This window comes from Microcebus murinus, chromosome 23, assembly GCF_040939455.1.
Source record: "Microcebus murinus isolate Inina chromosome 23, M.murinus_Inina_mat1.0, whole genome shotgun sequence".
Taxonomy (NCBI): Eukaryota; Metazoa; Chordata; class Mammalia; order Primates; family Cheirogaleidae; genus Microcebus; species Microcebus murinus.
The window spans coordinates 24,946,657-25,232,159 of record NC_134126.1 but is presented as its reverse complement, the minus strand read 5'-3'; the positions used below and the strand labels follow the sequence as shown (position 1 = coordinate 25,232,159).

Sequence of the window (285,503 nt, the reverse complement as noted above, 5' to 3'; positions counted from 1 at the left end):
CACTTTACATAATCCAGGTCAGTAAGGATTCTCAATACTAGGAACAGAGTATATTTTCCAGATGTGGAAACAGGCTTAGAATCAGTGTAAAGGTCACCAGAGATAACAAGTAATGATCCAGATGTGAACCCAGCTCTGTTTGAGTACAAAGCCCATGCTCTGTTCCTTAAATGACTCTGTAACCATGAAAATATTTGGAGATAACCCAAGAAATCCTGTCTATCCAACAATACTCCTCCTATTCTCCCTAATATTATTTTGTGCTTTTTTTATTGGCACATGGCCCAAAATGTTAACAGCTGGAGATCCAAGGGAAATAATTTGAAATATGCAGTATCCCTGGTGGGATTAAACAAACTATCATTTACTCTTAGTAAATGGATTTGTTTAATCAGATTGTTTTCATAATCACAAAATTAAAATCTCTCCAAGAAAAGAGCAAATGCTAGTTTGGATACGATGAGAGAGGGAGAGAGTGGAAAGAGTAGTTTCCATCGGAGGTTTCCAAGAGTAGTTTCCATCAGAGGCACCTAAGTGCCTACAGGGCCGAGCAGGTAAGATGATGAGTGAGGAAGGCTGGGAGGGGTGTTGGCAAACTGGAGCCCACAGGCCTCCTCTAAAGGGGGGAGCTGCTGGTCTGTTCCAGTCCATTGCTACTGTGCAGGAATGCCAGGCTTCTATAAGCTGGAAATCTGGACTTAAGTGGCATCTCCAAATGATTAAATGTTGACAAAAATTCAAGTTGTTTTTTCAGTCCTGTGTATCCCGACCTTCCCCCCAAAGTTGTCATACGGATTCTGACTTACGCATCACCTATTTGTCACTCGTAGGATACTTGAGAGAACCGAATGCTTAGAGGAACCCACGCTTGGAGGGTCAGAGGGAGTGTGAAAGGCAAGTACAGAAGGTAAGTGGGAGGTCACCGAGAACAAACTTCTTTTAATGCAATTGGCTTGGGCTGACTTCGTTCTTCCCCATTTCAACGCTGCGTCAAGGAAAAGCAAACTCTGATAAGAAAAACCCATTTGTTCCAGAATAAACTTCATTACTCTGCTAAATATCTTTACTGGATTTCATTTGATCCTAGTCATTCTCAATTCAATATTGCACTCAGCCAACTTAACCTTTTAAAAGGAATTTTATTGATGGTGTGTTATGCAGACATCAACATTTCTCCAAAAAAAAAAAAATAATAAAGTAAAGAAATAGGAAGAATTAAATTGCTTTGCTTAGCGATCTTAATTATCTGGAATAATTAGCTCCAGTCAATTCTCCAACAAGAGCTCTCTGGAGAAATCAGTGTTTGGGGAAAGAGGAAGAAAGGAGGAGCCAAGCTTGGGACAAAAGCAAGCATTTGGCAAGTCACTGGGAAATATCTAATTAACCCCAAGAGTGAAACTGACAATCAAAGCCATTTTCTTAATGCTTAATTATTAAAAGCAAATAAAGAAAGTAAATATTCAGGGAGCTAGTCTATTGGGCTCTGGAAAATAGGAGCCACTTTGTGCCAAAGTATTTAATAATCCCCAAACATGCAGGCGTGTGTGCTCCGGGCCTTTGTTCCTGTAATCTCCGTTTAAGGTGGTCTTCCGGGCTGTGTCTGCTTAGAAGCTCCTGTCAGCCCTCTGTGCTGATCCCCGACCCATGTTTCTCCCCAACCAGAAAAAATCATTCTCTCCTCTATGTTTCCATAGCCTTTTGTACATAGCAATCATTCCATTGTGTATTCATTATTCAATTTTCTGTGCCCCATAGATTGCCAGGGTTGCAAAATTTGGGTAAGTGTGTATTTGTTTCTGAATCTCCAGTGCCTGGTAAATCTGGAACTGAGTAGGTGCGCGACAAGTGGAAGTTGAATTAATCTACAGCTTTTTGTACAGAGTCTGTACATAGTAGGAACTTAATAAATCCTTCCTTGTTTCTTTCTTTCCTCACTTCCCCCACCCACCTCTCTCTCCTTCCTTCCTTCCTTCCTTCCTTCCTTCCTTCCTTCCTTCCTTCCTTCCTTCCTTCCTTCCTTCCTTCCTTCCTTCCTTTGTATTTATTTCCCCCTTTTAGATTCTACCATTAAAGGTATTGATTCCTGAGCTGCTGGGCCAGACGACAGTGTTCTCCTATTTGAGCTTGTTATTTTGACTTGCGATTGACTTTCAATAAGCCAATGCAAATTGCGGTAGAGTGGCTGAGAAGCCCCCAGCGTAGGGGTGGCTTGGGGATTATTCCATGCAGAACCCCACTGGGAGAGAAGCTTCTTGACTTGCAGTCACTATTTTTGTGTGTGAAATTGCAGGCCCCAGAAGAAGATTTGAAAGAAGTTTGGGAAAGGAGAGAAGGAGACAGGGGGAAAGAAAACTGAATGATGATATAGCTCCTGGTTATTTTTTAAAACTGGCTTGTGCATCTGTCTTGAGGGCTATGGAGACCCTGGCGGCTATTCGTAGAATATTTGTCCCCAAACTCTGAGCTGAGTCTTGAAAGCTGAGTAAGAATTCACTGGGTGAAGAAAGTGCAAAGACCTTTCAAAATAAGGGAAAATCTCAAACAAGAACAAGGAGGGTGGAATGCCATGGTAGGGCTGGGAATTCAGGCCAGGCACCTGGTTTTCTACACAGTGGTGGTTCTCTGCTATGACACGCAGGTAGAGGTGTGAGCCAGGTGGGGTTAAGAAGAGACATGTGTAGTTATTGTTAATTTCCAGGCTTGGACGTGGCTGGGAGGAAGTGATGGTTCCCAGATCTGATGTCCTCATTGGTTGCAGTCTCTGGGCACAGTGGCTGCTGCACTTTCATCCTCACCTGGGTATCCCACAAGCACCCCAGATTTAACATGTGTAAAAACTGATGTTTTGTATTTCCCCATAAGCCTTCTCCTCTTAATATTCTGTTAATTGCACCATCGCTTTCCTAGTGGTCTAAGGGAAAAATCTTGGAAATCATCCGTGATCTTGTCTTGCCCTCCCTCCCACACTCAATCGACCATCAAGTCCTGAAGACTCAGCCCCCCAACATTGCCTGAGTCTCTGCATTCTTCCCCATTCCAACCACCACTGCCTTCATCATCTCTTCCCCTGGACAGGGGCCAGTCAACAGGTCACCTTACCTCCAGCCTTGCTCACTTCAGCTCCAACCTGCCTGCCTGCCTATATCTCCTCAGCCAGCAGGTGCAGGAACAAGCCCAAACTCCCAGACGTGTACACAGGACTTCTGAGCCCTGGCCCCGGCCTACCCTTCCTGCTCGGTGTCTGCCCACTTCTGCATTGCATCTTCTACTCTGGTAAATCTGAATGGCCTGGAGTTCCCCCACGCCCTGTGCTGAGCCTCTCCTCGGTGGCTTTGCTCCTGCTCTTCCCTCTCTCTGAACCTCGTCCTTACTTTTCTTCATTTGGCTCTTACTAACTTTTCAACATTCAGTTCTGGCCGGGCATGGTGGCTCACGCCTGTAATCCTAGCACTCTGGGAGGCCGAGGAGGGAGGATGGTTCGAGGTCAGGGGTTCAAGACCATCCTGAGCAAGAGTGAGACCCCGTCTCTACTAAAAAATAGAAAGAAATTAATTGGCCAACTAAAAATATATAGAAAAAATTAGCTGGGCATGGTGGCGCATGCCTGTAGTCCCAGCTACTTAGGAGCCTGAGGCAGAAAGATCGCTTGAGCCCAGGAGTTGGAGGTTGCTGTGAGCTAGGCTGATGCCACGGCACTCTAGCCCAGGCAACAGAGTGAGACTCTGTCTCAAAAAAAAAAAAAAAAAAAAATTCAGTTCTGGCATCTTCTCTTTCAGCAACTCTTCCTTCGCAGTCCTGGCCCCACCAGTGCCCCTCGGGTGCTTCCTGTGGACATCCCTGCCCCTCACCTGCCATCATTGTGCTGACATTACCTGTGTACGTGTGCTCTGCCTCTCTAGGCTCTGACTTCCTCAGGGACAGCTGCCACCAGGCCCTATCCATCTTGTAGGTCCAGACCTTAACATGGCACTTGGCACCCAGCACTCGCACATGTGTTTGCCGAGCTGCACTCTGGGCCAGACCCCCCGAGAGGGCTCTTTTGGCAAATTGAAAAGCTCCGCCTGAGCCAAGACATGCCTGCCTGCAGACACAGCAAAGCAAGGGTCCAGAGAACAGCTGAGGGCTCCAGAGACTCTGGGAAGTTTGTTGTTTTGTTTTAAGATAGATTCTGAACAGTGAAAGTGCACAGGCTAAAGAGTTCAAATCTATCTGGGTTGAAATCTTAGCGGTGCCATGATTAGCTAGCGGGACTGTTGGAGAGACACACAATTTCTGTGGGCTTCAGGCGACCTGCCTATAGAGTTAGGATTCATTATTAGCTCAAATGGGAAAAATGTTTACAAAGACACTAGCACAGGAACTGGCACAAGGTAATGAATGTCAGTTCCCTTTTGTAGTCTCCATATTTCTGGAGAAATATAAGGTCCCCATATCCTGGAATAGACTGACTTCAGTTGTGTGAAACACAAGATGCTCTTGTTTTCTATACATCCTAAAATTTTATCATCGTCTTTAACTATAATTACTAGTACTCGTTGGCTTTCATCTATTAAGTGCCTATTGCATGCCAGGACTATGCAAGGCCCTAAATGCACATTTTCTCACTTAGTCGCCATGGTGGTAGTGGTGATAAGGGTGATGAGAGTGAGCTCTCACTGAGTCCTTAACTATGGGCTAAGCACTGGTCTGAGTCCTCTCTAAGTACTAACTCATTCGGTCTCACAATAACCTTATGAGGTAAATAGTATGCCCCCATTTTACAGATGAGCAAACTGAGTCTCAGAGTTGTCAAGCAATTTTTATTAATAAGTGTATTAATATAATAATTATATAATTATTATATTTATATATATTGTATTTATATCAATATTACCGATGGATCATCATGGCGATATGCAATACTCAACATCTGACTTGTGTACCATACTGTATTGTACTTGTACGGCTTGAGTTATGGATTTGCTTTTATAAGGGCTGATTCTTTGGTCTTGAAAACCCTAAAAAACTGGAGTTAATTTCTCATTCAGCAAGATTTCACCAGGTGCCAGGCCTTGTGCTCCTAGGAGGATTCAGAGATGATTAAGTTACTATTTCTGCTCCTAAGGTACCCACAGTCTTACGGGGGGAAACTCGCAGAGGAATTGACTTCACAGAGGATGATAGGTAAAGTTCCCATCTACGAATCCAAATCAAGGCTCTAATATCTTGGAAGTGTTCTTAGTGCACTGTCCAGAACCCACTTTTTCATTTTATCCTCAGAAATGCGCTGGCCTGCAAAGCCTCAGCCCGGCGTGGTGCATTCTCGGGCAGAGCAGCCTCTCAATGTGCCTTGCTCCTATGTGGACTCCCAGAGGGCTGGGTCTCCTGGGCCCCAAGTGGGAAAAGACCTGGGCTAGGGTTCCACTGCTGCTGGGTCACATCCTCCCACTGGATGAGGAGCACTCTACGTCCCCAACAATGGCAAGCATCATCCCTCTCCCCGACTCCAACTCTCTGCCCCATCCTCCCCCCGCAATCTCCAAGCACAGCACCGACCCGACATTCGAGATCGACTAGAAGGCCCTCAGCAAATATTGGCTCCTGAAAGGTTAATAATTTACAAATGAGCTACAGCTGACAAAAAAAAAAAATTCAGGGCCTCTGCTGCTGGGATACTGCATGTGACATGCATGCAGCCAGCCCTCTCCAGTGGAGAACCAAGAGGCAGGGCGGGCTCCTTTACAAAAGGTTGAGAGAGGTGGGCAAGACTCCTGTTCTTTCCCATATAACAGGAGTTGTGGGCAGCCCGAGTGCCTGGTCAAACCACAGATATTTTCTAAGCACACAAAAGCCCAGCAAGATGCAGAACAGCACCCTCCCCTTGGTGCAGCTTGGCAGGGTCCACTCTTCATGCCAAGAAGGACGTCCAGGATTTTTATTAAGCTACACATGCCTGCCGCCCCATCCCATTGGCTTTTGCAATGAGATTTAGACACCTTTGGAGACTTAGACGCCCTTGGAGAGGTAGCTGCCCCTATTTGATCCTCCTCAGAGAGAAGGAAACCAAGCCCCCCGTTTTAAGCTGTCTGGGAATACACGGGACTTCAGTGGGCAGACAGAGGCATGAGCAAGAAGAAATGGAGGGAGCGGAAGAGCCCACGGTGGAGCAGCCCATGCGTGTAGGGGTAGGAAAGGAGCCCACAGTGAGTGGACAGAACCAGAATGATTTGGTCTGGAAAGCAGGTGGCTGGGGAGAGAGAGGGAGATGGCTATCTTCAGCCTGGGGATTATCATAACAAGCAAAATTCAGAGAAAGTTCAAGAGGATGAAATGAACATCTGCTTCGGGAAAGAAATTACGGGGTGTAGACATGAAGAAATTGTTGTGCACAGGACGGGTGTTTTTCTCCCCAGCTCTACTGTCTGGGCTGGAACTTGTGGAAGGTAAATTAACAGAAGACAGCAGTTAGTAATTTCAGTAATTTTCTCGGGTGGAGGACCAGGAAGTCATCTCGCGTAATAGTTCATAAAAGCTATGCTAAGTAAAAGCCCATTTGGGCAGCGAGAAAGGTCGGATCGTGCTTTCCTCACCCCACTGCCCAAGGTAGAATCCAGAACAGCACATGCATGATCACACTCACTCACACTCACGCTGGAGCACGTACATACTCAGACACACTCACACGTGTGCTCAGACTTGCACAGACATCAGACATAAGCACAACCACACGTGATCACCCTTTGCAAACACACACACAGGCTCTTAGGTAAGACCACCTGGAAGGGAGCCAGAGGAAAAAGACCAGCCCTGAGGCTGGGGAGAGCTGATGGGAACCGAGGCAGAGAGTCCTCCTGGGAAGGCAGCCCTGTGCTTCCTCACTTCTGAAATGTCCTGCGTGACCATGCCCCCACACCTCCAAACCTTACCCACCTGGAGGGTCCCCTGGCCTGGGGGCTGCCCAGCCCCTGTTCTCTGGGAACTGCTTCCACTGCAGCTGTGTGTTCCTAGGATAGTTCCTCCGGCCATGGCTGATTGGTTTAGGAACACAGCTTGGTTAATCATATTTATATTTCCTGGAAATTGAAGGTTTGACCAGAAAGAAAAGTCACTGAATCATACTGACAGGGGAACTCTCAAGGGGAGGGCTGCAGATTCTGCTATAAGGTCCCTGGGGAATCCCTGCTTCCTACTCTTCCTGAAATGTATTCATTGAGTTCGTCCATAGATTCTATGAGATAGTACAGTCTACTTCCTATGAACATCTTTTGTTGCTAATGCTAGATTAGCTCTGATTTAATTTACTTGCAAACAAAAAAACCTAATACACCATTCATTCTAATCCTCCTCAGATACCCACTTCTGCCTGTGCCTCCAGCCAGAAGCAATCTGTTCATCTTCAGAACACTCGGAGCGTTGTTATGGCTTTATTTTCTTCTCTGTACCACTTATTTCTCTCTTACCTTCAATACCAGACCATAAGCTCCTTGAAGGTAGAAGCCACGCCTTATTAATCGTTTTAGCCACACGACGCATAGCACGGTGCCTTGAACATCATAGTTTCTTTTTATTTTATTTCAGCATATTATGGGGGTACAAATGTTAAGGCTATGTATATTGCCCTTGCCCCCCCTCCCCCCTCGAGTCAGAGCTACACCATAGTTTTTGTTTGTTTGTTTTGTTTTGTTTTGTTTTTTGAGACAAAGTCTTGCTTTGTTGCCCAGGCTAGAGTGAGTGCCATGGCATCAGCCTAGCTCACAGCAACCTCAACTCCTGGGCTCAAGCGATCCTCCTGCCTCAGCCTCCCGAGTAGCTGGGACTACAGGCATGCGTCACCATGCCCGGCTAATTTTTTCTATATATATTAGTTGGCCAATTAATTTCTTTCTATTTATAGTAGAGACAGAGTCTCACTCTTGCTCAGGCTGGTTTCGAACCCCTGACCTCGAGCAATCCGCCCGCCTTGGCCTCCCAGAGTGCTAGGATTACAGGCATGAGCCACCGCGCCCGGCCTACACCATAGTTTTTAATAAGCATTTTTTAAAGTACAAATGAGAAAATGCATGATTGAATAAATGAAGTAATGAATAAATTATCTCAGGTGATGGTATTTCTTTTATTCTTTTCCCCCAGAAATTAATGGGGTCGCAATCCTAGAAGCTAAACATCCTCCCATGTGAATCAATTCATTTTGTCTCAACGTGCATTTGCTGACAATCAGCTACTTGCCAGACCCTGTACGAAAGGGATGGAAAAATGAGTAAGACATAGCCTCTGTCCTTAAAGAACCCACGGTCTCACTGGCCCGAGGGCGGGGGGGTGGAGTGAGGCAAAGGAACACTCAGCCCTGCGCACCCTGTGCCCAGAGCAGCAGAGGTAGCAAAGCCACATGTCGTGCCTCCACCCCAATCTTGCAACCAGACCATATTGAAAGCCATCCTTCAAGGCTGAGCAAGATGTTTGTAACCCGATAGACGATGGCTGGCAAGCTCATTCCATCATAAATATCACGGCAGACAATATACTTCAGAATAAGCGATGCCTCTGCCTATGCCGGGACCCGCCGGCTGAGTGATGCCCCTTTGATGTGGGCTTCTGAGAGGTAAACAGATTATGGGCCGTAATTACCTGACGTTTGATTTTCCCTTTTATGAGCTTTTCTTCACTCTAATCACACACAGAGTGGGAGGGTAGAGGCTACAACTGGGACTTAAAGGAGGGAAGAAACGGGCTCTGCTCCCTCAGCAGCGAGGCGGATGTCGCATGAACCAGAGGAGCTGGCATTTCCGTCGTTGCAGTGGAATGAAAGGAAAGGCTCAGCGAGTGGGAAGACGTGCAGAAAGTGGAGGAATCAGGAAGGGGAGAACAGGGTGATGTCTCAAGCATATGCACTTTTAGAAGATATTTAAGACATCAAAGGGATTCTCTCTCTCTGAAACATGCGTATCACACACAGACATATACATGCTACATCTCCCAGCTGCCTTCCGCTGCAGAGCTCGGGCCATGCACATGCACACTCTCCAGCCTCCTGTGCATCCTGAATTTGACCCCTTCTCCTGTCTGAGTGCAGCGATTCCCGTCTCCCCTCTAAAGCTCTGCCTTTAACTTCAATTTCACAAATCCTTCACCTCCCGATAGGCTCCAGCCTGCCCTCATCAGTTGCTCCCCCAAAATGTTCCCTCCACAGATAATGTCGTTAATATTCATACTCAAAAATGAAACCTGTCCTTGCACAGGGGATTAGATTCTATTGGGTTAGCAGCTTCTCTTGAGGGGTCAGAGAAATAGTTTAAGATGGGAAGGAAGTATGCTATAAAAATAAATAAATAAGTAAATCAACAAACAAGAGGGTCGCAGTACGATGTAGTAGAATGATCTCTAGAATGGACATCAGGAAATCTGGGTTTAATTAGGACCTTCACCATTTCTTGTGCAAGTGATGTTTCTTCGCTTTCCTTCAAATCAGTTTTCTCTTCACTTAAAAATGAGAATCACCTACTTGGCAGGTTGTTTTGAGGATCCGACGTAATAATATCCAAAAAAAAAGTCTGTGTCACCTTCTGGGTTCAGTAAATATTTATTTCATCCCAGCTTCCTAAGTCTGGATAACAAAGGGCTAAAAGCGTGCACAGAATTCTTTGCCATACACTTTTGCAAGTTCTTTGGCGTTAACAGCAATCTCCAGAGGCAAGCAAAGCGAAAGCAGGTGCCTTATTTTATCAATGAACACGCTGGAGGAGCACAGAGAGGTTAAGAGACTTGCCCAGGGCCACGTGGAGATTTAAAACCCAGATTCTTGAGCCTTTCTGTGGTTCTTGCAGAAGGCATGAACCACCTGGGAGGATCGGGTCAAAAGGGGGTCCCCTTTATGAAATATTTACAAATCCCTGACACTTCTGAGCAGAGCAGTAGCCCCCATGGTGATTGAGCTGTAGGACTAGTGGATGTGAGCTTTGCTCTCAAAGAGAAAGAGAAGGAAAATGCAGTGGGAGAGGTTAACGGTTTGAATCTGGTGGGGGGTGGGGGGAATAAGCTGTGCAGTGGGAAAGAGAAGCATGCAGGAACCCAGTGATAAATGTATTCATTCCCTGGGGTACCACAGACTAGGTGGCTTAAAACAACATACTCCCTCACAGTTCTCAGGCCAGAATCCAAACTCAGGATGTCAGTGGGCACAAGTCCTCTCCGAAGTCTCTAGGAAAGAATCCTTCCTGCCTTTTCCTGGCATCTGGTGATCGCCAGCAATCCTCGGTGTTCCTTGGCTCGTAGATGCATCACTTCAATCTCTGCTTCCGGGATCACTTGGTGTTCTGGCTGGGTGTGTCTGTTTTTGTGTCTCTTCTCCTCTCTTTCTCAGGCTACCATCGACATTGGATCAAGGGCACACCCTAGTCTAGTACGACCTCACCTTAGCTAATTACATCTGCAATGACCTTATTTCCAAGTAGGATCACATTCTGGGGGCTCCAGGTAGAACATTAATTTTGGGGGGACAGTTTCCAAAACAGTGCAATAAGGAAATGAGAGCCAAGCAGAGAGAAAGACTAGAAACCTGAGCAGAGAAAACTAGAAGAAGAGAGAGACCATGAGACAGAAGACGGACAAAAGCAGAGAATGAGGCAGAGGCCAGAGGAGACAGAAATGAAGAGACGAGTGAGGAAACAGGAGATATGTTTAAAGATTTCCCCCAAAATATGCACCTTCTCTCTGCCTAGGTGCTCAGTGGGAAGCCCTAAAGCTGTTACTGGGGCCTGAACTACATCATTGAAAAATGACCCAAATATTCTCTTGGGTTGCTAGATGATCCCAGTAAGAGAGACCAGCCAGTTGGGGCTCCTGGGAACCCCTCGTAGCTCTCACATTCCCACCTCCTCCTACAACTCCGATTCCAGAGCCCAGTTTTAAAATTGAGAACCTGGGTGATGGTCAAAAAATATATATTTTTTTTTCCAAAAGCCAATTCCAAGACAGTTTCCTGTTCATTTACCTCCTACTGAAAAGAAAATGGGCCACCCAGGAGATGTGACGACAGTTCCCTCTGAAGAGCGTATGTTCCTTCCCGTCTCTGGCAAGCTTCTAGGGGTCAAACTGTACCCATTATTCATCCAGCCAGATGTCGCCCATTGTTATTTTTCAGACCCCATGTCCTGGTCTTTTCCAGCTTCCTGGAGTTTTCCAAAGATCTCCCTCCTAAGAGACACTAGTCACTTTAGCATCAGGCGAAACAGACAGCAGGCAAGAGGAGTCATGAATTAGCAGCAGGAAGGAGGCCTTGGGGCTGGCATCTCCCTCCAGTCCCTCTGAGGTTTGGATCCTGCCTCAGCCCAGCAGCTTTTGGGATGGGCTCCCCTCTGCCCACTGCCGGAGTCTGTCTTCCTCCAGGAGCCCCTGCCCGAGCTCTGGCAGCCTGAGATTGCTCCTGTTACCTGCTCCTAGAGGCAGCTCAACCATAGCACAAGGATGTATTGTCAGATCTGCATTTGAACCCCAGCTCTCACACTTCCTGCCTGTAAGAGCTTCGTGGGCTTCCGTACTTATTAAGGTCTCTCTTGTGGTTCTCAAACCCTAGTATGTAAGTCCCTAAATATCTGCCCCCCTAGTGTGTTTTTTAAAAGAGCAGATTCCTGCTTTCCACCCCTCAGAGATTCAATTCATTCATCTGGGGTGATTCTGATGCAGGTGGTGAGAACCACTGCCCCACCAGATGTCCAAGTCCTGTCCATTCTTAATGTGGTTTTGTCATTTTTTTTTTTTTTTTTTTGAGACAGAGCCTCACTCTGTTGCCCAGGCTAGAGTGCCGTGGCATCAGCCTAGCTCACAGTAGCCTCAAACTCCTGGGCTTGAGCGATCCTCCTGCCTCAGTCTCCCAAGTAGCTGGGACTACAGGCACACGCCACTGTGCCTGGCTAATTTTTTTTTCTATTTTTAGTTGTTTGGCTAATTTCTTTCTATTTATAGTAGAGATGGGGTCTGGCTCTTACCCAGGCTGATCTTTTTGTTTGTTTGTTTGTTTGTTTTTGTTTTTGATTTTTTTCTTTTGACTTTGAGTCCATGTTGCATCAGGCTGATCTTAAACTCCAACCTTGAGCAATCCTCCCGCCTCGGCCTCCCAGAGTGCTAGGATTACAGGCGTGAGCCACTGTGCCCGGCCTCGTCACCCATTCTATCAGTACCTTCCAGGGTTCAGGTCGACTTGGGGTTTGAGTAACGACTATGACCATGTCCTCTTGTGTTCCAACTGGAAGTGTGTACCTTAGACTCCCTTTCACCCCAGACCTCCTGTATCAGAATCTCAGGATAGGAATGGAATGGAACCGACATACAATTCATCAAAGTTCCACATGCATCTCTTGCATAAACCTCTGGGTCCAAAGCCCTGCACCACTGCGTCAGTACCAGACTTGACTCCAGCCGTAACTGCTGTAACTGCCCACCTCCCTGCCCTGAGCTCCACCCACACCCTTAACCCCTCCCTGCAGCCTTACAAAAGAATGGGGCACCTGCTGTTGACGGATGCCACTTCTAGCTCCCTCTCAAAAAAAAAACCACGTGTTTCTTCATTCTCCAAGAGTTTTATCCATATCCATTTGGCAGGAGAGTAGATTTCGTTATGATCGTTACCCATACGGACAAGTAGCCAAGATTTAATATCTGTTGGTCAATAACTGCTTTCCTCACTAACAGCTCTTGATGACCATCTAGAGAAGAGTGTGGCCCTCTTATCCACCTGGTCCCCTTTCCTGGCACTCACATATGCCCTAAAAACTGAAGGCTGTGAAGCCCATGTGCCTTAGGACTACCCTTCTCCCAAGGGAGCACAGAGCACTTGTAGCCATGGTTGGGAGACGCCAGACTGACTTCTCCATCCTCAAAGTCCAACCCTTGTTTCACCTCCTCCATGAAGCCTTTCCTGATTCTAGCGCTCTACGCCGCTTTTCCCTCTCTGACTTCCTACCGCACGCCACATCCCAGAGCTTAGCACTGGACTGTGTTCGACTTTGGTATGCTCTCCATCTGTTTTGTTTGCAGACTTCTTGCGTATCCAGCAAGATCGCAGACTCTCTGAGGACAGGATGCAGATTTTAGGCTTTTCTGAGTGAATCAAGGAGGCAGAAAGAGAGACAGATCAAGGACCTGCTCAAGGACCTCACACTGGAGTGAGACGGGGACTTAGGACACTGTGGAGGCAAAGTCCAGCAGCGTCATCCCTTCAGGGAGAAGCTGAAGTACAAGATTAAAGGTTGTCATGACCCCAGACAACACTTAGGTCACAGTCGCTGGGAAGATTCACTGGTGAGGGAGGGGAACGGCAAAGGACAGCACAGGACAAAGAACCCAAGTGTTCGGTTGGTATTTAAGACTCAGGCAGTAAGAAGTAGTAACCATCCAGGGAATGTCCACTATGAGCTAGACCCCAAGCAGTGGGCCAGAACATGACCCACCAGTCCTGCGGATCCAGGGAGAAGCAGGCTAGGGTCCCCAAGGCACCAGGATAGGACTCAACTTAGGTAACTAGTATGAGAGACAAGACTGGGCTTATGAACAGGAAAATCATCAAAATTACAGAGTGCCAGCATTCAGACAAAGAAGAAAGAACTGTCTTAAATGCTGACCCCCTTCAACCCCTTAGCAGCTCCTCTGGTCTTCCCACTCCATCCCACCACCCCTGGAGAGTCCTCCAGGATGGGGAGTTGACTCCCTCTCTCTCCTGAGCTCTGTGGCTGGTCCTTCTCTTCCCATCTGATCCCAGCTATCTGCCTGACCTTGTGAACTGGGCAACTTGAACTAGGTCTTCATTCCCAGGTTTCAAGACTCCAACTTTGTTCCCCTTTGACTCAAGTCTGCAGTGGCAGAAGTGAGGCCCTGGCTGGCACTATCTAACCCCACCAGTCCCTGGAATCATGCTAAGGACATGCTTGGTGTCCATCCATGCCAACATATCAAGCAAGCACAGCTCACCCAAGCAAATGCACGCCAGGAGGGTGTGAAAAAAAAATCCCTGCTGGGGCTGGGTGGTGAGCCAGTTTCAGAATTCATCTAGACTTCCCAGGTATCCTTTCTATCATTTCTTACTTTCATCTGCTCTTAAGACCAAAGAGATTCAGGTTCAAATCTACCAGAAATGTGGGTGGTAAAATCTATGTATAAGAGACCTCTCTACCCAGTCTCTGGGGGCCAGCTGGCTAGCCTGCTGCCCTCTGACCTCACATCAAAGAGTAGACTCTAGGAGCCGGTGCTCAATACTGATAGACTTCACCTGGCCACTGGTCTTGCGACTAAGGATGCCAAGCTGTAGACAAGGGCCCTCGATAGCCAGAGGGAGGGACCCCAGCTCAGTGCTTCTGGGCACAGGGGGTGGCATAGTTCAGTGTTTGTGGGAAGGGCTGGTAATCTACTTGCAAGGCTAGGCACAAACTCTCTTGCAAGACAAATCACCATATAAATATTGTAGTATCATAACAGCATTAAGGCATGAGTCATGCTCAAAAGACAGATTGAAAAATGGGGCAAGGGGGACACCAAGGAGGCAGAATAATGGAGGAACTGGGACCTTTTACTCAGGCCACTTGCCCCAGACTCTGTGTCAAAGTGTTAGTATATTTTTAATCACTTTACTATTACTTATAAAAACCATTAGCAGGTGCTTGATGGAAGAAGAAAATAATGACTCAAGCATGAGGGTCATTTTCCAATTGATTTCCTTTCTCTTCATTTCCTTTTGACCTCAGTAGAGAACGCCTAGTCTCACTATTCAAAGAAGCCATAACTCAGTCCTCACTCATGGACTTTGTTTAAGAAAGTGCTTAATATTTTTCTTCTTATGTCCTGGGGAACTACATCTGAGGTGTTTAATCATCTTTACAGCCCCCAAATATTTGGGATTTATGGAAAGCATTTAAACCCGGTTGAAAAAATAAATAAAAATAAAAACAGAGTGTCCTAAATTCAGGGTAAATTTTTACTCTCGTTATGGGTGTTAATTTATGATTTGACAATGACTTCAAGGCTTTACGTCAAATCCTCTGAGGCTTGTATTTTCTTATTATTCAACCCGCTTTTATTCTCAGTGTCAAATGAATCACACATTCAATCACACAGAGACCAGCGCTCCCCTCCATCCACATAATTCAGTCTTAGTCTATGGAATTATGAACCCCCTGGAAAGAAGACCAAGGTAGTCCTTGTGGTATCTCATTGGCCCTGGTGCTGAAAATGCCTAATCCTTCAAAAGGCTGGTTTTTTGAGGGGGGACCAATGCTCCCCAAGCCCCAAGGCCAGAGTGTCTCAGCTGTCCTTTGTAAGGTTCCTGGCCACTACAATACCAAGAGGAATTATTCCAAAGGAATGACGTAGTTTCTGGAAGAGTTGCTCTATACTCTCCAAAATGGCCTGGATTCATTGGTCTCTGTGGCTGTAAGTGCTTTGCAGATGCTTCAGAGGGGGCTGAGATTTGGGGCCCGAACTTTAGCTGTCATGCCTTGTCACCATTAGGGGAGAGACAAGAAAAATGGTTAAAACCAATCAGGAAGGTGAGGATTCAAGGCAGATTTGGGATGGCGGGGAAAATCCTAATGCACCCCACCCCCACCCAACCGTCCTTGCTCCCGCCCAAGGCTGCAGGCACGCTCCAAAACACCTCTGCAGCTGCCATTGCAAGGCAGAGCACAAGCTCCATTGCTCACACTGTTTTGAACTTCTGGATCCCCTCGATTCTGTTCCTCTGTCTTCCCACCTAGACTCTCCCTTCCCGACTAGCCCCTTCCAACTAATGACTTGTTTCAATAGTCTGCCTGGATGTGGGGCCCAACTGTTCCCCAAGGCCACCTCCTCAGTCCCATATTTCTCACTTGTAGGCAAGTAATGGCTTCACCTTCACACCTGCCCAAGTCCCCAGGATGCCTGGGTCCCCTTGTGGAGGGGAGATTAGACAGGCTATGTGACTGACACTTCCCAAGGGAGGACAGCATGTGGCCCGCCCGGGGTATACCATGCTCCGCTCCCTTCCTGTGTCTCCTACCCCTAATCCAGTGCACACCCGCAGGAAACCGCTCCAGCCTGCTCTCCCTGAGCTGAGCTGTGCCCTGGCTGTCCTCCTCCACCTTTCCTGTCACCGTCAGCCTTCACGTGCCCCACCAGAGCCTGCTAGGTCAGAGAGATACTGACTTCTGATCAGCCAAAAACTGAAGTAACTTTTCAAAAGCGTATTTAAGGGAGAGTATCTTAACAAAGGAACAAAAGGTAAAATTACAGAACTTCAACTAGCTGGATGGAGGAATTATTTTAGGGAAAAAAATCATTCAGTGCTATTGCTTGCATCATCTCACATAGGACGAAAAGATGCTCTAAGAAAGGAATCAACTACCATTTATTTAGTAGCTACTATGTGCCACATACCCTGCGATGGGCTTTTCTTCATCCTTTTTATTTTATCCTATAAAATAATTTATCAAACCATTATCTTTCTTTTATAAAACAGAAACTGAAACTTAAAGAGATGAAGATAATTAGCTCATGATACTCAGCTAGTAAATTGCAGAGCTGGGATTCAAAGCCAGCTCTGTATTTTCTCCTAACTTCAGAAATTTTCTACCCTGACACTTTTGCTTTCGGCTTCAGGCAGTCACTTGTATTGACACCGACATTCCTTTCTGAGCAGGAGCTGGTGGTGGTGGCCATGGGACACCTTTCTTCATCCCCGCTCCCTCCCCCAGCCCTGACCACTCCAGTAAAAGATGTAGGTTGAGCTGACCACACTGGGTCTTGCCACAGGCCCACTAGGGGGCAGACTACCCAGCCCAGGAGCGCCTGGATACCTTGGAGCAAGGACCTTTTCATTTTCAGAGACGCTAACCTGAAACTACAGCCCACAGGCCACATGCGGCCCGCTGAGGACATTTATCCAGCCCACCGGGTGTTTCTGCCACCGCTGCCTGTCCTGCTTAGCAGCTGACCCATCCCGGGCCCACAGTGCGCATGTGTGGAATGTGCGCCGCACTCTCCAAAGGCCCTCCAAAGGTCTGGGGGACAGTGAGCTGGCCCCCTGTTTAAAAAGTTTGAGGACCCCTGCCCTAGAACCTCTCGGGAGCCCTGTCTTGCTCTTGACTCTGCAGAGCCGCTCCTGCGAGGCGAAGTTGCAGAAGGGAAGGATGTGGATGGGGGTCCCTAAAGAAACTCCTCACTAGCCAGCTACTCCAGCTTAACCAACCTGGAAATTCAAGCCAATTTTTCTCCATCCTCCCACCCATCTAAGAAAGAAAAATGGAGAGGTCGAGGAGAGCAGGGAGTCCTCTTAGCTTCTAATCATTCTGCTTCTTACCATGAACATGATCCGTTCAAGTGCAAGAGGCCTGTATGTTCAGGGCGGAACTGCCATTGAAATGCTTGAGTGCTTAAGAAGCAGGAACAAAAACACATGATGCTCCTAAGAAACTGTCATTAGCAAAACAGCCTCATATAAAACCCAGAAAGTCCCATTAGAGCTGGATGACCCTTTCCCAGCCCCAGGGGTCATCCATTTACCCAGCATTTCCCAACCTTTTTGGCACAAGGGCCAGTTTCAAGGAAGACAGTTTTCCCATGGATGGGTGGGGGAGGTGGTGGAGCTCAGGTGGTGATGTGAGCCATGGGGAGCAGCTATATATACAGATGAAGTTCCGCTCGCTCACCTGCAGCTCACCTCCTGCTGTGCAGCACCCCTGCACCCATGTTCCTAAGTTTCATGAAGACAAGTTTTGTTCCTAAGTTTCATGAAGACAATTTTTCCACCAATGTGGCAAGGAGGGGGTTGCAGAGCTCTGCAGCCTGGTCCCTAACAGACCATGGACCAGGGGCCTGGGGATCACAGCATTTACCTATTTATGACTCAGAGATTGTCACTGCTGACTCAGCCTATTTCCCATCATAACCATTGTCCACCTACCAAACTGGATTTAAGACCTGTTAGTGGAAGAGCTGCCGATAGCCACTCATTCCGGCACCGGGAAGATGCCCTCCTCTGTTTCTCGTTCTACCACTTAGCTTCTCCGGGAAGAAAGGCTTAATGGAGAAGCTCTGAAGACCCCCAGGATCATGACTCACATAGTGGCTAGCCGTAAGAACCCACCTTCCTCAAGTCCAAGTCATTACCTTCTCTGGACCTCTCTGGCCAAGTATAAAAGGCAAAGTATAAAGCTATTACAAATTACTAAGAAAAAGTCAGGCACATTATAGTGGATTGAATTTTGTCCTCCTAAAATGCATGTTCAAGTCCCAATACCCTGGAGCAGGCATCCTCAAACTATGGCCCGAGGACTGCCTAGCACATTTATCCAGCCCTCCGGGTGTTTTTGCCTCCGCTGCCTGTCCTGCTTAGCAGCCAACTCGTGCTGGGCCCACAGTGCGCACGTGTGGAATGTGCGCCGCACTCTCCAACGGCCCTCCAACAGTCTGAGGGACAGTGAACTGGCCCCCTGTTTAAAACGTTTGAGGACCCCTACCCTAGAGTCTGTGGCTGTGAGCTTGTTTGGAAGTAGGGTCTTGGCAGATGTAGTCAAGCTAAGATGAGATACTGGATTACAATATGTCATAAATCCAATGACTAGCATCCTTACTAAGAGAGAAAGATGTGGAGACACACAGACAAGCATGGAGAGAAGGTGGGCATGGGAAGAAGGAGACAGAAATTGGGGTAATGCAGCTACAAGCCAAGGACCTCCAAGGAGTGCCAGCCACCACCAGCAGCCAGAAAGCAGCAAAGAAGAATTCTTCCTTGGAGTCTTCAGAGGGAGCCTGACCCTGCCAATGCCTTACTATCAGACATCTAGCCCCCAGAACTACTAAAGAAGCAATTGCTGTTGTTTTAAGTAACCCCGTTTGTAGAAATTTGTCATGGTCGCTCTAGGAAACTAATACATACACCACAGGGGTAAAATGGCAACATGTTATGAAAAAGCAAATCAGGAGAGAAGAAATGTAAATGACAATAAAACATATAAACAATAGTCAACCTCAGTGGTCATAAAAGAAATGTGACTTACTACAATGACATGCCCTTTTCGCTTTTCAGATGGCAAGGATTAAAAAAATGATAACACCTGGTGTTAGCCAGGGGACAGGAAATGGACATCTGTACGCTGCTATTGAGACTAAGTGGGAAAACGAATCTTCCAGAGAGTCATATGGTAATATACATCAGAAGCTGTGAAAATCATCATATTCAAGGAAATAATTACTAGCTCAGTGTGCCAAGATCTATGCATAGTACAATTTTCATACTATTTGCTTATAATAACAAAATAAAGAAGGAAAGAGATTTAAAGTTCAAACAATAAGGAATTGTTAAATAATTTATGTTATGTTCCTACCATAAAATTATTATGAAGCCATTAAAAGTGATCGTGTCAGTCCATATTTATCGACAAGGAGAGACGTTCAAATATATTGCCAAGTAAGAAAAGCACAGAATAGTCTAATATAATTCTCTGTGTGTGTGCATGTGTGTGTGCAGCAAGAGACAGCGAGAACTGGGATATAACTAGGGCTTTTGTTCCCCTTTCACACTGTAGCCTACTACCTTCCTCACTGTAGCACAAGCTCCATGAAGCTGCCCATGATCCACGCGAGTTTATTGGATCAAAATGAATCGTGCAATGTCTAGAACCAGAACAAACCCAGCAATCGGTAACAATCAACTTTCTCATTTCATAGATAAGGGACTGAATGGCTCAGAAAACCAAAACAACCTGCTAGTGGCCAGACCTCCTAACCCCGAGACACTGTCTCTCCTGCCATATCACACTGACTTGCTAACAAAGCAAGAGTCCCTGTCCCTCAGGCCTGGGCCACAGGACTCCTCCGTGGTTCAAGAGGAAACTGAGCAGTTCCCTCAGAACCTTCCAGAAGTCTGGCTCCTTCCCCAGATTCCCTCCACATTCTTTGTCCCACATTCCCATCCTCATGCCTGAGCTTCTTGCTCGGCCGCCTCTCCCCTTTGCCTGGCCACCCGCTCAGCCTTGACCCCATTGGTCCTGCTCCAATGTCCCATGCCTTCTGACCTCATTGCTCATCACCCCTCTGCCACCCCTGATCTCAGTCTCAACCCAGGTCTACTCCCAGGCCCGGCCTCCCGTGTCCGGTCACCACCATGGGCCCAGACACAGTGGACTGTGCCACTGCTGTCCCTTTAGGCCTCACGGTCACCCTTCCAAACCCATGTTCACACCTGCATCTCTCCCCCCCAGATCTGGTGAGGGTGCAGCCTTCCCCCAGGGGACAGCTGATGGGGTCTCTGCTTTGGCCCTTGGCTGAGTGCTCTGTCGCCCACTGGCGCAGAATCCCCTCCCGCCAGCCTGCCCTTCCCTTGTGGTGACTAGGCAGACTGCAGCTGTGTTGGGGACTGACATTATACTTTCTTGGTTTAAGAATTAAATTTAGTGAGTAATGTAATGCCCTGCCCAGAACGTTTAAGAGTAATGTGCTCCAGATTAGGTTGCTGCCTAGAGGCATAACAATAGGCCTGGGTTTCTGCATTGAGGCAAGAGCTGCCCAGCCCCACAATAAGTGGAGGCCTGGAGGCCACACAATAAGCACATTGTTCCCACGATTGCTGCTTGGCCCTGTAAGATGGCTGGATATTCAATGACAGGTAAGATTCCTCGAAGAGGAACAACCTAAGACAGACACAACCTCGGGGGTGGGAGGGAGCCAAGAGGAACTGGGGATGGAAAATGCTCCCTGTGGCTGCCTTGCTTAACCTTGCTTATCTCAGCCTGTGACCTATGCTTTGAGCAACCACCTGGAAACCTTGAGTCAGGGACATCTGTACCCTTAGGCTACATGTTCCAGAATTTACGGCCATTGCTACAATGCCTGGGTGGTCACGTACAAGGAAGTAACTTCAATTTTTTAGGGTATAAAAATAAAACAACTGGTGCGTTCAGCACTGCAGTCTTGTAACCGTCTTTGTGTGTGTTTGTGTGTCTTTTTGTGTTCTGTGTTCATCCTCCATCCTGCAAACGGGCCACGGCACAGCCGGCTCACGCCAATCTCACCCCTGAAGGGAAGGCCTGCATCATTGCCCACTGCACCCAATGTGGCTTCACTTCCATCTGCTGAGAGATGAAGCACTTAACTGTGCAGAAAACTCACCACGGTACTTAGGGGGCAGCAAGGGCTCTGTTACCACTTGCTCCAGTTCAGTGTTAAGCCCTGGCACTAGCTACTGTGTTTCCCTGAAAATAAGACCTACTCATAAAATAAGCCCTAGCAGGATTTCTAAGCATTTCCGCAATAGCAGCCCTACCCCGAAAATAAGACCTAGTGATGGGCGTGGCTACGCAGCACATCTGCACAGCCCATGCATTTTGTCGAGGAGTGGGAAAGAAGACGAGCAGCCCTTCTCATCTGCCCCAGGAGAGCTGTATTGCTCGACATGAGAGATTGGGGCCAATGATTCTAAAGGAAATAGAGTCGCAAGAAATTCAGGATGGCATTCGGGGTTTGGAGAGTTATGATGATGTTCCAAAAGAAGATGACTTAACTGTATTTGAATAAATGTAGATTGTTGTACCGTACTTAAAAAAAATAAAAACACATCCCCTGAAAATAAGCCCTAGGGTGTCTTCTTGAGGGAAAATAAATGTAAGACCCTGTCTTATTTTCGGGGAAACACGGTATGGCAGAAAAAGAACAAAGGAGAGAAAAGTGGCTGGGACAGAACCCAGGAGCAAGACCAGAGGCAAAAGGTAAGAGATGACAAGGACATTGGTTTATCTGGCTGAGAGCCACAGAAGCCGAGTGCCTCGGGGTCCTGCAGGGTGGTGACGGGGGAGGCCGGGCTGGCAGGGCTGGAAGCCCCCCGTCAACTCACCCAAAGGAGTTCCACACTTACCTCTTGTACATATCACGAATACCTTCGGATAGTATCTGAAAAACGAACACCCTTGTTAAAATCAAGGTTTAACAAAAAACACTGGACTAGTTTACTCAAGGAAGATTGGGTCTCAGGACTCAGGCAAATGGTTCCATTTCCATGACCTGAACATGCGTTCATTCATTCATTAAACAAACGCTCGGAGTCACTGCATCGAGTCAAGGCCAGGCTCACCCAGCTTCCTGGAGAGGCAGAAACGCCTGGCCATGCAGGCTGGGACTGGTTCTGAGGATGGGTTGGGAGGCGGCCTTGGCTTGCGTCCCGGTTATCCGACAAGTCGCCCCAGATATAGACCCCAGAACAGCCAGCGTTTATTTTGCCCACGAATGTGCAAGGTAGGCAGAGTCCAGTGGGGACAGCTCATCTCTGCTCCGTGCAGAGAGTCAGAGGAAGGCTTGCTCGTGTGTCTGGCAGTTGACACTGGCCGCTGGCGGGGACCTCAGCCGGAGCTGTCAGCTGAGACACCTAAACGTGGCTGTCCACGTGCCCGCTCGCTTCCCTGCTGCACAGTGGCTGGGCTCCAAGCACGAGCCTCCCAGGGGACAGCCAGTGGCAGCTGCCAGTCTCTGAAGGCTCAGGGTGGGACACTGGCACATGGCTACTCCCCCGTATTCTACTGGCGAGGCAGTCACAGAGCGCAGACTCAAGGAGAAGGGACGGAGCCCCCATCTCTTGGTGAGAGGAGAGTCAAAGACCTGGGCGGTCCTGTCTTGAAACTGCAAGTCGGGAAGAAAGGGGTCCAGCTATGGGGAGGAAGAACAGCGAGGGCTGGAAACCCAGCCACCCTGCACCCCTCCTTCCATAAAGTGCAATGGAACTGGCCGATGCCCTCTGCCTATGACAGCTCTCGCCATAGAGTAAATGACAACTTCTTTACCCAGTCCTTGGTCCCAAGAAATACTGAAGCCCCAGGCTCTGCATTCTCAATCTTGTCACCCATTTTTTTTAACTGATTTGATTTCTGTGCCCCTTTACCACATGATCGGCATCCCTGGGAAACGTCTGTGCTCGTATATGTTCCCTGGACTATGCCACCCTGCCCGAGATGCCCCTGTCTCTGAACGGTGCTGAGTGCCGCTGGCCGTCGTCTCTCTTGTGTGGCTACTCCACCAACGACACGGTCTGGTGTCTTCAGCAGTCTCTTGGCTCTGTCGACACGTGCTGAGTTTGCAGGAGCCTAAAGCTCTCTCCCCTGTGGGGCTGTTAAACTCTGCCCCTCGTTCGTAACCAGTTCAGTGCCACAGTTACCAAGAGGATAGACTGCCTGGGCAGCGGACAGCTTGGGACCAAGAAGGGGGACTTCACCTTACCTGCAAAAGGGAAAAGTCACAACACACATTACAATGTTCCTCTCTTAAGGGCCCTTTTGCTAAAGGCTCTTGTCAGAGATGTGGGCTCACGCCTGTAATCCCAGTACTCTGGGAGGCGGAGGCGGGAGGATCGTTCAAGGTCAGGAGTTCGAAAGCAGCCTGAGCAAGAGCGAGACCCTGTCTCTACCAAAAAAATAGAAAGAAATTAATTGGCCAACTAAAAATACATGGAAAAAATTAGCCGGGCATGGTGCCGCATGCCTGTAGTCCTAGCTACTCGGGAGGCTGAGGCAGGAGGATCACTTGAGCCCAGGAGTCTGAGGTTGCTGTGAGCTAGGCTGACGCCACGGCACTCACGCTAGCCCAACAGAGTGAGACTCTGTCTCAAAAAAAAAAAAAAAAAGAGAGAGATGTGGAAGTAGCACAGGCAGGGAGGGAAATATATTACCTTCGCAGTCATTTTCATCAAGTTTAAAATATGCACTAGGACCATGAAATAATCTTGAGATCCGCCAATATCCGATTTCACTTCTCCTCCCAAACCAGCCCTCATCCTCCCTCCTGAGCAAGAGAAGACACATCCAAGAAAAGATTTGGCTCCTACACTGACAGGTGGTGGCACGGGGCTAGATTTATCGAGAAACACCTAATTAAGCTCCGGAGTAAACTAGCCATCAAGGTGTTTAATTGGCAGCATGTGACTATTAGGAGCTAATTAAGTTCTTCCCTCGTACTTTAATTAATGTTTGTCATCCGGCCGCTATGTGGCTGGTGCAAGGTTAGGGGAAATGGAGGGACGCGCTGGCTGGCCCCTAGACCAGGTGTCCAGCCGTCCTCGCACCAAGGAGCGCTGAGCAGATGGGGCAGCGTGTGGGGCTGGGCAGCTTGTCCCACTGTCCAAGCCCCAGAAGTTCCTTCGAATTCACCTAATGAACGGTTGTTGGGGCTCTACTCTGTGCCAGCCAGGGAGGCAGAGAGGGTGGGAGAGAGAAGCTGGTGAAGCCCAGGTTCAAATCCCGCCTCTGCCTCTCACTGGTTGTATAACTGTGTACCACCTGGCCTATCTGGACTTCAACTTTCTTATCTGTAGGATGAAAACGAGTAACGCTTACTTCATACAGCTATTGTTTTAAAATAGAAACCAGATAGCCTCAATCCTGTGTTCAAAACTCATCGATGATTTCCCATCTCAGAGCAGAAGCTAAGCCTTCACAGTGATAGGAAAAGCTTTTCGTAGTTTTTCCCCTTCCTCTCTCCTTCTTCCTCCTTATCTCCCTGTTTTCTTTTACTGCTCTCTCCTCCTCTCCAGCCGAGCTGCACTTTTTGCTGTTCCTTGGACACACCAAGTTCCCTCCTACCACAGGGCCTTTGCACTTGCTATTTCCTCTGCCTATAGTGTCCTTCTCCCAGATAATCCTCATGGCTCACACCCTCCGTCTTTGCTCAAGTCACCTTCTAAGAGAGGCCTCTCCTGACCTCCCTATTTAAAATTCCAACACTCTTCTCTGCCCCCCCAAGAAAAAACTAGCAAATACTTTCTCCCATCCCTGCTTTATTTTTCTCCTTAGCAGTTAATGCCATCTAATATGCAATATATTTCAATATATTGTGCTTACTTATTGTTTCATAATGCCTGCCCCACCTCTAAATAGAAAATAAACTCAGTGATGGCAGAAAACCTTTTGTCTGTTTTTCTTATGGCTTCATCTCCAGTGCCTAGAACAGTGCCTGGTCCACGGTAGGCACTTGATAGACAGATACTGGCTGGACGAGTATGAATATGGGATAAAGTATACCAAGGACGTAGCCCCTCACTTGGTGCATGGTGGTGCCTGTTAATATTCATTCCTTTTCCTTCCCCTCCTCTGCTCTTGGCCCTGCAGTAAGAACTGGTCTCTCTACCTCTCTGGGCTTGCACAACTCATCGCAAACACCTGCTGTACAAATAGCCTTTCACCCACTCGCAGAAGCCAGGAGCAGAGGGAAGACAAACAAGAAACCCCTTGTGGCGAGACTGAGTTGTTGCAATCAGTAATACACAGGATTTATCGCTCACCTGTTGTGCAGCAGACATTCTGCCATGCGCTGTGAGAATTCAGGCAAGAATGGCGCACGCTGCCGGCTGGCAAGAGACTTACGGTCCGGGGCTCAGCAAGCTTGTCTGTAAACTGTCGCAACTATTCAACTCTGCCGTTGGAGCACACAAGAGTCTACAGAGAATACCTAAACGAATGGCTGTGGCTGTATTCCAATAAACCTTTATGCAACTGAAATTTGAATTTCAACTAGTTTTCAGCGTCACAAAATATTCTTCTTTTGGTTTCTTTTAACCATCTAAACATGTAAAACTCTATTCTCAACTCGTGGGTTGTACAAACACCGTCAATGGAACAGATTTGGCCAGTGGGCTACAGTTTGCCAATACCTAGTTTAGACAGAGTGGGGGGGGGGAGAATAAAATACTGTGGCTTGTGACAGGTTTAAAGCATAATGCCACATATTAAATCTCATAAGTGTTCGTGGAAGATGACAGTAACCAGATAAGGACTGAGGCTGTCAGGGAAAGCTTTGGGGAAGAGGCAAAACTTAGGCTGAGCACCGAGGCATGGTTAGGAACGGGCAGGCCAAGTGGAGGAATGGAAGGCTTCCCAGGCATGGACAATAATAGTAGCAGTAATAATAACGACAACCCCCTGAGTGTACGTGATATGGCAGGCTCAGTTCTCAGTGCATTTTTCAAGCATTGTTTAGTTTAATGCTCATAGAATCCCTACCAGGAAATATATTTTACACCCCTTATTAAATGAGACCAGGGCTCAGAGGGTTAATGATTTGCCCAGACATGCACAGTTGGTGGCAGAGCCAGACTCTTAGCCTGGAAAGCCCACCCTCCCCCCCACTGCTGCTCCTCCAGCAGCCCCTTTGATCTAGATCCTCTCCCATTTCCTGCGATCAGACTCGGCCATGTCCCCTGCGTGCCTGCATTCATGTAAATAACCATTTCCTAAATACACTCAATGAAAAATCAATTACATAGCAAAGTGGCTGAGATTTGGATAAACAACCTAATTGTTCCCTCTGGGGCTGCAGGCTAAGCAATCCCTGCTGAGAGAAGAAAGAGAGTTAGCATGTATTAAGAGCCCCACCTCAGGCATGGATGGATGTGTTCCCTTCCTCCTGAACCAGGATGGGTCTGAGCACCTGCGGCCACACGCCCCGCACGGAACCCCGGAGAAGCGGCTGGTCTCTTGTACCACTGGAGACAGGGCTAACAGAGAAAGCCGTGCTCAAATCAGACCTCTAACCCAGGTGAACTTGAGCCTTTGACCCCCCAGGAGGGCCTTCTAGATGCCTTACTCAGAGATGAACGCCTCTCTGCCTTCCTCTGGTTGATCTGATGACAGTCTCTCCAGGTGGGCCACCTGCTTACACCTTGATCTGCCCCTCCCGAGTTCTGTCCCCTTCTACTTAAAATCTTGCAATTAAACTTTCCTGACTTTCCAATTAGGACACAGTCCCTGGTGGATATGCAAAGATCCCAGGAAGGTGTATTCCATCAAACTTTATCAATCATTAGCACCTTGCTGCCAATTAGGTTTCAGGCCTTCTCCAAAGGAGACGGGCAATTAAAATCGAGCCATTGGCTAGAGGAGATGTTGAACCCAGGTTTAGGGTACAGGAGGGGAAGGTTGAAGCACAGCAAAACGGACTTTGGCAAGAGAGGCCCAGAGAGGAAGGTATGATTTTCCAAAAGCCTGACTCTGCATGGGGCTTCCTTCCTGGTCCTCCCCCACAACCGCCCCGCCCCACCCTTAGCTGTTATCATCAGGCATCTGTGGTGGGTGGCTGGTAATACTCTAAGAAATAAGACATAGTTCCAAACCTGGGACTCAACAAATCATTACAACGGCATACAATATGCCCCGTAGGAACACAAGAGTACATCTACCTGTTCTAGAGTGGTACAATGCTCCAAGGTCTGGCCAACCACCATGGCAGTCATGGAATGACTGAAAAAACCCTAAGCAGGGAGTCAAAGGACAAAGGTCCTAATTTTTGTTCTGCTGTGTGAGCATTTGCTGTGTGACCTAGCGTGAATTCCTTTCCTTCTCTGGGCCGTGGTTTACTCGTCATGCCCTGATTTATTCGTTCAAGTTTGTGCCATCCTTGTACCAAGCTCTGGGAGAATGAATATAGCCATACCAGATACCATTCCTCTTCTTATGGGTTTTACAGTCTAAGCAAACATGAAAGAAAGAATTTCACAGATAAGACGATGAAGCTGGCCTGGATCAGGGGCTTTCAACCTTGGCTATAGATTAAAATCAACTGAAAGCTTTTAGAAAAAAAATTTAAAAGATGAATATCTCGGCATGATCCCCAAAGATTATGACTAAATCTGATAGGGCTCAGGCATAGATAGTTTTCTAATTTCCCCCAAGTGATTCTAATAAACAACCAGGGTTGAGGGCCACTATAGTAGGCAATATCTAACATTTCTTCCTGCTCCAACATTCTAATTAGTCTTTGATAGACTATGAATAATCTAAGACACACATGTGTACGTGTATTTCTGGACATATGTGTGTGAAAGAAAGATAAAGATACACAGAGATACAGAGAAAGACCAACTAAGATCCTTTAGCACGTGGGTAGGACAAAATATTGGAGACCAGTGGGAAAATAACATATATCAACATTTCCCACACTTGGCCCTGAGGACTATTCAGGTGTGTGTTTATGCAGACTCTATTTGCCTACTCAACATGCTTCCTTCAGTTCCTCTTTGCTTATAAAACTCTGATGGAATGCAGGGCAGCAACGTGCCCAGCTCTAGGTCTACAATTCCCAGCCTTCAGGGCAGCTAGACGTGACCAGTGAGATGCTAGTAGGAGCCATGGACTTCCTAGAAATACTTCCAAGAGATGCTCACCCAGGGAGAGCATACTTACGCCCTTCATCCCTTTCTCCAATTTTCTGCCTAGAACAAAGACATGATGGCCAACACAGCACTAGCTATCTGGAACAAGGTAGTAACTTTGGGGGTGGAAGTAACAAACCAAGGGTATTAGAGTAGTGACATAAAAGGAGCCTGGGTCCTGGAATATATTTTGGGGTCCTAGCCCCCTGGACTGCCTCCTTCTGTATCTTTTCACCTTAAAAAAAAAAAAACCTTATTTCTTCAAGCAACATGTCAGAGAGTATTTGACTCTGATACAGGCATTTCGTACATATTTTTTTAAAGTCCCTGTTCCAATAAGTTTGGGAAACATTGCACGACCCCATGTGGTTCCTCACTTGGTCCATTAAGATTCTCTTTGCACATCTGCCCATGCCGAAGGCTCCTAACAAGATAACCTGTTCCTTAGTTTAACCTGGCATTTCAGAGACTGGGTTCCCCCACTCTCCTGTACCCCAACACACGTGCACACAAGCACGGCTGCACAGAGTGTCTTTCAACATGTCATAAAACTCATATTATTTGAGAATCTCTGCCATAAATGCACAAATTTCCACCTGTCCAAATTCCAGAATACAGAACGCCTACCTGAGCAGTTCAGGCAATCGAATGTCTGGTTTGATTTCAGATGTGACAGAACAACCAGTTAAACGTTTTCTGTCCCATTGAGTTCCCGGTGACTTGGAGAAACAAAGTCACAGGTGCCCTGCTCAAAATCAGCTCCGGCAACTCAAATCTAGAACGACCCAAGCGAGTTTTCTCCCTCCCGCAGCCAGCGGCTCGGTCTTGCTTGTCTTCTGCACCGACTCAGCTCGGTGCAGTTGACTGACCTGCAAGTCCTCGCTCTGGCCCACCTGGCAGGCTTCCAGGGTTTCAAATAAAAATCGAGGCTGCCCAAGGACTGGCTTTCAGAATGAAGCTTTGTTAGAAAAATCTATGTCTCAGGCAGACCTAGGGAAGTAGACACTACCCAGTGATTAGCTTCCCCTTTGTGATGATTGCTGTGATCGTACATGTACAGCCTGCCCTGTTCCGGGTCAGCGTTTGGGTCTGGCCATTTCAGCATCCCAAGGAGATCGTTCTCATTTGAAATCCTTTCATAGTGCAAAAAGCTTAAAATGAAAAAAAAAGAATTCCTATAAAAAGGAACACAAAGAAATTCCATTAAAAAAAAGCAAATATCTCTCTTTCCTGAGAGCTGATTTGGCCACAGCTATTGTTCTCCACCTCTTTTCTTTTCACCTATCCATGTCTTTAAATACAAAGTGGAACTTTTGTAGACAACATAGGTGAATCTTGTTTTTTTTTTTTAATCCACTCTGACATTCTCTTTTAACTAGTGTATTTAGATCATTCATACTAAAAGTGATTATTGATGTAGCTAGATTAATATCTACTACATTTTTAACTATTTTCTATTTGTTGCCTGTGTTGTTTGTCTCCCCTTCTTTTTCTGGTTTTAATCAAGCATTTGATGTGATTCCATTTTCTCTCTTCCCTTAGCATGTCAGTTTACTTCTTTTAAAACAAAAAGTTTTATAGTGCTTGCCCTGAAGTTTGCAATATACATTTACAATAAGTGTAAGTCTACTTTCAAATAACACTGCATTGCTTCACTGATAGTATAGGTACCTTATAACAAAGTATACCCAATCTATCCTATCTCTTATTATATTGCTGTCATTCATTTCAATGTTCCATTTTCTTTCATTCGTGTTTATTTCCAAAGTAAACTCTAAAGTTTAGTGAACTCATGCATGTACATTTACTTAAAAAAAAAAAAAAAAAACTAAAAAAAAGGAAGAAAAGAAAACTACACCTTTTATTATGTCTTTTGTTTTACAAATAACCTACAATTTTGGCTGCAAATAACATTTAATTGTGGCAAAATAATGAGAAATAGCATATAGATTTATTCTTATTTTCATAGTCTATTATAGCATAGATTAAGTATATTATATCCTTCATTATTTTAATCTCAACTGCTTTTAGTAATTTTTTCTACAAGATTAGAAGTAATCCTTCTTATAGCGGCTTTTATAATGTTTCCCAAATCATATGATGTTGATTTGAATAAAAATTTAAGTCACAATTTTTCTTACAGAAAGTCGGATTTGCAGACTGGTTTGACAAGGAAGACTAGCTTTGCTAAACAGATTATGCACAAGACATTTTCCATAAATTGAATGAGCTAAATCTGAGCTATGCAGTTTTTACGAAAAAGATACCTAAAGCATGTAATAAAATAAATGCATCTTATTTCTTTAATACATTGAAACTTACAACATTTTAATTTTCCAACCATTTCTTAATAAATTGGATGAGAAAAGTTGCCTCTAAGTGAAAAAATAATAAATGTAATTAATAGTCATTAAATAAATTTTGGAAAAGGCTTTTTGGATATAATACCAGAATTGAGAAAGTTAATGGTTCTAAGTATGGATAACATATACCTAAGGAAGTCTTTTTTTCTTTCGACAACATTGAAGGAGAAAATAATTTTTGATGATGGATCACTATATGATTTAGGGCATTTGAACCCAAAAAGTGTTCAAATAATTGATGAAGTTGCCATATTAAAACACTTCCTGTTCTCATCAACTTATTCATCGAAGCAAGATTTCAGTGTGCACATCTATAAAAACAAAACAAATTTTCAATGAGGAATAGAATTGATGCTATATGCTCTCTTATTCTAGCAATAAGTAATATTTATTATCTAACTGGGTAATTGCATTAATCTTATTAAGAGATGTAGTCCCAATACATTTTTCCTATTTGTTAACAGCATTGACAAAATCTATGTTATATTTATGTTATTTTGGTCATTTTGCATACTGTAATAATTATAATGACCACCCATTCAAGAAGTACTTTTAACATTTAGAACCTTATGGATATATATTAAATATTAAAATTTCTGATCATACACAATATGAATGTACTTAACCTTACTGAACTATACATTTAAAAAAGACTGCCAAGCATAAAAACATACTCCATTAGAATAAAATTCTGATGGGAGATAGAATAGAAAGACAAGTTTAATGAGGTTAGAGAATGAAATAAAATTTCCCAATGTTAAAGAGTTTGTTCACATAGGTTTTAAATGGACAGAGATAGCTATCAAATAACTATGGTTATTTCGATTCCATTGAGTACATTTTAATAAGTGATAATGGTTTCACTTTAAAGAGTCAATATTGACAATACCCTGAAATTATATCCTTTAGAATGATTCCAACTTATGGAGAAAATCATAGATTTTGATTTAAAGGTCTTTGAGGAGCTACATAGATTTTCGGGGTACTTTCAGAGTGTGTGAGCAAAACGGAAAGGTACTTCCTCGGAAACTGGGGATCCTCACAGCAGAAGCTGGCCCTATGCTTCATGTGGAGCGGCTTTTTCTCCCCTTGTCCTTTCTAGATGGTTCCTTATGGACAAGTCTTCCTCCTGGAGAAAGCGATGACCCTGTGGATGGGCATTTTCAAAGGCGCGTGACTTTCTCCAGCTCTACCCATCTTATATTACAATAGCTTTCTGTTCAAATGGAAACCCAGGAGGACCAGGTCTTTTGCTCTATGGACTGGTTCATCCATTTAGGAAGGCAAAGAGATGGAGACCTTTATTTATGGAACATCCGCCTTGTTCTAGGTACAGTATAGGACGCTTTATATATAATCTCATTCTCTAATAGGAGAAATCAAAGTTATTATTGTATATTATTATCATTATACTAGGCATTTACTACCTACCAGACCCTGACCTGGCAACTTTACATAGCTGATCTTAATCAATTCTTAACTAACCCTATGAGGTAGGCATTATTATCATCCTCCTTTTGCAAACTGGGGCTTAAATAAATCTTCCAAGGTTAAGCAACTAGAGAGTGACAAAGCCTGATCACGATGCCAAAGACTGCACTTGTGACCTCAAGCCTTGTCATTCCTGTTTAAAATGAAGCTCTGAGAGGTCCAACAAGTTGCCAAGATCACAACTGGGAAGTCCCAGGTCAGTCTGATTCGTTGGTTCCCTATTGTGTTCCAGACAGGAATGAAGGCACTGCCCGATAGCCATAAATATTCATGCTATCCAGAACTCACCGTGGACATGATTCCCCTTGCTTCTCTGCCAATTTCATAAAATGCACAGGATTGATTTTACTATATCACTATCTCCCATCCTTTTTTTTTTTTTTTTTTTTTTTGTGGCAAATGAAGCAACTGAAATCCCTGGAAACTTCTCTGAAACTTGGCCGGTCCCCTCAGGGTCCCCCACGCTCCTGATCAGAGCTGTCTGACAGCTGTGAAAACCAAGCCCGGGCAGCTGGTGCCGTGCCAGGCCCCTGAGCTCCCAGGGCTGGCGCAGCCACGCCAGGATGAGAAGCCCTGACACACTCTTTTACGGTTTTGGAGATCGCTGAAGGTGTGGGCTCCGAACTGACATGTCCCTTTGCACAGGGACCTGATGTCTGTCCACAGTCTCACTAGTGGGTATTTGAGCAGGAGCCGATGAGCCAGGACATGCAAGAGTCTTCAGAAAATAATGCCTGCAGGGGGTCTTGAGGATGACTGTGGGTCCCATCCCTCCCTGCCACTCCCTGTGCAAGGTGCTTGCCCTGCTGCTTCACAAAGGCAGGGTCTTCCCTGGACCATGCACAGGGACCTGTTTTCACTAATAACGTCCCAGCGAGTGGTGAGGGGAAGTCATTTAGACCCAATGTAACACGTGCAAAAATCCAAAAAGTGATTTAATTCTAAGAGAACCAGGGCTGCGGAGGAACATGCTGCCACTGACATAAGGGGACAGAGATGACCAGAAGACTGTCATTCAGGGAGAGGTGGCGCCTCTGCCGATTGCCTGCTAGGGTTCCCCAAATTCCCCTGCCCCCCCCCTCATGCCACTGCTCCTGGCAATGTGCATCCCAAGGAAAAATAAGTGGTCTCATACTGGTGCTTTTTTCTTCTTCTTTAAAGATTAAAGGGGAAGCAATAGCTTTTGTTTTCTCTTTTTCCCAGTTGGCTAAACATGACATCCAACCTACAGGCTTGGAAAACAACTTGACGAGCAGTCTGAGTGATTAGATAGAACAGCAGCCCAGGGTACTCTCTCATGGAATGGGGGAAGCCCAGGCTGTCTTTTCTTCTGAAATTTATGGCAATCATCAGAAAAGAGCAGCTGTCAAACTTGCCTCCTGCCCCAGCGGGGCCACCGGGCCGCTGCAGTCTTTATTTAATTGGTTTATTAATCTTATAATGCAATACCATCCTCTGTCTCGTTGTGTCTCACTAGCTACCCAGGCCTGGACTTTGTAAATATGTTTAATTAAGCCGCAGAAGCCACGAGGCCTCTTTCCTCTTGGTTCCCCTCTCCCGCCAGGCCAGAGACCAGGCAGAGCTGAAATAAACAGGTGGCTCTGCCTCCCCGTCCATCTGCTCCCACCTGGGGGTGGCGATGCTAGGGGAGGACATTCTGCAGGAAGAAACGTCCCCAACCTCGTCCGAGGTGTGCTGCCTTCGTCCATGGCAGGAGGGCTGCTATTCTGTGGACAGACGTCGATTAAGAGTTCTAGAGAGAACTCTAGGGTGGGTAAACTCACACCTCGCAGGTTGGGTGCGGCTGCCTGGGGGATGGGCACGCTTGTAGCTTTGACTTGAGCAGTGCAAAGGCAATTTATGTCACCAAAGTATTTGCACCCCCATAATACTGTAAAATAAAAAATTTTAAGAAAATGATTTAAAATACAAAAAACCAAGAGTTCTAGAGAGATAGGAGAGAAAAGGACACCACTCAAACTTTTATGTGTACGTCTCTCTTCACTTCACCACCCACACTCGCATGGGAGGGAGGTCTGCCTTCCACAAAGAGCCCTTCTCTAGGACTCTTTGAACTCCAGGGGACGATGCTCCAACTCTGGGGAGTAGGGGACACGGACAGCCAGGAAGGGACGGGGAAAATGTCCAGAGATAGGTCTGGGAAGAAGTTTGCTTGAATGTGTTCTGCAACTGCTGTGTGCACATCTGTCTCACCAAGAAACGGGGAGTCCTGGCAGGCAAGGGTGAGTATCCCGTACAGGGCAGGGTATGCAGGAGACTATACATGTGGAAGGAGGGAGGGAGGGAGGGAAGGATCAGAGGGAGGGAGGGAGAGAGATGGAGGAAGGAAGGAAGGATGGGAAGAAGGAAAAAGCAGACAGATAGGTGAGGAAGTGGGCAGGCAGGTAGGTGGATGGATGGATGGATGGATGGATGGATGGATGGATGGATGGATGGATGGATGACTGGATGGATGGATGGATGGATGGATGGATGGATGAATGGATGGATGGATAGTGTAATAGGGGTTTCGACTGGGCCTCCACTCACTATTACATAAACCTTGTGGCACCCGGAAACCAAGCCATGGTGTTCTTTCCATGGAAGAGCCTTTTCCCAGGAGGACACTCAGAGAGTGCAATCAGAGATGGCTTACGTGAAGTCCACACAGCACACTGCCAAAATAATGCCCGAAGAAAGAAAAAGAAAAAGAAAAAATATCTCTACCACTTGTTTTGAAGATAACATGCTAAATGATTCTCGCTTGGGTTGTAGAGGTTTTCCTTATTTATTCATCTATTTGTTTGTGCTGAATCGTGTCCACAGGGCATCCAGAATAAACAAAACTGCAAACATTAAACCTACCATCTGGACGTGTCTAAACATCTGGATATTTGGCACCGCGCTGACCCCGGCTGGTTGTCTTATGGCCGTGGAATTACAGCCCAGGGCAGAGGAGGAAGCGCGTGGAGAGGGGTGTTCAGAGTGATCACACATCCCAGAATGCCCATAAATATCCGGATTCCGAATCCTCTGACCCATTTTCAGGCTCTGTCCCAGCTTCTAATTGGAAAGATGTGGTCGTGATAGACACAGGGTAAAGGAAAGAGGACGAGGGAGAAGGGAGAGAAAGAGGAAGAAAGACGGGGAAGGAAGGAGAGAAGCAAGTGAGAAACGGAGCTGGCTGGGGGGCATCCCTGAGCGGGAGGAAGGCACAGCTAGAAAGGGCACACGTGCGCAAAGAAGTCATAATCGATAGTTCCCCACGACCCACGTAGGGATCAGAAAGGAGGCAGGACAGAGCGGGGTGAGACTTCTTAGAGGCTGGAAGAAGATTGGCACCATTTTAAACATGACCTGGAAACACCCACACACACACACACGCATATGCACGCATGTGCCATATGTCCTTAAGATTCATTTTATTAATCCCTTGAAGAGAAAAGCAGCCTCTCTCCAGAGTCCCCCCCCTGCCTGCCTGCCTGCCTGGTGCCTCCTCGCAGCCATTCTGGGCTTGCTGGAGTGTGGTTTTGTTTTCTGTACTGGGTGATTGATGATACAAGAGCAAATGAGCTCCCACTGCTTTTAAGATGCATTTTCTTTCTTAAAGAGAAGATGATGTGAACGTTGCTTCTCTCTGTCCCCTGCCTGCCTTGGCTGCAGGCCTGTCGCCACTGCAGCTTGGCAAGGGCATTCGGCAAGGGAGGAGCAGCAGAATCTCCTAGTCTGCAGAGCCCACCGGGGGGCCCAGTCCTGCGGCCACCCTGCTCCCCCAGGCTTCTCCTCCCATCCCGGGGGAACCTCTCTGGGTGACCCCAGGCTATTTCCACCAACATAGCTCTGTACCAACACGTGGGAATCTGGCTGCCCAGCACAGGGTAGACCCTGTCGAATGAATGGAGAAATAAATGATGAATGAGTCACAAACACTGAGATCTCAACTTAATGAAATAAATGTGCCCTGGCTCTGGGCTCCAAAGTGCTCTCACTTTCCCTCTCTCTCTCTCTCTCTCTCTCTGTACCACGGGCCTTGCTGTTCAAAGTCATCCCTGGACCAGCAGGCTTGGCAGTCGCCTGGGATCAAAGTCCCAAGGTGAGCTAGGCACAGATGAAACATCGGGGAGTGCAGCCACGTGGTCCTGAGGGAGGCGGGGTGGCAGGCAAGATGACCTCTCACGGCCCCTCCTTGCCTCACGTGTCTCTCAAAGTGACAGCAGGTTGACATGGCTACGAGAAGGCTTAGCTTGGGCCACTGCAGACCCACACGACCATAGGGAAGGTGGAACTTCCACTCCTTCCTTCCTCTGGTCCTTCCCGCTGTTCTGCTCCTCTGGAGGTCCCAGCTGACAGATCCAGAGCTCAGCATGGCTTTGCTCTAACTAATTGCCAACAGTTGGCTGAAGCTCCATTTGTTATTCAAAAAGGCTCATTAATCTCCTAATGCCAGTGTAGCCCCGGCTGCTAATGGTGCCTCTCACCTCCCCACACCCAGTTCCGATGGGGCTTCCCGGCTCCCCTGGTGGCAGAGCAGTGGGACACGGCACCTTCTCAGCTTCCTTCCCAGAAGGCTGAACTGGTGCCTGGGGCCGTGGAGCCAGGCTGGGCTCTGCAGCCGGCTGGAGTGGTCCTTGGAGTCCAGACTCCATTCTAGGTCACCCTTGGGTCACAAAGCCTTGGAGTGGATCAGGCGGGTGGAAGAGGGGATTATGGAGCACCAGGAGGAGGGTTGTCTGAGACTTCTTGGACGAGCTGAGCAGCCTTCTCACAGCCCAACCAAGAAACGCACCCCCTTGTCTCTTGGGTATAGGGCCAGGCTCTAACTTGGAAAATCAAGCAGGGTGTTTGGAGACATGGAAGAGGTGCATTCTAGAAAACTCAGGACAAGGAAGTCCTGAAGAACTACAGAGCCTTTTGCCGAGGTTTGCATCTGAGATTCAAACTTGCATTTATTCTACGTTTAAATGTTCTCCTGCCTTTCTGCTCCAAGTTGTGCTTCTGTGGGTCTGTCTTCCCAAGACTATAAACTCTTAAGGGATGGGATCTGTTGTGTCTCTCACACGCTGGTGCCCAGCATCTGGCCCTGCTAACTCATAAGTCACCCACCTAGACCCACAACTGGATTTGGATCTGGGGTTCGAGGGGAGAGTATAGAGAAGAGGAGGAAGAGGAGAAAGGCAGGGCAGGAAAGAGAGCAGGTGCAGAGGGGAGCTGGTGGAAGCACATCTCTGAGCAGTGACAATATGGTGACTATCTAGAGTAAGGTGCTGGGTGAAGGCCAATGCCACTGCCCAGTCTGTTCCAGCCAGGTGAGCTTCCCCAGCAGCAGGGCTGAGGCAGGTACAGCTTAGGGCTCCCTCCTCTTTTTTCTTCCAACATTTTATTATGAAATTTTTGAGACAGAAAAAAAAATGAAAGAGTGATACAGGAAATGTCCTATATAGATGGTAGGTTTATAAGTGTCCATCTTCTTTGCTGTTTTTGTTTTTCAAAAGGACCAGACCCTATGGCCACAATGAATTCCATCAATATTGCCAAACTTAAAGAGAGTGGGAGCAGTCCTTCTATGCACCGTCGTAACCAAGCCTTTGTTAGGACAACACTGCCCTCTGCTGGCCACAGGCTCTCTCTGCGCTGGGACAGCTTTGGCAAAGGGCTCCGGAAGGGCGGGATCAGATTATTCCTACCCACCCCAACCCCAGCCCTTTGCTTTGACCCTTTGCTGTGTCCACCCTTAGTCACCCGCCCCCCACGCCCCCACCTTATTCTGGTGCGACCCATCCTGGCGCAGCAATAGGCACCAGACTGAGACCCAGCTAAGCTCAGACACTTAAGCAGCGTGTTAGGCCAGCAGATGTCTTTGTGTCTTCATTTCTCTGTAACCATTGACTGAATGTCTGCTTGGTGAGGCGCAGGGCCCGGGCTGTGCGCAGTGCAAAACCGTGTCTCCGTGCTGTGCATACAGAACTTGAGCAATGAAGCCTCCCTTTCCTCCTCGGTGAAGTAAGGATCATTAGAGTCTTCCTTCCCTGCTCTAAAGCAAAAAGTGAGGAAGAGTGTGATGAACCTGGTGGTTTCAGACATACCTGGGAACCAAAAAGCATTCGCCTCGTTAAAGCAACAACTTGAACTTATTTCCAGGTGCTTTGTTGCCTTTAGGTAAATACCTTGGGCCGTGGTATATTTGTTATTAAATATCCAGAGGTGGTTGGTACTTAGATATCTCCACCCGTGGAAAGGGGTACGGCAGAATGAATCATCGCGACCCCAAACACGGGTGGCCTGTGGGGCAAGGTCCCTGTGCAACTGGAAGCTGAGACAGTAGGACCTTACCTTTGCCACCTGCTTCACTCAACATCAGTTAGAGCAGTGGTTCCCAAACTTGAGCTGGAACAAAACTAGCTGGAAGGGTGTTGAAATCCAGATTGCTGGCTCCCCCACTCTCAGTCTCTCTGGTTTAGTCTGTGTGTGGGGGTGAAGCCCAAGCATTTGCATTTCGAAAATGTTCTCAGGTGCTTACCTGGGAGCAGACTGAGACCCACTGGGCTTGGCGGTGCCATGGTAACAACTCCTGAATCTCAGTGACGTCACACCACAAAAATTTAGTTTTTATTCATGCTCCCTGTGGAGTGAGAGTTGGCGTGGCTCTGCTGCACACGGTCCCTCGAGGGCCCCGGGCCGACAGATGCCCTACCGTGACCTATCGTGACAGCTGCAGCTGCTGGAGCACACGACCTTCCTGGCTGCTGTGACAAAGAGGAGGAAACCGAAGCATCATGTTTGGGCTTTCAACTGTCTTATCCCAGAAATGATGACATAAATCACTTTCACTCACGTTTCATGGACCAGAGCTACGCACACGGCCCTGCCCACGTTCTAGGCAGGCGTCTTCCATGTCCCTACCAGGGCAAGAGAACCGGATGTTGGTGCACACTTGTGCTGTCAACCATGCCACCATCAGCCTTGAAAACAGGTGCAATCACAGCAATATGGGCTGGGAGTTAGTGGAGACGCACATTGTTGGCCTCTTACATGCTGGTCATAGAGTGATGATGATGATGGTGATGATGATTACTGAGTGCTTACTATGTCCCAGGAACTATTCTAAGTGTTTTTTGCATATTAACTCATTTAATCCCCACAATAACCTTGCAAAGTAAGTATCATTTGTGGCCCCATTTTATAAATGAGGAAACTGAGGTACAGTGTGGTTATGCAGCCTACCCGGGTTATAGAACTCGTAGAGACACAGCTGGGATTATAATCCAGCCAGTCTGACACGAGAGTCCATGTTTTTAACCACGGTTCTGCTCCATCGCTGTCCAGCTGGTTTTATTTTTGAAGAGAGAGTAGGGGAGACTGTCTAGGGAAGGCCTGGTTTCTGGATAAGCGAATAGTTCAAATGCAGATTATTCTAAAGACAAACAGTTCTACCGAGAGAGCATTCCCACATGAGTAGCTCTACTGATACACAAATGAGTTGGCTCAAGACAAATATGTTAAAATGGGATCCAGTTCCAACAGAGGGGTTTAAGAGCCCATTGATGCCCCCCAGTGTCTGTAAGGCCATTCAGGTAGTGTCTGTTCCCCTTAAAAGAACACAACCTTCCTAGTAATTGATCAGAGATGAGGAGGCTGGGACAAAACAGTTCTTGATTTTTCCCAAAGAATTGCTTCCCGGATCATACAGGTCGGGGAGCTCCTTGCGTGGGGAGCCAGGAATGTTCTTACACCCACTTTCCTCCCTCTGCCCACCCTGTCCCCTCCCCTTGGCCCTATTCCACCTGGAGAGACGCTGCAAGCTGTAGCATCTCCACCCTAAGATCTGAGCAGCTCCTCTTTCTCGACCCTGGAGGGCCAGTGACAGGTTGTTACTTAACATTATCCTAGGAAGAGGCTTTAAGTCTCAGCATTAAGAAAAAACAGTTCCTCAGGTTGAAGCATCTACACAATTTGCCTTCCTCCTTGGAGGAGCAGGTGGGAGGTAGCCGCAGGGAGCCTATGGCCAGCAGAGGGCGCTAGCCTAGTGCCTCAGATGTGAGCTGCAGATCAGCCCGCCAGGGTCATTCCCTGGCATCTCTGGGGGAATATTATTACCTCATCTCTGTTTAATCGAAAACACAGGATACCCGATGGTCCTCGTTAGTGCATCAAACGGAGTCAGTCACTGGCCTCAAAATGTCAGATTTCTTCCCAGCGTTTTACAATCCTCTCATTTCCTGTTTTTCTTAATAAAAGTTCAGAATCTCCTGGGAAGTGATTTTGAGACACTACATTTTTCAAGGCAGTCTGAAAATACTGACTATTTTATTTGGACAGCCATCAAGGATACATGGTCAGCCTTCCATCCATCTGTCTCTCACATACACACACACACACACACACACACACACACAACACTCACAATTCCTGCTGACAGCTCAAACCCACATCTGCAAGCAGGCAGCCCACGGAGAAGGATGCCTGGGAATTAACCGAGTGCTCAAACAAGTTATTCTGCATTGAAGATCTGTATTGTGAAGGGTCCCCAGCCTGTTTGGGGCTGTGCTTAGCATTACGAAAGGCACAGTCCCATGGAGCAGTGACTAAAACAATTCTTTCTGGTCTCCAGGTAGTTAAAGGCATGGAACACATCTTCCCTTTCTTGCAAGAGTACCTGTCAGATGGACCGGCAGTGGGAATTGTGCTTTGGGAAACAGGCAACAGCAGCTTGCTTCTCGGCTAATTCTGACACATAGAGCATACTGCACGCTCCTGAAGGACACCCCCAAGGCTCTGACTCCAGATTGGGAATGAAAAAATGAGGATTCAGGATTTCACGCTGTCGGCAGATCCATGTCTTTCTTGAGAGGGCAGCAAAGGCAGCTCCCACTCCAGCAGGGGAGGCAGGCTGGCCCCACAACTCCCGCCGTGACCCTGCCATGCTGAGCAAGCTTCCTGCCCTCAGAGTTCAGTCTTCACCGCCCCGGGGAGGAGTATGGTTTGCCAGGGCTACGGCAGCAAAGTGCCATGAGCTGGGTGGCTGAAACGACAGAAATGGACTGTCTCAGTTCTGGAGGTGAGAAGTCTGAGGTTGGCAGGGTTGGCCCCTTCTATGATGGAGAACCCATTTCCTGTTTTCTCTCCTAGCTTCCGGTGGTTTGCTTGCAGTATTTGTCATTCTTGGGCTTCTAGAAACATTACGCCTATCTCTGCCTTTATGCTCACGTGGTATTCTCCCTGTATATATGTCTGTGTCCAGATTTCCCCTTTTTACAAGGACACCAGTCTTACTGGATTGGGGGACCCACCCTACTATAGCATGATCTCAGCTAAACCTAATTACATCTGCAATGACCCTATTTCCAAATAGGGTCATGTTCTAAGGTACTTGGGGTTAGGACTTTAACATATGGATTTTGGAAGGACACAATTCAACCCTCCCCCAACCATCACCCCACTTTCCAGGCCGGAAGGGTGCCTTCAATAGCCAGGAGATAACGTGAAAACAAAATCATTCATTAATTAGGGTTTAGGCCTAATTTCTTCAGGCTTTCAATATAGATTGGCAATCTCACTAAGAAAAATAACCCAAATGTCTCTCTTTCACCCCACCCCTCCAATTCACACCAAACATAAAGCCTCTTCCAAAGTTGCCCCAAGCTTTTATGTAAACCCTCAGGGGTGTGCCATGTCTGTTCTTGAGCAAGTCCAGGCCACCGGTGTTGCTGCAGCTCTGCTGAGCTGGCAGTCCCATGGGGGTTGTCCTCTGCCATACTCAGGGGTTCTCTGCCAGCCACTGTGGTCTCACCTGCTTTTCTCCCGAGCTCTGCAGTTCTTCTTGGTGACAGTCACTGATCCATCACACACCACCACCAGTGTCCTGAACCTTCTTGATGCCAGCGCTGCTATGCAAGGCCAGTGGGTTGGAAATGGCTCTTTCTGCTTCATGGAACATTGTTAAGAGGTCCCCATAGCCATGCTCTTTAAGCAAACCTTTCTTGTTTTAATTAGAATGTCACCTTTTCTTCTGGGGAGCCCATATTAGCATGGAGCCAAAGGTGACTTTAAGTAACAACCACCAGGCCACCCTCTTTCCCTCTAGCCAGTGGTGTCTTCCCCAGGGACAGGATCCTCCTGCCTCAGAACGCTTCTCCCAGAGGCTCCCTGGCTCCTCTGCACATTGGCTTCTGTGACACAATCCTTTGGGTTGACCAGGACTTGGCCAGTTAGATCTGAACTCCATTGGTGGACACCCACGGAGGTTCTTTCCCAAGGTCTGCTCAACCTCAAACTTCTGTCCACCTGTTTCCCAGATGAGTCCAGATAGGTCTGAATCTCTCTTGCATTCAGGACTTTCTAAGCATCTACTAAGTTCCAATCATGGGCTAGGAGCTAAGGCTACAAAGATGAATATGACATGGTTTGGGCTCTTAAACAATTTTCAGTTTAGCTGGGAGATAGCCATCAAGAAGATATTTTCATTGCAAAAGTATAAATTGAGTGATAAAAGCAGAAGGATAGAGAGACAGGATGTCATGGACCACCCCACCCCACCCAGTCCAGGGAAGGCTTCTTAAGGAGGTAAAATTAGAGACGGTTTGAAAGGTGAAGAAATACAGGACGGATTATCCTAAGCAGAGGGAGGGCGCCAGCATGACAACGTACATGAAGCATGAAACGGCAACGTGTGTGCAGGGAGTCCAGCCAGACCTACGCTGTGCCATACAGCTTGGATTTGGTCCCGCAAGCAACAGGAAGCCATGAAAAAATGCTAAACAAGACTGACATGTTCATATTTGCATTGCCAATCAGTCACGCTAGCAAGGCTAGTAAAGAATGGGCATGGGAGAGGGACAAAACCAGAAAAAAATAAGACCAATTCAGAAGCCTTTACTATAATCCAGGCAGGAGATGATGAAGTCAAACCATGAAAGGACGGAGATGAAATTCAAGAAATATTTAGGAAGTAAAATCAACAAGACTTGGGGATCTACTGTATGTGGAGGGGTTTGGGAGGGTGGGGAGTTGCAAGTGGCTCAGACTTCCAGGTTGGATGACCAAGAAAACAACAGAAGGGACAGGTGAAGGAACAGGTTGGGAAGAAGATACCAAGTTCGTTTCATAGCTCAGCATTCCCACGCCCCTGAACGCTCCCTACTTCACATTTCTTACTCCCCACTTAGGTACGCTTGAGACATACTAAACTTAAGGATGTCTCAACCAAAGGACCCCCAGCAGCGTGTGCATGCCTGGCCTAAAGAATTCGCATTTCAATAAAGAAGACTGGGCCGGGCAAGGTGGCTCACGCCTGTAATCCTAGCACTCTGGGAGGCCGAGGCGGGCAGACTGCTCGAGGTCAGGAGTTCGAAACTAGCCTGAGCAAGAGCGAGACCCCATCTCTACTATAAATAGAAAGAAATTAATTGGCCAACTAATACATATAGAAAAAAATTAGCCGGGCATGGCGGCGCATGCCTATGGTCCCAGCTACTCGGGAGGCTGAGGCGGGAGGATTGCTTGAGCCCAGGAGTTTGAGGTTGCTGTGAGCTAGGCTGACGCCATGGCACTCACTCTAGCCTGAGCAACAAAGCGAGATTCTGTCTCAAAAAGAAAGAAAGAAAGAAAGAAAGAAAGAGAGAGAGAGAGAGAGAGAGAGAGAGAGAGAGAGAGAGAGAGAAAGAAAGAAAGAAAGAAAGAAAGAAAGAAAGAAAGAAAGAAAGAAAGAAAGAAAGAAACAAAGAAAGAAAGAAAGAAAGAAAGAAGACAGGCATGCACGATTTGAACGTGCCTAGACCGTGCTATCTATAATTCCACAGTCCGTTCTCCACCATTCCAAAGCCCAAAGTGCCCCCTTGGAAGTCTAAAAGGAATTTTTAAAAATGCAAATTTGAAGTAAGTTCATCTGGCAGCAAAATTGAACTGAATTGACTTGAGCTCACTACCTGACCCGTCAACTGTAACCCACCAACCATTCTACGCAGGTATGGTGGCTCCCATCAGAGCCCCATGACAGGAAAATGAGTATTCCCCAGCAGAAAGGAGGTGGGAGCGTGTGCACAGAACAAGGACAGAGTGCTGCATACACCCCACAGAGGCTACTGGCAAGAACTCCCACACTGTCCAGGTTGCATTATTCTTCCTGCTCTGTAGATGAAGAAACCTGTTAGATCTGTCTGACATCAGCGGACAAGGACTCAAGTTTAGAATGAAATGAGATGAGATGGGAATCTGCAAAAGGGTACAAGGACCTGAACTGTCTTTATACTAAGACTTAAGATGGGTTGACTTTTTCATATCACTTTCCGTTTTCGTGTTGACCGAACACCACCCGCAAGACGTGTTCTGTTTTACATGTCCAAGCTCTAAGTCACCCTGGTCTAATCCAGGGGCTAGCAGCAGAATCTCCCCCAGGTAGTACCTGTGTGGGTGGTGTATCGGTGTCTCTGCGGCAAGTTTCATCTCCCAGTTCTGTCCACAAAATGTCTAATAGCTAATGGTGACGATCGAGCAAATTCTCCCGTGATTCCGTCAGATGCTAATGCTGCCCTGCTCTGGGTTGGAAGGCAAGGGTGTCTATGCCTGAGTTCCCTTTTTGGAGAAAGGAGGACATGGCAATGGTCAGGAGTCTGGCTTACTAACTTGTTGGCTCACTGCACCCTCAGTCTCCCAGCTGCAATTGAAATCACTTCAAGTAGATGTCGCCAGTGGCAGACTCAGCTTGGTCCCAAGCTTGGACCCTGGGACTGTCTCCTATTGAGGAGCCTAGAAGTCCCTTTTCTTTCAATGTCCACGAGACTCAGTCAGCAGCCAGTCTCTCTCAGGTCCAGTGCTCAACTCTGCCTTGTTTCCACAACCATTTCTCCTTGCAGAAGCCCCATTTCCAACCCAGATTCCTCCGTTGCCATCCTTGCATCAAAACTCCACCCAGTTCCCAATTCCACCAGGACAAGGACATTTCCTTGCTTTGTTTCCACCTCACCCCGTGCTTGCCTTGATGGTACTATCGGTCCTGAATTCTCCTCCCAAGCCACATCCTCATACTACCTGCCAGCATGCCTTCCTGGATCTAAATTTACATTTGCCAAATGAATTGATAAATTACTACCTGCTATTAACATATGCTATTAATATAAATATATTAATATAATATAATTTACATTTGCCAAATGAATCAATAAATTACTACCTGCTATTAACATATGCTGTTAATATAATGTAATTTACATGTGTCAAATGAATTAATAAATTACTACCTGCTATTAATATATCCTTAAAAGACACAAAAATCTATTCTAAGGGCTCAAAATTTAATAAAATAAATTAATTTAATAATTGAAAAGTTTGAATAAAATGGAAGCATATGAATAAGGTATTGCCAAATGCCGTGGAGAGAGTGGATTATTTTGTTATGGAAGATTTCATAGAGGAAGCAAGATATGAGCTGCTCTTGAAGCATGGTTAGTAATCCTTGTTAACTGAAGGAAAGGATGCAGTTCACAGATTTGGAAAGGACAACTTTATTTCTCATAAAGGGCTGGAGCCTCTGGGTGGCCATTCTAACAGGCCAGGAAGCACAGCCCCAGACAGAAGCCAGAAACACCTGACACAGACAATGGGAACAGGAATTTATGCAGAGCAGGGAGGCCAAATATACATATTTAACAAGCTATAGGAGGAGTCATGAATATTTATGAAGGAGAAACATGCGCTTGCGCATTCGAGCTGTATACCCCTTTATGGGATCCACGTTCAGAAACGGCAGCCCTCTGAGGTCAAAAGAAAAAGCAAGGACACAAAAACCCTCTTTGCGCATGCTCTGTGGGCTGGTTAAAGCCACTTCATGGTTGGTGGTCTCTTATCAGGGACGAATGCTGGTCTGGAGCGTGAGATTGGTTGCTGTTTAGCTCTTTAAGGAAAAAAAAGCTTGATAGGCATTAGCAAGGGAGGAGCATACATCATAAGGCACGTTTGACCCATCATGGCTGGGAACTCAGGTTTAAGGTTTCTCTGGGGTCCCCTTGGGCAAGAGGGGGTCCATTCAGTCAGCAAGGGGCTTAAAGGTTTTGTTTTAGTTCACATCCTCTAAACAGAAAAGGAGAGAACATTCCGGGTGGAAGAAACAGCCCCTGCAAAAGAATGTGGCATGGAAGTCTCAGAACGCTGCCTTCTCCCATACTCCCACTACCTGTCATCGTGATGCCCTCTTACCTCTTGTGGGTACTTTAGGATGCGACAATTTGTGGGGTGTACCAGCCATTCATTGCCTGTTACCACCCTATCTGGATATTGAGTTCCTCCTGGTCTCTCCATCTTTCCATTCTCAGCCAGGTTACAGGTTACCCTACAGAGAAATGTCCAAAATGACTGGCCTGGCCCAATTTCCAAGCCTGAGACTTGCAGTTTCTTCAGGTTGTAAAAGGAACAGGACCTGCCTTTGGTGCTGCCTTTTCCTCCTGTCCCTCCAATCTGCCTTCTCATGCATGCCCCAGTCCAGGAGAAAACAGAAATCTCTCCTTCCCCTTCTTGCTCCCACACCCCATCTTGCAAGCCTGGCACCCAAACATGAGTCCGAATTTAGCAGCCTGATTTAGAGTCCTCTAGACCCCAAGATCAATCGATAATTTTCCAGCACTGCCAAATACTCTGGGCTTGCGCCTTCACAAGGATGTAACCCCTTCTCTTGTTGCAATCCTTCAGGCTGGTTGCTTTTCCCAAGGTTGTAGACAACCTGAGCAGGCTATTCTCTCTGCTTCCTCCCACCTGTAGGGGGGCAGGTAGAAATGCTGAAAGCGGAGATCAAAACAATCCACAACAAGGAGTGGCAACACCAGCCTTCTCCTAGTCATGCCTCCAACACGGAGTGGGAGTGCAGGAGCCAGCCTTGGACCCGGAGTGTCTATTGTGCGGTGTTTGCAGGCCATTGTTCTCAGCCCACAGACCTTGCCCGGGAGGCACCGTGCCTGCATTCCATCCTCCCACCAGGTTCGTTCAATCCGTCTCCAAAGGTCAAATTTGTACCATAGCACCGAGAACACTCAGACAAGGGATCTGGTGTCTAAATCGAACAGTCGTTTCCGTCCTCAGCAGTAGATCACGTCTGCTGATTTCTGCCTATTGCCAGTGCCGCCACTTAAATGTTCCATCTTGGGAACGAAGGCAGAGGACATTTAGGTGGTGATGCTGCCGCTGCCCTGGGAACCCTCCTCCTCCTCCTCCTCCTCCTCCTCCTCCTCCTCCTCCTCCTCCTCCTCCTCCTCCTCCTCCTCCTCCTCCTCCTCCTCCTCCTCCTCCTCCTCCTCCTGAAAGCCTGGAAGCGGGGAGGGGGAGAAAGAGGGCGGGGAGTGGAGCGAGAGGGGTCCACCTCCCTGCAGGGGTGCTGAAGGAGAGGACAGCTGAAGAAGGGTCTTACTGTTGCTACTGTCCCCAGGGCCACCCTGGGGTGGATGTGTCCCCGGAAGGCTGCCCGGCTCCCAGGTCCTAGGCATTCCAGTTGTTCAAGGGTCCTGGTTGTCACCCTCCCAAACCTATAATCAAGGAAAGGTTTTATCTTTCGCTGCCCCCCTCCCCGCCCCCACAGACTAAGTCCTCTAACTAGGGCAGACATTGGACTCCTTGGAGATCTGTGTGGTCGGGAGCTCAGGAGGGCTCCTTTCTGAAAGGACAGTTACTCCAACGGGGAGAGTATCTGTGACTCTGCATTACGGGCTCCTAAGCGGAGACCTCACTCTCTACCTGGAAGTCCTCTGTCCCCACCTCTGGCTACAGGTGGCCACTTGTCCTCAGTGAAGACATGGCCCCTTCCTCCACCCCACCTGCTGCCTTTACCCAGAACTCTGGGGCCACCTTACTGGCCATATTGGTCCCTGGGGTGTCTCACACTGATTCGAGCCCCCAAAGTGTCCTCTTCCTGAGTGCCTGACATTTTCCTAGCACTTCACACGAGTTCTCTCTTTTAGTTCCTATGACCCTCATATTGAGGAAAATATTCCCTTATGCCCATTTTTCCACCAGAGAAACTGAGGCTCAGAGATGTTTCTAAAATTGTGTAACTCCTAGCCTCTTCACTACGGTGATTCTCAAAGAGGTGTGCACGTATGACGGAATTTCTGGGTCTATCTGGGGAAGGCACTCATAAAAGTCAAGCATTCACTTATTCAGTAGAACTTTCCAGAATGTCTGCTGCATGCCTGCTCTGTGCTGGGCACGGAGGGGGACAGAGAAGATGGTCAGGTAGTACCTGTGTCCTGTTGAGTCCTTTCCACAGGTGAGGAGGGGGCTCCGTAATCGTGCCTGGGAAGTTTCCAGAAGGCTGACATCCAGGGCATGACAGCCACCAATCACCAGGTCCTGAGGGAGATGAGGCAGAGGAGGGAGGAGGAAGGAGAGAGGAGGGGGAGGAGAGGCGTCCTGCCACCTGGCACACTGCCTTCCCTTCACAGACACCAGGCAAGTATTTGCTGGTGCTTAAAACAGTAAAGAAAAAGAGCACGCAGGCACCTCTGGGCCTGTCGCTGGATGGGATGCTGTCACTAGAGGGCAGTGCAGCTCACTCCTGGGATCCCACCTTCTCCCCGGAGAAGCCAGAGCAATCCTGGCGCAGGGTAACTCTGCCCCCCCCCCCCCGGGGGGCCGGGGGCAGCACCTGGGGGCAGGTGGACATGTGATGTCAATCAGGGACAAATGTAACATTGCTTTTGATGTTTTCATACACTTCCTTCCATTTTATTTGACCCTGACAGTAGACTTGTGGTGTAGACTGAGATCATTAGCCCAATTTGACAGGTGAGAAAAGGATAATCCTTGAGGTCTAGACCAGGGCTGGGGAACCACACACCCTTAAGGGCAGGTGTGGCCTTCTAGGTCCTTAAGTGGCAGGCTTTCGACTGAACCCAAATTTTACAGAACTAATCCTTTTGTTTTTATTAATGCATTTTGTTGGTCTTTTATAATTTCGCTTTATTGTTTAAATGAACATATTTAAAATACCAAAGGATAAACTAAGTTTCAATGGAATCAGCATCCCAGATGGACCGGCACGATTAGAGCGTTAGTGAGCCATAAGGGCTACGTTGACGGCTGCCATGCTCATGATTTAGTTCCAACCTCCCACACCTGCCTGGCGCCACTGCCGAGCAAGGCTGGTTGGCGAGAGTTTATGGGGGTCAAGTACGCCAGTCTGTCATCAGCTTTTGACAACAGTCCACTGTGTTTCTGTTTGAAGTGGAATTTGTGAATAGTTTCACAGTTTGACAGTGTTTTTTAATTCTGTCTGTTTAACAACTCATCATGTCAAAGAAGACCAAGAGGAATGTTAAAGGAAGAAAACAGATTTCTTTTCCTTTTTTTTTTTGAGACAGAATCTCACTCTGTCATGCTGAGTAGAGTGCAGTGGCATAATCATAGCTCACTGCAACCTCCAACTCCTGGGCTCAAGCAATCCTCCTGCCTCAGTCTCCTGAATACCTGGGACTGCAGGCACGTGCCAAGACACCCGGTTAATTTTCTCTACTTTTGGTGAGACAGGGGTCTTGCTGTTGCTCAGGCTGGTCTCGAACTCCTGACCTCAAGCGATCCTCCCGCTTCGGCCTTCCACGTGCTAGGACTACAGATGTGAGCCACCAGTTCAGCCTGAAAACCAATTTCCTAATAAGGATTGGGAATTGCAATATTATGTTTTTTTCTGCTAAAGATAAGATGATTTGCCTGCTTTGTGATACTGCAATATCACAATGCTCATCGGCGTTACAATACTCATAAGGACCACAAATAATTTAAATGAGAGGGAGAGGCAGGAAAGGTTGCATTGCAGAAATTAAAAGATGAAAAGCAAAACCAAATACAATTCTTTCAAGCAGCAATTAGACCTATAAATAATGCCCCTGAAGCAACTTATAAAGTAGCTTATATACTGGGGGGGGGGGGGGAGAAGCCATTCAGTGATGTAAAAAAATGTGAAAGAACACAGTGTCGAAATTATAAGATGCTTAGACCCTGATAACATTTCAAAGTACAAAAACTGCCTCTTTCAAGGAAAACCATAACTGACCAACAGCATCAATAGGCCTTTGACTTAACAGAACAGTATTCATGCAATACTTCAAAAGGAAAATATACATTATTCAATTGCTTTGGATGAATCAACTGATACTACTGACTCAGTGCAGTTTTTATACTTCATTCGGGTCATAACAGAAGATTTTCTTTGCTATGAAGAGTTATTTGCTTTGGGCACTCTTGTGAACAGAACACAAGAAATAGATATCTTCAATAACTTTCAAGATAAATGTCATGAAGTTGGACTGAGTTTGGTACATTTAGTGAGTGTGTGCATAGATGTTGCACCTTCCAAAACAGGAAAACATGAAGGGCTTATTGCACACATAAAAAAGGGTATTAACAGATCCAGATGCTCTCATTTCTTTTCATTGTATCTTGCCATCAGCAAAATCTCTGTGCTAACGCTACTATTTTAAGTGATACCTTGCAACAAGTTATAAATATTGTTAACTATATTCATGCAAATTCAACAGGGCATGGTCAGTTTCCTAACATGCTAAAGTTGAACCATGAGGCATTCAATGTGGATTTGCCGTATCATTCTAAAGTGCATTGGCTATCGCAGGGACAGGCGGCAGCCAAAATTTTTTCTCTGTGAAAACAGATGTTTGAATTTTATGAAGAACAGAATCAGTAATGTGAATTATTGAAAGAATATTTCTATGGGAATGCAGCATTTCTTGATATCCTATCAAATCAAAATGACTTGAATATTTCTTTGCAAGATAAAACTAAGTCTATATATGATACATGGCAAAAAAAAAAAATCCAAGCATTTCGAAAAAAGCTATCTTTTCGCAAAATGCTTATTCTTCAAAAGAAAATTTTGGATGAACATTTTCCCTAGTCAGCAAAGGTCAGCAATGAGCAGAATAACATATGCTAATCATCCGAAGAACACGCAGCTGTTATAGACCTATTAATTGGAGTATACACTGAGAGGCTCACTGGCTTTGAGAGTCATGACGTCACACTCAAATTAGCATTTCAGCCCCACCTAGTTGATATTGCCAAGGCACCTAAAGAACTATAGATGGAATTGATTGAACTCTCAGTAGATGACATTTTAAGCCATTGTTTGATGCTAAGAAAGATCCAATATGAAATATGAAAAAATGCAGTACAATACCCGCGCCATCGGCAACATGCCCAAAAAGTGCTTTCTTGCTTTTCAACCACTGTTGCCTGGAATCTACATTCTCCTACCTAACCCACATCGAGATGACGCCCTTACGGTCACTAAGGACAGACGGCCCATCTAGAGGATCAACTGAAACTGCAGGCCTCCATGCTGCCACCAAATATTCAAACATTCCTCCAACAAAAAGCAGACACAACAAGGTCATTAAAAGGTTAGTTAGCTTTAAAATTAACGAATAGCTTTCATTTTTTTGAAATTATTAAGTACGTAGTAGTTAGGTTTTTACAAAATCATGTACGCTTTTAAGTATATCTAATCGAAGTTTCTCGAATGAGGCCTTATTCGATTACAGCCAAATTAATGTGGACTTCCAACATGAAAAGGTTCCCCACCTCTGGTTTAGACCATCCCAGGTGCCCAGCTAATAATAAAGGTGCTATGGGACAAATGCCACATCCCCTAAGCCTGTGGTCCCCAACCCCTGGGCCACAGACCAATACCAGTCAGTAGCCCGTTAGGAACCGGGCTGCACAGCAGGAGGTGAGCATCGGTAGAGGGAGAGAGTGCAGCTTCCTCTGTATTTACAGCCGCTCCCCACGGCTCACCTCACCGCGTAAGCCCCGCCTCCTGTCAGATCAGCCGCAGCATTAGATTCCCATAGGAGCCTGAACCCTACTGTAAACTGCGCATGCCAGGGGTCCAGGTTGCACGTTCGGTATGAGTCTCTAATGCCTGATGATCCGAGGTGGAGCTGAGGCGGTGATGCTAGCACCAGGGAGCGGCTGCAAATACAGATTATCAGTAGCAGAGAGGTCTGACTGCACAATAAACATAATGCACTTCAATCATCCCAAAACCATCCCTTATCCCGGTCTGTGGAAAAAATGTCTTCCATGAAACTGGTCCCTTTTTGGTGCCAAAAAGGTTGGGAAATGCTGCCGTAAGCCACAGTTCCCAGGTCGAACCCAGGGCTGTTTGCGAACATGATGACGCAGACTAAATTCCTCAGTGAAATTCTCACCACTGTTGTTTTTCCTTCACAGGACATTCCCTTCGTTATTTGTTCATTCCCTGGAGGGTTGGGAAGAAAAAGGAAAAGGAAATTAAAACCAAATTGCTCAATGAGATACTTTGTAGGGAGCCTTGATAAACATTTGAGTGTGGCCAGTTGACACTCATGACTGCCCACTACTCCTGACACCTTTTCCCTCCTGCTGGTCTTTCAAGGTCACACACTGGTGACCTTGGAGAGTCATTGCTAATTCCTCCAGCTCCAGATACAGAAATACCTGCAGATAATGGTGGACGCAGGGAAGAAAGTACTGCAATCTCTGCTGAGGACCAGAAGCAGGTTCCCACGTGGGAACTGACTGGGTCGTTACCGGAAGTGAGAAGCCCAGGGTTATAGGTTTTATCTTGTCTCCCCAACCTCTTCCTGGAACACGGCATATACCAAGGCCAGAGTCGTTTGGAAATATGACCCAAGGCAACGGAGGTGATAGATGCTTTAGCAAGCGGACACACAGCAAACACGGGTGGGGAGGAGCAGGTGAAAATCTACTCACCTTGTAGATATTCCACCTGCAAGATCCTGTGCCACCCCCTACCCCTCCCAAAAAAGAGCCAAATATAACCGAGTGTTTGATGAACCTGGGCAGAGGCTGAGGGGAAGGACAGAAAAATCTGGGGGAAGGGTACATAGGGTAAAGCAGCCATGGGAAAGAGGAGAAGAGGGAGAAAATCGAGGCAGAAAAAAAGGGCTGAGTAGCCATGCAGAGTAGCCAGGAGGTCACAGCCAGAGATGCTGACTGCCTGACCCACCCCTGACACCCAGCTCTCTGCAGACTCTAAAGAAATTGGAAGAGGCCAGGCATGATGGCTCACGTCTGTAATCCTAGCACTCTGGGAGGCCAAGGCGGGAGGATCGTTTGAGCTCAGGAGTTCAAGGCCAGCCTGAGTAAGAGTGAGACCTCATCTCTACTAAAAAAAAAAATAGGAAGTAATTAGCTGGACAACTAAAAATATATAGAAAAAAATTAGCCAGGGATGGTGGTGCATGCTTGTAGTCCCAGCTACTCAGGAGGCTGAGGCAGGAGGATCGCTTGAGCCCAGGAGTTGGAGGTTGCTGTGAGCTAGGTTGGTGCCATGACACTCTAGTCCAGGCAACAGAGTGAGACAAGAAAAGAAAGAAGGAAAGAAAGAAAGGAAGGAAGGAAGGAAGGAAGGAAGGAAGGAAGGAAGGAAGGAAGGAAGGAAGGAAGGAAGGAAGGAAGGAAGGAAGGAAGGAAGGAAGGGAGGGAGGGAGGGAGGGAAAGGAGGGAGGGAAGGGAGGGAAGAAAAGAAATAAAGAGAGAGAGAAGGAGAGAAGGAGAGGAGAGAAGGAGAGAGAGAGAGAGAGAAAGAAGGAAGGAAGGAAGGAAGGAAGGAAGGAAGGAAGGAAGGAAGGAAGGAAGGAAGGAAGGAAGGAAGGAAGGAAGGAAGGAAGGAAAGAAAGAAAGAAAGAAAGAAAGAAAGAAAGAAAGAAAGAAAGAAAGAAAGAAAGAAAGAAGGAAAGAAAGAAAGAAATTGGAAGGTGTAACACAAACCCGAAGACATAGGCTGTTTTGTTATTCTTCTGGATTCTGGGTGTCCGTAGGGGCAGCCCATGGTAAGCCCATGTGCTTCCTGTCCACTGCCCCCCGCTCCTCGGTTTGCGGTGTCAAAGGCTCTCATTTTTAGTTTTTACTCAGCCCTTCCAGTTTTCAGGACTTTGTGGAAGTGTCGAGGCCACTGAAGCATGGCTTCTGCCCGCAGAGAGCTTATCCTCTCAGGGGCAACCCTGACACGGGTCAGACCAGTCCGAACCCCGCGGAGTAGGACGGAGCTGTTACAGAGGTGCAAGGGCTCTGGGAGAAGGGAGGGGTCGTCCGTTGCGCCTGTGGACCCCGGGAGGGAAGGGTGTTCAGGGGAAGAAGCTTTCTGAAGGTCCAGCTCAAATGAAAAGATGAGCAATCCTCGTCACTGCAGAAGCAGTGTAGACCAAGACACAGCAGTGGGAGATGTCTATTCCTAGAAGTGCTGGCAGTCTGGTGTCTTATTTTTAAAACAAATAAATACTAAAGTAGCAAGTCTTGCATCAATCCCCGCCTGTGTGCCAGCCTGTGTCTACTGTCCTATAATTTCCATCCCCTCCCTCCCGCCCCCACTCCCAAATCGGGAGCTCGTCCCATTCTCTGCTATCCAACCTGTAACCGGCGACGTGTTATGAAACATTTGTCCTTGGGGGCCCCTCCTCCCCTCTCTCGTCATCCTTCCAATCCTACCTCCAAGGACTCGCGCAATTTGCTCCTTTCCTGCCTCCCCAGCTACACTTGGCCACTCTCCCGCCATTCTCCCCGCCCAGTGACCATGCACCCCTTCCCGGTCTCCACGGCAGCTCTGGCTCCCTTCCACCCCAGGGTCTTTACACACGCTGTCCTCTCCTTCCTCTGGCTTCTCGTGTAGCTAATTCTTCTGTCTTCTCATTCATTTTCCCTCCCCTCTGCCACCCTGGCACACCGTCACGCCTCGTCATCTGGCCGTGCAGAAAGCTCAACCTGGAGATCTGATGAAATGTAAGGGACAATGCAGCACCAAGGGGACGCAAGAAGCTGCTCTTTGACAGAGGAAGAGTTGCCATGTCCTCACAAGGACACATCCCTTTTCTCCTTCTTACGTCGAAGCATAAGAGAGCCTCTGATTTCGTTTTTGCGGAAGGGTAGGCAGGGTCAGGTGGGAGTGGTGGAGGCCCACACCATTGGCCCACACCCTTGGCCATTTTTCTTTGCAAGACACCTCATCATTTTCCAGCACAGGTTTTGCATATTCCTACCTCTGTGTTTTTCCTAAGTCCACCCCACCCACCACCGACACCTCCCAAATCTGGTCCTACTCATCCTTCAGATGCAGACTGAGTTAGCTCCATTTTTTCTATGACACCTTTCCTGATATCTCCAACCCACAGCCGTCTCCCCATGGCCCCATCTCCAGACACAACATGAATTAATTGTACCTTATTTGGCTATTGGTTGATCTCCAATTGTTTTCTGTGTTTTAGTCTTGTCTCCTCTTCTGGGCACATAGTTGATGTTTAATAAATATTTGGTTGAATTGTTGATTGGGAAAAACATAGGGATGAGGCCATTCAAGTAATATGAATAGGGCAAAATTGCAACCATGCGTGATGTATGTGCACATCTGTGTGTATGTGCATGTGTGCTATACACATGTGTGCGTTATAAGGCCAAACACTCTCTTCCACATCCTTGAGGAACATTACTGAAAGTTCTCAAGTCACGTGTGAAAACACTTGAGTAGTAGACGCTCTGCTCTTGCTCCGGGCCTGTGATGATTAGTGGACGGCCCGGTCAGTGCTTGCTGGCTTCGAACCTCAGCATAAAGAAGCAATGCTTTCTCCTCTGGCACCCAACATCCGCTGGACCTGTTTCTGTTTGCACAGCAGAGAATTCACCCCGGCTCTGTGGCTTGCCAAGGCCAGCAGTGTGCAGGTGTATCGAAGGGAAAGAGAAGGAAGAAGGAGGATTCCAGTTGTATCACGGTAACAGGCAATTCCTTGCCCAGTTCAGCCTTTCATCAGAGTGTCTTACTAGGTGCAGAATTGACTGATTCTGGTGCTTGGGCAGTGACGATTCTATGTGTACCAATAGCTAGTACACAGTCGGCACCTGATAGATACTTAAGGAATGAATGTATGTATATATGTGGTGGGAAAGACTTCAGAGAGACAGGATGCAGGTCCCCGTGGAGATAAACTTTTTAACATGTGTCGATGCCCACGGGCATTACTTGGCTGTCTTAGGCTGGGATAAATTTCCCACTTCCAGAGTGTTCAAACAGAAGGAGGACAGCCACTAGTCAGGGATGCTATACCCAGAGATTCCACGCAATAAATGGAATATTAGACCAATAATAATATGCTGTTATTCTTGTTATCCATACTAATAAGAGTTAGCATTTATTGAGTACTTACTACGTATACCAATCACTAACAAATCACATCTTATTTAATTATAATGGATCTCAAAGGCCTTTCCACCCCATAGGGCTAATGGATCTATCAGATTTTATGATCATTTGCAGAGCCAGGCACAGGAGGAGGATTAGGGGCAGGAAGAAAAGGGGACAGGAAATGCAGGCAAAATCCCCGCCCTTAAAGAATCTTCCATTAAAAAAAAAAAGATAGAAGCGGAAACAAACTGGAATGCAACACAGAAAAAAGTTTTAAAACTAAGGAGAGTTGTAGACAAAGAGTTTGGGAACAGCCCAGAGGAAAGGCAGCTCTCTGGAGCCTCTTTAACCATTTCGGTACGAGCGTCGACTATAGTCTATAGCCACAGATGAACGCACACAGCGACTTTAGCCGACAGCCGTGATATGACTTTTCTAATTTTTCATTTATCAAAATAAAATTGTGAACATTTAAAAATAACGTAATGAGGCCGGGCGTGGTGGCTCACGCCTGTAATCCTAGCTCTCTGGGAGGCCGAGACGGGCGGATTGCTCAAGGTCAGGAGTTCGAAACCAGCCTGAGCAAGAGCGAGACCTCGTCTCTACTATAAATAGAAATAAATTAATTGGCCAACTAATATATATAGAAAAAATTAGCTGGGCATGGTGGCGCATGCCTGTAGTCCCAGCTACTCGGGAGGCTGAGGCAGGAGGATCGCTTGAGCCCAGGAGTTTGAGGTTGCTGTGAGCCAGGCTGACGCCACGGCACTCACTCTAGCCTGGGCAACAAGTGAGACTCTGTCTCAAAAAAAAAAAAAAAAAAAATAACGTAATGAAAACATATATGTATATGTTACCTATTCTGATTTACACATTACAAGTAAAGCTGCCTGTAGAGTAAAACAAGCTTTCAGTGCTCTAAAGCTTTCCTCATCACACAAGAGCAAAACGGATCCGTCGTGAATGCACAGCACAGACTATCGTGCGGACTGTGAGTGCCGGCTGTGGGCAAGGTTTCGTGGCCGGTGAGCGCCGTACCGAGGTGGTTAATGAAGGCACTAATCCTATTCATGGGGCTCCACTCTCATGACCTAATCACTTCTCAGAGGCCCCACCTCCTAATGCTGTCACATTGGTGAACAGGTGTCAACATATGAACTCGGATGAGCACACAAATATTCAGAGCACCCAGAGAGATAAGGACCATCGCTAACGTCTATCGAGTGCTTACCCTATGCCAGTCACTGTTCTATGCAACTCGCAAGGTTTTTTCACTTCACCCTACTAGTGTATGAAACAAGTTCAGTGATTATCCCATTTTACAGATGGGAAAACTGAGGCACAGAGAAGTTAAGCCACTTGCCCAGGACCACACATCCGGTCAGGTGGAAGACCCAGGATTCCAACCTAGAAGTCCCCTCGAGAGCCACTGTTGGCTATCCTAGTGCACCACCTCACCCAGGGACCAACTACAGCCTACCCTGTCACAGTAGATCCTGAGAGAGAGCATGAGGGCCTGAGTCAAGACTGTAGAGGAGAAAATATAGAATAGGCAGCTTTTTCTCACTGCCTCTTGTGTAAGAAAGGGGGAAATATATATTTATCTTTTGATTTGCCTGCATCCACATAAAGAAATACTGTAATAAAAGTGGCCACCTCTAGAGGGCAGTGTCCGGGGCAAGAGATGGAAGAGGAACGGAAGGGAGTGATACACCCCAATGTATGCTTTTTAATGTGGTTCTTATTGGTGACCCATATGCATGTTTTCTTTCTTTAAAAAAATAAGATGATATAAGACAAAAGGCACAATTTAAAAGCTGATTCAAAGGAACAAATGAAAGTGCGTAAAACCGACTGGATCTGGAAGACCATGAAACAGACTAGACAGACAGCAAACACCAGGGTCTCTAAATCGAGTGTCTGGGAAGATGGTAGCCCATTAACATAGCTGGGAAAACCAGGGGGAGGGTGGGTTTGAAGGTGGCCGTAACACATTCAGGCTTGTCTGTGGATGACATGGACATTTGGATGGTGAGGTTAGGATGACAACCCAGATGGGGTGTTGATTTGGGAGGTTCTCATGAACATGGGGACGGGGCCCCCCCCCCGAGAGAGGAGGTGAGCAGTAAGTCGGGCGTAGAGAAGGCAGAGTGCGGGCAGGCAGGAGACAGGTTTAAGGAGCCCACCCTGAAGGGGCAGCCCAGGGGAAGCTGGGACAGAGACTGTGAAGTCCTGACAGGGGCAGGATGGAGAGATGAGCATAACAGAACAGGGGGAGCAGAGAGTTTCCAGGGGTGGGGAATGATTTCCTGGGGTCTAGCGGGTTAGGATGGAGAGCAGAATGCTGTGCTTCTGGAGGGAGGGAGAGAAAGCAGAGAGACAGGGGTCGTGGGGAGGTGGGGGGACAGTCCAACCCAGGGGCCCCCTGCAGGACATCCGGGGGGTTCTCTCCCCATTCTATAAGACACCAAGATGTCTTCAGTCTCTACCTGCCAGCCAAGTAGATATCCTGTTGTTCAGGGAGGTCTTTTTAGACAACGTACTCCAGCAACTGAGTGGTTAAAAGGGAAACTGAGGCAGCAGACATAGAAAGCTTCTCTGATGGTTTCTGCCACCCGTTCAGGCCAAGGGAAACCTATAATTTGATGGTTTTTGCTGTTTTCCATTCTTCCTCTCTCTCGCCATCACACACAGCAATGCAAACACAAAGACACGCATGCACACACACATACACGCCAGGCATAAAAGGCCCCTGCACACAAGCATTTTTCTGGATCGGACTTGCTACTGCTCGCTGGGAGGGAGAGAGAGCAGAGCGGAGGAAAGGAAGGAGAGAAGCCAGCCATGCTAGCTACTTTCCCTCCCCTTTAAGGCTGCCTGGTTACGGTCCTGGGAAAGAAAAGCCCTGCATTCCTCCCCTTTAACTGGGTTTATTGTTAAAGCACTGGAGCAGCTAATCCTCACAGACCTGTAGGAGCTGGAGTGGGAGCCCAAGAGCCCGATTCTTCCCGAGTCCCTGGGTAAGATGAACCTGCTTCTTTTCTTGGCTTTAGGGGGTTTCCTTGCTTAGTGGGAGGCGTGCGGCACCTAGGGAGTGGGCTTGGAGAGCCACTTTGTGAGTGACTTGGGCATTTATCTCAGCCCCAGTTGCAGTCTTCCCTGACTCTTGTGGTATCAAGGGTAAGTTATAGCTGCCTTGGAAAACAAGTCTGAATGGGGGGCCAGGGTGGAGGCAGAACTCCCCGGGGAGCCGTCTGACCATCACTCCTGGGCTGGCTCAAGTGGGAACCTTTTGCACTCTGGGCAGGGAAAAGGGAGCAAAATATCTTCCTGTGCCCCTCCTGCCACGCCTGCATTCTAGGGACAAGCCATTGGGGCTCTGTGCCTAGAAGGGACCCCATCCACCTGCGGGGTGCCAGGACCCCCAGCTCTCTCACTGCCCTCCCTCCCTCCCAACCTTCATCTCTTAACCTCTCTGACCCCAGCGTCCGAATAGGGCAATGCCCGAGCTGCCTACCTAGCAGGGGTGGTGGGAGCGTCAGGAGAACCAGCAGCAAAAAGGAGCTTTGTAAAGAGCGTGTGGCTCTGCACACCCAGGGAAGGAGGATCAGCCTCAGTCCCTCCCGGCAGGGTCTGTGGACAGGCTCAAGGCTCCCCATCCCCGGCTGGCCGGCTGGCCGCGTTAAGATGCAGAACACAGCGGCTCTCGCTGTCAGTCACAAGACGGCTCCTTCACCTCCCCCAGGGGCGCGTCCACCTCCCTCCTGTCTTTGAACTTCCCTAGTGTAGTTCTCAGGCCAAGATGCTGAAAGGAGGTCTGGATTCACCACCACCGCCACCCCCATCCACTCCGTGGCCCCTTCTCTCCACGTAACTTTGACGCACAAACATTAACCCCGAGGCTCCCGCAGGCAGCTGCCCGGGCTCCGGCGGGTCTGGCCGCAACGCTTGGCTGATCAGCTCTTCTTGCTCTGGGAGCCGGAGAGACTGATCATGAGGAACATCTCTGAGAGGGGTCAGGAGAGTCAAGCAGGCTCCGTCTTGGGTAAGGAGAGGATCTTTCCCAGATCAGAGGTCGGAGACAGAACCAGGCCCCTGTCATTCCTACTGACCCAAGCTTCACCAGAACCGAAGATGAGACCCATATCTGAGACAGGCCATAAGGCAAAGTGCTTAGTAATAGCTGATAGGAGCACCGCACTTTACAGTTTATGATGTGCTTTTCATTAATCACCTTTAGAGCAATCCCATCAGGTGTGGGGGGGCATGTATTATACCCCCTAGTATAGGTGAGACCACTGAAGCTCAAAGAGATGAAATTGGTTTGCCTGGGGCTGCGAAGCTGGACGCTAGCGATTTTACACTTTTGATTGCAGTAGCATTTGAAGCCAGATTTTCTGATAAATTCAGTGATGCTATGAATAGTTATGGGGGTTGTGTGTGTATTTAGTAAAAGTACTCCTTAGAAATATGGGGCAAAACTTTGGGAAAGAAGCCCAAGTTTAGAGTGAGAAAACATTTGAGCTTGGAGCCAGGAGAGGCTCGGGCACTACTAGACAGAGTACCCCCGGGCTTGATGCTGGGACGGCTGAGTGCTCCAGGGACTTAGCCTTTTCCAGGGCATCTGAGCCACCTGTTCCAGGGGGGAACCAGTCAGGTGATAGGATTGCATGACAGCATCTCAAGGATAAAGGTGGAAATGAGTAAAATCCCAGCAACCGCTTCCAAGAAAGACGCAACAGGTTTTGTGATACAGCGACAAGGAGACTGATATTGGGGTTTTATGGACCAGGGCTCCAAGCCCAACCCAATTATTTACTATCTCTTTTACTTGGGGCATTTCTATCCAGCAGTATCTGAGCTATCAAATGGGGTTACCTTGAAAGGCGGCAGCGAGGCAGTGCACAAGACAATGCATGCAAAGCTCCTAGCACAGTGCCCCGGGGAGCTGCTCAGACCCGGGCATCGGGCATGGAATACTGTAAGGCCTGGGAGCAATTCTGGCTGGAAGGGAAAAGCATCCCCCCTCTAAGAGGAAAGCGCCTCCCTCACTCCCTCTCCCCCCACACACACGCGCACATGGCCAGAAATAAATTGCCGCACGCGTGCGTGAGTGCGAGTGACGGCGCCCAGCCGCAGCCTGCCAGAGCCAGCCAGTGAATGAGCTGCAGCATGAATGAGGGAGAGCGGCTGAGTCTGCAAACAGGCTGCGTGCCTGGCGCTACAACTGTGGGCGCGGCGCCACGGTCCGCGGCAAGGGGGCTGGGGCTGAGCAGGCGCGGCTGCCAGCAGGAAAGCAAGCTGGCGGCGGGGCCGGGTCAGGGGACTGCACGCGCAGTCCATAACTGTCAAACCCCTGTGCTCGGAGGGAAGGCTGGTAACTCAGAGCTTCGTGACACAGCCATCCTGAGTTCAGCCTGTCCTTCCTTCTGCACTCCCTCCCTGGGAGAGATCCTCCCTCTCCCCTTCTGGGTACCAAGGGGAGTGCATGGCGGCGACATTTAACAGTAATGAGCCCCATACCTATACCACGGACAGACCACACCTCTTGCATGGGAGTTAGGCCACTAGGCAGCGTGTAACGCAGTCAGCATTACCCTTGAAGACTCCTTAGAAAGGTGCCCCAGTGAAGCCCAGAGTATTGCCCCCGGAGAACCCAGCTCAGGCATTGTTTCCCCTGGTTTGCAACAGACCCCTGCTCCCTTGGTTGAGTACCAGGGGAAGTAGCTGGCTTGCATGCATGGCCATGATGCATGGAAAATAACATGTCTTTAGACACTTTAGAATCCCGGTGAGACAAGATGCTCACGTTGTAAAAGGCTCGTGGAAGCCAGGACCAGCTGAGGAAACAAACAGCAGATTCACATCTCCTAGCCTGTGCTCACCCCTATTTAAATTGTTATTTGTTTCCTTTTCCCTTTCCCCGGGGCATGATGTTTAATTCCTGTGCCTATAATGCGGGCCCACTGCAGGGCACTAGAAAGGTTGCAAAATGCTTTCATGCTCATCCATGCTCTAGACCTCCAAAAGAGTGCTGAGAAATAGAGCAGGAGTGATTGTTCCCATTCAGCAGATGAGGAAACTGAGGCCCAATGTGGTTAGGGGCATATTAAGAATAAGTAGCGTACACTACTGTCTCCAGTGGCCCCTGTGTGTTGACATGTGAGCCACCCAATGAGGCCCTAGAGAACGTTCTTCATATCCTCTACGAGAAGCACGCAATAAACACGTCAATCCTGGCTTGTCACTGCAGCAAGGAACTTAAATGTAGATTAAACTGAAATGTGATTTGTTTAAACTTAAATGTGGGTTTGGTTAAACTTAAACGTGGGTTTGGTAAAACTTAAATGTGGGTTAAACTGAAACGTGGGTTTGAACCTAAAATAAATTGCAGGCAGCAATTGAAAAACCTCCTTCCTCAGTCATTTTGTGAACAGAAATTGGTGTGCAGAGTTGGCCTCTGACATGCAGGACAGCGGGAGGGCTGGGGCGTGGAGCGGACGGTCCTTGGAGTCTCTCCCCAGCCGGAGATCTCCGAGAGCCTGCAGGGCCCAGGGCCTGGATTTGGGGAAGCTGATGATCCTCGTGGGTTGCAACCACGAACCTGAAATGAGTTCCGACAGTTACACAGACCCAGCCATGTGCCTGGGGCACCACAAGGAGGGCAGCACTGTGACAGATGGCAGTGGACTGCTGGACATTTCGGGTATTCCTCAAAAAAATGAAGAATTACAAAGCAGTAGAGATGGCCTAGGCTACATTGTCCAAAGTGTGCTCTGGGCAGCCCTGGGTCCCTTGGATGCTAATGGGTGTTAATGAAAGGAAATGTTTCACCATCTCCTAAATTTGGGGAGTGCCAGGTTAAACAGCATGAAGCATGTGTCCAGAACAGTCGTCAGAGGCTTTAATAAGCTATTAGTAATGCGGATCGCGAATCTCCAAGAAGGAGGTCAGAAGGAGCAGCAAATCCACCTAGCTCACAGTCTCCTTGGACCAATATTCTGAAAAGCAAACTTCAGGGAACCTTAATCTAGTCCAGTCTCCTCTTCTCATTAAGGAGACAGGTGCAAACTCAGAGATGTATAGTGATCTGCCCGGGGATGCACAGCTCCTTGGTGCCACGCCAAGACTGGAGCCAGAGCTTGGGTTCTACCTAGTGGGCCTCTCCATCCAGAGGATGGTGCGAAGTCCAACATGGGCCAAAGTCCAGGGAATTGTGGGTTCCAGGCAAGAAAACTTCCCAGCTTTAGCCTTTTACCCCTTCATAACCAAGTGCTGTACATATTTCCATGATTCCCTGTGCCCCGGGCTGGAGGCAGAGAGCATATTCTTATTAAAGATGATCCAACTGATACCCTCCTTCCCAAGGCCCACAGGCCTTTTTGAGTCATGCTTCCAAGGAATGGAAAACCCTGGAATCAGAGGCTGTAAAGCAGTCTTAGGGTGGACTGATTTCCTCTGAGGTCAGTAAAAGAGCCAGGAGAGCTCTAGAAGGTTCTGAGCCAGGCAAGCTCTAGACGGTTCTGAGCCAGGCCTGCTCACTCTACCCCAGAGTGATTCACATCTCCTTGCTCAGAAGCCTCACACGGTAGCACTGCCAAAAGCAGGGTGGCTCTTTCTGCAGGTATTACCGAGAGCCGACATCTGTGGGTTTAGGGCTGCAGAGATGCTGCTCGAAGGTTCTGTTCTTCCCTGTGTCCGTCTCCTCTGGTTTGTCCATGCCCAGTTTAGGGACACTATTGTTGTTCCTACATCGCACACGCATCGGACTGGATCAGATCAGATCGAATGACTTTGGATTACAACCTGATGCTCCCAACGCTCTGGGACATCTCATTAGGAGGGCAACGCTCTTAAGCTATTAGCCCAGCTGATTGATTTAATAAGCACCGCAGAGCGGGGCCCAAATGGCTGCGACTCAGATAGGAAACTTTGGGTAGGGAGGACACGGGGGGCAGGTGGGAGAGTCCAGAGAGAGGGTCTGGGCAGCAGGGGGGCATGAGGGGACCTGGCACTTTGGGGGTCTATCATGGCAATGCCGAGGCCACAGCAGACAAACCCCGTCTGCCTGAGAGTTCCATTGGGGGCTGGTGCTGCTCCCGTGACCAGATGGAGCCTGGGAGGAGAAGGGACAGTGCAGCTCCGTGGAGAGGCGTGGGGAGGATGCCGCCTCCTAGGCTCACGGCCGCACGGCCCTCACCAGCACCTCCTAAGCAGCCAGACCGCTGCCAGCATCACGCAGCCTGGCCCTGGAAGCTTCTAGAGGCCTCGTGCACCCCAAGGCTGCACTGCCTGCCCATTAGGAAGAACTTTCCCCTCTGCAGTCTCCTCCCCAGCTGCCAAATTTTCCCCCAAGAGGCCAAGAAGACCATCCAAAAAAAAAAAAAATACGACCAAGCACTAAGTAGGAGCCAGGCACTGCACTAGGCTCAAAGGAGAGAACAAGATAGACAAGGTCTCTGTCCGTGGGGAGTTGCTTTCTAGCGAAGATGCTGGCCTCAAGCAAATGCACAGGATGCTTTCAGATCGCCGTATGTGTTCCAGAAGAAAGCATCAGCTCCCCTGAGAGCAACTTTGAGGGGGCGGCGGACTGACTCCAGGCAAGGCCTCTTCCAATGTCCCGGGGAAGTTCTGCTGACCAAGACCTGAACACGGATCCCACCTCCGGTGCTACTACGTAGTCTGTCCCCAAGGGATGATGGTGACAAGAAGCCAAACTGATTCTGCCCCCTGTGGCCACTCTCTGCTGTGCTGCAGGCAGAGCCTCGCAGAGGGGAGCGCAGAGAAGGAGGTCCCCCTGCTGTCCCTTCCCGGGGCTCAGGTCTGCTAGCTGCAGGCTCCTCTCTGAACCAATGTGCAGAACACGTGCACCAGCCCTTCCGTAGCATCTTAAGTCCAAGGGCTTTGCAAAGCCTTCCCTGATCAACCCACCCCCAGGGCCCTCTTCCTCATTCGCTCCTTTAACAGACATGGGCTGGACCTCCAGTGTGTGCCAGGCACAGCAGTAGCCACCAGGGGTTCCAAGATGAGTGATCCAGGGTCCCTGTCCTTTATAAGTAGGCTGGCCTTTTTTAGCTGTTTATTTATATACCAGTGTCTGGTCTTTCTAACTAGATTGCAAGCATTTTCAAGGCTAGGTTCATATCATAGAAACGTCTGTATACAGTCCAGTGTGTATACAGCAGGTACTCAATAAATGCATGTTGCATGAAGGAGTGTTACCTCCACATGAATAAGGTCATTTTCTCTGCCAGGAGCCATTCCGTAGAATGTTCTTGAGGGTCCTGCCCCGTTGGGGAGCGAGGAGGCTGGACCAGCCACACATGCGGACGTCCACGGTGTCTCCTAAGCGATCGATGTGACATCAGCCCTAAATCCCAGAGAAATCTGTAGTGGCTGCTCCCGAGCTTTGCAACCCAGTGGAAATTGTTGCCAGAAATAGAGTGAGAGGCGGGGAGTACTTTGGAAACAGATGAGAGCAATATTGGAGCTTCAAGCTTCTCAGAATTTGTTTTCTTTTCCTCTGAAAGGGCCTAGATTACAGAAGTCAGGAGAGGAGGGGGAGGACTTCAGCAGAAGGGAGCAGAACGCAGCAGCGGAAGGGGGCATGGGCAACCCCGGCCAGAGCCCACTGTTTGCACCTCCAGGACCCAGGGGCTCAGGGGTGGGTCTCGAGGAGATTCCTCTGAGGTCACGGAAGGGTGGAAAGGGAGAGCCAAGGGTGTGGGGGTTTCAGATCTGGGCCCCTGGGTTTCCCACACTGCACCCAGGATGGAACTAAACCGTTAGGATTCTGTGCATGGGAGGAGGGGTGGGCGGGAAAGATGTTTTTCTTATAGCCTAGCTTCGGCTATGAATGCTGTGTTTTTAAAGCTATTTAAGAGAGATGGGGAAGAAGGAACAGTGAGTACAGAGCTGCTAATGAGGCGGTAAAGCCTCCTGGGGAGCAGGCAGCCATTGCACGGGGCTCCACCAGGGGGAGTGGTGGACGCTCAGCTGGTGTCCCCAGGCTGGAAGGACCTGGAGGACGGTGGCTCTTGCTTGGCTCCTTACCTGGAAAAGCAGCCCTGTCGTTCTGCGGAGAGAGAGACAGAGGGGGAGACGCACAGACTGACCTTGTTGATTTTGCTCCTTTAAATCCTCATCTCCCACACTCTTCAAGACTGCCCAGCATTGCTAGCATTTCTCTTTTTTGCTTTGTTTTTGTTGTTGTTTTGTTTTTGTTTTTATTTTCGTTTTCTTTGAGACAGAGTCTCACTCTGTTGCCCAGGGTAGAATGCAGTGGCGTCATCACAGTTTACGGCAACCTCAAACTCCTGGGCTCAAGCCGTCCTCCTGCCTCAGCCTCCCGAGCAGCTGGGACTACAGGCACCCACCATCATGCCCAGCTATTTTTTTCTATTTTTGATAGAGATAGGGTCTCGCTTTTTGGTCAGACTGGTCTCAAACTCCTGACCTCAAGGGATCCTCCCGCCTCGCCCTCCCAAAGTGCTAGGATTACAGGGGTGAGCCACTGTGCCACCCAGCAAGAAGTATTTCTGATGTCCCTGGAGACTGGGTCTGCTAAATGAGACTCTTTAAACCTGAAGAGACTGATATGCTATAAGGGACAACTTCAGATTCCCCTCTTTGCTGCCTGGTGGAATGAGAGTTCATATACTGTGAATGCCAAGCGCCCTGATAAGTGGAAATTGCTAGATTCTGGGCTCAGATCTGCAGAATGGCATCCGGCTAAGGAGATCCCCCTATGCTAATATTTCATCTTCCTCCCAGCAATCTCTGCCAGTCAAGGGCCAATTTGTCTCTGCCTTGATAGACAGCGCCCTAAAAGTCCAGCGTCAGCCCACCATTGCCTGCACCCTGCACAGCTCAGTCTCCCTGGGGGGCCCTGCTAAAAGGAGCAAATCCACAAAGGTGCCTGCAGACTCAAGCACAAGCCACCAGATGCACTCTACGTTCAGTCGAATCAAATGTTAAGGAACTCTCAACATTTTTCACATGCATTTTGAAAATAACAGCAGCCACCAATTATTATATAGCCGGGTTGCAAATTTACACAGTATAATAAAAGACACAAAGAAAATGCAGCTTCTTCATTATTCATAAATATTTCTCATGAACCCCTTCCCCACTAGGCAGCAAAAAGGGGCATGGGAAACTTTGTATTTGAACTTGTCCACTGTAGCGTACCAATCTCTGCAGGTTGAAGGAGTCTCATTTGGTCGACCCTGTCTCTCTCAGGAAAACACAGGCTTGAGATGGCCTTTCCCCCTCCGGCTCTATTTCAGGGTGGCATTTGATGTTGTAAGGTATTTTCTTGAGCTCGTGGTATGGGAGAAAGGGGGCCTGAGACTTAGGATGGGCCTTGGATCCCATAGTCCTCTATATCTCACCAGAAGCCAGCTCGCCACCCCTGAAGTGTGGCTGCCGCACCTGTCTGATGGGGCTCGTGCTGACATACTCCACCAAAGGCCCCATCCTAGCCCTGGGCTTCCACTGGAGAAGCCCTGTTCACAACCGTCTCTTCCTCCCAAGCCCAGTTGCCCTCACCGGCCGTGAGCATGAGCGAGCTGGTGCGTGTCTAATGACAGGTCTGAAGGCAGAGGGGAGGAGGAGTGGGGGACAAGCCCTGGTTATAGCAGATGCCACTTTCTACGGTGTAATGCTCCCACCACGTCAATTTCAGGCTCCCACCATGATGCCACCAAACGCGGGACCGGGAAGAGGTGTGCACGGCAGGCTCTCACGAGCTAGCACGAGCTGGCTTCAGCCCCCCACAGGCCCTGGGGGGACGCCTGGAGCCCCTGCAGCTCATGTGACACCTCCTCCCACGAGGCCTCCCCGGGATTGCTCCCTGCCCTGTCGGATACGGCTGCAGGCAGACCCCCTCCCAGGCTAACATTGGCAGGGTCCCGGGACGCCCACCCATCCGTGTCACCAGTCCCCCCCCCCCCGCCTTCCTGGATGGGTGCCCTGCTCCAAGAGGGTGAAAGCAAAGACATGTGCTTCTGACGGCTACACCATCTGTCTCCCCTCCTTCCCACGGTCCACTTGGACACCAAGTACCCATGGACACCAAGTACCCATTCTTCCACCTCCTCGTCCCCTCTGCCAAGGGCCTTGCATGTGTCACATTCTTCTTATTCCCAGGTCTCTAAGCCTCATAGTTGCAAGGCAGACAAGGTTTCCCTCTGTCCCGTGGAAACTATTTAATGAGGACCTGTGTCCTCCAGGTGGGGACTACGAGGAATTAAATGCATCAATAAATGTCTCCAAAATATTATCTCCATTGCAACTGTTCATTACATGTGAGGCCGTGCCTCTCTGTGCACTACTTCATTTAACCCTCACCACATCATCAGTTTTGTCCCCATGTTACAGATGAGGAAATAGACTCAGAGAGGTTAGCAACTTGCCTAAAACAATTTAACTAGGAACTGGCAGAGGCAGGACTTGAACACAGGTGGCCTCCAAAACTATGCCCTTCGCCTAATGCTATAATTGTGGAGGCACACACTTTTTTTTGTCCTAAGGCTATTAGAAGATCTCATGGATTCTACAGGTGCTTTTTATTTTAAGTGGAGAGGGAAAGACATTGCTTTAGAGGGAAAGCCATTAGACACGTTTTCCTACTTCTCTGTCAGGTCCAAGGAGCGTGGAGGACAGGGTGTTGGCAGAAATGGCGTCTTACCCATTGCTCCAGACACCCATAGCCCTGCCATGCGGTGGCCGAAGGGGGTGGCTAAGGCAGAGATTCCCTCCAACCACCTCAACCCACCCCGAGAACATGTTTCTCTCTAGTATTCGTGACCTCAGCAGGGGCACCCCCACCCCCAAATGCTCCTGCCAGAAATGTGGGAGTCATTCTAGCCTCCCTCCTGCCCCACCACGCTACCTGTAACCTGGCACCGTAAATCACTGGACTCCAGAATACATCCCAGGTCCACCATTCTCTCCTTCGCTCCTGCCATGGTTCAAGCCACTGTCCTCTCTCTCCTGGACTTCTGCCCCTGTCTGTGTCCTGTGCTGCCACTCTGGTCCCTCCACACCCTTCCCCACAGATCAGCCAGAGCAAGCTCTTTAGAACATCGGTGGTGTCATCTAACTCCCCTCCTAAAAATCCTTCACGTCTTCCTGTCTCGCTTAGAAAACCCAACGTCACCAACGGCGTCTGCAGAGCCTTGTGTGGTCTGCCTGCCCCCCACCTGCCTCTCCCGCCCACTCACCACCCCTGGCCATGCTGAGTTCACTCTGCCCCTGCCACACTGTCCCTTCGGCGTCTGGAGCACACCACGCTCTTTTCCCTGCTTAGAGCTTCGGTATTTTACGCCTTCTGCCAAGAAGCTCCTTAGTGCACTCTTTGCTAGGTTGGCATCTTCACACATTTCTGATCTCAGCTTAAACAGACCTGCTCAAGAGCCCTTCCCTGGCCTTTGTCTAAAGAAAACCCTCCCTGTTCGACTCTATGACAAACCCAGGTTTTGTTCCGTCCTGCGACTGTACACATGTGACTTTACTTGCCCGTTGCCTGCCTCCTCCAGACTGGCAGTGCCATCATCCATGCCCTTCATCCATGCACATGGCAGGTGCAGAATACATAGCTGTTGACTGTATGCAGAGAACATCGCAACTCTAGAACTTGGAGACAGAGTTAGGGCACAATTCAATTTAGATGTTAGCGAATAACTATTTGCCCAGCACTGTGCTAAATGTTGTGGGAGTTACAAAGAAAACACAACGCTCATTGATTTAACACTCATCCATTTAACCCATAACAGGTGGGAGAGAGGTGGGAGTGAGAACAATTGGGGGAGGTGGCACAGTTGTGAGATTACAGAAGAAGCCTGGCTGGCTCCATAGTCGAAATAAACACCTTAGCCATCCTTTGGGTGACATAAGAAATGCCCGGGCTCAGCTCACATCCCCTCAAGGTAGATATTCCCATTTTAATCTGCACACGTATGTGTTATTGCCCTTATGTGAGCATGCAGTAGATGTTCAATATATTTATTGCAGTAATCTCAAAAAGCAAGTGAGAAGATAATCTTATTTTTGCCAGGTATCCAGGTTTCGCTCCTAATCCTTCCTTATGTCATCACGCAAAGCATGTGAGTGTTTCAGATTCTTTTGCAACCTGTTTTCATCTTGTCTGAGCAACCAGCCAACCAGACTTTGTTCTTCCCTCCCTCCAACAAAGCATCCCCGGAAGCTTCAACTCTGGAGGCGATGGGTCGAAAGGAAGAAGATGACTGTAGTTCCTGGAAGAAACAGACCACCAACATCCGGAAAACCTTCATCTTCATGGAAGTGCTGGGATCGTAAGTCCTGGGGCGGGGAGCCCGGGTGGGCTGGGCTGCCTGCTTTGGAGGGGGGGCTGCAAGAATTGTTCTCAGCTAGCAACAACTGGTGACCAGGACTGAGGCTCCTGTGACTTAATCTCCTGGCTCTAAGGGACATGGGCGGAATTTTACAGACCGGGGCTGGAGGGGACTGGGGGGTGGGGGGAGTTGGATGGAGTGGGGGGCAGGAAGCTTGGGGCAATACCAAGGTTGATTTAATACACTGGAGCCCCCCCCCAGGGAATACCAGCCCCTTTCGCCCCAGGTTTTGCTTCCTTCCAGCCCACCCCCATGACCCCCACCTATTCTAGATCTGTGACCGCTTGTGGGTTCTTGCCCTGGCCACACGCTGGAAGGGTTGGGGAAGACTTCAGACAGAGACTCAGTGACCCCAGAACTCTTCAAGGCTGCCTCCCCCGCCCCACCCTTGCTCCTTCATTTCCATAGCAGTGAAAAGACCCACCCCATGTTTTGCTACAGACAAAAGAGAAGGGGCTTGGGAAGCCCAGAGAGCCAGTGGGTTACACACACTCGAATCGGCCACCCCCACTGCCATCCTGGCTCCTCCATGTTTAAGCCCTTCAGCTGGGCTGTCATTCAGACTCCCGCCAGCCTGCAGGGCGTCTGTCCCTGCCCCCTGACGATGACGACAAGGCAGCTTGTCTGGAGCTGACTCTCCGCATAGTCCTGCCTCTCCTCTGGCAGTGGGGCCACCAGCCCCCACCGCCTCAGAATCCCAGCTGGTCGGCTCATTAGCCTGGGCCGTGAGGAGCAGTGAGTGGGCTGTCCCCTCAGGCCAGCGTTCTCTTGAGCCACTTCTGCTCCGCTCTGCCCTGGCTGGGAGCAATGACCTCCAGCTGTGACAGCTGCCCACACTGTCACAGCAGACAGAGAGGAGACCTCTGGGCCCTCCTGGCACAGCCAGGTTGCCAGGCTCTGCTCACGCAAGAGGGTCCCTGCTGGTCACCAGAGTGACAGCCTTCCATCAAGGGCCTTTGCCAAGATGCAGGTGGCCACAGGGAGAGTTTTGGCAGGAGAGAGAGACAAGTGTCTTGGGTGATTCAGAAATGACTTGCTAAGTGTCCCAAAAATCCCGAGAAGAGGAGAGAAGGAAACCCAGGTTGACAAGAGCTCATCATTCCTCGTCTGCTAGGCTTGTACGGTAGGACTCAGACAATAGACACGCCTGTCCCCTCGGAGCCCAGGGAGTCTACCACAGCAGCAACTAAACCTAGAGGAACAGCAGAGTCTTCTGGAGACCTTTATCCCTCCAACTTTTAATGGTGAAAAGTGTTTAAAATAAGGAAAAGGTGAAATATTAATATTAATAGTACAATGAACACCAATATATTCACCTCCTAAATTCAACAATCGCTAGCATTTCACTCTATGGTATTTGTTTTACATGCACACACGCACAAAGTTCATTGAACTATTTGTAAATACGTGGCAAACATCGTGACACATTCCCTCTGAACCCTCTGCCTGTATCTCCCAAGGATAAAGGCATTTTCTTATATATCCATAATATTGTCACATTCAAGAAAATGAATAACCATTCCTTAATATCATTTTAGCCTAGGTAGGTTTTGGAAAATCGACTCCTGGTCCCAGACCTACTAAACTGGAATTTGGGGAGATAGGACTTAGCAGCCAGGAATCTGTACTTGAAGCGTGCCAGGTGGTTCTAGTGTATCAGCTCAGCACCAACTTGGGGGGAGCAGGAGGGAGGGACAGGGGACAAGCCACAGCTGTGAGGACAGGACAGGAGACAAGCCACAGCTGTTGCAGAAGTCAGGGCTGAGCAAAAGCTACAGAGAAGGCATCCTGCGGTGCTCAGGAAGGAGACAGGTATCCACACGCTGCGGGTCACAGTGTCCTAAGTGAGGTGCAGGGGAGACAGAAGCAGCTGGAAAGAGCAGACTCCGCTGAATCGGGATTCACCAGCACTGTGTGACAAAGGCCTCTTCTCTCTGGGTGTCAGCTCCTCTGGCATGATGTGCCAGGGAGAATAGGCTTTTGTGAAACCTGCCCAGACAGCACCCGCCATTCCAGGGCCCTAGGGCAGCTGTGGGGAAACTGTGCAATGATAGTCCGAGTCCCAGGCCTTCCCCTTTTCCTGCCCGGGAAGAGATGTTTCTCCACGGCACCCTCCCACCTCCTCCACCACCCAGGCTCCCACCGAGAGTGGAGAGCAGGCAACGCAGCCAAGCTCAATTGCAGCAAGTACTCCTGGCTCTGAAGGCTCCAAACTAGTTCTCTGCTCCCCACCCTGGCAGATGCCACAATTAAGCCCTGTGGTGGCCTTCCCACACACACCCCAACATACACACCCCAACACACACAGAGTATACAACCAAGGCAGCCTGAGGCACAAGAACAATAACAGCATTTTAATTGCCATGACATTGCACGGTTCCCGGGGAGTTCCATTGACATACAGTGCAGTGTGCGTGGTACCCTCGGGGGGTAAACCGAAGACCATAATCTGATTCCATTTCATAAGAGGACCTAGAGTGGGCATCACCCTTGAAATCAGGGGCCAGTCCACATGTGGTTCCAAAGGGATAGTTAAAAGGAAGAACTCTGAAGGTGGATCTCAGTATGTCACAGCTGCAAAAACACCTGGCACCCAGGCACATTCCTCTCCCATTATGGCCCACACTGCATTTCACACACTGTGCTGGATGACCCCTCTGCCTGCCTCGTCCCTACCTGCTGGTCCACACTTCCACGCTCTGCCCATGCTTCTTCCCCACCCCCACCTGAAACATCATTCCCAACTCTTTTTTCTTTTTACTGGGCTAACCCATTCATCCCTTCAAACTGAGCCCAGGGTGTTCTTAAGTCAGGGGGCTATGTATTAGTGCTCCTCTGCTATCCCAAGTGGTCACTTTGTACAAATCAGGGGGAAAAGGTGCCCTTTTTTTCTAGCCTGCTGTCTGCTGCGGAGGGGGAGGAGGATGTAATAATTATCATAGGAACACGTACGATGGCTCCAAGGCGAATGGCATCTGCTGGAGTTGTGCAGTGCACAACCTGCCCCACCGTAGCAGAGGCCCTGTCTTAAGTGTCCGTTCTCTGTGGTCTCGTAACACGTCTTTCTTATCTGTATGTGTGTGTCTCACGCACTGGATTCCAAGCTAGACCAATAACTAATCTCAGTGCCTGACACAGAAATCCCATTAGTTCAACAAGCATTCGTGGAATGCCCGATAGCATTTTTCAAATCAAATGCTAATTGCTTACTTGTCTGTGTTCCTTAACAGGCTGTAGGCTCCCCGAGAACAGAAATACTTACCTTTTGATTTCCAGTGTCTAAGACTCAGTAGCGCTCAGTAAATCGTGGCTGAAGGGATGAGTAAATGAATGGATAAACGGAGCAAGACTTGCAAGACTGATGGACTCAGTTCCTGGAGCCGCTGGGAAACAGGAAACTCAGACACAGGAAACACCAGTATTTTCTAACGTGGCTTTTTAAAGTCCTTACAAAAGCTTGACTGCCATTGGGCTTTCATTCTAGAATACCCAGATGGCCCGGGAGAGGATGGCTCAGCTCTTTCTGAGCATTTAGATTCTATCTCCTCTTGTACTACTAGGTGTGCTCCGTAATGGTGTTCAAATAATAATGATGATAACACTATGATAATAGTCTCTAACACATAGGGTTGTAATAGATGTCAGAAACACTTTTAAGCAATTTACATATGTTAACTCATTTAATCTTCTAAACAACATTGTGAATCAGACTATCCATACTCCCACTTTTCAGATGAGGAAACTGGGGATATGGACGTTAAGTGACTTGTCACCCCCAAAACTGAGATCCCAACATGGACAATCAGGCTTCAGCATCCACCCCTAGCTTAACTGCTCTTCTGACGGCCTGGTGTCCAGGGCACCCCCTTCAAACCAAGAAGCCCATAATTTGGACTCCTTCCCTGGGCTCCCATTGGGTTCCATTTGCTGGGTCTTCAGAGCCTGCCTCAGAGGCGCTGGGCTCTGTCTTTCACCTTTGTAGATCCTACTGAATGGATGAGAGGCTGTCAGCTCCCTTGTCCTCTGATAATTGGCCCAGGGTGATTATTAATATCGCCATCCAAAGCTGATACTAGAGACACTATTAATATCACCATCCAAAGCTGATACAAGAGTCTTTTATCTCTAGCTGTGTCTGAGCCCTCTCCCCGGCGCTGCCTGGGAATGACCACTGCCACATGCCACACTGTGCCATGTCGGGAGTGACGTGGATTGACTCTGCAGTGGCCTGTCTTTAAGGGGCTTGCCAAGTGGAGCAATCTCTCTGCAGCCGAACCAGAGTCTCTGGCAGTTGTCCCCAAATTACAGAACCAGGAAAGAGCAACTGCATCATCCCTGATTCTGTGGTTGGGGGAGAGAGCGCACTGGCATGTCAGACAGTCCATGCCATCCACCCCGCTCAATGGCAGGGCCCACGTGACAATGGAAACTCATTGCAAGCCACACTTTCCTTCGTCTGCCCTTTCACTTTGCCTCCAGCCAGCCAGCACTCAGTTTGATCTCTTGGTGTCTTCTCAGGGGAGCTTTTTCAGAAGTTTTCCTGGTGAAGCAGAGGATGACCGGCAAGCTCTTTGCCCTGAAGTGCATCAAGAAGTCACCTGCCTTCCGAGACAGCAGCCTGGAGAATGAGATCGCGGTGCTGAAAAAGTGAGTGCACAAGGGCTGGTCGGGTGCAATGTGGGATGGCAGCATTTCCTTCACAAATTACCATCCAGAAGGACTGGGGCCAGATGTCCACCCCCAGAGACACCACTCCCTTTGGTTGAGTTGATGGGTCAGTTTGGTCAACCAGCTACGTTTAGGCAGACAGCTGTTCTGGCTGGGTTTTTTGGAAGGGGATGTGGGTGTTGGCAGCAAATTGACCAGAGACCCCCCGGCACTGGTAGCAAAGCTGGTTTGTGCACACAGGCCAGAGCGTAATTAGCTCAAAGGAACAAAAATCAATTAAGGGCCAACATCAGAAAGAATCGATAATTAAGAAGGCAGCATAAGATTTGGAAATTAGCCTCAATTTGTACCAAAGCAAGTGTAGGGTCAGCACCCCAACTGTCAAGATGAAGGCTACGCTAACAGCTCATAAGTGTTTCCATAAGACTCTCTCAATAAGCCCTTGTGAACTCCCCTGTGGTGTACCAAAAGTGTGCTAGGGGCACAGGGACACAGGAGCAGGGCCACCAGGATGAGGCACACAAAATTCCTCACCCTCAGGAACTCACATTTTCCAGGTGGAGACAGAGGTGCCCTTAACAAACTCTCATCCCATCAGCTGTGAGTCACAGCAGCAGAAGGCGGAGTTTGGAGGAGACAGGGATTCATTTAGCCTACGTGTGTGTTTGCATGAGCATGGGTTATTGGGCACATTTTCCAAGAGGAAAGACCTTGACGGATGAGTAGAATTTCGTGGGGCAAAAAGGGCAGTGCAGAAAGGGGATTCAGGCCGAGAGCGGCATAAACTTTAACTTAGGATCGTGGAAGTGCAAGGCCATTATGGAAGAGTGAGTCCTGGAAGCCCCTGAACTTAGAGTGAGTAGCATCAAGGGACAGGAAGTGAAACTCACATGGTGAACTGGGACCTGACTATAAAGCATCTTAGATGCCATGATAAAGAATATTGGCTTTACTCTGTGGGCAAAGAGATGTCATCAAGGATTTTAAGGATTTTATGTAAGGAGTGACATGGGTCAGATTAGTATTTGGGAGCCATCCTTCTCAAGCATGTTGGGGGATGGATCAGAGGATACCAGCCTACAGCATGGGAGGACAATTACAGGTAAAAAGGTAGAAGACAAAAAGCACTAAAATGACTCTGAGATTGAGCACTTAATTGGACAGCAATATCATCAATTGAGATAGAGAACAAAAAGCACGTGCAGACTTGGAGGAAATAGAAACTGGTTGGAACATATTGAATATAGGTATCCACCTGTCTCTACATGGAGGTGTCTGGTAAGATGCTGAAGACATAGGTCTGGGATCCAGGGAGATTAGGGCAGAGAGAGACTGTCAACTCATTGAGAGCAAGGACCATGTGGTCTTTCTTATGATTGTGTCCTATAAACAGCAAAAGTGTTCGATAAATCTTTGTCCAGTGAATGAATAATCGATAAATCAGTGTTGACATTGTGAGTGTATGAGTATAATTGAATCATCAAGCAACCACTACAGCAGGTCTGTATTTTTTTAAATATCCTTAAAAAGATAGCTACTGTTGTTATGTGATTACTCTTCCCCAGGTATTATAAGTTCGCTCCTTTAATCCTGATATAATCCTGTGAGAGACATAAACTTTTCAGTCAAGGAAAGCAAAGTTCAGAAAATTTGGATAAGCCATCTGAAGTGACCTAATTAGTAAGCACCTGAGCCAGATCTGAACCTGGGCCCAGCAGACTCCGAGTCTAAGTTCTTAGCCCGTGTGCTGCACAGCCACAAGTAAACTTCCTAAGAATGTCTTCCTCTCCAGGCATGCCCAAGATTGCTGCCTGCAAGCCAAACCGCTCAGCTAATATTATTCTGCTTCCCTCAATCTCCCAGTTATCCCAGAGAAGGGTGATCTAGGGCCAGCTTTCTCTGCCATGACGCTATTGACATCTTGGGCCAGATCGTCATCTGTTGTGTTGGTGACTGTCCTGTGCATTATTGGATGTTTAGCAGCGTTTCTGCCTCAACCCCACTAGATGCCAGTAGCACCTGCCCCTGCCCCCCTTGTGACAACCAAAAATGCCTCTAGTTATTGCTAAATGTTTCCTGAGTGGCAAAATAGTCCCTCGTTGAGAATCACTGATCTAAGGCATCCCATAGAACAACTGACCCCCAAAATAAGCATCTCCCTTACTTTTCTCACAATATCCTGGAACAATAATAATTTTTTTTTTTTTTTTTTTGAGACAGATTCTCGCTTTGTTGTCCAGGCTAGAGTGAGTGCCGTGGTGTCAGCCTAGCTCACAGCAACCTCAAACTCCTGGGCTCGAGTGATCCTCCTGCCTCAGCCTCCCGAGTAGCTGGGACTACAGGCATGTGCCACCATGCCCGGCTAATTTTTTATATATATATCAGTTGGCCAATTAATTTCTTTCTATTTATGGTAGAGACGGGGTCTCACTCTTGCTCAGGCTGGTTTCGAACTCCTGACCTTGAGCAATCCGCCCGCCTCGGCCTCCCAAGAGCTAGGATTACAGGCGTGAGCCACAGCGCCCGGCCAATTTTTTAACACTTCCTCCATGGCTACTCAAGAGGAGGCTCAGCTCACCTAAATCCCTCCTGCTGCATACAGGTCAGCATCCTTAATCTGAAAATCAGAAATTCAGAATGCTCCAAAATCTGAAACATTTTTAGCAGTCACGTGACACCACGAGTGGAGAATCCACACATGACCTGGTGTGACAGGTCACAGAGAAAACATAGTCAAACTTTGTTTCATGCTCAAATTATTAAAAATATTATATAGGCTGGGCACGGTGGCTCACGCCTGTAATCCTAGCTCTTGGGAGGCCGAGGCGGGCGGATTGCTCAAGGTCAGGAGTTCAAAACCAGCCTGAGCAAGAGCGAGACCCCGTCTCTACTATAAATAGAAAGAAATTAATTGGCCAACTGATATATATATAAAAAAAAATTAGCCGGGCATGGTGGCACATGCCTGTAGTCCCAGCTACTCGGGAGGCTGAGGCAGCAGGATCGCTCGAGCCCAGGAGTTTGAGGTTGCTGTGAGCTAGGCTGACACCACGGCACTCACTCTAGCCTGGACAACAAACCGAGACTCTGTCTCAAAAAAAAAAAAAAAAAAATATTATATAAAATTACCTTTACCTTCCTATAAGGTATATGAAACATAAACTTAGACTTGGCTCTCACGCCCAAGATATCTCATTATGTGTATGCAAATATTCCAAAATCCAAAAACATCCTAAATCTGGAACACTTCTGGTCCCAAGCATTTTGGGACACTCAACCCGTACTTTCTTCATGCCAGGTTTCTGGAGGAGATCTGCATACTCGTTTTATTGAATAACCCTTAGCCTTCCTCAGTTCTTTTAACTATCTCTTTTGGTAAAGAAATTTCTGGAATAACAAGAAATTGTTTGTTCCATGAAAGAAGAATGATCGATTATTCATTCAATGAATATGGATTGAACACCACCCTGGGACTCTTTTCTCTGGATGACTTTGTGACAGCCTCCTTGTTGTGAAGGCCACACAAGGACCCGGTCTTCCTAGACATGACCATCAAAGCCCCCAACAGAAACTTTCGGGCTGGGTCTCCAGTCTTTGTCCGGACAACCCGAACCACACCCCTTTCACTGTGTGCTTACTTTTTCCCAGGATCAAGCATGAAAACATTGTGACCCTGGAGGACATCTATGAGAGCACTACTCACTACTACCTGGTCATGCAGCTGTAAGTGAAAAGTGACAAGGGTGACCCGCTTCCTCCACGGAGGTCTGGTGGGGCCTGAGGGGCCTAGAGGAGGTTGGACAGGGGTTAGGGAAGGATAGGGATTCAAAGACAAAATCAAGATTAGTTTAAGAGGCTCAGAAATGCCGAGAGTCCTTTTAGGCTCAGTATCCCTGGGAGCAGGGATGTTCTGTGTGGGCCCAGGCGTAAAGCTAGAGCGGAATATTGAGTCGGTCTGTACCTTGCTAGTGTTAGAATATTTCCTACCAGTCAGCAGATAGCTGCGACCCCAACCTTTCCATGCTCCTCTGCTGCCCCGCCCCTCCCCTGGAACTTTCTGGACCTCCTCACAACCCAGCAACCCAAAGGGCAAAGCCAGGCATGGCAGAGAACCACCAGGACCCTTTTCTGGACTCAATGGCTTGAGTCCATTCTAACCAGTCCAGGTCCGTTAAATTGGATAGTAAATGTTTTAACATCACTCCAAGGCAAAATTACTGTACGAGTGAAAGCCACAGGTAGATAGATTTTAATATAAAGAAAGACGTTTTCAAAAGAGAGCCACCCAAAGTTAAAAACAGGCTGTGATGATGCGTGTCCATCTGTAGGACTGAAATGTTGCTTCCTTAGCAAGGTCTCTGGTCGTTATCATATCCAAATAAGAGTTCTGCTGGACGGTGACCGCTGTGGAAGTTAGTCACTGCTCCTGCGGAGGTAGTGACTTCTCGGACTCTGACTAGCAAACTTCTAGGCAAAAATAGTGTAGATGGTACTCAAGAAATGGGGGTTGGACTTGATCTTTAAGCTTCCCTAAGCCCTGAGATACCAAACCATGTGAGTCTCAAAATACCCCTACAGCCCTACCCATGATTCCAGCTTTAGGTAGCCCAATTTTCAAAAGTGAGAAAAGAAATCCTGATATAAGCACAGTTAGTCTCATTTGCACACCTCTCTCCTGCTCTGCCCCATTTCAGCGTGACCTCTCTCTTTCATCACGGCTTCCTGTGTCCCAGGCCAGGAAAGAAGGCAGCTAAGACATGTGTCCATACTAAGGGATTATTGGCTTCTTGTGCAGCCCCAAGCAGGGGCATTTGCATTTCAAAGGAAGTTTCCAGAGAGAGGCCAATGCTCAGCCCAAAGAAATGATTCCCTCGTGATACCCCCCCCAGGTACCCAGAGGAGGTGTTCTGAGACTGGGGTGATTCTCCCGCACCTCTCAAATCGCAGCTCATGGGCACCTGCCTGCTCTGCCCCAGCTGTGACCCCCATGGCCACAGAGCAAACACATTCTCATTACTCTGACCTGAATGAGAACTGAATTCCTTCTCTTGCCCCTGTGCCCACAGTGTCTCTGGTGGGGAGCTCTTTGACCGGATCCTAGAGCGGGGTGTCTACACAGAGAAGGACGCCAGTCTGGTGATCCAGCAGGTCTTGTCAGCAGTCAAGTACCTCCACGAGAATGGCATCGTCCACAGAGACTTAAAGGTGCCAAGGCAGGAGTCCTCGGTGGGAGACAGACAATGACCCTTAAGGAGGCTGCATGGGTCACAGGACGCCTAAGCTCTGTAAAGCAAGAGGGTCGGATTAGTTGACTCCCAAGGCCCCTTCTGCCCTCAGATTCCTTAAGCAAACTTTGAAAGGCCGAGTGACCATTGTCCATTTGCACCTCGATCTTTTCCTGAACGTTTCACTGTGCCTCACCCTACTTGGATACCAAAATAATCCATGCGTCTTGAACTCAGCCGCAGTCAAAATCAAATGCAACAGAGGCCGGGCGCGGTGGCTCACGCCTGTAATCCTAGCACTCTGGGACACCAAGGCAGGTGGATTGTTTGAGCTCAGGAGTTCGAGACCAGCCTGAGCCAGAGCGAGACCCCACCTCTACTAAAAATAGAAAGAAATTAATTGGCCAAATAAAAATATATAGAAAAAATTAGCCGGGCATGGTGGTGCATGCCTGTAGTCCCAGCTACTCGGGAGGCTGATGCAGGAGGATTGCTTGAGCCCAGGAGTTTGAGGTTGCTGTGAGCTAGGCTGACGCCACGGCACTCTAGCCCAGGCAACAGAGTGAGACTTTGTCTAAAAAAAAAAAAAAAACAAAAAACAAAAACAAATGCAACAGAATACTTATTGCGGGTCTGCATTGCACAAGGCATTGCACCAGACTTTGGAGATATCAGAGGCAATTAACCAAGGATCGGTTCTCTCAAAAAGCAAACAGTCCTGGGGTAGCTGGGAGGGAGGGAAGGGAGGGGTTGGGACACCGATGGCTGTGGGGCTGAGCAAGGTCAGGGCCATGGCGTGAGGCACAGTGCCAGGGCACAGGGGCAAGCGTGCAGGGGGGAGGAAGGAGGAAACCGTGGGGGAAGATGAGCTGGCCTTGCATTCAGGAGCCCGGGGTTCAGCTTCCTAAGAAATTATATATTAAGGAGAAGTAAAGAGATATGTGTTTCTGGTGATTATATCCTACGCTCACATCTCTCTTGTTCTACAGCCTGAAAACCTGCTGTACCTTACTCCCGAAGAGAATTCTAAGATCATGATCACGGACTTCGGTCTGTCCAAGATGGAACAGAGTGGTGTCATGTCCACTGCCTGCGGGACCCCGGGCTATGTGGGTGAGTCTCGGAACAGGAGGGAGGTTGACCAGTTGGCTACGCTCAACACCTGGGTTGTTACTCATGGGAGTGACTGTGAGGGAACAGGGGCTATCCAAGCAGAGCATTCCCTCATGGGGTATAGGGCCAGCCAATGCATCCTTTTCTAGAACTGCTCCTACTATTCTCAAATCCTACGGCCTTCCCTGCCTGCTGCCCACAGCCCTGCCTCTATCCTGGCTCCCACCCCTGCAGGCAGACTACCGCCTTAGTCTTTCTGGCTGCACCGGGGACAGAGACAGGATGACAAACCCAGAGATAAGAGCTGAGGGGTTGAGCACAGCCCCTTACCTCTCTCCCACTTTGGAGGAGACCTCAGCTCCCCCCTGTTGGGAGCCTGGAAGCCCAGGACATTGAGTTTGGGCCTGAGGAACCCGGATGTACCCCCAAGGAAGCGCTCTGGGAAACTGGCAGGGGTGGGGCCTCCTGTCTGAACAGCCCTGTGGGCTTCCAGGCCCCCAAAAACATGTGAGCAGGCAGGGCACCTGGGACAGTATTCCTGTGACCCGCATTCACTGCTGCCCTTCCTCTTAGCCTGTGGCCACCTGTTTGGGGCTGGGGAATGGGAAGCAGAGCCCTGACTTGAGAGAAGGGATCTCTCCCACAAAGAGAGCCGTTCACTCACCGGCAGGTACTGAGTCCACTGCTACAAGCCCTGGTGTCTGGGACAAGCACAGACAGCCCAGCCGCTCCCTACTGCCCTCGGGCTCCCACCCGGAGGAGGGCTTGCTCTTGCCCTCCTGGAGCTCTCAGTCTGATGGGGCAGGCTAAGCTCCAGCCCTCAGAAGGTGCCAGAGTCTGATGGGGGAGTTACCGCCTGCCCTCTGGGAGCACTTAACTTGGCGGGGGATGCAGCCTCTGCCTTCCAGGAGCCCCCAGTCCAGCAGGAGACAGACAGATGACAGCCCCTGCACCGCAGACCTCCTGCCTGAAGGGAGAGGCACAGCCCTTGCCCTGGGGTTCCCCTACCTGAGTGGGGAGACACAGGCCCTGCCTTCAGAGAGCGCCCAGTCTGACCTGGGGGACACAGCCCTGGAGACCCCCAGTCTTTCTTTTGGACACAGAGTCTCCCTCTGTTGTTGCTCGGGCTAGAGTGCCGTGGCATCAATCTAGCTCACAGTAACCCCAAACTCCTGGGCTCAAGCGATCCTCCTGCCTCAGCCTCCCGAGTAGCTGGGACTACAGGCTCATGCCACCACGCCCGGCTAATTTTTTCTATTTTTAGTAGAGACGGAGTCTCGCTCTTGCTCGAGCTGGTCTCTAACTCCTGAGCTCAAGCTATCATCCCACCTGAGCCTCCCAGAGTGCCAGGACCACAGGCGGCGTGAGCCATCGTGCCCGGCCTGAGACGCCCAATCTGAGGGGGCAATCGTGGAGGCAACGCCCAGTCTAAGGGGGAAGTCACGGTCTCTCTTTGAATGAAGATTTAGTCTTCCTGGAAGAGACATAACCCCTGCTCTTGGGGAGTTTTCAGTCTCATGGTAACACCACCTTCCCCTGGTCTCCCCTACTAGGGAAGCTCTTGCCAACCTCCAGCCCCCACCCCAGAGCCTCCCCCTCTCGCCCCAGCCCTGACTCTGCCCTTGGTGTGCTGCAGCTCCGGAAGTGCTGGCGCAGAAGCCCTACAGCAAGGCTGTGGACTGCTGGTCCATCGGCGTCATCACCTACATCCTGTGAGTAGCCGCTGGCCTTGGCTCAGCTCCCGGGGAATCTCGGAGCCCGCTGGCCCTGCCCCTCCCACGGCCCATCTCAGCTCCTCCCCCATAGCAAGCACATGTGCACACACTTGCACACACGTGCACACACTTACACACACTTGCACACACGTGCACACACTTACACACACGTGCACACATGTGCACACAACTTGTGCACACCGCTCCATAGCTTCCTCTGTCTTGACCTCCACCAAGTTATAAAAACTGAGCCCAGCGTGAACCCACTACCTCCCCCCTCTGCTGCATCCACCCCTACTTTCTGTCAATGGACTTGTGAGTCTGTCCGCCCCTGGGGAACGAGCAGGGAAAAAGAGAGAGGCCGAGACAGGCGCGGAGGCCGGGTGGACCCGCTGCCCCTGCGTCCCAGCCTTCCCTCCCGAGGCAGAACGGTGACCTGCAAGAAGCCGGCCGGGGTCTCCCTGGGTCGCTCCCTTGCACACACTCCCAGGCTCGCCCTTTCCTGCCCTGCTCATCACCTCCTCCCCACGGTCCCCCTCACCTACACAGACTTGCCCTTAGGACCACAACCCACTATGGGATGTTTGCCCCTTCGTGTGAATTCGGTTCTCTATTTCCTCAGTGCATGTTGAATAATTACTCTCATTCACTCATTTACCCAGCCAGAGTCACCGACTGCTCTGCGTCAATCCCTGGGCTTGGTGCTCAAGATAGAGCAGTGAACACAACAGCCTAAATAAATCCCTCATGAAACTTACATTCAGGCGGGCATTCTACCAACCTTCTTCAAGCTGTTTTACATGGCATCCAAGAGCCAGGGGAAGCACAGGGAGGGTGGTGAGGGTTTGGGACAATGACTTACAGAGGGACCCTCCAGGGCTGCCTATTCCAAGCCCCGGCACCTGCGTAAACACTTTATTCCTGAATCAGAGGCAGACACGTGTCCTGGTCACACCGCTGGTCTGGGACCCCATTGCCCATCTGTGTGTGCACAAGGGGGATCAGGAGGGAAGAGAGAGGCTGGCCCCAGGAGGACAGGGTTGCTCAGCTGCGTGCCTTTCTCCCGTCCCACTGCAGGCTGTGTGGGTACCCCCCTTTCTACGAAGAAACTGAGTCTAAGCTTTTTGAGAAGATCAAGGAGGGCTATTATGAGTTCGAGTCTCCATTCTGGGATGACATTTCCGAGTCAGGTAAGGCCGGTAGGTGTGAAAGACAGACAGTAGACGCGAGGCAGCGGCTGCCAAGAGAAAAGAGCTTAACAAAGGATGACAGTGCTGGCTCCTCAAAGTCCCTGAGGATCTCATAGAACAGGCTGCCAAGGAAAGTGGAGAAATCTTCATCGGCTTCAAGGGCCAGATAAATAATTTACATCTAAGGGCCAGGCTCTTGTTTTTCTCTGGGCAGAACCACAGTATGCCTGGCGAAGGGGTCGTGGGGGGTGGGCAGTTTAGCTGAGAGGCGGGGAGGGCAGAGGCAGGCGGCAGGGGAGTGAGTGTTCCAGGCAGGAGCGCCAAAACCAAAGGGGCAGACCCCAACGAGAGTGTGCAACGTCTGTGTGTGAGAAGACGGTCATTCCACGCTTGCCGGGCCTCTGACATCAGAGCTGGGACAAGCCGGCACTCACATGTGTGCCCATGTGCCGGCGCTGGCCCGTTTTGGTGCAAATGCGCACACAAGGGACGTGCGGGCACATGGGTGCCGCGTGACGAGTGCTGTCTCTGCAGTGCTGTGTGGGTGAGGCTCTCAGAACCTCTCTTCTTTGGTGGTTTATGGTGGGTTGTTTTTACGTGGTTTGGATATTTTTTTTTCTTCCTCTCTTTTAAGCCTCTTAAAATTGCCTCTTTGGAAAATCAGCTAAAGATGCATTCACTGCCACCCACCAGCCCCGGAAGTGAATTTCCATCAGTCGTGAAATCTGGTCCTTACTTGTCGTGTCTCTCTGCTTGTTCCTCTCAGCCAAGGACTTTATTTGCCACTTGCTGGAGAAGGACCCGAATGAGCGGTACACCTGTGAGAAGGCGTTGAGTCACCCCTGGTGAGTGAGCAGCGGGCCGGACCCTGGCCCCTGGCCTGGCGGTTCCCAAAGCCGTGCTGACTTGTCACGTCCCATTCCCCGGAATCCGCTTGCCCTGAGCCATGCACTGTGGTGACAACCAAGGGGCACACGGCTGTTCATCAGGGCCAGGCGGAGATGCAAACAGCAGTGCACCTGTTAACGGAGCACGTTCAGACCTCAGGGTGGCGGCCGAGTTGTCCCAGCCACGCGCAGGAGATGGGCGTGGCCAGGCGCTGTCGTCAGCACCGGGGCGGGGCGCAACGCTCAGTCCCAGGTACTGGAGGGGCACTGCAAACAGGCAATCCTCTCCTGTCCTTAAGAGCTTCGTTTTACTCTGGTTTCAAAGCCTGTTCCAGGTGAAGTGGTTTAAGAACAATCACAAAGCCACCAAGTGATAAAATAGGAAAAGAAAGTCTTGGAACACTTTTTTTTTTTCATGTTACTCCCCTGCTCAAGAATTTGCGATAGCTCCCCGCTTCCCGCCGGGTAAGCCTAGAGTCCTCTGTCTTTTAGGTTTTTCTTAATCCGGACTGACCCTTTATCTCCAGCATCATTTCCCCGGATGCCCGACACACATTCTCTGTCCCAGATAGGCCTAAGGGCTCTCCCTCTGTCCCTGCCCTCTGCCACGTACCAAGGTCCTTCCTAACTACACCTTGGGTCAGACCCCTTTCACTGCCCACAATGTCCTGCCTCTTGCCCTGTACGCAGCATCCGTCAGGATCCAGATCAGTCTCTGCCCTTCCCTGAAGCCCTCACCCCTGCAGTCCATGCAGACCTCCCCGTTTCTCTCTATTAATTACACAGCTCACCCTAAATCACTCTAGTCCATGGCATGAGCAGCGCCCCACACCTAGGTCATAAGCTCCCAGGGGTCGGGGCCCATGCCTCGCACTTCTCGGGGTCCGCAGCAGTCAGTGCGGGACTGTTCACACAGCAAGCGTCTGGCGCACGTAAGAGACGGGGAGTGGGAGGCCAAGCGAGTAGGAAAGGGGCAGGCTGTGCCAGGTGGCGCCAGACAGTCCCCACCAAGGAAGCCTTCCAGGAGGAAGTGAATTCTGAACAAGGGTTTGGGCTAAAGGACAGTGACCACCCAAGTGGTCTGCAATGCTGGGGTCAATAAACTTTCTCTGTAAAGGACCAGAGAGTAAATAGTTCAGGCTCTGCTGGCCATACTGTCTCTATGGCAACTACTCAACCCTGCTGTTGTAATGCAAAAGCAGCCATGGACAATACTGAAATGAGCACGGCCGTGTTCCAATAAAACCTTACTTACAAGAACAGGAAATGGGTAGATTTGGCCTACAGGCCACAGTTTGCCAACCCTGCTCTGAAAGGTTTTTTGTTTTTTGTTTTTTGTTTTTTGAGACAGACTCTCACTCTTTGCCAGGGGTAGCTCACAACAACCTCAAACTCCTGGGCTCAAGCGATCCTCCTGCCTCAGCCTCCCGAGTAGCTGGGACTACAGGCATGTAGCCATCATGCCCGGCTAATTTTTTCTATGTATTTTTAGTTGGCCAATTAATTTCTTTGTATTTTTAGTAGAGAGGGGGTCTTGCTCTTGCTCAGGCTGGTTTTGAACCCCTGGCCTTGAGTGATCCGCCCGCCTTGGCCTCCCAGAGTGCTAGGATTACTGGCGTGAGCCACCACCGCACCCCGCCTGAAAGTTTTTGATTTTGCCAAAGTATGAGCCCACTACAACCTGAACCAGCAGACAGAAGGGCACTCCTTGCAGCCCTTTCCTGCTGTAGGCTGCCCTTCTCCTGGGCACCCTACACTGCTTTAGCCTGGACCTGCATGCTCCCTGCCCACCCCGGCTGGGGGTCCACAGCCCCCTAGTAGCCAGGTGTCCCCTCGTGCACCCGCAGGATTGACGGAAACACAGCCCTCCACCGCGACATCTACCCGTCGGTCAGCCTGCAGATCCAGAAGAACTTCGCTAAGAGCAAGTGGAGGGTAAGCTGTCCTCCCCGCGGGTGAGCGGGCAGTCTGGGCCCCGGGAGGCTGGGCTGGCGGGGGCTGCCAGGAGGGCTTTCCCTGGGGCGTCCCGGCAGGCACTGGAGCTCCCCGCACCCTCCCTGGAAGGAGAAGTGGCACGCTGGTTTCTCGAGGCCATCAGGCAAAGGGAAGCCTTGAGCCCGGGGTCCCCTGAGGCCGCTCTCCCGTCTCCGCAGCAAGCCTTCAACGCGGCGGCCGTGGTGCACCACATGCGGAAGCTGCACATGAACCTGCACAGCCCCGACGCCCGCCCCGAGGTGGAGAACAGGCCGCCCGTCGTCACGCCAACCTCAGAAGCCTCCAGCCCCAGCTCCCCTGAGATCGCCATCACCGAGGCGCCCGTCCTGGACCAGGGCGTGGCGCTCCCGGCCCTGACCCGGCTGCCCTGCCAGCACGGCCGCCGGCCCCCTGCCCCCGCCGGCAGGTCCCTCAACTGCCTGGTCAACGGCTCCCTCCGCATCAGCAGCAGCCTGGTGCCCATGCACCAGGGGCCCCTGGCCGGCGAGCCCTGCGGCTGCTGCTCCAGCTGCCTGAGCACCGGGAGCAAAGGGAAGTCCTCCTACTGCTCCGAGCCCACGCTCCTCAAAAAGGCCAACAAGAAACAGTACGTATTCTCAGCCAGAGCCGGAGCCCCAGCCCCGCTCGGCCCGGTTCTGAAAGAACTCAGGCAGAAAGACTGACAGCAATGGACATAAAGGCCTCTCCTGCTCACGGGCAGCCCTCAAGGGTGGGAAGAGCTCTGGGTCAGAGGTCAAGGGAAAGGCTTCCGGCCCTGTCCCTGTCACACTACTCACTGGCTGTGAGGCCATTGACAAGTCAGTGAATGTCTCTGCCTCCAGTTTACTCATCTGTAAAATGGGTGGACTGAAGTATATGCACCTGCTGAGCCTGCCTCACAGAGGCACTGTAAAAATCCAGTGAAGCAACAGATTACAAAAGCCCACAGAGAACTGGGTGCATGTGAGTTTCTGGGCATTCGATTCCTCGAGTTTCCAGGGCCTCTCTGTCTTGGAGGAGGAACGGGGCCGGCAGGAGTTGGCGGTCTTGTATGTCTTCTCCGCCGGGGCTTGAGCTTTCTGAGCCTCGTGAACGGAGAGCTGAGCGGATGCCACGGGCGCAGAGAGCCGCCCCCCAAGTCGTCTCCCTTCCTCCAATGCTTCAGAGGCTGCTGCTTCCTTTCCCTTCCAGGAACTTCAAATCAGAGGTCATGGTGCCGGTGAAAGGCGGCGGCGGCTCCCACTGCCGGGCAGGGCAGACCGGCGTCTGTCTCATCATGTGATCCCGGAGCCTGTGCCCCCGTCACCGCAACTTTCAGGTGAGGACAAGAGGCCCAGAGGGCCGGGGCCCGGGGCCTGGGGAGAGCTTCCGTCCCAGGGGAGAGCGCCAAGCGGGAGTCGCAGTGATGGGGTCTGCAGTGATGGGGGGGGCAGGGTGGCTGGAGATGGCAGCCCCACCCTCACCCCGCACCCACTCCCGCAGGAGAGATGTTCAGCTCCTCTCTGCCCTTCCAAGCGTGGCGTCCACCCGGCAAGCAAGGACAGAAGAGCAAGTGGAGCAGGGCCTGGCAGGAGCGGGTTCTGGTCAGAGGCACCAGCCCCCCCTCAAGGAGGCCCGGGAGGGAGGCCCCGAGGCCTGGAGGCCTCTGTTGAAGCTTCAGGCAGGAGGAGCAGCACCCGCCGGCTTCCGGGTCCCCCCCGACCTGCCTGCTCCCTGCCCCCGCGCCCCGCGTGCCATGGCTCTGTGCAGTGTGCGTAGATAGCTCTCGCCTGGGTCTGTGTGCTGTTTGTCGTGAAAAGCTTAATGGGCTGGCCAGGCTGTGTCACCTTCTCCAAGCAAAGCCATATGGAACATCCACCCAGCCCCCGCTCTGCACACGCTCCGTCCTCGCGGCCAGAGCGGGCTCGCTGACGTAGCTGCCTGCCCATCTGCATGAGCGGCAGGCGGCTCCCCGCGGTCCGCCCTGAGCTCTCATCGCTCACCGCGGGCTCAGTTCTCACCCACGCTGAGACCCAGCCAGCCAGCTCCCGGGCACACTTCTGTCCCCTCCCTCTGTGCCTCAATCTAAAAGCAGCGCCGCACCCTCCGGGGTGGGATGGAAAGACACTCACGACTAGGGACTGTCGAGAATTCTCACCCTGGCCGCAAACCCTCCACGCACACAACCAATTACCTTAACGCTGGAAGTTGACTACTTTACTCTCAGCCAGGAATTCTGATCCCGCCTCTGCCCCCCTTTCTCTCCTTGAAAGACAGGCTCGTCCTTGTTCTTGTCCTTCCCCGGTTCCCTCACTGCCCCCCGCCCCCTCCAGCTTCATGCTCAGTGTTGTGCTCAATAAAATGGACATATTTTTCTCTACAAGGTTGCATTTGGTTCTTTCAAGGTCAGGACACTGCTGAGCCTGTCCGGAGTGGAAAGTGCATGGGCGGCTGAGGTCAGGCAGGAGCCAGCACTGTGGCTGGTGGGTGTGTTAGGAGCAAACGGCGCGCCAGGCACCCTGTGTGTGACATGAGCTTCACGAGTCACACAATTGACTCCGCGACTCCTCCCGACAGCCCCTTGGGGTGGGCAGTCTGGCTCCAGCAGCTGTTTTCTTAAAGACTGCATTAGCTGGGCGTGAGTTTGAGCCCCCGACCTGCCGTGCCGGTGACCTTGGGTAAGTCACTTAGCCTTCTGTGCCTTGCTCTCTTCACCTGTCCGGTGGGAACGACAGCAGCACTTACATCATGAGAAAATGCAGGTGACATGCCCAGCACAGCACCGAGTGAATAATCAACGTGATTAACAATGGTCAAGAAGGTAACACAGATAAAACGCCTGCACACAGATGTCCATGCCATTCCATCGTCTCTCCCCGCCCTGCACACACACCCATTTACATTTGAGACCTCGAGAGACACAGATCCTAGTCCTGCCTCTGGAAGCTCTGTGATGTTGGACGCGTTACTTAGCTTCCATGGATTTCTCTCTCCTACCTGTAAATGGGAAGCTGTACGGCTGTTCAAAGGCGAAAACTGCACCTCTGGTCTCTCAAGGACAGAACCCGTCAGATCCTGGGGCGGAGGGGCCCAGGCCCCCTAGTGTGGGTGCCAAGCAAGCCGAACGGAGCAGAGCACCCAGGAACTCCACGTGGGAAGCAGCAACAAGGAACAGAGGCTTACTTAGCTGGGAGACAGACCATTTTCCCTCTTTGAACCTCCAAGGCTCCTTTCCAAAGATTTTTATTGGCCTCTTCATTTTTACATTATTTTTTTGTTACGTTTTTGTGTTGGTCTAGGATTCAGCTACAAGAGAGAACAAAGGGCAAGGACCCTGCCCAGCCCAGCTCCCTTGGCTGGAAAGCTCACGATGACATGTCCACCTCCGTCATCTCTGTCCTTCAAATGTAGTTGTCCCATCAGCTCAGGCTCAGCGGAAGCCCAGGGTGATCTTAATGGCTGCACGCCAGGGGTGGTCCGGGCTGTGCCTGAGCGGTAACAAAGTCCCCTGGGCTGGGGCACATTCCAACCCAGTCTGCCCACCAAGAGCAAAGAGGGCAGGTGCGCGGGGCCTGGGCTGGGACCGGCGCGTCACTTGCAGGTGGCGTAGTAGAGCACTCGCGAGTTGATGTGGTCTCGGATCTGCTCCACGCGCTTCTCCAGCCCGGTCAGGTCCGCCGAGCGCAGCATGATGGCCTGGCTGCCCCGCACGAGCTCCGACTCCATGTCTGGGGCAAATGCAACAGCAGTGGGAGGAGGAGTTGGTGGTGAGACACCCAAAGCCTCCCAACCCTTCCCTCTCCTCCCCTACCTGCAGGAGCACGTGCAGGAGAAACGCCGTCCAGGGGAATCTGGCCACTAAGGCGGCGATCCCTCCCGCCTCTACCCCACGCTTAGAAACCTGGCAGGGGTCGGGTCCCCAGAGGCCCCCACTCCCAATTATTCCTGTGCCCTCCTCCCTCTCTCTGCCCCGGGCTCTCTCAGTTGTCCCAGGCTGATGAGGGAGGCCACAGGCACCAAGATTAGCAACCCGACGTTGGTGGACCCGGACAGCTGCCATCCCACCAACGATCCTCGAGTGGGCAAAAGAACTGGCCGGGTGACCAGAACTCCTCCCCACTTTCCCGTCCCAAAGTGCCACTCCGGATAAATCTAGGCCTCCTCCTCCGTTCCCTTCTGCACACCACCACCAGATTTTGCCAGTCCGGCCTATTCCCCTGTCCCTCCAGGCAGGAGTTCCTCTGCCACATCCACGAAAGCTGGTACCCAGCCTCAGCCTGAACCTTCCCAGGAACAGCGGGGGAGCAGGACCTGCCTCACGAGGCTCCAACTTTAAGGCAGCTCTGGTAATTAAAAAACCATTTTGGCCGGGCGTGGTGGCTCACACCTGTAATCCAAGCTCTCTGGGAGGCCCAGACGGACCGATCGCTCAAGGTCAGAAGTTAGAGACCAGCCTGAGCAAGAGTAAGACCCTGTCTCTACTAAAAATAAAGAAATTATATGGACAACTAAAAATATATAGAAAAAATTAGCCGGGCATGGTGGCGCATGCCTGTAGTCCCAGCTACTCGGGAGGCTGAGGCAGAAGGATCGCTTGAGCCCAGGAGTTTGAGGTTGCTGCGAGCGAGGCTGATGCCACGGCACTCTAGCCTGGGCAACAGAGTGAGACTCTGTCTCAAAAAAAAAAAAAATCATCTTCTCATGAAGCCAAAATCTGATCCCTTCTTGCTTCCCCCCAGTTGTCCCAGGCCTGTCTCCTGGGGATACGAGAATGTATCTCTCTGCTCCCACGTGACAATCCTTCACACTCCTGAGGTTTTACTGTCTCCAGGCTAACCCTCTCTAGTTCTTTCATCCTCTCCCATCTGATACAATGGCCGAGTCACTCCCCCAACCGCATGTGCATGCGGGTTGAGCCATCACCTCGGCACCATGCCCCAGGTGCGACCCCATGAGCAGAGTGCGACAGCGTTATCAGTGGGTCAACATGGAGCCAGCGGGCACCGCACGGACACACAGGCTGATAAAATATTGCAATACGCCCGTAGTGGCTGTTAAGTAGCCGCTGCTCTCAGCCCCCTCCCCCCCCGGAACTCCCCGTGCACCCTCCTCCCATTCCCCTGCAGTGAAAGGCCAATTCCTGCAAGCAGGTACATTCCTATTCCAGCGCTACAACCTGAGCCTTTCCCGGCTGGTGGGCACGTGCCACACCAGCGGCTACATAGTGTTACTGTCACCCCTGAACTAGTAGCCCCCTTACTGCGGCTGCTTTGTGCTTATTAATTCTTTTGGCAGTACCAAGACCTTGCCAGCTTACAACAAGCTTGCAGTTACTCAAACTCTTGGGTCATTTTCAGGTGAGTGACAATTCGTGTTTGCTTATCACTCAGCAGTTATAAAGTATCTTCAGTGACCGTAGCCACGGAGAGGCCAGGCCTCCCCTGAGCTGTACCTGTGGGTTTAAGCCCAAACAGGGCCAGGGTGCAAGGTCACTTTTCTCTTTATTTAATTTCATCCATTAGCCCATCTGCCCATCCTTTTAGACTTTTGCTATTGCCTTGAATATTGGCTGTAGTGTCGTAAATCTCTGTCACCCACAGATTTGATAAACAGATTCTTGATTGTCATGAAAAGCATGGAAGAGCAAGGCCGGAGCAGGCATTGACCCAGGCGCTGCTTCCTCCACTGGGTCAGCAACTCTCACCTTGCACAAAGGGGTCTCACGTCTGACAACCTCACGTCTATCCGTCACCAACCCAGCAGCCCAGACTTCTCCGCGGGGTCCACCTGGCTACCCAAAGAGACTTCTGCCAACCACTTCTGCTGAAATCCAGAGAAACTCCGCCTGTGGCTTTCACTGGACACACCCCAGCCCGGTGGCCTGTCATCCCACCTCAAAGATTGACTCTGGTTCCTGGGGCCCCTGCTCCCTGTTCTGAGGAAACCTCAGAACCCTTCCAAAAGCTACTCTCACTATGTCTCTGCCATATCCAAAACCCGCGGACGTGCCCTACTGCCTCCAGGGCTGTCCACCCTCTTCTTCCTTGCACTGAAAGGCCAACACATGGACCCGGCCACACTGCCCCATGCCACCCACTTCTCTCCCACCAGCCCCTCGTCAACCCTCCTCTCCTGTCCCCAGCCTCAGAGTGTGCCTTGTTTCTTCTCACCACTCCTGTCCTCTTCCTCACAGCCTCTCCCCCAGGCCTACGCATGCTCCCAGGCCTGCCTCCAATCTCATCCTTTCTTCCCTTCACTGACCATGTCTCTCTGAAATTATTAATCCTCTGAACCCCTAGAGCTCGTACTATTCTGCCCCCAGCACAGACCACCTTGCCCTGTCGAATACAGTTCTGTGCATCGTGCAGGCAACGGGAAGAATGGCCCCATCTGCACTGCAGGCTTCTTGAGCATGGCCAGGGTGGTGTGAACATCTCCGCAGGCCCCAGCCCGTCGTGCATCTCACAGCTCCTAGGAGCTCAGGACACCCACCTGACCTCACTCCCTTAGCTCTGCTGGCTCCAACAAGAGTGGGCTTCAGGAGCCCTGAGTTGGCACCAGCCTTCTGGGGTGCCCGGCCACCCACGCCCTGGACCATTCCCTCACCTTTCATCCTGTCCATCATCTCCACAGTCTCCCCAAACAGCTCCTCCGCCTCTGTCTTCACGCTCATAATCCGGCTGCCCTGTTCACCCAGCATGGGACTCCGACCCAGCCGGTCCTTCAGCTCGGCATATTTCTGCTTTATTCTCTCGAATCCCTGAAAGAGGTAGAATAGTTTCAGTGCCATCAACAGCACCCAAGGTCCTGAAGGCCTGTGCTTAAAGCACTTGATCTCACCCAAATCAACACACAGTGATAAGGTGCATCCCATTATTCCCCGGTTAGGGTTGGTTTTGCCTGTAACAACCCCTGAGCCCCAGACTGTGTCCCTTAAACTTCTGTATTTCCCTCCCTCCCTCCCTAGCTCCTGTCATTGCCCACCTCGCTTCCCACACCATGCCAGGCACGTAATAGTATGTTACTATTAAGCTGCTACTTGACGGTGGACTTAGCAACTCGGTCGCTGTACCAGGATTGCAAGTGCCAGTGTCCCTGGTCCAGGGGGAAGCAGGTGGTACACCTGGGACACCAAGAATGGCTCTTTGATCTTCTCTCTGGTCTAACTGTGACAATAATGGAGCTCAGGTAAGGTAAGACTGTCTGTCCTCCCTGGGGACCCAGGAGACAAGCTCTGCACTGGGCGTCAAGAGACCTGCTCGGTAGACGAGTGTCAGGCCTACGGGACAAGGCACCGCCCCGTCTGTAAAAGGAGAGGGATCAGACTAGATCAGCCCCGGCATCCCCGAGCCAGCTTCACCAAAGGCAGCAGAGGGGGAATTCAGATCCCGGCCAGCTTTAGGTTAATCCTAGAGTCCCCTCCGGTTCTGTTATTATAAGCACTGTTGAGTCCATGGTTTTATAAAGTGTGCAAAGTCCCCTCCTGCTCAGGACCCCCCACGGGCTGTGCGTCACTGGGCTGACTCTGCCCTCTCCGTACCTCCTGGGCACTCAGTGCCCGCTCGCTGGCGCCCTCTGCGAGCTGCTGGGCCTGGCCTGCCTGAGCCCGCTGCTGCTGGGCCTGGCGGCGGAGCTCCCCCATCCGTGCCCAGAAGTCACCCAGCTGCTCCGTCATGCCTGTCACCAGCCTTTCCGCTGGCCCCAGGACCTGCTGAACCTGCACGGAAAGAGGGAGGAGATGTGGGGTTTGCGGTGGGTCCCCCAGGCAAGGGCCTTCGTCCCCGTCTTTTCTCCAACTCAGCAGGCAAGAGGCTCTCTCCCACCAGGACGTCACGACTGCCCCCCTCCCAAGCCCCTACCTGTCCACTGACACCCCGGCCCTTCCTTCTCCAGCCCAGCTGACACCCCACTCCTGCCGCAGCTCGGCCTCCACCCACGCCTTCTGCACCCCAGCCACGAGACCAGAAAACCCACGGCTCAAAGTCAGCCCCAAGGCTTGTAACCCTCCCTCTCTAGAACTCCAGCCCAGGTTCCTTCAGGTCACTCTCTGGAACCTTCTATGCCTTGTGCCTAAATCTGTCTGCTCGTTCCCAGATGTTGGGGGCGGAAGCCGTAACAGCTCACCTCGGCAACCCTGTCCTGGATAAGCTGGAGGGAGCGGCTGGTGCCTTGCATGGTGTCCTGGGCCTCCTGCAGCGCCACCGTGCCCTGCCGCAGGTTCCCGACCACGTCCTCCACCTGGCCCTCCACCGAGTGGGCTCGGCTCCTGGGGGGGGGGGGGAGGGGAGGAGGGAGAGAATGAGTGAATGGTGGATGAGTAAATGTGCGCTTCCCAGCCATCGTGCACCAGTCCAAGAGAACACCGTTCCCAGCCAAGACAAAGAGTGAGGGGAGTATAGACGCAGTCGCTGGGGCATCCGGGACCCCACCAAGCAGACGCGATGGAGGTGAGCGTTACACCTGAGACACCCGCTGGGCAGAGTTTCCAATAAGGGAGACGGCAGCATGCGAGTGAGGTTTAACTTGGACTCTGTGTATTGCTCAGCCACTCCCCGCCACAGTAAGCACCCCCTCCTGTCTCCCCACCCTCTGCACCCCTCTCCCGGCAACGGGGTTGGGGAGCCACACGCCAGCCCCACCCCACGCAGGGAGAAGTACAAGGCCAAGGCCATACCTGGCCTGCTCGGCCTCAGCCTGGAGCCTGCGGGCCCGCGCCACGTCCTGCTTGGTCTGGGACAGCACCAGGTCCACGTTGGGGAGCCTGGCCGCGATGGCCTGGATCTCGTTCATCTTCCGCAGGACTGTGGCCGAGTCCGTGGGCAGCCACAGGGCCAGCACGGCCTCGCTGACCTTCTGGATGGCGGCCGCGTCGGTGTCAGGATCTGGAAGACAGCCGTGTATCTGATGCGGGGGCCCGCTCCGCTCCCCAAAGATCTGAGGCCTCTCCGAGCTGAGCTGCTGCACCCACAGCAGTCACAGGCAGTGGCCTTCTGCCACGGCGGCCCAAGGAGCTGCTGCCCCTCTCAACCTGTTCCCCGGGCATGGCTGGGAATGCTATAGGACGATGATTGTCCTGTGCTCCACGCTGGGGCTGGGAGGAGGAGTGGGGAGCGGGTGTCAGCACAGCTGTGGCAACTAAGTGTCTGGTGCCACAGGAAGCTGTGGGCTGTGGAGACAGCGGTGGTGCCAGACAGCTGGGACTGAACAATGCCTGCAGCACACACACAATCATCCCTAAATGCAGAAGAACGGCCAGGAACTGGAGCCGCTTCCTTGGCAGTGAGACCCCTTCCCCGCACCCCTCCCCGGGCCAGAATGATCATTTTGGCAAAGGCAGATAAGAATCATCAATCAGGTCTTTGCTGGAAAGTCACCTTGGCAGAGAGGCCAACCCCGGCCACCCGATCTAGAATTGCAGCCTCCACCCTAGACCAGCATTCCTTACCCTCCCTCCCTGCCACGGCTGTCTCTGCAGCACTCAGCAACACCCACAGGCTGAACACTGAACTCATTCATCCAGATTTTTGTATCTTTCCCCAGTAGAACGAAAGCCCCACCAGAGCAGGGACTGGGTTTTGGCAATGGCCATACCCCCAGACCCCATGCGGTGCCTGGCACTTGGAGGTCCTCAGGGTTTGCAGAGTGAGTGGAGGATTGAACAGGTCCCAGACCAAGATCTCCCCTTTACTATTCGAGCAGCCCTGGGCAAGTCAACTGGCTTCTCTGAGCTCAGTTTCCTGATCTGGGAAATGGGAATAATGATCCCCAACCTGAGGGTGTGACATGAAATAATCCACTGGCAAGAGTTGTTGCACCAACTCTGGGTCAGAAAATAAGAGGTATAGAGATGACATCCTTTCCCCATCTCTCCCTGTTCCCTTTTACAGATTTCACTGGCTTTGAAGAGTTGAGAAGGGGCACCCACCCACCCCGATGGCTTGCCCTGGGGCCTGAACTCCTCTGGGGCCCCGAGCCCAGCCTCATTCCACAACCAGAGGGTTTGCTCACCAGCTGGCCACACGGGTCCCATCCCCAGCCCCCTCCCTATGCCAGGTGGAAGAACATTCCCGGAAGGTGGAAGCCACGACCATTCATGTCTGTGTCCCTCGGGTCCATGCAGCAGAACACTGCAGGAGCCCAAGTAGTAACTGTGGTTGAGTTTAACTCAGTGGTTTTATCCCAACCGCAAGCTTTCACAAGGACCCTCACACAGAGACCATCAACCCTTCATCTCACCCAGAGTCCTGCTCTCAAAACCAGGCTAAATAGGCTCCACCTCCAGAAAGCCTCCTACGATGAGCAGGTATGAGCACGTGCCCGCCTAGCTCTGGCCCTTCCTTCACTCCGCATTGCTCCCGCTGCACGCTCGAGCTTGGTCTATGTGACACCCGGTTTCATGGCCTTCTGAGTGTCAGGCTGGGCTCAGCAAGTCAGGGGACCTCAGTGGGTCCTCCCTGCCTCTCTCTGACCTGCCATCTGCACTCCAGAGGGGGCTTTGGCCTATTTGGGCAAAAACACTGTCACAGTAGCAAAAAGAGTCACTGTCATTACACTAAGCCCTCAGCTCATATTAACTGGGCTCCCGGCCAAGCAAACTCCCTGGCAGGAACCAGAAATCTAATAATATCAACTCTCGTTCCTGAGGCACCTTTAGTTTTCCAAAACACATTTTACATCAGTTTCTGGATCCTCAGAATAAACCGTGAAATACTACCATTCCTGTTTATAGAAGCAAAAGACGAAGCAAAAAGAAAAGCAACCTGCCCAAAGTCACACCAGTCCCCTGGGGCCTGCCCAGGGGTCTTTCCATGGCACAGCCCTTCCTCACTCCCCGGGGCAGCTAGGGAGGGGATCTGCTCATTTATGCCTCCTGCCAACATTGCATGCCTTTCTGTGTCTGGCCTTACACGCCACTGGGCGATGCAGCAGTAACCAACACGGACGACTCTCACTGCCCTCTTGCAGTTTACAGTCTAGTGCAGAGACAGATAATCCCCCTGTAGACAAACGCATGAGTCTGGGCAGCGCAGTGGAGGTAAGACTGCAGCGGGGATGGGATAGGAGGGGACAACCACAGAAAGGGGGGTCAGGAGCGGCCACAAGCGGCAGCAGTCTTGGAAAGAGCATTCTGGGCAGAGAAAGAGCAAATGAAGGTCCCCGAAGCAGGCAGGAGCCTGACCCGCCTAAGGACAGCCCAAGAGTGGAGGGGAGAGGAGCACAAGGTCACAGCCGAGCCGTGGACAGAGGCCAGACTTTGTAGGCCATGGAAGGAGTGGGGAGTTTATTCCAAGGACACAGTGAAGCCACCGAAGGATTTTAAGCAGGAGTGGGATGTGACGATCTGAGTTAGACATTTTTCAAAGGCGTCTCAGGCGCTCTGCTGAGAATGCGAACGGGTCACCAGGGAGCACGGGGGAGGCGAGAGAACAACGAGAAGGCCCAGGCTACAGTCCAGACTCGCCGCAGAGGCCTGGGCCGGGGTGGTGGCAGGCGTGGGGACGAGGGAGGAGGCGGCCAGCTGATGACCCGAACGTGGGAGTGAGGGACAGGCAGGAGGCGTCCGCCAGGGGCAGGGGACAGACCAGCCTCACCTGTGAGGAAGTCCCGGACCTGCTGGATGAGGAGCCGCGTGCGGCGGACGTCTTCCTCCATCTGGGCGCGGCTGGTGCTCACCTGGGTCTCCAGGCGCTGGGCGTCCGACTGCACCTGCGCGGCGGCCTCCTCGGCGGCCCTGATCTGCGGGCACACAGTGACACCATGGTCAGGGGCGCTGAGGCCCCAGGGAGCCTCTCAGTCTTGAGCGTTCTGTGGCTCATCCTGCACCCAAGACCTACCTAGCAAGCATCTGTAACCAACCCAGTGTGGCCCCAGAAGACACATGTGGATGCTGGATTTTAAAAAAAGAAAAAAGCCCAAAACGTTGGCTCCACACACTATCTGGCACCTGCGGTGGGGCCTGGAGCAGGTCACCTAACGTCTCTGGGCTTTAGTCTCCTGGCGGTCAAACGGGAACTCTGAATTGCCCAGGGGCTCCGCCCTGCCTGCGCCACCCGCCTCGCGGCACCTACCATCTGCCTGGTCTGCTGGAGCTGGGCGTCGAAGGCCCGCAGCTGCTGGGCCACCTGCCCCGCCGTCCGGAAGGCCCCGCTGGCCCTGGGAAGGGCACCCCTGCAGTGGGCGCCACAGGTCGTGCCGTTGTCGCGGGGACACAGCGCGCCGGGGCACGCGCCTGGGGTGCAGGCCGTCTGCCTGGCGCCGCCGCAGAGCTGAGGGGAGATGGGGTGTCGGAGAGGCCACCCAAGGCCCCTTGACCACCACTCCCAGCCCACACCCAGGGAACAAACAGCCAGGCGTCTCCATGACAACCAGGCACCAGAAACTTGTTTCCTTGGCAACCGCTGGGCACACGCCATGAGGGGCGCTAGGTCGGGATGGGTGGAGCGTGGGGTGGGTTCTGCACACACGGGGCGGCAGGTTTGCCCTAATGGGAAGCAGGTGGCAGCAGTCGTGCGCCTAGCTGGGGCAGGGGCTCCAGGGAGGGGGACTCCACGCCCTGAGTCACCTTGTTGATGGTGGGGGTCAGGTCAGGCAGGGAAGCCATCTCTCGCCTCAGTGCGGCCAGCTGGGGGCCGCCGGCGCCTCCTCCTCCCCCCTGCAGCTCCAGCCTCTCTGCCTCTCTCCGGGTGTCCCTGAGCTGGCGCAGCTGGCGGGAGCTGTCGGAGACCTGCCTCTCGGCCTGGGATGAGCGCTCGTAGGCCGCGGTCAGCATCCGGAAGGCTCCTGCGGGGAGAGCGGAGGGCAAGGAGCTGCCCCGGGCCCAGAGGCCTGTGGACGGAGGCGCAGGAGGGCAGGGGGACGTGGCCTGCCTGGCCCGGCAGCGCAGGGGCTGTCGAGAAGTCCTCACCTGAAGGGTCGGCACTGCCGAGTTTTTCAAACTGCTCCCTCTTGCTCTGATACATAATGAGCAGGCGACTGAAGCTTCTGTCCAGACTCTCCAGGTCTCCCGGGAGGGACAGCGTCTCCTCCTCTAGGGGCAGATCCAGCTGCAGGCCCTGGAGAGTTCGCCTGAGGTGGGAGAGGGGCTTTCACTAAAATAGAGGGGCTGGGGGCCCGCGCGGTGGCTCACGCCTAGCTCTCTGGGAGGCCGAGGCGGGAGGATCTCTTGAGCTCAGGAGTTGAAGAGCAGCCTGAGCAAGAGCGAGACCCCCGTCTCTACTAAAAATAGAAAAAATTAGCCAGGCGTGGTGGCGCGTTCCTGTAGTCCCAGCTACTCGGGAGGCTGAGGCAGGAGGATCGCTTGAGCCCAGGAGTTTGAGGTTGCTGTGAGCTAGGCTGACGCCACGGCACTCTGGCCCAGGCAACAGAGTGAGACTCTGTCTCAAATAAATAAATAAACAGCACCGCACTTAAAAAAATAAACAAATAAAATAGAGGAGGGGGCATGGCCTCCTCAGAGCTAGTCATCGCCTTGGCACAGCCACTACCGAGTCAGGACCAGCAGAGGCCTTCAGCGAAGACGCTCCGCTGGGCAGAGGCTGGGAGCGCCCGCACACCTCCCTCCCTCCCTCTGCAGGTGGGTCCCTCCCCCTCTCCCTGCCCCTGGCTTCCCTGAGGACTGTCACCTGACCCCTCCCCCTGGCTCCCCACAGGCTGACTTCAGCCACCACCCGCACAGCCTGGCTCTCTTATCTCTCTTCCGCAGTCCACACCTCCCACTGAGCTCCAGACCCCAACACCACTGCCCACTGGTCACCCCCACAAAGGGGCCTCAGGGTCCTGCCCCCAGGCCCACGGCCACTGAGCTCTCGAAGGTTCCTCTCTCCCCTTTGCAGCTCCACCAGCCCAACCACCAGCTCCTTCCTGCAGGCCTCACTCTCTCTCCCTCCAGGCTTTGCTCAGGCCTAGAACATCCTTCCATGGGCCACCCCTCTGTGCCTGTGTTTCCAGCCTACGGGACCCCGGCAGGTGACTACCCAAATCTGAGACTCGGGGCAGACGGCCCCTCCCGTGTGAAGCCTGCCGTGACCAGCCCTCGGCCGGAGTTTCGGGTCTCTCACGACAAGCGTCACATTGCAGTTCGCGGTTTACCCGTCCCTCTCCCCATGCCGGCCTCTCGAGGGCAAAGACTACGTCACGTTAACTTCAGCGTCCCCAGTGCCTCCTAAAGGGCGGTTAAAAAACATGTGGACTGAATAAATGAATGAATGATCCCCAGCATTTGCTCTAGCTCCTCTGCCAGAGCCCCCAAAAGAAGCTCTAGCACAGCCATGAGTCACCAAGCCTCGGTTTTCATTCTTCTCCGGCTGCCTTTTCCTGCCGCCAGCCCCACACCTGGAGGGCCGAGCGCCGTCAGAAAGCCAGCGCTCACGGAACGGGGACTAATTATAGAAACTTTGAGAACCGAAGCTCTCGCCGAGAAGGCGACTCTGCTGGTGGGCTGGGGGTGTGGGCAGCGTCGCTTCCATCCCAAAGGCAAATGCGGGTTATTTTTAGAGCCCCTGCCTCTCGGCTGCCCTCCCGCCCGGGTGACTAATCCAGAGCGGGCTCTCCCACGGGCACTGGAAGGCAGGCAGGGCCTGGGCTCCCAGACTGCATCCCGAGCCCCAGCTCTGCCCCCGGGGGCCACATGGCTCTGTCACTTCTTCACCTCCGTGCCCGTTTTCCCGCCTGCAGGGCAGAAGCAATACCCGCCCACCGCACCGGCAGCACAGGCCTGCGGCGACACGGGTGAGAGAGAGAGCGCACACGCACGTGTCTCGAACAGTGCCACGGGCCGTCCACGCGTAAAGAGGACCCGTGTGCCCCCTTATGTGAGCCCAGGTGGCATAATTCCTCTAAGTGCTCGGCAGGGAAGTGGAATCACCTGATGGAGGAGATGCCATTGGCCGCCTGGGCCACCTCCTGCTCTGTGGCCGAGGCGCTCCTGAGAATTGCTTGGATATCCTCGATCTTGCTGTTTGCGTCTCGGATCCGGGAGGCCAGGCCGCGGTCCCCTAGGCCCAGCCCTGACCCCAGGCTGGCGGTGGCATTGCGGAGGCTGCCAAAGCGCAGGGCCTGCGCCCGGAGGTCCGCGTCGTAGGTGTGGAAGCAGGGGTGGCAGGCCACGCACACCGGGTGGCGGCCGCAGTAGCCTCGCTGGCACTGGTCACAGCGGGGCCCGGCCAAGCCAGGGCGGCAGAGGCAGCGGCCAGAGGCCTTGTCGCAGCCCGGGCCCTCCGTTCCCCGGAAGTCGCAGTCACAGGCTGCAGCGGGAGAAATGACAGTCAGAGGCCAAGGACCAGGGAGATAAAGGCGTCCAGTGGGGAGAGCCCTGAAGAGGAGGAAACTGAGTCCAAAGAGGGGAAGCGACCCGCTCAGAATCCCTTGGCAGGGGAGAGGCGGCGCTCAGAGCAGAGCCCGTCCTGCTCGAGGCAAGTCCTGTGCTCTGGGCTACATCAGACTGACTCCCTTCCCCTCCGGACTCACTGTCCCCATCTACGCAGGAAGAACTATCCTCCCTCCTTGCTGCTGCCCTGGAGATGGCTTCTGCTAAAGCTCTTTCTCAGGGGAGCTGGGAACACAGCAGCCCTGCTGCAGGGGGACGTGGGGACAGCCTGACCTTAGGCCTGCCCTGGGGCTGGGAGGCCAAGCTGACCTGCCAGAGCGTGTGAACTCATGGGGCTGCCCACGGCCACACCCCACGTGTCAACGCGGATGTCCTGCCAAACTGCAGACCCGAGCACTCCCGCCACCACCGGGCCACGCGCTCTGCCCCCGGCAGCCCCGGCGCTGCCCGCACGTCGAATGCGCACCTCGGCACCCCGTGGCCACGTCTCCGTGGGTCCGGTCGGGACACTGGCGGCGGAGGGCTGCGGCACTACACGTCAGGCCACCAAAGCCTTCCCGACAGGGGCACTGGCCTGTGAACTGGGAGGGAGACAGCACCCTCAGGGGACCCTCCCGTGCAGCCTCTGCCCTGCCCTGCTGTCAGGGGCCGTGTCCTGGACCCCCGGTCTGCAGACAGAATCCAGGGCTCACCGGCTGCCTGCAGAGCTGGTGTGACCCCAAAACAAGGGCTCCCTCTCAGAGACATGTCCTAAAGTCAAGGCCCAGAGCGGGCCCTTCGGAAGACATATGGCATTGCCAAAGGCTGGGAGCCACCCACGGAGGGACATCTGGTGGCCTCCCCAAAGGTCAATGGGAACAGGAGTAGCTCAGCCTGATGATGGAAAGGCCCAGAAGGGCAGCATGGAGGCCAGACAGAGAAGCTGGGGTGCAGGACCCCTCCCCTGCAAGTGGCCGGCGCGCCACCCCCAGCTCATACCTGGTTGCACTGGGGGCTGAGGGAGCCGGGCGGGTTGCAGGCGCACGGCTCGCAGCCCTGGCCGCTGGCCAGCTTCCAGTGGTAGGGGGCACACTGGTCACACTTGGGGCCCACCACGTTGGGCAGGCACAGGCAGCGCCCGCTCTCCTCGTCACACGGCATGTCCCGCCGGGCCCCCAGGAGGCTGCAGTCACAGCCTGCGGGAGGGGGCGCTGCTGAGCTCAGGCTAACGCCCCACAAAAACTCACCCCCAGGGGACACACATCCAGGGAGGGGCCCTGCCTGGGAAAAGAACTGGGCGGGGCCGTTCCCTGCAGATACCCGTGGGTGACTCACAGGGCCACCGCGCTTTCCCACCAGTCCCAGCCACCTGGCAGCTTGGCCGCCCGCCTGCCCGCCCCGCCCCTGGCTGACTCAGTCCCGCCGACCACCCCAGACCTGTGCTGCCACCTGCCGGAGGCCCGTGGCACAGCACCTGGCACTGGGGGAGACGGCGAGAAGTCAGACCTCCCGGCAAAGGCCTGGCACGGTCCCGCTGTCTGCCCCCGTCTTTCATGGGCTGGGGCCGCCTCTGAAGAGGGCACAGGAACAGGGCAAGTCTTGGGTCTGGTGGCCCCGCGCCATGCCGGGCCAGGCCCCTACTCACGGTGGCAGCCCCGCGGGTTGGCGTAGGTGAGCCCGGTGAAGCCCGGCTTGCACAGGTCGCAGCGCTCGCCCTGCACGTGCTCCTTGCACACGCACTTGCCCGTCACTGCGTCGCAGGGAGCCCCTGGCACCGCCCCGTCCGGATCGCACTCGCAGGCTGAGGGACAGACGCAGCCGCCGCAGGAGGGAAGAAGAAAAGGGGAACGTTCAGAGTGGATTCTAGCAGCAGGACTGCCGGGTTCAGATGCTTGGCTCCACCACTGGCTTCCAACCCTGCAGCCTCAGTCAAGTTACTGAAAAAAAAAACCTCCTGTGCCTCAGTTTCCTCATACATAAAATGGGGACAACGGTACAGCCCTCGTGGGCTTCCTATGAGGAACACATGAGTTAGATGTAAAACAAGTGGAGCAGTGCTTGGCCCAGGTTGAGTACTGCAGGAGGGATTCTGTTGTCATTATTTACTGAGCAGCTACTGTGTGCCAAGCACCGAGCTGGGTGCCCTCACGTGCTGCTTTATGTATTCCTCGCGATAACCCCGGAAGGTGGGGGTCATCATCCCCACCGTACAGACGAGGAAACCGAGGCTCAAATGTGTCAAAGAGCTTATCCAAATTCACATTCCAAGTAAATGCTGGAAACAGGGGTCACACGCGATTGTGTCTCACTCTCTCCACTCTCTCACTCTCTCACTCTTTCCCCACCCCCCGACTCCTTGACTTCTCTCACATCTTTCAAAAAGTAAAACTTTCATCCGGACAGTCCTTCCTGATCCCACCTGCCCGAATCAGGTTGCTTCTGTCCAGTTTCCTCCCTCTGTTTGAACTCACATTAAGCCGCCTCTGGGCGGTGCATGCCGTTACGTGCACATGTTCATTCAACAAACACTCCCTGAGCATTACTGGTCTGCCAGTCATGGTGCTAGGGCCAGAGGGTATAAGACACAATCCCTGCCAGGGAGGAGTTCTTGGTGTTGGAAGAAATAGAAAAATAAATATCAAACTACATTGTAGCATGGTAAAGGCAATGGCATGTACACAGAGAAAGGGCTTTCGTCTCTCATTTTCATGTATGTATGGTTTACATGTGTGTGTTCCCTGAGGGCATCCACTCTATCTTATATTGACTTTTTTTCTCTCCTACGCCCCAAAATAAGGGCTGTGTACTGATTGACCCACTGATGGTCCAGAGAGGTTAAGTGACTTGCTCAGTAGTGCTCAGCTAAGTTAAAACAATGGCTCCCACAAGTCCCGACCCACGACCAAGTCTTCAGGTGCTTTTGTGTCCCCAGGCGCACGTGCTCTGTTGTGCCCAGAGCAGACAGGGAGTCACAGATGGGTGACGCCCTGGGTCCCCCCAGGCCTCTACTCACGGATACAGGTCTCCTGAATGGGAGCCCCCGGGCGCCGGTTCCGGAAATAGTGCAGCTGACACCGCTCACAGTTCCTGCCTTCGGTGTGGTCCCGGCAGTTGTCGCACACACCTCCATGTGCCCCCTGGGTGGCAGCGAACACAGCTGGGTCGAAGTGACACGTCTCCGAGTGGCCGTTGCAGTCGCACCCTGGGAAAGGAGAGTCCCGGGCTGACTTGTGACCAGCACGGTGGCCATCTACAGGACGCACCACGACAGCTCGCTGGCAGCCCTGACAACTCGGCAAGAAGCTCGGGACAGAGAAATGGGGAAACTGAGGACAAGGGAGTCTTGCGTAATTTAATTAAGGTTGCATGACCAAGGAGAAAGCAGAGTGGAATGAGAACTCAGGGTCCCGATTCCCAGTGTTGGGATGAACCCAAGAATAGTGGCTGCACTGGGCCAAAGAAAGAGCCACTTGGATGGCCTATCCCCAACCCTGCCCACTGCCACCACGAATCTCCTGTGGGTCACTGCCTCTCTCTGGGATGAGGACCCCAGTCTTCCCTCATTTATGCAAAGGCCCTGACTCCAGGGGGCCATCTGAAGTAGGCAAAATGACAACGGAGAACCAGATATGTCCTAAACAGAATAAGGAGGTGCTGGGCATACCGTGAAAGCCACACAGAATCAGGAGCATAGACCAGGCCTTGGTCCCTCCAGCCTGGCTGGGATGGGGGGAGTGGGAGGATGCCACCCAAATACTCTCTCCAATCTCACAGAGCAAGGAGAGCTTAAACTGCAGAGGTGCGATTGGGTTTGGATTTAAATAACAAACACGTGATTCCCTCGGTGTCCCCAGTGAGGTCATTGAGGCCTAGAGGGGCCAGCACAAGGCCCAGTCCCTACAGGGGAGGGGTGGCCCCAGCCCCATACTTTGGCATTCATGGGGGTCCTGGCCGTCCGCTGGTCTCCAGGGCCGGTTGTTGTAGAAGGGCGCACAGCGTTCGCAGTTGGGGCCTGCGGTGTTGTGCTGGCAGACGCAGACATCGTGGACCTGGGGAGGGGCCCATCAGTCATCAGGAGAATTAACAAAGGAGGGTCCCAGGGACAGATCTGCCCGCTCCCCTCTGACCCTCCCATGCACCACACAGGGCCTGGCTCAGACCCCAGCCCTCCCAGGACACTTTTTCCTGAATGCTCCAGACTCCACCCAGCTCCCGTGACATGCCAGCACACGCATGCGTGTGCCTGCACGTGTGCCTGCACTGCTCCTCGAGTGAGGTGTCACAGGCCCATTCCTTGCACCTGGACACTCCCATGATTCCCCGTCCAAGGCAGTCCCTGGAAAGTGCTCAGACGCCCCTGTTGGCAACTGCGTGATTACGGCCGCTGCCAGGCCCTCTAGAGATTTATATTCCAACAATCTGTGACTGCAGTTGTTTAGCTAATGAGACTGTTATGATGAATTGTTACTAGACTCATTAAGGCACAAAAATAGAATAGCTATTGTGTGCTAATTGCCTTCCAAATTAAGCCCAGCACCTTCAGCTTGGCATTCAGGGAAGGGCTGCGTCAAGCTGGCTCCATCCTCTCTCCCACTCCCCGCCAACAGCTCAGCAGGCTGAACCCCCAGCTGCTCCCCCTACAAACCCTACTTTCCCCATCTTTGGGGCTTTGCTGATGTTTTTCCTTCTGCCTGGAATTCCCTTCCCCCCATGTTCACCGGCAAAATCCTGTCCCTTAGGCTGAAGCTAGAATGGCCCCTCCAATTTGTAGGTTTCAACACGGGCTGCATGTCAGAATCACCTGGAAGCTTTTCTTTAAAAAAAAATACTTATATCCAAGCCCAGTCCAATCCGAACCTCGGGGACAAGGCCCAGGTAGTGGTACCTTTTAAAAGTGGTGATTCCACTGTGCAGCCATACTTGAGGGCCACCCGGGCTGAGTGGCTGTGTCCCTCCTCATCATCTCATAGCAAGCTGGTTTCCTCGTACGTCCTCGGCCTTGGTTCTAGGGGTTTGTCTTATGGGCCCCAGTAGATGACACATTCCCTGAGCTGGCCTCTCCCTCAAACCTCCTCTGAAGCCTGGGGCAGGAGCTGGCCCCGCAGTGGGAAGAGCAAAGCTGGCCGAGGCTCATGTCCCCTGTGCTTCCCTCCCAGCCACTGTCCGTGATTTCCTCTGCCCCTCTATCACCAGGACAGCTGTCATGCTCCCGCAAGCTGGCAGGAGAACGGATGCCCCGGAGAAGCGAAATGACAGGTCCCTCCGCTTCTTTTGCCCAAACTTCTCTCTCCTCCACCACTGGTGGTTCTCAAGTTTGGTCCCACAGCAAAATTGTCCCTCAACCCCCGTCCCTGCCAGATCTGACTCTGCCGGTCCGGGGTAGGCTTGGGGTTGGCACTGACCGTCATCCTCTCACCCTGCCCCATGTCTCACCACCAGATGAGACTTTGGAATCCCCAAGCCAGTGGCTCTCAACCTCGGCTGTACATTAGAATCCCCTGAATAACAAAATCTGGATATCATAGGTAAAGGTCTGCATCTGGGCAGTTTTTTTTTTTTGGCTTCCAGTGAAATTACAACACGTCGCCAGGGTTGAAAAGCATTGCCTTAAGCTCCCCATCCTGCACCCAAACATACACTACTGAAAATCATCTCGAGCTATCAAGCAGGTCTAAAGAAGCACCCTAAAATTCTGATTTCTGAAATGAAAAGCACCCAGATTCTTTTTTGTTGTTGCTGAAGTATTAAATTCCCAAGTCTTAAATGTAGTGCCCTCCCCGCTTTATGGGAGCCCCAAGGATGTCTTTAGTCTGCACCCTGGTCCTGCCCCCTCCCCTCTGCCCTGTCCACGCTGGGCTGTCACCTGCACGGCGGTGGAGGGGCCAGCGGGGGCTCCAGGCTTGGGGGCGCAGCGGTCGGCGTGGCCGTGGCAGAAGCAGCTCCCCTGCAGTCGCAGCTGGGACACGGCGTAGTAGGCGCTGGGCGGGTGGTAGCCCCTCTGGGGCAGCGGGGCCAGGCTGGTGAAGTTCACTCTCAAGTTGGTGATCTCCCCCAGCTCTGAAAGCAGCAAACAGCAAGGGGGGATGGGTTGGGGAAGGAAACATAAGGGAAGGACGTTAGAGGCAAATAGAGTCTGCTAAGGGTAAGGAAAGGTAAGGAAAACCACCCTTGCTCTTCCTTGCCTTCATAACGTCATTGTACCCGGGGCCATCCTCCCCGGCCCTCCAGCTTCCCACAGTGTCCTGTCCCCAGCACCCCGAGGGGGTAAGCAAGGCCAGTATTCACATCAAATCCCCAACCATGCTGACAGAGACATAAAAGACAAGGAAACTTCCATGACCTGAGTTCCACCCTCGTTTCATTTCCCCACCCACAGTGCCATGGGGAAGAAGGGTGGCCACACTGACCTTGGACCTTTTGACTTTGAGTTGCTGGAATCCTAGATGCTAAATCCATAAGGTTTAGCTGGACCTACAGAGGGAGGGGGAAAGGGAAGAACTGAAGAAGAGATAAACAGCAGGAAGCTCAGAGGAAACCTTCCTTTCCATTCAATGCCTCGCCCTCCTCATCCTCTGGGGTCCTTCTTAACCGGAGCCTGAAACACACCATGGATGTAAGGCCTACCGGCTGCTCTGGGGCAGCACGATGACCACTGGGCCCCAAATGAGAGAGAGAGAGTGTGTGTGTGTGTGTGTGTGTGTGTGTGTGTGTGTGTGTGTGTGTGTGTGTGTGTGTGCACGTACAATGTCTCCTCTTCAGTTAAAAACATAAGTATCCCAAGAATTTCCTGATTTCCCTGGATCAAAATTTATAGTAAGATATATAATCCACACACGAGGGTTTAGGAGACACTCATTTCCCAGTGAGCCAGGGAGAATGAGAGGGCCCAGAGCCCCAGGATCCTGGTCGCGGTGACCACAGCCCTCTGCACAACCTTGATGTCAACTATGCCTTTTTTATTGATAATAAATCACTCATTGGATGTGACTTCACCCGCACATCCTGGGAAGAGTATTCACATCAAACTCTCCACAAGTTAGGAAAAAAAAAAAATCCTGTGTTTTAATCTGGGGTCTGGAGAACAAGGCTAACATAATCTGAATAAGGCCGACCCAAGAAGATCCGGAGCTCTGGGTCATACCAGAATTCCCTCCAAGGGCTAGGACTAGGCTAGATGGATGGATTCAACCAAAACAGTTCATGTTTGTGTTAAATCCTACCAAGGTGAAATTGAATTTTTATAATTTGCTCACTTGCATCTAACTAGCCAGCCCAAAGCCCTCGCCCTGGAATGACACTGATTGTATCCTCTCTGCTACGGTGATGCGCCAATAAGTCACGTAGAGGAGCTACGGAAGAGGGCAGGTTGGTGGGGTGACACGGCGGCCCCCAGATGTTTCTGAAATGTCCTTCCTGGGCAGCTGACAGGGTGTTCTCATCTCTTCTCAAGAGTCTGTGTGATCTCGTGAACAGCGGGACCCTGGAGACCCCCGACCCCCGCCCACCGCCCAGAGCCGCCCACTTTTTCCGAGTTCCCTCCACCTACCCTCCCCCCATGCGGATGCCCATTGGGCCTCTGGGGCAGGGGCTGGCACCGAACATCCTGCCAGTCCTGGGGCTGGCCCTGGCGGACCCGCGGGAAGGCGGAGGCGCAGTCGGCGGCCAGGTACTGGTACACCCGCCAGGTCTTGCCGAAGTCCGAGGAGCGCTCGATCAGCATGCCGGCGGGCGCGGGCCCCTGCGGAGACACGGGCAGGGTGGGCAGGGGAGCATGGGGACACGATCACAGAAACAGGCCCCTCCAGTGAGGGAGGGAGCAAGGGGGCTCAGTGGGAGCAGGCGAGCTCAGGAGCATCCGGGTCCAACCCTCCTGGCAAACCACAGGCCGCAGAAGTTTCTCCCCAGGGGAAGTGATAGAAACTAGGTCTGCATTCCAGAAGGCACGACGCCTGTCAGCCCACCATCGGGGCTTCCAGGGCAGAAGAATCTCCCGCCCCTACGCGTCCCGCAGCCAACCATTTTTATCCTAGCCCTGGGTTCTGTCCCTTCTCTCTCTCTCTCATTGCCACGGTTCAGACCAAGATCATGCTGAGGCTGACTGACGGCCGCAGCCTGGGACTCGTGTCCGGCGCTCGTCCTGGCCCCCAAACCACTCTCCCCACTTCACCAGAGAGATCTTCCCAGAGCGAGACGGAGACCCTTCAACGGATCTGCATTGGCCTAAAGGTAAAACACGCGCTCCTCAGCGTGACATATCGTGTCCCTGCTCCCTCTCTCTGAGATTGCATCATTTCTGGCGCCTTTAAATGCGGTCTTTGTGCTGACGGCTCCCTGCTTGGACCACTTCCTGGAACTGCGGGTTCGTAAACTCAAGCTCCACGACAGATCCAGAATCAGGCCCAGGCCCATCTCTCTAGCTTCAGGCCCACTTCCTCCCTGACCTCGCTAGTAGGTGTCACCTGATGTCCCCACATTCACTCGGTGACACCTTTCACCGTACAGAGACAGCCTTCTTTTAACATGGGCTGTGTCACTCCTCTGCTTCAAGTCCTCCAACCCGTTGTTCTCGCATAAAACCTGAACCCCTGACTGTGAACGAGCAGGCCCTGCGCTCCTTTCATTCCCTTGCCCCTCCCCAATCATACACCTTTTTGCTGCCTGCCTCCTGGCCTTTGCATTTACTGTTCTCTGCCTGGAAGGAAGTCTGCCCTCCACCTGGCTGCTACTGGTCCATGAGGTTTCATCCTGCCCTAGGGGGCATCCTCTGACAACCCCTCCCAAGACCACCAAGCGGGATGCCCCTCCCATGCTTCTTACCAACATCAGAACACACTTCATACTCTCACTACTGGCTCTCCGTCTTCCTTACAGATGGCCAAAGCAGCTCGAGGACTGTGATTTAGTTTCATTCATCTTTCTATCCCTAACATCTGACATCAAACCTTCACACATGACCAGTGTTCAAAATGTGTATAAGCAAGGAACTGACAAATTAACCAATGGGTGAGTGATACTAAAGCAATGAGACTATTCAACGGTATCCATTCAAACGAATGTCACCCTTCAAAGCTGTCACCTTTAGAGAAGACTGGGCATTTGTTCAAAGGATACTGGCATTTCTCAGAATACTTTTGACCTTTACTTGGGGCAAAGCTCTTGAAGCCAACTTCTCGGGTCATGTAAGAATGTAGGTCCTATTTTTATTCCAAGCTCTTTTTAACTCCTGAAAGTTACATCACCCTCTCTGGTCATCTAATATTACTAGCCAAGCTTGATTGTTGAATATTTGACCGTTTCTGTACAAAGAAGAAAATCAGATCTTCTCTGAAAAGAAAAGACAGACCTGCCACAAATGAATAAAAGTGTTTCCCCCCAAAGGAGTATCCACAACGCCAGTCTAAGAGCAGAATCTGAAAGTACTCTGAGAGGTGACAGCACTGAATGATAGCGCTGTCTTGCCCACCAAGACAGCTGCCCCAAAGGGACATCTCTCATGTGCATAGCTGAGTTCTTGGCTGTTTGTTAAACTCGATCGCATCTGCAAAATTATTAAAACAAAGTATACCAGGAATATACAACTACATAATAAGCAAGCAGGCCCATAGAACTGGTACTCGGCAGAGCTGGATTAATTAGATGGATTGAGGGTGGAGGATACAGAGAAAAAGAGGATACACAACCACTGCATGACCGAGACAGGGAACCTACTGGTGCCACTGTCTTCCCAGGAGCAAATCCTCTGCTGTCGCTATGACACAGGTTTAGGGTGAGTGTCGCCCCAGCCCGGGGAAGGGGAGCTCACCCAGCATGTGGCACCATCACCCCCATTCTAGAAAGGCAAGAACACTGCTCCTCTGTGGCTCCAAGCCCACATGGCCCAGGGTCCCCTCTCCCATCTAATGCCGTCCCCAGGAAGCACACCTTAAACTCCATCATGATGTCGTGAAGCTGGAATCTGCTGTCCAGGTCCAGCTGCAGAGAGACAGGGTTCACGTCTGGAAGGAGGAAAAGTAGACACGTTAGGCCAGAGACTTCCTACTGTCCTAGCCCTGAAGAATGCCCTGGACTAGACTAGCTCTAGGGAGCTAGAAATTCTCTAACTTTGACTTTCCAATTTCCCTCTTGGAGAGGAATGGTACTGGTATGTGTCTACTTACATTATCTCCTCAAAGTCCTATCTGTTCTTGCCCAAATTTCCTTCCCGCCATCACCTGATGTCTCCAACATCTTAGAGGGTTTCAACTTGTCTATTGGATACTGATCTGGTCCCAAAGCTCAGCTCCTTCCCCAAGCCCACCTGTTGAGACCAGGTGGAGTGAAATAAAGACATTCCTCTCTCCTCCTGCCTTTTCCTTAACCTCCAATAAACTCTTCTACCCACAACATCCAACAGACCCCAAACACAAGGCAGGAAGGTTCTGCCCGTCAACCACCCACCTCCCAACACCGCAGGAAGCGCTGGGAACACAAAGGGTCCCCAGGCATCCTCCATCCACCCCCAGCCTGTGGAGCCTCCGAAGTCTGGGCCGCTGTAGGTGACAGGCGCTCACCGTTCTGCGACTGCCACCAGCGCATGGGGCCTGAGGATGCAGCCACGTTCTCCACGCGGTGGCTGTTGTAGTTGTGAGGCAGCCTGGAGTCGCACTTGCAGCATTTAATCTGCCACTGCGGGAGAGGGAGACAGCAGAGACTCAGAGGTGGGGTCCTGGCAGAGTTCCCCCCGATATCCTGAGGTCCCGGGAGGGCCTCTCCATGGAAATCCTATCCTTGGGGATCCATCAGTTTCACTGGTACACTTGGAAGGATTAATCTCTTAAAACAGGGCTGTTGGTCATCTTCTAATTTAATTCCTTTGCGTCCCTCCTAACAAAGAGGTTAGGGGTTGGGGAAGAGGTATAATATGGTGTAAAAAAAATAATCTGGGTACACGGCATTGCCTCGAAAAGAAACTTGAGAAAAGTGCCAAAGACAAAAAGAAGAAAGGAAGAGAGATTCCTATTAACTTAGCACGAGCTGGACACAGGCTAGAAAATGTTATATCTTACTTCCTTTAATCCTGGTCATTTCAATACAGTAACCTATTAATTAGGTTGTTTCAATACAATAACCTATTTAAATCTCACAACAATCCAATGTGATCAGCAGTATCAGCCCCATTTTACAGACTAGGAAGCTGAGGCTCAAGGAGGTGACATGACTTTCCTACTGACTGATCACAACGGTCAGCATCAGAGAAGATCCCTTAAAACCTTCCTCTCCTCTCCCTCCCTCCTTCTCTCTCTTTCTCTCTCTCTCTCTTATGCCCACCCCATCCTCTCATTTCCACTAGGAAGCCAGCTCAGTGGCAGAGATTGTGGGAAGCATGGTGAAGGGTGACAACCTCAGTCACACCCAATGGGCCCCACGAAGGGCTTGGTCTGGCCTTGAAGCTTATCAAGAGGGAAGCCGAGGGCAGAGAGAGCACTTTGGGAAGAAACCCGTTCAGTGACCTCAGAGACTGGGGACCTGTCACTGGCTGAAATACCTGAGCACTTAAAATAATCCTTTCTGGGCAAGAGAAGGCCCTTGCTGGAGTCTGACTCCCCTCCCGAACCCAATTTGGGGGCCTGGCAGTGAGCATGCCCTTCCCTGCACTGTGGCCAGCTGCACAGGGCAAACTTTTCCACTCCCGCCCTCTGTCTGCCCTCAGCACATGTCCCGAGGAGAGACAAGGGCCGGCTGCCTTCCGGCCGCCTGTCACCAGAGCTCTCCCCGGCTCTCCTGGGAGCTGGTCCCAGCCTTTCCCTGGTCAAGAGAGTGCCAGAAACAAGGCTCTTTCTTTCCCTGGGTCATGGGACAATGAGCTAGAGACCGCGGAAATGCCCTTGATGCTCCCAAATCACGGAATATTATGTAACTATTAAAGACATTGTTTAGAGAAAATTCTTAATGGCATGGGGAAATGATTACATTATAATGTTTGATGGAAAGGGGGTGGGCATAAACATGTACGTACATTATAATCTCAGCTGTATAGTGTTAAATGAATAGAAAATGTTTGGCAGGGAATACACCAATATGTTAGGTGAAATGATATGAAATTGCTAATATTCACCCATTTTGACCTACAAAAATGGCACCTACATACAGTTCAACCTAATATCTCTGGTTAATAGGATGATAGGTGCTTTTTCCCCCTTTTTTGTTATTTTTTAATATGTTTAAGCTTTTATACCTTGAATACATATTAACTTGTATACTCAGGAAAATAGACAAAACCAAGTAAAAATGTCCTGGGTATTCAGCAAGGGCTATTCTCTTGCCTCCTCTTTCAGTCTTCCCAGGGATCGCCCGGGTGCTCCATGCCTCCTCCACCTTCCTTCCACGTGTGCAGCCCGTGATGGAGGATCAGATGTCCTCACGGACTTAAACACTATGTGCCGCTTATCATAGTAGCATAGCTGAAGGAGGGATTCATCCCAATCCTCAGAGACAGGCTAAGCCAACAGGCCTGACGTAGGTATTTTAAGTAGCTCTGCTTGTCGACTGGCTAGCAGGATGGAGGCCTGAAATAGAGCGGCTTATGGCAGAGGTCCACATGAAGGCAAGCTGCTAATAACTTCTTTCCCTCTGGGCCTCAGTTTCCCTCTTTTATTCTCGTGTGCCTCTATGTAGCGTGTGCACACATGTTAGTGCGTGTAAGTGTGCGTGTGCATGTGTGTGATGCTCGAGGCGTGGCCCTCTCTCTCATGCGGTACGTGCCCGTCTCTCCCAGAGATGGAAGCTCTCGCCTGCAGCTGCTCCCCCCTCCCGGGTCACTTGGCCAGCGTCCTCCTGGCTGCGCTACCTCAGAGACACGGCGTTATTAGCAATCCAGCCTGCCCGGCCTCCAGCCAGTTTGGCTCCTGCTTGCTCTCCAGCTGGAGAGGCTGGGCCTTCTCCCTTATCCTAGAGTTTTCTAGAAGCTCAGCAGTCTGGCGGGAAGACAGACCCTCCCAGAGAGCTGGGGGGAGGGCAAAGGACCGAGCAAAAGAGCCAGCAGGGGCCTGAGTCTCCGTGGAGACGGGTGGGGAAGGAAGGCACATAAGAATAAAAGCTCTGTCCCTTTGCAGAGCACAGAGCTAATTCTGGGGGGAAAAAAATAGGACAAGAGGCTATGGATAGGCAGGGCACAGCTCCCTCCCATCAGTGAGCCAGGGCCGCCTGTGTTCATCTAAGTGGCTACAGTCAGGACCATGGCCACCAGCCAGGGTCAAAAGAAAGGAAGTCGGGACCCAAAAAAAAAACCAGCTCAGACATTCCCTCCACTTCAGCTTCCTCACTGGTGAAATGCAGGCGTTGGATGAGATAATGAAGTTCCATCTTGCTCCAATGCGCTTTCAGAATTCTCCCCTACTCCAGCTTATCAGCCCAGAAGTTAAAGGCACTCCCAGCAAGTACACAAAGAAAGCAAGAGGAAAATGAGACATTAGCCAGACGCTGTACTGGAGAAACACTCTTCCCAGCCATAAGGGCAGGGGAAAGGGGGCCCTCAAGGCCTTTGATCAGCAAGGCCTCTTTTAGACCCTACTGCAGTTCAAAAGCCTCAGCCTTTCCATGTCAGCAGGTGTTGCCAGCAAAGATCAAAAGTTAGAGCCTGCTGCAGGTTCTGGGTAAAATGATGACAGTGTTTTGACACACTTGCAACTTCATCTTTCCCCTTACTATGAAGTGAAATTTTCACCAAAGCCTTAATTCAGCACAGCCCTTATCTCCGCCCAAACTAAATTCAGAAAGGTCACTTTCTGAAACTGATCGTAGAGATGATGGATACCACACCTTCAATAATGACACTGCATCCGTCTCTCTGCTGGGCAATGTAGATATATTATCTTATTTCACCCTTCCAAAATCTCTGAGGCAGATATATCACCTTACAAATATATCAGATACAGATATATCATTTTACAAATGGTGGGTAGCCCCACTTTACAGATTAGGTAAGCAAGAGGTTAAGAAATATGTCCAAGGCCATACACTTAGGAAGAGATGCAGCAAGGATTCTTGTCCCAGGCTGGCTGACTCCAAATCTAACTATGCTATTCTGATTCAAGGGACACTGATTCAAGCAGCCACTTGCAAACCAGTAGAAATTTCAGAGTTGGTTTTCAGGAAACTCCTCCTCTTCCCTCCCCCTAGGAAAGAGAACTTCAATGTCAACACAGATCTCTCCAGAAACAGACATGTCCCCCTAGACCTGAGTGCAGACAGTTAGCTGTGTGCCTGGCACCTCTACAGGTTCTACCAGTGGCAATGGCTTCCTACAGCCCCTGACATGGCCTCAGGCAGAGGGTAGAAGGCTGCGCAAAGGAGGAAGGTAGGTGTGCGAGACATTGCCCAGAGATTTCCAGGGGCCTGAACCCCAGAAGCAACAGGGTAAGAAGCCAAGCCAGCAAAGTTGTAAGGCAACCCAGGTTTGTCTTCAGGCCTTCTCATTACACTGTTCCCCTTCTCTTCTCTCCTTTGAGCCATGCAAGCCCCACTCCTTAGCCCATAACAACCAGGAAGGATCCAAGAATCTCCCATTCCACCAACGTAAGTTTTGTTTCTATCCGAGAGCAACTCTTCCCTGCCAACGTCTCTTTGCATTTTCTTTTAGCCCCTCAGAAACGACTCATCCTGGGTCTCACTCTCTTGGGACCCTTTGCGAAAGTCACGGCTAAGTTTCTGATAAACAAACTCTTGCGGAGGGATGAACGGTACATCGCAGATTGATATGGTGCCTTTCTCCAGGGTGTTTGTATTTTCAACAAGGAGCTCAACAATGCGTCATCCAAAAGAGCAAAACCCCAATAGTAGAGCTTTGGAAGTTTTAGAGCCACTCAGCTTCTGGGAGACAAGTAAGTGTTAATAGGTATCTTGGCAAAGACATGCTCAAAGCCCTGGGTGGACAGAGGATGGGGATCATTGTACATGTATGAACACATCTTCTGTCTACACATTAGCCTTCCTGAAGGTCAAGAACACAGACAACTGCCAAACAAAGAAAGGCAGCGGCTGCTGGGCTGTGTGCATGTGGGCGTGGGTGCACGTACATGCATGTGGCATGCGTGTGCCAGGGAGGAGGGACCTCCAACTGGCTACTGCTCCTTAGCTTGCTTCCAAGAGATAAAAATGACAGCTGTTTGGTTTGCACAGTTAATTAACCTGAGGAATGCGCTGTGTAAGACTGTTATTAAGGCAACGGGGTAATTAAGTTTTCCCCCAGAAAGGGAGGGAACGGGGGGATAAACGAGGCACTTAGGAGAGCAGACACAACACTGGAGGAGACGTTGTCGGCAGCAGAAAGCAGGGCTGGTAAGCTTTTGGATAAAACCTGCCGGTTCTTGGGGAGTGGGCGCCAGCCTGGGGATGGCCAAAGGCTCAGCCCCTGCCAGCGCTCGCCCTGGGAGAGATGGTGGTGGCCCTCGGGGTCACGCGCACAGCCCAGCTATCTCTGGGAGGCAGCCAGAGTCGCCAGAGCTGAACAGACGGTAAAGGTTGACTCACCCAACGCCTTCGTTTCTTACACGGAAAAATGGTGGTCTAGAGAGAAGCAGTGAGCTTCACGAGGTCACATCCCTATTCCTCGTGTCAGACCAGAATCGGAACTAGACAGTCTTCGCCCCCAGTCCAGGGCCACTGGGCTAAGCGTGACAGCCTGTGGATTGCCCCAAGCCCACTGCAAATCAGACTGGCAGCAGTCGCCTTGGGCAGCAGAGAGTGGGGTGGCCCCCGGATGGGTTTGTTTCTGTGAGATATTCGAGCGTGTATCCTGCTCAGGAAAGAAATGCTCGGGAGTGCGACCTGCAGATGGGGCAGCTTCACATGCAGACACAGCCACCAGCAGGCAGGGCGGGGAGAAGGGCAGACAGAACCGTTAGCATCTGCCCAGTCCCAAGCCGGTGGTCACCTGGCACATTCTAATTCTCATCCGTCTCTTGAGACTGAGGGAATGACCGTGCAGTGAGTTTCCCCAGAAGTTATCTAGGAGCTGGAAGCAAGAAAATAAGGGGACACAGGGGAGACTGCAGCTTCAGGCCATTTTGGTGAAGAACAGCCCGGTCCCAAACCCAAACAGTTAACAAGTTACCAAGGCACACGGGCTCAGAAGGGCAAAGTTGGAGAGCTGGAGAGGAAGGGCCATAGGCACAGCTGGCCAAGCCCGATGTCCATTGCTAGGGTTGCAACACGGGCCCCAAATCCACAGAAACCTGAGACCAAGAGGATTTAGACACTGACACACAATTAGGCAGAGGAGGTAACTTGCAAACGGGCTAAGATTGGCCCACAAAAAAAGGAGCCACAGGAGGAGAAGAGCTAGGGGAGATGATTTTGGAATTGGAGTCCCCACTGGTTCTGGAACCACCCTTCTGCTGAAGGGCCCCCTGCTAGTCATCTGGGGTTGGGGCTGGGGTGTGGGGTAAGGCAGAAATGTCCAGGTGTCATGGGTCCGCACCCCTCTGCACGTGTATTCATGCCCTAGCAATAGGCAGACAGCAGGTCTGCAGACTTGGTATGTGGCTCACCATGTCAGCCCTGTGTGGCCATAGAGCAGGAGTGGGCAGTAGGAATGTAGCTCTGAATTATTCCACCCATATTTCTATCTGAGGCTATTCAAGACACCCCCTGATCCTCCCACCACACCCCCCATCTCTATTCAGAAAACTCAACACGTGTTTCCATCAGAAGTTTGAGGTCCCAGCACCCATCCAAACCCTCCCGATAGCTCTTGGGCATAACAAGAGCCACTTCATGGGGTATTGTACAAACTAATTGAGATGATTTGTGTAAAACTCTTAGTATGATGCTCAGGTCATATAATATAGGCTTAATAAATTATAGCTGCTATTGGTACCCTTTAATAACCAAATAAACCTAAAAACTGAAATTGGAACTCAACAGAGTTAAAACCTGAATTTCCAATTCTTATTACACAGCCACCACTGCACCAAGGGATGGTTCAGGGCACATCTGTACAGAGGACCAGAAGGGAGTGTTCGTGCCTTTAGTGTGCTGTCATGGCGGGAACCCGTGGCCTCTGAGAAGGGCAGGCACATAAGGGAGAGGGGAAGAGACATAAACAAGACAGAGGTGGACGGCAAGGGGATCGATGCTGTCGTCAGCAGTCAGGCCATTCCCAAGGAATGGTGGAGCAGGGGAGAAGTCCTAAAGGCCACCTCATCTCTCGCTGTCCTCCAGAAGAGGAGAGCAAGGCTTAGATGGGGTGATCTCTCGCCCGAGCTCACACCGCAAGTTAGTGGAGACCTGAGACTACGCACCACCCGCAAGATGCCCCCATCCCCTGCTCTTTCCAAGAGGCTGCGTGGATTTATTCCACCTTATAGAAAAAGGAAAAAAAATAAAGAGCCAATGCTTCTCAGCTTTCATAGAAAAAAAAATATAGCTGAGGTTTATCCATCCCCAGGGTTGCAAAAGTCTAGACTTCTCTTTTGCAAGCACCGTGTTTGGCTCTCCGGGGCTGCTCACGAGCAGGGAAGGCAGCTGGCTCCCTGGGGCATCTGAGAGAGGCAGAGGGCAGGCCAGGGTGCAGCCAAAAGCCCCAGGCCTGGAGGGGGCGAGGCTGTCCAGGCGGGGCTGAGCGTGAGGGCGCACGTCCCCTCCCGTCCCGACGCTGAGTCAGCCTGAGAGAGCCAGCAGGGAGGTCTCCCTGCCATCTCCAGACTCGAGCTCAGCGGCACAGGACTTGGTGGGTACGTGGGAAGGGGGCAGCTAAAATCACGCTGTTGCCTAGAAAGCCTGACGCTGCCAGGCCCCCTGATCCCTGTGGGGTAATCTGGGCCCGCAGGGAGTGCTGGCCCGGTCCCGGCCGTCTTACCCAACACCGTCAAACGGGCTTCCCCGCATCCAAGTGGGTGAGACGCAGAAACCACAGCCATCTCTGCTGAGCACCTCCGAAGCTACTACCCAGCACCCTCTGTGATTAAAAATAGCCAAGAAAACACGGGGACCAGAGGGCAGTGAGGCCCAGAGGCAGGATCGGGTACCGCCTCCAGGGCCCTGAAGACAAGGGCAGCCTGGAAAGCGGAAACCACGGACAACCCAAGTCTCCTTCATGACGATCAATCTCTCTCATTCACCTTCTCTCCCCACCCCAGCCCTCTTTTTTTTTCAAAAGGCTGCAGAGACTCCAGCAAACCACTCCCTTACCCGTCTCTGGTGCAAGCCTCAGTTTTGAGGACAGCAAAATGGCCAAATGAGGCAGCTGGGAGACAAAAATACATGGGGTGATTTCAACTTTGGTAATCACAGGAGCAAAAAAAGACCTTACTTTGTTGAGGGGGAAAGAAAGGAAAACCAAAGCTCCTGCAAGAGAGGCCCAGAGGCCACGTGGAAGACACAGTAGGATGCTCTTTGAAAAAGCCAATTGCCTACTAGGCAATGTTACTCATAGCTCAAAGCATGGAGTTCCTGGATTCAACCCAACTTATCGACTGAGTCTCGGACCCTCCTGGATAACCTCACATCACTTCCTCATCCACCTCACTGACCGGGGCCCAGCTCGGTTCCCGCCACGGCTAGAACGACACACACCCCAGCGCCATGTGCCACCAAACATGGGACATCAGACTCCGCATGCCTAAAGGGTCCGTGCTTGTCTATCTGCCTGTTCCCAAGACTTGAAAGACTACCTTGCCCATGCCCAGGGCCTGAGAAAAGACCCTGCTATATCCAGGAGAAGAGAGAAAAGAGCTGTTCAGTCAATTCTGAGTACATTTCCTCTTGCCCAACCAACAGGTCGATTCCCTAGAAGCAGGATCGGCCTTATACTTTTCCTGCACTCTCCAACCCCCACACCAAGGTGTGTACCACGTTCACTCTTAAGTATTCAGCGAACAAACCTCAAGCTCACCTGCCCCATCCTATCCCCCTCCCTCCAGCCCTGGGGGCCATCGGGAAGGGCCTACCTCGCCATACTGGGTGCAGTAGGTCTCAGGCCTGGTCAGTCCACAGGTGGACGAGGCTCGGAGAAACCGGGTCCTCCCGACGAGCAGGTCCCCGACAGGTGGATAGCAGGCCCCACGGGAGCAGGCTTGCTGGGCACGCAGGAGGCCAGGCAGGGCTGAAATCACAGGGATGTGCTGGGTGCAGCCCCAAAAGAAAAGGGCCCAGCCGGCCACCCCAGCATCCCTCAGGGGAGGTGACGTGGACAAGACTAGACCCTCTCCCTCACTCAAGCTCCCACTCACTGCTGGAGATCAGGACTGCAGTCCTGATACTCTTCGATTTTAAAAGTTTATTTCATATTCTAGAACCCCAAACTTGAAAAGGAAAGGGAGAGGAACACTGGCAACCAAAATCCTTAGATGACCCCAAAAAGCAGCATTTATCTATGACTTTTGGAATCGGGCTAGAGATACACACTTGGCCACCCGGACAGGGTCCACAGCTCTTGTCGCCTATAGCAACAGCCCAGAGGAGGGCTGGTGGCCGAGCCACTTGTGAAACATTGGGAGAGGCCTGCGCTCTTTCTGCTCCTCTCTCCGCAAAGCTGGCCCGGCCACGCTGGGCTGTGTGGGCGCCCAGCTACAGTCCACCGGAAAATCGAGAAGTCAGGCCACAGTGGCTCTGGAACCAGCTTGAGAATGGAAGGATGGGAAATAAACTGTGTAGAGGGTTCAGGAAGCCACAAACAGCCTCGGGTAAGAATGAGGCACTTGAGAGCCTTTGAAGAGAGTCAGAGAATCTTCTTCCTCAAAGGCCCAAAGAAGCGAGAAACCTCACAGGCGTCTCCAATGGATAAGTGTCCCAAACCCAAGACAGGCGATGCTCACACCTTGGTAAACAATTCTCCTACCTGGGCCGTCCCCTCCCTGCTGTATAGTAGGGCCTGGAGGGACGGGAAGGGATACTCACCGAAACACAGGAGAAGGAGTGGTCTCATCTTTAGCCGATGGGGTGATCCCCAGGGAGGACCTCGCCTGGGGTGGAGCAAAGCAGCCTGGTTACAACGGTGCAAACCCTAGAGCACACTGGCCCCTTTTCTGTTTCTGGACTCGAGTCTTTTCAGACGTCGTTACCTAGGGTTTGACCTAGGACACTTCAGAGCCCCAGGTGCATTTATAGCAAAAAGCTTGGGAAAAACGAGAGCCCCAGACCCTGTCCCAGCTGGTGTGTGACTCACAGGGGGCCCTGGGAAAATCCTATTCCCTCCCAGACTGCAGCTTCCCCCTCTGGCATGGACAGGAAGGAGGGTCAACGCTGACCTACCCCACGCGACCATGAGGACCACGTGGGGAGCAGGAAAGGGCTGGCCCCTGTGCAGGAGAACTGTAGGGAGGTCCTTGCTCCTGCCCCACGAAAGAGGACTGGTTTTTCTCAGGGCCTGGACCAGCAGTCTCAACCCAGCCCAACCTACAGGCCCAGAGGTGCATAGTCAAGTCCTCTCTGCCATTGGCAAGGTCTCCAATACTACCCAGGGCCACTTGGTGGCTGTGGGGCCACATTCTGGGCTAAGCAGGTCGCTGGGATGCAGTGGGGAGAGAGGTACACCTGGAAGTCTTTAACAAGCGAGTGAGGATTTCATCTGAACAGGAAGCACCCCAAAATGTCTCCAATCATGGGCTGGGGCTCAGTGAGAGGGGTGGGGCTGGGAGGCTGCAGAGCAGGCTTCTGAAGGAGGCTGGGGATGAATGCTCGAAAGCCACGTGGGGCGTCCAAGGGACAGCCCGCCTTGTCAAGCACACCCATGCTGCTCATGCTGCACCCCCTCTGCCTTGGAGCGGATGCTCGCTCTGCCCCAGTGACAGCCACCAACTCCTTTGGCTGGGATGGAGGGCTGGGGACTCGGCAAGGTGGCAGCATTCCTGGCATCTTTAAATTATAGATCCTGATGCTTGAAAGCCATTCCCTCCCATCCCCACCCAGAAGAGACAGGAGCTCTGGGAAGGGACATGTGGCCTGAGGTCCCACGGCTAGTGATGGCCTAAGAGAGAGACCCATCTTCTGATTTTTATCTGCTGTTCTCTCTGCTCACCCACCCCTGGCTGCAAATCCCCCTGGAACTGGGCATTCTGAGCTGGGCCAGGCTACCCTGTCCATGTCTCTTTTGTGCTCAAGCCCAGATCTGAACCTGCTTTCTCCTAAGTCACTGAGGCAATCCAAACAGCAGCAGACATTTTAACCTAAGTCAGCAGGTGAGATCACTCAGGTGAGCTCCCGGGAAGGGGAATGAATCGAGCCCTGCAACCGGGCCCCAGGCACCCAGAGATCTGGCCCTTCTCCCCCATCGAGTCCCCGCCGGGCAGGTGAAGGCAGGTAACGTACCTCGCTCTGTGCTGCTGCTGTCCTTTCTCCAGATCGCCTGAGAGCTCCCCTTGAATGTGGGGGTCTCCGCTCCTGGCTCCAAGGTTTTAAACAACAGCCTCACCTCTGGAGACTCCCCGGCTGGGCGTAGCCCCACTGCAGGGCGGGCCTCAGGAATCTGGCAGCCGTCACGCCCGTCTGTCGTCACTGCACCCCCACCCCCCAGGACGCGACTGGGCAAGTGGGCTGGTCCCAGAGGCCTCACAGCAAGCTCCGCGGTGCCCTCCCGCCTGCGGGTGGCTTGGGGGCCCGATGGGGCACCGCAGGCAGAAGGCACCAGGCAGAAGAGAGTGAGCGTCAGAGAGCAGATTCCTAGGGTGGGGAAGGGCCCTCACCTTTGTGCCAGGCAGTGTACTTGGCACTTCCCCAAGGCCAGTGGGGGTCAGCGTCCTCTCCTGTCCCGGACCACCCTGGATGGAAGGCCAGGCGGAGGACACAAAGATCAGGGCTTGTACAGACAGTGTTAAAGCCCCAGCCATGTCACTGGGCTGGAAAGCGAGAAGACCCAAATATCCAGGACCCTGGAAAGCACCAGTCCCCTCCCCAGGAGATAAAAAAAAAAAAAAAACAGTGGAAAAGCCCAGCTTCTTGGGGAATTTGGAAGATCCTTAAAAGGCAAGGTTCATCAGGAAGGGATCAAAACTCAACTCATCCAAGGAAAGTGTAAGAGGAATGAACGGTGACTTGAAACGCCTCCCCTCCAGCTCCCTCTGCAGGGTTGGCAGAGAGCCCTAGGACAGGTAACTACCTGTGAGTCACTGCCGCCACCCACTCCTAGCCCCTCCCTGCCTGGGCAGGAATGCCCGCCTGGAGGGCCAGAAAACAGACCTGACCACAGGAAGGACAGGACGAAGCAGAGCTGGACTAACGAAGCCAGAGCAGACTTCCCCTGGCCCCCTGCCAGGCCCGAGAACACAGCTTCCTTTGTGGGCTCCTGGGCGGGCCCCCTGCTTAGGGCTCCTGGGCTTAGAGCCATTGTAAATGGAAGTAACAGGGGCTGGTCTCACGGACCACCATTCGCCCCAAGTTAGGGCCAAAGAACTTGTAGGAAGATCTGGAAGGTCACCCAGTCCGTGTTTTGGCCCGGGAAAGCCTGCCCTGGCATCGTTTTGGAAGGCTATTGCCTCCAAGCTGCAATTTGCAGGAGACTCTTAACTACCTATTCCAGCCCGTCGGGGTATCCTAAACAGAAAGTTCTCTTCCATTGGAAAATTATGCCAAGCAATTGGTTTGAAAACCCTTAAGGGAAAGATGTAGAATTTTTGTGGATCAATCTGGGCCTTTCTAATCCCCAGGTTCTAATTTAACACAAGTTCGGGTGGGAAGGGGACACAGTGTAATTAGCAAATGGGCAATAAGCTGTTTAGATGCATACCTGTTAGGGTCTTTCCCCCTGTAAGCATTCCAGTGAAATCTATACGCTTAGCTCAGCCAGTCAGGGTCAGTACAAGCAGCACCCCTTCAACACAGAGGAGACCCCCGACTTTGTCCCCTGCAGAGAAGGGTCACTTGTGACATGGCTGTGTTTTGAGTTCTCCCACCTGGTGGTCTCTCCACTTCCCCAGCTCTCTGCACTCAAAGCTTCCAGGAAACTCTTATCCTCTGCCCATCGCCAGAGGCTGTGACAAAGGACTCATTAATAATTAACTCAGCCCAAGAGAGCAGGTGTTGCAACCCCGGATCCTCAGAGGAGACAAGGCGGGGCAGGTGTGCGGTGGGCCTCGCCATGAGTGGCTGGGGCCCTTTAAATCCCCTTCCTCCTCCCTTCCTCTGAGGCTAGGAGCCCAGGTAAATAAGCATTTGATGTCTCAGACTCCACAGGCTGGGGCAGGTCCCGAAGTGGTTTGGCTTGCAAGAGGGAAATGCCAATTGCTGTGCTGGGTGGGGGGGCCATGCGCTCAGGCAAAGTCCAGGAAGCTGTTTATGCGACCCCCAACAGTGGCCCAGCTGAGCTTACTCTTCAGGGGCACTGATCGCTTCCCAGTGAAGATCTGGTTCCCCTAGAACTCCAGGGCCCCAGGCACAGGCTTTGGACCTTCAGAACCCAATTCCTTCAGAGTAGGCTCAAATAGAGCCTGAGGCTGGACTGGGGTCTGGCTAAGGCTAAATGGGAGGTAGGGATATGGCTTGAGCCCCTGAGCCTCCCCTCTGCACCACCCCTTTCCTCTCTCCCTGCTTCCCATTCTCCTAGGACAGATAACTCATATGCCCGGGAGCCTTGGCTCCTTGGAACTTGTGCCTAGGAAAGAGGCTAGTAAAGTCATCCTCCTGCACCAGCATCAATCCATCTGCAAATCCTGTTAGCTCCCCTTTCCAAAAGCAACCAGAATCCACTTCCAGCCTCCTGGCCTCTCTTCCCGGGACTTCTGCAACAGCCTCCTCACTTGTGTACATCCAAGTCCCAACACAAGTCCTGTGCCCCTCCCACCCCCAACCCCGGCTCAGAACCCTGCAAATGACCCTCATCCCACTCAGACCCAAGCCAAAGCCCTTAGAGAGCATCTAGGAGGCCACAGGTGGTCAGAAACACCTCTTATGACCTCCCTACTTCCGCCACCATGATTAGCCTCCCTGCCTGGCCTCCCTTCTGCGCCTGCAGATTGCTCCTGTCTTAGGGCGTCTGCTGCCCAGGACGCTCTTTCCCCTGGACATCAGCGGAGCTAACTCTCTTGCCTTTCTTTCAAGTCTTTTGCAGACCCTAACTTATCAATAAGGCCGACTCTGACCACCCTATTTAAAACTACAGCCAATTTCCCTGCCCCATCCTTCCCCCCACAGCGCTCCGAACCCCACCTACCCTACGTTTGGTTGAGTTATATTTATTTATTAATTTACTGGGGGGGAGGCAACACTTACCCCTTTCCAACCAACTATATAATTTACCCATTTATCTGTTTATTTTCTGCTTCCCTCCACTAGAATATCACGTCCAAGAAGGCAGAGATTTTTATCTATTTTATTCTACTGTTTTCCAAGTGCACAATACATAGTAGGCACCCAGCATTTGTGGAATGAATAGATTCACACTGAAGAAGTGTAAATAACTGACATAGTTCAGTGCGTCCCCCGTGCCTTTCATGAGTTCTCAGAGGGGACAACCCAGGCGTTTGGTCCCCGGAATGGATCACGAACGGTGGAAATTCACGCATCGACCAGCTACAGGGCGGAGGTTCTTTCCGAGGCGCCTGCCCCCAGATCACAGAAATGTCACCATACTGACATAGGCAGGGTCCTTCTTTGCCTGCTCACCAGCCATCCCTGCCAGTGTCTCTGGCAGGGTGCGGGGGTGGCATTAGAAGCGACTGTCTCCATCATCCATCTGTCAGGCTCCCACTGTCCAAGTTGCTAGGGAGACCAGCCAAGACCAATCAATGGGAGATCAAGGAGGGGAGCCAGGGGAGGAGGAAAGGAGGAAGAAAAGGAGAGAAGAGGTTAAGGGAGGGTCAGAGAGCCGGGCCCAGGCTGCAAATCAAGTGTCCGGGGAAGGGGCGCCAGGTGACTAAAGCCTAGGCAACACCTGAAGACAGTGAGTCATGGCTGAGTCCTCGTCGGTGGGACAGGGCGGACTCCAGGAACGGCCCTGGGGATTTGCCATGTGACTAAAGCTGCACTCTAGCGCACCTGCTCAGCCTGGCCAGACAATTGGTCACTCCTCTGTGTGCCTCCCCAGGGACCAGAGGCAGAAGGTGGGCCTGGCGCGATGCTCAGGCACAGACAGGAGCCCAGCCTCAGGAAGGGGCAGGCTGTCAGCAGGACAGGAGCTGCCTGCCACGGGGCCACTCTGCTCCATACCCTCCCGCCTGTCCCCACCCTCACCTGCCCGGCCTGAATGTTCACCCAGTGGAAAACTGTGCACTGTAGCGTGGGCAGGAGGGCTGGGAGAAATTGGGCAGTCAGCCTAAAATGACTACAGCTAACGTTTATTGAGCACTCACAGTGTGTCAGGCACTAAGTCCTTTGCGTGTAACTCACTCACTACGGTGGAGACAAGTGAAGGCGGGATGATAAGAGGATGACACAACTTCCCACACACCCAAGGAAGGGGGTGCCCTGCCCTGAAGTCAGGCTCCTGGGCCACCTCGGGGGCCGCAGGTCCTTCTGCTCTGCCTCCCGAGGTGCCCTCCCAAGTGGCCCACCCTCCTGAGGGCTACAGTCCAGTGAAGCCTTCCGTATGCTCTGGTCCCAGGCTGGCTGGCTTCCAGAGAAGAGGCGGAATTGTCCCGTCATTCCTGCCACCTCCTGCCACCCTCCCAGGCTCCCTGACATCCCTCCGGCCCAGGGGCTGGCCCATCACCACCCCGACCCCCGCTGCACCCCCAACCACTCTCCCTCTACTCGATTGTCCAACCACTGACCTCCGGGAACTAGGTTCTCGGGACCTAACTCCCGCCTCTGTGACCTCTGGCCAAGATTTGCCACAGGGAGCCGGCGGTGGCGCGGTGGCCCAGCCCTCCTGAGAAGAGAGAGACACACACCTGTCCGGAGGGGCGACGGGTAGGCAGGCACGCGGCGGGTCATGGCAGGTCGGGGTGGGGCGTGAGCGAACGTCTGGAAAAGATGGCAAAGAAATGGCTGAGAGGGCGGTGGGGCATTGGGAGGTGAGGGCTGCTCCCCGAGCTATCAGGGGGCGGCCCCCCCACAGGACTCTAAAATTCTGCCCCCCGAAAGGACTGCTAGGGGGACAAACTAAATGCCCTAACGTTCAAATGGGGCTGAGTATAGAGGAATAAGCACCCTGTGGTTTGAGGGGGACGGGGGGGGGGGCGTCTGGCTCCCTGTCTGGAATCAGCGCAACCTACCGGTGTTTGCGACACACACGGGCATCTGCGTATGAACTTGACCCAGCTCTAGCTCTGCGACTCAGTAGAAGTGTCAACTCAGGTAAGCTTCTCTCTCTGCTTCAGTTTCGTCATTTGTAAATAAACGTGTGAGACTCTACTGGTTCTCGCCCAGGCCGCCCCTCAGAGTCACTTGGAGACCTTACAATGTCATATCCCAAGGCCGGGCCTCTCTCAGGGCGTCACTGGGCTGTCTGTAGATGGGCAGGGACGTTCCCATGCGTTTAAAGCTCCCTGGGCGGTTCTAACGTGCAGCCACGGCTGGGAGACACCCAAGCCCCCTCCAGCGCCAGGGTGCTCTGCTCTCAGGCTGGGGCGGTTTAGGACAGTAGCTAAATGTGTAGGTAGACTTCAGAGGGAGAGAGATGAAGACTCACGTCTGGGTCTGCACTCGCCAGCTATGTGACTTTGAACAACAGAGTTAGCCACCCAAAGCCCCCTCACTGCAGTGAGAATGATGACAGATCTACCTCACGGGTCCTGGCAAGACTGAGTTAAATAATTCATGCACAATTCTATGCAAAGTGCCCGGCTAGGTGCATGCTCTACAAAGGGTGTCCGTCCCGTGTGAGCGTCACACGCAGGTGTTGGAGGCTGTGATCAGCGGTCTTCGCAGGTGTTAACTAAAAGCACAGAGGTCTCCCGTCCAGTTGGTTCTTAACTCACTCACTGGGCAGGAAGCTGGCATGAGCCACTCCCCTCCACTCCTCCTCCCCCAGGGAAGGCCCAGGCCCCAGACTGAGAATCTGTGCTCTGTGCATTCCACCCTTCTCCTTAGGGGAGGTAAACTCTGTCCCCGCCCCAGCCATGAGCAGACTGGCATGGAAGGGAAGGCACTCAGGGGGCCCACCAGAGCTAAGCTCCCAGGCAATAAAGAAGGGCGCTTCCGGCCTTCCCAGACAGGGGTGCTGGGTAGTGTTTACAAACACAGAGGGCAGGGGAGCAAGTGTGAGCTGACAACCTTATTGCTTTATGTCCTTCAAGAGTTAGTAAACTTAGGCTGAGCACGGTGGCTCACACCTGTAATCCTAGCACTCTGGGAGGCCGAGGCGGGTGGATCACTCAAGGTCAGGAGTTTGAAACCAGCCCGAGCAAGAGTGAGACCCCATCTCTACTAAAAATAGAAAGAAATTAATTGGCCAACTAAAAAATATATATACAAAAAAAATTAGCCAGGCATGGTGGCACATGCCTGTAGTCCCAGCTACTCGAGAGGCTGAGGCAGGAGGATTGCTTGAGCCCAGGAGTTGGAGGTTGCTGTGAGCTAGGCTGACACCACGGCACTATAGCCCAGGAAACAGAGTGAGACTCTGTCTCAAAAATATATATATAAAAAAAAAAGAGTTAGTAAACTCAGAGTCCAACACCTGATAAAGAAAGCTGGTATGAACAGCAGATTTGCAACTGAACTTAGGACACCGGCTGGCAAGTATGGGGCAGTAGAGAAAAGGCACTTGTCACTGGCCCTGTGCTCTCACAGATCAAAGTCTGGTCACTCTCCCGTCACACAAAGGTGCTAAGTTCTTGCCCAATCTAATTCTTTCCCCTTAAAACAGAATTCAAAACTGACCCCCTTTCTGATCCAAACTATTGATAAAAAGATGTTTATAACTTTGGGGAATGTTTAGGAGGTACTGTTAAATCTACTTAACTCTCCAGGAAAAAAAAAAAAAAAACAGTACTCAGAAAACAAGGAGAAAATAGCCAAAATGTTAGCATTTCCCATTTCTTTCTATTTCTTTCTGTGCTCTCTCTCATCTTCCATAATGAGCGTCTTTTACTAGAATAATCAGTTACAGTAAAGTAGATGGACTCAGGGTGAGAAGAGTGAGTTTTGTCCACTATAAGCGGTCTGTGATCAGTCCTTCTTTTCTCTGATCCCTCCTTCCTTCACCTGAAAGCCCTTCCGCTAAACCCACTGACTGCCTGAGAGTTTGCTCTGTAAGTTTTCCAGATCACCACAGATTTACCAAGATATGGTTTCCCCTTCTTAAGTATTGGTTCTTGGGGCAGGAGCTGTTACGTCAGAAGAGCACGTAGCACAGTTCCTCAGTAAATGTGCGCAGTGATACACGGTGAAAGAGGAAGGAAAGGAGGCAGGAAAGGAGGGAGGGCTGAGTAACTACCAGTACCTTATCTTCCTGCTTCATGTGCCGGGGAAAAGCAAAAGAGAAAGAAATAGAGTCAGTTCTCGATTTATCTATATTTTGGAAGAAAGAAGTGAGGATAACCAAAATGAACACCCTCATCCAAGTTTGCCTCTCCTGCGCATTTCTCCCATGATAATGCCCCTGATCCTGGTTTCTCCCATTGCTAACTCAGAAATTTTATACCCAGCAGCTCACATCGTTCAAGTATAAATACACATATATGTTCATGACTGTGATGTGACATCTTTGTGTCATGTGTGTGCAAGATCCCCAACAAGAGACCATAAGCTCCCTGTAGCTAGAAATGCCAGATAAAATACAAGAATCTCAGTAAACTTAGGATCTCAGATAATCAAGGAACACATTTTTGGTATAAGTAGCCTCTACATGTTGCATGGGGCATACTTATACTAAAATATTATTTATTGTTTATCAGAAATTTAAATTTTACTGGGCTTTCTCTCTTTTTATTTGCTAATTCTGGCAACCTCACTTGTAGTAGGTTGTTCACCCAGTCCCGTGACTTCCAGATTTTTCCTTCCATGGCTGTCTTCCTCTAGAAGGTGGTCCATCTGTTAATAATCTTCCTAAAATATGATGCTTTGAAGTGAGCACAGGTTCCCTGGGGCCTGGGTGCCTTGACATCATGGGGTCATCCTCTGAGCAAACAGTCCCTTTGTCAAAGGCCACTTCAGGTAAAGGACTAAGAACTGAACCAACAGTGCAGAGATGGGCCTGTCCCTCCATCATCCGGAGACTGCATGAGTGCTTCTTGGGTATTGTAGGTTATATTTACTGCCTTGTTTAAGTACTACTCCAGAAAGAAATCGCTGTGCATTTTCCTGAGAGAACAGAAGGGAACAAAATATTTTCCTAGCTCTTGCTAAATACCAGGCACCAGGCTAAGCAAGATATATGTATATAGTATCTCATTTAAGCATCACTGCAGTCCTTTAAGATGGCCCTTTGAAGGAGATATTATTTATTATCCTCTTTTTTTATAGCATTATTAAGGAGCCTGTACAAGGCCACAGAGCTAGTGTTTTAGGATATGCTATGCTGTAGCAATAAATTAGCCATAAAATCTCAGCAGCTTAACCTAACAAAAGTTAATATGTTGCTCCCACAAAGAAACTGCAAGGCAAAGGTCAGGGGAGGGGGCCCCTGTTCCACACAGTCACTCTGGGACTTCTGCCATATTGTAGCTGCACTTAGCAGGACACGTGGCCGTAAAGGTCTTGACAACAAGGTTAGAGACAGCATGGAGGAACTCTCCCCACTCATTCCATGCTTCAGCTTACAACCCGCTGGCCAGAACTACTCACAGGGCTCCCCAGGAATCTTCAGAGGAAAACAAGGTGCACACATAGCATTGTGTACCAGAACCAGCATGTGGTAAAAACCAGAATGCAACGGCAGATCTTTAAGCTTCCAAAGTCCATGGTCTTTTCACTACAACGTTTAACCTCCCAAGATTGAAGGAATCTATTTTTCATAAAAAAAGAAAATGTCATATGGGGATAATTTGTAGAAAACAAAACCTCAAGGAAACTGGTAGGAAAAGCAGCTGTGGTGAATGTTCTAGATTTGCAAAACCTACAAGATGACAGGAATGGCCCCCCTGGAAACCCTTAAAAGCATAGACGAGACTTCTGCAAATTACAGGCAGATGGTATGTATCTATGAGACAAACATGCCACTTCAGTCTCTAAGAGAAACACCACTGGGGGTGGCAGCAGGGCTTCAAGGAGAAGATTCTGGTCTACTGCAGGGTGATCAACCATTCTGGATTGCACAGGACTCCTATCATTTTGGCTCTGAAAGTTCTACGTCCTGAAAACCCTTCACTCCCAGGCAAATTGGAACGACTGATCACTCTGGCTGTGCATCAATACTTTTCTCCTACGCAGCTTTTGAAAGTGTCACCTCAAGTGGCTCAGCAAACTCTTCATGAAGATGCACAATGATCTGAGAAAGTAAAGTTTGCCCCGAGTCCAAGAAAGACCTGGTTGTAAATAGCACATGGGAATTCCAGTCCCCTTCGTGGAACTTAGCAGAGCTGTTCTCTTCATGGACTTAGGGGGAAAAAATTGCATGGCAAGTGGCTTTCGTTCTTGGGATAATTCTACTGCTGCAGCCTTAGGTGCAGAAAGTTTTTCCCAGCCAAGTTACATCGCTGACCCATAGTTAGCTTGTTAAATATCATTAAAACAGGTTTCCCCCTGTTGAATTTGTGCCATTCTTAAGGTGTGTGTGAGTATACACACACACAGACACACACACACATAACTTTGCACTTTTGCCTGCTACATTTCATCTTTTCATTAAAAGTTCTGGCTTGTGCTTTGTTTACTATGAGTTGGATTTGGTATGGACTTTATCCTGCACATTCTCCATCATGTTCAGGTTAAAGTCTAAAGTCTTCAGCCAGGCGCTCAGGGTCCAGATGAAGAAGTTGCATTTTAGGCCCTGATCCACATAAACCCCTCCACTCAAGTGCCTTGATTCAGCGACTGGCTTCCTCGACCGCACTTAGGTTTGATTTGTCCAACTCTGCCTGTCTACACTGCCCTATCCACCTCATATGTACTCGGCAAAGTCCTAAGTCCAAGACTCAGATTAGATTCCTGGTCAGTGGTGGCTTCTCTGGTATTCTCTGTAAATTCTACCCTAACTTTGGCAAGCACACCTTACCTATACCACCCAGTCAACAATAAGTAAGTTCTCTTCTGATTTGCAAATCCCTTTTCTAAATACCTCAAATTTGCACACTTATGTTTGTTCAAGTTTTAATTATTTTGTGATTTTTTTTTCCCCAAGCATGGATTGTAAACTCCCTGAAGTCAAGGATAACCACCGAATGCATAGCCCAGTGTTTGCACATAGCAGGTACTCAATAAGCAGATAGTGATTTAATAGCATGAATTCTCAGAGCAAGGGAAAACCAAATATTAAAAAAATTTTTAAAGAATATGATGCCATGAATACTACTCCTCTTTCTCGGGACAACTTAGAAAATCACCCAGAAAAAGAAATACCAATTTCTTTCTCCTAAAAATAAGAACCTGGGAAAATTCATGATGAACTGATCCACTCATCAGCAGAATTCAAAGCCTATGCAGCCTTGAGTTATATGCCAACTTCTTATTTTATCCACCATGGCTGGTATTTAGGGATGGGAATGCCAGGAAGGTATTTGGAACTGAAATAGTTCTAGGGCCAGGCCCATAGATATGGGCACTCAAGGCCTTAAGCCCCAGCTGTTAGAAACTTGAGAGGTGATAAAAGAGGCAAACGTGGGTTTAGGGGAGAGGAAGGCACAGATGCACAGAGGGTCTTAGGAAGGAAGAATCCCTAATGTTCTTAGGACTCTTTGTCATTCCCAAAGAGTCAGGAAACTTGTGCAGCAAAAGGTCTATATCAGTCACTGCCTGCCCCTGTGCTGCCAATGGTAACGTGGCCCACTGGCAGTTTCCGGCCCATGCAATGCTTGGCCAGTGAGCACCAAGCCCGGTACACTAAGAACCCCTCCCCACAAACCAAATGGGGTCCAGGAATGTGTATTTCCCCAAGTCCACTGCCCGGGGTTCAAGAGCATCGCAGGGGACGACATGAGCATAGAGGGGCAGCTTCTCTCATCGACCTCCCCTCCGTGTGTCCAATCTGCTGCCTTTCTGGTCTTTCATCTGGGTCTTTGACAGTGCTCCTTGTCCCTCCGGTGGTTTGGGGGCTCTGGATTGTGACTCTGAACCCTCCCAGCAGATCAGTCTTTGTACTGACACCCCTCCAGCCCCAGCTCTCTGTCTGGCACTCACTCACTCGCTCGCAGGGCCTGGACTTTTCTTCCAGTTTTCCTCATCGCATTTCAGCAGACCCTTCTGACTTATGACCCAGAAACACAGAAATAGCCAGAACCATTCATCCACTCAACAAATATTTATCGGGCACCCACAGGATGCCAGGCACCCAGCACCACAGCAGTAAACAAGTCAGACACAGGCGCTGTCTCATGGAGCACAGACATTAAACACATAATTACCAAATAATTTATTAATTTTGCAACCAGAGTAACCTCAACTTCTAAAGCCATCTAGGAGTCACTCTTTCCTCTAATATCTCAATAACAGTAATTCTGAGAATTCTAGGCTCAGATGCTAACAGTCAAATCCATTCTGGTTGCTGCTGCCCTTGAACACTTCTAGCTTTCTTGGAACCCTGTCTCCATGCTGCCCCCCCTCCAACCTCTCCAGCCTCTTTTGGCCCCCAGAGCAAAGCAGGAACATATGATCTACATAGACAGGGTGAAGGAACCCTACTATTTGGGGGGATTAGGACCCCTAAAGTCATAATCTCCACAAGATACTAGAAAGGAAGAGGCAGAGGAAGAGCCTGACCTCTTCTAAGGGCAAGAAGAAGGGGTGAAAACAGCCTGAGCAAGGTGGGGGGTGAAACTAGGGCAGGAGGGGCCAGGTCCCATAGAAGGAATGGTTCCCAGCCCTAGTTATGTATGAGAATTTTTTGGAATTAAAAAAAAAATTTCTGCTGCCTAGGCCCTACCCCAGGAGATTTAACTGGTCTGGGATGGGGCTACGGAGTTGGTATTTTTTTAAAGTTCCTCGAGTGATTCTAACATGTAACCAGGGTAAAGAAAACACAGGATCATGGAACCAGCCAGAGAGACGGAGCACTGATGGTGAAGAGCATGGACCCTGGAACCAAGCGACCTGGTTTTGAATCCTCTCTCTGTCACTGACCAGCTGTGTGATCCCAGGCACCTCATTTAAGCTTTCTCGTCCTCAGTTTTCCCCATCTGAAAAATGGGGATAATAGTTTATCCACTTTACAGAGTTGTCTGTAGGCTTCATAAGTTAATGCACACAAAGGTCCCAGAAAGCACGCAGTAAGGGGGCAATGACTTTTAGCTTTGACTGTCCTATGGGAGCAATGATGGCACCTTGGCCTAGGCCAGAGACAGTGAACATGGAGAGTAGATGGAAAGATGTGGAGTTTTAAAGGAAAAAAATCAAGAATTTCATTTGGCAGGTATTGAGTTAAAGACACCCTATTATCCAGGAAGAGATACCAATCAGACAGCTTAATATGTAAGCCCAGAGCCCAGGAGAGACAAACAAATTTCAAAATCATTAGCATGTAGAGATACTGTCCAGTACAGTAGCCACCAGCCACACACACGTGCTTAATTTAAACTTAGATTGATTAAAATTAAATGAAATTAAAAAATCAGGGCCAGGCGCGGTGGCTCACGCCTGTAATCCAAGCACTCTGGGAGGCCAAGGCGGGTGGATCAGGAGTTCGAAACCAGCCTGAGCAAGAGCGAGACCCTGTCTCTACTAAAAATAGAAACAAATTAATTGGCCAACTAAAAATATATATACAAAAAAAAAAAAATTAGCCGGGCATGGTGGCGCATGCCTGTAGTCCCAGCTACTCGGGAGGCTGAGGCAGAAGGATTGCTTGAGCCCACGAGTTTGAGGTTGCTGTGAGCTAAGCTGATGCCATGGCACTCTAGCTTGGGCAACAGAGTAAAACTCTGTCTCAAAAAAAAAAAAAAAAAAAAAAAAAGAATTCAGTTCACCCACCACTTTAGCCACATTTCAAGTGCTCAGTAGCCACGTGTAACTAGCAGCTACCACAGTGGGTGGTGCAGACATGCAGACAGAGAACATTCCCATCACTGAAGATCGCTCTCTAGGGAGTGCTGAGAGCCTCCCAAACCACGGAGCTGTAGGAAACCATCTAGAAAGTGACTCACAATTCTAGCTACACACTGAAATCACCCCAGGAATTCAGAGTTGATTCATCTTGGGGAGCTCCCAGGCATTGGTAGTTTTCAACAGTTCCCAGGACGATTCTAAAGTGGAGCCAGGGATGAGAACCACTGACCCGGGGAAACAACGTAGACGGAAGCAAAGGATTGTGTAGGGCCCTGGATTGCTCCATCACGAAGGGCAGGGACTCTCAACCTCCGCTGCATGGGGCGATCACCTGAAGAGCTTTAAAAGTCACTGATGCCTGGGACCTACGTGGAGAGACTCCTGATTTAACTGGGCTGGCGTCCAACCTGGTCTTCACGAATTGTAAAATCTCCCCAGGTGATTCTAATGTGCGTCCAAGATTGAGAACCACTGATTGGTAGAGGAGAAGGGGGTGACAAAGGAGACCTAGGAGGAAGAAAGTAATGCAGTAAGATGAAAACCAGGAGAGTGGGGTGTCCCTGAAATAAAGAGAAAATAGTGTTTCTATGAGAAAGAAAGGATTATATCTGTTGACTGCTAAAAAATATCAATAAAGTGCCATTCGATTTTAATGGAGCAGTAAAGCCAATGGAAGTGGGTCATACCCAATGTTATGGACTGAATGTTCATGTCCCTCCACCACCCCAGATTCATAGGTTGAAGCACTAAGCCCCAGGAGGGCTGTGTTTGGAGATGGAGTCTCTAGGGGAAGTCATTAAGGTTAAATGAGGTCATATGGGTGGGGCCCCAATCCAATAGGATTAGTGTCCTTATAACAAGAGACACCAGAGAGCTCACTCCTGCTGCCTCTCCCTCTTTCCTCCCTCCAAATCGGCCAGCACCTTGATCTTGAACTTCCAGCCTCCAGAATTGTGAGAACATAGATTTCTTTTTGTTTAAGCCACCCAGTTTAAAGTTTTGTTACGGCAGTCAAGAATATTAATACACTCACCTTCCTCCTTGTGTTTTATAAAAATCCCCAGTGTTTTCAAGGTCTCAGGGCAGTGCCCTTATCCTCAGCTCAGAGCTAAATCCTGATTCACTTAAACCAACTGCCTTAGTCTGTTTGGGCTGCTATAACAAAATACCTTAGACTGAGTAACTTCTTATATAGACAATAGAAATGTATTTCACACAGTTCTAGAGGCTGGGAAATCCAAGATCAAGGCGGAGTGAATCGAATCACCCAAAGAGAGAATACAGAATAAGGAAAGAGGCTCCAGGACTGAGTCCTGAGAAATGCTGGCATTTATAGTTTAGATAAAAAGGAAAAGTGAGAAAAAGATACTGAGGTGTGTCCAGAGTAGGGTAGAAGGAAAACTAGAATATGGTGTCATGGAAGGAAAGGAGAATGTGTTCCTAGAGGAAGGGAGTGGTCAACAGTTCCTAGGCATGACATGAGTGTGGGACCATTACATAATCTTTTATCCTCTGGCTCTTGCCTACTACTTTCTCCTCATTTCCCAAAATCCATCCTTCATGCTCAAACACCAGTCTTGCCTAACTCCTCTTGGACCATGCAATGCTTCCTCAGGCATCCTCCATTCTTAAATGCAGTCCTCTCTTATTTAAGGCCTCCTCTGCACCTGAACACCACTCCCTCCCAGAGCCCCTTAGTGAATACTGCTCAGCCCTGGACATACTAAGCCGTCCAGGAATCATTCACTCTCGCCAGTTCCTCAACCACTTCCTCCCCAAATCGAATCAACGCATTTCTCCTTCTATTGTACGTGTCTACCTGGCATATATGTCTACTCTGGTGCTCATCCTAGAATACTGTAATAACTTGTTGACAGGTCTGTGCACTCTACTTGACTATGAGCTTCCTGAAGGCAAGAGCAGTCTGTAGTCTGCTTTTCTATAACTGTGAGCAATGCAGCTGTCAGATGCATGACTAGTTTCAACAAATATTTCTGGACCTCGTGGGAAGCTGCCTAAATGTCACCTAGCGAATACAATGTCATGGGCTAGAATAGAGGATCATGGGAATTGTTGACGTGGAATAGGAGGCAAAGACAACTGATTCATAACAGCTAGAATTTATCTACTACTTCGTCTGTGCCAGATACCAGAGACCTTTGCAGTGCTCTATCTCATTCAACCCCATTTAATAAAGGCTATTATCCTCACCACACCCCGTTTAATAGGGGCTATCATCACTCTCACTTTACAGATGAGGAAATAAAGGCTAGAGAAGATAAGTCACTTGTCCAAAGTCAAACCCTAGCAAGCGGAGGAGTCAGAACTTGAACGAACCCAAGTCTGCTCAGTTCTAGAGCCCTATACTCTTAAGTCCAACTAGCATTTGAGCTTCGGGGAGATTTCTTATGCTGATTCAAATTTGTATAGTGTTGCTATCTGGAAGTGGTACGTAGACAGCAAAGTGCGGGTGACCCGAGCCACGCCACCTTGGCTGTGTGAGGCTCCCAGCACAGCCTGCACTCGCCAGCAGCTGGTGGCTCTGCTTGACCAGTAACCACGAGGGACAAAAGCAAAATGTCTATGAAAAGTCTGTCCTTCAGTGTTCATTAGTCCCAGGGGCAGGCTGGAGAGTGCCCCAGAGTGAGCCAATGGCCGCAATGCCAGACACTAAGTTGGGAGTGGAAGTGAAAGGTAAGGAGGCCAGAGGGGGAGAGAACTAAGCCAAGCTGGCAGGGCTTGGGCAATTTCCACCCTAATGCTCTGAGCCAAGGGCAGGTCACTGTGCCTAAAATAACCTCCCCAAAGAGCCTTAACAGGTCATTTTGCAATCTCTATCCCAGCACTGACTTTTTGGTCAATGTAACTAATAATTGACTGGGCCTTCATTATACGTTAGCACCATGAAAGACACAAAGCTTTGGTCTCCTATAGAGCCGAGGCAAAACCCCAGGAAACAATGAGAGAACTGTATAAAACAGTAGACAATCTAGTGCCAACCTGCGCAGCACGAGCCCCGAAGGCAGCTGAAATTCACAGAAAGGAGAGATCCGGGTGTGCTGTCACAGGCAGTGGTGGCTTCTTGGAGCACATGAACTTGGATTTGGCCTCAAGGAAAGACGAAAGGAAGGACAGCATTTCAGGTAGGAAGAACAGTATGAGCAAAAGTGAGTTTGCCGCGATGAGGACGGATTGTTCCTTGGCTTATAAAGGAAGCCCTTTGTGGAGCAAAGGGTACCTGTGGGAGAAGAAGAGGAGATAAAGTTAGATGAGTAGGGAAGATCGGGCCATGGAGATCCCACATTCCAAAATTCTTAGATCAAGCAAATTCAACGTGTAGAATCTAGTAGTTCATCATGTAGGCCACAAGAAGTCATATCAGGCTTGAAACAGGCAATTAACAATGAAAAATAGAATTTTAGGAAGATTAATTTGGTGGTGAGGATTAGAATAAGAAGGATTAGAGATAAGAGGACTAAAGGCCAAAAGCTATTAACCCAAAATCCTGGGTACTTCTTTGAGCATCCACTAAAGGCCAGGCTGCAGGCAAACACAACGAACATAGTCCCTCCCCCTGCCAGGCCCCACAGGGCCACTGAGGAAGCTACTCCCTAATCCCATAGTCACCCATTAAGAATATACTATGTGAGGCCGGGCGGTGGCTCACGCCTGTAATCCTGGCACTCTGGGAGGCCGAGGCGGGTGGATTGCTCAAGGTCGGGAGTTCGAAACCAGCCTGAGCAAGACGCCGTCTCTACTAAAAATAGAAAGAAATTAATTGACCAACTAAAAATATATATAGAAGAAATTAACCAGGCATGGTGGCACATGCCTGTAGTCCCAGCTACTCGGGAGGCTGAGGCAGGAGGATTGCTTGAGCCCAGGAGATTGAGGTTGCTGTGAGCTAGGCTGACGCCACGGCACTCACTCTAGCCTGGGCAACAAAGTGAGACTCTGTCTCCAAAAAAAAAAAAAGAATCTACTATGTGCCCAGCATTACACTTATGCACTGGGGAACACAGTGAATAGCAAAACAAAGACCTAGCCCTCGTGAAGCTTATCCTGCATGTGTGTGGAAGACGATACAAAACCAAACAAATAATGACATCAATATAAAGTCAGGTGACAAGCACCATGAAGAAAAATCGAAGGTAGGGTACTGGGTGTGGGGTGGGGGGGATGGAGTGGTCTGGGAAGGCCTCTTTAACAAACCCCCACATTTCAAGCCCAGAGAACAAATAAAATGGGGATATCACCGACAGAAATAAGGATATTGAGAAAGGATCCTCATTTGTAAGAGCATGCAGAAGCTGGGGAGTCTTGTTTCCAGTGTGTCAAGCTATGATAACAGCAAGGTATCCATAAAGAAGTGTCTAGACTCTAGAGCTCTACAAGATCAGAGAAATCAAAAGTTGCACATGGGAATTTAAAAACCATCCATTGATATTTGAGTGATAAGAAGCCTTCTCTCCAAAACTAGTTTACACGAAATGAAAGTAGCTCAAGGACTAAAAATTTCTTTCAAGTGGGCTGTAAGATACATAAATAGGGTTATCGTATCTCCTATGATGAGCTCCTCCCTCCAGCCTCCTGGGATCTCAGGGGTGGGCAGGGACTGTGCATACACAGCAGGCAGCTGGTAACAAAATATAATCACTGAAGCTCATATACAACCAGCCCTCCAGAAGGCCTCTGTCTCCTGTTTCTTCCATCCTCAAGGCAGGTACCCCTTGGACCACACATTGCCCTTTTGTGATTTTTCCCTCTGCAGATGGCTCTGGGTGTTGTAATGTCTTGGAGAAAGAGATTTGCAAAGCGAAATAAACAAATTTTAAACTGGCTCCTCCCGCCTTCCTAGAAATGGCAAGAATTAGATGTTAGGATAGACCTAAGGGCAGAGTAACTGCTTCAGTTTGCCCAGAACTGTCTTCAGGTTTAGCCCTGAAATTACTCCATCTCAGCAAACCCCACAACCCTAAGCAAAATATGGTGGTTAGTCAACCATATGGCTTGGTCTGACCTGTGTCGCACCTGCATGATGCAGCACAATGCCTTACTTCTCTAAAAGTGACGTCAGTCCCATTAAAGTATGTGTTTAGTTTCCAAGCCTTGCCTAACCCCCTTCTACCCTAGGAGCTGGGTTGGTTTAGCCCACCCAGACAGAGCTGTGCTCAGAAATTCCTAGGCATGAGTTGCCACTGGATTCCTTAGTCTTCTAGTCCCATGATCTGCCACTCAGTCACAGGTACCACCTAAACCAGGAGTATCAAATCCACTGGTGACTTCCGTCCATGGCACCCAGCCCTTGCCAACAAGCTGGTGAAGCCGAGTGATCAAAGTCAGATTATCAAAGAAGGAGAGAGGGGAACACACCTGACGTCCTAACACATCACAGGAAAGGGGAACCCCAGGTAAATGACAGCCTGGTGACCGAGGAAGATGTGTGGCTTGCGTCTTTGAGTTACAGAAACACCGGAAATGCTTGCGACGAGCCAATTTCTTTCGGAGTTTTGGGTCCCAAGCTGAGCTGACTCACCTTGGGAATGGAAACCAAGTGAAAGCCCTCCTATCAGGACGCACATCATATGCTCTCCCAGAAGCCACAAGGTTTGGGACACTCACAGATATTGGGAAAGCTCACAGGTCATTTCTGCCAGTTATTAGAGACTGTGCTCCGAAATCATAAGGAAGATTCAAAGAAAACTGCCAAGACTAACATTAAACTTGGCTTGGACCCTCGTTACAGAACTTTCCTGCTTGACAAGGTTAACAGAACAATAAGCAGGAGACACAGTCCTGCAGGAATAATCCCTACCTGGCTGCTGGTCACCTTGACTGCTCCTGTGCAGACTAACTTGCAGAGTTTTAGATTGGCTACTCAGGTAGCCTCGACCATTCTCCACATGCAAACCCTTACCTGACCTACTGTTAATACTACATAATAGCGGAGGCAAAGGGTAGTCGTCGTTATTACTGCAGTTTTTAATGGATCCGTCTGGGAAATTGCCTCAGACCCCAAAGAAGGGTTACTGTTAACATTTCGAAAAACTGAAATATTTGAGCCCTTTGCCCTGTCCCTCCCCTCGGGGCTCAGTCTGACTGACTGTGGAGGCTATTGCAAGATTGCATCACTGGCCTTTGCAATTTTTCTGGCCAATATGATTTCCCCTTCCTCCCCTGCCCTCTCCCTTTCTCTGCTTGAAGCCCTTTGGCCTGTTAGCCTCTCCTTTTCCCCTACTTTGCTGACTCTGGCACATCGATAACCCAAGCTAAATTAGAACCACTGCCCCACCTCCAAGGGGATTATGTTTAATCCTAGTCAAAATTAATCCTATACCCTCCTGCTTCCAAGAGTACCTCCACTTTTTGGCTTCTTACCTAAGCTATCTCTTCCACGCCCTTCTGCCTCTAAATTGCTTCTGTGATAAAAGTGAGCTAGCACAATCGGGGTGTAACCCCAGTCCCGGGGAAGTGGCAAAGAATTATTGAGGAGAGCATGAAGTCTTTCCACTTGCAGATGAACAAACAAACTTTTACAACAGCCCCCTTCTATGCCTGCCTCCCCCAGCCCCCAAATCCACTTCTCAAGTGGGAGTGGGGACCATTTGGGCTTAATGGCTGTCCCCGGACGCACAGAGGTGTGTATAGAAACACCTTGCAGGCACAGAGACTAATCTCTCCCTGTCTCCGTCTCACACACACACACAAATACACCCCTTCCCGTGCATAAAAGGGCACCCTCCGTGAACAGTTTTCTATCAAGTGACTCTAACGATGCATGCACCTCTAAATAAAAACAACGACGGGCAGGAAAGAAGCGGCCTAGGCGCATACTGCTTTATCCAACACCGGGAGACCCATTCTATTGTGCCACCCAGATCCCTCCCCCTTGCTTTCTCCTAAGGATTGCCACCCACGGGAAGGTGACAACCCCTTCTAAATAAAAATGACAGATTTCTCCTTCAGGTAGAGCCCCCAGATTCCCTCATTAGAGGTTCTTTTCCAGCTGTGCACCCACCACCGACACCATAAGAAAGGGTGGACTTGTTAGAAATGTCCGCAGACACCTCTCTGGGCGCATGTCCCCTCCCCCCGGGCCCCGGTGCACGACCGGAGTGGGACCTGCAGGAGCAAGCCTGCGGTCGTGCGCACCCCCGCCGCAGTGGCCCGTTCCCAGGTGCCCCAGCTCACACAGTCGGGGCGTGTGCAGCTCGTGGCCACCTCCCGCCAGGTCCCAGCCAGGTTCCACCACCCTGTCCTCCCCCTCCCCCGCCCCCTCCCCCTCTTCCTCCCCCTCCTCCCCGCTCTGGCTCGAGCGGCGCTGGCTCGGGCCAGGAAGCCGAGGAGGCGGGTCTCGGAGAAAAGATATAAAGAAGCGAGCCGGGGGACGGCGATAAGACGCCAGCTGCGGAGTCTCCCTCTGGAAGAGCTGCAGCTGCCGAGGAGGAGGAGAACGCCGGGGCCTGCCGGACCGACGGACGCGCCGACCGCCGCCGCCCCCAGCTCGCGCTGCCTCCTGCTCGCGCCGCGCCGCTGAGGTGAGCCCCGCCTGGGGCGCGGGGGGCCGGGCCGGGCCGGGGCTGGCGCTGCGTCCCGGGGGGGGGGGGGGGCGCCTGCCTACGGGCCCTCCCCGGGAAAGCCGAGGGAGGGGCGCCTGGGGGGCCGCGGCGCTCCTTCGGTGGCTCACGGTCCCCTGCGCTGCCGCGCTCCTCCTGCAGGTCCCTCCCGCCCCCAAGAGCGCAGAGCCGGGATGGAGACGGTCCAGGAGCTGATTCCTCTGGCCAAGGAGATGATGGCCCAGAAGCCCAAGGGGAAGCTGGTGAAGCTGTACGTGCTGGGCAGCGTGCTGGCGCTCTTCGGCGTGCTGCTCGGCCTGGTGGAGACCGTGTGCAGCCCCTTCTCCGCCGCCGGCCGCCTGCGGGACGAGGAGGCGGCGGCCGCCGAGCTGCGGGCCGCCCGGGAGCGGCAGGCGCTGCGCACGCGAGCGGCGCGCGAGAAAGGCAAGCAGCAGGAGGCCGTGCTCTGCGGCCGGGCCCTCTCCCACCGGCAGCACGCCTCCTAGGAGCCCCCGGAGGGCCACTGAGGCGGAGGAGGGACAGAGAGAAGGAGACTGAGAGACTGCGAAGACAGAGAGATTGAGCGCGCGCACAGGCCTGACTCTGCTGGGGCAGAGGGAGCAGGAGCCAGGCCCGCTGGCCGCTCCCACCCACTTCGGAGAAGCAACTGACGTCGAGGACTGACCTGCCGCAGGGATCCACCGAAAGGAGTCTGGGGTTGAGTTTTGCTGCTGTGCAGCACTGCATCGTGATAACGTGTCCAAAACTGTGTATCTTTGAGTTATCCAAAATGCATGTACCATTTTGCACTAGGGAGGAAGGAGGGATGCTTTTTATATTATTATTACTGTTATTATTATTATTATTATTATAATGACCACCGTTTTGCATTTTGAAATAAATTTTATACTCTATCTCGTTATCCATTTCCTGAGGGGTGGGGTGACGACGACGGGATGGGCAGCAGGGAGGGTGGGCGTACTTGTGACGGGGGTCTCCCTGAGCACTGTGGAGGGAGCGGCTTTCTGAAAGTCCGACAACACTTGCCTCTCACCTGGGAACTCTGAGAATGGTTTCCACGTGCTTATAAGTCTGTTGAGGACTCATTTTTGCGTCACGTTAGGGGTGAGAAGAGAGAAACTTCCGTAAGTTCCGTGAGCCTTAGCATTTTAAGATCAGAAAATAAATCAACTTCTGATCTAGGGTAAGTGAGTGGGAGATAGAATAATTCAAAGGCAGAAAAGATATTTGCCCCTCACACCTGTGCACCCGAGGTTCCCATGGTTGATACCTCTTTCTCCTAACTGTATTTTAGATGGGGTGGGGTAAGGGTGGAGAAGAGAGCAGAGGGGGAGAAAAAGAAAGAAGGAAAAACTAGCTACCTGGCAGGAAAAGAGGCAATCTCCTAAGAAGACCTAATCAGATGATGAAACTGGCTCTACCCAGCCTTCCTCCCCATGAACCCAGACCACAGTAAGAAGCTCCAGGCTAGAAAGAGAAAAGACTGGTCGGCACAGACCTGAGTCCTCCCCCTCCAGGCACAGAACTTTCTCCATAGTAATAACTAAATCAGTGTCTCTATAGGGCTCAGCAAAGGGAATTTTAAACCAGGGATCTTTTTTTTTTTTTTTTTTTTTGAGACAGAGTCTCGCTTTGTTGTCCAGGCTAGAGTGAGTGCCGTGGCGTCAGCCTAGCTCACAACAACCTCAAACTCCTGGGCTCGAGCAATCCTTCTGCCTCAGCCTCTCGAGTAGCTGGGACTACAGGCATGCGCCACCATGCCCGGCTAATTTTTTATATATATATATATATCAGTTGGCCAATTAATTTCTTTCTATTTCTAGTAGAGACGGGATCTCGCTCTTGCTCAGGCTGGTTTTGAACTCCTGACTTTGAGCAATCCGCCCGCCTCGGCCTCCCAGAGAGCTAGGATTACAGGCGTGAGCCATGGCTCCCGGCCTAAAACCAGGGATCTTAAAGAGGTAGGCAGGGGCCAAGGGCGTGGGCCCGATGCCACTCTTCGTGCTTTTTTAATGTTACCTACCATAACCAGGTACAGACATTTTACTTTTGTCATCAACAGCTATGCATTTTTTTTGCCAACCATACCAATGGCTCATGCCATTGCCTCTGATCAGACTCCGCCCCTGACTACCCACCTACACACACATACATACACGTTCATTTCATTTCTGCCAACTCGAATCCTAGCCAGCATTCCTGGCCCTGATCAAATGCCATCTCTCCCCTAAATCTATCCTTATCATTGCCCAAGGAAAGAGCGATCGGATCTGCTTCTATCTCGGCACTCCTGCCTGATTTTTCAGGCTCCCAGCATGAACCCTGGTACCCTCCTATTTCCTTTTGGTGCTTTGCACCTTTGTTCACATTGCTCTTCCCACCAACTAGCCCCACATCTTCTGAAAAACCACACACCTCAAATTCTCCAAGAGAGGTATGATTTCAAATACAGGCATTCTGCCCATTGTCAAACTATATATCAAATTAGGTGCACCAGTTTTTGGTTTAGAAAGTAATGCCTATATTTTGGGTATTTGCCTATGAATACTGACTATTGATTTAACTAAAATTGTGATATTATAGTATTAGGAATATAGAAGGAAGGGAACAAGTACTTGTGTGAGTTGTAAAAAAGTGAAGTACACCAATCCCTGAACTTCACGCTTCCAAAAAACCCTATATACGACCAGCAGACCACTCTGTTGAAAGAGATGGAGCAGCAAAGCTCACCCTTACTATAATTTGCAATACGTTTACCTTTTTTGATTTAGTTCACACATTAAGTGGTGATTTCATCATTCTTTGAAAATTCTAATCATTTAAAAATGATTTTTTAAAAGACCTTTGCTTGGCAGTAGTCCAAGGAACCTTGAACTAACAGGTATACTTACTGTACTCTTTGTGCCAACTTCCATATGCCCATCAGATCTGCTGCCTGGTGAGTACTTCTCAACAGTAACCTGAGCTAGTTTCCATCGAGTTCTCATTATTTCTGTGATTTGTATGGAACCAAGCAAGTCTTTGTACAAGATCATTCAACCTAGCTCTTTGTATAAAGTAATCAGAAATTTTAGTCTACAGGTTCATGTTCTATTAAACAATTATACCTAGACCTTTGTATAAAGTCATCGGGCATTTTGTTTGGGAAGTATACCATTGGACAGTTGGACACAGGTCTTTGTATAACTTCATTAGGCCTTTTGTTTTGGAGGCATACCATTTGATAAATATTCTTACCACTAAACTACTTATTCCCCTCCTACTCATTTTGCTTTTGTTTGCCTAAACTCTTGTTTTTATGTGTTTTTGGCTTTTTCTGGATTATTATATAGGAATAAGGGAGTGTTCCACAGGGAATGGATGGAGATACAGACTCAATAAGTCACCAACCCAATCTAAACTAGTCCTCAGGGATCGCAGTTGGAGGTCCAGTAGACTGGCAACCAATTTGGGAAAAGGCAATTAATCAAACTCTGCTTTGGGTCCCCTACAAAATGTTCATGAGAGCACTCTGTCTTGTTGATGTGTGAAAGGTCACCTTTCGTCTGTATTCTGGGGTCAAGGATTGTCAGATCATCCGTTGTATGGTCCTTTCCTAACCTTTGCTTAGGCATGCTCTTACTCCGTGGCTTCTCCCATCTTTCTTGGTTTCTTCTCTGTCAAAACCTCAGCCTCCTCTGAACGAACTCCTGCTTCCCACAAAAAGTTGCACCGTAACCCTAAATCTTGTGCTTACTTTGGCAAAGGGCAAAAATCTTGAGTTAGCACAGCAATGGGTGGTACCATGTAGAATTTCTGACATGTCAAAATCAATAAATTAACCCATTTAAGAGAAACTCCAGAAAAAATCAGGAGACAAAACCCCCAAAGAGTCATTAGTTAGCTTTTCATTGGTATGCTAAGGCTTCAAAGCAAAATTCTAACTTGAGAATGGTCTCTCTCAAAAGACTTTGCTACCTTCTAAAGCTCCCTCCTTTCATTTCTCTCTCTTTCCACTCAGCTTTACCTGACTTTCTGTATGAGCCACTTCTTTTTTCAGAGTTTTCTCTGGAAAAGAGCAATCATGTTGCAAAGTTGATAAACCAGAAGGCAGCCCTAAAGCAGCTGAAGTTGAACCCTAGCCTGGAGCAATATTAAAAATTATCAGCCGGGAGTGGTGGCTCACGCCTGTAATCCTAGCACTCTGGGAGGCTGAGGCAGGCGGATTGCTCGAGGTCAGGAGTTCGAAACCAGCCTGAGCAAGAGCAAGACCCCGTCTCTACTATAAATAGAAAGAAATTAATTGGCCAACTAATATATATATATATATATAATTAGCCGAGCATGGTGGTGTATGCCTGTAGTCCCAGCTACTCGGGAGGCTGAGGCAGAAGGATTGCTTGAGCCCAGGAGTTTGAGGTTGCTGTGAGCTAGGCTGACGCCACGGCACTCACTCTAGCCTGGGCAACAAGCGAGACTCTGTCTCAAAAAAAAAAAAAAAAAAAATTATCACTAAAGATTTTCCTAGATAACACAACAAAGTGACTACAATCAACAATAAGTTAGGGTACACTTTAAAATAACTAAAAGAATAGAATTGGAATGTTCATAACACAAAGAAATGTTAAATGCCTGAGGTGATAGATACCCCAATTACCCTGATTTAATTAATTCACAGTGTATGACTATATCAAAACATCACATGTACCTTATAAAGATATACAACTATTATGCACCCATAATAATTAAGATTTTAAAAAAAAAATTCCTAAACCTCAGATGGCCAGGTAGAAATTAGTTACACAATTCAGGATTTTATTAGGTATTTATTATTGTAGACTACAGGTCTGTACCAATTGGCTCAGTTAATTGTTAGTCCTTCCACTAGAGAAAAAAATATTTAAAAGCAGCAGCATAAGATAGAAAAACATTAAACAACTCAGCTGTGTAAAACAAAAAACAAATGCCTTAAGAGGGCAAAAAGAAATAGAAAATACAGTACAAAAAGCAATTTCAGACACCATTCTTTTAAAGGTACATTGGACAAAGATTAAAAATTATACAGTAAGTAAAAATGAAAATAGTCTTCAGAAAACTTTCAATGAGTATTCTAGGGTAGATTCAACAGCTGAAGTAAGAGAAACTCTGTCTTTTTTTTTTCTTTTAATGGGCTCAAGTAGGAATTAGGGGATTTAATGAGGAAAAAGATAAATATGAAATATGAAAACTGGCGGCATAGAAAATATCCAATATGTGGTTAGACATTTTCGGAGAGCTTTAGAAAGTAAATAAGCAAGAAATCAATAGAACTTGTGGTTCTCTGAGTAAAACAACTGGCCCCGAAGTAAAAACAAGACCAAAAAGTCTTCCATCCTCTTCTAAGAACTGGGAGCATATGGACAGGGATGCTTGCAGATTTGCAAGCAAAGGTATCACTGAAAGAGCCAGTGCCCCATATTGGCTAAGAAACAGAGGATGAGTATCCGAAATCTGCCCAGTGGTGCCTCTTGAAAGGAGCCATCAGCACCCAACAATTCCAGTCCTTCCTCTAAATTCCTGGTCCCAGATCTCAGAGGGGCCAGTGTGCAGCTGTGTGGGTTACACCCTCCATCAAGGCATGGCTATGTCCAATTGGCCCACCACTCTATTGTCAGCCTCTAGCCCAGTGCCTGTCCCAGAGTCTTTTCCAGAATCTGTTCTATAACTGTTAGTAGGCCAGCCTGGCTGCACAGGTGCTCATGAAATATTTGCTGAATACGTGAATAAATAAATAGATGAAGAAAGAGAATTTTTAAATATATACACTGTAGTCCATTCCTTAGTCTAGAGAACACAAACCTCTGAACTGGGATGCGACCCTATGTCGTTAATTGATGTGAATGATGGTGGAATGCGTTGGATGGATAGAGTCTCTCCCGGTAGGGAAGTAAAACCTACCAAAACCCGGTTCTTGTTTCAGTAACTTCCTTTGAGACAAAGCCAGAGATCTGAGAGTGGGCACCTGCTCAGGGTGGGATGGGGGCTCTGCCTGGTACGCCTCTCGCAAGTTAAGAGCTAACAACAGCAACGGCTAAGTCTCCAGGGCAACCAGGACCACTTCCAAGCATTCCCATCTCGGGCTGCCTCGGGGGCGCCGCTGTCCTTTGGGGAGCCCTGAGGCCTGATGCCCAGGACTGGCCCACTCTGGCTTCCCTCCCGGGCTCCCTCCGCAGGTGCCTCCTGGCTGCCAGCTCAGTCCTAGCATGAGGGCCCTCTCCCTTGGCCTGGGTTTCACCTTCTTGTATCAGGTGGCAGACCAGCTGGGTTCAGTCCCGAATCGGGTCTTCTGACTCCTCCCAGAAGCCAACCAACTTCTGAGCAGGAAATCCTGCCCCTCCCCAAAGAGTGGGAAACCACAAAGGAAGAGAGAGATGAAACAGAAAGGAAGGCAGAGGAGGAGAGAGAGAGACAGAAAGAAGAGAAGCAAAAAGGGAAAAGAAGATCAATAAAAAGAAGTCAAACTTGTCTGAGATCTCAAGGTAAGACTTTTTAAAATCACATTATAGATAATGGTATTGGCATTTGTGTCTGAGCCTAGTACATAGTAGGTCCTCACAAAAAAAAAGTTATTGAAATAATGAATCTATTGAAATGAACTGGAGGGCTGGGCTGAAGAGTAATTTCATTGTCAAATGCTGGTCAAAAAAAAATTAGAAGAAATGCCCGATGAGCTTTCAAATGTGTAGGAGGGAAGATTCGATAAGACCCAGATGGAACCAGGCGTCTGTTACTGGCACTGAGACCGTTCTGATCGTTTTGAGACAAAAGTTAAGTTGGAACAAAAAAGTTGCAACGATAGTGTAAAAAAATGTCTGCATGTTCTTTTGGAATCACATAAAGATTGTAAGCATTTTTTAAAAATCAGCTTTAAACCGATGACAGAGCACAAACGCTACGCTGTTTCTTAGAAATTGCTAAAAGTGCTGATATCTGCATGTTGCACCCAATCATCAGCTAGTTTAATATTATTAATATGGAGAGCTAGAACTTTAATATTATTAATATGGAGATCTAGAGTTTTGAGGAAGGCTCATGTGATTTCAAGAAGTCTTATTTAATGGACCAAGGGAGGCCTGAATTTGCCAATCAAAATTCATCATGTGCTATTCACCTATCCCTTAATCCCAGGCCAGCCTGGCTGCACAGGACACTGACCTCCCTCTGCGCCTCAAAGGGTCCTGTTCAGAGAAAATTCCAGCACCCTTCTTTCAGGTCAGGGACTTAGAGAATCCCTGACAGGGAAAGGAAGTGCCAGCCCCCACCCTGACCATTTACCCAAACCCTCATTTGCCATCGATAGACAGTGTCACCCAGAGGGCTATGGTTTACTGACCCAGCCACTTGGAGGGATTAAAATAGCTAGACTTGTGCTTCATTAAGCATCTTTAGACGATGGTGATGTGTTTTCACAACAGTTGGCTTTTAAGAGTCCTGCTCCTCCACCTTTTCCAACCGATATCAGAGGGATACACTTGGAGTGGTTATTTTTAGTGCAAGTATTGCTCTTTGGGGTTTGTGTGAGTTTATCAGAGGCGGAAGCTGAAAGGAGGGTGGGAAAAGTAAGGAGAGATGGAACAATCTCACTTCTGCTTGCTTGCCAAGATGTGGAAGCATCCACCTTTCCCCCCTTTAGTACGATATGAACATAAAATCCCAAAATCCTAGCTCTTTCTTTATACTAATTTCTGTACAGCTAAAAGCTCCCTGCATCCAATTTCTGAGCTAGAACAAATCTTAAAGGTAAATCTAATTTAATTCCCCTACTTGCCAGGTGAGGGAATTGAAGCCAAGACAAGGGAAGGGCTTTGCCCAGGTCACTTGTATGTCAGTGGCGGCAGGGAAACTGGGACTCAGTTCTCCTGGTCCCCCCCCCAGGGGTCTTCCAGGAACTCACCAAAACTTTACAGCAAAGGTGCCCCAGACACCCAAGAGTTCATAAACACTGCATCTGCTGACTAAATACAATATTCAGTTAAAGGATGTTCAAGTAATCCTTGTCTGGCAGAAATAGAAAGGAAAAGAAAGATTTTCCTAATAGTTAAGCTTTTCCAGAATCTGTTTTATAACTGTTAGTAGGCTAGGGAACAGAAGAAAGATTTAAGGCAGATTTGTCATGGGACAACTAGAATATTTTACATTCCTGCCATTGGTTCAGCATGTTACATATCTCGGTCGCTTTTTGTAACCTCCACATTATCCTCATTTTACAAATAACATTTTTTTAAGTTTGCTCAAATTCCTGGAGGGAATAAGATGTTATCATTCCTAGATCTCTTGTCCCTAGGCCCAGGATCACGCTCTGGACAAACATGGACATCTATCGTTGAGTGACTGCCCTAGCCTTGCGCAGGCCTCTCCCCAACACGGGCCCTCGCCCTAGCCACTTCTGTCTACGTGAGGCTTCTCGGCTGTGTCATGCTATTTCTACACTTCTTGCCTGAACGCACGCAGTTCCCTCTGCTTAGAATGCCTTTCCCCAACTTCTTTATCTCCATAACTTGCACTTAGCCTTCAAAACTTAGCTCTCTTGCCACTTCCCGGAAGCTTTTCCTGCCACAGTGAGCTGATTTGGATGTCCCACTCTGAACTTTCATAGCACTCCACGTATACTCTTGTTATAGTATATACCACACTGTTGGGAGCTTCGATTTACTCACCTGCTTTCTTTCTTTCTTCTTTTTTTTTGTTTTTGAGACAGAGTCTCACTCTGTTGCCTGGGCTAGAGTGCCGTGGCGTCAGCCTAGCTCACAGCAACCTCAAACTCCTGGGCTCAAGCAATCCTCCTGCCTCAGCCTCCCGAGTAGCTGGGACTACAGGCATGCGCCACCATGCCCAGCTAATTTTTCTATATATTTTTAGTTGGCCAATTAATTTATTTCTATTTATAGTAGAGATGGGGTCTCGCTCTTGCTCAGGCTGGTTTCGAACTCCTGACCTTGAGCAATCCACCCGCCTCGGCCTCCCAGAGTACCAGGATTACAGGCGTGACCCACCATGCCCGGCCTTCACATGCTTTCTTTACACTTTACTGTAATCTCTTTAAAGACCAACACCACACATTATTGAGCCTTTATATTCCCAGTACCTAGCACAGTTCTGGACATTAACTAGTGCTCAATAAATATTTGGGGAAAAAAGGATGAATGAACAAATGAAATATTTTGCCCCCTTTTCTTCTGTTAAAATCATTTAAGATTCATTTCCATGCTCTTGACTCTTGGGAAACTTCAGGGGAAGTAGAAGATGTCACTATTAAAGCTTCCTCTCCTTTTAAGCCTGACAGGCCACTCAAAAAAAAAAAAAAAAAGGCTATCTAAGGTTCAACGTAGCACTCTGAATAAACATTCATTTCTGCTTCCTTACAAAATGCACTGACCACCATAGAAGAATTTCGTGCTATAAACCACAAGGACAAAGAGAACGGGAACATGGGAACAACAGAGACAGCAGCAGTTGAGGAATGTCAACACCCCTGGAAGGTGTGAAGGACGAGTGACCAGTGCCTTAGCAAACCTGAGACTGCTGGTGCCCAAGTGCTCATGATGAGAAGCCACAGGGCCTGGGACAGTCCCAGGGATCAGGCATCAGGGACTCTAGAAAACAGAAGGACAAATGGAGGTAAAAAATAGGAGGAGGCACCTGCCCTCCACGTGGAGAAGAAAAGTTTATTTTCTGGGGAAAATGACCAAAGAGACCCCAGGCTCAGGGACAGCAGCCACAGCAGAGGGTGGAGTTAGGCATGGAAGTAGAAACAGCGGGATTAGAGAAAGACTCCATACTGAAAGATGAGATTCCCCAGCCCCTTTTGCTGGCTCAGCTCCTAGAATATGAACAGCCTGGCTTATACCCCTCTCCCCCGACTCTACCCCAGCCTACACCAGGCAGAAGAATTAAGAATTCTTCCCTGTAGCAAGGACCCAACCAAATACTACAGACGCTGATATTTGGGGTCCCCCAGTGAAACTGCAAGGTTCCTTCTGGATGACCCTACAGTGGAGTCCAAAAATGGACAAGCCCTGCCCTGGTATGCAAGGCTTCCAACAGCCAAGGAATGGACTCCAGGGATCACCAGAAAGCAGAAGAAATCATTAACGGCAGCAGCCACAATAACATCATTATCCCCCCAGAGATGAGACAAGATAGCATATACACGAATAAAAATCAAGAAGCCAATTTTTTTTAAAGTACAGAGAAGAAGAAATAGCTCTTTAAAATAAGAGTACAACAGGAAATTCAAAAATTAAAATGAAGCACTAGAAGATAAAATTGAGGAAATCTCCCAGAAAGTAGGATAAAAAGGGAAGGAGATAAAAAACTAAGACATAAAAAGATAAACTTAAAAGATCAGGCCTAGGATCTCTGACATCTTCTAATAAGAATTCTAAAAAGACAGCACAGAGAGAACGAAACGGAATAATATTAACCAAAAAATAATTTCTACAAAATTTTCCAAAAATAAAAGATTTGAATGTCCACATTGAAGGGGCCCAAGGGGTGCCCTACCCAATAAACAAACAAACCAAAAAAAAAAAAAAGAAAACTCTCATCAAAGCACATTATTGGAAATGTTAGAACCCCGGGAATAAAATGATCCCGAAAGATCGAGAGAGAGAAAAACAGTTCACCCACCAAGGGTCAGAAATCTGAACACAACTGGACTTCTCTGTGTCAACACAGGAAGCTAGAAACTGAAAGGCAAGACAGCAATGGCTCACAGTTCCGAGAAAAAAATAATCTCCAATCTAGAAATTCTTACCCAGCCAAAACACAATCAAGGAGAAGGTAACATAAGGACAAGAAGATAAGAGGTGACCAGAACTGCCACATTGGTTTTTATGTGGCCAAGTTCTGCTGAATTGACGCCCTCGTAAAGACATCAAAAATGTGAAGTGTCACACCTGTACACAAGGTTTAGAAAAAATTTTCCCTACTATACATGAGGAAGTAAACCAAGAAAGAGAAAAATAGGAGCTCCCAGGTAATGGCCAAGGGATATCCCCAGATATTGGCCCATCAAGATCCCAGGCCAGATTGGAACAGGAGGACCGAGGGTTTAAGGAGCGATGTCTCTAAGGAAAAAAATAAAGGAACTGATAGACTATCCAATTAATTTGACCTATTCATTTGAGTTTTATAGCTCTTGTCAGATGGTTTGGAGAACGCGGACAACTAAGAAAGCAAACAAACAAACAAAACCAAGGTGAGGCTGGGCGCGGTGGCTCACGCCTGTAATCCCAGCACTCTGGGAGGCCAAGGTGGGCGGATTGCTCAAGGTCAGGAGTTCAAAACCAGCCTGAGTAAGAGCAAGACCCTGTCTGTACTATAAATAGAAATTAATTGGCCAACTAATATATATAGAAAAAAAAATAAGCCGGGCATGGTGGCGCATGCCTGTAGTCCCAGCTTCTCGGGAGGCTGAAGCAGGAGGATTGCTTGAGCCCAGGAGTTGGAGGTCGCTGTGAGCTAGGCTGACCCCATGGCACTCACTCTAGCCTGGGCAACAAAGTGAGACTCTGTCTCAAAAAAAAGAGAAAAAACCCAAGGTGATTACTAACTCCCAGGATTTAAACAAAGAATAGAAGAAAAGAAATACAATCATAGTATTGCGCATATTGTATATTGGATATATTGCTCAGCTGTAAACAATTAGCCATAATAATATCAATACTGACTATTGGTTTAATAAATATTATGATATCATATTAATATTACAATACTAATCTAGAAAGAAAAGAATGAGTGTATACGTTGTAACAGAAAAAAATCAAAGCCCCAAACTATTGTTAAAAATATTTACCTAATTACCTAAAGCAGAAGTTCACCAATCTGTCCACAGCTCACTTCAGAATCACCTGGGGAGTATCAAAGAAAACGAGAGCTGGACAGTAGCGAAAGCGGTAAAAACAGATTTTATTCAGGGCTGTTGCCATAGGCAAAAAGAGACCTCAGTACAGAACTGATCTGGATTGCAAATACATCCTGGGCAAGTGAGAATTTATAGCCAAAGGGCAGGATGGCGATTGGTGGATGGAAAATCACTGAGAGGAAACCTCAGGGGTGAGGGTTAGGGGTGGGGGTTCTTAGTCATCTGGGGGAAGGTGGAGGAGGAGGAGGAACCTGATTAGACAGTGAGGGTGGTCAAATATTAAAAATGGAGGTTCTTGCTAAAGTGACTTAGCAGATTCTTTGCTAAAACTAGATTTTATAAGGAAGTGCCCACCGATGGGCGTAGGAGAATGTTCAGGAGCCTAAAAGTTTGGCCAAGCAAAGAATCTTTGTGCAAATACAGCTTCCTGGGTCCCACCCTTAATAAGCCTGACTTAACAGGCCTTCGTGGTGTCTAATCATCTGTCCTTTGTTCCGGTGATGTTTGGGAACCCCTGAACTAGAACAGAAATTGGGAGTGTGTGTAGGGAGGGGCGAGGTGATGGGGTTTTAAGTATTTTGTGTGCGTGTCAATGTTTCTGTGTATATGTCAATGTATTAGGAATCTATCTTTCTCCTTCCTTTCCTCTTTCATCGTCTTTTATTTTAACTTAACCCTTAAATCTCTCTGGACTGCTGACAACATTGCCCTAAATGAAGTCCCTGTCTCCGGGTTTAAACCACTGCGGTCTGAGCTCTCTCTCCCAACCCTGGGGCTCCCTCTGCTGGCAGAAGCCTGTTACAACTCTAAGCATCCTAAACCTAGAAATTCTTGAGTTCCCTAGTAGGAACTCAAGTAGGAACTCAATGTTCCTAATAGGAACATAATGGGAGGGGGCTGTTTCCAAGCCTTCAAACTTCATGAACCCTCCCATCAGACCTAAAATGGAAAGTGAAACCTGAGAAAACTTTCTTGCCTTAAAGGTGTGCATATATAAAGATCAGGAGGGAGCAAGACAGGGCAGAAATGAGAATGAGAGGTACCACCGTGTTTCCCCGAAAATAAGACCTACCTATGAAATAAGCCCTTGCAGGATTTCTAAGCATTTGTGCAGTATAAGCCCTACCTCGAAAATAAGACCTAGTGGTGGGCATGGCTACGCAGCGCATCTGCACAACCCATGCATTTTGTCGCGGAGCGGTAAAGAAGATGAGCAGCCCTTCTCATCTGCCCCATGAGAGTTCTATTGCTCGACATGAGAGATTGGGGCCAATGGTTCAAAAGGAAATAGAGTCGCAAGAAATTCAGGATGGAATTCGGGGTTTGGAGAGTTATGATGATGTTCCAGAAGAAGACAACTATATTTGAATAAATGTAGATTGTTGTACCGTACTTAAAATAAAATAACACATCCCCTGAAAATAAGCCCTAGGGTGTCTTCTTGAGGAAAAATAAATATAAGACCCTGTCTTGTTTTCAGGGAAACATGGTATATATTGTGGTCAAAACTGAGAAATAGGAAACAGGAAACACTTGAGGAATTTAAGTCCCCACCTTCCTCTTCCTCGCTTTCCCCCAGGAGGTATGGATAGATGGGAAGCCACGTTTATCCACCTTCCAAAAATAGAAGGCAGGAAACGAGCCAGACTAAAAAGCTCACTGCACTGGGAAACAGAAGGCAAGGGTTCAAGAACCCACCCTTTCTTTATTTCCTCAATTCTCAGAAGAAGTGGTGTCCTTTCTCCAGGGCTTTGTGCCAGATCATCTGGAATCAAACTCCATAATTCACAGATCATGCCCCCGCCCCGTGAGTCTGTGCTCAGGCTCCACTGGCTCTTTCCCACAAGCAGAAATGAGACCCAGCCCAGCACAGTGCCGGGCACAGAGGAAATGCTCAAAAACATGTGGATAAAAATTCAACTCAGGCCAGACACGGTGGCTCACGCCTGTAATCCTAGCACTCTGGGAGGCCGAGGTGGGCAGATTGTTTTGAGCTCAGGAGTTCGAGACCAGCCTGAGCAAGAGCGAGACCCCATTTCTACTATAAATAGAAAGAAATTAATTGGCCAACTAAAAATACATAGAAAAAATTAACCAGGCATGGTGGTGCATGCCTGTAGTCCCAGCTACTCAGGAGGCTGAGGCAGGAGGATCGCTTGAGCCCAGGAGTTTGAGGTTGCTGTGAGCTAGGCTGATACCACGGCACTCTAGCCCAGGCAGCAGAGTGACACTCTGTCTCAAAAAAAAAATCAAAAAAAACTAAACTCATTCCTGCTCCCAAAATGAAAACCCTGCTTCAGATCTGAGTGCCTCTCAGAAGGACGCCCCATGCTCCATGTAACACTATCTTTGCTCAGGTCCCTGCACTCTGCCACCCACAGCATTCCCCCTTGTGACTCCTACAGAACCTTCTGGCTTCATCTGCAATGATCCCTTTGGGCCAGATCCCATGTGTTCTCGCCACTTCTCACCGTGACTGGTCCTCCTCGGGCTCCACGTTCCCTCGGGTCCTCCTGCTCCCAGCTCTTTCTTGTTCTCCTGTGCTGTCCCTCCTCTTTCGCCCGACCCTCAAACGTTTGTGTAATCTGGACTTCTAGATTATTAGTTAGAAGGACGGTAAAACCATCGATGGAAATAGAAGTCACTGGGAAATGGTGAGTAAAAACAGCAAAGTCATTGGAGAGCAGCTTGGCAGTTTCTTACAAAGTTAAACATAAATTTACCATCCAACCCAGCAAGGCCATTCCTGGGTATATACCCAAGAGAAATAAAAACATCTGTCCCCACAAAGGCTTTTGCACCAGTGTTCATTGCAGCATTATTTATAACAGCCTAAAAGGGGAAAATTCCAAATGTTTGTGAATGGTGAATGGATAAACAAAATGTAGTAGTATATCCACACGATGGAGTTGATTTGGCAATAAATGACACATGCTTCAACGTGGAAGAATCTCAGAAACATTATGCTAAGTGAAAGAAGTCAGACACAAAGGATCACATACTGTGTGTGGTTTCATTAACATAAAATGTCCAGAAAAGGCAAGTCTACCTACAGAAAAATAGATTATTGGTTGCCTAAGGCCAGGAATGGAAACAGGGAGTGAACTGACAAAAGCCAAGGGAAGGGCATGTTTCAGGCCAGGAGGAGAGGTAACAGTGGCAGGTGACACTGAGAAGTCAGGTAAACAGAACCAAAGAGAGGAAGGCATGGTAGAAAGATTCAGCGGGGTATGGGGGAGCCCAAAGATAACATAACTGGGCTTGGCTCTAGGGGGCTGCAAGCCCTCAGGGACAAGGCCACACCCAGTGCCGCTGGGCAGGGAGGGTAGTGTTGATGGAGGGAGTGGGGCTGGAACTCCGAGCCTGAAAGCTACAGAGGATCCAGAATTTTCTGCAGAAGGCAATGAGGGGACACAGACGGCCAGTAGACAAGCAGAGTTCTGGGATGGGGACAAAGGAGGCCACAGAATGCAGAGGCTTCACCAGTGGAAATAAAAGGCCAGAACTGCAGACTCGAGCAGGGGCCACGCAAGGGCCTCAAAGGTGTGGCCCCTGCTTATTTCTCCAAGCTGAGTTCTCACCGTGGAACCCCCACCTCGTAAAATTCCGGGATCCAGCCATATGGAACTGTTCGCAGCTTCCCAAACATGCCATTCTCCTTCACACCTCCTTCTGGTTTTTCACACAGCTTCCTCTGCATGGAACATTCTACACACCAACCTGCCTCTTTCCCCCCGGCACTCCTGGAACCCAACCCAGTGCTCACTCTTACCCTTCTGCATTTGCCTGGAGCACGCCTGCTCACATTTCAATATGGATTGAGGTTAACCTCTTCTTGGAAGCCTCTCCTGCTTGCCCAGCCCACGCGTGGAATGAACTATTTCCTTTTCTACGTCACTGCTGTAGACTTCCTTGTTTATTTCCATGTCATCTTCTCCTAGGGCTTAGAGAGCATTTCATGTTTTCTAATTCATAGCACCTAGGCCAATTGCGATAGCTCACACCTGTAATCCTAGCACTCTGGGAGGCCAAGGTGGGAGGATCACCTTGGAGGCCAGAAGTTCGAGACCAGCCTGAGCAAGAGCGAGACCCCCATCTCTACTAAAAATAGAAAAAATTAGCCAGGTGTGGTTGTGCACACCTGTAGTCTCAGCTATTCATTCAGGAGGCTGAGGCAGAAGGATCGCTTGAGCCCAGGAGATGGAGGTTGCAGTAAGCTGTGATGACGCCACTGCACTCAAGCCTGGGCAACAGAGCAAGACTGTCGCCCCTGCCAAAAAAAAAAAAAAAAATCATACTACCTGACCAACAATTAATGCTTAACTAAATAAGTGTTAGTAGATGAACCTTCCACTCGGCCACCACGTGATACGTATTTTCCTCCTCTTTTCTTTTCTTTTTTTTTTTTTTTTGGAGACAGAGTCTCGCTTTGTTGCCCAGGCTAGAGTGAGTGCCGTGGCGTCAGCCTAGCTCACAGCAACCTCAATCTCCTGGGCTCAAGCAATCCTGCTGCCTCAGCCTCCCGAGTAGCTAGGACTACAGGCATGCACCACCATGCCCGGCTTATCCTCCTCTTTTCTTACGTAGGGCCCTGTGGGGGTTCTCTCTGGCTGGGCTGCTGGGCTCTATTGTATTATAGAGGAGATGGCTACCAGTAGCCACTGTCCAGAATGTTTTCTTCACACCTAAATCACAGTTTCTCGGTGTTTCCAAAGCCCTGTGCTACTTCTAAGCCTGCCAAATAAAACACAGGACACCCAGTTACACCTTAATTTCAGATAACCAATAAATAATGTTTTAGTATATGTATGTTCCCTTCAATAGATTAGTATACATGTGTTTTTTTTTTTTGTTTGTTTGTTTTTTTGAGACAGAGTCTCGCTTTGTTGCCCAGGCTAGAGTGAGTACCACCGTGGTGTCAGCCTAGCTCACAGCAACCTCAAACTCCTGGGCTCAAGCGATCCTCCTGCCTCAGCCTCCTGAGTAGCTGGAACCACAGGCATAAGCCCCTGTGCCCAGCTAATTTTTTCTATATATATTAGTTGGCCAATTAATTTCTTTCTATTTATATTAGAGACGGGGTCTCACTCTTGCTCAGGCTGGTTTCGAACTCCTGACCTCGAGCAATCTGCCTGCCCCGGCCTCCCAGAGTGCTAGGATTACAGGCGTGAGCCACCGCTCCCGGCCTAAATGTGTTTCTTGCAATAGTTTATCCCATCTGTCTATCCATCACAGATAGATAGCCTTTAAAAAAAAAGTATTTGTTGTTTATCTGACAGTCACATTTCCCTGGGCATTCTGCCTTTCTCTTTGCTAACTCTGGCCACCCTCTTTCCCACAAGAGGGAAGTGACTTTCTGCTAATGCTGAAGTCCCTGGCACCTCAAGAAACCCACCCAGCTGAGGCTGCCCTGCCACCTTGACGTGTTTCCTGAAGGATGGGCTGACCAACTAAGAAAAAGCGTGACATGGGCCAGAGCTGGGGGGTGGCTGTGCTGTCATCAGTCCTCTCAGCTGCGTGGGGCTCTCCCACCCACTCCCCACGCCGGCAGAATCTCTCCAAATCTTCCAGGGACTCACTTTTTTAGTTATTATATGGCCCTCCGTGCTCAGATGTGAGACCTTGGGCGCCATGCCAGAGGGGAAAACGGCGAAACTGCAATGACAACAGGTTTAGAACCGTCCCTGCCCCACCCCCATGGGGGACAGGGCACAGTGCATGCCCATGGCCTCAGAGTGCCCTCCCAGGCAAATGAGGTCCAAGTAGTCTGCCCCCTCAGTCCCTGCCACAGACGGGGCCGGGACAGCGCACACAGGGTAAGCTACCTCGTGTCTACTTCATTTTCCCGGGTCTGAGACGCCATCAGGTGGAACACAGGAGTAAGTCTGTCCGCTGGGGAGCTGGGCACGCAGAAGGACTGACAGATGAGATCTTCTCCCCTCATTAGAGTCACAGGGGAGGGGAAGAATGGGAGGAAGGGGAGGAGGAGAGAGCATCCATTATTGGATAAAAACTATAGAAAATTATAGTCGTTTCTGTCGCAGGGAGCAGATTTGGGCAGCTGGGGCACAGACTTACGAGTTCCTAAAATCAGGCCTGAGGAGCTGGGGTTGGGGTGGAGAGAACGAGAATCTTCTGCATTCTTCTATGACGCCAAGATCCTTTCCCGTTTCAAGGTTGTGCTGTTTCTCTCCCAGGGAAGGCAGAACCTCTGGACCCAGGGTGTTCGCCCACTTGTTACTCTGACCTACGCCCACGGTGCCCCCGGCAGGATTCGTTTTCAGAAGTAAGAGGCCACTTTCTTAACAAAGCTACCGAGCAGTCATGAAAAGCACTACAGCTGCTGCCTTAGAAATGACAGGTGTCCCTTCGCGGTGGACATTTTGTGCCAAATGCATGGAAATTCCCCTCTGGCTGCTCCTCCTCCTCCTCCTTTTGCCATCTCCTGTCGGTCCTCCCAGATCCGGACGGTCCTCCGGTCCCTTTCCATTTCTCAGCCGTTCAACCCCTACATTCTTCTCACCCTGTTGCTTGGTCTCGACCCTAACTTAATCAAGTGGCAATGATCAAAATCGGAGAGAATTCCCGGCTGAGCTCTGGGACGCACCTCCACCTGCGAGGAGCACATTCTGGGCGGGTGTCTGAAAAGTGCCAGGTCGTGTTGAAGGTATTTGCTGAAAGCTTGTTCTAGAAGGTCGACAATCAGTGCATCACAAGGGACGGGCAACCAGGAGTGGAGGGGACAGCTAGCTCCCTTGCTGCGGCAGGGAACAGAACTTGACCACATCAGGGCAAATTAAATGCTGATTGAAACGGTTGTATTTCCTTTTGTCTTTATTTAGTATTATCTTTTTAATTTGATGAGAAGCCTGGGAGGAGGACTTAGGGGGTGGGATTGATCTGCTCTGACCAGAACGATGACTCCCAGTGATTTCCCTGGATTAAGTCAGGCTCCAAGAAGACTGCAATTTTCTCATTGCGGGAGCGTCTCAAAAACATTAAACAGCGAAAGTTTATTGAACGCCTATCGTGGAGCAAGGCTGGCAGGAATGGAGAGAAACAAAGATGAAAAAGACATAATCCACATCCCCCAGGAGCTTACAAGCTAATGAGGGAACCGGCCACGTAAACAGGACACACGATGGATTCGCTGATTATTACATAATAAAGCACAGCCCCATGGGTCCTCGAGACCCTCTTGGGAAAGTGAAAGTATGACTATGTTCATAATCATACTATAACATTCTTTGACTTTTCCAGAGGCTACAGGATGTGTAATAATGACAGTGCCCTGACTGCCAGTGGAATGTATGCGTATCTATTCTTGAGTTAAAAAGAAAACAGCCCTCAGCCTTAATCTCTAATGCACCAATAGCCATAGCAATAGGTAAAAAGTACACATGCAGAAGTTCTTTGAGGTCCTCAACAATCGTGAGTGTGAAAGGATCCTGAGGCCAGAAAGTTTGAAAAATACAATGACAACGTATCACCTACCACTACACAGTGCCCTTGTTTCTCATCGGTGCCCTTTAGGCAGCAATTATTTTATCGAATGCCATGAAAATCACTTCATTGGATGCTGCTTCTATATCCTTATTTTCCGGACTCATAGCTATTAGGTCATCTAATTATTAATCTGTTTGTGTCTTTGGGTTTAAATGTGTCTTTTGAGGCTGCACAATGTTGGACTTCATTTTTTAATGGAGCCAACAATCAGCGATTGTTGACGCATTTGTCTTGTGTTCTGTTACCCTGCAGTTATCTTACTCATTGTTATTTTCGCGTCCTCTGAATTTATGATTTCTGTCATGCACTTTAAAATTCCTCATTTCTTTTTCATCAGACAATAAACTTCCCTCGTCTGCCCATCTTTCTATCATTTCAGCATCGTCATATTTTAAAGCAGATGTTCATTGTTTCCTGCAATTTTACTGTGAATAGTATAGGATTAAGCAAACAAACTTTATACTTCCTTCCTTCTAGGGATGAAAGTGGAGTCCAATCTGTAACATAAAACTTAGTAGCATAAAGACCTTTATGACGTTATACAGATATATCTTGCAGTTCTGAAGTTATGTAATCTAATTTTCACTTGAACATTATCTTTTTTCTATTTTTGTCCTCCATGGACTTTGAGCTCTATCTAGCCCTCAACTGTTCTTAAATCTCCACTGTGTTCTGGAAGTGGACTTCACAGCTGTGGACCTTTGTTGACAAATTATTTCATCTCCTCTGAGTCTTAAATTATTTTCTCTTACTCTGAAGTGAAAATTCACTGAGTGTTTCCAGATACTGTACTTGGGCTCATAACTCAATTTCCCCTGAACCTCAGTATAAATTCTGTCCCTCTACACCCAACTCCTATCCCTCCTCCAAAGCACTCATGCTCATTATCACATTTTAATTTTTTCTCTGCTCTGTTGGTAACTTGCAGAACTCAGGATTGCTTTGTGATGGGGTAATTTTCAGGATTTGGTTGGTTGGTTTTGAATTGAAAAGCTTAACAATGACACATCTTAAATTCTTCCTTTGAGGATTGTTCCTTAATGAATTCTTGCTACAGACATACCGAGGTGGTTATTTTTACATTTCCCTGATAATAAATTCTAAATTGCTAGGGGTTTCTCCTCCCTGGTCCTTTTACTGTTATTAGATCTATTTTTAGCTGAGATGTGGGCGTCCCGGGCTAGTTTCATTTCAGTAGTGCTAGTTCCACTTCAATAGTGCTAGTTCTTTTTTCTTTCTCCCCAAGTCTCCTCTTCCTAGCATCTTCTCCATGTTTCTTATTCCTCCGTAGCACTTACAAGACCCAGTTTAATAGCTTCGTGCCTTTTGTCCTGACACTCATTATTTCTTCTTTATTCTCTGTGAAAGTAATAAGTGTATGCTCCATTGCAGTAGCCTGAGTGTCTTGAACCCGTCTTGGGTTTCCTGCCACCTGGGTTCTGGCTGACTTGCAATCTCCCTTTGATGTTGTAATACTTTTTCATTGAATTTGAGTGTGGGGCTTATAGGGCTTGTTTGCTTCTATTGTTTCCCCCCAAGATGTGCACATTTTTTTTCTTAAGCTTATTTTGCTGTTTTATGCTGTTATTTTTAATTGGTTCCGACTGGGGGTAGGACTGGGAGAGTGAGATTTGGCTTGAATTTAGCTGTCTTTGCTATTACTCACATTTCCCCCAGAAACCCCACACACGTTCCTCTCTCTCTCTGTCTGCCTTTGACTAACCACTTTTGAAAGACCATTGATCCCTGACGTAAATGATGCTAGGAGGAAGATGGACTCAGGCTAGGGATGCTCAGGAATCCAGTCCTGTACAGTCATGAGCTTGGCCATCTGGAAGTCTCCTCTTGCTCAATGAAATGGAGTAAACATTGTCCATTATGAAATCCACCACGCAGGCTGCCAGGGACGAATGGGATCCCACCCAAAGCCAATCGCTGCTCTGACAGGGAAATTGGCTAGCACTGCCTGAGACTACTCCAGCCTCCCTGATGTCACAATTCAGAGGCTGCCGCCTGCCTAGGAGGTTGTAGAAAGCTCTGTAGGTTCTCTCTGTGTGTCCTACAGGGCTCTTCCGGCCAGGTCCCTGTCTGATGGCTTTTATGAAAAAATATCTCCTCCCCGCTCTGGGGCTCCTCTTGGCCTACAACTACTATTCTGCAAATGAGAAATTCACACCAGGTAAGTGCCAACGTGTCTCATTTTGGAGGAATAGGTTAAAAGACAAAGGGATGCTGGAGTGTTCCTGAGGGTCAAGATGGGTTCTTGATCCCCAAAGTCCCTGGAGGTGGGACTGTGTTTCTATGTCCTCCAGCTACAGGCTGTGGGCAGGAGGGGTGTGGGGAGGGGTAATCGTGTAGCCAAAAGCTTGCCAAATGGTCCATGCTTGATTTGGCACCCTTAATGGAAAGCAATTTCCAATCTCCTACAAAAATGAGGGTAATACCCAGATTTACAACTCAGCCAGATAATTGGGCTCAACGGAGAGACGGATAAGTGGGAGGCAGAAAAATCCTCTGGAGTTGATGACTACACAGAAGTGAGGGAAAATCCCAGAAATCGCTGTGAACACATGTGTTTTGGTTCCTTTTTCAATTTTCTTTCAATTGAGCAAAATCGGATGAGTCCAGAAATGTCTGGAACTCCGGCGTTTTAGCTGAACCACGACTATTCTGGCCTTGTCCTATGATCTCAGTCCATGAAGATTCTTAGAAATGACAGCAGGGAGCCTAGGTTTTGAGCAACCAGGCCAAACCCCCACGTGAGAGCATGTTTACTGCTCTCTCGGTGATTTACACAGTGTGAGACGAAGTGATCTGGGCTCCTAACCCTCAAGGTTAGAAACTGAGATAAAGTCTCCCGTATCAAGAGAGGGAGAGGGAAAGTTGGTGCCAAGTTGGGTGTGGTCCTCACTTCCTTTTGGGGTTCCCCAGAGATGCTCCAAGGAAAGAAAGTGATTGTCACAGGGGCCAGCAAAGGGATCGGAGAAGAGATGGCTTATCATCTGGCCAGGATGGGAGCGCATGTTGTTTTGACAGCGAGGTCAAAAGAAAATCTACAAAAGGTGAGGGTTCTATGCCCACAGACGCACGCACCCTCATGTGCCCAGATGTGTTCTCATATATGCTCACATATACACACGCTCTACAAACTCATATATACGCAGAAGCCAGCACATGCATACAAAGATACACACACATACATGCCTAATCTTGCACTTTCATATGCAGGTTCAAATGCTGAAACACCCACATATAAAAGTATGAATCTAAGCATTCACTCATATATATATATATATATATATATATATACACAGTGTATATTGAGCCACAAGATTCTTGAGCTATATATGCTGATAGACATGCCTAGTCATGCACATTTACACATGGAACCACAGACATATAGGGATGTTTGCGCATATCAAAATACCTACTCATAAATACATATCCTTATACGCACGCAGACTCTCAAGACACACGCCGTCTCAAAAACTTACAAACCCAGGGATATACAGACACTCACAAACCTAGAGCTACCCACGGAGTAACCAGCATCCATCCCCATAATGCATTCAGAAATATCTACTCCCAGAAACCCAAGGCCATAAAGCAGGGACTTAAATCCCAGCACAGTGATGACTTACCCACTTAAACCCCACCATGTTCTAGAAAATCTTTCAGACAAAGGACAAGGGTTGTATTTAGCGACACGTGCATACACATACACACACACATATTTCTCGTCTACACCTTACCTATTTCTTATCTAAACAGGGCTGTGAGCAATCTCTCAATTAAGCTCCTGTTACTTCAAAGACTGTCCCCAAATGTCCACAGCCAGGGCTGATGCTATTTCTTTTTTTTTTTTTTTTTTTTTTTTTTTTTTTTCTCCTAATGCTTCCATGTGGACGATGCTATTTCTGCTGTGTCACGCAGGTGGTGTCTCACTGCCTGGAGCTTGGAGCGGCCTCAGCACACTACATCGCGGGTACCATGGAAGACATGACCTTCGCAGAGCAATTTGTTGCCAAAGCAGGAAAGCTCCTGGGTGAGGCTGCTTCTCTCCCCTCCTCCTCTGAGCTTAGCCCTAAGGAACCACCAAAGAGCTTGTGGGAAGGGAAGGGAGAAGGTATCAAACCCCAGACGCTGTCTCTCAACACAGCCATCTCTTGCAGGGGGACTAGACATGCTCATTCTCAACCACATCACCAACACTTCTTTGAATTTTTTTCACAATGACATTCACCACGTGCGCAAAAGCATGGAGGTCAACTTCCTCAGCTATGTGGTCCTGAGCGCAGCTGCCTTGCCCATGCTGAAGCAGAGCAATGGAAGCATTGTCGTCGTCTCCTCGCTCGCTGGTGAGTGGGACAGGGACCACTGTGGAAGGTAGGAGCCAAAGTACGCGAGGGATGGTGCTAGCCTCTGGAGTGAGCGTGAGTTTTTACCTGCTTCCATGCAGAAAGGTAACACAAAATTAACCTGAAGTCGAAATGCTCACAGCGATATTAAGCCAAGGCTGGTTAATTGCCCATACTCATGGACAGGCAGATATGCACATAATAAGAGACTTGGGTGTGCCAACTTGATGAAGGCATGCATGCTGAGTAGAAGAGATGCTGCTAAGAATCAGCAGAATGAGGGATTGGTCAAGGTAGGTGAGCCCCAGAATTCCTAAATAAGTGTAACAGTGAAAAGGCAGTAGTTCAGAGTGCCCACTGGAAGCCTGGTTTGTGATCTACAAATGGAAGGTCAAAGGGATGCCCAGAGGCTGCTGGGGGTACAGTCTGTCCTGGTCCTAAGAGACAGACCTGGTCACAATGGCTAAAAAGGACTTTGCTTCCTCCATGACCCAAAGCCGTAAGTTGGTAAAGTTAGCTGAGACGTGAAATATCTTAACAAGTGGGTTAAGCTATGGCTAAATAAAATGAACAACAACAAAAACAGACTAATAGGCCTACCAATATTAGAGGCTCTCTCCAATATCTAAACTTGTTACATAAAAAGGCCAATGTAATCAACCTGCTGGGTAAGGAGGAAATGTGTACGAAGAAACGTCTCTTATCTATGGGGTCGAGAGAGGTCCCTGATGCCTTAGATGATGACAGCTTCAGGAGCCTTCACCAGTATAAAAAGCCAGAGAGTTTCCAGCTTGGGGGACTCTTGGGCCCATTTCTTCATGGATCCAGGAGGGAAGTCCTTACACATCTTTGTTGATTAGTCAGTTAAAATGATGTGGTTGGAAGGTCCAAATATCAGGATCAAATCAACCATCTAAGTGTAGCCCCTGGCACTATAAAAAGAAATAACATAGAGAACTCGATAAACTGTGAAGTAGTTTGCAAACTGAAGTTGCCAGGAGTTCTTTCTCCTTTCTGGCCCAGGAAAGGCCTGCGTAGTGATTGGCTAACGGGGCAGTGGGTCTCTGTCTCCAGCCAAACAGGGCGATTGACATGCACCCCTGTGCTTCCCAGACGACACAGACTCTCTCTGGGCCGAAAGGGAGGGAGAGCTTCCAGAGGCATGCTGAGTGGGAGGGTGCCGGGCACATCCCCAATCCATTCCAGGGCATTGGCCAAAACCCTCACATCAGTCACGGTGTAGGTGGTTTTAATGATTTCAGTTGATTAAATAACACATTCATTCTAGGCAAAGGACGTGTTTCGCCTTTGGTTGGAGACCTTAACTTTCTGTAAAGTACGCGCAATCTGAATGCGCTTGGAAGGAATAAGAATTATTTTCAAAGCCCAAGGACATGATGAAACTCTGATAACCTGTTTCCATATATCTCCTACACCTACTGAATGACACTTGGTAATTTCCATGAACTCTGAGAGGTGGAAATCTAGTTGGACGACTATCCCTTGTTTGGATAGCTATTGTTTGGAGGGCCAAAAGAGTTCAGTCTTTTGGCTTTGAAACATGTCTAAAAACTTGCAAAGTACAGGCACTTTGCTTTCTCTCCCTCACTTAAGAATATTCGATGTTCTATGATGTATTCTTTTAAACAGTCAGTAAACATGTTCATTAATCCTTCCCCCTTGAAATCTGGATTCCATAAACATGGGATGCTAAACACCAAATTGATGCTAAGGTCAGCCAAGGAGTATTGGGACGGAGTTTTCATCATTTCTTCTAGGGAATGCATTAGGTTGTTTATTGAATTACAGTGATAAACAACTGTTTTAATCTCCAATGCCTTTTGAGGCATTGCATTACGTGGAAATCCTACACTTTTAATATGCTCTTTAAAGGCTTGTTTCCTTCTTTATTAATAACAGAGACAGTATTTCTGCTTCTGGGAACTTCTTTAGGGCACACATCCATCCACTTTTCAACACCTTCTTTGGCACCTACTGCTTACATTTCTTGCACGCGTAACATCCAGTTACATTAATTGGTCTCCCCTCCTAACACTGCAGTGTTGGCTTGGATACAAGTTCAGCTACTGTAACAAAGACCCAAATTCACAATGGTTTAAGCCAGGGGTCCTCAAACTTTTTAAACAGGGGGCCAGTTCACTGTCCCTCAGACCATTGGAGGGCCGTTGGAGAGTGCAGCGCACATTCTACACATGCGCACTGTGGGCCTGGGACAAGTCAGCTGCTAAGCAGGACAGGCAGTGGGGGCAAAAACACCTGGTGGGCTGGATAAATGTCCTCGGCGGGCCATAGTTTGAGGACACCTGGCTTAAGCAAATCTAAATTTACTTCTCTCTCATACTGGGGCAGGCAGTCCAGGGCTGATATGGTAGTTTTGCCCCACGAGGCTGTCCAGAAACCCTTCTGTCCCAGAACCACCACTCTTAGGGTGCTGTTTCTACCTGCACGTCCAAAACGGTTCACTGTGATGCCTGAATTCTAGTTCAAGAAAATGAAGAAAGCATGATACAACTTGAAAGTTGTACACTTCTGCCACAGCTGGCTGCAATTGTTGTGTTTATTCAAAGAGGACATGACGTGTCCAACTGCAAAATCAGGAGTTCTATTTCTATAAAAAAAAAAAAATTGATATTGATAAACGACTAACAGCCACTCCTAATCACCCATGCCAAGAAACATATAAGACTGGAAGGAGGTACACCTTCTAGGCCATCCCACATATGAACCCCAGCCCCCCACACACATCAGACCCACTCTCTCTCTCACATTCAAAGCCCATCACAAAAATCAAAACCCTTCCATCAGGCAGTGGGTGCAAGGGACAGTGGGGTAGGAGAAAGAATGGACAGAGAATGCCTAGATGGCATTTGCAAAACCAACTGAGACAGGCCGGGCACGGTGGCTCACGCCTGTAATCCTAGCACTCTGGGAGGCTGAGGCGGGCGGATTGCTCTAGGTTGGGAGTTCAAAACCAGCCTGAGCGAGACCTCGTCTCTACTAAAAATAGAAAATTAATTGACTAACTAAAAATGTATATAGAAAAAATTAGCCGAGCATGGTGGCGCATGCTTGTAGTCCCAGCTACTCGGGAGGCTGAGGCAGAAGGATCGCTTGAGCCCAGGATATTGAGGTTGCTGTGAGCTAGGCTGATGCCACGGCACTCACTCTAGCCTGGGCAACAAAGCGAGACTCTGTCTCAAAAACAAAACAAAACAAAAAAAAAAAACCTACTGAGACAGAGATATTCATACTTGAATGTGACTGAGAAAAAAAAAAAGTCGCTGGATTGGGCAGAGAACGTTTGAAAACATCTGGAAAAAGTTTTATCTGTCATTAGTCAAAATAAGTTGTCTTAGGTTCAATTTTAGAAGAGGAAAGCCAATTCCGTTTTCGAGCCCTTTGGCGTCGTGAGCCCCGATCACTGTCACGGGCGGTATCAGTGACACACACGTTGACAGCTAGAACACAGCGTCTATTACTGCGTCCCCACCCTTTACACCCTTCAGAGAAACCACGGACAAGCCCTATCAGCATCCTCTGCTCATCTTTCCTCTCTCAAAATCTACGTGGCCCCCTACCTCACACGAAGTCTCTTTCGGTACTCACCGGAGCCATTTAAGAGTTTCCTTTTTGTCGTCACTACATGTGGGTGACTTACCTTTAAACATCCTACTTCCTCTCAATTCCTCCTTCTTGGCGTCATGGGTAGCCCACTACTACCAACAACAGGAATAACACAAATGCTAAACGCACTGGGTGAGCATACTTACACGTAGGGATAGCAATTTTTCTGTATCGAGGAAAATGCAAGGCATATTTTGGAGTGGAATTAGACGTAATAAAAGACTGGGTTTCTTTAAATGTTCAAAATGAAAATACTTCAAAAGAAATTAAAGAATCTTGTTAATGACATCTGAATGCTCAGACCTCACTTTGGAAGCTCCATAGGTGCCTCCAATTACCTATTCACTTTTCTACAAGTAAATCTTCTTTTAAAAAGATCAACTGCCAACTACATATAGAGACTCTTTTTTATCTTATTCAAATGGATTCTTTTTTCTGGTTTACTCATTCACAGCATCGTTTCACACTATTTTTCAAATGTAAATGTGCACTATTTTAGGCACATTGAGTAAGAATCAACAACCTGGACATAAAACTTCCAGGAGTCATTGTTGCCTAAATTTAAGAGATTCTGCTTGGGCAAAACCTGAAGGATTGAGGCAGAGCCTGCTGGATTTATCTGGAAGTTTGATGCTGTATCTGATCCAAAAGTAAGGTTGTTGGGGTAGATTTGAAAGGCAGGAGGACTCTCTGATAAAGACAGTGACACTTTAGTGTAAGTTGAGAACAAAATAATGCTATCCATGATAACTATTGCCCCACGTTCTCCCCTTGAAAAGCTGGGTGGAGCTTAAGTAGTCAAGGCTACCTAACCCTGCCAGACCGTGGGTTTCATTCAATTGCACTTGCGGATAAAAATAGCAAGATCCTACCATCATTTGTGTCTTTATGGTTATTCACCAAGGAGTTCAAGAAGGCTTACAACATATACATTCTATTTGGAAATATACACATGGAAAACTAGGTTTTAAGGAAAGAAGAATATAAATGTGTCAAAATTAAACTCAACATAGATGCTGTGCTTAAGTTTCAAATTTGGCTCTTGGATTTCTTAACAAAAAGTAAAAGAATAGGATCAGTTTACAGTTGGCTCTCTGTATCCACGGATTCTGCATAGATCAAAAATATTTAGGAAAAGAAAATTTCACAAAGTCCCAAAAAGCAAAACTTGAATTTGCCATGCACCAAGTATTACATTGAATCCAGTGATGTGTAGGCATTGTATTAGGTATTACAAGTAATCTAGAGATGATTCCAAGTGTATGGGAGGATGTGCATAAGTTATGCAAATTATATTTGCATACAGTTATGCATATTATATGAAAATACCATGCCATTTTATATAAGAGACTTGAGCATCCACAGATTTGGGTATCTGTGGGGGGTCCTGGAACAAAACCCCTGTGTATACCGAGAGATGATTGTACTTAGAGTGTGAAAAAGACACAATTCTTATATTCATTTTAATTGGCTTGTATTTTCGTATATATTTTTTAAGTCTAGGTCTTTGTCATTTTGTCTAAGGCAATTTGGAGATACCTCATATGTACCAATCGTCTTTCATTTCACCCAATCTAGAGCCTAGAATCTATCAAGGATTAGTCACGAATTTAAGTATAAGAACATTTGTTGTAGGATTTTTAAAGTAGCAAAACATTAGAAGTAATCTAAGTATCTAGTGGTAGGAAAATAATTAATTGGACTCTATATCTATATCTATGCCTATATTTATACCTCCAGAACAAAAGTCTCCAAAATGTTACCATGGTTATTTCTACAGGACTATGGATGATTTTTTTCCCCAGCTTCATGCTTTTCTTCATTTTCCAAATGTTCATTGTGTGTGTGTGTTTAACTTTTATAATCATAGGAATATTTTTTAAAGTTGTTGGAGGCATTATCTTTTCCATTACTTTGTGCCGTCTATTTATAATTTTTTACAAGAAATTTATTTCAGAAATTATTTGCTTTTTGCTGTGCTTCATCCTTTTGAATATAAGCTTATCTATATAGTCCCTCAGTATCACTGGAGGACTGGTTCCAAGATCTCCTAGGTATACTAAAATCTGAGGATGCTCAAGTCCCTGTTGTAGAATAGCATAGCATTTTCATATAACCCATGCATATCCTCCCATATAATTATCCCTAGATTACTTATAGAAACTAACATAATGTAAATGGTTGTAAATAGTTGTTATACTGTATTGTTTAGGGAATGATGTCAAGGAAAAAAGTCTGTGCATGTACAATACAGGCACAATTTTTTTTCCTGAATATTTTTGATCCATTGTTGGTCGAACCCATGGGTGCAGAACTCACAGATATGGAGGGTTGACTGTATTGATTTCAATGATTGATTTCACTTTTGTTGATTTCAATGAAGTCCACTTAAGGTACTTCAGGAAGACGAATGGCTGGAGAGAGAGCATAACTTCACATTTGATAAATTTATTCTACAGATAAACCTGAACAAGTGCTTCCCAAATATATAGATGCATTCATTCAAAAAATATGTATTGAGGGTCCACTCTGAGCCAGGCACTCTGCCAGGGCTATTGCAGTGAGCAGGAAGGCCAAGGCATGGTGCCTGGCATGGAGCCCATATTCCAGTGTAAGCCAACTTGTTACTGCATTGTTTATAGTTGTAAAAACACTAGAAGAAACCTAAATATTAATATCAACAAGTATAAAATAAGAATTCCAAAGGATAAGACTCATGTTATAGTTCTATTGGCAGGCTTTTTGTCTCTTGGTATGCAAAACAATGGTGTGTCTCGCAACTGCTTGCCTCTTAGAGCTGATAGAATACAGCATTTCATCCATGGTGACTAGGCTGGGCACTCCTTAAAGGCAGGCACATTTTTCATTCATCTCTGATTCCCCAGGGCTTTTGTTAGCCACAAATTTGGCAAACAATCAACACATTCTTTTTGAATGAATAAATGGCAAAGTGGCTTGCTATTACCTAGATTCCTGATTTCATGCCTTTCCTTAGACTGTGTTGGAGACACATGGTCATATATCCTCTCTCTGTTTCCTTTCTGTTTCTAGGTTTTCATGTCAAGGCTTCCTAACGGGGACACTATTGTCCTTTAGGGTGGGAGAATTCTTCATTGTGTGGGACTGTCTGATGCATTGTAGAACACGTAGCACCCTTGTCCCTGAATAATTCAACCTAAAAGCCATTATTCAGAGGGGTTGAGCAAGGTAGGCATCTTCATGGGGGAGGAAGGTAGCAGCACAGGTTGACAAACTTGAGTAGAACAGGACAGGTTTGTGTCATGAAGCAGTTTTGGAATATCAGAGACCGAAAGAGATGAGATGAGCATCCTCACAGTGGGCAGCAGTGCTGGCCAGGTGAGAGAGCCCAAGTGAGAGAGCCAAGAGGATATTCATGTGGCATCTGGCACAGGATGTCAGAACTAAGAGAGGTAATGGGCACAGTTGCAAAGGGGGCTGCCATGGGCAGCCCAACATGGGGTGAAGAGGGTGTGCATGTAGCTTGTCATAGGGTGTCAAAAGCCAGGTGGGATGAGGAAGGCATCCACACAGAGGGTGCAGAGGCAAATGGAGAATGATCACATACAGGAGGCATTAATCACATAAGCAATATATATTGAACATAATGGAAAGCAGGCTCTAGATGTCAGTGTTACAAATATGAAAATGAAAAAAAATAGAATGAACCCTCTGGTGTTGGATTAGAATTGCAGGTATGGGTATAAACTAATAGTTTTTAATATACATGGACAGATACAGAAATAGAGATATGTGTGTCTATATATACATGCATATATTCTCTTGCTATGTCCACTGACAGCACCTGGGAGCACACTTAATGCCTAGCTCTTGTTTTCTAAATATCATTCTCCACTAAAAGGAACTAAGGCTTCTTGGAAAAATGGTTCATTTCAGGACAGCAGCAGGAAAGGTACAAGCTGAGCCTGAAAAATCTTGTTTTGCTAATAAGTAAAGAATTGCTCAAAGACTAATAGGTACACATTACTAGAACACTAAGGTCAACCTTAAAGGGATCCCGCTAGCCAAGTCTGGGACCATTGGAACATTAAAATAAATAATGATAATAACAGATTATAACCTATTTCAAACAATAGAAAACAGCAAGTCATGATTATATAAGTAAAGACATGAATAAATTAATCAGGAGAAACGAAGGCTTTTCCATGAAGGAGAAATTCAAATGATAAATATAGAAGGAATGATTAAATTAGGAAATCCCCATTTGGCAACTATCTTAGTGATAATTCAGCCAGGAAGTATCAAAGGATGCTAAAACTGGTGATTAAAAGTTTAATGAGAAAGAGGGTATTTACATAGTCTCAAAGTGCTACCCTACTGAACAACAACAACAAAAAAAAACAAACAATCTCATTCAAAAATGGCTAAAGGATATATGACAAACTCACAGCTAATATCATACTGAATAGGCAAAAGGTGAAAAGCCTTTCTCTAAGAACTAGAACCAGACAAGGATGCCCACTGTCACCACGCCTATTCAACATAGTACTGAAAGTTCTAGCCATAGCCATCAGGCAAGAGAAAGAAATAAAATAATCCAAATTAGAAAAGAGGAAGTCATGACATGATCTTATATTTGAAAAAATTCTAAACATTCTACCAAAAAACTCTCAGATCTGATAAACAAATTTAGTAAAGTTGCAGCATCCAAATCAACATATAAAAATCAATAGCATTTTTATTCACCAATAATGAAGTAGCTAAAAAAGAAATCAAGAAGGCAATCCCATTTAAAATAGCTACCAAGAAAATAAAATATCTAGGAATAAATTTAATCAAAAATTAAAGATCTCTATAAGGAAAACTATAAAACACTGATGAAAGAAACTGAAGAGGACACAAACAAATGGAAAGACATCCCATGTTCATGGACTGGAAGGATTAATACTATTTAAAATGATCATACTAGCCAAAGCAATCTACAGATTCTATGAAATCCCTATAAAAATATTAATGACATTCTTCACAGAAACAGAAAAGCAAACAAAAGATCCTGAATAGCCAAAGCAATTCTGATCAAAAAAGAACACGGCTGGAGGCATCATACTACCTAACTTCAAAATACATTACAAGTCTATGGTAACCAAAACAGCATGGTAATGATATAAAAACAGACACATAAAATAGCAACAAAAAAAATAAAGTACCTTGGAATATATTTAACTAAGGAGGTAAAAGACCTTTACAAAGAAAACTATGAAACACTGAAGAAGGAAATAGCAGAGGACGTAAACAGATGGAAGAATATACCATGCTTGGCTGGCCGTGGTGGCTCACGCCTGTAATCCTAGCTCTCTGGGAGGCCGAGGAGGGTGGATTGCTCGAGGTCAGGAGTTCAAAACCAGGCTGAGCAAGAGGAAGACCCCGTCTCTACTATAAATAGAAAGAAATTAATTGGCCAACTGATATATATATAAAAAAAATTAGCTGGGCATGGTGGCACATGCCTGTAGTCCCAGCTACTCGGGAGGCTGAGGCAGTAGGATCACTCGAGCCCAGGAGTTTGAGGTTGCTGTGAGCTAGGCTGACGCCACGGCACTCACTCTAGCCTGGACAACAAAGTGAGACTCTGTCTCAAAAAAAAAAAAAAAAATATATATATATATATATACCATGCTTATAGGTCGGCAGGATCAACATTGTTAAAATGTCTATACTACCCAAAGTGACCTACAGAGTCAATGCAATCCCTATCAAAATACCATCATCATTTTTCACAGATATAGAAAAAATAATTTTATGCTTCGTATGGAACCAGAGAAGACCCCATATAGCAAAATCAATCCTAGGTAATAAAAACAAAATAGGAGGTATCAATTTACCAGATTTCAAACTATACTACAAGGCTATAATCATTAAAATAGCTTTTTACTGGCACAAGAACAGGGACATTGATCAGTGGAACAGAACAGAGAACCCAGATATAAAACCATCCTCATATAGCCAACTAATCTTCAACAAAGCAGACAAAAGCATACATTGGGGGAAAGAATCCTTATTCAATAAATGGTGCTGGGAAAACTGGAGAGCCACATGTAGAAAACTGAAACAAGACTCACACCTTTCACCTCTCACAAAACTCAACTCATGCTGGGTAATAGACTTGAACCTTAGGTGTGAAACTATTAGAATTCTAGAGGAAAATGTTGGAAATACTCTTCTAGACATTGGCCTAAGCAAAGAATTTATGAAGAAGACCCCAAAGGCAATCATAACAGCAACAAAAATAAACAAATGGGACCTGATGAAATTAAAAAGCTTTTGCACAGCCAAAGAAACTGTCAAGAGAGCAAACAGACAACCCACAGAATGGGAGAAAATTTTTGCAAGCTAAACATCTGATAAAGGACTGACAACTAGAATCTATTTAGAACTCAGGAAAATCATCAAGGAAAAAATCAAACAAGCCTATCAAAAAATGGGCAAAGGACATGAACAGAAACTTCTCAAAAGAAGACAGAATAATGGCCAACAAACATATGAAAAAATGCTCAACATCTCTAATCATCAGGGAAATGCAAATCAAAACCACAATGAGATATCACTTAACCCCAGTGAGAATGGCCTTTATCAAAAAGTCCCCAAACAACAAATGCTGGCGTGGATGCGGAGAGAAAGGAACACTCCTACCCTGCTGGTGGGACTGCAAACTAGTTCAACCTCTGTGGAAAGTAATATGGAGATACTGCAAAGCAATACAAGTAGATCTACCATTTGATCCAGCAAGTCCACTACTGGGTATCTACGCAAAAGAACAAAAGTCACTTTATGAAAAAGACACCTGCACTCGAATGTTTAGAGCAGCACAATTCACAATTGCAAAGCTGTAGAAACAACCCAAATGCCCATCAATACATGAGTGGATTAATAAAATGTGGTGTATGTATACCATGGAATACTACTCAGCTTTAAGAAACAATGGTGATATAGCACCTCTTGTATATTCCTGGATACAGCTGGAACCCATTCTACTAAGTGAAGTATCTCAAGAATGGAAAAACAAGCACCATATGTACTCGCCAGCAAATTGGTATTAACAGATCAACACCTAAGTGGACGTATAGGAGTAACATTTATCGGGTAATGGGAGGGTGCAGAAGAGGATGGGTATATAACCACAATGAGTAAGATGTGCAACATTTGGGGGATGGACACGCTTGAAGCTCTTACTAGAGGGGGGACGGGAACATGGGGAATATATGTAACCTTAACACTTGTACCCCCATAATATGCTAAAATAATAATTTAAAAAAAGACACATAGACCAGTGGAATAGAATAGAGAACCTAGAAGTAAATCCATGTATTTATAGCCAACAGATTTTCAACAAAGGCACCAAGAACATACATAGGAGAAAGGACACCCTCTTCAACAAATAGGATTGGGAAAACTGGATATCCATGAGTACAAGGATAAAACTAGACCCCTATCTGTTACTGTATATAAAAATAAATTCAAAATGGATTAAAAAGTTAATGTAAGACCTGAAACTATAAAACTACTAGAAGGAAACATAGGGGAAACCCTTTGGGAAATAGGTCTAGCCCAAGATAGTATGACTAAGACCCCAAAAGCACAAGCAATAAAAACAAAAATAGGCAAATGCAACTATATGAAACTAAAAGACTTCTGCACAGCAAAGTAAATAACCAATAGAGTGAAGAAATAATTTGTTGAATGGGAGAAAATATTTGTAAAATATTCATGTAACAAGGGACTAATACACAGAAAATATACAGAAATATACAAGGAACTCAAACAACTCAATAGCAAAACACACACACACACACACACATTAAAAAGTAGGCAAAGGATGTAAATATTTCTCAAATGAGGATATGCAAATGGCCAAAAAGTAAATGAAAAATGCTCAACATCACTAATCATCAGGGAAATGTAAATCAAAACCACAATGAGATATCATCCCACCCAGTTAGAATGCCTATTATAAAAAAGACCCAAACAATTACAAATCCTAGCAGGGGTGTGGAGAAAAGACAACTCTCATACACTCCTAGTGGGAATGTAAATCTACATAAAGTAGAAAGTAGAATGGTGGTTGCTAAGGGATGGGGAAGGAGAGAATGTGGAGTTATTGTTTAATAGATATAGAGTTCAGTTTTGCAACATGAGAGTTCTGGAGATGGATATTGGTGATGGTTGCACAACAGTGTAAATTTACTTCATGCCACTGAATTGCCCACTTAAAAATAGTTAAGATGGTTTTAAAAAAAATACCACCCTACAAAATACTTATTGATTACAAAGGGTGAAAGACCCCACGTCCTAGGGGTCTAGTGATTTTGGAGGAGGTAGGAGAGTGGATTTTATGAGCTTCTGTGAGTGGAGAAGCCTGATAGACACCACCTGAATCAAACAACCAAGGTTAATTAGCATCACGAGTAATGTAACAAACTGAAATCATGGATCATCTGATGGGATGCAACGTAAAAAACAAAAATTACTTCTGTGAACCTGGCAAAAATGCATAGCCTGATTGAATCATGAAGAAACATCAGCCATATCCAAACGAAGGGACATTCATCAATAGCACATTGGTAAATGTTTAACAACTAGCTCTTCAGAAGAGAAAAATCAGGAATCCTGATTGGTAGCATTTCCACGGTGTGACTATTCCCATGATGACCATGATGTCAACTTGCTTGCGAAATTCGTGAACATTTAACAATCAGCTCTCACGATCTAGTGTGAGCCAACTCTAGCATATCAGCTTGTGCAAAATAACTGGCTGTACTCTTCAACAGTGTCAATGTCATTAAAAATCAAGGGAAAATGAGAAATTGTTCCATATCAAAGGAGACTTAAGAGTCATGACAACTAAATGCAACGCATGATCCTCAATTGGATTCTTTTGCTATAAAAGATTTTACTGGGGAAAGTGTCAAGATTTGAATGGGGTCTGTGGATTAGATAACAAGGATACATCAATGTTACTGTAGTGGATTGGATGGTGGCCCTGAAAAAGATATATCCACATCCTAACTGCTTGAACTTGCGAACATAACCTTATTTGGGAAAACGGTCCGTGCAGATGTCAGTAAGTTAAGGATCTTGTGATGAGATCATCCCAGATTACCCAGGCAGGCTCTAAATCCAATGTCAAGTGCCTTTATAAGAGTCAGAGGAGGGGAACATACAGACAGAGGAAGTGCAGAGAAGACCACGTGAAGACAGAAGGAAGAGACTGGAGTTACGTAGCCACGAGGAATGCGGACCACCAGAAAAGCTGGAACAAGTAAGGAAGCATTCTCCCCTGGAGCCTTTGAAGGGAGCATGGCCCTGCCAACGCATTGATTTCACATTTCCTGACTCCAGAACTGTGAGAGAATAAATGTCCTTGTCTTAAGCCACCCGGTTTGTAATAATTTGTAATGGCAGCCCTGGGAAACTCATAAATTATTTCCCTCATTTTGGTGGTTGTGTTGTGATTATGTAAGAGTGTTGCTATGTATGAGATGAACACTAAAGCATTTGAGGGTGATGGGACAAAGGGCCAGCAATGTCCTCAGTTATAGCTCTTACCCTCAAGTGGCTCAGGAAAAGAAAACTAGGTTGTGTGCACTATTCTTGCAACTTTTCTATAAATTTGAAATTATTTCAAAAGAAAAAAAAATCCACATCCTAGGGGTCTAGCGATTTTGGAGGAGGTAGGAGAGCGGATTTTGTGAGGCTTTTTCATGGGTTCTTTAGAGATCCCCTGTGGGGGACACCACCACTCTACCCTAGGCCCCTGCAGTGCCCGTGGTGCGGGCAGCACCTTCTCTAGCCCACTGCTTTCAGTTCAGCTTCCTCCTCAGCTCCAGGGCTTTGATGAGCTCAGCCTTCTTGGCTCAGTTCGCTCTACCATGCCTGGGCAGGTGGCCCCAGGCCAGCCCCCTTCCAGAAGATCCACATTTGGCCTGTGCCAGGCTGGCTTTTGGAGGACCTAGTTGAACTTAACAATGCTCTCTGCTTCGTTCTCAGGAACAAGGGGCAGTTACAGCCCTACATCTTGCCTTTAGACTTTCAGATGTGAGTCAAATACCAATCCCAAATCCCAGGGGACACTTGTAAAAGTCCCTTGAGGCCTCTCTCATGTGGCTTAAGGTGAGAGGGATACAACTGCCTCCCCTGCACCTTGGTGGACAAGTATAGGGCACCTACTACTCCCTTTTCCAAGCACAGCTATTTAGGCTGGATATTGGTGATTGGGTAGGACTGGCAGAACTGGTTTGAGCATACCCTTCAGCTGTGGGGGTTCTTCAGATCTATTACTTTATTCTTGCCTTAGGAGATGTGCCGATACTCTGAGACAATAGGAGGAACCACATTTCACATTCCGTCAACAGGCTCCATACCTGCACAGGAATGTTCATGCCAAAGTCACCTTGTGAAATTTAGTAACAGGTTTTTATCTCCTGCAGCATTTTATATTATTTCAACGCCATACAACCCCTCCCTTGTCATGAGCCGAAACAGTGCCCTGTGTTTCCTCTAGCCACCCTAGTTGCCCCCTCTCAGTCTTTAGCTTCCTCTTCATCTCCCCAGCCGCAATTGTTGGTTTCCTTGGGATTCTTCCAACCTAAACCCTCTTCTCTTTTCATTCAGCGCATTCTCTGTCTGCAATCCCATCCATTCCCATCGCTCAGATTATCATTGGCTTGTGGGTTGTCTCAATGCTTAGGATGAGGGCCTCAGAGCCTGGAGAACATAGGTGGATTTTATCTTTAAAACCCAACTCAACCCAAGGAACTCGAAAGTTTAGACAATGAGGGTCTCAGGTGAGGAAAGATTTTCAGAAGGAGCTAGGGAAAAAGGAGGCAGGATCCGGGATGGGTTTCCAGGCTCGAAGCCATTTAGATATGGTGACCCTCCTATCGGGCTCACTCGATAGAGGCTAGAGCTGGTTTGCCTGGGGTGGCTCTGGAAGTGTGAAGCCTGGAGCTTTGCAGTCCTGTAGGCTTTCTTCTGAGCTCTCAATTAAAGCAGTCTAAAATCCGCCTTTGAAATGAAAATCATTTCAAAATCTCAGCAGGGCAGCTGGGGGTGGAGGATGGACAGGGGATGAATAAAAAAGCACGGAGGCCTCTTTGACCTCCCCTGCTCAGCTAACAAGGCCCAGTGCGTAGTTCCTCTGCCAGCTCTCTGGCTCTTGCTGTTTCTACAAGTGGCTAAGTCCCAGCATTTCTGGGACAGAGCTAATTGCAAACACTCTGTCCCCCTTTATCATCACATCTGCACTCATCCTTGTCAGACTCCACGTCCCATATTTTGCTTCAGAAAATATGGTCATCGTAGCTCTGTTTCTTTGTGTTCTAAAACCTCTCAGAAGAGAAATCTAGCTAAGCATAGTTCCAGTCTCTTACGGAAGCCAACGTTCAACCCTTGGGCAAAAGCACTCGGGCTTCTGAGCCCCTTGCTTTCATGCCTCCTCATGCACATTAGAATAGGACCTTTATTTACTTATTAATTGTATTTCATTAAGCTCATACTCTGGCATATTTTTTTTAACTTGGAATTGAGCAAGTGGATCTTGTAGGGTGTAATCAGAAAAGGACTTGATTCTTTCCTTCTCTGCCCATTCAACTCTCTTCTGTGGGCAGCTCTTCCCTGAGCCTGAGTGGGAGCTGGGGCACAGTAACACTTTTCTGGTCACTCCAGGATAATAAGAGACGCTCTGGCGGTCTCCAGTCCCAAGGACAGCCTTGCTTCTTATTTTTTATTATTTTTTTTAATACCCTATTTTTACTATAGCGATCTCATTTCAGAAGAGTTAAAATGGAATTTAACTTTAACTAATCCGTCCCTACTCATCACTGGAAACCTGAGATCAGGAAGTGAGATGTGTTCGGCCTTTCCTTCCTTTTCCCATCTCCTCCTCACTCACCTCCTAGCCTCTCTTGGGTTAAAGATAAGGGGAGGACGCAGGAAAGAAGATAAGTTAGGAGTAGGACATGTCTTACTTAGCTGTCACCCAGCTAATACAGCATTGGTCTCCTCTGGCCCCAGTGGACATTCAGAGCTCACACTCAGATTTGGTGGATGATCAAATCTGACTCTTGCACTGGATGTTTTTGTGGATACTTTGGAGGACCTTACTGGAATATTAGTAGCTCTTCCTGTGATTGGGGCCGTATTTGCTTATGCTCTTTCCCTTGGGCCATGGGAATGCAGTGGGACTACGGGAGAATACACTCACCACTTCAGGCTGTCCTTTTGGGCAGGATTGGGAATGGTTCCAGGGTAGAAGGGAAGAGCCCTGGGACAAGGTCCACAGGGTGGTGAGCAGGTGTGGACTGGATTTCAGGTCCACCTACAAGGGAGAGTTCCTTTGTGCATGACACACTTGGCACTAGCAAAGCGGTGGCCTCACCAGAGCCGCGGCCTCTCAGGTTGGGTCAGACCCCAAACATGCTCCTCAAATCGGCACTCCTCAAACTCCTGGGGACATGCTCTCCAAGGGGTCCCTTTGAAGTTACTCTCATAAGGATTGATGTGAGGGGAAGCCCCCGCCCCTTCTTCTTGGAAGACCAATGAGGCCCTGCCAATGCCATCTCCCTGACTCCTACCCTCTCTGGCCTCCTCATCTTCAGCCCCTTTGCTCCCTTGGGATGATTTAGGATCTGTCTGTTGCAAGCCCATTTTTGGTGTTTTTGAGTTCGTTTGTGTCACAACCTGCCATGTGAACACATGGATAGCCTGGAACCTCTTTTCAGAACATGGAGGCCTCTGCCAATTACCGCGGTGTTCTCGGCCTTTGAACCTCAGCTGAAACCCACGCAGGAAAAGTCAAATTTAAAATCCTGTTACACACTGTTTATTCCATGTTGACCAGGACTTTGAGCTCACAGAACCTTTTTTTTTTTTTCCAAAATAAAAATCTGAGTTTTTAGAGGGGCTTTTCCCTCATCAACTTTCAGAAATTTCTGAATATATTTTACATAGAGCAGAATGCAGAGATTTCCTCATACAAACTAATTAGCGTTATGTGGGAAAATGGTGGGGAACAGCACCGATGAATAGGAATCATACTTTAATTAAATGCACCAAGGTTGTTAGGGCATAATGAGAACCTGGGAGATTTTTTACTATTATCTTCTTTTTTTTTTTTCACCTCCTGCTTTTTGATATGTTCCAGCTCTCCTTTAGTGAGCCTAGATTGGTTCACAATCCTTATCTGCAATTTCGAAATCCAAAAAGCTATTGGGGGTGGGAGGGAATGGGAAAAAATATATAAAGCTCTGAAAACTAAGAATTTTCTTTTCATAATCAATTCTACAAAATTAATTTAACCTGAACTGAGAGAGGTTCCTGAAAGCATTTACGTCAGTGTGAACTTTCAAATGTTTCAGTGTAGAAATAACAATGTGGTTTTTTTGCAAGATGCCTTCCCAGACCCTCCTGGAAGTAGGATGCAATGTACAGTATGTGTCCCAATACTACCATTTAAAAACCCCAAAATAATTCTGAATTCCATAATGCATCTAGCCTTAAGAGTTTGGGATAAGTGCTTATAAGTCTGTACTTTTGTAAAGGAGAACATATAATGAACTTTGTTATTATTTTTCTTGTCCTATTAGCTTCTCACTGCCATATGGTTATAATGAATGTCAACAACAGCTGCAGCCATAGGTAGTTCTCTTACAGTGTATCTCACATATAATCTTCATACTAAAGGCTAATAATTTTTCAGTAGTTTTTGTCCAATCTTCACTCTTGCATAACAATTCATTTTTTTCACCACTTAAAAACATTTTTGAAACCGTGTATCTATGTCATAAATTTCTCAAGAAGTTTTCTATCATGTCTGGCTCCTTCCCTACCTCTCTCCTTTCTTCTGCTTTTTTCTTTCTCTCTCTCTCTTATCTTCTCCTTCTCTCCTGCAAAATCATTTAGGATTCTTCTTTGTACCTTGAGCATAACTAAGGATAGGAAATGTGATGCGCTCAGCTCCATGAGTGCTATCAAAGTCACTGCTGCAGGAATTCAGACTATGACTTCTCATGGTCTCTTGCTTCTGAATTTCTGCTGCCATCCGGCCAAACAAGTTAAATGCCACAGTTAATATGTTTACTGCCATCTAGGAGGGTGTAGTGAGCTGAATGGTCGCCCCTCACCAAAAGATACGCCTACCTGGAACCCGTGAATGTGACCTTATAGGAACACACATAAGGTCCTTGCAGATATAATGAAGTTAAGATCCCAGATGAAATCATCCTGGATTATCTGAGGGGGCCCAAATCCAATGACAAGTGTCCTTATAAGAAGAATAAAAGGCACAGAAGAGAAAGTGATGTGAAGATGGAGGCAGAGACTGGAGCGATGCATCTCCAAGCCAAGGAACGCGGAGGACTGCCCGCACACGACAGAAGCTGGAAGAGACAAGGAAGGATTCTCTGCCAGAGCCTCTAGAGGGAACATGGCTGTGCCGACACTCTGGTTTTGGACTCCTGGCCTCCAGAACTGTAAGAGAATACACTTCTGTTGCCTTAAGCTATCCCGTTTGTGGTACTTTGTTACAGCAGCCCTAGGAAATGCATACAGAGAGCCTTGCCTAAGAGTGACTTGCCCTATTTATGGGAACCCTCATCTGTCAGTATGGAAGTGAAAATAATGCTGCTATTCATAAATTTTGCCAATTTTGGACTTGACTGTCAAAACAGAGAAAATCCTCACCAATGTAGGAAGAGCTGGATTTGACACATGGATCCTGGAAAATACTTGTATAAAGAACAGTGGCTTTTCTAGAGGAAATATCACCTAGTACTTGAAAGTGTAGGCCACAAGAGTCAAATTTGAATCCTGGTGTGATTCCTGGTACTGCCACTCATTAACCTTGCCACTTTGAGCAGTTATTTAGCTTGTAGACTTAAGACTGGCACATGAGAGCTAAACAAATGTTAGCTCCTATTGAGCTCCATTTCTCTGTGGTTATGTTTGCTCCTTATGCCTGCTTTTCTCTGCAGGACACTTGTCTCTGCTCATTTGTCTCTTCCCATGGCTGCAAATGGCTACCCCAGTCCAAAGCTGATATGACCTTCTGGTTCAAAAATCCAACAGCAGCAATCAGAGTCATTGGGTCACTTATTGCAGTTTCTTAAAAAGAGAGACTATGTGCTCACTTTGGCAGCCCATACACTAAAATTGGAACGATAGAGAGAAGATTAGCGTGGCCCTTGCACAAGGATGACACGCAAGTTCGTGAAATGCCCCACATTTTAAAAAACAAATGGATAAATAAAAATGAAAGAGAAACTGTGATGTGTGCTCAAGTCAGTGTGCACATTAGCTATCACTGGGCCAACCTTCTACGGCCAGAAAGACAAAGTCTCTTTGAAGAGGCTGGGAGCAGGAGGACCATGGCAAGCATTTCTAGCATACTGTAGCTTTTCAAATTTTATATATTCAAATCTATTCCTGTCTTCCATCATAGTGCATGCCTTCGATTTCATCCTTTAAAAAGTATATCTTACTTTGAGAGTAGAAATTCACTTGTAGCTTATTTTATTATTGGACTTTCCACATAGCTTCTCTAATCTAATTTGAATTTATTTATTAGAATGGCATTTTTCTCTTCTCCAAGTAACTAGCTATTTGTCCCAACATGATTTTTTGAATAGCTCACACTTCTCACACCAATTTGAATACTACTACTGCTAACAATAATAGCATTTTCTGAATGTTCTCTATGTGCCAGAGTTTGTGCTATTTTACATGGATTATTTCAGCTTGGTTTTATTATTATCCACATATTACAGCTAAGAAATGGCATGTTTGGGATTTGTATCCAGGTCATCTAACTCTAGAGCTCATACTTTTAACCACTATGCTATTCTCATAAATAATTTCGATCTATTTTTGTATCAAACAATAAGGAAAATTATTGACATGACTGGAAGTCCAGATGTAGGGCAGGCTTCACAGTTGACTTGGCTCAAGTTCAATATCCCCGTGATTCTCTTGGCTCTGCTCTCTTCCATGTGTGGCTTCATCTTCAGGCTGACAGTGAGAGAGCTGCCACAATTCCAACCTCCATACCCATGCACAAAAATGTCCATCAGAAGGAAAAGAGGATTGCCACTCTCAGAAAATCTTCCAGAAGAACAAAAAACTTTCCGAGACACTCCAACAAAATTCTCCTCAAGTCCCATTGGTCCAAAATGAGCCACATGGCCATTTCTGTATTAATTGAGAGTAAAAAGGATAAGATTAAGTAGATTATATAAACTCACTCCTGGAGTTTTAGAGATAATGTCAGCTTTCCTTTGGCACATGGGCTGCATAGAAGTGGACTATCAATAAGGATTAAGTTCAGCTCTTAAATGCAGAAAACCTAAAATAACACTGGACTAAACAAGTTCGAAGGTAAATCAAGTCTGAAGGTAGGCAGTATAGAGCTAGTATGGCAGCTCCATGGTCACCCAGATTCCCTTATTCTATCTCAATGCTCTGCCATTCTCAACGTGTGACTTCTACCTCATGGTTCAAGATAGCTCTGGAGCTACAGCCATCAATCATATCCACCTTCAGGCACCAATAAGGAAGAAGGAGTGGAAAAAGGAGAGACTGGCTTCTCTCTTTAAGGACATGTCCCAACTCTAATACCAAAACCAGATAAGACACAGTAGAAAAAGAAAACTACAGGTCAATATCCCTGATGAACATAAATGCAAAAATCCTCAACAAAATACTAGCAAACAGAATTCAACAACACATTAAAAAGAGCATTCACCATGATCAGGTGGGATTCATCCCAGGAAAGCAAGGATGGTTCAGCATATACAAATCAATAAATGTGATACATCACATCAATATAACCAAGGACAAAAACCATATAATCATTTCAACAGATGGTGAAAGAGCATTTGATAAAATTCAACATCTCTTCGTGATAAAAATTCTCAACAAATTGGATATAGAAGGAAATACCTCAATATGATAAAGGCCATATATTACAAACCCACATCTAATATCTTACTGAATGGGGAAAAATTGAAAGCCTTTCCACTAAGATTTGCAATAAGGCAAGAATTCCAACTTTCACCACATTTTTATTCCACATAGTACTGGACGTTCTGGCCAGAGCAATTAGGTAAGAGAAATAAATAAAGGGCATCCAAGTTGGAAAGGAATTGGTCAAATTATCCTTGTTTGCAGATGACATGATCTGATATTTAGTAAACCTTAAAGGCTCCACCAAAAAATTCCTAGAACTGATCAATGAATTCAGTAAAGTTGCAGGATACAAATTGAACATACAAAAATCAGTAGCATTTCTATACACTAACAGCAATCAATCTGAAAAAAAATCAAGAAAGCAATATCATATCCAACAGCTACCAAAAATTTAAAGTATCTAGGAATAAATTTAATCAAATGAGTTAAAGATCTCTATAAGGAAAACTATAAAACACTGATGAAAGAAATTTAAGAAGACACAAAAAATGGAAAAGTATCCTATGCTTATGGATTGGAAGAATTAATATTGTTAAAATGACCATACTACCCAAAGTGATCTACAGATTCAATGCAATTCCTAATAAAATACCAATGGCATTCTTCACAGAAATAGAAAAAACAATCCTAAAATTCACATGGAACTACAAAAGACCCTGAATAGCCAAAGAAATCCTGAGCAAAAAAAAAAATCTGGAGGCATCATACCATCTGATTTCAAATTATGCTACAAAGCTATAGTAACCAAAAGAGCATGGTACTGGCATAAAAACAGACATATGGACCAATGGAACAGAATAGAGAACCCAGAAGTAAATCCATACACTTACAGCCAACTCATTTTTAACAAAGGCACCAAGAGCATACATTTGTATGCTTAAAGAGCACACAAGAGCTCTTTAATAAATGGTGCTGGGAAAACTGGATATCCATATGCACAAGAATGAAACTAGATCCCCATCTTTCACCATATACAAAAATCAACTCAAAATGAATTAAATACTTAAATGTAAGACCAAAACTATAAAAATACTAAAAGACAACATTGGAGAAATGCTACAGGACATTGGTCTCGGCAAAGATTTTTGGGGGTAAGACCTCAAAAGTATAGACAACTAAAGCAAAAATAGACTAATGGGATTACAACAAGCTAAAAAACTTTTGCAGAGCAAAAGAAACAATTAACAAAGGGAAGAGACAACCTACAGAATGAGAGAAAATATTTGCAAATTATCCATTTGAAGAAGGATTAATAACTAGAATATATAAGGAACTCAAACAACTCAATAGCAAAAACACAAATAATCAAATTTTAAAATGAACAAAAGACCTGATAGACATTTCTCAAAAGAGGACATACAAATGGCCAACAGATATATGAAGAAATGCTCAACATCACTAATCATCAGGGAAATGCAAATCAAAACCACAATGAGATATCATATGACCCCAGTTAGAATGGCTTTCAAAAAGACAAAAAATAACAAACATAGGTGAGGATGTGGAAAAAGAAGAATGCTCATACACCATTGGTGGGAATATAAAGTAGTACAGACATTATGGAAAACAGTATAGAGGTTCCTCAAAAAACTAAAAATAAAATGGCATTATATGATCCAGCAATCTCACTGCTGGGTATATATCCAAAAGTATATCCAAGAGATACCTGCACCTTCATGTTTATTGCAGCACTATTCACAATAGCCAAGATACAGAATCAACCTAAGTGTCCATCATTGAAAGAACTGATATAGGAAATGTGGTATATATTACAATGAAATATTATTCAGCCATAAAAAAAGAATAAAATCCAGTCATTTGCAGCAAGATGGGTGGATCTGGAGGTTATTTTGTTAATTAAAATTAGTCAGGCACAAAAAGATAAGTATCGCATGTTCTCACTCATGTGGGAGCTAAAACAGTTGATCTCATGGAGGTAGAGAGTAAAGTAGTAGTTATCACAGCCTTGGAAGTGAAGAGGAGTAGGGGTGATGATGTTAGTTAATGGATACAAAAATAGAAATAGATAGAAGGAATAAGTTTTCAGTATTCGATAGTATTATATGGAAATTATAGTTATCAAAAATTATTTTATATTTCAAAATAGCTAGAATTGTAATGTTCCCAACACAAACTAAAAAAATGTTTGAAGTGACAGATATCCCAATTACCCTGACTTGATCATTACACATTATATCCATGTATCAAAATAGTACATGTACCCCAAAAATATGCACAAGTATGATGTATTCTTTAAAAATACAAAAAGAAAGTCTGTGTCCCAGAAGTTACAAGATACACTTCTGCTTACATCCCACTGGACAGAACTTCGTCAGGTGGCAACATCTGGCTGAAGGGAGCTGTGAACTGTGACTTTATTCTAGATAACTATGAGCCCAGCTACAAATCAGGGAGTTTACTACTAAGAAAAAAGGGCAGAAAATATACTGAGAGACTACTAGCGGTCTCTACAAAAGGTAGAAACATGAACTCAATTGGGGTTCTGTTGGAGAGTAAGAAAAGAGAACTAAATGCTGGTAAGGCAACCAACAATGTGTCCTTCAGCCCTGCTTGGGTCATCAAACTAGCCAGTAGCTTGGTGGTATGAGATACTCCGAGTCGGACATCCTGTGTCACAGTGATTCCTGGAGTCATCCCAAGTCAAAATTCATGACTGAGGATGTAGTTAGAGTGGTCCCCTAAAGAAATAAGTTTGCATTTGTTTATTTGTAAGAGCTCTTTATTTATTGAGGATTGGGAATATTAAGCTTTTGTCTATCTAATACGTTGCAAATGGTTTTCTAGTTTATCATTTGCCCTCTACCTATATAGTAATGTTATTATACTTGTTTTGATATACAGAAATTTTACATTTATAATATCAGATATTCTTTGCCTTTACATTTTTTTTTACTTTTCTACTAGAATGATCTTTCATAACCAAGGACCTAATATTCACCTATATTAGTTCTTTCTCTAATTGAATTATTTTTGTGTCATTCAGAAGTTACATTTGTTGCACATGTAAGAAAAACCACACAACAGCTTAACAAAGGGAAGTTCCTTTTTTTCAGGTAATAAGTTCAGCACTGGTTTGGTGGACTTATGATGTCTTCAAGAATCCAAGCTCATTTCACATTTCTATTTCACTATAATTAACATTTAGCTTTACCTCAAGCTCACAAAATGACTGCTATAATTCTAGCCACCATATTTGAAGCTCATTTAGGAGGAAAGAAGAGGGGGAAAACGTAAAGATTGCATGCCACCTGGATCCATCTAATTTATCAGGAAGTAAATAGCTTTCCTAGAAACTCCGTCTCTTAGATTTCTCATTGTCCAGAACTATATCACATGGCCAATTAAAGCAAGAAAATCTTGGGGAGACGAGTATTTTAATCTGAGTTATTTGCTATCCTGAACAAAGTCAGATTCTATTATTAAAGGGGGAGAAATGGAAATTGGATAGACAACACTGTCGTAATTTTTCATCTAAAATTTTTTGGCTATACGATATAAAACAAGGAATTAACTTCATTTTTTCCAATCAGTTAAACAACTTTCCCAGCATCTTCATTAAATAATCCATCCTTTTTTTCATTGATTTGGCATACAACTACATTATATTTTTAAATATACAGAATTTCTAATTCCAGTAATATCAAGAGTGGTACCTAAAAGAGTATTCTTTCTCAGGAAGGAAGGTTTTGAAAAGATATAGAAAACAAACATTGAAAGCACTTCAGGGTAGCCAAAAGCAGACAGAACCTGGAGGGCTGTTGACACTTGGAAGATGAAATAACACTAGGATACTAGCCAAGTTTCCCAACTTTATCGCTGTATGTCTAAGGGCAGCCCCAATCAATGCCATATCTGGGGTAGAAACCTGCCATCTTACTAGCTTGAAGAGTCAGAAGAAATAGGTTGAGGTTACTATAGCAGCCAGAAAGTAAAAAGGAATGTCCTGGAAAGGAGAGAGCCACAGTGGGAAACACAATTCTATATATAATCTCTGCCCAATTCTCTAGTTGTTCTCTGAACTACACGTGAATAGTGCAGACACAAAGCATCCAAGTTAAGATTCAAACAATTGAACAGAGATTTCAGCTAGTACTTACTGCAAGAGACACAGAGTTTCACCCAAGTTAACTTCCCACTTTAAAAAAAAAAAATTAACACCTTTTGGAGGAATATCACAGAATCCAGAGACTCTACAACACATCATTCACAATATCCAGGATACAGTATAAAACTACCCCACATACAAGAATGGTAAATGTGACCCATACTCAGTAGGAAAGGCAATAAAGAGCAATCCTAAAATGATCCTGATTCTAGAATTGGCAGGCAAGGATTTATTTTTTTTTTTTAATTTTTTTTTTTTTTTTTTTTTTTTTGAGACAGAGTCTCACTTCGTTGCCCAGGCTAGAGTACCATGGCGTCAACCTAGCTCACAGCAACCTCAAACTCCTGGGCTCAAGCTATCCTCCTGCCTCAGCCTCCCGGGTAGTTGGGACTACTACAGGCATGTGCCTGTATATATTTTTAGTTGTCCAGCTAATTTCTTTCTATATATTTTTAGTAGAGACGGGGTCTCGCTGTTGCTCAGGCTGGTCTCGAACTCCTGAGCTCAAACAATCCACCTGCCTCAGCCTTCCAGAGTGCTAGGATTACAGGCGTGAGCCACCACGCCCAGCCCAGACAAGGATTTTATTTATTTTTATTATTTTTTTATTTTAGCATATTATGGGGGTACAAGTGTTAAGGTTACATATATTGCCCATGCCCCCCTCCCCCCTCAAGTAAGAGCTTCAAGCATGTCCATCCCCCAAACATTGCACATCTTTTAAATTGGTAGTTGTAACAATGCTCAGCAAAGAGTATAAAGTCTTGGTTCACTTCTACTTCCTCCTCTTGTAGAGGGTATAAAGGATAGGTTATCCTATTAGGTATATGTCCACACATGCTCCCAAAAACTGCAGTGAGAATTAACCAGGCTGATGAAAGTTTTAAAAAAATAGTTATTTTGAGTAAAAAAGCAAAGACAAGGGGTTTTATCCCCTTCATGGAGAAAGTAAAATATACCCTTTCCATTATCAATGACAGACCACTGAGTTGACAGCTCTTATCAAGCCCTGGGATCTCCAGCTTTCTTGGGTCAGAGTTAGAAGACTTAGCAGCAGTGGAATTACATGGCTCTCCTTGTAATCCAGTTTATTGACCACCCTTTAAAAACCTAACAAATCCCTCTTCAACGAAGGCTATCCTGCAGCCCACCCTCCCCCATACCTTCAATACCTTAATGTTTTCCTTTTTAGAATTCAAATAACAGGATAATTTCTATAGGGAATAGAGAGAAATTAAAACTCCAAGGGGTAAAAGGACTCATTAGGGGTTACTAAGCCTGCTACAGATAAAGATCAGCTCTGTCAGAAGCTGAAATAGATCACCTGGTTAAGTCATTTTTTTTAATCTATCATTTAGGGAAAATGGCCCATCCACTGATTGCTCCCTATTCTGCAAGCAAGTTTGCTCTGGATGGGTTCTTCTCCTCCATCAGGAAGGAATACTCAGTGGCCAAGGTCAATGTGTCAATCACGCTCTGTGTTCTCGGCCTCATAAACACAGGTAAGGTCAAGACATTGGAATAAAGGACATGCAGCTGCCTTACCATTATGGGTAAAGAAGGGTGCCGAACTTCCTGACATATGTGTAATGTACTAAGAACCAGCAACAGAAAGCACTAGCTCTCTCATTTAATAAGCACTTCCTCTTACAAGACAGTAAGTCATTGTCATACAGCACTCTGTTGCTGCCCACTGACACTTCCCATTGGCTACTGGGTCATTATGAGACTTCTGTCCTCATTCTGTTCCCCCATAGGACTCCCCTGCCCCAACCAAAACACCCAAGAGAAAAGTATGATTCAGATCTCCCAACTAATCACCTCTAACTGCCCCCACAAGTCTGCATCTAGAAAGGCAGGGCCCCTCTTAACATTAAGGCCTCTCTGCCAGCAGGCTCTAAGCATGCCCAGTCTCTCCACGTTTTTCTCGGAGGTTCCTGTGAGGCTTGCAGAGCAAACACTGGCGAAGGGCCCCTGACAGCTAAGCTGTCTGTCTGCAGGCCTCCCATCGTGCAGACTCTGCTAGTCTTGCCTAACTCTATTCTTCCCTTGTCATTCTACAGATACAGCCATGAAGGCAGTTTCTGGGGTAATGACTAAGCAAGCAGCTCCGAAGGAGGAATGTGCCCTAAAGATCATCAAAGGGGCAGCTCTGCGCCAAGAGGAAATATATTATGACAGCTCACTCTGGACCTCTTTCCTGCTAGGAAATCCAGGGAGGAGAGTAATGGAATTTCTCTCCTTAACTTACTTTAATACGGACAGATTCATCAACACCTCGGAATTCCCTTAGGGCTAGGCGTGCTGAGGGATCTTGGGACTGTTCTGCCCGATATGTATCTGGGCTCTGTCCATGAAGGCATCTTCCCAGGGGGATAAGTAGAGTGTACCCAGAGAAACACAAGTCATGGGTCTCATCTGAAAATTGGAAGGAGTTCCTCTAACACTTGCACAGTGGAAATGTAATTATAATGAATGTCATGAACCACTACAGCCTGCAGTTGTAAAATAGAGAGCTACCATAGGTATAATTACAAGGTAGTTATATCAAGTTTATCTCTTATATAATAATAATATATGATGCCTAATACAATATTAATTATAATAAAGGTCACATAAATTCAAAAACTGGTAGCTGTAACTTGAGTTCATTCAGTATGGTTCCTTTAAAACCATAAAGTACACAAATGAAATTTTTCAATGTTCATTGCTTGTTTTGGGGTCTAAACCTTTTATCTGTTCCTAAGTTGAAGAAATTACCTTCGTCTTCATTTGGTGGACATCACGTCTTTATCATTTCTGTAAATTTCAGATACTCTTTACGTGATTGCGCATTGCTCCTCGGGGAAGGAAGACCCCTGGGCAGGAGTCACTAGGGCAAACTCGGGGAGATGGAGGGCCCTAGAAACTGGAGCCACAGAACGTAAGCTTATTTATTGCTCTCAGAGTACATCGAGCATCTGTACCTTACCTCTGAACACTAAGCTGGATATTGGAAGTTTGAAGAGGAGGAATTGGAGTTCAAATCTTGCCACTCACTTATTTAGACATTTATTCATTCAACAAATATTTATCAAACACTTGCTAGGTATCACCTGCGTGTGATCAAGTGGGAAACAAAACAGATATATCGACAACTCAGCAAAGCCTTGTACTGGTCAGGGCTCAACAGGTAAGAGAGAGCACCCTCAAATTGGGTAATGTTAGTAGAGTTTAATAAAAAGAGGACTATTTACAAAAGTGTGGGCAAGGCATAGGGAAATCACAGGAGACAGTGTAGTATCTCGGGGGTAGTTGCAACTGTTTCTACCCCAGGGCCCATAGGGATAAGAGGAGAGACCTGTTCCAAGAACCCAGAGATGGAAAGGCCTGTTTGGAAAGAGCCACATGGCAGGAGCTGTGATATTCGGCTAGGGAATGCAGCCAGCCCTCCGAGGACCATGAAGGAGGGCTCTAGGGGAACAAACACCCCAGCCTTACTCTCTTCCCACGCTCTAACCTCTGGTCAGTGCTTCACATCAGCTGCTTCGTTCAGGCAAGGGAGCAGACTGGTGTAGACCACACAGGTCAACTTCCCCACACACAGAGCAGACGGCAAAGGGTAGAGAATGTTCCGGAGGGACAGATGGAGCACATCCAGCAGGCACCTAACACTCCCACACATGGAGCTTCCTCGGTGAGTAATGGGGTCTAATAGATGTCTCGGTTTCCCACCAATCAGATGAACCGCCCTCGGGCTCCTGTAGAAATGAGTCTCCCCTTCACTGCGAAAATATGGAGTACAGTAATTCCTTTGCTGAAGGGTGGACACAATGTCAAAACAGAGTTAGAATTTGTTTGGGGAGAGGTTAAACCTCTTTCTTAAGGAGGCTTTCCTCAGAATCCAAAGGGGGAAGATCTGGCCGGGTGTGGTGGCACATGACTGTAGTCCCAGCTACTGGGGAGGCTGGGACAGGAGGATCGCATGGGCCCAGGAGTTGGAAGTTGCAGTGAGCTAAGATGACACCACTGCACTCTAGCCCAGGCAACAGAGTGAGACTCTGTCTCAAAAAAAAAAAAAAAAAAAAGGTGGGGGTGGAGAAGATCTCAAAAAGTAGGTCTGAGAACTGAAACCATCTACACCCACATAGCTTATTATCTGCACTAACATGACATTAAAATTCCATTCTGTTTATGAGCATGACTTTACTCTTCCAAGAAACTTCAGGAAGATAAATGTTGCAAATCTATTTAAAAGGGTTTGACTTTTCAATAGATAGCATCAGATGACTGTTACTCTTAAAGACTCTTTGGAACCCTCACTTCAAAATGCTGGCTTCAGGCCGAGCACGGTGGCTCACTCCTGTAATCCTAGCACTCTGGGAGACCGAGGCAGGTGGATTGCCCAAGGTCAGGAGTTCAAAACCAGCCTGAGGAAGAGTGAGACCCCCATCTCTACCAAAATAGAAAGAAATTAATTGGCCAACTAAAAATATATAGAAAAAAATTAGCCGGGCATGGTGGCGCATGCCTGTAGTCCCAGCTACTCAGGAGGCTGAGGCAACAGGATTGCTTGAGCCCAGGAGTCTGAGGTTGCTATAAGTTAGCCTGACACCATGGTACTCTAGCCCAGGAAACAGAGTGAGACTCTGTCTCAAAAAAAAAAATGTTGGCTTCACTGTGCTTGCCAATCTCAAACTATGCCACCATGACCCTTACCCAATTGTAATCAAGCCACCACGCTGAAGCCCCACCTTAAAATAGACTCCAATACCTGATAAACACCCTGGCTTTGCCCTCTCCACTCTGAGAGGCTACCATGACTCCATCAAGGTAGTATTGCCCATTACCTGGGTAAGCAATGAACTCAGCTGCCTTATCAACAAGTTGTTTCAACGGTCCTTTAAGGGAACCAGCATTCGACAAGCCCTTCCCCAGGGGCCTCATCCAGTTCCTAATCTGGCTCCCCTGCCCCTTAGATATTGGCCCCCATCGCTCAGGAGTGGCAGGTGTTCCAGCAGCTGGAGCCAACCTCCCATTTTGGTGGTACCAGCCATACAAAGGCCCTTGTCACTGGACAAGTTCCACTCAAAAGAACCGAGCCCGGGCCGGGCGCGGTGGCTCACGCCTGTAATCCTAGCTCTCCTCTGGGAGGCCGAGGCGGGCGGATCGTTTGAGCTCAGGAGTTCGAAACCAACCTGAGCAAGAGTGAGACCCCGTCTCTACTATAAATAGAAAGAAATTAATTGGCCAACTAATATATATAGAAAAAATGAGCCGGGCATGGTGGTGCATGCCTGTAGTCCCAGCTACTCGGGAGGCTGAGGCAGGAGGATCGCTTGAGCCCAGGAGTTTGAGGTTGCTGTGAGCTAGGCTGATGCCATGGCACTCTAACCCAGGCAACAGAGTGAGACTCTGTCTCAAAAAAACAAAAAAAACAAATGTGATCTGATTCAGATTCAAACAGAATCCTGTCACACCTCCCTCAAAACCCATAGTGATCCCATCTCATTCAGAGTAAAGATTAAAATCCTCACCGAGACTACAAACCCTACATGATCTGGATCTCGTTAGCTCATCTCTACTCTTCTCCCTGCCTGTCCCCAGCTACACCGGCCTCCCACCTATGTCTGGAGCACGCCAAACAGGCGTCCATTCTCCGTGCCTGGAACGGCCCACACAGCCGGCAGGCTCACTTCCTGCAGACCTCCACTCAGAAGTCGCCTCCTCCATGAAGCCTTCCGTAGCCACCCTACATACAATTTCAACCCCGCCCCGAGATGGTATACCTCCCTTCCCTGCTTTCTTTTTTCTCCTTAGCACTTAATGGTGTGTGTGTTGTTGTTGCTCATTTATCTTCTTTATTGTCTGTCCCTGTTCCAGTTACTATGGCTACATAACAAACCATCCCAAAACTCAATGGCTTAAAACATAAAACAATTATTTCCTTCACTCGCAAATCTGTAATCTGAGCAGGGCTCAGCAGGGGATAGTTCATTTCTGCTCCGCTCAGCAAAGTTGGGGTGGCTCAAAGGTGGAATCATCTGGAAGCTCTACTGTGCACATGGCTGGTGCCTGTGCTGGACAGACCTGTACAGCTGGGGCCTGGGGAAAGTAGGGCACGTTGGGTGTCTGGAATGGGCAGTACATCTCGGGCACCTGGACCAGGCAGGACACTTTGGACACCTAGAATAGATAGGGCACTTGCACACCAGGAACAGGAAGGGGACCTTGAGCGTCTGGAGCAGGTAGGGCACTTGAGCACCTGGAGCGGGTGGAGCACCATGGGCATCTCTCTCTATCTTTGCATGGTTTCTCCACGTGGTATCTTTGAATGGCAGCTTTGGGGTGGCCAGATTTCTTAGAGGGACTCAGGGATCCAACAGAAAATATCCCAAGAGAAAGAGCCAGGCAGAAGCTATATTCCCTTTTAGGACTGACCATACATTTTTTGGTCAAAGCAGTTCTGAAGACCCATCCCATTTCAAGGGAAGGGAATACATACCCCAACTCTTGATGGAGGAGTGTCAAGGAGGCCATGATGCCTCCTGCCATAGGCCCCTGGCTAGAATGTTGGCTTCCTGCGGGCAGGAGTTTCGTCTGTTTAGTTCTCTGTACCCCAGCACCCAGGTGCTGAGGCAAAGAAGATTATGAGGTGTCTGGGTGCAGGTGACAAACTGTTGTGCTAGACTCAGAGTCAAGGGTTCCTGAGGGTGACACAAACAGAGCAAGAAGCCAGGTATGCGAGAGGCCAAGGCCCTATAGATTGCCAACAGGACGGGGGCGGGAGGGCTGATTAGTTGCTGAGATGAATTGCTGAGACAAGAACATGATCAGATGACAACTGCTGAGCCAAAGTCAAGTTAAAATTAGTTTTGCCTTCAGTCTGAACGTTTAAGGGTTCTCCTTGGGCCCAAACACATGGTAAGATTTCAGCCTGTGTTCAGTATAAAGCAGCCGTTCCCTGATTCCGCTCACGTATGGCTTATTTGACAACATGCGGGAGCAAGAGAAGATATGGAAGCTACGAGCCAATATTGATCGGTTAATATTAAAGTAAGCCTCTGGTCCTTTCCAGATCTTGTAAATGTTTCACCTGGCTCTCCAGAAAAAGGGGTGGGGGGAAGCCTTAACTTGCTGATTTGTAGCATTTGCCCACATCCATGATGTACAGACTGTCACCACGGCCAACTCCAAGCCACCAGCACGACGTCCCTGCACGTGGATCAGGAAGAGAGGGACACCTTCAGCTCTCTCAAGCCTGCGTAACCGGCTGTGGCACCTCATCGTGACTTTGACTTTCCACATTCTTGGCAGATCTAGTTATTCTTGAGGACACAGTTCACTGCCTCCCTCTCCCTCCAGGACTTGAAGTCAAAGTCTGATAACATGAGTCAAATTGGCATTTTCCCCCCATCAGCAAGCACAGCCAAGCCGACGAGCAGAATGACTAGACACCTTTTTTATTCTACCATTGCCGGGGAAAGAGAGGAAACAAGGGCCCCAAAAGACACAGGAAACTCACACTCCTCACTCCTAAGTGTGCGAGCGTCTTGCATGAAGTCAACAGCCTAGACCGGAGTGTCAGAGAGCCCTGCAGCGGTGACGTTTATGTTTGTTAGCACCAAAGTCCCTGGGAGTAACAGAAAACCCAATCGTCTGACAGTGGCCGGATCAAGCAGAGATTTATTTTCTTCTCGTAACAAAAACTCTGGGTGGGGCAGACCCGGTCCTTCAGGGACCCAGGCTCCTCCTGTCTTTCCACGCAGCCGTCCATCCATGCTCGTCCTTGGTGCTGTGTGGTCACAGCACAGCTGCCCCGCCCACAGCGTCACTCGGCGTTTCCGACAAGAGGAAGAGGAAGGTGAAGGACAGAAGATGGGCACCATCTTCTGAATTTGACCCTGGCGAGGGGAGAGGAGAGGCTGAGAACTAGAGTTTTCAGCTGGGCACATCGCCACCAAAAACGACATTGGGGTTCTGTTAGGCAACCAGTAGTGTTTGTCATACAGTCGATCACCTCAGAAGCAGGAGGCACAGCCAGGGAGGAAGGATGCGATTCCTAAGACGTCAGGCTCTACCATGCCGACCGCATCCACTGCCCCAACCATCACAATGTCCTGATCGGGGGAGTCCTAGGCCTCCTATGCCATCAGATTTCCCCTTGAGAAAAGGCTACTCCCTCTCCGCAGTAAAGAATATGATCAAAGGGCCTTGCTACCAGTAGGAGGGAGCCCTGGGGCACAGGGGACAGCCATCCCAGCTGCTGTTCCCAGAGAAGCAGCTCTCTGCCCCCTCAAGACCAAGTCTTTCCCCAGAACCTCCGTGCTGCTGTCCTGCACACAGACTGGCCTGTGCCCTTGGCCGGACTGCGCCGGGCCAGCACGTCAGACCCGCCCCGCAGCGCAGTCCGCGGCAAGCTCCAAAGCTGGGGTCCTCAAACTATGGCCCGTGGGCCACATGCGGCCCGCCGAGGACATTTGTCCGGCCTTCCGGGTGTTTTTGTCGCCGCTGCCTGTCCTGCTTAGCAGCCGACTCATCCCGGGCCCACAGTGCACATGTGTGGAATGTGCGCCGCACTGTCCAACGGCCCTCCAACAGTCTGAGGGACAGTGAACTGGCCCCCTGTTTAAAAAGTTTGAGGACCCCTGCTCCAAAGCGCTGGATCAGAGACTCTCCAGAGCAGGGGTCTCCAGAACTTTTGATCACAACCTTCAGTTAAACAATGATTGAGCATATGTACTTCTAAAAGATAGTTACTATTTGTATGATATATGCATATAGTAGTTACTAACAGAAAACAAATGCAGAAATAGAAATCTTTAAAGGACAGCTGGTGGAGACTCAGTCCCGGCACTCCGGCCATGCCTGGTGGGGCCCACCGGCTGCCCAGTGCCCAGCACGGCCCTGGCAGGTGATGTTCAGGGCCTGCTGGCCCAGCCTTGATGCTGGAGGTGCAAGGTGCATTGCATGGGGCAGCAGAGCTGGCCATCACCACGCACCAGGGTGGCGTGCTGCTGTGTGCCTCAGTGGGCTTGTTGTGCACTGCAGACGCCCACCAACTATTTCCTGGTGTCCCTGGCGGCGGCTGACATGGCCGTGGGGCAGTCCGCCACCCCCTTTGCCATCTCCATCCACCTGGGCTTCTGCCCTGACTGCCTCTTGCTCGCCTGCGTGGTGCTCAGGCTCACACACAGCTCCTGCTTCAGCCTCCTGGCCGTGGCTGTCCATAGCTACCTGGCCATCTGCCATCTGCGTCCTGCTCGGGTTTAAACGTTTGGTCACTGAGACCCGAGCAAGACGAGTCATTGCTGTCCTCTGGGTCCTTGCCACCAGATTGACTCCATTCCTGGGGTGAAGCAGGAAAGACGGTGCCACCAACAATCGTACGGAGCCCTGGGACAGAAGCACAAATGGAAGCTGCTGCCCTGCGGAGTGCGAGGATGTGGTCCCCACGAGCTACTTGCTATATTTCAATGTCTTCGGGTGTGTCCTGCCCCCGCTGCTCATAACGCTGGTGATGTCCATCTTCATGGTGGCCTGCAGGCAGTTTCAGCTCACCAATAGGCTAATCAAGGACCTCTCTCCAGTGAGAGATCCACCCAGCCAAGTCGCTGGCCATGATCGTGGTGATGTCTGCTCTGTGCTAGCCACCAGTATGGGCCATCAACTGTGTCACTCTTTCTCAGCCAGCATGGGCTAATGATAAGCCCAACTGGGCAGTGAATATGGGCATTCTCCTGTCACAGGCCAATTCAGTTATCAATCCCATTGTCTCTGCCTACTAGAACTGAGACTTCTGCTGTACCTTTCACAAAATCATCCACAGGCATGCTCTCTGCCAGACTGAGTGGGAACAGGCAGGTTGGGGTGCAGCCGGCTCTCGATGGGGACCCATGACCAAGGCTCTGGCCTCTTCGAGGAGAAGGCACAACTCACAATAAACAAAGGGACAGATCATGACTAGCTGATTCTCATGGTGAAAGATAGTCACATATGGTGGGTGACTGCTGAGTCACATATGGTGGTTCTATTTTTAATTTCTTTAGAAGCCTCCATATTTATGGTTTTTCACAGTCACTAAACCAGTCTGTACTCCCACCAACAGTGTACAAAGGTTTCCTTTTCTCCACACCCTTGCCAACACTTGTTATCTCTTGGTTTTTCTTTTTGATAATAGCTGTTCTAGCTTATGTGAGGGGATATCTCATTATAGTTTTGATTTGTATTTCTCTAATGATTAGTGATGTTGAGCAACTTTTCACATACCTATTATCCATTTTTGTCTTCTTTGGGAAATGTCTATTGAGGTTCTCTGGCCATTTTTTGATCAGATTATTTGTTTTTTTGCTATTGAGTGGTGTGTGTGCCTTATATAGTTTGGGTATTAACCCCTTATCTGATATATCATTTGCAAATATTTTCTCCTGATCCATTGGCTGACATTTCATTTTGTGGATTGTTTCCTCATGTTGTGTACCTCAGATATATACAAGAAAAGGAAAAAAATATCATGGGCATACAGGATGCCTATTTTGAGCACTTCCCTGGGGTTACCACATATCTAGCTAACATATACATGCTACTAGTATATATTTATGGTTCTATTCTGCTGCTCTTACTAACCATTCCAAGTAATGGCTGATGCTGATGGCTTGAATAGATTCTAAAAGACTGTTTTGTTTTGAAGTCTGCCTCATTTGTGTTAGAAAATGACTGAAACTATTTTACTATGAAATACTGAGAACTGATATAATGCAAATATTTTTAAACTTAAATGCAATAGAAAAATAAAAGTCGACTGCACTAAAAATACATACTTGTTCCTAGGAAGGCAGCCAGGAAAATTAAAAGTATAATTCTTCAATCTAGAAACTGCCATATTAATTTAAGGAAATGATATTCTCCTGAGTTTTTAAGTAAAATTATCATCACAGAACAATTTTAAGCTCCATTCTTTTCTATATACAGAAAACTACCCTGGAGGTAGAAACTGAAGAAATGGTATCCCTCCTCTATCAAATTACTCTTCCAAGAGCTAGGTAGAGAATTTTACTTCTCTCTCAAGTTCAAGTCTGGCCAAGTTCTTGGAACCTGAGGTGTGAAAAGTTTACTAAAATTATATAAGTATGTATGTGTATTAGGTGAAACAAAAATAAAACTTTTTAAAAAATAAAGTAAATAGAAATTCTAATATTTTCTTTCCATATTCTAGTAGTTCCTCCTACCTGTTCCCTTTGGTGGCCAAGGCTCTAAAGTTGCATTAGAGAAAGAAATCAGCATATGTTATGTTTCTAACCAGTCTTTTGGGACCTGAGTTATGAGACAAACCATCCCTTGGCTAGAATGAGTTCTCTTTCCCCTCTTAGGAACTCAACTGTAGAACCCATCACCCCATCTGGCATTGCCTGCTGTCCAGGGAATTTTCTAAGAGCCCATATTTTTCTTCATTAATGCTGAGCCCAGAGCCCCAGGACACATATGCTAATCAAGTTCCAAAAGCATCTGTTAATTTCTCAAGGGAGATATGAAACCAAATCAATTTGCAGCATTAAGGAAAAGAAAAACACATCGGCTACTCTCATGTAGGTGTTCATGAAGTTTTACAATGTCTCTGGCAACTCTGCCTGGATATCAACATCTCGCTGCCCACCCCATCAACCCTAGATCTCCATCCCACCCTTAGGGGGTCACCAGTTCATAGAGAATCTCAAAAGAATCAGGGTATCCCTAACATGCTAGATCCAACTCCCTCTCAGCAATTCTTAACCTAAGCACTCCCATTTTTCAAAAGGTGGGTAGAGCAGGGGGTGGGGATGGGAACAGGCCCAATGTGAAAAAGATAAGGCAGATGAGAAAAGAGAGAATTTTTAAAAAAGGTAAAATAGGACTTAGAGCCCCAATGACCACAGGCCAAAAAGTGAGGGGGAGCAGAAATAAGTCTACACAGATCCAGAACACGCAGGATGAGGAAATGGACCTAGAACCTAAGGTAATGCCACAAGTAGAAAGGAGAGGAGGGAGAAATGGGTTCTTGTTCTTTCATTAATTTTATATTTTAGAGCAGTTTTAGGTTCACAGCAAAACCGAGCAGAATGCACGGAAAGTTCCCACATACCCCTTGCCCTGACGCGTGTGTAATCTCCCCCACTGTCAACATCCTTCCCCAGAGTGGTGCATTTGTCACAACTTACAAAGCTACACTGACACACCGTTGTCACCCACAGTCCACAATTTACATCATGGTTCATTCTTGGTGCCATACATTCTATGGCTTTGGAATAGATGTGTATAGACACATATCCACAATTGTACTATCATACAGTTCTAAAAATCCTCTGTTTTCAACCTATCCATCCCTTCCTCTCCCCTAATCCTTGCCAACCACTGATTTTTTTTACTTTTGGGGCATTATTTTCTCAAATATGTCTTCTGCCCTGTTCTCTCTTTCATCTCCTCTTGATATTCCAATTGTGTGTATGATAAATTGTTTGATATTTTACCACAGTGCTTAGATGCTCTGCCATTGTTTCCCACCCCCTTTGTGTTTTATTTCGGGTAATTTCTGTTGATTAATCAATCTTCAATTTCACCGATTCTTTCCTCAGCACTGCTGGATCTACTGATGATCCCATAGAAGGCATTTGTTTGTTGCTATGTTTTTGGTATCCAGCATTTCCTTTTGATTCCCTCTTTCAGTTTCCATCTCTATGTTGACATTATCCATCTGGTCCTGTATATGGTCTATTTTTTCCTTTAGATTCTTTAACATAGTAGTTCTTGTTAAATTCCCAGGCTGATAATTCCAATATCTGTATCATACTGGAATTTGGTTCTGGTGATTTATTTGTCTTTTCTGACTATGTTTTCTTGCCTTTTGGCATGGGTTGATATTTTTTTTCCTTTTCTTGTATATATCTGAGGTACACAACATGAGGAAACAATCCACAAAATGAAATGTCAGCCAATGGATCAGGAGAAAATATTTGCAAATGACATATCAGATAAGGGGTTAATACCCAAACTATATAAGGCACACACACCACTCAATAGCAAAAAAACAAATAATCTGATCAAAAAATGGCCAAAGAACCTCAATAGACATTTCCCAAAGAAGACAAAAATGGATAATAGGTATGTGAAAAGTTGCTCAACATCACTAATCATTAGAGAAATACAAATCAAAACTACAATGAGTTATCCTCTCACATAAGCTAGAACAGCTATTATCAAAAAGAAAAACCAAGAGATAACAAGTGTTGGCAAGGGTGTGGAGAAAAGGAAACCTTTGTACACTGTTGGTGGGAGTACAGACTGGTTTAGTGACTGTGAAAAACCATAAATATGGAGGCTTCTAAAGAAATTAAAAATAGAACCACCATATGTGACTCAGCAGTCCCTCTGCTGAGTGTACACCCAAAGGAAGTGAAATCTCAACCTCGTAAGAATATCTGCACCCCCATGCTCATCACAGCATTATTCACAATAGCCAAGATATAGGAACAACCAAAGTGTCCATTGGTGGGTGAATAAAATTGTTTTATATATATATGCACACACAGGAATATTATTCAGCCTAGTAGACATTATACTAAGTAAAATAAGACAGACACAGAAAGAAGGATATTGCATGATCTTAATTATATGTAGAATCTTTAAGAAAGAACAGACTCAAATGCCTAGAAACAAAAAGTAGAAAGGTGGTTGAGTGGGACGGGATGGGGAGATAGAGGTCAAAGGACACAAAGTTTCAGTAGTGTAGGATAAATAAGCTTAGAGATATAATACAGTATAGAGATGGCAAAACCCCACCTCTGTCTTCTAAGGGTCCCAGCTGGGCCCAAGAATTAAATTGAAATAAGACAGATTAACAAGAGAAAACATTCAAATGTATTTAATACAAATTTTTTGTGGAGCAGGAGGAAATAAGGAAGGAAATAAAGACCCGAAGAAGCGGTTAGAGTCAGTTACTTGTATACCAAATTTGACAAAAAATAGTAAACTGTAAAAGTGTAATAAGGCAAGGGGCTTAGGCTACGGCGTTTAATTGAGTAGAAAAGCAACTAGGAAGGGTTAATTTAACAATGGTTATTTGCACAGATTTCTCTTGGCCTCAACTTCCCATCCGTGGTAAGAATGTTGTTTCTTTTCTAGTATAAGGAGGACATCTCTCACATGGGAATTGCATCTTCTGCTTGGAAGAAACAGCTTGAAGGTCAGAGTGATCTTGCACTTGCTGTTAAGTTCCTTTAACTTAAATAATCAATATACTAGAAGGGCATATCTTTAACTCCTCAAACAGCATGAGGACTATGGTTAATAGTATTGCCTTGTATACTGGAAATTTGGTAAGAGAGTAGATTGTAGGTACTTTTACCATACAAGAAAGGTAATTATGTGAGATGATGGCTGTATTAATTTGCTTGACTGTAGCAATCATTTTGCTATGTCTATGTGCAGTCATACATTGTGCTTAACAACGGGAACATATTAGCCGACTTTGAAGTTGTGAGAACATCGTGGACTAGAGTGTATGATGTTCTTCCACAAACCTAGATGGTGTAGCCTACTCCACACCTAGACTGTACGGTATAGCCTATTGCTCCTAGGCTACACATCTTAACAGCACGTTACTGTCCTAAATACTCAGGCAGTTGTAACACAGTGGTAAGTATTTGTGCATCTAAACACATCTAAACATAGAAAAAGAACATCAAAAACATGGTGCTATAATCTATAGGGGACCCGTGTCATTACATGGGGCATGACTGTGTATCACAAAATGGATCCTTAGAACAGAAAAGTTCTGCAATCGACTTGGAGACAAAAACAAATTAAAAAATAAAATTAAATGCAAGTTGTTTTGAACAAAAATAAAAGCTTTAAAAAAAAAATAGAAAAGTAGCAGATGAGTATCAGCTAAGGTGGGGAGTCTTTGAACTCAGGGCTTCTGGGAAGTAGGGCAGGAAACATAAGCCGTAGGGGAGGGCACATTGGTATGTTGCATAATCCAGAATCAGAGGGTGATAACTGAGGAGAGCCCAAAAAGACTCATAATCTAAGGCCTAACAGACACAAGAAATGGCAAAGCACTCAGGTGTCTTTTGGCCGAGCATCAGCTGAGTAGGGACTGTTGGCGTGGTGTGCTTTCCGGGCTCCCTCAAACACTGTCCTTGAGCAGCCCTAAGACACCTGCACTCCAGGTAACAGAGTGCAGGCAAAAGTTACCCTGCCTCACAGCTAAAGAGCAACACTGTCCTAATTAAAGACTTCCTCCCTTTGATCAGGGGTGGCAGCGCCATCCAGTGGCTGAATGTGGTGGGGTACCGCATTCACACGGTGGCCGGGTTCTGCTCCAGGGCTGCCACCCACCTCCCCACCGGCACGCCAACAGGTGAGTCGCCACTCAGGTCCTGCGAACAGCCCCAGAGGCTACCCTGGGCGGTGAGCCGTGGGGAGCTAGTCCTGTTCAATAGCGACAGCTAGTGTTCACCCTCAAAAACAAGGTGCTCTGAGCCTCGGGAGGAAAGAAATGTCAACATATGGAGAAATCAGGACAGATTCTTAGCTGCGAGTGGAAGGTGACATACATCCAGAGACAATCTTGGGTAAAACGGTCCATAAAAAACCCAAACTCTTTAAAGTGATGTACAAGGACCCTGGCTACCTCTCAAGCCACATCTGAGGCCACCTGCCCTGCTTTAGAGTCCACCAGGGACACCCAACTGCTGGTGGTGGTCTGAAGGCACTCTGCTGTCCTCACTGTTGGGTGGTCCATGCCATCTCCTCTGCCCAGAGCACTCTCCACTGTGCCCACTGCCTGGGTAACTCCTGCTCGTTCTAGAAGGCTCAGCCCAACCATTACCTCCTCCAAGAAAACTTTCTTCCTGTCCACCGGGGCCCCCTCCCTAGGCTCATGGGTGACCTCCCATCTACACCCCATGCCTCTATAATTTTCTGTGTTTGTCCATCGTGTGAGTTTATCACACTTTAAATTTACCCTAAAGTTGTCCAATGTGTATGTAGCTAAGGGAGGATACTGACTGTATTCTACTCATTGTTGCACATCTAGTATTGAAAACAGTTTTGGCATATATAAGGTATTTCATTAAAAAAACTCATAGACCCTAATACTGGGAAAGGCTTGAGAGGAAATGGACACTCATGAGGACAAAACAATTTTGCATTTCAAGGGAGAGGTGTAGATGGATCTAAAGTCACATCACTGGACTCCAGCCATTTCCCTTTGCCCCCCACCACCCTGTTTTTGCCCCCTGCTAACACCCAGCAATAGTGAGCCCCCAGCTGTTGGGAGCCCCCCACCTTTCAGCAGCTTTCCTGACCTTGCCGTCTCCACAATGCCCTAAACCCCAGCTCAATTCCTTCCCACCCACTCCCTGCAGAACTTCCTTGTCAGAACTAAACTACTTTTTCACCAACTGCTCCAGCAAACCCACTCCAGGGATTTCATCCTAAAGGGAATATTTTTAAAAAAGAAAAAGAAATAAATGCATGCATGAAGATGTTCACTTGCAGCATTATCTGTAAAAGCTAAAAATTAGAAATGATAAAAATCTCCATATATAGAGAGAGAGAAAGAATTAAATTCCTCCCTATTATTTCTGCAGGAATAAAATTATGAGTCATATCATGCAAACTAAAAAGAGTTTCAGCACTTGGGAATGATTTTATTTTTGCTTTATTTTATTAGCAAACACTTCCATAGTACTTACTATGTTCAGGAACTATGCTAGTGTATGAATATTAACTCATTTAAATCCTCAAAATTAGGGCCGGGCGCGGTGGCTCACGCCTATAATCCTAGCACTCTGGGAGGCCGAGGCGGGCGGATTGCTCGAGGTCAGGAGTTCAAAACCAGCCTGAGCAAGAGCGAGACCCCGTCTCTACTATAAATAGAAAGAAATTAACTGGCCAACTAATATATATAAAAAAAAAAAAATTAGCCGGGCATGGTGGCGCATGCCTGTAGTCCCAGCTACTGGGGCGGCTGAGGCAGAAGGATCGCTTGAGCCCAGGAGTTTGAGGTTGCTGTGAGCTAGGCTGACGCCACGGCACTCACTCTAGCCTAGGCAACAAAGCGAGACTCTGTCTCAAAAAAAAAAATCCTCAAAATGACCCTAAGAGGTAGGTGCTATTGTGATTCCTATTATTATCCCAGAACACATTTGTTTTGGTCTGACTTAAAATAGAAACTAAATGGCCTACAAGACACTGATTGTGGGGACCACTATGAGCCACTTCAACTGATTGTCTTCCATGTGGAGTAGTGTGGCACACATTCTTAAAAGAACTTGAGCAGTTCAATGAAGTGACTTTAAAATCTTACAAAATTATATCAGACAAAATGCACTAATACTCTCTATTTGCATATAGCTGCAGATCCAAGTGAGAGTCCATTTCATCACAACCATTAATAAGCCACCAGACAGATGCTCCAAATGGCAGGTGTTGTTATAACAATATTGACAGCTAACATTTATGAGTGCTTTACAAGTGTTGTATCATGTAATCCTAAAATAATCTCATAGAGTAGGTATTATCCATTGTAGCCACTTCACAGAGGAGAAAACTGAGATGCAAAGAGGTTAAATAATTTACTAAGCTCAAGCAGGCAGTAAGGAGGAAAGCCAGGCTTCTGCAAACCCAGGCAGTCTGACTTCCAGGTTGTTCCTGCCAATCTGCTGTCCCTCAGGGCAGCTTCAGGCTGCACAGCAGCCTTGGGGAGTCAGCGACACATGTGACAAAGTAATCTTGTTACAAAGTTGAACATTATCACAGCTGTTAATGAATTATTGCAATTACAGAAAATTATTATAGCACATTTCATTTTTATGATGTGTATTCAATTGCATTTACGTTGTATTTGCCAATGGTTAATAATTATCCTGAGCAATGCTAGGTCACATGGCTACTGTGTAATAGGAAGGAAATTATTAAACAGATGATAGTACACTAACACTATGAAAGACTGCGACAACACTGAAAGGTAAAAAATATGAAAAAAATGTAAAACCATGAAAAATATGTATAATATAGTAACAAGTAGAAAAAAATAATTCGTAAAATTATGTATTACAAAAATCTATGTTCACTACACTTAAAATATGTAAAAAAAAAAAAAGATTTGCATATGGACAAAAATAGAAGGTAATGTGAAAAATATGAAACTAGCTTACATTTGGGTGGCAGGATTAAGATGCTTATTTTCTTATTTTAAAAACTCTTTTAAGCCGGGCGCGGTGGCTCACGCCTGTAATCCTAGCACTTTGGGAGGCCGAGGCAGGCAGATTGCTCAAGGTCAGGAGTTCGAAACCAGCCTGAGCGAGACCCCGTCTCTACCAAAAATAGAAATAAATTAATTGACCAACTAAAAATATATATACAAAAAATTAGCCGGGCATGGTGGCGCATGCCTGTAGTCCCAGCTACTCGGGAGGCTGAGGCAGTAGGATCGCTGAGCCCAGGAGTCTGAGGTTGCTGTGAGCTAGGCTGACGCCACGGCACTCACTCTAGCCTGGGCAACAAAGTCAGACTCTGTCTCAAAAAAAAAAAAAAAAAAAAAAAAAACAACTCTTTTAGTGATATTATATATTAAAATGTTTATAAATATGAAAAAAGAAAATAAAAGAAAATCTGAATGCTTTCCAAACCATTTCTCCATCCATCTGCCTTCATGGTTAGTTTTCAAAGTAAGCCCCTAGAGTGTTCTCTGTAGAGGGGGCTGACAGCAACCTACCTACTACGTCAGCACTTTGGGGGGGGTCAGTTTGGGTTCAATTTTATTGCGTTGATTTAAATATTCTTTATTGTGGATGATAAATTGTGCTGAGTATAAAACGGCTTGGAAAGGTATGTGTAGAAATGCATAAACTGCATAGAAAAGTTGTTGGAGGGTATTTCAGCAGTTTGGAATGTGAGACCATTCGTGAAATAATTAGGATAGCTTAGCCAAGACTGCGCCAAGAGATGACAATTTAACCAGCACGGAAAACTGTCAGCTTCAGAAAGGGGATCACAACTATTAAATAACCTGATTTTATTAGAGAGCCAACTTCTCCCTATTAGAGTGTTGGTGAGGACAGTTACTACTGCGTAGGCTCTGAGAATTCTTAGTGTAAGGCGTTGTGTGGTTCTGGCTGCCTGGGCTACAAGAAAATACAACGCAGACATGAAGGAAAGTAAGTGGAAGCATATTTTTAATCAATAATAGCTTCATATTTTTTTACTGTTTGTTGAATGATGATTTTTGGTGACTCAGTAATGTGCGTAAGTTTTTCTTTTAAATAAACAATGTGGTGTTTTAATCACAAATCACAAAGCAGGAGTTCTCAGAGTCCTACTTATTGGACAACTGACACATACACTGGGGGGAGGAGGGTGGTGCCTCCACTGAGCCCTAAAAACCAGTAACTTTTCAAATTCAGAAAGAGGCATTGCATAGGGAGGGGACAAGTCATCATGACATTTGGCTCAGGGCTGGTCTTATATGATATTCCGGCAGGCCCCAAGGGGACAGAACCTGAAATGAAGGATAAAGGAGAGAAGATTACCTGGTGGTTTGGCCTTTTGGTCCAAACAGATGGGTGCCTGGGAGGCTCTCCTTATTAGCATATGGTTTAAAATTTTTCTTTTCAAAACTAAAACTCCCTTTAGTTACAACAACTCTACAATAGTCTGATAATCCCATATATGCTTGTGTCGTTTTATGGAAACTAAAGCAACTCAGCTATAAAGCGAAGTATAGCTTACTTATATTCATCCCTTTATGGGGGCCCACACAAGGCCCAGCGTCAATCAAGAAGACTGGCCAGAGGTTCCAGGATAAGACCATCAACAAAGGGAGCCAAGTTCCCAATGAGTCTAGAAAGGAGGAGGAAAAGCACAGAATGCTTGCCAGTAAATGCCAGGTGCCCAGCTAAGAGCAGCCTCATTCAAACCCTGCCTTTAGGAAGCCACACTAGAGGAAGGGTCCTCAGGTGGGGGCTGGCTGACAATTAGACTGCGTATCTCTTATTTGAGTCTAATTTGGTAGAGTTTTCTTAAATCCATTTTATCCAGATTTTCAAAATCATTAGCATAGAACAAATGGCTCTAAATTTATTTTAATTTCCACTGTATTATGGTTACTTTCTATGTGTCATTTCTAAATTTTTACAGATAGCCTTTCTCTTTTTAAAATTGATCTGGCTAGCTGGTAGTTTATTTTATTGATTTTGTTTTTGGTTGATATTTCTAAACACCCCCGCCATATGTACACATGCAAGAACAAGCTTCTGAATTTATTTATTAATTCTACTCAGGATTCTAATGTATTATATTGTTTACTTCTATCTTTTTTGAAAATTCTCACCTCCTTTCCTTGGTTTTTCTGACAATTTTTTAGAAATCTGTTTGAAAATAAATTAATAGGTTTTTTAATTTTATTTTTAAAATATCTTTTCCATATTTTGTTTTTATAGCCCAGACAAGCAGTTGGAGATAATTTATTTTCAATCTTCCTTATTTAAGTAATGAAAATGTTTAAGGTTATGAATTTTCCTTGACTCATTCCTTGGCCATACACATTAACATTGTTTTCAATGCATTCTTGTTTTGGTTTTTGTTTTTCTGAGACAGGGTCTCACTCTGTCACCCTGGCTAGAGTACAATGGTGCCATAGCTCACCGAAACCTCAAACTCCTGGGCTCAAGCAATCTTCCTGCCCCAGCCTCCCCAGTAGCCGGGACTACAGGCATGCGCCAACACAACTGGCTAATTTTTCTGTTTTTAGTAGAGATGGGGTCTTGCTTTTGCTCAGGCTGGTCTCAAACTCCTGGCTTCGAGTAATCCTTCTACCTCGGCCTCCCAGAGAACTAAGATTACAGGCATGAGCCACTGTGCCCAGCCTCAATGTATTCTTAATTGCAAATTTGATTCTATCTATATTTTAAAAGTAAACTGGGAGATTTTTTTTCCCAAGAAGTTGAAGTGTTTATTTCTTCCCACTTTTGTTATTTACTTCAATTTTATTGTACTATGATCAGAAAATCCTGCTGTAATAGATCAACTTTTCAAAAAATGTGCTAAGGTTTGCCTTTTTATCAAAAATATAGGCCGGGCACTGTGGCTCACGCCTGTAATCCTAGCTCTTGGGAGGCCGAGGCGGGCGGATTGCTCAAGGTCAGGAGTTCAAAACCAGCCTGAGCAAGAGCGAGACCCCGTCTCTACTATAAATAGAAAGAAATTAATTGGCCAACTGATATATATATAAAAAATTAGCCGGGCATGGTGGCGCATGCCTGTAGTCCCAGCTACTCGGGAGGCTGAGGCAGAAGGATCACTCAAGCCCAGGAGTTTGAGGTTGCTGTGAGCTAGGCTGACGCCACGGCACTCACTCTAGCCTGGACAACAAAGTGAGACTCTGTCTCAAAAAAAAAAAAAAAAAAATATGGTCAATTTTTTTTTTAATGCTTCATGGGCATTTGAAAATAAAGTATATTTTCTTCCCAGAGTTCTGTGTGGGTGTGCTCATCTTACTCTCTCTTTCTCTTGATAGGTAGATAAGTAGGTATGACAACGTCATTGTTTTGTTCTCAGCTCGGGCTCTGATGTCAATCACACCTGGGTCCAGCACTTGCTGTGTGATCTCTCAAGCACATCCCTAACCTCTCCAAACCCCAGTTACCATGGGTGGAGTGTCCCAGTGAGCAAATAGTCCTAAATGGGATTTTGACCTTTGTACACATTTCTTTCCGATTTTTAATGGAGTCCAAAGAGTTTGTGCGCAGAAATTCCTCTTACAATCTCCTTTCCTCTCCTGTGCTCTATGACCCTAAACTCCTGGAATCTTCTCGCTTTTTGATGCCAATAAAATTCTCTTATTCTGCCATTTGGGCTCCCCAAGCCCTCTGTCCTCTATTCCTTCCCATCTCCATGTGTCGCGATCCAGATGCAGGGCCTTGAGCCATCGTCTCTCGTCCTGAGGGATGTCCTTTTCCTTCTCTGGGAATAGAAGTAGCAGCATCAGAGAAGATTATTACAAATCCCCCACATGTGAGTAAACGTTATCTTATCACAGCTATTTAAAAGTCTCATTCCCAGCCTCACACATGTCAACTCTTAGAATCCATAGGAGCCACGTAAATCTTCCAGCCACCAGACTGAGTGGGCCTCCCAGACAAGGTGAACTGCACAAAGTTACAAAGCTGCTCAGCTAACTTGTCCCAGTCCAGTTTCCTTTCCACTATTTTATCCTGAATTTCTTGGGAATTTCCTGCCTAAATCATCTGTAATAGGTCAATGCATGCAGATCAGTTCCCTTTAGTTTTTCCCCAAATTTCTTAGTCCAATCGACCGGGGAAATTTTTTTTGTAAGACTCTGCCTGCTACTCCTCCCTTCATCTTCCAGCCACCCACTTTTCACCCTCTCCAAATGGCTTCAGAAAGGAGCAAATCCATGGCCGGAGCGGTGGCTCACGCCTGTAATCCTAGCACTCTGGGAGGCCGACGCGGGAGGATCGATCAAGGTCAGGAGTTTGAAACCAGCTGGAGCAAGAGCGAGACCCCGTCTCTACGAAAGGAAGGAAGGAAGGGAGGAAGGGAGGAAGGGAGGAAGGGAGGAAAGAAAGAAAGAAATTCATTGGCCAACTAAAAATATATGGAAAAAATTAGCCGGGCATGGTGGCGCATGCCTGTAGTCCCAGCTACTCGGGAGGCTGAAGCAGGAGGATCGCTTGAGCCTAGGAGTTTGAGGTTGCTGTGAGCTAGGCTGACTCCAGGGCACTCTAGCCCGGGCAACAGATTGAGAGTCTGTCTCCAAAAAAAAAAAAAAATGAGCAAATCCAGAGCTGGCCTCATTCCGGAATTCTGAGAAAGACACCGGGGACTGCAAAAGAGCAAAAGCCCTTGCTTGATGCCACCAGGATTGGAAGAGGTGACTAAAGGAAAGGGAGAATCCATACACAGAGAGCTACTTGATACAACGAAGAACCTACACTGAGGACACCTCATCTAGGTTGTAACATCCAAAAGGCAATTCCTCCCCCCCATAAAAACTGCAAAGGTTTAAAACTGACTCAGAGGCCCATCCTTGTCCAATCCTGGAAAGGAATCTTGACTTGAAGCTGTCCAAGCACTCAGATGAGTCCAAGAGCAAGAGAAGGGGTGTCTGGGGTGCCCACAGATGGGAGGAGCTCCTGAGCCCAGCCCTGGAGGCCTCAGGGTGCAGGGGCCCATTCAAATCGTGCCAGAGAGCAAGAGAGAGGAACTGGGGTTTTCAAACACTGTGGTTTTCTCTGTTTCCTGTTTCAGCAAGGCTTGTGTGCAAAAAGAAAGACGGTACCAAGAAGGGAAATGCTAATGGGGCCCACAGCCATGGATTGAGAGCTTATGCGTTACAGGGCTGCTGTCTTGCTCCATCTGAGACCAGAGCCAAGACCTGCCCAGGAGCTGGGATGCTTTCCTGAGCTGCTTGGGCTGGAGCCTGGGACCCGGAGGTAACTGAGAAAGAGGATGCTTTTGTATCCAGGTTTGGGACCTCCAACCTTGGGGCGGGTCACTCTATCATCCAAGTTTCCCCGGGTGAAGAGAGAGGCACAGGAGCGGGTGGTGTAGTTTCAGAGTGTTGGGGGTTCGGGTAACCAAGACAGTGAGTGTCCTGTGCTGGTTTCCTGGGGTGCTAGCCATGGCACAGGGGTGCAGCTTCCATCACTCCTCTGTTCCATCCCGTGGATTAGATGAGATGAGGAGTGAGCCGAATGACTTAAAGTTCAGGTTACCCAGTGACAGGGGCATGAATTAAATGACCTTTTGCAGTTCCCTTCAAAGCAGAGATCCCCATCACACAAAGGGTGCAGGCCCCTCTCTCCTCAGCTCACACTGAGAGCTCTGGACCAGGAAGGCCAGCCCCGTGCAGGAAGCCATTCATCATTTCTGTCCGCACACGTTGACAGGAAGTAGGACCAGAAACTTGGAAAGACAGTGACAAGCCACAGGCAGGTGCGGGGCAGTGCCCTGGTCCCTCTCTGCAGCCGTGATGACAGCCTCCCCAGCAGCTCTTCCTCCGAGCTCCAACAGAGCCCGGCCATGCCGGGGGAGCCCCAGAGATGCCAGCAGGCCTAGGCAGTGGCCCAGTGATCTTTCTCTGAACCCTGCAGAAACCAGTTCCGTTTTCCTCTACAGCCTGTCTCCATCGGTCAGCCATCCCACACGGCTTCTTGTTTGTAAGCAAGTCCATACGGCCGTGACATCCCAGTGACCTGGGTACGGTTCCTCTCGGCTGTGCCACAGCAAATCCTAGCAGATGTGGTAGCCTGGGGCTGTGGGGACACTCCCCACTCTAAGGAGCCATTTCTACTGTGGCTCCCCTCTTGGGTAAGAAGTCCCTACGGCTGCTTGAAGAAGCAGAGAGCAGAGCAGCCGCGTGTCTCAGTAGACCAAGGTTGAATGGCCTAGCGGGGAGCCAGAGAGACTGCATCCCCAAACCCTTTCCTCTTCACAGCAGGGAGGGAGGAGGATTCTCAGCAACTGGGGGCATCTGCCTCCACTACAGAGCCAGCAGGTAACCTGGAGCCAGGCAGGGAGGGGAGCTTGCACCCCACATTTTAACAGTGCAATGCAGGCAGGCCCCACCAAAGGACTTGTTTGCCTTTCTGCCTGGCCTAATAGGGTTGGTGACTATGTCCAGACCACAGAGAAGTCCTTTCTCCTTGCAGTCCAAACCCAGAGGTCAGATGAACCAGAGCAGGAAATATGATTTTAACCTGGGGCCAGACTCTGGTAAACAATATATGCCCTCAAAGAGCGAGATGGTTGAAGGAATTAGAGGATGAGATAAAGGGTTCTTGGTCCTGCAGACGCTGGCTTCACTTGGGGCCATTGTCTTACAGTGATAGGTCTTCAACATCTAACATCAACATGACAAGGGTAATAATAATAATAATAATAATTTTATTATAAAAAGCTAACATTCATTGGGTGTTCTATGCCAGGTGTGTGACATGCATTTTGTCATGTATTCCTCATGACCAACAAGGCAGGTTCTAGCCCCATTACATAAATGAGGACTCTGGGGCTTAGAGATGTTTAATAGCCTGTCTAAAAACACACACAGGTGGTAGGTGACAGAGCCAGGGTATGAATCCACAGTGACTCCAAGCCAGGGCTCTCCTCCACTATCTACGGCAGAAGAAGGGGCTATGGCTTAGGGATGCCACAGGTGTAGGTTCTGCATTGGGAGTTTATGTGCACATAATCCTGAGTCTCCTTCATTTAGTCTTTTATAACCTAATATGAATGGGTCTCTCGGATCCTTTTCTAAGTTTTTAAATAAACGAAGTGCCAGGTGGGAAGTCAAGGGACCACCCCTACCCAAGGAGTAGGAGTGAGGAGAAAAGCCTAAAGAAAGCAAAGAGCCATTCATAGATGGTATGCAGAGGAAGAACATTAACAACTCACAATTCTGTTTGGAGTCAGCACTGCCCCAGACCAGAGTATGTTCCTCCAGCCCTCAAGAGTCAGGCATTTGGGAGTGTCCAGGGCTTGACCACATAAGTCCCCCCTCAGGGAGGGAGACTGCCCTACTCATGACCCCAGGGAATGAGTGGCAGGATCAGAGAGAAAACAAGAATCCTGCAGAGAATTCTGGACTCAGCCAGGGTAGGCAGCCAAGTCCCAGGAAAGGGGCAGAGAGGCTGCTACCTGTTGAGTCTGTTTGGCCTATAAATAAACCCCCAGGGGTTAGAGCTGGCAAGTGCCTGCTGGTTGGTGAAGCTGCAAGTACCCTTCCCTGACCTCCCCAGGAACTCAGGCTCCCAGGGTGGTGGGTCGTGGGAGGGAGAGAAGCAGCAGCAGCTGCAAGGAGAGTCCCTCTTCCTTCAGCAGTCCCTGGTTTGACTCCAGTGATCAGAGGAGGCAGGGCACCGAATTTCTAATGCTCAGGATCCAGCTCCTCCAAGTCCAGCCTCAACTCAGCAAACTTACCAGGGGGCTCTAGGAAAATAAGCAAATTCACAGAAGGTAGGTGGGGAAAAGTAGGAAAGAGAAAAGAGGAAAGGCACAGAGAAGGAAGGAGGGATTAGGGTTTGGGTGCTGTGAACACAGGATAAGGCCATGCAGAGGGGTGTCCTATTGTTTACTATTTTTGTTTGTTTTGTCTCTTTTCTGTTTGCAGTAGCCTTATTGAGGTATAATTCATGTGCTTTCTGGTTTGGATGGCAGGATCTGCCTCTGGGCTAAGGAAAACAGACTTAGCACCAGACTTAGCCCTGATCCTAAATGATGGAACCCTCAGCTCCAAGAGTTACTGAGCCAGACGCTCTGAAATGGGTTTTGGCCAGCACTGGGCAGGTGGCAGGTGTTTGGCCAATACTGATTGGACTTGATCTGCACCTGGGAGGCAGAGCCCAGTTCTGGGCTTGGGAGTGAGGGGCCAATGGACCAATGTCAGAACCTCATGATGGAGGAATTAGGGTGGGGTTTCCCTCCTAAACCATGCCATGTCCAGGATCACAGCTAGTGGCTAAGGGCCAAAAAGAGAGCAGTGGATGCTGGTCACATCATAAGGGGGGTCTAGTTATCCCTCTAGGTCTTAAGAAGTGTCACTCAGCTATTTTAGTAACAACTTGGGCCAAGAGTGCAGTAAAAGATGCTGACTTTCCTTTTAGATCAGGGGATAAGAGAGGAGAGGGGATCAATTTAACTTTTTCTCTAGAAGTCTGGAAAAGGAACACACACCTGCCACCCAAGAGGCTATCAGCTCATTTTGGTTTTTGTCAATTATTTCTCACGTTCCCCTGACTTAGAGGCATGGTGAGATGTTCAGTCAAGGCAGAAGTGGCAGCCAGAGAGACCCTTCCATTTTACAGAGGGGTGTCCACAAGCTAGGGAAAAGCAAGAATTCACTTCTGTTAAATTGTAATTAGTTCATTAGAAGACTGAGCCCTGCGGTCCTGACTGCCAGACTGACACCATCATGTCGCACTTTCCAACCCACATGGATGGAAGGAACTGCATGCTATTTCCGCCCCCCTGGGAGACAGTCATTTTCTGCCCATCTTCTGACCCCTCCCCTTCCCCTCCCTCTTGGCATTTGGCAGACCCAGGCAGCTATTCCAGGAACTGGAAGCCAAGCACGACAGGTGCTTGGGAGGTCATCATGATCAGCCCAGACTCCAGGCCCTCCCCTGGCTTGGCCTGGTGGGCCGAGAGCTACGAGGCCAAGTGTGAGCGCCGGCAGGAGACCCGTGAAAGCCGCCGCTGCCGCCCCAACGTGACCACTTGCCGCCAGGTGGGGAAGGCGCTGAGGATCCAGCAGAGAGAGCAGGTCAAGGGAGCTCGACTGCAGCAGTTCCTCAGGAGGAGGAACCTGGAGCTGGAGAAGGACAAGGCACGGCAACCCCAGGCCAGGGAGCGAGGGCCCTCCAGGAGGTCGGGCCAGGAGACTGCCCTCAAGGAGCGCTTGTCCTGTGCCAGCAGGGTCCCTTCCCCCAGGCAGCAGGTGGGTCATGTCGAGGAACACACTGCTGTGTGCAGGGGAAAGGGCAGTTCCAAGGAGGGTGGGTGGGCTCGAGTTCACTAAAAAGCGATTTAAATTAAGTCCTTTCCTTTTTCAGTCATATAGTAGAGTCTCCTTTAGCCACTTATTTAGACATTTTTGTTGTTGTGCTTTTGCTTTTTTGTTTAGCTCTTTCTTTTGTTCTGCACTTGCCTTTTAGAAGAGAAAAAATAATTTTAAAACAATTCCAAAGTTAATACCTAGTATCAGTTCAAATTTGGGCAATCTATACAAATCTTCAGCAACTATCTTACAGCATCCATTCACCTATCAGTCATCAGGTATTTACTGAACGCTTATTATATGCTGGGTACACGGGCTAATCCTCCTGATGCCCCTTTCCCAACACGCACACACATACATCTGTCCTCTGTCCTTCTGCCGAGCTGCTGCACTCGCTCATCTTTTCCCTTTCTCTCTTTTTTTTTTCCCCCGCCCCCCCCTTTTCCCTTTCTCTTGCACCACTCCAATTCTACTAAATCCACTCAGCCATGGCCTCATCTGGCCCAGGAAGCCTTCTCTGGCTTCTCCAGGACACCTCTGCTCTCAGTGGGTCTTGAGAGATTATAAATCCTCTAAGATTGTATAACTCTTACAGGGCCCATTAGTCTGGCCTGGGAAGGAATGGTGTTGGCAAAAATCAGGGTATGCTGAGATGACCTCAAGCAGAAAACCATCTGTGTCTTCCTACCCATGTTGGGAGCAGGGTTGGGTCTCCTGTATTTCCTGGAAATGCCTGGCATTGTGCCTGTCCCCAGAGTGGGAGCTCCATCAGGCTTCCTACCTAGTGGATCTGTTGTGCTGAATAGGAAGTGCTATTCAGAGAAATGATCCTAAAGCTCATTTGCAAAAGAAAACCAACTCTGTACTTTCTAAGACAAAAAGGGTTCTGTATGCTTTTTGGGGGCGGGGGGTGTGGTTCAGGAGAAAAGGAACAGGATACACAGCTAACTAAAGAACTCCACTCCCGCCTATCAGTTATGTAAGATCTTATTGAGACTGAGTCAGTCCACATGATTGGATATCACAGGTATTTCTTAGCCTTTCAGTGTTATGTTACCAACACAGAATTTTTGAGTTTGTAAGAAGAAAATATAAAAAGAGCAGATTAAATTGTGATCACCACTACTACACCCCTCCTGATAACTCCTTATTTTTTTTTTGTATGAATATCTGGACCTTTTTTTAATTTCAAAATATTATGGGGGTACAAACATTGAGGTTACAGATATTGGCTTTGCACCACTCAAGTCATAGCTATGAATGTGTCCACCCTCAGACACTGCATACCACACCCTCTGGGTACGAATCCCCTGCTCCTCTCTCCCTCCTGCCTGACACTGAGTGAATGCTACTTGCATGGCAACTCCCTACTCTACCTTCACACAAGACCTCAGTGATTTTCCAGCTCTTACCAAGAGGAAGGAAGCCATCCCTAGAATGTAAAAGAGACCTCAGGAATCACCTGTTCCAAACAGGAGACTGAGACTTAGAAAAGGCAAGATCTGAAGCCAGATCCCCTTACCCTCAACTCAGACCAGTTCCCTTTCTACACCACATGCCAGCTGTGTAAGTGGCTGAGACCAAACAAGATAGATCAGAGATTCTTGAGAGAAAAACTAGAGATAAGTGCAGCTCCCCATTTGCCCAGCCTAAGGAGAACCCTTCCTGCCAGCCAGGACAAGGATGGCAGGAGCAGGAGCAGCCTTGTGGCTTTGAAGGCTTGCATGGGTTACTTTGCTTTCGTGAACCCAAAGCATTGTCTTAGTCTGTTTGGCCTGCTATATAAAATTCCCATAGACTGGATGGCTTAAACAACAGAAATTTATTCCTCACAATTCCAGAGGCTGGAAGTCAAAGATCAAGTCTCCAGCAGCTCTGGTGTCTGATGGGGACTCACTCCCCGGTGTGCAGACGGCCTTTCTCTCAGTGCATGCTTACATGGCAGAGAGCAGAGACAGGAAGCAAGCTCTCCATATAAGCCTCTCTTCTTATAAAGGCACCAATCCCATTCACGAGGGCTCTGCCATCTGACCTAATTAATCACTTCTCAAAGGCTCCACCTCCTGAACCCATCCCATTGGGAGTTAGGATTTTAACATACAAATTTTAGGGGGACACATTCAGTCCATAACAAACACGATCACTGGTTCATTTTTCCGCCATCACCAGGAGCATCTTCTAAGAGGTTCTAAGCAATGGTTTCCAGCATCCTCCACTTGCCTTTCAGGTGGCAGGGACCAGCTCCGAGGTCGTTCCAGCCCAGCATCCTCCTCCCTCAGGCATCCAGAGGGATCCTGCTGACCACCTGTCCTTACAGTCCGGGGGCCTTCCACCACAGGACTGTCCCACCAAGAAGCCACCCAGACACCACCGTAGTAAGAGCAGAGCCTCCCCCACTCAACGTCCCTTCCTGCTCCCCTCACCTCCCCATGGCTTCTGCATCACCTCATCCTCCACCTCTCAGGTACTCAGACGAAGGCAGAAGAAGCACAGCCCACAATTAAGAATGATGCCAGTCAACAAACCAAGTGAGTAGCCTTCATGTTCCTGACCCTATACCCCCCACATCCCATCCACTCCTCTCTTCTAAGCTTCTGCTTGAAAACCTCCACCCAGTAGGTGGAGAGAGGGCGCAGTGACTCTCCACGTCCACCTCCACTAAGGAAGAGGAAACCCTTCCCTACCCTACTGGCCCTCAGAAGAGATCCCAGGAGGAATCAACCCACTGCCTCCTGACTTGCTTGATTCTTTGGTCCATTATCATTGTTTTTGTTTATTTCTTCTCTCCCCAGTTATGGAGTTGCAGTTCTGGATAAGGTAAGAATATCCTCATGTGGAAAGGGTTGCATTAGATGGTATCTAACCTCTGACATTCTGGAAATCCACAGTAAGCGCAGGCTGGGATGGAGGGGCACCTTCTTCCTGGATGGCAAGGGAGTACTGAGCATAGACACGGGCCTAGAGGGACCCTGTCGGAATCAAGGCAGAAGGGGTCTGCTCCGCACAAGCCAACCCAGGCTCTGGTTCTGTGTCCCAGGGCTTCAGGGGACCTAGAGTCTTTCTGAACATCTTTTTCTTTCTCTCCAGGAAATCATCCAGCTTTCTGAGTACCTCAAAGTAAGTGGCATGTGACCTCTCCCCTCAGTTCCTCGATCCACCTGCCTCTTCCTCCTCCAGGTTAATCTTTGCTTCTTGCATTTTGCCTCCCAGGAGGCCCTACAAAGGGAGCTGGTCCTAAAACAGAAAATGGTGGTTCTCCAAGACCTACTGTCCACCCTGATTCAGGCCTCTGACAGCACTTGGAAGGTAAGAGAACGAAATCTTTGTTTGAATAAAGCTCATGGGCTTCTAGAAGTTCCCACTTCATTTTTCTTTCCATATCATCGCAGTAAGAGGAAGGGTTTTCTCACTGCCGAAGGGTGAGCTGGGAAGAGGCAAGAGGTAGGGGTATGATGCTCAGCCCTAGAGGTCAAACAGGTCACGATAAATACATAGGTCATCAACTGAAGGTCATGCTGCTACACATCTAGGGAAGACCGAGAACCAAAAGTGGCAAGAATTTCCATTTTTTAATTTGTTGGAAGGAAACAAGGAAGATCCTAATATATAATAGTTTATATTACCGAATATGGTAAATTTCAACTATTTTCATATGGGATTCACACCAATATTCATCCATGCCAGCACACACCCATTAGTCTGCCCAAACATGAATTTCAGAGTGGGAAGGGACCTTATAGATGATCTACTCTGATCCTTTCATTTTGTCCAAGAGGAAACAGTCTCAGAGAGGTCAAGTAACTTGCCCAAAGTCACACAGCTGGTTGGTGGCAGAACTGGTCAGGCCTTTGATTTTAATCCATTCATTCTACAAATATTCATAGACTATGTTTCTGTACCAAGCACTGGCCTAGCACTGAAAGTAATGAGACTATTTAGACAGGGTTCCTGCTTTTAGAGAGCTCGTGATTTTCTAAGGGAGACAGATGCGTAAAAAATGCAAAGATATGGAAAATAAATCTTTTCAGGATATAGTAAAATATAAGAAGAAATGAGTGGCTTTAGAGAAGAGGAGAGCCAGAGGAATATTTATAGTTATATAAGCATTTGCCAGGGAAATGTGGGAGCAGGAATAGTATTCTAGGTGGGAGACACAGTACAGGCAAAGATCTATTCTAGAAGCATGACATAGTCTAATGCAATGGTTCTCTAACTTTTTTGTTTCAGGACTCCTTTATACTATTTTAATTATTGAAAATACCTAAGAAATCATACTTACCATATTAGAAATTAAAACAGGCCAGGTGCGGTGGCTCACGCCTGTAATCCTAGCACTCTGGGAGGTCAAGGTGGGTGGATTGCTCGAGGTCAGGAGTTCGAAACCAGCCTGAGCAAGAGTGAGACCCTGTCTGTACTATAAATAGAAAGAAATTAATTGGCCAACTAATATATATAGAAAAAATTAGCCAGGCATGCATGCCTGTAATCCCAGCTACTTGGGAGGCTGAGGCGAGAGGATTGCTTGAGCCCAGGAGTTTGAGGTTGCTATGAGCTAGGCTGATGCCACAGCACTCACTTTAGCCTGGGCAACAAAGCGAGACTCTGTCTCAAAAAAAAAAAAAAAGAAAAAGAAATTTAGAAATATTTATTAATTATAAAATAACAGTAGGCTGAGCATGGTGGCCCACACCTATAATCCCAGCACTTTGGGAGGCCAAAGTATGAGGATCACTTGAGGCCAGGAGCTGGGAGACCAGCCTGGGTAATATCAAGACATCATCTCTACAAAAAACTTAAAAAGTTAGGAGTACAGGCATGACCCTGTAGTCCTAGCTACTTGGGAGGTGGAGGGGAGAGGATCGCTTGAGCCCTGGAGTTCAAACTTGCAGTGAGCTATGATTGTGCCACTGCACTCCAGCCTGGGCAACAGAGCAAGACTGTCTCTAAAATAATTTCATGAAGTCAGTTTAATTAAAACTAATTATTTTGGGTTTGAAAAAAATAAAAAAATAAAATAATTTCAAAATAAAAAAAATAACAATAGTCAACCATTACATGCTAACCTAAATTAACATTCTTACGAAAAATTACCCTATTTTCAGAAACAAAAAATAATAGTGAGATAAACATCAGCTTTACGCTTTTGCAAATCTTTTTAGTGTCTGGCTGAACAAAAGACAGCCTGATTCTCATATTTGCTTCTGCGTTCAATTTGCTGCCATACATTTTTTTGGTTGAAGCACACAGAGAAACTTCAGTCTCACATAGATGTGTAGTTGGAAAAGAAAGGACCTTGTAGATCCCTTGAAAGAGTCTTGGGGATTCCCAGGGTTCCTCAGAATCCCCATGTGGAAACCCCTAGACGAGTCTGTTCGGGGGAACCACAAGCAGTTTGACGCCACCGAAGCATAAAGCACCAGGTGCGACAAGATAGACCGCACAACCCCACAGGCCTCAGCAGCATCTCACCCTACTGGAACACAGCTTGTGCCAAACAGAAAATGTCATGGGAGGCTGGGGAAGAACACTGAGAAGTTTCCAGTGGCGTACCAAAGACTGTCTAAAGCTCAGCCCTCCCTCTTCACGTGAGACATTGTACCTGGATTCTGGAATCTATGGTCAGGGCTCCTGATCGTTAAGGAAGTCATTTCCATCTGCAGGGTAGGAGCCTAGGGCAGGCAGCTGTGCATGCCAGGTGGTTTCCGGTGCTGCACTAAATGGAGATCGTCTCATTCAGTTGTTCAAACTTAAACTCAGTGGGTTTGACTGCATTCTGGGTAGTGAGCAGACATTTGATAGGTTCCCACTCTGTGCTGGGCCCTGTGCTACAGGGACAAAAATAAGTAGAGTGCTTGCTCTTTAGGAGTTCACACTCCATCCAGGAAGAGAGAGACGTGTAATAGTAACTCCAAAACAATGGAGTAAGGATGTAGCAGCAGTGTATGCAAAGTGATTCAGGGAAAAGAGGATTATTTTGCCTGAGAGGGAATAGGGAAGGCTCTAAAGAGTTCATGTTAGCAGGGTCTTGAAGGATGCGTAGGAATTCACCAGAAGTGCAGAAGTAGAAATCATGAAGGCGGGGGGGAGAGCAGAAAGGAATAGGGTGTTTAAGGTAAAGGAATCAGAATGATTACAGGCCGAGGTGTGACAAAGGTGCAGCTGAGTGTGGCAAAGATGAAGGGATCATGTCATAGCAGTACCAAAGAAAGGGCTCAGACAGGTCTCTAGAATTGTGAGAGTTAAACCTTTTCTGTTGAACAGTGTACCTCAAACTTGAATAATGCATGGACTCCTTCTTAAAGGAAAACCTTTATCAGAGCCCCATGAGAATGCACATTGCGCAGTTTGAGCAACACTGCTGGAGGCAATAAACGGAGTAGCAATGGAACTATGCCTTTTGAGGGTTTAAAGTCCTGCACTTAACAATGTCTGGCCCATCCTCAGAAGGAGCTCAATCGCTGTCTATGGAATTGAACTGAAAGTGAACGATCAGATCTGTGCCTTACAAGGTTCTATGACCTGTAGCAAGGAGGACCCTGGCTCCAGGTGGGAGTGTGGGAAATGGAGACTCTTGTAATATCCCAGGTTAGACACAATCAGAGCTGGAATTACAGCAAGCTTGGTGGGAACGGGATGGGTGGGGGATATATTAAAAGACATTTCTGGGGAGTTTCACCCCATACTCCAGCCCAAAAGCAGAAGTTCCTCTGGCTGTGGTTTTCTCCTTCCCTTCTTCTCACCCCTCCCAATCCTCACCCTTCTCTTCTTCCTCCTCCCCACCAACCCCCCAGCTTCCGGTGTGTAAAACAAAAAGTCTCAAACTTTTCAGTTGAGAGTTCTTCCTTCCTCGAAAACAAGACAACTCTCTATACCTCCCATGAATGCCTCAACTTCAATGCCAAGACAGCCCCGGTCTGTGGTATTTGGGAAAAACAGTTGGAAGAGTGTGGCCAGAACTGGTTGAGACCTTTATTTTTTCTATTTGACCTCGATGGTTTGAATCTCCAACTTCACGTGCTGAGAAGCTCACGCCAAACAATCAGAACCCCAAGGGTCTACCTCCACGCTGACTCGGGGCCTTCTGGATGTGACAGGAGTAGCCCTGGAGCACTACTGAGACGCCCAAGCAGGGTCCAACCTGCACAGCAGAAGCAGCTCAGCTGGTAGAGAAAGCGAGTGCTCAACACTTGCATTTTAAGATCTGCAGCGTGGAGTCGAGATCTTGAGATGACAGCGCAGCAGGGGATTGGCTGCAAGCCCTAAGCAACCTGCCTACAGCAGAGAGAGGAGCTGTGGGCTGGTGCTTCTGCAGTGAGGTGGTGGTGTTTCTGGAGAACAGATCAGAGGCAGGGGAAAACCAAGCAAAAGCAGGAGCTGAAGCCTTCAGACCAGCACCAGGTGTGTATGGCCTCTGCCTTGCTCCCTTTTCCACTGGGCGTGACTGCACCCTCTGAGCCCTTCTCCCCAGGGTAGAACTGCCTAGAAGGTCAGCGTTAGGCCTGTAAAAGTCCTTTTTCCCACACACTGTAACACACCGGGCTTCAGTGTGAGGAGACATGGGGCTCAGGCCAGGAAACTATGTGCCCCATTTGCAACAAGTTGGCTGCGACGTTCCTGCCTGCCTTGGTGAGGCCAGGAAAGCAGAGCTGTGGAAAAGAGATTGCGCTCAAGCCCCACACTTGGGTGGCCCTCCATCCCCGCTGAAGGGCTCTCATGAATTGTCTTCTATGGCAACATGAATGGAAAAGCGATCTGGGGCTAGGCTAAAATACAAAAACAGTTGGAAGAGGCAAAATATTGGATTAATGGCATACTACGAAATAGAGAGGAGATACCCAAAAAGGGTAGGAGACTGGGAAAATGTAAGAATATACCTTGGGCCTGTTTTCTTCCCAAGCCCTAGCAAGATAAACCTTACACTCGGTGGGTTTGATTGCATCGTGGGTAGTTAGAGTTTGGGCAAAGGAAAATGCACGGAGTAAAATCTGAATCAGGGGAGGTGGGTACGGAGCCAGTGGTTTCAGGACCTGTGGACTGACAAGGAACAGGCCACTCCGGGGAAAGCAGCTGTTTTACCAGTCACTTCAGAGCCCAAACAGTGGAAGTCTTTGTCCATGACTTTTATCTGTCCCAAAGCCCTGTGGTTATTGTAGATGCCAAATCCCTGACTCTCAGCTCTCTCTCACATGAGACATTAGGAAAAACATTAATAGCAGGAGGCACTTTTAAAAATTATTTTTGGCCAAGCCTTTTGCTTTTTCAAGGCCCAATTGAGTAACAACACAGGAAGCAGAAAGGGTGGGGGCGCCCCCTGGCTCCCACAGTTAGAAGAGTTAGCCAAACAACATCAAAACAGGAGCTGAGAGATACCACTTCCTGCCTCCTGGGCACCCTGAAACTCACTGAGGGAGACCTCAAAACAAGAGTCCGCTCCTCTGCCACCAAACCGTTAGAGACCAGAAACGTGATAAGCGTTGGAAAAGTCCAAGCCGCCTGACTGAGAGGGGCCACGCCTGAAGAGAAGTGGAATTTCTAGACCCCACACCAGTGTCCCACAGGGCCTGGTTGGAAAAAGCCAGAGAAATGATATGAAAACCAGTTCCTGCTGAGAGACTCATGGCCCTTTCTCTGGAAAACTTCCTCTCATGGGTGGCACCCCCGCCCCACTCCATACGGACATGCTCCTTAAACAAAACTCAAGGCTGGAAGAAGGAAAACCCTACCTGGGAAAAAGGGACAAGTCTGCACGCAGAGGGAAGAACAAAGAAGCAAGGAAGTTGTTAGCTACTCAGCTGAAATACCGGAAAAATCGAGAAACCAGAGGCTGGCCCTTCACGCTGACCTTTTCCCGCTCCCGCCCTTGTAGCACCCTTCTTGGAATGTCCAAAGTGCTGTTAGTCAGACCTGGCTTATGCGTGAATAGAATATGACTTTCTGGAAAGCCCCCTAGCACCCCCTGCCATCCCCACCCTGCTTTTCTATGTCTCCTTCCATTTATTGCCTTCCTAAATCTCATCTTGAGTCTAGTATGTGTGCGTGTGTGCATGTGTGTGTCCGGGAGGGGAGTACATTAATCTGCTAGAGCTGCCATAACAAAGGACCACAGACTAGGGCACTTCAACAACAGAAATTTATTTTCTCACAGTTCTGGAGGCTAAAAGTCTGTGATCGAGGTTGATTTTCTCCTGTGGTCTCTCTCCTTGGTTTGCAGATGGCCATTTTCTCTGTGTCTTCCCATGGATATTACCCAGTGCCCTGATCTCTTTTTATAAGGACTCCTGTCATATTGGATTAGGGAATGCCCTAATGACCTCATTTGAATTTAAGTATTTCTTTAAAGACCCTATTTCCAAATAGGGTCACATTCTGAAGTACTCAAGGTTAGGACTTCCAACAATTTTTTTTTTTCTTTTTTTTTTTTTTGAGACAGAGCCTCATTCTGTTGCCCGGGCTAGAGTGCCCTGGTGTCAGCCTAGCTCACAGCAACCTCAATCTCCTGGGCTCAAAAGATCCTCCTGCCTCAGCCTCCCAAGTAGCTGGGACTACAGGCACGCACCACCATGCCCGGCTAATTTTTTCTATATATATTAGTTGGCCAATTAATTTCTTTCTATTTTTAGTAGAGACGTTGTCTCACTGTTGCTCAGGCTGGTCTTGAACTCCTGAGCTCAAACAATCCACCCGCCTCAGCCTCCCAGAGTGCTAGAATTTCAGGGTGAGCCACCACACCCAGCCTCAACAAAGGAATTTTGAAGGGGCACAGTTCAGCCCCTCACAGGGAGTAAGGAAGGGAATACACATTCCCCCTGGGAGGGGAGACCCCTTTCGCCTTACTGGCCTATACTTTAGAGTCCAGGGACAAGACTGAGAGGAGGGGAGGAGTGTAGTAGTAGTGCCTAGACAGGGAGGGAGGTAATGAGAAAAAGGACAGCTGAGACACTTTCCTTCCAGTGGCCCCCTGCTGTAATACCCTGAGCCATTTGATAGAGAACTTGAAGGTAAAAAGACTTTGGGGGCCAGTCTGGTTCCTTCTTGTCATAGTCCAGAGAAAGAGAAGATCCTCTTCTACCCAATATCCTTTGTAGTCTTTGCTCCTGTCTACCTCCTGAGAGAGTTCATTGTGCTGGTCAGTGTGGTGTGAGAATATAGAATAAAATTCTTTGCGAATGTCTTTTGACCCAAACTCATTACATTATCCCATTTGCTCCAGGGACAGCTTAATGAAGACAAATTGAAAGGCAAACTGAGATCCTTAGAAAATCAGCTGTACGCCTGTAGCCAGGTAAGTATTCTGGAGGACACTTCCAGCTCGGGAATCCAGAATTAAATGAGGGGAATGCTTAAACCTCAGTCCTCTTTTCTAGAAATACCACCAGATAGAGATTAACACACCCATTCCTACCTACCTGGTTCTAGTTTGGCCATTTTCACTTTAGACCCTAATTCACCATAAGGCTATCTCCATCCTCCTCCTCCCTCTCTCTCTCTCTCTCTGTCCCCCAGAATCCTTCTCTTTGCACCCTGGGAAGGAATCCCAGCATTGACCACTTTTGTCAGCTCTGGGGAACCTTGAGAATACCTGAAACTGTAGGGAGAGGCCCTTGGTAAAGATTCATACCACCCAGACAGACATTCATAGGTTCTAGTCTTTGATGAGTCAGATGTTATCATGAAATCTTGCAAAATGATTTTCATCCCAGGAGCAACTTTTTTCTAGTTTTCTAGCAATCCCTAGAAGAAAGTTAAAGACTGTGACTCCTGGCTCTTCTGTAACATTGTTATCCAGCATTAGTAATCTTTTGATTGGCCTAATCTTGAATTATAAGAGATGGAGAGAAATCGGCTTCACAATTGAGAAGGCATGCATCTCTGAAAGTGGGGAGATGTCAAATAAGAGAATGGAGTGGAGCAGGCAGACTTCTCCCATTTGGAGTCAGAGAGAGAAGACAGTCCTGGCCACACAGGATCTTGCAGGGGAACACAGTTTATATAGTCTATAGGTTTCCTGGTCCACAACTTTTATTTTTTCAGGATAACCTGTTTTGTCAGGCTCTTATGAACAAAATAATGCCAACCAAGGTCATAAAAGACCAACACATAATCCAGAATGCCAATCTATTCATTTTCAATGGAGGATAAGAGCTAACCAATGACCAGCATAGTTACGTCTAGTAACTGGGACATTCCTCAATCAAGTAACTCCTGGATCTAGTTATTAATGAAAATTCCAAAAACACAAGATCCACTCATATTTAAATCCAAATTCTCAGACAATTCCAAAGATAAATGCAAATGATTTCATATTGATCCCCAAATTTTCATCATCTGGACTACTGCTTGCCCAGTGGGTAATCCAGAATTGACAAGCAGTGCAGCTTAGGGGGAAGTAGCATGGGATGAAAAGTCTAGGATTGTAAACAGGAACTATGCCAAGAAGTCTGGATGTGATCCCTAGGCCACTGAAAATCCATCAGAAGATTTACACAGGGAGTGGCACGATCAGATTTGCATCTCAGAAAGAACATTCTAACTGCAGTATTTGAAGGGAGGCAAGGCTTGAAGATAGGGACTGTTATACCGATCTATATAATAATCTTATTAGCCTGAACTAAAGAAGTAGCAGTAGTGATAGAGAGGAGACAGGTATGAGGATGCTGACAAGGCTCAGTGACCAACAAAGAACCTGGAGAAAGTGAAAGAGAAACTAAGGTTGACTCCCTGGTTTAGGGCTTGGGAGCCCAGATGGGTGATAATGCTGGCCACTGAGACAGGAAGCCCAGGAGAAAGGGGCAGGTTTAGAAAGATGAGTTCTGTTTGGACATGCTAGATTTCAAGAGCCTCTGGAAGGCCTAAGGTACAATGCCCAGCAAGCCTAGGGCACTGCTTATTACCTTCCCCCACCACCCCACCTCTCACATTGCCTGCGGGACTCTCCCTGCTAGCTTCAGCCTGGAAGAAAAGGTCCACCACCGGTTACTCATATCGCTGCCTTGGGGGCAAGGACCAACTTCTTTTCATTTCTGTATCTCACCTCGGTGTTTGGCACACAGATGCTCAATGTGTATTTGTTGAATTGCATGAAATTTACAGAAATACTCCCCTTGGGGAATAAAAAAAGTGCTATTGGAGATGGAAGACCAGAAAAATAGCTATGAACAGAAGGCCAAGGAGTCTCTGCAGAAAGTGCTGGAGGAGAAAATGAATGCAGAGCAGCAACTGCAAAGCACACAGGTACAGGGCTGGGGACCCCAGGGCTGCTCGGGGGAGCAGAGAAGCCAGTTGTACAACTCCCTGGAACTCCCTCCTCTCTGATCTCCCTCAGCGGTCCCTGGCCCTAGCGGAGCAGAAGTGTGAAGAGTGGAGGAGCCAGTACGAGGCTCTGAAGGAGGACTGGAGGACCCTAGGGACACAGCACAGAGAGTTGGAGAGCCAACTCCACGTGCTTCAGTCCAAATTGCAGGTACCAGGCACAAGGGTGGGGAGAGGAGGAATGTTATGGGGAGGAGGGGTGGTGATTGAGAGTAGCTGCTCCCAGGTTGGGGGCCCCAAAGGCAGTTGAGAGCATCTGGCTTTCAGTTCCTCACTCACTGTCCACTCTGTACAAGACTCACTGTTTTGGCTCTGAAATCTAATTTCAAGTTTAGCAGGATGTCTGCACTGATCACACAAATGAACTAAACATTCACTGGAATGACACCATCCAAATGCAAAGGGCTAGGATGGAATAGTCATCAGCCTACAAATGTCATAACCCACTCTCCAAACTCCATCCTAGTAGAGCATCCAGTTCAGAATTGCCCATATCATTGCCACAGAACAAAGGTAACTAATTTATTTACAGGAGAATATTGACTAACACATCCTGCCAATGTGTTTTTTAAGTGATTACTACAGTAGACCCTTGGTATTCTCAAGGGTTCCATCATTTCCAATCTGCTACCTTGGAAAAGTTAACTAACCTTCTAAGCCTCAGTTTCCTCATGTCTAAAATGAGGACAATAGCACCTATATCATAGGATCATTGTGACAATTATAAAGTAATCCATATAAAGCATTTAATGCAATACATAGCATATATTAGCACTCAATAAACATTAGCTATTATTTTGCATCAATTTTACTTACTCAGTTTGGAATTTTGAGGCTCCACTTCAAAAGCTAACCTTTGTAATTTTCCTACAGCATAGATCATAATTGTGCATGTGATAACAGCCTTATCACTGGAGTGAGTCTAGCTGGCCGCTCTGCATCACACTCACATTTCCACCTTTGTTGTTTTCATCTCATCACCTATAAAGCAGCTCTTATGAAGATTTTGGGATTTAACCTTAATTCTTTGTGGAAAATGGCCCTACCAAAAAAACAATTGATAGTACTAGAATACAGAGAAAAAGTGAAAACATCTAATAAAGTGATGACTTGGAATTCCAAAGTAATTTGGTGCTTCACTAACATGTCAAGACATGAGTCCCTTATGAATACCAAAAGCCTAATGCACTGTTATAAACATGAGGAATAGAGCAGAACAAGTGGAAGAATACAAAAAAAATTTCCTATTTTCCCATTTCTCTAACATTCCTTCTCTATCTAAAATTCTACAATTTTCTATAATTTTCTTCTTCCATGGGACCTGCCCCCAACCTCCACCCCAGCACTGACCTCCTTCTGGGTCGGCCCCACCTCCTCCCCCTTCCAGGGAGCAGACAGCAGGGACTTACAGATGAACCAGGCCCTGCGACTTTTGGAGAACGAGCACCAGGAACTACAGGCCAAGATTGAACGCCTGCAAGGGGACAGAGACCTGTGCAGCTCAGACACCCAGGACCTACAAGGTACCCTTCTCCTTTCAGGCCATGGGAGCATGGGAGCCATGGCTGAGTGAGCTAAGTAAGTTGGGTGGAGAGAAAGGCTTCGGCCTTTCATTTGTTTGCTTGGCTGGCTTTATGATTTCATTTTACCTTAAGGGAGAGGCAGGGCTGTTTTAATCATCCAAGATTGAAAATTAATTTCACTGCACTAGAGTATCTTGTTGTCTGAGCTCTCTTTTCCAGCCCATCCCTCTGGGCCACATCATAGCTGCTCCCAGTCAGTCACACCCATCAAGGCCACATTCCTAATTCGAAAGGGAAAGGTCAGTGGAAACACAAGGCACAGTGAGAGTCTTCCAGTCACAGCCTGTGTGTCAGCTGAAAGAGAGGACCTGGTAGTGCATAAATACAATCCTTAATTCAACCCAGCATTGTTGATGCACAAAATTCAAGGTACTTGGCTTCTGCCTGATCTCTTCAGAAATAGAACAAGTAGAAGACAGAACAACTTCCATTTGACACATTAGAGGCCACAGATAATACAACACCTGTTACTCATTTTTTATCCTCGCACAGGAGTTAGTTCATTAAGTCTGGGTTCTTCTATTTTGGTTTACACTATTTTGTTTTCAGATCAACTGAAGAGGTCAGAGGAGGAAAAACTCGCCCTGGTGACCAGAGTACAACAGTTACAGAGTAAGTTCCCTTCACAGATTCTCAAAGTAGCACAGGTGGATTTTTAGTGTTCCTGGGGCTTCTGGTCCACAAAAGGCATCCAGAGGAGGGATAAAGGGCCCAGTTTCTGGCATCTCCTCTACCCCTGTGCATTTTCAGAATCTCTTCTTGTGAGGTGAGGTCATTACTAGCTCTTCACAAGTTATATATTAGCCTCTGTTCCTTTTTTTTTTTTTCTACTTTTCTTCCATGGCAATGACAACCACTTACACTTAATTCCCCTAGAATTGCAGATTTTAAAAAGTATTGGATATTCTAGGGCAGTTCTTATTTTATGTATTCTAACTTATGTACATGAATATATCACATACACCTTTGTCACTAGGAATGGTTTAGAAAGTAAGCTCACACTACGCATGCCTCAATCCACTTCAAACTACAGATTGGGCCCAGAAAGGAAAAAGGACTACTTCTCAAAAGAAAAGCACACAATTTCTGAAAAGCTGAAGAACATGACTCAATTGATACCTCTCTACTGTTGGCTTTCACTTATTCAGTACAAATTCACTGAACCCCTACTAAGTACCAGGCACTCTAGACATACACACTGAGATAGTATGGTAGTCAACAAAAACAATAGGTCCTTCCCTCATGAAGCTTACATTCTAAATAAGCCCTACAGTCCAAGGCAGAGTTTCCATAAGCAAATAAATCTGCATCAGGTCATAACAACTGCTATGGAAAAAAGTAAAGCAGGTTAAAGGGGAAATGGTTGCTATTTTATAGAGTCATCTGGGAAAGCCTTTCTTCTAAGGTAAGAGTTAAGCAGAGATTTGAAGATAAAAACATGACAGGAGGAGACAGGGATGGTATATTCATAGCAAAGTAGTACACGTTGGGTGACCTGAAGAAAAAAAATGTACTGTCTCACAGTCTGGAGACTTGAAGTTCAAAACCTGGGTGTCAGCAGGGTTGGTTCCTTCTGAGGGCTTTTATGGAAGGATCTACTCCAGGCCTCTCTCCTTGGCTTTCTAGATGGCCATCTTCTCTCGCTGTCTCTTCACATCACCTTTCCCATGAACATATCTGTGTCCAAATTTTCCCTTCTTGTAAGGACTCCAGGCATATTGGACTAGGGCCCACCTTAATGACCTCATTTTAACTTGACTACCTCTGTAAAGAGCCTATCTCCAAATAAAGTCACAATCTGAGGTAGTGGGGGTTAGGACTTCAACATATAATTCTGGGGGACAAAATTCAACCCATAGCAGAAAGAAGCATTTTTAATAATTAAAAGTTCTAAGCAGAGTTCTGAAAAGAGACTTTTTCTAGTAATTATGCTAGCATAGACATGTTCCTTGTGTTTTCCAACAGGTCTGCTTCAGAATCAATCCATACAGCTTCAAGAACAGGAGAAACTCTTAACAAAGAAAGGTCAGCAAATTTACTACCACAAATTCTAACGTTAATATTGCTCTTTTCTTGCCTGCCTGTAGGCAGGGAGATGGACTATATGATCTCTTGGAGTCCCCTCCAGTTCTGTGAGTCAGGGATGTAGAGGAACTTTTTAAGGACTGACCATTGGCTCTAAGGACACTTCAACTAGTTAACCTTCTATCCTGAGGTATATAAATCGTGAAAAAGAATTTCTATTCTCTCTGAAAGCATATGTCTGTGTTGAACATTTCAATAAATTGATTTTGAACTCAGGATTTCATGTCAATTTTTACACACTTGATTTTCCAAATCATATCCAACTCCCAGCCCTAAACCTCATAATATGCAAGAGTCACCTCACTCTTAGCCATAGGTCTGTTGCCCAAGCTTCCAGAGAATTCATCATATATGTGAAGGGGGCAATAGCTCCTCTCCTATCCACTACACATGACTTTTTGTTTTCTCTTCACAATCACTGGGAATAATAGAATAGATAAGGCAGAATTATTATGTCCACATAGTATGGATAAAAACATGAAGGTTTATGGTCACACAAATTAAGGGCAGAACTAAGACGATACAGTGCTCTTTTCACCAAGACTAAGATTAAAAGGTGACTGAAAAACCATCCTCAGCCACATGAAGATAGATATGACTGCCATTTTTATGACTTTGAAATGAGGACATTAAGGGAAAAGGGGTCATATATTGAAGCATCCAGCAAACCTACCTGACAAACTAGTAAGGATGTGACATACAACCAAAGAATTCAATTAGTATATATTCACCAAAAATATCTAGCATTGGAGAAGAGTAGGGAGATGCAAAAAGAATGCCAGCTTTGCCCTCAAAGAGCTGAAATTCCAGGTGGCAATCCAGGCCCAGCTGGATCCCAATGGGAGTTCATGGCAAAGAATTCCACTCCATTCAGTCAAGCCAAAGGCAGGCCCACCCGTTTTCTCCCCCCAGGCCTAGGGGTTCTCACTCAGTGACAAGGCCCTTCCTCAGACGGGTGGGTCTCACTCTCACCGAGAATCTGCTTTTTTAGATCAGGCTCTGCCTGTGTGGAGTCCCAAGTCCATCAATAACGAAGTGGAGCCTGAGGGTACAGGGAAGGAGAAAGACTGGGATCTCAGAGACCAGCTGCAAAAGAAGACTTTGCAGCTCCAGGCCAAGGAAAAGGAGGTGAGAAGGTGAACTCAGATGGTGAGGGGCTCATCTGCAGAGTGGCAGGGGAAACTGGGAAGGCAGTCAGCCGGCAGGGACTTCAAAGTTTAAATTGTGATTGGATGCCCGCAGGTATTCATTTGCCTGTATAAAATGTCTCTGCTTTTTGGACTGACTTGTCAATCTTTTCCCTTCCTTAATTTATACCAACTCCTATTCAGGGTTTTATTAGTTACCTTTTGGAAAGTCAACCTAAATTAAAACACATTTTAATAAACATATTAACTTCTCAAACATTGTCCCATATTGAGCATCTTAAAGCTTTATGTATCGTCTTTTAAATAATAATACTCTTTCCTCTCTACATACCCACAAACATACATGTCCCTGGAAGTATTCATATGTGACTAGCTCTTGAAAAAAGAGACTTGGACTAAGGTCGCCTCTAGGTCTCCTGTGCTATTAAGAACTTCATGTTTTGGTGTCCCCCATTTACAGAGCACTTGCAGGTACAATGTCACATAAAAGAACTTACATGTATAAATGCAGTATTACATGCATTATAATCATTTAAATGAACATATTTCAGATAAACTAGGTGAGACAGTAGAAAGACAAACTCAAATCTCTAAGAAACACGAGGGAAGGGAGGATGGTAAAAATTCCAAATAGAGGAAGGAATAACTTACACAGGGTAGTCTCCCCTACCTGGACTCTGTCCTAGACAGAAGTAATGGTGATGACCTTGGTTATATTCTCCCCAGTGCAGAGAACTGCATTCAGAGTTAGACAACCTCAGTGACGAGTATCTCTCCTGCCTGCGTAACCTGCAGCACTGTCGAGAAGAGCTGAACCAGAGCCAGCAACCGCCTCCCACAGTAAGAGAGTCTATCCTGCCATATACCTCTTGATGACAGTGGCACAATTCCTTCTTTAGCAAGTCTTACACAGAAAATTTTATCAGCTCATACCAACATCTGGCCAGCCTGTCCCACTCCACTTGGTTTATACTATAACTGACAGTGTGGCAACCATGGGAAGAAACACTGCCATCCAACCTCGACTTTCATGGAACTCTTGAGCCAGAAGGGAAAAACTTACTATTAGCTAAAGTATGAAAGGGTGTTCTTTTAGCCTATGGTGAACATTGTGGCAAAAACAGAGAGAGGAGATCAGAAGTCCTGAGGCAATCTGGGGATGGTGGCTCATGCCCATAATCCTACCACTTTGGGAGGCTGACACAGGAGGATCACTTGAGGATAAGAGTTCAAGACCAGCCTGCGTAACGGAGCAAGACCCTGTCTCTACAAAAAATTTTTAAAATGAGCCAGGTGAACAGTACACACCTGTAGTCCTAGCTATTCAGGAAGCTGAACCAGGAGGATGGCTTGAGCCCTGGAGTATGAGGTTGCAGTGAGCTATGATCATGCCACTGCACTCTAGCTAGGGTGAAAGACAAGATCCTGTCTTAAAAAAAAAAAAAAAAAGTACTGAGGCATATCAACAATCATATGATTTTGCTGAGTTATTTCCCACTCTTGATTATTCATATCAGCATTAAAGTATCTGGCTCCTGCTTAATATGGTTCCCTGGGGTAGGGACATTGGTAAAGTGATTTTATCCCAAGGGAGGAGTCAGAAAGTGGGAGAGACAATGAAGTAAACAGCTGTTTCTCCTCCACCAACCCAAGGTTTTCCAATCTGCTAGAGTAGGAAGAAGGAAGATTATTTTTGCCCTTGTCTTCTCCACCCAACTCATGGCTGCTTTCTTCTGCCTCCCCTGCCCTGTGCACAGAGGCGATGCGGCCGATGGCTCCCGATGCTGATGGTGGTGATTGCTGTAGCACTGGCAGTGTTCCTGGCCAACAAAGACAACCTGATGAATAACTTGTGACAGCTGCCTTGGGTGACAACGAGATGCAAGCAACTCAATGAAAAACTCGGGTCTGGGAAGTTTACAGCTTGGGCTTTTCCCCAACTGAATTGGGATTTCTGACTTTTTGTAATTTTGTTAACCAACTGTAAATAAACTTCACCTGACCAGATTCAGAACTCTTGGTTTTATTTCTGAATGATGTATCACAAGTACCACATCACTTAAGCATACTGGTCTACTCTCCTTAGTCAAATTCAGTTGGGCTATATAAACATGCAAAAAAGCCCACAGCCATTCTACTTTCCTGGAACACACTACCCACATAGGGTAGGTATATTTACAAGGCTATCATACAAATACTGCTTTTCCCCCACCATATCTTTCCTCTTATCCAGTGAAAAATGAAGACATCTCCACTAAGAGGACTTCCTAATAGAAAGAGCAAACACGTACTGCCAATGCTACCACCACCACCACCATCACCTATTCCCATGCCCTTTGCATATGTGGCCAATTGATTACAGCATTCTCCCACTCAAGATGCTTGTAACTGGCGACTGAGATGATTCCTATACACCATCCCCAACCTAGAGATGATCATTTACTGAGTACCTTCTACATGGGAGGACAGTTAAAGTCAGAGGACCACAGCTGGCAGTGTGACTATCTCAGAGAAGATGCTGAGGTCAGGAAAGTCATTCTGAGTCCTAAATCGGATTCTGAGGTTCTTCTCCCAGGTGTTTAGAATGTCCCTCAGAGCTGGGAACAAGCTCTCTGGGACACTAAAGGAATAGAGCAGGACTGGGGGTTGGCCTAGCAGCCATGATATCCGGACAGTGAACACTCGTAGTGGAGTAAGGGCTAAGCAGTTGTCATCTCCTTGGTTCAGGTGAAAGGTATAAGGGACAGGATAGCCAAGGAGGATCCCAAATACAGTACAGAGATTCCAGTCTGAGGAATGGAGTCTGCTGTGTGAGACTGCTAGCGATAGGTCCCTCTTCAGCCCCTGCAAATGCGTGATGATTTCAGCCACAAGGGTCTTCAAGTCCTGACGCTGGTCCAGGGAGCAGATAGAAGGGTGAGATTGGGAGCTGGAAACATTTACAAAGGTTATGGTACCAAGCAGCACCTGCTCCAAGTGCTGACATACATGCTCAGGACTGATAATAAGATTGTTTTCTCCAATCTCAAGGATGTGAAGTCCCAGGGTCAGGAAACCCAGTCCCTGCAGTTTCTCCAGATAACTCTGGAGCTCTGATGCCCCCGCACAGTTACAATCATAGAGCAGAGCTGGCTTCAGTCCCCCGGCCACAGCCAGCACCTCTGCGGCAAGATGAAGACAGACGGCGCGGGGTGGAGCTCTTCTCTTTCCCATGCCCAAGGTCTGCTGAGCAGCTGCCACCAGCAGCTGAGGGCTTGGTGTTGACATGAGATCTAGAAGGAACATCAAGCATAGTTTCCTTAGCTAGCCACAGTGCCCTTCCCTGGGTTGCATCTTTCAGCTCCAAACACTTGAGCAGGAGCCTAGGAAAAAAGCAGTAACAGGGAATTATTAACACCAGCAAGTGACAGACCAGGAAACCTGCCAACAGCCTTCCCATTAAGGGTTGCAGCATCTTCCAAGGTTATTTTGTCCCTTCTTCTGCTTTGAAATGCTGATCCAGCCCACCCAAGATGGAGTCACCATTGCTACCTGATTTCTATTGTTGACTTGGTCTCCCTGAATCCCAAATTTGTGTTTTCTGAACTTATGGTCCAATTTATATTTTATCTGGTTTCTATTCTAAATTTTACCTATGCAAATTACGTTATCTGGTTCAAACTTTAAGGAGTTTGGGGCAGAGAAGACTCAGATTAGTCTTGGCAAAATTCAAAAAAGCATTTCACACAAAACTGCCCTTCTAGGACATAACTCTAGGTTCCAAATGTATTCTTTCCACTGCCAACTTCCCCTCATCTTCCTGCTAAGAATTTTCAGAACAGCAATCTGATTAAACTAACGAACCCCAGAATGTAGACTAAAAGCCATTTCACCCTGAGATATAAAAATAAATCGGCCAGGCGCGGTGGCTCACGCCCGTAATGCTAACACCCTGGGAGGCCGAGGCAAAAGGATAGTTTGAGCTCAAGAGTTCGAGACCAGCCTGAGCAAGAGTGAGACCCCATCTCTACTAAAAAAAAAAAATGGAAAGAAATTAATTAGCCAACTAAAAATATAGAAAAAATTAGCCGGGCATGGTGGCGCATGCCTGTAGTCCCAGCTACTGGGGAGGCTGAGGCAGGAGGATCCTTTGAGCCCAGGAGTTTGAGGTTGCTGCGAGCTAGGATGACGCCACGGCACTCTAACCCGGGCAACAGAGCCAGACTCTGTCTCAAAAAATAATAAAAACAATAATAATAAATAAACAAATGAAATCCGCTAGAACTGCAGGAGGGTCCTATTTTAACTTCTGCTGGCCCCGCCTTACCCTTCTGGCTGACATCCAAAGACCCTCGAAAAACGGGCTCCCTCCAACCCACACCTAAGCACACGAGTCCGACTGACTCTGTAAATGAAGCAGAGGTCTAGCTCACGCACGTTCTTCTTCCACTTCCGCCGCAAGTCCGCGCGCTCAGGAACTCCTTCCGGCCTCCTGCCAGCCTCAGGAAAAGCGGCGAGCGCCCCGCGCCCTGCTGCAAACACGGCCTGCTGCGCATGCGCACCCACTCGGCCCGCCTCCTCCCCTCACTTCCGTGACGTCATCCCCCTGCTCACTCGCCGCCCTGTGTTGGGATCGCCGGCGAGGCCGACCAGCGATGTGCCGGAACCGTGGGCCACCCGCGGCCCGCCTTTTCCGGCCAGACAGAACGCGCGCGGCCCCACCCGTCTGCTTAGAGCGAGGAGGGGCGGAAGTGGAGGAAAGAAGGCGGGACCCGGCGAAACCGGTTGCCGGCTGCCGCCCTCACTTTGCCCGGCCTGGGTAGCGTGACGTCAGGCGTCCCACTTGGCTGGGAAGCCAGAGCAGGGCATGCAGCGCTTAATAAACACCTTTGATCGGTCTGCAGAAATGTGCTTTTTCTTCTAGACGAAACATACCTCAAGGCAATCAACGTACTGGATGTCCTCACCTGTGAGTGGTGCTGCAGAGCTTTTTGAATTTTTTTTTAACTTTGACCTCCCTAAATTCTAAATTAGAAAAGCTGAGAGCTACCAGAAGACATCTCTAGGCAGGGTGTGAAGGTGTGAGTATTCACTGTGAGCAGTTACGTGTCAGGCCTGCTTCTAGGCCATGGAGGCATTGCGGTGCGCAAAAGAGACAAAAACCCCACCCTTCCTGGAGCTTAAGTTCTAGGAGTACAGTTTGCTGATTTCAAATGAGAAACCAAGATGCAGAGGCTTTTCAATCAGGTCAGGAAGAAAGTGTGACTTAAGAGTTAACACATTTTTTTTAACTATCAGTAATTTGACCCATACCATAAAGAGTTTCCTTGAGAAAACCCCAATATTGAGGAAATGGCCCAAATTTATTTATACACGTACAGCAGAATAGGGGTGAAGGGAAATGCAGACAGCCACTCTAGTTTTCACTCCTGACTCTGAGAGTGGCATCTTCTGTGAAAAGAGATAACTGAAATAAGGATGGAGCCAGCATGGGGGGAGGCCCAGCTTGTAAGAGCTACCAGCCTAACTGGTTCTTAGCTCAGAGGGAGTCAGCAGCAGAGACTGGAAATCAGTCTTCTAATTTTCCCCATATTTATTTATTTTCCCATGGTGGTAACAATAAATACCTAAAATGAAAGACTTACGTAGTTCATTTATTCACAAATATTTGAGAACACACTGTGTACCACATACTGTTCTAAGAACTGGCAGCAAAGTCTAAGACAATCCCTGCCTTTAGCAAGTTTGTAGTCAAGCTGGACAGAGATGCTGAGCAATTACAAAGGAAATGATTATTTTAAATAAAGCTGGCTCAACTTTTTTCAGTTATTGAGAAAAGTGGGAGGTGGCTTGGTTTAAAGGTAGATTAGACATGGGCTTCCTTACCATGTCCTGACACAAATAAGTATCAGTATTCAGGAGGACTGGGGCCTGCAACCAGAGATCGGAAGCTTACTTGGCATTTTAGGTCTTGGAGTTTAAATTACGCATAATTTCATCTTTTAAAAAAAGAGGCAAAAGGATTAAAGAATAAGCAAAAGTTACTAGGTTGAACCTGTTTGTGACAAGAGATAGCTACAATGTTCTATACCACTCTACTTTCATTGTTCACACCCAGATACCTCTACCAGCAAGGGAGACAAGCAGGTTTGTGCTAGGTGAGCCTTTTCTAGAAGAGTGCTGCCCAGCCCTTCTTCACCCTGCCCCTTAACACACCCAGCACCCCATTTTTCCCAACTGTGAAAAATCCAAACAGACAAGAAAACTCTAAAAGTCTCTAAGCAAGGAGGAACTGCCCCTTTTGTAGTCACAGGAGATATCTTAGATGCCCAACTTACTCGCAGGTCTTCCTCAAAAACTAAAATAAAAAGAGAGAGTTCCTTCCTCTGAAGGCTACCACCTCTCTGAAGGCTACCACCTAAGTCATATACTTTCATCTACCCCTCAACACACACACATGTATTTGAGCAGTGACAAGTTAAATACCTGACAACCCATTCTTCTACAGAATCTCTAGGTTTCTTGTGTCAACGGCTTTCCTTTAGAACCCCAATTTACGAGCTTTTACTCCATGGGCCGGGTGACTTTCAGACTTTGGCACCCACTTCTATTTAGATATCAAGCTTGGTTTCTAAGCAACCAGCCAGCTCCTCTCCTCACTTCCCCCATCAGGGAGCAAGCTTACTATACTAGCAGAACAGGTCAAACAGAGCTCCATCCTGGACAAATCAGTGCTTGAGGGAACTTTAATTAAAGCAAGAAAAAAAAATGTGGTACAAGAGCAATGCAGAAGGGTTCTGTTCCAGGCAGTTTTGCCATGTACAAGTAGAATAAAGTCATCGAGTCAGAGTTTGAAAGCTGGACGCAATTTCAGGCACCATTCCAATCTCTTCATTTTACAAGTGATAAATCTGAAGCCCAGAGGTTAAAAAGACTTGTTCAAGGTCAATTTGGAAGCAAAGCTGCAGCTCGAACACTGGTGTCCGAACTCTCAGGCCAAATCTCCTTCTACTATATCATACTACCATTGGGAAGTTTAAAAAAGAAAAGGGAAGTCTGAAGGGTGATTTTTCCATAAATTAAATCAACATTAAATCTAGGAGTATTTGGAGAATCACAGACTGATAACATTGTTAGAGAAAAAAGAGATTCAAAAGCTGGTTAAATGTGAATAATAAAAAATATCCATATGTACAACAGTGTAAAAAGGAAAAGGAAGCGGATGGCATTCCTGATTACTGGGCTGGCAGCGCAGGGGGCAGCTGCATGCTGGGGGCAGGCTGCATGGGCTGCCAGCTTTCCTGGGTTTGAAGGATGCGGTACAGCTGCTTCAGCTGAGCAACAATGTTATCTTTTATGTCTGGAGTGGAGATCTGCAGGCGAACACTGCCACTGTCAAAGGATCGTGTGAAATCACCAGAAAACATCTCGTAGATCATCCGAGCCACCACCGGAATGACCTGTTCAAGACACAGAGGACACAGGTACCTGCTGAGGAAAAGGTATTTTTAAAGAGCAAGATACACCCAAGATTGAAGGGAGAATCAGTGAGGCCCTGGGGAAGCCCCTCACTCTAATGTCTAAATACAGAGTGTGTGTGCAGTGGCTCACACCTGTAATGCTAGCACTCTTGGGAGGCTGAGGCAGGAGGATTGCTTGAGCCCAGGAGTTTGAGGGTCCAGCGAGCTATGATGACACCACTGCACTCTAGCCAGGGCAACGCAATCAGACCCTGTCTCAATCAATCAATAAAAAATCTAAATACAGGATACACCTTTATCTTTCGGGCCCATTCTGCCAAGGCCCACTCTAGAAGTTGGTTCAAATGAAGGTAAACAACCTAGATGTGGCATCACGCCCCATGCTTGCTTAGTAAGACTTTAACCAAATGTCATCTGTTGCCTGCCTCGTTGTGCAGTTCTGGGGGCCAAGCCTATGTGGCTTTGCTGCCACCTCCTAGAATAAGCTTATATATTTAAAGGCAACTCAAAAGGTTTTTCTGAGAAACGCTGGAAAGGGTCTTATCCTTTGAGGTTTCAGCAAGACTCTAATGTCAGTAAGAGAATGAAAGATAAGGTCTCCGCTAAATCAGACACCCACTTTAAAGACCTTGCCTTTTCCCAGTGTGGTCCTACCGTATACAGCCTGAATCTGCCACCCCATCTGATGGGATTAAGACCCACACAGGCCCAGGCTCACTCGACTGGGGTTCAGCCCAGACGTAGGGAGTAAAGCATTGGCAAAAAAGGGAAGAGTTGTTGGCACATCCTCATCTTCTCACCTGAACCAAGATGAGTTTCCTTTCCAAGGGTTTCCCATCTGGCCATTCTTCCCCAAAGCACAAGTAGATCTCAAATGGTGGCTGCTTCTCTATCTGTCCTTTCTGGTGAGCAATGAGCTCTGCAGAAGGTAGAAGAGCAAGTTTGTTATACTGGGTTATTCCATATCATCCTCTCAGTAAATGCCACCTTTTATGCTGTTCAATACAACAGCCACTAGCCACATGTGGCTACTAATTTTAAACATTAAACAGTTCCTTGGTCACATGAGTCACACTGACATGCTCAATAGCCATGTGTGCCTAGTGGCTACCATATCAGATGGCACAAATATATGTGACAGCACAAATTCCAGAGACTCTTATTGGACATTGTTGGTCTCAACCTGGGATTCACACCACATTATAAAATTTACATCTCAAGTGCTCTCCCTAAAATCATCTGTTTGAATTCACCACTCATATATTTCCCAAAAGGGTATGTGTTCTGCTGAATATGATGAACAGGATCACCTTCCAAAGTTAAAGATAAGCTGGTGACATTTGAGGGGTAGTGACAAAGCAGTCTCCTCCTTCTGCCACTGAAGAAGCCACAACCAACCTAAAAATAGCTGGGAGTAAAACTCCCTTCTGTGTTGCCTTGGCCACCTCCATTTTTCAGAAGCAAGGTTCTCTTCTCCCTTGACCTCCAGAAGAAATATCTTTTTGGTTTTTTCCTGATGTATTTCATTTCAGCAAAAGAAGAAATATTTTGGTTAAGAGTTTTGCCAAGCCAGGAAAGAGAGGGATGGTAGAAGATGTACTTCCAGGGAGCAATTCCTATCACCATCGACCCTCTGAAAAAACACTCACCACTAAGGAATGTTTCCAGACAAAACAGCTTGACCTTCTTTTGTCTCTCAATCAGGTTGGGGGCAACAAGCGATGGGGCACATGGCCCAGACCAGTACACCTTGCACTGGCACAGCCTGATGGCATAAATGGCGTGACCGCTGACCTCCAGGATCAGTCCCCTGTCCATGACATCAAGCAGCTTGCTGGTGAACAGCTTCTGTTTTTCATTGGTGATATGCTCCGGACCCGGGAATTTGACTTGCTCCAGGCTGACGGGACCAAAGAGCTCTTCCTGGTCAGGCATGGGACCCAGATCCCCATAGAAGAGCCGGCAGCCCTGGGGGTTGCTCACGGTCATGGTCTGCCCATACTCCTTCCCACGGTAGTGAAACTTGATGTCCAGGTCAGTCACTGCAAGAGTAGAGATGACAGTGAGTCCTACTTAGCTGCTCTGCCTGTCCATCCCTAAGACTCATACAGGTCCATTAAGATCAAGCCACATTTCACTAGCATTCAGGAAGGACACTGCCATAGTTATCCTTCCTACAATAAAAGGAGACATCAACATATCCCTGAAGTATTCACTCAAAAAGCTGCCTGGAAGCAAACAGTTCAAAGTCCATCTATACTATCTTTATTCAAGAACCACACCCTAAGAGCTACAATTTCACCAAGCAAAGTGGCCCTGGTAACCCCATACTGACTGAGTCTTCACATCAGTAGGCACTGGAAGAGGATAAAAAAACTAAGGTATCTGGTTTGTGTCTCGTTTTTGGCTCATTGCTTAAAGAAACCAGAGGAACAAGAAGAAATATCAAGCCATTTTTCTAAAAATCACACATGTGAGCACACATCAGGGATCTGTTCTAAAAATACACCATAACAGGACATAGTTCACAGCAAAGTTAATTTTCACTCAGCAAATCTTCACTGAACCCAATGGGCCTTATCAAAGCTACTTAGCCTTGGACAAAATGTTAGCACTCACACCCCTAGCATGTGCAGTGTGAAAGGGAGACCCAGGCAATGACATCAGTTCTTCACTGAGATAAATTTGTGTCAAAGTCAGAAAGACATTTTTTTTTCCTCTGGGTCCAAAAGCCCCTCAAAATCCAAGAGCGTCCTCAACCAAATCAATGGCCATTAACCTCCCTATCCCACAACTGGCCTTGCCACTAAATCTCCTGACCGGACTAATAAACCTGCACTTCCACCCTCCTAAGAGGTGAGTAAACTAGAGCTGTGACCAATAAGGGCATCCCATGGGCAAGTAGGTATGAGCCAATGTTTCTGTATTCCTTTCCTGGTGACTCATCGGCCAGCCAGGAAGCAGACACAGAGACCAGGTAGTTTATTCTATACATGTCAAAGAAGTGTATAGGAGGCAGAAGGTGGGATAGGAAAGGGACCGTAATAGGAGCGGAAGACCCAGTAAGAAAGATCAGGGCTCGCTTACTTGGGAGAGAGCTGATCCACAGCTCTGGAGAGCTGAAGAAGGGCTGTATAGGTGCCTGGGGCACTTCCATCTCCAGAGGTTCAGTTTTGGGCCACACTGCTTCAGGGCTGCAGTTACCCACACCGCAGTTTCCCACACTGGCTGGCGCCATGGGAGAACCTAGAACAGAAGGATGTGGTGAGCAAGCAGGGGCACCACGCATGTATATCACCTGGTCTGAGGCTCTAAGAACTAACAGGGTCAGTAGACAAGAGTCAAACACTGAGCCATGACCCAGGGTGACCTCCAGCCCCATCTGTGATTCCCACAGCTAACACAGGAACAAACAAGGTTCCCCCTGCTTTCTAATCATATTATTTTTCCCATAAACTCATCATTCTAAAAACCTTTGCTGAAGATTGATATATAGACCAGTGAGTTTTCTTTAGGGGTTAAATTAGAAGGGACAAGAGAGATTTCCCTATTGTAAAATTTGGTCCCAGCAATTAAATAGAAGCTGGTTGCCTTCCATAAAATGAACTCATCTGAATTAGTTGATGAGCTTTAAGTGTTAATGTATATATATTCCATTAAAAACAAACAAATACTTTTACATGCCTGGAAGCATTCTCAAGAACCTAAAAAGAACTGTCTCATCCAGGGAAAGAACTGGAAGGTTCAGGGAAATAATGGAAGGAAAACCTCAGAACTGATTACCTTTTTGTACCGTTACGAATTTAAATCATGTAAAAGTATCATTTATTCAAAATTATCCAATTAAAGCTGTAGAAAAGAGTGAAAAACCTATTTCCCTGCTTATGTCAACGTTGACTTGCTCCAAAGGCTCCTAGCCTCACCTCTTAGGCATCTATTCTTCAACAATTCTTCTTCCTCTGCCCCAACAGCTCTGAAATCACAGAGGTTAATGTTTCTTTGACCCTTTGTGTACAAGTCTGATTAAATCTGTGCTCCCATTTTACTTTTTAGTTTTTAATATTTATTCCATAACTTTCTAAAAACGATCCAGGGCAGCCCAAAATATAAGGACACACAACATTAGCTTTAATAAAATATGAACGAAAATAGGAAATCAGGATCCTGGAAATAGTCTGCATTCTTTTAAGGGGTGAGAATAACAGAATGAGTCAGCCAGGGATTCGGGAAAGGATCACACATGTCTAGATATCCAACTCTTTGAATTTCTCATTTAAATTTTAAATGTAGCACATGGCAATATTCACCTGAAAGATCTCTATGAAATTTCTCGTGACCCATCACTTAGTTATAAAGATATACATGTCAGGATAAGTGATGGAAGGCCAGTGGACAGACAATAAGAATTATTTCCTGATTCTCAAAGGTGGGGGCAGCACCTAAAGCACTCCAAAATCCTAAAGAAATCATCTAGATATGCTGAATTTTATAGGTGGCACAAATTATCTCATTTCAACCCATAGCAGCTTGAAGGTACTAAAAAGTCTGTAAAAAGCTACTCAACTGGATGCAAATCACTACAGGATGTACATTGCAGTGAAGAGAGGAAGTAAAATTCTGCAGAAGAGCAATTCAACTTGTGTTTGAGCACCCCCCGGGTAGTGCAGTGGAAGATGCGGTACCTGCTCTGTCACACAGTGGACCCCCAACCTCTCAACTCATTTTTCCTGGGAAGCTGAATTCAAAAGTCCATAAAAGAAAAGTATCTTGCAGATAGACAACTAGATAAATCTGATAGGCTTTATCTAGCCTAGTGTTAGTAGCTATAGAAACCACAAGTTTCCTGTAGCGCAGCCTAGCAGAGCGATCCCCGTGAAGGAAGTAACACAGAATTTATACCGAGGGAAATACTGGAAGCGTTTGCCTACGGTTCATAAAAATGACTTCTGCACTTGGCCTGAAGGAAATTGGCAACATTTATAACCACTGATATATTTGTACGTGGGACTGAGAATGAATTTAGATTTCTTATTTGAGTGATCACACAAACGATTCAGAAGATGCTCTCTATGCCTAGAACCCACCCCACTGTACTGGGACAGCTGGGCTGGCAGGGTTCCCTCACCGATGACTGCTGCTTGCTAACAGACCGCCAGCCTGCCAGTGGGGCCTGGTCCTGCCCCCAGGGCAGTGGCGGTCAAGGAGGGCAATTCCAAGGTCAAAGCCCTTGCGTCATCCTTATCCCTCTGTGCCACCCACCACCCCACTCACCATTAATGTTCAGGAAGGGGAAGGTGTCCTGGATGGGAACATGGTGCTGCGACTGGTCCAGCTCATCTTCCTCATCATCTTCATCCACATCATTATCCTTCTCATCCCAGGGAGCAGACCCCGTGGATCCTACCCAGGAGACACAAGCTCTCAGGTGAGCAGTTCAGGTTGCGCTGCCATCCCTGCAGCTGACCCGCCACCCAAGCTAGGGACTGCTAGCACAAAGGCTCCTCGGGGTCAGTAAGCACCTTCAATGTCCTAGCTAAAATGAGTGGGACTCAAGGGATTATTAACACCTAGTTCCAACTCTTCTGACAGAGCCTTAATGCAAGCTCTCTTCCCTTCCCCTATATAGGAGTTGCAGACCCTCCTTCTCCTAGAAATCTCTTACATTTTACGTACACGTTAGCTTCGATGCTACATACTAGCATCCCTTTTAAGGACTCAGGGACACCAATTTCACATCCTTGTATGCTTAATATGAGGAACAGACCCCTCCCTCATGGCAGGGCCTCACTGGATTTGCTGGAATACAAGTCTAAATTATCTGGCTCTTAGTCAGTACTTGCTAAGCATGGAAAAAATAAAAGGATCAGGCGGTATTCCCTTAGTCAAAGTATCCTTCAAATTAAATGACCACTCACCCAACATCTATAAAGCACTTAATAGCTCTTATATGTCATGCCACTTGATTCTCACAGTAGTCTTTGAAGTAGGCAGGAAAGATGAGATCCCACATTTTAGAGCTGAAGAAACTGAGGCTCAAGAGGTCAAATGACTTGATTCAAGTCCCACAAATAGAAAAGTGATAAGAGCCAGGTTTAGACCTCAAACCTTCTACGATTTAATTCCTCCTCCTCCTCCTTCACAATTACCTGGCCTCTCAAGTCCCAAGAGAGGCTATTTTTACAGGAGAACTCTATAGTTCCTCTACTTTCTAATGCTTTAAGCAATCAGGCTAACAACCATTCACTAAAAGAGCAAGGAGATTCTGCTGTGCTTCTATCTTTTGTTCTCTGGGTCCTTCCTAGGGAAAGACTGTCTTGCTTTCCCAATCTTGAACTTTGTAAACCAAGCTGCTTTGCAGTTGACTATCTCTTTAAGATTCCAGCCCAGAACATGGTGCACTGCCCACCTTCTCCCAGACACCTGGGGCCTCACCTGGGTTAATGATTGAGCCCTGGGGCTGGGGGATGTCACAGACTTGATATATCTTCACTGGGTTCATGGGCACCTCCTTAGTGCCATCATACATCAGGTTGAATTCTCTGCTCTTGTTGAGAGCACAGCGGAGCTGGGCCTTCCATTTAGCTGGATCAGGGTCATCTACCCCTTCCTGGTACTTCCCCGTCTCTACAGCCCAGGCCTGGGGAACAGGAAACTGCAGTGAGTGCCTCCTGTTGCCCAGAAACACTACAAAGTGTGCGTGCCCACCCCTTCTCATACACATACAAACACACGCACACACACACACCCTTGCGTGACTGCCCCACCACCCAACCCCAATTTCCAGAGACTGCAGCAGGAAACACTGCCCTTAGGACCAGACAAGGCAGGGCCCAGGGGAAGTTAAGCCATGTGCAAACACAATCTATTGAAAGGAAGAGCCTTATCTCAAGCGTTGGTACCAGTACCTGTCAAGATGACACTGCTCTAGAATGAAAGGTTCAAAGTAAAGTCTGGGGAAAACAGGCACCAAAATGCTAACAGTAACTCTGGATAGCAGGATTTCAGGTTAACTTTTTTTTTTTTTTTTTTTTAGCTTATCCCTTTTTGATATGAACTGCTTCCACAACAAAAGGTACAACAACAAAGGGGGTGGCCTCACTGGTCCCCTCCAGAACTCCATCTGATGCATAAATAAAGAACTGCAGAAATGAAGAGCCTTTGGAACAGGAAGCACACTCATGGGGGTTCAGCTTGCCTCACTGCCTGAGGGCCGCAAATGCTAATAAACTCACACCCACTACCTTTCCCAATCCCCTCAAACTCCTACTTCATTGGGAACATCTCGCCCATGCTGTCAGCAAAACTAGTGGCTGGCAGCATGGACTAAAACCACTTCGACTTCTGCTCTCTGGTATTCAAATACGGGAACGCATAGCACTTTCCCCAGACAAGGGGAACACAGTAGCCTCCCCAGTGAGGCAAAGAGAAACCTCAGCTGCTCATGCCATAGACCAAGGTCCTCAGGAACAGAGCAGGGAGTAGAAACCCGGCCCTGCTTTCAGGTCTCGTTTGCATTTGTGTTTCTGCTCCCAAGATATCCTTCTCCCCCATGGCTAACATATTCCCTGATCTCTAAGCCCAGGAAGATAACATGTTCTGATGCAGAAAAAAGAGATATCATGAGTAGAGAACTCCAGACGGGAAGCATACACCCACTGTTTCAAGCTGACAGGGCACATCACTTGTCCAAACACAACTCCCCGCCTGATTCTGAACACAGACTTCTTCCTGACACTGAAATTGAATTGTTCTGCCCCATCCTCTGATCTCCTTCACTCAGCCCCTGCAGAGCCTCACAATCAGGAGGAAGTTTCTTCCAAGAGCTAATCCGATTCAGACTCACTTCCTCCTATCACCTTCTCAGATTGGGGTTCTTGCATTTGTTTTGTGCTATGAAGAAGTCCAACAAAGTTGTGCTTCCCCAGGTGGCTTGGCAGGCTCTAGGGGGGCCTAACTGCTGCTCCATTCCACCCCGCCCCTATAGGATTTCAACTTCACTGGTCCCTAGTATCCGGGACAAGTTACCTGGTGGTACCTGGCTGCTGCCTCCCCACACATTTTCCCTTCCATTTGTTTGCTCCTCTGCGCCGACACTCATTCTGCCCCCACCCAGCTGACTCGGGCTGTGCAGATTTTGGCAGAGGTCTGCAAATTTCTGTAGCTCCGTAAAGCCCTGCCCCTCCATGGAGAGCAGCCAGAGTAACCCAGAACCAGGGCCCCAGCCCTCCTGCTCACCATGCATCCGTCCATCCCCCGGGACCCTGTCGTATGGCACTGAGGACCCAAGGCTGATGCAGCAGAGCGTCCTACCCTTTAAGACTGGAACTTTAGAATCAAGAAAAGAGAGCCTAAGAGGTACCATATGGCAATTGCTGTGATGTATAAACATTACTTGTTCAAACCTATTCTAAGTCTCACCTCTGAGAGATTCTGATCACTGTGCAGGTCCTTATTTCTCTTCCTAAACTGGAAATAATTCCTGCGTTTTTTAGGGTGCTTTGCAAATCCCTCCCCATACTTTATTTTGCTCGATTCCCACAATGATCCTGTGAGGCAGGCAAGACTGGTTTCATCCTCATTTCACTGAAGGGGAAACTGAAGCTCAGAGAGGCGACATGACGAGCCCAAGACCACACATGCAGTTGATGGCAGTAGGATTTGAGGCCAGGTCTTCCAATTCCTGATCGGAAGGGGCAGTATGATCGGGGGACAGGGGGGTGGAGACAGACATGGGTTCAAATCCTGGCTCCACCACTTACTGGCTGTATGGTTTTGGCAAGTTACTCAGCCGCTCTGAGGCTTGGCTTCTGCATCTACAGTGTGAGGGTAATGCCTCCCTCACAGGGTTGTCGTGAGAACTGAATGAGGCATGGACACAGACACCCATTTAATGCTAGTGTCCCACCTGCATGTCCTACTGCATATTCTACTAAAGGCCATCAGAGCTTGGGATCCTCATTCCTCCCCTGACTTTCCAGACCCTGCCTCCACACTCTGCAAACAGATACACAGGTGTAAATGAGGTAACACTGCCTCCCCTCAGCCACCCTTTCCTCCAGCCCCAAGCACGCAGATCGTCCTCATGAGTGGGGCTTCCAGGAACCAGCCTCTTCCCCATGGCCAGCCACTGCCAGATGCTTCCACAACAAATCCCGTGTCAGACCAAGGCCACGGAGAGGACAACTGGGCCAGGGCACGTCCCATTCCCTTTCTCAATACTAACTCCAATAAGTGGTGCTGGCTTTCCTTATCATTTTTATATCGTTATTTAAAATCTAAGTTAATGGGCCGGGCACGGTGGCTCACGCCTGTAATCCTAGCACTCTGGGAGGCCGAGGCGGGCAGATTGCTCGAGGTCAGGAGTTCGAAACCAGCCTGAGCAAGAGCGAGACCCCCGTCTCTACTATAAATAGAAAGAAATTAATTGGCCAACTAAGAGAGAAAAAATTAGCCGGGCACGGTGGCACATGCCTGTAGTCCCAGCTACTCGGGAGGCTGAGGCAGGAGGATTGCTTGAGCCCAGGAGTTGGAGGTTGCTGTGAGCTAGGCTGACACCACGGCACTCACTCTAGCCTGGGCAACAAAGCGAGACTCTGTCTCAAAAAAAAAATAAAATAAAAATAAAATAAATAAATAAATAAAATCTAAGTTAACAGTGCTCAATTTCCTTTCTAAGTGCCCTCAGGCCAATTTTCTCCCTGCCTGGAGACAAGACAGAGTCGGACGGTAAACATCTCTAGGATATCTTTCCTTTGAGTCCTGAGGCCACGTTTTCTGCCTTTTCCTGATCCAATCTCAGCAAGAAACTGGGGTATGAATGTTGAGAGGTTCACAGTAGCAACCAAATTTCATTTCTGACTTCCAGCTTATACTCAGAGAAGAAAAGGGAAGGTTTGCTTTGTGTCTTGAGGGAGCACAAACTAAAGCTACTCGTGAGATGGAAGTGGCCATCAGAGAGAAGTTGATCTGGAGCAGAGACACAGCCTACAAAGTTACAAACCACGTGAAATCCCTTCCCACAACCAGCCTGTCCACCTACTTCTTTTTTTTTTTTTTTCTTTTTTTGAGACAGAGTCTCACTCTGTTGCCCGGGCTAAAGTGCCGTGGCGTCAGCCTAGCTCACAGCAACCTCAAACTCCTGGGCTCGAGCAATCTTTCTGCCTCAGCCTCCCGAGTAGCTGGGACTACAGACACATGCCACCATGCCTGGCTAATTTTATATATATTTGTTGTTGTTGTTGTTGGCCAATTAATTTCTTTCTATTTTTAATAGAGACAGGGTCTCGATCTTGCTCAGGCTGGTTTCGAACTCCCGATCTTGAGCCAGCCTCCTGCCTCGGCCTCCCAGAATTCTAGGTTTACAGGCATGAGCCACCACGCACGGCCCTGTCCACCTACTTCTTTCTTAAGTCAAGCTTTGGTTTCACTTAAAGTTTGTAAAATGCTATGTGATTAATCCATTGACTGCCACACTACAAAAAAAAATTTTTTTTCTTGGGGCCATGGTGCTTTATTACAAAAACAGAATAAAAACTTTGCAAATGATCCTTTCTAATTTAATGAAAAATTTGTTATGGCCGGGCGCGGTGCCTGTAATCCTAGCTCTCTGGGAGGCCGAGGCGGGCGGATTGCTCAAGGTCAGGAGTTCAAAACCAGCCTGAGCAAGAGCGAGACCCCGTCTCTACTATAAATAGAAAGAAACTAATTGGCCAACTGATATATATATAAAAAATTAGCCGGGCATGGTGGCGCATGCCTGTAGTCCCAGCTACTCGGGAGGCTGAGACAGAAGGATCGCTCGAGCCCAGGAGTTTGAGGTTGCTGTGAGCTAGGCTGACGCCACGGCACTCACTCTAGCCTGGGCAACAAAGCGAGACTCTGTCTCAAAAAAAAAAAAAAAAAAAAATTTGTTATGTTTTCTGTACATAGGTTATATGCAACTCGAAAAATAGTTCATGCAGCTCCCATGACCAGTGAGTTACATATGCTTCATGAGGCCCCAGGCTCAAAACTAGTGAGTTAAACAACTCATGTGGCAGTTAATGTGTTAAATCTAGTTTTCAGTTAAATAAAATCATCATATCAGAGGCATTTTTAAGAAAACATTTATAAAATAAAAATTTATAATTTTTTTTTTGAGACAGGGTCTCACTTTGTTGCCCAAGCTAGAGTGCAGTGGTGTGTCATCATGGTTCACTGCAACCTCAAACTCCTGGGCTCAAGTGGTCCTCCTGCCCCAGCCTCCTGAGTAGCTGGGACCACAGGCATATGCCACCATGCCCAGCTAATTTCTCCATTTTTATGTAGAAATGGGATCTTGTCATGTTGCCCGGGTTAGTCTCAAACTCCTGGTCTCAAGTGATCCTCCCACCTCAGCCTTCAGAAGTGCTAGGATTACAGGTGTGAGCCACCATACCCAGCCTTTTAATTTTTAAGCAGAGGCTGTGGATAGGTGCAAAATCCTTTAATATCAAAAGGAAAACTTGCTGAGGGCCCTGGCCCTCTGTGCCCATCCCACAGGCCATGTGGTAGGAGTCTGCTGACACCCAACAGTTCCGTCCTGGTATGGATGTTGTTCCCAGGCCCAGCACTTCTCCTCGTAGCAAGAGCCCTGAGTGAATGAAGAGGAGGCAGCAACTACTGATGCTTGGTAGACTTTGGAACAACCACATCACTACAGTCATATATAGGCGATCAACCAATCCCATCTCATATCCTTTGGGACCAGAGTTGAGTACCTTCAACCAGTGGGAAAGACTAAAGCGCTTCAACCATTGTAGACGTGCCCCAACAAGAGGAAGTACGACACCTGTGAAGTTTGGGCACCCCCATCACGAGCATTCTGTTTCATCAGAGGTTTAGATCTAGTAAAAATCCTCATGCCAAAATGGAAACAAAACAAACAAACCCAGAAAGATCTGAGAGCATTGGGAAAAAAAAAATTTAAGTCGGATGGTGGAAGAAGTTCCTTTACCTTAAAAATGGTATTTTCCTCCTCTTGTTGGGGGCTATGCCGGGTGGCATGTTTCCAGGGAATCTGGAAGCGTTTGGAGTCCCTGTGTAGCCAGATGAGCCCAGGGTACAAGCCACTATCCACCTGGGCCACCAGCCAGGGCTTCAGCCGGACTCTGCGGGGGTGCAGGGCCATGATCTGGTAGGGGAAGAGCAGGAGAATTAGCCCAGCCACTGGGAACTCTTCCCAGCCACCGTTCCCGGATGACAGAGCTACAGTTTCACTAGATTACTGCAAAGAAACTAAATATGGGAATAAACTGTGCCAGGTGGGAAAGAAAAGAAAAGAGGTTAAAAGGTTCTTTTGATTCTTATTCCAAAGCCATTTATACTTCATGCTCTAGCCAAATCAGACTTATCATGCCAGTAGATCACATTTCTTCTATTTAAATCCTGAAGCAGAAAAATAAAAAGGTGATGTCATCCCCGCTGGAACACAGTCCTTCCTGAAGTACCAAGGGTTTTGGAAGAGAAGGGAAATTGTTCTTTCCAATCTCGACTCAGGAGAGGGAAGAAAAAAGTTATAGAAACAGCACGTACATGGGCAAGAAGCTGAAGCAAGCTCTCCCTCTAAACGAGACAAGTAAAGGTGAATGGGAATGTTTCAGTAAGAAAGAACGCCATCGTGGTGACAGAGAAGTAGGTGAGGGGTGGGTCCTTCATTCCAAAGTCCTCACTTACAGGGAAGAGCAGGCAGTGTGTCCACGGAGATCTGAGGAGCCGGGTCTCGAGTCAGCTTCCCTTTCTGTCGGCCACCCAAAGAATCTGTACCGAGAAAAAGGGATCTCAGCTGGTTATCCACAGGACAATCTAGAAGAATCCAGGAGAAGGCTTAGGCACACTTTCCCACAACTGAATCTGGTAAAGCTGAGAAGCCCTAAAACAATCTAATATCACAATTCCTAACCTTAGAGTACTAAAAACAGTCATGAGATGAACTCCCTCCTCACCTGGGTCTGTTTATCTCCCCACAGAGGTTGCAGTGCACCGATTGGTTGCAGGAGCCAGCCTGGGTAAAGTCTGCAATTGATTCTCATAAAAATACATGGGCATAGCAGATAACATTCGACAGCAGCCAGCACTCACGGCAGAAAACAAAGACCTGCCCAGACTGGGTGCCCGGAGGAAAAACCAGTCACTGGGGAATTGTTTTGCCTGAGACACTGAGTTTGGATTTTTTGGTGTTCTTATTTTGTTTTTACTTAAGACTAGAAAGGGATGACTGGAAAAAATGACACTCACTCAACAAATATTTGTTCATCAGCCACCGTGTGCCAAGCACCGTGTTAGTTACTAAACCCTGAAGCTCGATGTTTTTACCAGATGTTCCTTCCTGAGGAAATCCACATTGGAACAGCTCAAGCCCCACAATGGCCTGAGGAGGAGAGGAAGGAAAATAAATAAGTCACCTTCACACTCAGAAAGTTCCCTACCTGGATCACGGTTCTGAAGCCAAAGCCACTGAGTCAGCTGAAGGCTTCCATTTAGAAGAGCTGAGCTGCAGTAGGGGTGGGGGGGAGGTGGCCCCTGACACCACTTCTCTCCCTAGCCAGACTCCCAGCAAACCCAACTCAGCCTCTGGCACTTTAAGAGCAAGGCAAGACCTGCTCTCGCCTGAGCTTTCTGACCCAATTACCAAGTCCTGCAACTGAAACCTTCCCCCTGGGAGTGCAGCTCGCACTGGGCAGGTGAGGTTGGCACACAGTGCTCAAGTGCCCCCATGTTCTTGGCCTTTGGCTCGGGCATTTTGGAGGGCAGCATGGGAAGCCATCAAAGCATGGAGTACATTTACACCCTTTAAGGAGGGAACGCATATTCCCTCAAGGGCAAGTTCTACCCTTTCCCCAGTCCTAGCCCTACCAGAAGGATGACAGGGCAAGGGAAGGAAAAGGAGAATAGGGAAATAGGCAGCAAACTGGTCAACCTAGTAAGGCGCTTTTGAGAATGTCTATTGCATTGTTGATAAGTCCTGTGCGTGGGCCTGCACCTCTTGACTGATTGCAGACTTGAAGAAAAGGGCTTATTGTAGCTGATCCACAGCCCATCAAGAAAAAAATTAAGGCAACCAGGCCAAGACCAGGAGCTGCATCTGGTGATGGGAAGGAGAAGCAGCCACCCATAGAGATCGGTGATAAAGATCTAGAGCCCTGAGTTCTCAGTGTTCTCCCAAGATGGGACTACACCTGAGTAGCCCCACCTCAACCCCATAGAAGGAGCCCCACTCAGTGCCCTTCCTCCCTCACGGCAAACCCTCTCCACCTTCAGAAAGTCAGCCAACCTGTCCCTTCCACCGCCCAGTAACCACGACTCTAAAAACAGGCAGAGGGAAAAATTGAAAGCCACCAAAATGACTGAGAGGGGAATGGTTCATTACGTCACATCCACAGGCTGCAGTATCAAGCAGCCATTAACGAGAGGCTGAAGAATTTTTGCTGGAGTTGGGGAAATGTTTAAAATATGAAGTTGGGGGAGAATGCAGCATACAACATTGAGTATATAGCAGTGTCCTCATTTTACAACATACTTGCATACATGTACACATACAGAACTAAAAAAGGGAAAGAAAGACACCAATGCAATAAGATATTTGTAATCGTTACCTAGTAATGGGATTATAGGTGCTTTTTATTTTCTCCTGTATACTTTTATATATGACTCACATTTTTCTACAATGATATATTTCAATTTATAATTTTAAAAATCCTACAAGTAGTACTTTATTAACCACAGGATAAGACATTTCTTACGAAGGATAGTAACAACAATCTTTCCTCCCTGCAGAGGCTTCACAGTTCTTACGGGCACTTTTACTTACTGTGTCTGATTTCATCACTATGAACCTGGAAGTGGTATTATTATCCTCATTGTACAGCTGGGTTAAGTGAGGCACAGAAAAGGTAGGCACTTTATCTGGGTCCAAACCCAACACTCCTGAGTCAGAATGTGCTCTACTAAATCCTGCCCCCGCACCCTGCCTTGCATGTCCCTCCTACCATCCTTCCACACACTCAGAAAGTAAACCAAAAACATCAACAAAGATCCCAACAGCAGGGAGGACCAATAAAGTGATTGGGGTGAAGGCTGCATTATACCCTATCTCAAACACACCTAAATCAGAGTTCTCCTTCTAAACATTCTCTCCACTCAAACACAAACACCTGCAGAACCACCTTAGCCTAGTTGAACTCAGCCTTGCATCTCCAGCTGCCATCACAACCAAACTCAAAGCCTATGTTTCTAATATGCATTTAATCATCCTTTGACAACGATGCCAACCCAGCTACTCCCCCCACACTGAGCATAGAGCAGAGACACTTTCCACCTCCTCTGGGCACTAACTGTCGTCTCTCACACTGCCATTCCAGGGCGCAGTTCCTCCATAAACACCCCACTGCCACCTCTGCAGGCCCCTCCCAGACCAGTTTCCTGGGGCACTGCTACCCCAAAGTGAGGTTTGGCTGGCAATGATTTTTTGCCCTGACTCAAACATACTCGCCATTTCTTGCAGACAGGTCTTAGTAGCGGTCCCGTATTTTTCCCTTCCTCCTGAAGGAAAGTGAAATGCCATCACTTAAGTTCCTCAGAGTTTAGCCCCACTTAGGGTAAACTCTGGGCCTCTAGCCGTAATTCCCACGCCCTTCCTCCCTGCTGGATGGAAGTTGGGGGGTGGCGAAGGGCAGTTTCGGGGTACTGGGTGTTGCCACCACGCATCAAACCCATATCTAACCCTAAACTACTCTCCTGGGTCAGCACCAGCCTTCACCCTCTCCCTTCGCTGGCTTCCACTCTTGACATCCACCAAAAGAGCATGCTGGGACGGATGACCCCTTTACCACGAAGCAGGCTCCCAGTAAAGAGTGGCACCTCAGGCCTCCTTTCCAGTTAGGCCTGGGAGACTTTCCCCATTTCTCTAGACCTGCCCTCCAGCCCCTTCAGGCAAGGAGGGCCTCACTCCCAGAGCAGCCACACCCCGGCGGGCGCCACCCTCCCCAACACCTAGCTGGGCTCCTTGGAAATCCACGGGTGTCTCCCCGGCTCAGGGCGAAGGGCCTGACTGTGCTAAACAAACTCAAGGAGGGAAAACAAACTCGACAAAGCGCCAAACTACCTTGCCGCCCTCTTCCCCAATTTCCCAAAATACCCACCAGGACCAGGAGCTGGCGGACCTAGGAAGTCCCCTCCCTGGGACACAGGGGCCTGCGGTCAAGCCAGTTGGTAAGACTGAATAAAGGAGGAGCGGTGCCTTGGCTCAACTGGGTCGGTGGGAGCAAAGAGCAGCGCCCTCCATTTCGGCAGGGGAAAGGGAGCAGTCGTAAGTATGGGGTCGGGAGGGGCTTAGCGCTACAGAACCGGGACCGCCCCAAAGCCACCTGGAGGAGGGCGACAAGCACCCAGCCCCAGTGGGTATTCCCAAACAGATGTCCCCAAGCAAGCTCCCCCACCCCCACAAACACTAGGGCGGACCCTTCCCCACCCGCGGGCGTGTCTTCCCTCCCTCAGGCTGCTCTCCAGAAACTGGCGTCCCCACCTGTCCTCAACCCGGCTGCCAGAAGCAGAGCTCCCTCTGAACCAAGTCCGCAGCTGAGTTCACCCGTCGCCGCCACGCTGCTCGACGGCTTAGCCAAGGGGCGCCTGGCTCTGCGCAAGTAGGGACCGCGGGTTCCTCTCCTGGTCCCGCACCGGCCCTTACCTGCCCGGCCCAGGTGCGCCGAGCTCACGTCAGCGCCTCGCCCCGGGACGCCGCAGCCCTCTCCGCCGTCCGGCCACGCCTCCCGGGAGTGGCCACGCCCCCCGGCGCTCGGGATTGGCGACTTGCGAGAAATACGATCCCCTGCGTTTCTGGGCCGTCCAGCCCCGCGCTGCCTTCCCCACCCGACTCCCACGCTTCTAACCCCGGCCAAGAAAAGTCCCAGATTGGGGCCCAGCCCTTAGGCCTCGGGGCTGTGGTCCAGGGAACTGGAAGCGACTAGGAGGTCAGATCTAAGTCAAGAGGGTGCCTCCCCTCATTCATGCCCCATAGTCACTCTGCCTGAAGGAGACTGTTAAGCACAAAAAAGGGTTTTGAGGTTCTGGGTTGGCCCTACTATGGTGGGCCTGTGTGAGTGGAGGTGGCTATGAGGAAGGGACTCAGGTCACTTGGTCCTGTCTGGGGGAAGCCATATGGCTTCCAGGACTAGAATTCTGCCTTTACTCTTGCCTCTTACCCGTGCGACCCTGCGTAAACTTACTTAGCTTCTTTTTTTTTTTTTTTTTTTTTTTTTTTGAATGGAGGCAAGAAAGAAAACTTACTTAGCTTCTTGGTTTCAGTTTCCTCATCTATTCAATGAGAATAATAATTCCTGTCTTTTCTAATCACTATCGTGTAATGATCAAAACCATAGCCTCTGGAGCCAATTCTTGGGCTTCAAACCCCAAAGCCATCAGCTACTACAGACTTGGGAAAGTTTCTTAAGCTCTCTGGGCTTCCATTTCTTATCTGTAGAATAAAATTACCAATAGTACCTACCCCAGGGTGTTGTGGGGATTCAACAAATTACTGCATATGAGTTGCTTGCAACGGTGTTTGGCACTTAATACATATATGTGCTTGCAATTATTATTGGTATAAGGATAAAAAGCGCCATATAGACAGTGCCACACAGAATAAGAGGGCACTCCTTGTTATGACCTGAAATTCAAGTCCTCTATGTCCCCAAACAGGTGCTTGATAAGAGTCTCCCCACCTTCCCTGTTCATGCAGAGGACATGCTTACAGGGAGCTGTGTCCCAGTAAATGAGACACATCCCCCTTCCTCAAGTGCTGAGCCATCATCACAGGGGACATGGGATACAAGCAGGACACTTGGGTTTTGTAGTGAGTGAGAATACATGGAGCACTGGTGCTACGGGAATTGTGTCCCCACTAAAATTTGTGTGCTTAAGTCCTAACCCCCCAGTATCTCAGAATGTGGCCTTATTTGGAGACAGGATCTTTACAGAGGTAGTCAAGTTAAAATGAGGTCATTAGGGTGGACCCTGATGCAATATGACTGGTGTCCTTAGAAAAGGAAGAGATTTAGACACAGAGACAGACCTGCATAGACAGAAGATGCTACAAAGAGACCTAGGGAGCAGACCGCCATCTACAAGCCAAGGAGAGAGGCCTGAAATAGATCCCTCCTCCACAGCCCTCAGACCCTAATGACACCATGATTTTAGACTTCTAACCTCCAGAACAATGAGACAAAAAATGTCTGTTGTTGAAGCCGCCCAGTCTGTGGTACTTTATTAAGGCAGCCCTACACACTAATACAAGCGCACTGGAGGGCCCCGGATTGATAGTTATGTAGACTTGATTCCTACTCCCAGTTTAGCTTTGGGCTGTAGCCAGCAAAGTCCTGGGAAGGCAGCGAGGCCCTGAGGCCTGAGTCAGCCAGCCTATGTCTCAACCGCTGCCCTGTGGCCACTCTTTCCTTCACTCAGGGGAAGGGCTAGCTCATCAGCGCAGCCCGCTCTTTACCTCTGATGAGCTCACTGCACAAGCACCATCTTCCATCTGGCCCAGGGCTGGACCCCTGAGACAAAGCAAACTCCATATGGCAGGGGGCGATGGGGGTTAAGGCCACTGGGAGAGTCTCATTTGAAGGGCAACACTCCAATGGCATATGAGTGTGATCACCTACACAGATACTTACACTAGCTGAAATTCCCATGACTAAAGTGATTTCTTAAGGATTTTCTTTAGAAGAACAAATTTTAGAATCAGAAAATTCAAGGTGGGAGGGGCCTTCTAGATTCTCTAGTTCAGGGATAAAACTGGCTTAGCCAGTTTTTACTCACACAGTATTTCAAATATCAGGAGATTTCACATAAACATCCAGATTCTCAGCATCTCCTCAAGAGTCAAGGGCTTTGGACACTCTGGCCAGCAGATCCACCCTACAAGAGCTGCCCACTTAGAAGGAGCATGTTATAGTCAGGACAGCTCCACCCTATTGAGCACACTCATTTACTTTATTTACCCTGTGGGCATTCAAGTTTGCAACCCTTAGTCCAAATCCCCCCTTTCTTAAGGTGAGAAAACTCAGGTCCAGAGAGGTCAAGTGATTTGCTTAAGATCACGTAGCAAATTAGCCACAAAGCATAGAACCCAAATCCAGGAGTCTTTCCACTTGGACCCTGCTCAGCACCCCAGCCAGAGTCTATTTTGAGTGGTGCTGCACTGGTTATTAACTACTAAAGAAAACAAAATCAAAAAAGTCACCCATGGATCTAGGCTCTGTTGACATTGCAGTGAACAAAACAAAGTCCCAACTCTCATGTCACTCTACTGAAGAATCAATGAGAGGGAATAGAGCAGGAGGAATTAAGGTGGAGATCAGGAGGAACTTCTTGGCTCTTCAAGTGATGAGCCCGGGGCAATAGGGCATCCTGAAGTCTTCTTTTCCTGAGACACACCTCACCTGCTTGGTCTGGGAAATAAGAACATTTTGTGAGTCTTTCCTGAAACTCTGGGGGAATCAGTTCTATATTCTCAAAAGAGCCCCTCTGGGATCAAGACATCTCCAACGTGGCTTGGGCCTGCAATGCTCCCATCATCCATGCTCAGGTGGGGCCTTGCTGACTCACCTGTGAGTGTGAGTTTCAGGCAGTGGGATGTACATTTCAGTGCGCAGCCCTGATTCACAGCCACAGGGAGTCAGGGAATTCCCTTCTCCTGCTCCCAGTCAGCTCTTATTTGGTAGGGAGGGGTTTCTCTCACCACCCAGAGACCTTAAACTCTACTATATAGACAATAAAGCCATGAACCCGAATCCCACGCTCTTCCTGGCAGAGTAGAAGCCGTGGCAACTGCACAGTGGAGAGCTTAGTCTTACTGGAGGCAGTGACAGCAAATAACGTGAGGCTGGACTGCGCTTGGTGGGGTTGCTGGAGAAGGGGTAGGGACATCAACACTCTAATTCTGTGTTCTTTCAAAAGAACTCAGACTCCTGCTAGCCTTCTGGAAGGCATTCTGGGAGCGCCCCCCCCCCAACACTAAATCCTCTCTTGGCCCTGGTTTATCTCTGTCTCCATCCAAGTATTTTAAGATATCAGAGCCAGAGATGAGTCTAACACATTACCTAAACCACCGCCTACAGTTTAGGCCCTAAACTATAATGCACATTGGTGGATGTTCTCTTACTGTCCCTCCCTCTGCCCTCTTACCCTCTGCGGATTGTGTCCTAGAACATGCCCAAAATCCTAGAATCATCCAGATGGCAAGGAGCTGCAGCAGGCTGGCAACAGAAAGAAATACATAAATGAATCTTCCTTTCCAACCCAAGCAATGGCACAGACTTAGAACTCTAGGCTTGGAACTGTAGGAGAATTCTTTACTAAAGTGTTCAGAGTTATTTGTTTCCAACTCTCTTTTTATCCTCAAACCAAGCCAAGCACTGGTAAGTATTCTTAAAGAAGCAGCTTTGTATTCCAAACCTGGATCTATGGGGGGTGGGGAGGAGCGGGGGTGGGGAGGAAAAACAGAGCCCAGTAAATCACTTGGAAGTGACCTCCCCCAGGGCCCTCCCTCCATTCTTCCTCCCCTGTACTGCAAATCTTGAAAGCATCCTTCCCATCTCCCCTTGACATGTGGAGCTTCCCACTGGCTCTGCAGACAAAAAGAGCTGAACAAGAAACCACAACCACTTTGAATGTGAGGGTTCAGAGTTCTGATTTCAAATATGCTGCCCTGTTTGGGCAGAGCAGTGGCCTGATTTTGACTTCATGGTCAGCACCAAACAACCTATCCTGTGATTATATGAGACAGTGGATATGAAAGCTCTCCGAAACGAATGGAATGCCCAGTGGACAGACCGACCGCTACTGCTGTTATCTGCTCTTTGTTTCCTCTGTGTAAATCATTCTTTTTTTTTTTTTTTTTTTTTTTTTTTTTTTTTGAGACAGAGTCTCGCTTTGTTGTCCAGGCTAGAGTGAGTGCCGTGGCGTCAGCCTAGCTCACAGCAACCTCAAACTCCTGGGCTCCAGTGATCCTTCTGCCTCAGCCTCCCGAGTAGCTGGGACTACAGGCATGCGCCACTATGCCCGGCTAATTTTTTATATATATATCAGTTGGCCAATTAATTTCTTTCTATTTATAGTAGAGACGGGGTCTCGCTCTTGCTCAGGCTGGTTTCGAACTCCTGACCTTGAGCAATCCGCCCGCCTCGGCCTCCCAAGAGCTAGGATTACAGGCGTGAGCCACAGCGCCCGGCCTGTGTAAATCATTCTTTCCAGACCTCAGTCAAGTCCTGAGGGCAGCAAGACACAGGCCAGACAGGAATCTTGCAAGCTGGGAGTTCCTAGCACATTGCTGGGCTCGGTGTGAGCTAAATGAGTTCTGGACAACTTGTTGACTTCAGGAAAATGAGGATTCTGGGGATACAGAATCTTTTAGGAGCAGAGTGGCAAGAAACTGGACTTCTGTTCAGTATGAGTGATTGATCGCATGTGTTTATATCCTTTTCCTCCCCAGACCACCCCAGTATGATGACAATGAAGGAATTTCTTTTTTTAAAGATATTAACCCACAAGGTGAAGAGAGGACAAAAAAGCATGAGAGCAGCGATGAGAATGGATGAGATATTTCAACAAAAATATCAGGAGACAAAACATTATTTCAACAAAAATGGGGAGTGGCGAGGGGTGATGTTTTAGTTATGAAGCTTTCAGTACTATTTGATTTTTAAAGCAGATCTACATAAAATTTAACAAAAATATTATCATTACTTTTTTTCCCAAGAAAGAACAAAGTGCACTTGGGGAGTCAGGAGCCCTGGGTGTCAGACCTTTCTCCAGCCCTCAGGTCACTGTTACTATTAGAGCCTGAGCCCCTTCTTTTTTTTTTTTGAGACAGAGTCTCACTTTTGTTGCCCAGGCTAGAAGGCTAGAGTGAGTGCCATGGCGTCAGCCTAGCTCACAGCAACCTCTAACTCCTGGGCTCAAGCAATCCTCCTGCCTCAGCCTCCCAAGTAGCTGGGACTACAGGCATGCGCCACCAAGCCCAGCTAATTTTTTGTATATATACTTCTAGTTGGTCAATTAATCTCTTTCTATTTTTAGTAGAGACGGGGTCTCCCTCAGGCTGGTTTCGAACTCCCGACCTTGAGCAATCGGCCCGCCTCGGCCTCCCAGAGTGCTAGGATTACAGGCGTGAGCCACCACGCCCAGCCCTGAGCCCCTTCTTGCGCTGAATAAATTCCACAACCGTATTCTAGTCCTGACATTGCCTCAAACCCCTGGGCTCAAGCGATCCTCCTGCCTCAGCCTCCCAAGTAGCTGGGGCTATAGGCATGCCCCACCACGCCTGGCTAATTTTTCTGTTGTTTTGTGGAGACTCACTCTTGCTCAGGCTGGTCTCAAACTCCTGCCTCAAGTGATCCTCCTGCCTCGGCCTCCCAGAGTGCTAGGATTATAGGTGGGAGCCACCATGCCAGGCCCAGAACTTTCTCTTAATGTGGTCCACATGCCCAGCCTTACCCTAGACTAGTGCCCTATCCAGTTACCTTGTGGATCTGTCGAAAAGGTAGAGATGGTGTCCATGGGATGTCTACTGTCTTGAATGGCTCTGGACTGGCCAGGGAATGCTCACGGACTACCTTCCACATGCATTTCTCTGCATTGCCTAAAACTTTAGTTGCATCACATTCAAAAAAAAAAATTCATTCGATCTGGTCGCTGCCCGTCAACAGCTCAAACCTCACCTCAATTCTCACAGCATGAATCCCAGCTTTGTTCAAGCTAAGCTGAAGCTAAAAGGTGGCAAGATGCCAGGAGCCAGGAAGGGTTAGCCCAGTCAAGAAATGTACATACAAATGTACATAAAAATACAGGAGTTCAGAGTCGGTCTCATGTAACCCCTGGCCAGGAGAACCCCAGAGTCACGAGCAAATGGGGTGTAGGTCTTCCTAAGACAGACTCAGACCAGAGTCCATCTCACATGAGACACGAACATCATTCCTTCACGCATCATTCAGTAAATACTTACTGAGCACCTACTATACACCAGACAAAATCCCTGCCTTTTTGAAACATATTATCTCCTATTCCTACCAAAGCCTTCTGTTTAAACTTTCACTTATGTGTCCTTCTGCTATTGTGACCATCTCCTAACCCCCAGCTTCCAGCCCCCTTCCAATCTATCCTACAGCCCTCTGTGAGCTCTGATCCCATCACTCTCCTGCTCAAAAACGCACCGTTCTAGGCAAAGGGGATAGCGTTGCAATGGTTCAGAGGTACCTCATGGAAAAGTCAGGAAACCGAAATTTGCTGGAGTGTCACATTTGCGGGGACGAATGAGGCAGGAACCAGACCTTGAAGGCTTCGAATGTCATATTAAAGAGCTGGACTTTCTCCTCTTTACAGTGAGGGGTCAGTGAAAGCTTTTAGGTAAAAAAAACAAACAGAATATTGTCTAGGCTGAGCAAAGTGAGAGTGTCTAGAGATGGTGGGGACCATGGCTACCTGGAGAGCATGCTTTCTTCTAAAGGAAGCAGCCACTGAACTCCGGCTGATGGCTGCCATACGGAAACAAAGGCCCAGTATTGCCGCCGGGAAGTCTAGATTTTTGTATAAAATCTAACAATGTTTTATACATATTGCAACAAATTGTTTAAAATTTTTAATTACACGAGCCATATAAAACACCTCATAGGAGCTGCCATCTGGGGGCTTCTTCTGCAGAGTTCCAGAGGAACAGGGCTTTTGTCTGTCTCCTTTGCTGCTATGTTCTCAGGGCTCCACACACAGTAGGTCTTCAATACATATTTGCTCAATGAATGTGTGTGGGTCAGTTAATAGCACTCCTATTTCACACTTGAGGAAACTAAGACTCACAGAGGATAATCCCCAAGATCACGTGGGAAGTGGCCAACCTCGGGTTCAAGTCCAAATCCCTGAACTTCAAAACAGACAAGGTGACTTGCAAAAGAGATGGAATGGAGTAGAAAGAGCTCTTCATGAGGCTCACACATCAGCACCTATCCCCAGCTGTCTCTACAGGTTACAATGTCCTGTTCATGGCTCCACCTGGCTTTAAACCCCCTGGGAAACCTCTGATCCCACTATCTGAGGCCGCTTTTTCCCCTCTTACTTTGTTCAGACCTAGCAATCAGAGATGAGGATGCCCACACACCACCTGTCCCTCCCCAGCACGGTGACACCTGCATAACGTTGAGCCGCTAATGGTAGCAGTTTCTCCTGGGCCTTTCAAATCCAAAGCAGGACCCATGAGGCCTACACTGGCCAGGTGCCTGGCTAGCTAAATCCCTTGGGGTAGCCAGGAAGCTTCAAAGCTCTATCTGCTCTAATTCACTATTTACAAAACACGATGAGCAGAGCTGGGCACGGCTGCTGCATAAATAGAAATGAAGGAGGTGGGAAAACAGTAGATCTGTCGCAGGGGTATTAGAGGAAATATAATACCGGCGCTGGAAACTTCTAAAATAAGAGTCAGGACTTCTACTAAGATCTACACAGTTGAAATAAAATTGATCCTTCCTTCCTCCCTCCCTCCTTTACTCTCATCCTCTCTTCCTCTAGTCAGTCGATAAACGTTTAATGAAGACCTTCAGTGTTCCCCGTACTTCATCACTAGCAGGCAACAATTTGAGTGATGCCCATGAGCTAAGAGTATCACCCTTTATTCATAGATTCATGCACTTTTGATTTATTAAGGAAGGATCAGGAGGGAAGGAAATGCTAGCATGTCTTACCAGCTCTTACAATTCACGGGGAAAGTTGTTGTTCCCCAATACAATTCTAAGAGTCATTTACCTGTATTAGCTTTTCCCAACTCTTTCCAGAATCTTGCACCTTAAAAGTTGTGGCTGAGTGTTCTGCTTCTCTCTGTCCGAGACTCCCCTACATAGCACGCCAGCCGGTCAGCCCTGTTCATCTTGACACCTCCAATTTCCTTAAGTGGCTTTATTTTCAAGCACATTAGGGGATTTAAAAAAAAATTAATTTTAAAAAGAGTTCTACCCAAGGTCCCACAGCTGGTAACTGGTGAGTGGGAAGTGGATTCCACCTGATCTGTCTGACTTCGTGCCCTTTCCATTAGGTCATGAAGGGGAACCCAAGGATTAGAGCTTTGGAATGTTTATCTTGCCCAGAGGCCTGAAGTAATATCCCAGGATGTGAATGTGTGGGACCATCTGTCTGTCCTGGGGGTGGGAAGAAGCCAACGTGCTCTATCCTTGACCCTGACTGAGCCCAGGGGCTGGAGCTGGAGCTCCAGGGGCCTGGGAACCTCTCTGCGTGCGTCAGTGTCTGGAGGCCTCGAGAGTTTCGCTCCTGCTCAGAGCAGGCATTACAACCTCCCAGTTACTATTCTTTGCTGTGACAAGTACCAGCTTGTCTTCCCTTCCCCACCCAGCCCAGGAAACTGGCGGCATTTCTAGTTCAGGCCCGGACCCGTCCTGGCAGCCCGGATTCCACTGCCTAGGCAGGAAGGGAGTCTCAGCCTGGTGACCATTTCTCTCTGGTTTTTGTCATGCAGGAATGTCTGCTGCAGCGGTTCAGGGCAATGGGGGTGGGTAGCCACAGATTTCTCCCTTAAGCTACAGAGTCAGGGGTGGGGGACGTGGGGATGGGGAGGTGAGTATACGGAGAAGGAACGATGGGAGGGAAGGACCAGGAAACTTTAGAGGTTCCACTGCTGAGGCTGCTTCATCCCACACTTTAAGGCAGATAGAGGTGCTGGGATTGTCTGTCCAGCTGCCCCGCTGCCCAGCCTTGCTTGAGCTCCTGCCCCTCAAGAGCTGCAAAGAGGAGTTTCTCACACTCCCAGATGAGGGAGGGAAAGAGGCTGGGCCTGGGCAGGTGTGGAGCATTCTTGTTCCCCATGCCCCTGGGGGGGACACGCCCAGACTAGCTGACCGCTCAGGTAGGAGCCTGTCAGTTAGGAACCTGGGCCTCTGATCGTGTGTGCCAGCGTGAGTGTGCATGGTGTGTGTGTTTGGGGAAGGGAGCGGATGCAATAGCGCTGCCAGATATAGGACACGCAGCTAAATCTGGATTTCAGATAAGCAACAAATCATTGTTGAGTGCATTTATATATTCATTGTTTATCTGAAATTCAAATTTAACCAGGTATCCTTAATTTCTGTGGCCACCCCCATGTAGGGGGTCAGGTCTTGGGGGAAATGAACTGAAGCTGACACTCCATTCCCCTGCCTCTCCCCTTCCAGCGAGGTAGGGCCAGTTTGGGGACACAGATCCCCCTGCCTTGACCTGCTCCCCACCCTGAAGCCAGAGAATTCCGTGGGCATCGGCTTTCCCGGCCACTGCACGGGGCCCAGCCCACACACGAGGGCTCTTCCGACTTCAGTTCTCAAACTCCGGAGACTTTCAAGTCAATGTTTAATGCTCCATCCTGGAGCCCCTTTGAAGATGAAACGCTCTCCTGACAAGTGGAGTGCTCTGTTATTGTAATTAACATAATTAAAAGAAATGTTTGAATCATCCCATAGAAAACTGAGGGACTTCACTTCTTGTAAGAACTCCCTACCTCACTCTCCCAGGAGACAGCCAACCACCTCTAACCCAACCCCACCCCCGTCCCTGTTCCCTCCCCATCCAGACCTAGCCTTGGTGGTTGTTTCATTTTCGTTTTGCTTTTCACCTTTTCAGATGATTCTTCACCCAGACAAGCCACCCACTCTCTCCCGGGACATGTCTGTGTCTACTTTTCCTGGGTTGAAAACACCTACTGAATGGTAAAGCCTGGAGCTACCATTTCGACCCTAGCTCTGGACCCCGACAGAAGGGACGCCAGCTGCTGCAGTCTCTCCTCTCAACCTATGTGCCCTGACTCCTGGGAGCAAACTCTTCCTTGATTCCAAGAATCAGGTTGTGGCAGCACAGCGAGGCCATGCAGGAGAACATGCAAGCATTTCTCTCCTAAAGTAACTGGTTACACAGCGGTAACCAGGGCAGCCGTAGGTCATGCCCAGCGGCCCTGTACAGAGTCTGTCTTCATTATTTCTAAGAGTGCATCCTTCCACTTTCCTCTCCCACAGGAAGAACCACAGCATTTTATTCCCCAAAGGTCTAACTTAGAGGAGGTGCTCAGCATTACTAATTGAGTTGTGCCAGATTAATCTATTCATGATAGAACAAAGAAGCATCTTTGTCTTTCCCTGGATTCCCAGGGTCTTGGTAGACATCTCTAGGGGTTCCTGATGTACCCACAATGTCATTAGTATCTGGCCTTTTATGTGACTGTCAAAACTTTCAGTAATGTTCTATGTGGCTACTGTTGGCAGTGCAAGATTCTGCCCAAACTGGCCAAAAGCTCAAGAATTTTAGAACACAGAGACTCTGATGATGGCAGATTAGCAAGAGGTTATAAAATGTTCCTGTCACTCAGAATCTCTCTTCAATATCTGTATGTTGATCCTGCCCTAGATTCTCCTAGGAAATCGCAAGAAAGGAGAGTCCTGGAGCTCAGAGGAATATTGCTCCCAGGACTTGGTCTTTACGGCCTGCTCATCTCCCTGCAAAACACACACACACATACACACACACACACACACACACACACACACACACACAGAGGCTTCCACGCACCCACGCGCATGCACACATTCATCTGGGAATAGCAGAGCCAACTCTTCCCCACCCTTTTCTGTTTCATTCAGCTTAACTTAATAGGAACTAGTGTTTAGACAGCAAATAGTACACAACAGCAATAATCATAGTCCATACTGAGCATTATCGATCAAGCCTCTTTGAGATTCAGGGTTACCAGAATATGTCAGATGAACTAGGAATGCCCCCTGACAGCAGCTCAATGACAGACAGTTGTGAGAGGGCCTCTGGAGTGAACTTCATCACAAGAGGAGGAGAATCTGGACTGGTGACCAATGGCCTGGAGCCCACCGGAGGGAGAGCTGGTTCTGGGAACAGCATGCGGTTGGTGCTGACACCTCCTCCCACCCCATTCACCTTGACACTATGGGAGTGCCTATAGTGACACTATGGGAAATGGCTATGCACTCGTGAACTGAAGAGTTTGGACCCGAAAGAGCTGTGCCATTGCGGGCTAGTTTTGGCATGGCAGACCCGAGGCTGACTACAGTAAGTTGGAGGGAGCCGGGGGCAGAGAAAGGAAAGAGTCAAGGGAGAGTGTCTGCTCTTGCCCCCTGGAGCACAACCAGAGTTCAACAGTGACTACTCAAGATGAGTGTTACCAGACTGACCCTTTGGACTGGGTCTGCATCTTTGACAGACTTTTCCACACCAGGGGACTTCCTGCTAAGCTAATCATGTAAAAGCTCAACGCCACTGGGATTCCTGTATTAAAAGAAACTCAATCCTTTACATTAAAGGCCAAAACACAGAGACAACTTTTAAGAATGGTTATTCTTCAAATGATATACCTTACTTAGCAAATAAACTGTATCTTTTCCTAGAGAAAAGCCCAGTGTTTTCATGTTTTCATTAGGAATTCATGGTTCTCTGGATTTCTTTTCTTCTAATGATGTTTCAAGGTCTTTTTGTTTTTTTTTTTGAAAAGTCAACACTGGTTCCAGGGTATATTCCTGTGTGGTTGAAAAAAACTTCCTCCTTGGATCCCAGCTGACGATGCTTAGTCCTTACTCAGGCTGTTCTCTTCTCTCTTTGCCCTAGATCTGCCCTGTCTCAAAGGCATTCACCGTCACCAACCCCAGCCATCAGAGGAACTGCAGTTACAGTTACTTTAGGGTTGGAGGGCAAATTATCCAAACATTTATCTGGCTCCCAAATCCCTAGTCATGTCTTCAGATGGAGCTAGAGGAGCTACTAGTTGGCAGAAAAAGGATAGTACCCTACGGCATTCAATGCTGAATTACAAACAATTTTGTAGTCTTCCTTTGTGGAATTTTCAGTGCAAGGATTTACAGTAAACTCATGAAAGGACATTTTTTAATTATAAATTTTACTTCTAAAATTTTAGGTTTTTTTGTTTGTTTGTTTGTTTGTTTGTTTTTTGAGACAGAGTCTTTCTTTGTTGCCCAGGCTAGAGTGAGTGCCATGGCGTCAGCCTAGCTCACAGCAATGTCAAACTCCTGGGCTCAAGCAATCCTCCTGCCTCAGCCTCCCGAGTAGCTGGGTCTACAGGCATGCGCCACCATGCCCGGCTAATTTTTTCTATATATATTAGTTGGCCAATTAATTTATTTCTATTTTTAGTAGAGACGGGGTCTTGCTCTTCCTCAGGCTGGTCTCAAACTCCTGAGCGCAAACGATCTGCCCACCTCAGCCTCCCAGAGTGCTAGGATTACAGGCATGAGCCACTGCACCCAGCCTAGAATTTTTAGTTCTAACCAGAATGAATGCATGGAGAAGCAAGCAAGGAGAAATAAAATGTGCAGGAAGATGATAGAAAATCTTGTTCATGCCCGGGCGCAGTGGCTAACGCCTGTAACCCTAGCATACTGGGAGGCCGAGGCAGGCGGATTACTCGAGGTCAGGAGTTCAAAACCAGCCTGAGCAAGAGCGAGACCCCCATCTCTGCTATAAATAGAAATAAATTAATTGGCCAACATATATATATATATATATATATATATATATATATATATATAAAATTAGCCAGGCATGGTGGCGCATGCCTGTAGTCCCAAGCTACTCGGGAGGCTGAGGCAGCAGGATTGCTTGAGCCCAGGAGTTTGAGGTTGCTGTGAGCTAGGCTGACCCCACGGCACTCTAGCCCGGGCAATAGAGTGAGACTCTGTCTCAAAAAAAAAAAAAAAAAGAAAATCTTGTTCATGAGAAATGTATGGCTGTTAAAGTAAACATGAGAAAAGCTGATGTTGTAGGGGTTTCACTGTCTGGAGAGGAAAAGCTTCCCCCACTGGAAGGAAAATAATTGCCCACAGAAAATATTAAAATCATCGAAGCCTACCACAGTAGATGTAAAAGGCCCAGTAGCTCAGGCTGGATGTCAGGGCTACGCTGGGGAGTGATTTGGTGACAGTCAAAAGTGTGAGAACGCTGATTTGGGCTAATAGGCAATTATGGACTCAATTTCATTCAAAATTGTAATTCTTAATTTAATTTTTTAAAAAAGTAGTATATAACTATATCCTAAGGAAATTTTCCCCATATTTTCTCCAAAAGAAAAAAAATCTTATGTCATAGCCTTGATTGATTGATGTTGCTCAGAAGAGTCATGATTTTCTTGGGCAACATGACACATAAAAGACAAATAAGAAAAAAAAAATATGCAACCTATTTAAACCAGGCCATCCCGGGCTGGATTAACCACTCCCTCCTCTCTGTTCTCTCAGAGCGTGGCTCACACTTTCATTAAAGAACTGATCATATCATGATGTTGTAGAGAATCATAAGCTTCTATGACCGCTCCCTTTCCCTGGAGTGTGAGGACTCTGTCTCATTCTTTCACATACATTCTCTTGGCACTTAATACATGCCCAAAGTGCAGTGGTACATAATCAATGATTACTCAGCAAATACCTGTCAGGTCCCATAATGGACCTTATAACATACATGAAGTATAAAAGTCATTTAGCATTTAATGTGTGACTGAGATTTATTTATTTATTTATTTATTTTTAATTTTAGCGTATTATGGGAGTACAAGTGTTAGGATTACGTGTATTGCCCATGCCCCCCTCCCCCCTCCAGACAGAGCCTCAAGCATGACCATCCCCCAAACGTTGGACATCTCAGTCATTGTGTTTGTATATACCCATCCCCTCCTCCCCCCTCCCACCTGCCCGACACCCGATAAATGTCATTCCTGTATGTCCACTGAGTTTGAAATCTGGATGTATTTGAGTCCAGCACCTTCAGTCTCAACTCCTTTGTAAACCTCCCTTGCCTGAGAAGGATCCGTAAACAGGAGACAATACCAGCTTTCTTACTCCCCTAGTGGCTATTCCTTCTCTGTCACTTTGCTGGCTCTTCCTTAGTCCTCCAGTGTCTTAAATTGGAGGGACCCCAGGCCTTACTTCTTAGGCTTCTTCTCTGTATGTGCACTAAGTGATCTCATTCAGTCCTATCCTATGGTGACCACTCCCAGATGTGCATGGGCATCCCAACCGCCTGGATCTCTCCCCTGAATTCCAGATGTGCACACATATCTGGACCCCTCCACTTGGATGCTTAAGAGCTATCTCAAGCTAAATAAGTGAACTGAATTATCCAGACGCTTGTTGGGCAGATGGATGCAGGGTCTCTGAGCCCACGGGGATAAAGGGAGAGCATAAGTTAAGAGCCACAGGAAGCAGGACCCCTGGGTTTGCCCATAGAATGTCATCATGTTATAACCGTATTCATACAGTGACCAGCATGGATGGTGTGGATTTCATCATGGTTGCTGGTAAACTGAATTCACTACAGTCTCAAGTTATGATGATTGTATCAGGAGAGACTTGAGATCCTGGTTTCAAGAAATGTTGAGAAGTGAAAGAAGCACATGGTAAAAATATGAAAAAGTGTCCAAAGTCTTGGTGGACAGCACCAACAGCAAACTAACTGCTCAGAGAAGGCATTGAAAAGGAAGGTTTAGTAGCCTTGTTACCCACACCAGACATTGCTGTGATTTCTCCAAAGTCCAAATCTGATCACATGACCCCTTGCTTGAAATCCTTTAATGGCACCTCACCTTTTATGGGACTGGATCTAAACTCCTCAGCAAGGCATACAAGGCCTCTCCTCTACCACCCGTCCACCTCAGCATCATGGACCACTTGCAGTTCTCCAAACACATCTCTACACTCTTGTTCACGCTATTCCCTCTTCCTGGAATGTTCTTTTCCTATATATTCACCAATAAAACCCTGACTCAGCCCATTCTCTGTGCAGCTTCCCAGGAGCTCCCCTCCCAGAAGAATGCATTTCCTATTTCTTTATCCTCTGGGTTCCTAGAAACCTTTGCTCATTTTTTAGCCCATGACAATGTAATCATTTTTTTGTGGGGGGAGTCTGAGTTTTTTTGTGTGTGTGGTTTTTTTTTTTTTTCTTTGACAGGGTCTCAGTTTGTGCCCAAGAATGAGGGCAGTGGTGTGATCATAGCTCACAGCATCCTCAAACTCCTGGGCTCAAATGATCCTCCTGCCTCAGCCTCCAGAGTAGCTGGGACTACAGGTGTGTGCCACCACACTTGGCTAGTTTTTCTATTTTTTGGAGAGACAGTGTCTAGCTATGTAGCTCAGGCTGGTCTTGAACTCCTGACCTCAAGCAACCCTCCTGCCTCAGCCTCCCAAAGTGCTAGGATTACAGGCAGGAGCCACCCCACCCAGCCTAATTATTTGTTAATTGCTTTGTCTCTCAACTAGGCTATGAGACAATCAAGGGAGAAATCTGAGGTTTGAGCTTTTTAAATCTCTGATGCCTCGTATCATGCCTGGGACCTAGAAAATGTTTGATAACTGAATGAATGTATGAACGCTGACCCTTGCCAGAGAGTTTGCAAACTAGAGTGTGATTTGCATCAATATTCCACTAGAGGGAGTGATGCAAAACACAACATTTTAAGCTTGTTCTCACCCAGACTAATATAATCTGATAAAATACTTTGTTTTAAGCTAGAACTAATGTAAATCAATCCCTGATAAGCCTGAGGAAACATATTTATAAAAGTTCACTATGTTCCAGGCTCTGGGTTCAGATACTTCTTATCCGTACAGATGAATAGAACTAGGGTAGGAACCATAGGTAATAGTATTTTACGTTTCTGTGTCATGTAGCATGCATTCCAAAGCTTTTCTTTTCTCAGACACAATTGCATTTTCTGCAATCTGCTCCACCTACAAAGCCTATTGCTCCATATACAATAAATGCTGAGGAATCCGATGACTACACAGCTTTCTAATTTCCTGTTGTCCTAGATACCTCATATCCTGTAAGCAGAAACAACTCATACAGCCTAAGATCTAGAATCTAGATCAATTTTGAGTCCAATACTAGCGTCCAGTGAATGTTTCTGGTTGACACATGCTCAGCCTGAGAACAGACTCTCCCAGCCTGGGTAAACACTGTCCTTGCTGCCTCCTTAGAACAGCATTGACCAGTTCAGCATTTATTACAGTGTATTGTAGTTGTCTGTGTACTTATCTACACCCAGACAAACCTGTGAGCTCCTTCAGGAGGCTGGCATGGATCTTAGTCTTTCTCCTAGCTTAAGCTGCTGGCATAGCACCTGGCACATGGTTACTGTTCAGTAAATATTTGTTAATGAATAAATAAGCTAATTTCATATTTTTATAAGGGTAGTGAAAGACTAATTTCTACAAGCACTCTCAGGGAGAGGCTAGATTGCTTTGGGTATGAGCTAGTCTTATGTGGAAGGAAACTGTCTGATTTAAGACCACTAGCAGGTTGCATGGACACAACTCCTCCCTCAGAATCTTCCCAAACCAGAAGCTGAGGTGTCTAACTTTCATCATTAGAGTGTCACACATTTGGATTACACATGGCTCCCTGTCAACATATCTTGAAACCATGTGCCATCATTGTCACATAACTTTCATTTTCTTTTCTTTTTTTTTTCACTTCAATCATTTCTTTTGCTTTTTGAGTCACATAACTTTCAAATCTCAAATATCCCCAGTATTTGAGATATACCACCAAGCTGTGCTCCCCCAGCTCTGTTGAGAATCTCAAGTGGACCTCTGCTTACTTTCTGTATTTTTCATTAGAAAGTGGTTTACTTGTCTTTTAAAATACATAGGTATATATTAAATAAGCTCTTTCAAACTATACATATCATAATATTTGCAAAACAATTTAAACACATCAATTTATATAACTGTGAGTTAATAATTATACTGAAAATAAAAACAAAAGCTTGGTTGGTCACTATTAGAAGCTCTAGTGGTTGACTCCTTATGTTGAAAATTGGCAAATGTAGAGAAAAAAATCACCCATTTATTTTTTTCTATATAAACTCTACCATTGGGTAACCAAAATTTAGTTAAGGGAGAAGTCTGTCTTCATTGCAAGAGTTCAGCAAGTAAATGAAGAAGAAATGATAGAATTAATATATCACCTCTGAGACAGAATTAGAATGCATTAATGAATTAACAAATTTAGACACTGAGCATCAATGTCTGTTAATATGACAAAAAGAAAGGTAACTAGACATTATATGTCTTCTGTTGGAAGTGTAAAATATGAACTATAAGAAAGTCTGATCAGGCCGGGCGCTGTGGCTCACGCCTGTAATCCTAGCTCTTGGGAGGCCGAGGCGGGCGGATTGCTCAAGGTCAGGAGTTCAAAACCAGCCTGAGCAAGAGCGAGACCCCGTCTCTACTATAAATAGAAAGAAATTAATTGGCCAACTGATATATATATAAAAAAAATTAGCCGGGCATGGTGGCGCATGCCTGTAGTCCCAGCTACTCGGGAGGCTGAGGCAGAAGGATCACTCAAGCCCAGGAGTTTGAGGTTGCTGTGAGCTAGGCTGACGCCACGGCACTCACTCTAGCCTGGACAACAAAGCGAGACTCTGTCTCAAAAAAAAAAAAAAAAAAAAAAAGAAAGTCTGATCAAACTTCTTTGTCCAACAACCAATTCATGAGAAATATAGAGAACAGCAGAACACGTTAAACCAATAAAATGTAAGAAAAAATTACAGTTATGAAACAATCGGAAAGTTGAACATTGGCTAGATCTATGATGATATTAATTGGTTATTATCACTTTTTAAGGGAAATAATGCTATAATGCCATTGTGGCTTTGTTTTATAAAAAGAACCCTTATCTTTTAGAAATGCATACTAAAATATTTACAGAAGAAGTAATATGATGTCTGGGATTTGCTTCAAAAATAGTGCAGAGTAGTAGCAGGGCAGTGGGTAGGCATATAAACGAGACAAGATGGCCTAGAGTTGATAATTGTTGAAGCTGAGTAACAGGTACACAGGAATTCATTCTACCATTTGCCTATGTTTATAGGCAAATATATGTTTGTATATACTTAAAATTTTCCATAGGAAAAAATTTTTCTTTTATATTATTAACTTCCTGAATATTTTTGTCCTAAGGGATAGCTATCCCTCTCCTACCCCTGAAATCATTATCCTGGGAAGTCTTCTGAAAATTGCAAATACCCTGGGAAAAGTAACTTATTAATTCATTAACATCTCTTTGCAAACTAATATAGAAGATTATTTCCTGGACTGCCTTTAACTATGAAGATACAAAGCACCTGTGAGAAGAGGTGAAAGAAAACCTTGGAGGAGGAAGAAAGAAGGGCTGAGGGAGAGGAAAAAAAAAGACGAAGAACACATTTTGTCTTCAGTACAATTTTCTTAGGGTTGGCATATACATCTTCTTTGTGCGGGCTTTACTAAAAGATATTTCACCGGAGGCATGAATAAAAGGCTTAAATTCTTGCCTTTCAGGTTAAATTTTTACAAAGGATCCCCTTCATGTTGTCAAACGGTAATATAAATATTTTCAGTAGGAAAGGGGCTTGTTTTCCTTTCCTCAGTGAGCCAATTATGAGACTGCCTGGGTGGGGCTAGGATGCATTTTGCTTAAACCTGAGAACAGTCTAGACCTGTACACACAACCACAAGGATGTGGAAACCAGGAGACAGTAAGAGTCATCTCAACTGCTCAAGAATATAACTTTTCATAGAAGATCCCTGGAAGAACACCAAGAAACTGGGGCACTTGGGACATGATGGGAAGAGAAAAAAAAAGTCGGGCTCTTTATTGTTACAGCCAGGTTATACTGTGGTCAGCGCCTTAAAATATATGATGACATTCTGCAAACAGACTTTTGTTGACCTAAGTGACTGTACCTTTATCTTCAAATTAGAAGACAGATGGCTATTTATGGTTTCCTTGGCTAGGCCAACTGCTGGGTACCACCCGCTGTTTGCATTTCCCTTCACATATTCTCTTGCCCAGTCCTCCCTTCCCCACCCCAGCCTCTCAGAACCTAATTAAGAGTAGTAACATCTTATATTTTCCTGGTTAGAGCTGGAACCCATACTACTAAGTGAAATATCCCAAGAATGGAAAAATAAGCACCACATATACTCACCAGCAAACTGGTATTAGCTGAGTAGCACCTAAGTGGACACATAGGTACTACAGTAACAAGGTATTGGGGAGGGGGGAGGGGAGAGGGGGACGGGTATATACATACATAATGAGTGACATGTGCACCATTTGAGGGATGGTCATGCTGGAGAATCAGACTTGTGGGAGGAGGGGGGAAAGGGCATTTATTGAAACCTTAAAATCTGTACCCCCATAATATGCCAAAAAAAAAAAAAGAGTAGTAGATGGTCACTAGAACTGAGAAGGATAGCATTCTAATAGTTTTATTACAACTTCTACCGTGTGGTATGGTTCCGGACAAAACTCAAAATTTCCCACAGTCCCACCCCACTAGCGGAGCCCAGTGAACACTCTCTGATGGCTCCTGTTTTACCTTAAATGTTCAAGTGAATTCTGCAGGCCATGATTTAGCGCCTTGTTCTTTATAGAACATGATATTATAAGTTAATACTAGGAGAAGTGTCTAACCATGTTTATCCTGTGGTCTCAAGTAGCCCTGCACACTGCATATCCCTGGAGTCCTGAATCCAGTTTCTTTTTTTTGCTTTTTCCTCTTGGTTTGTGTAGGTTAGTATTTACATACATTAAAATTCACCAGTTTTAACCGTCCAGTTTGATTAATTTTGCTAATTGTATGTAAGGTGCAACCACCACGATCATCAAGGTATAGGAGGGTTCCATCACCTTGAATAGCTTTTCTATCCCTCTTTGCCCGAGTTCAGTTTTTGAGATACTGGATTGAGTTCTGCAGCCTTCTCAAGCATCACCTCTCAGGGTGATTTTTAGGAAAGTCACTTTAACTCTCCGGATGCATTTCTGCTCTTGCCCAACGAGGAAAGTCAGAACAGATTTGTTTCTAGGGGCTCTTCCAACAACACTTTCAGAAAAAGCGCGGGATGCAGACCCTGGTGGGTAAAAGCGTGCGGTCGCATCAGACAAAGTTAGGTTTTCATCTCTTCTCTTGCTCGTGTGTGACCTTTTTCTAAGCATCAGTTTCCTCATCTCCAACATCAGGCTTGTTAACCAGGCCTATTTGCAGACTGTTGTGACGATGCAGTGAGATATGCCGGCACGCTCAAACGTTGCTTGGTATTTTTATTACACTATAAATTAAAGTCGCTGCATTCGACTATCTCCGCTACTACATAACGACGCAGAATGATCCCCACAACCAAAACAGAAGCACAAAGCGCCTCCCCTTCGCCCTCAACCAGGGCTGACACCGTTCTGGGACTCTTGACAACACACGGGCACGCGTGCCTGCGTTTCCAAAGAGCCTCGGTAGGGGGCGGGATCGCAAACCGGACGTTCCGACGTACAAGCGCGACGTAAAGCGGGTCTGCTTTACGGCACCCAGCTTCCGCCGTAAAGCGCCGTCGGCGAGCCCACGTGGGTGTGTGTGTTGACGGAACAACTTCCTGGTGAGAAACGCGACTGTCGAAGGTGGGCAGACTCGACGTTTTCGCCATGGGCAAACGCCGGAGCCGGACCCAGAGCCAGCTGCTCAACAGCCTAACTAAAAAGCAGAAGAAGCATCTCCGGGATTTCGGCGAGGAGCATCCCTTCTATGACAGGTCCGGAGGAGCGCGGCTGAGGCCAGCGCTGCCAGCGTCTTTTTCGAGTAGGAGACCGCGTTTCCCCTGGGTTTGGTCCGCTGGTGTCCCAAGGAATAGTGGTTAGGGTTGCTCCAGCCTTATCCCATGCTTCCTCGACCGCCGGCTCCGGGTCGGTGCCTGTGTTCGGCTGGGGACTTTCTGGCGCCGTCCTGCCAGGAGATGGAGCGCTTCGGGGGCTTCTACTTTTTGTTGAGCTTGTAACTCCGTGGTAGACTACACCCCCACTGTGTGTGGGCAGATTTTTGTATGATCGGAGATCTTCGGAGGTTGTTTTTTTTTTTTTATGTTTTTAAAGAATTGGTTGGGACTTTGGACACCACTGATCTATACAGTTACAATAAAGGAACAAATGTATCGATAGTTTGTGATTCCTTTGGAAATGTCCAGACTCGGTTATGATCTTAGCTCCTTCTGCCACTTTGGGCTGCTTTTTCAGCAGTTAGAGGGATATTCTAATTAAGAAATTTGCTATAAAAAGGTGAACCCCGAGGCATTTTATTTACCAAAGTGTATCCGTCTTTTGGATGAGAGCCAGTTATTGTGAGACTCAAATGTTTGTCATATGACTTGGTTAAATTTTTCATTTGTCATTTATTAACGATTTGTCATATTCTTGCAATTCCTGTCCAAGTGCATATGTTATTTTTACGTGGCTATAGTTATAATGTGTTCATAATGGTATATTCTGCCCTTTTTCATTTAAAGTTGTATCGTTAGAGTTTTTCCTCATTGCTACATACTAGTGGAGTTTTTGGGGTTTTTGTTGTTGTTGTTGTTTATTTGTGGGATATTTTTGGGGTTTGGTTTTGGTTTGGTTTTTGGTTTTTTTTCCAAGACAGAGTCTCACTCTGTTGCCCCAGCTAGAGGTGTGGTGTTGTCAGCATAGTTCACTGCAACTACTGGGCGTGGGCAATCCTTCTGCCTCCCCCTATGGAGTAGCTGGGACTATAGACCTACACCACCATGCCTGGCTAATTTTTTTCTGTGTTTTTTCTAAGGTCTCACTCTTGCTCAGGTTGGTCTCAAACTCCTGACCTCAAGTGATCCTCCTGCCTGGGTCTCACAGAGTACTGAGATTATAGGCATGAGCCACTGCACCCAGCCTACTAGTGGAGTTTTAACATTACCTGTTTCTTCTCAGGGTTTCCAGAAAGGAAGGAAAGCCACAGATTTGTCAACTGGTAATGCTTTATACCTTCTTTATAATAGTTGGTCTGGGTTGTTACCCTTTATATTATATATAATAATAAGCTTGATTACATTTTTACTCCTTTGATTTCAGATGTAAGCTTATTTTAGTATATTACTTAGATTTAAATGCAGATGTCTATAAAAAATGTCATTGTGCTAACTAATACAGAAGGCAGAGGTTGAAACTGTCCCAAGAGAGTAGCCTATTAGGTCTTATTAAAGAAGCTTACCAGAGGGCTCTTAGTGAATTCTAAGGGGAGTTGTCTTTTGCTTAACATAAAAGGAGTCACAAATAAAGTGCAAAATAATCAAAGGTCCTATGGAATTTCAACAAACTCAAACTATATTCTTTTGTTGTTTTCTAATTTTCCTATTGCTCCTTTAAACATGTAGCCTAATATGTGGGACATAAATCTCAGTATCGGGCTTGGTTGAATAGATGAGATTGCATAATATATGCAGAAAAGCTAATTTTTATTTAGGAATTTCTGAACTTGTTGGTTTGATGATAGTCTTAGGGTAACAATGAGACAAATAGAGTTTTTGTTTTTAAAATTCCCATTTTCATTTTAGTCAGAGAGTTCAGATACTTCAAATTCTGAAAGCGAAGCAGAAAGTGAACCAGAACAAGTTTCTGGGTACCACAAACTACTTGCTACATTAAAGACTGTTTCTGAGGAAGAAAAGGAAGATGAGGAGGAGGAGGAAGAGGAAGAAGAAGACAGTGTTGTAGGTGATACAGAAATGAATGATGAAGATGATGATAGTGATGTCAGTGTGGAAGAAGAGAAGGCAGCGGAGTCTACTGAAATGCAAGAAAGTAAGTGTCTTTGGTGTGAGCCTATCATCTTTGTGTGGACCATAGACCGATTACCCCATGGACACAGGGCCCTGTATTGTATGAGTTGAATGAGAGCACATGGATCCAGAGCAGAGATTTAAGCTTGGCGGGTTTGATTATATCTTTGAGAATCTGATGAAAACACAGGACCCTCTCCCAGAAAAATGCAGAAATAACATTTTTGCTTATGATTTCAGAACTTCATAAATCCTAGTGAAAGACCCTGTAATACCGAGGAAGGAGAACATAGTTCTGCCTTTGTGACTGTCTTACTTTATTGCGAGGTTACTGTTGTCTCCCTGAGGGAGAACAAGTTTGATGGAAGAGAGACATAAAAATATACAAAAATTTTCAAGCAGCAGATTTTCAATTGCCTGGAACAGCTGGATCAGTGGAACACTGCTAGGATAAATTAGGAACAGCTTCAGGGAAGAGCTGGCATTGAAAGCCCAAAGGAACTCTATCTCATTCAGACTTCTAGTTCACTGTTTTCTTTAAATCAACTTCATTGAGGAGTGATTTACATACAATAAAATGTACCCAATTTAAGAATATAATTTGATGAGTTTTACATCACTGTTGTAATAACATGGGAAAATTCATACAAGTGAAATCATACGGTATGAGCCCTTTTGTGCCTGGCTTCTTTTGCTTCTCATGGTTTTGTGATTCATCTATGTTATTCATGTATTAGTTGTTTATTACTCTTTATTGCTGGGATAGTGTATTCCATTGGCTGTATATATCTGAGTAACTTTTTACATGACACTATTTTAATGTCTATTTTCCTTACAGCCTTTTTTTTTTCCTATACTATCAGGTGTTACATACCATTCTTAGTATTTTAACTAATCAGCTTTACTGAGATAAAAACTAACTGCCTCAGATTTAGGGGTTTTTGTTTGTTTCTATTTTCCTTTGCCTTTTTGATTTTTAAAAATGAAAATCTTTTTTTAAATTTTAAAAGTCATACATATTTATTGTAAAAATTTAAGAGAGCAATATAATTAATCTATATTCTCACCACCCA

The 285,503-nt window shown here is 47.7% G+C and overlaps 8 protein-coding genes, 1 non-coding gene and 1 pseudogene across 25 annotated transcripts in view; 7 read left to right on the top strand and 3 right to left on the bottom strand.

The window, feature by feature from the left end:
• Positions 1-58,939: 58,939 nt before the first annotated feature.
• On the top strand, positions 58,940-89,646 carry CAMK1G (calcium/calmodulin dependent protein kinase IG). The gene is made up of 13 exons (XM_012781732.3): positions 58,940-59,157; positions 70,335-70,455; positions 75,034-75,162; positions 78,832-78,906; positions 80,250-80,388; positions 81,398-81,521; positions 83,158-83,233; positions 84,314-84,426; positions 85,193-85,271; positions 87,161-87,248; positions 87,467-87,894; positions 88,479-88,605; positions 88,770-89,646. The coding sequence occupies exons 2-12, from the start codon at positions 70,364-70,366 to the stop codon at positions 88,567-88,569; spliced, it is 1,434 nt and encodes a 477-aa protein (XP_012637186.1). The 5' UTR covers positions 58,940-59,157; positions 70,335-70,363; the 3' UTR covers positions 88,570-88,605; positions 88,770-89,646.
• Positions 89,647-90,493: 847 nt separating this feature from the next.
• On the bottom strand, positions 90,494-139,659 carry LAMB3 (laminin subunit beta 3). 5 transcript variants are annotated; one of them, XM_075997100.1, is made up of 24 exons: positions 139,558-139,659; positions 128,370-128,442; positions 122,446-122,510; positions 121,497-121,651; positions 113,121-113,235; positions 112,492-112,565; positions 110,117-110,308; positions 108,978-109,041; positions 108,434-108,627; positions 106,499-106,619; positions 105,584-105,772; positions 104,216-104,371; positions 103,570-103,766; positions 103,058-103,172; positions 102,130-102,508; positions 100,171-100,331; positions 99,829-100,046; positions 99,335-99,532; positions 98,858-99,002; positions 95,941-96,148; positions 95,391-95,532; positions 94,807-94,983; positions 93,873-94,026; positions 90,494-90,994 (listed from the first exon to the last, which is right to left on the bottom strand). In XM_075997100.1, exons 3-24 carry the CDS (start codon positions 122,471-122,473, stop codon positions 90,858-90,860), a joined length of 3,519 nt encoding a protein of 1,172 aa, XP_075853215.1. In that variant the 5' UTR covers positions 122,474-122,510; positions 128,370-128,442; positions 139,558-139,659; the 3' UTR covers positions 90,494-90,857. The 5 variants fall into 5 exon arrangements, with proteins under 5 accessions (XP_075853215.1, XP_012637180.2, XP_012637178.2 ...); XM_012781726.3 differs by lacking the exon at positions 139,558-139,659 and adding an exon at positions 128,694-129,839; XM_012781724.3 differs by lacking the exons at positions 128,370-128,442; positions 139,558-139,659 and adding an exon at positions 128,250-128,350.
• A 4,265-nt stretch (positions 139,660-143,924) lies between these two features.
• On the top strand, positions 143,925-145,027 carry G0S2 (G0/G1 switch 2). Its single transcript, XM_012781743.3, has 2 exons — positions 143,925-144,095; positions 144,276-145,027. The coding sequence occupies exon 2, from the start codon at positions 144,308-144,310 to the stop codon at positions 144,617-144,619; it is 312 nt and encodes a 103-aa protein (XP_012637197.1). The 5' UTR covers positions 143,925-144,095; positions 144,276-144,307; the 3' UTR covers positions 144,620-145,027.
• A 5,491-nt stretch (positions 145,028-150,518) lies between these two features.
• HSD11B1 (hydroxysteroid 11-beta dehydrogenase 1) lies at positions 150,519-195,276 on the top strand. Of its 7 annotated transcripts, none has more exons than XM_075997095.1 (8): positions 161,763-161,834; positions 162,216-162,304; positions 165,590-165,703; positions 166,456-166,586; positions 167,458-167,569; positions 167,697-167,882; positions 194,007-194,150; positions 194,712-195,276. In XM_075997095.1, exons 3-8 carry the CDS (start codon positions 165,616-165,618, stop codon positions 194,939-194,941), a joined length of 891 nt encoding a protein of 296 aa, XP_075853210.1. In that variant the 5' UTR covers positions 161,763-161,834; positions 162,216-162,304; positions 165,590-165,615; the 3' UTR covers positions 194,942-195,276. The 7 variants fall into 7 exon arrangements, with proteins under 7 accessions (XP_075853214.1, XP_075853210.1, XP_075853208.1 ...); XM_075997093.1 differs by having other exon boundaries at positions 165,568-165,703; XM_075997099.1 differs by lacking the exons at positions 161,763-161,834; positions 162,216-162,304 and adding an exon at positions 150,519-150,631.
• LOC142864017 (U6 spliceosomal RNA) lies at positions 186,681-186,787 on the top strand. The gene has a single exon (XR_012914615.1). It is a non-coding gene; the product is annotated as a U6 spliceosomal RNA (small nuclear RNA).
• Positions 195,277-201,386: 6,110 nt separating the features above from the next.
• Positions 201,387-203,135, top strand: LOC109730097 (adenosine receptor A2b pseudogene; annotated as a pseudogene).
• A 12,787-nt stretch (positions 203,136-215,922) lies between these two features.
• Positions 215,923-239,315, top strand: TRAF3IP3 (TRAF3 interacting protein 3). 3 transcript variants are annotated; one of them, XM_075997088.1, is made up of 17 exons: positions 215,923-216,122; positions 218,509-218,643; positions 219,723-220,123; positions 222,411-222,558; positions 222,648-222,711; positions 222,976-223,000; positions 223,271-223,300; positions 223,394-223,489; positions 230,394-230,465; positions 232,274-232,414; positions 232,506-232,643; positions 233,880-234,015; positions 234,625-234,687; positions 236,041-236,100; positions 237,152-237,288; positions 238,035-238,148; positions 239,066-239,315. In XM_075997088.1, exons 3-17 carry the CDS (start codon positions 219,782-219,784, stop codon positions 239,162-239,164), a joined length of 1,665 nt encoding a protein of 554 aa, XP_075853203.1. In that variant the 5' UTR covers positions 215,923-216,122; positions 218,509-218,643; positions 219,723-219,781; the 3' UTR covers positions 239,165-239,315. The 3 variants fall into 3 exon arrangements, with proteins under 3 accessions (XP_075853203.1, XP_012637183.2, XP_012637181.2); XM_012781729.3 differs by having other exon boundaries at positions 218,506-218,643; XM_012781727.3 differs by lacking the exon at positions 218,509-218,643 and having other exon boundaries at positions 215,924-216,122.
• Positions 239,312-241,862, bottom strand: C23H1orf74 (chromosome 23 C1orf74 homolog). 3 transcript variants are annotated; one of them, XM_012781740.3, is made up of 2 exons: positions 241,615-241,862; positions 239,312-240,670 (listed from the first exon to the last, which is right to left on the bottom strand). In XM_012781740.3, the coding sequence occupies exon 2, from the start codon at positions 240,591-240,593 to the stop codon at positions 239,784-239,786; it is 810 nt and encodes a 269-aa protein (XP_012637194.2). In that variant the 5' UTR covers positions 240,594-240,670; positions 241,615-241,862; the 3' UTR covers positions 239,312-239,783. The 3 variants fall into 3 exon arrangements, with proteins under 3 accessions (XP_012637194.2, XP_075853207.1, XP_075853206.1); XM_075997092.1 differs by having other exon boundaries at positions 241,692-241,862; XM_075997091.1 differs by having other exon boundaries at positions 241,725-241,862.
• A 2,155-nt stretch (positions 241,863-244,017) lies between these two features.
• On the bottom strand, positions 244,018-261,552 carry IRF6 (interferon regulatory factor 6). Of its 3 annotated transcripts, none has more exons than XM_012781735.2 (9): positions 261,471-261,552; positions 257,462-257,545; positions 256,743-256,919; positions 251,201-251,405; positions 250,040-250,168; positions 247,856-248,014; positions 246,418-246,810; positions 245,569-245,687; positions 244,018-244,747 (listed from the first exon to the last, which is right to left on the bottom strand). In XM_012781735.2, the coding sequence occupies exons 3-9, from the start codon at positions 256,914-256,916 to the stop codon at positions 244,523-244,525; spliced, it is 1,404 nt and encodes a 467-aa protein (XP_012637189.1). In that variant the 5' UTR covers positions 256,917-256,919; positions 257,462-257,545; positions 261,471-261,552; the 3' UTR covers positions 244,018-244,522. The 3 variants fall into 3 exon arrangements, with proteins under 3 accessions (XP_012637189.1, XP_012637187.1, XP_075853204.1); XM_012781733.2 differs by having other exon boundaries at positions 261,309-261,547; XM_075997089.1 differs by having other exon boundaries at positions 244,693-244,775; positions 261,309-261,547.
• Positions 261,553-282,208: 20,656 nt separating this feature from the next.
• Positions 282,209-285,503, top strand: part of UTP25 (UTP25 small subunit processome component) — a 22,485-nt gene continuing 19,190 nt past the window's right edge. Inside the window, exons 1-3 of the mRNA XM_012781721.3 lie at positions 282,209-282,399; positions 283,583-283,622; positions 284,206-284,452. Coding sequence (XP_012637175.2) covers positions 282,293-282,399; positions 283,583-283,622; positions 284,206-284,452 — 394 coding nt within the window. The 5' untranslated portion in view covers positions 282,209-282,292. The remainder of the gene's footprint in view (positions 282,400-283,582; positions 283,623-284,205; positions 284,453-285,503) is intronic.

Coding starts and splice junctions, on each gene's coding strand:
- G0S2 (XM_012781743.3), top strand. CDS start 144,308: ATGGAGACGGTCCAGGAGCTGATTCCTCTGGCCAAGGAGATGATGGCC.
- CAMK1G (XM_012781732.3), top strand. CDS start 70,364: ATGGGTCGAAAGGAAGAAGATGACTGTAGTTCCTGGAAGAAACAGACC. Junction 75,163..78,831: donor GAGATCGCGGTGCTGAAAAA/GTGAGTGCACAA, acceptor ACTTTTTCCCAG/GATCAAGCATGAAAACATTG. Junction 81,522..83,157: donor CGGGACCCCGGGCTATGTGG/GTGAGTCTCGGA, acceptor GGTGTGCTGCAG/CTCCGGAAGTGCTGGCGCAG.
- HSD11B1 (XM_075997099.1), top strand. CDS start 165,616: ATGGCTTTTATGAAAAAATATCTCCTCCCCGCTCTGGGGCTCCTCTTG. Junction 167,570..167,696: donor CAAAGCAGGAAAGCTCCTGG/GTGAGGCTGCTT, acceptor CATCTCTTGCAG/GGGGACTAGACATGCTCATT. Junction 194,151..194,711: donor TCTCGGCCTCATAAACACAG/GTAAGGTCAAGA, acceptor GTCATTCTACAG/ATACAGCCATGAAGGCAGTT.
- IRF6 (XM_012781735.2), bottom strand. CDS start 256,916: ATGGCCCTGCACCCCCGCAGAGTCCGGCTGAAGCCCTGGCTGGTGGCC. Junction 250,169..251,200: donor GGGCTCAATCATTAACCCAG/GTGAGGCCCCAG, acceptor TCTCCTGGGTAG/GATCCACGGGGTCTGCTCCC. Junction 248,015..250,039: donor CCCCTTCCTGAACATTAATG/GTGAGTGGGGTG, acceptor CTTCTGTTCTAG/GTTCTCCCATGGCGCCAGCC.
- C23H1orf74 (XM_012781740.3), bottom strand. CDS start 240,593: ATGTTCCTTCTAGATCTCATGTCAACACCAAGCCCTCAGCTGCTGGTG.
- LAMB3 (XM_012781726.3), bottom strand. CDS start 128,718: ATGCCCGTGTGTGTCGCAAACACCG. Junction 108,628..108,977: donor TCAAAGTCAAAAGGTCCAAG/GTCAGTGTGGCC, acceptor TGCTGCTTTCAG/AGCTGGGGGAGATCACCAAC. Junction 99,533..99,828: donor TGACCCCCACCATCAACAAG/GTGACTCAGGGC, acceptor ATCTCCCCTCAG/CTCTGCGGCGGCGCCAGGCA.
- TRAF3IP3 (XM_075997088.1), top strand. CDS start 219,782: ATGATCAGCCCAGACTCCAGGCCCTCCCCTGGCTTGGCCTGGTGGGCC. Junction 232,415..232,505: donor AGCAACTGCAAAGCACACAG/GTACAGGGCTGG, acceptor GATCTCCCTCAG/CGGTCCCTGGCCCTAGCGGA. Junction 232,644..233,879: donor TGCTTCAGTCCAAATTGCAG/GTACCAGGCACA, acceptor TCCCCCTTCCAG/GGAGCAGACAGCAGGGACTT.